Raw genomic sequence first — 288358 nt, 5'->3', positions numbered from 1 at the left:
GAAATCATTAAAAATATATTACAAAAAAGTTTTTAATTATGAGTTCATATCAATTCTAAGTAAAAAAAAAGTATAAGAATTTTAGACTTTCTTTAATTTTGTATTAATACCTCTTTTATCTTATTCAATATTAGTTTCTTCAAATATTAGTTTCTAATACCATTAATCTATTTACTTATTTGCTTTATCCTATTCTATACATAAAATAGTTTAATATATATAACACCAATTTTATTGTAAATACTAAACATACTAAGTTCCAAATTTCATTTCAGTTCTTTTTGTCCTTAGAATATATTCCACAGAGAATATATAATTGAAGCGATAGTAATCAAAAGTTAATTTCTCTGTTTGGTTATGTTTACCATTTTTAAAGTAGACTTTATATTTTACACACAGTAGAACGTACCCTGCTGGAGTTCTGTGTGGTTTTTACAGTATATACAGTCACATAGCCACACTTGGATAAGCTATAGAGCATTCCCATCACCCCATTAAATGTCCTCGTTCTGCTTTCTATTCAGTCCACTCCCCTAACATCCAGCTCCTGGTAGCCACTAATCTGTCTTCTCTTCATATGCACAGAACCTCTGGAAGGCTTAGCCTTTTCCAGAATATCATATAAACAGAATCATACATTGTGGAGTCATTGAGTCTGGCTTCTTTCACTTAGTGGGGTGGTATAGTGCAGCTTCATTCATATTGTACAAATCAGCAGATTGTTTCTTTTTATTGATGGGTAGCATTCCCTTGTACTGATGTATCACAAACTTAAAAAAATATATTCAATATTTGAACATTTAGCATGATTTTTAAAACAACCACTATAAACATTTGTAGGAACATAAATTTTCATTTCTCTTAGGTAAATAGCTAGGAGTGGAACTCTGGATATTTTATTTAAAGTATATTTTTAACTTTATAAGAGATTGCCAAACTCTTTTCCAAAGTGTATCAATTTGTATTCTTACCAGCAATGTATGAGAGTTCTCATTCTAGTTACTCCACATCCTCATCAACACTTATTATTGTCAGTTTTCTCCCTTCCTTTTTTCCTTCCTTCCTTCCTTCCTTCCTTCCTTCCTTCCTTCCTCCCACCCTTCCAACTTTTCTCTCCTTTTTTTGCCATTATGATAATTATATAGTAGTACATCATTGTAGTTTTAACTTCCATTTCTCTAAAGATGAATGAAAAGCATCTTTTCATGTTTTCATTTGCCATCGGTATATATTCTGTTCAAATATTTTGTCCAATATTTAAAAATTAGATTGTTGCCCTGACTGGTTTGGCTCAGTGGATATAGCATCGGCCTGCAGACCAAAAGGTCCCAGGCTCGATTCCAGTCAAGGGCATGTGCCTTGGTTGTGGGCACATCCCCAGTAAGAGGTGTGCAGGAGGCAGCTGATCGATGTTTCTCTCTCATCAATGTTTCTAACTCTCTATCCCTTTACCTTCCTCTCTGTAAAAAATCAATAAAATATATTTTTTTAAAAAATTAGATTGTTTGCTTTCTTACTATTGATTTTTGAGAGTTATTTATATATTCTAGATACTTATCCTATGTGTTTTGCAAGCATTTTCTCCTAGTGTATGTTTTATGTTTTATGTTTTAAACAAAGTTTTTAAAGAACAGAAGTTTTACATTTTAATGAAGTCCTATTCATTAATTTTTGATAATTTGTGATTTTTGTTTTCAAAGAGTCTTTATCTAGCCTAAAGTGACAAAGATTTTCTTGAAATTTTATAGTTATAGATTTTACACTTGTAGATTTTACATCTCTGTGTATGATCCACTTTGAGTTAATATCTGTATATGGTAGAAGTTGTTGGTCAAGATTCATTTATATGACCTAAAGGTTTTCTGCTCAATTTTTTGCTGCCTAGGCTTACTGGCTTTAAGAATACGCTCAGTTTCCTGATTGGGCAATATGCAGCCAGCATTTGTAGAGGTCATGGGGGCAGTGGAAATAACATGGGACATTCAGAGAACTCAGGAGACCAGGCTGGAGGAGCACAGTGTGACCGAAATGCAAGCTGGTGACAAAAGTGACTGAGGCCCAGGAAAAGGCTGGATCATGCATGGCCCAGGACTGGCTCTAAGTAGTACATTTAGATTTGTATTTGCAATGATCAATTTGGTTGTTGTGTGTACAATGGCCATGGACCCAGAATAGATGTGAGTCTCCAGGCTGTTAACAGTCAAGATGAACAATGTCGGGACTTGCTGAATGAACATTCTAGTCCTAAAAGGTGAGGAATCAGCTCTCTTTCAGGACGGAAGATAAATGGAAGCTTTATGAAAATAGACTGGCAACATAGCACAAGGGCGACTAGCCAGCAACTAGAGTAGAAAATATATCTGAGAAAATTGAATAAATAAACACTGACATTCCCCGAGAACATGTCAGATATTCCCAGTCCCACCTTCCAGAAGTCCCAACTCAGTGTGTCTGTCCATAGCGAGGCTGGGAGCTGTGCTGTTCACATGCTCTCACAAGACTTTGTCAGTCAGCCAGGGTTGGGGACCACTGAAGGGGACGGACCTCGGGGTGGATGAGAATGGTGTTGAAAAGGTGACCGACAGGCCCCATGGCATTACTAACGCTGAGTGGTGAGAATACTGCCAAACTGGGGGTGGGACTGCGAAGGGGTGCGTTCTGCGAGGAGGAGATGGCTGTGGAGGTCCTTTTCCTTCTATGCCTCAGAGTGGAGGGGGAAGTCTACACAATTTTGTAAACAGAAGCCCATGGGGTTGTCCTCTGGGATGACCACATAATCCGATCATCTCCCAAAGAGTTTGTGCAAAGGTCTGAACAGCAGAAACTAAGCAGGGAGCTGTTGTCTTTAGATAGTTGTCCATACCAGCGGCAGCATGTGGAGGTCTCCTGGACTGCGGCCCACTCAGCCGCCAGCAAGCTGGAAAAGCTTCCTCAGTGCTGAGAGATGCACAGAGGGCCTGGCCCCAGCGTCTCCAAGCGCTGGTCTCCCTACTTTTAGATATACGCATTCAGCTTTGGGAAACTCAAGATTGTATGGGTCATTTGTATGTCTATTGGTTAGTCAGGCCATTTTTCATCACAGAGCAAGCTATGAAAGGGCCTTTCAGTCTTGACTTGAAGCAAGGTCCTGGAGGTTGAGTTTGCACAGGTGAGTGCTGACGGGAGCAGAGGCAGGGAGGAGGGGGGCAGCTACAGGTGATGGTGTTGGTTCCTGGGCCTCACCTGAATGACTGTGAGAGGAGAGCAGGCAAGAAGCGGAGGCCAGGCTTAGAGGCCAGGGTCAGAAGGGACAGGGATGTTTGAAGATAAACTAGTACAGGGTTTTCCAAGGGCTTGCTCAGCCCGCCTGTATTTGGAGGTGTGTCTAGTTTGTTCCTTGGCTCCACAGGCAAATTCAGGTTTTCAGGGCCCACAGCTTGTATAATTTTGGGGTCTCTCTTTGAGAAAAAGAATAACAATTGTGAAAAGATCTGATATGGAATTGAATATTATTCTATATTAAGGGGCAATGTAGAAGCTATGAAATTTGAAAACACAATAATTGCCACACTAAAAACTAAAAAATGATATATATTTTAATTAATTAACTTCATGACACACCCTAAAATACTTCATTCCTATATTTTTTGTCTGCATACTCTTTGATCATCTCTTCTATGGCAGTGCTTTTGCAATATCATTTTTATTGAGAAAAGCGATAACAATATTTCCTCCAGCATGAATGACCAAAACTTGCTTTTTATTATTGTGTAATAGCATCCTTTCAGCATCACCACTTGTTAATGGTATGGCTGACCCTTGAACAACACAAGATGTTGTCCCCAATGCAGTCGAAAATCTGCATATAACTTTTGACTCCCCCAAAACTTAGTTGCCCCGCAGGGAATTGGTTCCAGGACACCCCACCCACCCACTCTGTGGATACCAAATCCAGGGATGCTCAGATCCCCTATATAAAACATCATAGATCAGTGCATACAGTCAGCCCCCTGCACCCATGGACTCCCAACCGTAGGGGTTGAAAACAGTACAGGTATCTATTGAAAAAGAAAATCTGCATTTAAGTGAACCTGTGCAGTTCAAACCCATGTTGCTCAAGCGTCAACAATAAATATTGAGGATTCTTGTCAAATTTGGAAACATCTCTATCAATCTTTATCACATAAGAAGTGTAGATTTCAGGTTCTCAGTCCTATCAGGGTCTGAGCAATTTTCAAGTCCGGAGATGTGAGGTCAAAAGGCTGGTTGTGTTTGGCGAATGTGTTGTCTGAACGGGCCAGAGCGGTTTGGTGGGATTTATAACTACAAAGAGATTGCAGACCATCTGACTGAATGCTAATGGATTGATGAGGCAGGTTTTAAAAATACACAGTTGTATCTACTCATTGCAGAGTTAACAGGTTCTGATGATTCTGGCCCTCTCTCTTTGCCGTGTGTGTTGCCGGGCCAAATAACCTCGCTGCATTGGAAACTGGTTTCAAATTACTTGCAGATGGCTGGAGGCAGATGAAAGCCTCCATCTAGGTGTTCCTCATTCTCCTCTCTGGTCCCCAGACTGTAGGGCCATGTGCTGACACTTGGATGCTTGTTTTACAATATCATTTGACAAGTGGGATTTATGTGTCAAAATTTCAGCTCACGCCAAGAAAATGTCAGAGGAAGCAAAGAGACACAGCATGAGAAAGGGGTGAGGGTGATGCTTTTGGAACCCTGAGTGGGGGAGCTGGACAGTGCCAAGTCCTCACTGTACCAAGCACATGGAAATTAACCTGGCTGCCAAGAGCCGGAAATTTCTTTGGTGTGTCTTTGTTCTGTGCTCTTACTGCCTTTATCTTTAGGGAAACAATGTAATGAAAATGAAACCTTTTCCCTGGATGCATTAATAAAGATAACTTACTGGATCTGGTCCAAAACCACTGGAGCCACATTTAATTTGCTGTGCTTATTGTTTGGGGATCTGGTACACAGGGGTGCTCAGGGCCACAGCAGCATCAGCGGGAACCACAGGACAAACCAAAGGAGAAGCCTATTCTTTCTTGGAATCTTTCAAATACCCTCAGTACTAAATATTCATAAATCCTCCTAAATTTTCCCAAGAGTTTTCATCTTGTGACTGTTTTAAAAGGTAAAACACACACACACACACACACACACACACACACACACACACATCCTTAAATTCTACCAGAAACTGTTAGAGTTTCCTATTAACATTTCCTTGAGATAACTTTCCCTATCCTTCCTTCCTTCCTTTCTTCCTTCCTTCCTTCCTTCCTTCCTTCCTTCCTTCCTTCCTTCTTTCCTTCCTTCCTTCCTTTCTTTCCTTTTTCTTTTTCTTTTTTTGGTGTGGGAACAAGAGAGAAGGCGAGCCCTGTGCATTGATTGCTCACCATACTAAGAGCACATGTGCATTACTTCATTAACTATTAGATGACATGCATCTTTATTTAGAGTCAGGAAATAAAAATAATGAGTTATTATGCAAAGTTATTTATGACACAGGACAAAATAGTTTTGCAAAAAGGCACCACTCATGGGTACAGCCCAGCCTGGCTCAGGGACCATCATCCATTAGCTCCAAACAAATTCAGGGAAGAAGTACATCTGTGGACACCATGTCATGTGCCAAGTCTAAGAAGTAGGTCACGAACAAGTCATAATCCTATATAAGAAGAGGGTAATATGCAAATCAACTGGGCAGAATGACTGGTCACTATGACATGCACTGACCACCAGGGGTCAGTGTGCTCCCACAGGAGGGGTGCCTCTCACTGCTGAGTGGCGGGGAGCCTCTCCTACCTCCACTACAGGCAGGTGGTAAGTAGTGAAGGGCCTTTGACTGTGAGAGCCCCGTACTGTGAAAGGGATGTCTGCCTGCCGGCTTAGGCCGGATCCCCAAAGGGATCGAGCCTAAGCCGGCAGGCAGACATCCCCCAAGGGGTCCTGGACTGCAAGAGGGCACAGGCCAGGCTGAGGGAGCCAGCTGCCTCCCCCTCCCCCCGCCCCCCCCTCCCCCCCACCGCTCCAGTGCACAAATGCACTGGGGCCTCTAGTAAAATATAATGACAGATGCCCTATTCTCCATTCCACCCGTCTCTTGTGGATTAAGTTGATCCAATTTCTGCATTAAGTTGATTCAATTTCAAGATCAACTGCCTATGGAAACCTTAGAAAATCTGTTTGTTCCCCCAAATTTAGGAAAGACCGAACATTGCAATGCTTTCAAATGAACACTGAGCTCTATTTGATAAGGAGGCACAAATCCTGAGATTTATTTAGAGGATTTCAGACCTTCCAATGCGGAGTATAGAGAATGTTCTCGCCAGGATCCTGGACCATCAAACTGTCCTTTTTTTCTTCATGCAGATGGCTGAGTAATTTCTCTCCGTGGAAATGGTGTTCGTGAGGGGAATTTCATGCGTGCAGTTGCTGCTTCCTTAAAACAAATTCTGGGAAACATATCTGGAGCTCAGAGGTATCACAAGTGCCTTCTAGAGTGACCCAGAAGCTGACTTGTTGATTTAGAAGTTTTGGAAATAAAAAGGTTGGGATTTTTGAAAACTCCCACTTCAGATGATGTCAGTAGGTTAACAACTATGTGCTGTTAACTGCTAAGGATCAGCATTTCATTACTGGTGGGATGTTCTAAATTGCCCCTAGGAGATTGTATAGGAACACAATGCACAAACCTAAGATGCACTACATATATTTCTTCCTGAGCTCAATAATGATGATCCATGACTAAATAAAGACATTAATTTTACTGGCTTACATACATAGACTTCTAAGTGTGTGTGTGTGTGTGTGTGTGTAAAACTGTGTGTGTAAAACTTAGAGAAGACTAGGCCAATATATTAAATTAGAAAGTGAAAAGAAAGAGGAAAACAGCTTCTCCCTGTGAAATAGTTATTTTTAATGTCTCCATGCAATAAGTAGGGAAAGAAGATGTGGATGGAATGGAGAAAGCCTAGGCATTTATATCTAAATAGCTCTGTATGTTTTGAGAGAAGGTTAAAGAAGGTAAGGTAGGTGACTGTATTCATTTGGATGTGAAGTTGAATGAGTTGGTGTCCACGGTTCCTTTTTTTGGTGTCCTAGAAGAGAAGGTCTTCTGAGAGTCATGCAAGTCTAGTAAAAGAGCTAATTTGAGAACTCTAACATCACTAATATATGGAAGATAAGAAAGGCCAAGAGTGAAAAGATTGATGAGCTGTACTGAGGGCCCAAATGAAGGTGGAAATGACAAATATGCACTAGTGGTTAATTGTTACAATTTTGTGATTTTCTTCAACTGAACTTAGCAGGTCAGGAACAGACAATGGATGTGATGTGCTTAGTTACGAATTGTTGGACCCAATACTTACTCTGAAGATCATGGGGGTGAGAACTTAAAGATGCTTTCAAGAATGTAGTTGACATTACTGATAATGGTGTCCAAAGTGGGTGAGAAAATTAAAGCCAAGTCAAGTTTGGGAGTGTAAGGGAGGCATGGTGTGACTGGAAATTTCGCAGAACAGACATAAGTCGTGTGAGATGTGGAAGCGTGGGAGATAGAAATCAGAGAGCAAAAATTTACTGACACAAAGTTCCTGGTAGTGGCAGTATCTAGATTGTGGTTCTGGGAGTGGACCAATGTGTAGCAATGGAAGATAAGGTCAAGGAGCCACAAGGCTGGGAAGACGGGTGAGTCAACACATGTATCATCTCATCTAGGATGATGTTAAGGCTCTGGTTGAAGGAAAAAAACTATATGCAAGAGATTTCATTGCCATCTGTGATTTTCTGTGAAAGTATTGCTAAATTGTTGGTTGATAGTGCTTTTAAAGAATCCTAAGAGTCAAAAAGTCCCAACAGAGAGACCATCAGATTGTGTCCTGAAAGCATGCTGAGGCAGCATGGACTTGGAACTGGAACTGTGGAGTCCTGGTATGGTTCTGTCCTTGACTTACTCGTGTAACTGACTAAATAACCACCTCTCCAGGCCCTTTATCTGTGAAATGAGAGGTTTGGCTTATGTGGTTCCCCTGGAATTTTCTGGCTCCAAATCACATTCAGTTTCAGTGGAATATTTGTTTCTAACCTTTCCCATGTTGCTGTTGAGTTAGCCTAATTGCTACCTTTTCTCCACTGATTTCATTCTGCCCCACCTCACCCTCATATGACTCCTTCTTTCCACTCAGAGATAACAGTCTCAGCTAGCTCAGGGTCATTTTCCCAGCTGCCAAAACTATTTCCAAAATGCAAACTTGTGGCTGCTGATTCACACACTGCTCGAGAAGCACTGATTCTGACTGGTTTCACATATGTTGCATTATATCCAGAGACCAAGTCGTTGGTGAAAAACTGAGATAATCAAGAAAAATGACCACTGGAGATGTTATTGTGTGACTCAAAGAGGGAAGAAAGATAAGGCTTTCAGATCACCAATATCATCATGACTGAAGAGTGGGAACTTATATGTGCATGCCCTCTGACCTTAGGAAACTTAAAATCGAAAACATTTCAGCTTAATGCTAAACATGTAAACATGCAAAACCCATCTTGTTGAGAGAGTAAATAAATGATTTAGGAACCAACAGGTATTACCCAAGGGTTCCCATGGAGACCATAGGTCCCATTAGCAACACACAGGATGGGGGCAAACGTATATTTACAGTTGTGAGTACATGCCACAGAGTTTATTCTTTTATTATTATTTATCATTATTGTATTGTTTTCCATATGAACAACTCTAAACCAATTTTTGCCACGGCCTGTATATTTGGAGTTTATATGTGTAAGTAAAACCAGCATCATGAGAATGGATGAGATACTAAGCAGAGAGTGTGGGTTGCAATGAAATGTATTCTCAACAAGGGGGCTGAAGGCTGCCCCCCTCCCAACCTTTTAGAAGACTGGATGACAAGAGGAAGCAAAGAGGACACAGAGTTGATGAGAAAGAGAACTGGGTCAGTAAAGTTCCATGGTATCAAAGAAAGGATAGTCTTGAGAAGAACCTGGTAGTGGCAATATCTAGAGAAAAAAATGTGCAGGTGTGTCAAATAAAATGAGGACTGAAATAGGTTATTGGACTTGCCCATTAGGAGATCATTAGACAACTTTCTCATGGAGTTTCGAGGGAATTATGGGCAGGATCCAGATAGTATGAGGTTACATAACGAATAGAGTGGAAGTGATGTTTCTAAGACCATACTATTCTTTCAGAAAGATGGACAACAAAATTTGGTATTCAAGGGGGAGTACCAAATTTATGTAGATCTTGTTCAAATTTTTTCAATAATGTTTTTTAGTAACCTTGTAAAACGCTGTACTTATTAATTTCATTAATTTTCAAATTGTGGGAGGTTCTGTGCCTGTAATCTTGTCATCTTCTAACAGCAGTGTTCTTTCTTACCATTTATTAAAACTATTTTCCTCGCCTTATTGAAATGGATAAGACCTCAAAAGCAATTGAAAAGAAAAGGTAATATGTAATAATTAAATATGATTTTTGGTAAATACTCTTTATCAAAGAAAAAAATTATAATTATCCCTTCTATTCTGGCTTGCTACAAGTTGTTTTGTTTTTAAAAATCATGGATCAGTATTAAATGATAGTAAATATTTTTCTGCATTTATTGAGATTATTTAATTTCCTCCTTATTATGTTAACAGGTAAATACATTGTCATATATGTGTGTGTTGGGGGGATATATACTAGTACTTGCATTTAATTTGTTAATATTTCATTGATTTAAAAAATCATGTTAAGAGATTGGTTTGTACTTTTGGTCTAGAGTGTAGATTTCTGGAATGTTTATTAATGGTCTTCTTGGGAAATTTGGTCCAAACTTCTTTGTCTCTTCAGTCCTCTGCGAGTACTGAAAACAGCACTCCGGATTTCAGCTTTTTGCTTAGTTACATAGCATTTTGCCCTGGGCAGATTAATATTTGGCAAATTCCCCTGAAGCAGTGGTTCTCAACCTTCCTAATGACGCGACCCTTTAATACAGTTCATGTTGTGGTGACCCCCAACCATAAAATTATTTTTGTTGCTACTTCATAACTGTAATTTTGCTTCTGTTATGAATCATAATGTAAATATCTGGTATGCAGGATGTATTTTCATTGTTACAAATTGAATATAATTAAAGCATAGTGATTAATCACAAAAACAATATGTAATTACATGTGTGTTTTCCGATGGTTTTAGGCGATCCCTGTGAAAGGGTTGTTCAACCCCCAAAGGTGTCGCGACCCACAGGTTGAGAACCGCTGCCCTGAAGGGCTAACACTAAGTACTGGGCTTATTTCTTTGTATTTCCTCTGTCTAAGCTCTTGGCCCCTCAAGTCCTAGATGCCCGGGCATTCTCAACTATAATCTTTGTCTTCCAAGCCCATGGAACTGTCTAACGCTCTTCTGCCTTTGGCGCCTCTTCACTGTGATGCTTTACCTGGGTTTCAGTCTCCTGTCCAAGGCTAGAATCAGCAAATGCCTCAATTTGAAATTTGTTTAAAAGAATGTCAGCTCACCTTTCTATTTTTCTCTCTGAGATCTTGGGCCACTAAGCAGGGGTTATCTTCGTAGTTTTTTGATGATCCTCGAGAGAATTTTCATTCATATTTTTTCTAGCTTTTCTACTTGCCTCATTAGAAGCATGGTATGCTAAAAGTGACTCAATCTTAGCCCAACATGATGAAGATTTGATAAATACAATTATCCTTGTGGTGTTTTTTTTTTTTAAGTAATATAATGTTGGGGATTTTGTATAGTTTCTTGAACTGGTTTATTTGCATATTTTCATCCAACTTTCTAATGTAATTTTAGACTTAAATGTTCATTAATCACCATGTAAAATTTTTCTTAAACAAAACGGGCATGTAATTTTTAAAATAAGTTTAATTTCCTATGACCAGTGGTTTCTAGTTCTCTCAGTCTCTAATTCCATAGTTCTCGCTTTTACCTGAATTTTGAATTACCTAGGGAGCTTTAAAAATTGTTCATATATAGGTCCTACCCCCAGAGATTCTTATTTAATTGGTTTTGGGTACAGCTTTGGCATTAAGATATTTTTTAAATCTCTCCAACTAATTATAATGTGCAGCCACTGTTGGCAACCACTGCTCTAAATGTTAAAAAATAGAAATTGCTTCTGGTTGAGTAACTGTTGCAAATTTAATAATTGATCACAAGAAATTAAATACATTATAAATCTTGGTGAAAAAGTTCACAGACATTAATGTTTTAAATTTGTACCTTCGTTAGTCTCTTCAAAGGTTTTTAGACTTCATTATAATACACCAATATGGAAAAAAGGTATACCTTTTTTTCTAGATGGGTAAGATATGCCTTTTTTTTTTTTTTTTAACAAAAAAAGGTTAATAGGGCATTTATAAAAGGGGAGGTAGAAATGAAACTGCCTCAACCAAAGGCACATTCTCGGGTAGATCAATATTAGGGAAAAATACAAATGCAACTTCAGGATCTAGAATTTGCCACCCTAAAAAAATCTTTATGTGTCCTCCAAAATAGGTAAGGATATACCACTTGGAAAACCACTATTCTGTAGTGTGCTGGATAATGTTCCTTTCCCCTCCAGATTCATTCCCCACAATTCCCCACCCTGCTCTCTGTCTCTGGATGCTAATCTACATGGACTATACCAGTACTATCAGCCTTTCTTGCCCTCTGGCTTCTGATTAGATTTACTCAAGAAGTTAGGGAGGAGAGTGAAGCTGGGGGTGTTCATTTTCCAGGTGTCCTTTCGGCAGGGTTTTCTAGGGAAGGCTGACTCCCTTGATTCAAGGTCACCGTTCCTCTTAGGTGGCCATGTCTCTCTGAGTGTCTCCTTCAAGTTTTTGGTGGTTACTCTGTCCTCTTGTCTTGTTGGCCTTAGAACATGTAACAGCCCCAAGGTATTTTTCTATTCTTCGTGATTTCCTTATGCCATTTGAAAATTGTCCCTCTACTAGCTCCTCCTTAAATGATCTTGTCTTGAGTGTGCTTTGCTGATACCTATAGGAACAGAGGAGCCCTCTGTATGAGGAAGTGGCATCCACAGAGGTTGACTGGGACCAGGGATGTTATCAAACAGTTCAAGTTTCTTGTCTTCTCTAATTAGCTTATCTTCTCAATAGCTATTTCTGAACCTAAGCTAACAGAAAAACCTGGTATTATGGCTCTGTCAATATACAGACCCAGAGAATGAATGCTTCAGCTGACATCATTGAAACAAATACAATGAGAACATGCATGTTCTGTTCTGGATCATTTCCTCCCACATCGTCATGCTTGGCAAAGGGGGGATAAGCTGACAGACAAGTGCCCAAGGAGGAATGTCAAGCATATACAATGCGTATGTTCTTCCATCACTTTCCCCCACTTACCCCTTAGTTATATACAATTATATCGTCTGTTGTTCGCAAATTGTTTCTTGGATGTCAGTCTACTCTTCTTAGCTAGATTGTAAGTTTCATGGGGACATAAACCACACACTTATATTCCTTTGCAGCTGCTGTATCCGGAACATTTTCTACTCAGCTTTCTTCCAGTTCACCCATATTTTGTATTTTCAAGCTGATGTCAAGTTCATCTATTACATTTTTAATTTTAATGATTACATTTTTTTCATTCATTTATTCAACAATAATATTTACTGAGACTCCATGCTAGGAGAGGACCCTGACTAATTTTAATTAAACAAGAGTGTAATAATAATTGATTTTAAAAGATTGATTGCTGCCCTGGCCTGTTTTGCTCAGTGGATAGAGTGTTGGCCTACAGACTGAAGGGTTCTGGGTTTGATTCTAGTCAAGGGCATGTACCTCGGTTGCAGGTTCTATCCCTGGCCCTGGTTGGGGCGCAGTGTAGGAGGCAACCAATCGATGTGTCTCTCTCATCACTGATGCTTCTATCTCTCTCTCCCTCTCCCTTCCTCTCTGAAATCAATAAAAATAAATTTAAAAAAGAAAAAGACTGATTGCTTTAAAAAATGCAATCAATGTCCTTATTCATCTTTCAAAAACTCCATCTACCCTCACTGTGACTGTCAGCATTCTTGGCTGAAAACAACACAAACTGATTGGGTAACTTAAGTAGAAAAGGAGTTTATTGGGACAATACATTTTAAATTGCCAATTCAACCAAAGGTCTGTAAAAGCAGGTTTAGAAAATGGGCAGAGACCATTTCTAAGGAGGCTAATAGGAACAGGTGAGAATTTAGGCAGAACACAGGCGGGTAACATGGTGCTGTCACAGCAACTGGTGATGGACGCCTGGCTTCATCAGTAGACTCTTGACCCTGATATATATCCCTCTGGAGACTGGAAATCAAAGGCTGACACTTCCTCTGCCTCTGGCAGGTGTTGTCCTCTGTCTCTTCCCTTTGTGTCACACTCAAGACACTGGGGCCCATGGTGATCATCTGTGGAGATGAGCTTAGGTCTCTGCCAATTGCTAAGGGTCTGGAAGAATGTGGGTATTCAGGGCGTCTGAGAGATGGACTCCACTTCCAATTGAGACCAATATAGTGGAAGATTTCCCAAACGTGGGAAAGAGGCCCACATGCTGGGAGGCCAAAAAATATCCATAACTGTCCACTCTATTCATAACGAAGTTTGCAGCCAACATACTGATGATGGTATTATGCATGGGTAAACCACATATTTCAGACACTCATGAAGCCAATGTTTCCAGGATAAATTCTAATGACTTTCCCAGGAATTGAGTTATTCAGGGTGGAATTTGTCATTGTTAATTCACTGAAATGTTTGTAAGAAGAAAATAGATCAGAGCTAATTCATTCATTCATTTCCATAAATATTTATGGACCACATGTTAAGTGGCAGGTGGTAGGAAGCAGCTGCCCTGCCTCCCACCATTCCTGCATCAGCTTCTCAGCTTCATTCTAGCCCAGTCTTCTCTTTAGCAAAATCTCTCTTTCTCTCTCCCTCTCTCTCTCCCTTCCTCTCTCCTTAGTGCTTCTCTTGGTGAAGATAAACTAAGAAATGAAGGTTAGGTGAATGGTAAAATGCAGAAAGTGACCCAGTGTCACTTGATGATAAAAATTTGGGGTAAAAAGCAATAAATAAACCCAAAAGAGCATCCTGGCAATGAAAAGACAATGATATAAAGGCAAAGGAGATACAGCTACTAAGCAAATCATTGAAAGTCGGCTTTAATTTTCCTTGTCTCCTACATCAATGCCAAATCCAAGGTGAGTCCATAGGAATATGAATGATCATGGAGAAGCTACTCTGGACCATGCACTGTACTAGGCACTTCATATTCATGACTTCACTTGGTCTTGACAATAATCCCAGGGCGTAGCTAGGTATCATTATCCCACTTTGTAAATTAGCACACTGACTCCCTGGGAGGATAAGGTGTTTACGTAATCACACAGCCAGTAAATAGCAGAGCTAGGAGTCAAGCCCAGCTTTACTGGACTCAGCTGAGCTCTCAACTACTGCTCTATACAGTGTTCACTTAGAAAGTGAAAAGGAATGTTTACTGGACCTACAAGTCTGAGAGATCTTTCTTGGACTTGAAAAAGACATCCCTGCAAGAGGCCCTCAATTCTGGTGTGGTAGGGGGTGAGGGCTGGGCATTTTATGGTGAAGCAGGCGAAAATTAAGTGTTTTATCGTGTTAAACCCTGACAGCTATCTTAGACATCCTAATGCAACTCCCTGAGCTTGTGAAGACACAGCCTGGAGATGTTGGTGACTGCCTGCCGCTGGCTACAGAATGGACAAGGGAAACTGTAAGCAAGCAGGCCCCTGAATCTTTCTTTTAAGACTGCTTTTGCTATAGATGCACAAGTACCAGTCTTTTGTCATAGAAATATTACTGTTTTATGTGCACAAATCTTCTAAAAGTGAAAGAAAGGCCGAGTCTTGAACTTGACTTTATAGAACACTGCACATGCCAAAGCCATTCCAAGTCTTACCTCATTGCAATATGCCTTTGTGGCTACCTTCATTTTTCATTTCTTTCCATTATTTTAGGTCATTACAACACATTTTATAGGTGAGTGTCAAAGAGCAAGACTAGACCAGTGTGGGGACTATTGCTGGAAGTCATGCCAGAACGCACAACTGGAATCCACTAAGTTCATGGAAATGCAACATTATGGCTGGGATTTTACGTATGTGGCAATTATGAAAACTCACAACCTCAAATCCCTCCCGCAACCCACAGAGAAAAGACAACTGCCCTCTATGCTCTAAGCGGACGGCCCACACACTGTTAACGACTACATTTGTGGGGTAGGAGACCCCTGCTAGTTCCCATTTCAATAAACCATAAACTTTTACATGCACACTAAACACCAGAGGGCTTGCAATCATTTCACTATTATCTAAATCCATTGACTATGCATTCATGCCATCGGAGACCAAAGTGCAAGACAAAATGCTGCTCCTTTAAAAGCCTTACATTTTGATCCAATCAAGGCCCGCTATGTCCCCCAGGAGTGTAGCAACATGGAAAATAAAGTTTTCTAGTCCCATTTGGGCTCACTGCATATTCTATTTTACAGCTACACTTTTCACTTGCATACAATCCTCGCCTCTTTTTTGCTAAATACAGCCAGCAGGGGCAAAACTGTAAAACAGTGGTTTTCAACTTTGGCTGCACGTTAGAATCATCTGGAAAGTTTTTAAGAATGCTGATGCTTAAAAACTGATTACATCAGAATCTCTGGAGGTGGGACACAAGCATTCATATCTGCCAGGTGGCTGTGCAGATAGGTTGTGGACCCTGCTGACATGTCTGCCCTTGGTCTTTCTCTCCCCGTTTCTGTGCCTCTCCTCTTTGCTTTTCATCAACCAGCCCACCACCACCACCTTCCTAAATTCCCTAAACTCCAAAGGATTTTTTTCCCTATCCATAAACTATTTTAAGATAACATGAAAACTTAATGTTTTCCCTAAAGGAAAATGGCCTCCTAGGGAGGAAAAAAGTTTCAAATGGTATATCTGATATCCTGCACCATGGCAGTCTCCTATCACAAAGGTTGTGGGATGAATTTTATATTTCTACTTCCCACTTCATGAAAGAAACAGCCTAACCATGTCAAGAAAACTGATTTGCTATGGATATCCAGGGGCTGTGGACAAGGACAGCATCTGTTTACATGAGGGTGTTGGGCTATTCGCCCGAGTCAGCTGGACCCCTGCTCCGGACCACCTGGATGGCTGCAGCAGGGCCTGGTAACCTGCCTTCTCTCAAACTCCACCTTGATTTGCATTTTGGAAAACACTGGAGTGACATGTTGATGCTGTGATGGGTGATGGGAGTGCCTTTCTCTGTACATCAGCTTATTTAAAAGATTTGAACATTGAATTTGAAGAAATGTCAAGTCCTTTGCCAATAAAATGAATAAATGGGAATGAGTTTCTATAAAGAGTTAAAGTGCAATAGAAATACCAAGTTGTTCCTGAAGCTCTTGGGTCTCATGGACTTTAAATGTATTTGACTATATCCTTTTCAAATGGATAAACAAAGGACTCTCAGAGGCAATTTTCTTTATCAAGTTCCAAGTCCTAAAATTTCATGCTTGTGTATCACACATTCTGGACACTTTCTAACTGTGTGACCTTGGACCATTTATTTGGTTCCTCTGATTACCATCATCTATCAGGTGTGGACCTGGAGCCCTCAGAAACTAAGTAAAAATTGAATGACATGGTAACTGTGAAAAGCGCTTTGGAATCCCTGATGTGTGACACAAGTGCTGGCTACCATTAGAGGTCCTGACAGTTAGGCCAACATCTTCATGCTGCTCAAAAATCACAAAAGCTCTAGGTTTGCCAGGTACACGTCAATCCGTTTCCTGGCTGGGCTGGTATATAGAGCAGACTTCTTGGACACTCTTGGGCAATCCGTATGGAGTTGACGTCAATCATGACAGTTATGTCAAGTGGCATGATACCCAGAACTGAGGTAATGAGGTGTAATGGGAATGCCCTTGGGATGGGTCCGGAAGACCTAAAACCCCAAGCCTGGGCACTTGGATAAGGACTCCACCTAGACACCCATATGAGTGGGACTACCACCCATTGAGGACTCTAAGACTCAGAACTTTGACCATTTGACACTTGATGCTGGCCTTTGCTTTGGCCCTGCTGAAGATACATTTGGACATTTTCCTCGGCGGGTCAGAGGGCGATGGGACATAGGAAATTCAGGGGCAGCCTTCCCTAATAAATCTTACCACCCCACAACCTCTTGTATGTGGGTCCTTAGAATGCTTTTTTTTATGATTCCCTGGAAGAGCCTGATTTCTACGGGCAACATTACAAATTTCTCAAACTTGATTCCTGTTAAGAGCAAGAGAGCATCCCTGAAAGGAGTCATTCACACACGTTTGCATCTTTCCACGATGCCAGGGTTATCGGGGGAGGCCTCCCCAGTAAGCCAATAGAGTCACATGCAGATTACACACAGAGAGGGGGAGCTTATTTGATAAAATGGAGCAGAGCAAGCATCTGCCCTGAAGTCCGGGCCACTGGCAGCATCTGCAGAGGCAGGCGTGGGTCTCAAGCCAGGTGGCTGCAGTGGCGGGTGCGCATCTGATGGAGTGGAAGTCCTGTTGGGCTCAGAGCCTGACCCAGTATAGCCACCATTGGGTGGTCGGAGCTCTGAATTCTTATAGCCCGCAGTGGACGGCAGTCCCACGCACATCAATGTCCAGATTGAGTCCCTATCCAAGTGTCCAGACTTCTGGTTTTGGGTGTTCAGGGCCCCTTCTGAGGCATTTCCAGTCTTGATGTAGCACTTGGTGTAACTGTTATGGCCCAACAGTGACTCCACATTGGATTGTCAAAGGTGTCCAAAAACTCCGCTCTGGTCTTGCTCTACATAATTCTTCACTCTCATCCCCAGGACTGGCGTCTGGCTCTCCTCCTTGTCTATGATTCCCCTCTGTCCCATTGCTCTCAGCCATTTCAGGAAATAACTCCCTCCATTTGGCCTCTCCCGTAAGACCAAGACCCAGAGACTAGGTAACAGACTCTGTTAAGCTCATCCCTGAAAGCACCCTGGAGAAGGCCAACGTCCCTTTGAAAACAAGGCCATTGAATTCCCTATCCCTGCTTTACGAGCCTGAGGACCTGGCTTGGATTTTGAATGTAGGCATCTACACACAGGAGGGCCATGCCATTATCTGCTGTAAATGGGTCCATTAACACAGGGACCCTCTCCTGTGCCTCCACACACCAGAATGCCTGTGTGTGTTCCCGCCAGTGCACGGATGTATCTAGAGCTCTACATTTGGTGTTTATTAATTTTTTAGTCTTTAATTAGGAAACAACACGTGTTCTATGTTCTTTCCATTTGTTAATAAATTCTTTTCTTAACCAATTCTATTCAAGTTTAGCAAAGAAAACCGAGGAAGCATTTCCTATTTTTAAACCCCATCTGTTTTCTCGTCGATTTAAATGCTGAGAGAGAAAGAGAGAGAGAGAAGAAAACCCACTTGTACTATGCTATACTGTTTTGCCCAGGAGGTTATATCATTTCACCTTTATTTCCAAATTGCCTCCTGAGGGCACAGACATCACATGAATTAGCCCCAAAGCAAATTGGAGCAAAACTATTTATGGTCTGAATAAAATATTTTTATAGGCCTAAATAGCATAAAATCAGCAGTAAACAGCTGCATTTTTGTGAGAAGAAGTGAGTCCACAAAACCCTATCACTGATGCTCTTTACTACCTTTTAAAGTCAGCACATTTTCACCCTGGAAGTTGCTAAGTTCTTTCCCCGGACACCCTGCCCCACCTTTCAGCTCTGCTCTGCGCTGGGAACACAAGAGGGAGGGATGCGAAAGGAAGATAATTGCAAAAACGTGGGGCTTTATCAGCTGCCAGCTTTCCCACTCCAAATAATACACTGGAATCTCCAGTTATGTATAATTCTTTGTGAATAAAGCATAGACTCATTTTGGAGGCAAATGCACAGAGAAAAAAATCATTTATTTGAAGGGGGGGAGGAGCTACTTTTCCTCTCTTGTCAGAATTATTATCAACCTTTTGTTTGTTTGTTTGTTTTTCAACATTTGTTACCCCTAGTATGAAATTAAAAGAATTTGAAGTGAATTCATTTAACTTATGTGAGGTTTTTTTTGTTGATTTTTGTTGCGGGGGGGGGGGGGCGAGGGGAGTTAACATTTCATTTTGGGGTCTCCCATCATTAACCCCAGCAGACTGTGGCTAGGCAGGGCTGCCACCTGTCGCATGAAAACCCATTCCTTCTGTTCTCTAAACAACCTTGACACGGGCTAAGCTTTCTAGAGTTCATTTAGAGAAATTATAAATATGTGCAAACGAATGATCAGCAGCCAGTGAATGAAAGAAGAGGAATTATTTAGAAACAGAGTTGCAGAGGACAAACGCCGTGAGGACCAGCCTGGATCCTCACAGAGATTTGAAGTGTGCTTCCACAAGTTGGCTTCCGGAGGGGAATGAGTTATGTTCGTAGCAGTTCCAAACCAGGTGGAGAGGTCATCTGTGTTGAGGGAGGGGCAGGTCCATGTGTTTTGTGACAGGTTGTTACCTCTGCTTGTAACAGAAGTCTAATATATGTGTGTTTTAACACTTTGAGTACCGCATAGAAATCTCTAGGACATATGCCAGGGACGGCACATTTTGGGGAAAACTGCACGTTATTTAAATCATCATAATGCACTTTAGGTGTTGTTTTTCAATAATTATAACATTTTTATTTACAAAAACAAACAATTAAACAATTAAAGTTCCTACTACTTTTTTAACGAATGGCACTGCCTAAAACATTTTCCTAAATGAAGAGGGACCAAACAAAATTTACATAAGTATCTAGGTTCGCTCCTTTTTCCATGGGCGTGAAAAACGAGAACACTCGTGAGCGGTCCTTAACAGATGGCATGCGAAACACGAGAAAACTCCTGAGGGGTACAAAATGTGTTAAAAAATGATGTGCCTTTCGGGACAATGGCAACAGACAGGCAGACAGAATGGAGAAATGGAGAAAGGCTTAGACTCAGGGCAAAGGAGAGAGGATCACAGTGGTGTGATGGAAACAGCTGGAGTGGGGAATCCTTTGAGTCTAAGCTCTACCCAGTAGTGACTTCGGGCAATTTGCTTCCAGTGTGTGGTCTTGACTTAGTCATCTATAAAATGGTTCTATTAGCCTAGTGAGCCTCCAACTTTTGCTCTAAGGATCCTGCCACCCTCTTAGAAATTGAAGACTCTCAAAGGGCTTTTGTTTACATAAGTTATGTCAGCAATGACCATATTAGAAATTAAATGAGAAAATATTTTAAATATGTATTAATTCATTTTAAAATAATGGTAACAAGCCCACTTCATGGTAACATACTATATGTTTATGAAAGTTAACTATATTTTTCAAAACAAAGATAAATTTAGTGAGAAGAGTAACATTGTTTCACCTTTTTGTAAATCTCTTCAATGTTCGATTTAATAGAAGACAGCTAGATTCTCAGATCTTTGCAGATTGAGTCTGTTGCAATTTCACATAGCATGTAATTTACATAAGAATGCATGTAAGAAGAGAGGGGGGACTGTGATGACAGAGATAGCACCAGGTGAAGATAAAGGCAGAGCTCAGGGGGATGTTTCTATATGCCAAGGACTGCAAGATTGCCAGGAAATTACCAAAAGGTAGGTGCAAGGTATGGAACAGATGATATCTTAGGGCCCTCAGAATAGGACTCCTATAGGTACAGATAAGAAAGTCTGGCTTAATAATGTTAAAGCTATCTATTTGTTCAATATAGTTTAGGTGAAGCCAAAATTTGGCTTGATAATATTCTTCCAAATTAAACATTTACCCACAGATCATAAGCTTTTTGCAGGCAACCATCTCCCCCCAAAGAAAACACAAGACCAATTATGTCTCCCAAACTATCTAATGATCATAAATGGTAAAGAGAATTCAGGTGTGTTACTCTAAATGCAGTGTCAAGTGTGTTCTAGGACCTGTACCTACAGGAGTCCTGTTCTATTTTTCAGCTAGGTCAGAACTCCAATTGGAATCAGATGTGTTATTTTCCTCCTAAATCCACACTAAGAGCTTATGTAACTGAGTGAATATAAGTAGCCCTAAACAGAAGGATAAAGAAGACCAAAGTGGCAGTAACTAAGGAGCGTGGAAAAAATGGCTCAGAATGTTCAGGTCCACCAGAGAAATCCTTGGATTCTTTCTCTGAGGCTCATTCTAGACCAAAGCATGGCCTCTTCTTTCTCTGTGTGATATCTATAATGTTAGATGCACTTAGGTTCAAAAGCATTAATAACAAAGTAAATGACTCTCATATGTGTCCAGTTATAAATCTTCTCTTTCTCCCATGACAAAAGCTCAGCTGCTCATTTTCACACTGAAGTTCCAATTCATCTTCCTCTCAAACTAAATTCTGGGGTAAGATTGTGAAGCCATTTCAATATGGCAACTCAGCCACTTGGCTCCTTCCAGACTCAGGCGACAGCCACTGCCCACAGAGTAATCACAGCGGATTCCAAACTCCTGCGTTGTGACCGAGTTTTCCAAGCACCTTTAGAACTAAGCTTGCACAATCTGTTTCTGTTTTACTATAATTCCTCTTTAATTGGTACTCCACTAATCCAGAATTTTACATAATTTAAGCACCACTCCTATGATTCCTACTTAATAGAAAATTGCAAATTATTTCCTTATTGAAAATGTTTTGGGCTCTTTAGAAAATATTTGATTTTCAAAGCAGCTTTTTATTCTTCAAAATAAGAGCTGAAAGATGAAAGCTTCTTTTACTAGTAGTTTTTCTTCCACTTCCAGGTCTAGCAATTCCCTTTCCTATAAAGGTCCTTGGGATTTTCCATGTAAACATATTGAGAGCCATAATTTCTCCACTTCAGTCCATTTGTAAGTATTCAATACTACTCTCTATATGTATCTTGTAAAAAAAATGTTGATATCTTTAACAAATATTCTGTAAATTAAATTCTTTATAATCTAGTCTTGTGGTTTGATGATCTTTTCCTATAAAAGAAAAATGCATGTAAATGCTGTTCATAATTACAGGCATACCTTGTTTTATTGTGCTTCACGATATTGTGTTTTAAACATATTGCATTTTTTACAAATTGAGCAACCCTGTGTTGAGCAAGTCTATTGGTGCAATCTTTCCAGCAGGGTCAGATTAAGGTTAGCATCTTTAGCCATAAGTATTTTTTAATTAAGGTATGTACATTTCTAAAACCTAATGCTATTGTACATTCAATAGGCATGTCAAACTCGTGGCTGGCGGGCCGCATGCCTCATTTAAATAATTTTACTTTCACTAGGAAACCCCAAATTTTATGTGATTCACTTTACTGGGATACTCACTTTATTATGGTAGTCTGAAACCAACCCAGCCATATCACTGAGATACCCTGTACTTATTTATAAGTAATTAGAAATGAATAATAGTACTGACGTGTACAATGCAAAGAGCACTTATATACAACATATCTGTATATCCCTGAGATATAGGGTTTCTTGTATAGTCACCCATTTTGAGGTTGTTTGAACACTTTTTTTGTTTTGTTAATGCTCACCTGAGGATATCTTTTCCATTGATTTTTAGAGAGAGTGGAAGGGAGGGAGGGAGGAGAGAGTGAGGGGGAATTTAAATTTAAATTAAAGAGAGAGAAAGACAAACATCAATGTGAGAGAGACATTTCGATTGGTTGCTTCCCACACTCACCCCAACTGGGCCTGGGGATCGAACCTGCAACCCAGGTGCATCCCTTAACTGGGAATTGAACCCTCGACCCTTCAGTGTGTGGGCCAATGCTGTAACCACTGCGAACACTGGCTAGGGCAAGAACATTTTTTCGTTTTGTGCCAGTTGCAAAAGCTGACATGTTCACATAAACCATCAGTTTAATTTGAAGAGTTTTATGTAAACAAATATGACTAAGGTTTTATCTCCAAAATGAAGATGCTTTCACATGCCTTTTCACACATCTCAAATTTGGGAGGTCTCAGAATGAGTTTAGAAATGATTCGTATCAGGTTGCAAAACCACTTGGATTCTTTGTTAATCAGTCATCTTCTTCCTTTTTAATTGTCAAGCTGATTCTGAAAATCATGGAATGTGTATGCACACCATACTTTAAATGACGGCATATGCTGGCTTCTGTTTGGTTAGGATTTTTTCTATTTGAGTTGTTTTGGGACCAACAAACACAAACATTCTCTCCTCCTTACCCAGGCCCTGAGCACGGCACTGTTTCACTCTCAAGGAGACCACCACCTTCGGAGTCTCTGGATACTCAGTGAGGACAAAGAGCTTCCCTAAAGGGTACGGCTGGCCACATGTTAAATGATGGCACTTGAATGCACTTGTTTAACTTTTGGTCAAAAATAGACTCAAAGTTAAACAACTTGGGCAAACAATAGGCAGTTGAAGTTGACCATTTTAAAATAGGGACAATGAGCATGAAAAATCAAGATGAATACATTGCTTCAATTTCATGGACAACGTGAATTAAAAGCAGACCATTGCCATTCTGCTTTAATTTAAAGGACTAAAATGTTTTCATTGTCTCAAAAACTAGTTTATTTTTAATAGCATTTACGATATGTTTTTCTTGGTTTCTGCGGCTCTTTGGAAAAGTATCGGCAAGAGTCATTGGCTATGGAAAAATCAATTCCCTTAGCCACGTACTGGGCTACAGAGGGTGGTGGAAAACAGATTTCTTCAGATAAATTTCTATTATCCATTACCTATATACAGTGCTTCTCCTTAGACAGACTAAACGTATCTGGCATGTTTGTATTCCAGGATAAATTCTGAAAAGGCACTGATGGCAGGGAAACAGGATAAGACCTATTTCCCACCAGATTTGTGATTCGGGTTAACTTTAAAACAGAATACTTCCAAGAGAAGTTTTCATCAACTTAGATTGGACCAAGGACTGTGAGCACAGACCATAGTCGGTGCCATCCAGCTGGCTTTTCCTATCAGTCAGTGCAATAGGGCTATGAAATTGTAGCACAGTTAGGTGGCCAGAGAGTGTCTTCTGCTCAGTTGTGCCTCTGTTCCTACCCTCTCTCCTCATGGCCTCCCCGCACCCCCACCAAAAGCAGATAAAGCAGATGTCTGCACACAGCGTTATTAGCGAGGAAGCCTAACGCATGGAGAGAGATGTATGAGAAGCTAAGTAAAGGCATGCTCTGCTTCACCTGGGGCAGTGGTTGGCAAACTGTGTTCCCTTGAGTGTGGCTCTTCCACAAAATACCACGTGCAGGTGCGATTGAAACTTCGTGGCCACACTCAAGGGGCCAAATAGACGTATGTGGCTCGCGAGCCGCAGTTTGCCGACCACTGACTGGGGCAAGCGGGAGCTGCCTTATTCCTCCTCAGCAGGGTTTCTAGCCCACGGGAGCGCAGGAAGCTAAACGTCGGCAGTGAAATCGGTGACACTGAGCACAAGCTTGATCGTGGTAGGAAAAAAATGGACTGGAACTATTTTCCTGAAAACACAGAGTTTGAGTCCTCCGAGGCTTGGTAGAAAGTCAACAGGCAGCTGACAAAAGACAGGATGTCTGGAGTGCACGCTGAAAGACTTCTGGGATGCCTGTGATAAGGAAAAAAGCCCCACCGGGAGTATCCAGTTGCTGTTTGCTCAACACGGAAGCACTGGAAGACCTGGTTTGGACTCTTGGGTATTCCAGAGGTTGAGGAGGGTCACGGCTGCCATGGGCCTGCAAGAAGGCCACTGAGGTAAACACGATAAAGGCGGCAAAATAAAACAAATATCTGCCTTCTGTTCCTTAGCCTCCGATCCATGTGGCACTCTTAGACTTCCTCCCTACTGAACCAGGCCAAAACTCTGCTATCATTTCCTCCCTTAAGTCATGTGTCTTACACCCCCTCCCCCCACCCCAACTTTTTAATGAACACCTTAGGGATAGTAACTAACTTCGGACTAGAGTAATTATTAGGTGAGGTTGAGTTATACAGAGTATATATTGGTCATCTTCTTGAGCAAATGAAAATGATGACTACTTTCTTCTTCCTCAGTTAGTTCAAATCATCCTTGGGGGACATGCTAGGTAGGGTGCGGAGAGTGGCAGGGAAATAGAAGTTGAGAAAGCACATAGCTCAACAGACATAGATTAAATCCCCATTTGTTATGTAGTTCTATTATGTCAGAGAAGTGAGCTCACCTGTAAAGTGGGTATCATTGCCCTGCAGTCCTTTCCCCTCAGAGTAGTAACTGAGATGATATGAAAACACTTTGGAAATAAGAACCAAACAAATGTGGAACAGCACCCAACACTATCTCCGAAGGAAGTTTCTAAGACTCCAAAAAACATTTTTAAACCATATTTTTCAATATGGCTTTTGTTTTCAATGGTTTACAACTTCAGGAAACCCCAAACAAAAACAACCCCAGCTCATCTCTCATGTCATTGATTGAGAGAGCTACCTTCTGCCCCCTCTCAACACATAGACACTGTGCTTTCATCAGCTGGTACTCCCATCCTTCCATTCAGATGGGCTTTTATCCAGGTACTCTATATGGGGCTAATGCAGGCAACTTCGGACTAGAACTTCCAACTACACTTGTCACATTTCTCTCCAAGCTGAAAGCAGGAGTCTAGTCTACAAACAGAGTGGGCCATGCCAAGGTGTTTTGAAAAGCAGGGAATGGAAGCAAGGGAAGGGTCACGCGGTTCTTCTGTTTCGACGCGGTGCATTACGAAACCAAGTGCTGAAGAGGAGTTTCAGGAAAGAAGAAAGGAAAAGGACCCCAGGAGAGATCATAAATACTGGGCCAATTCAATAAGCCAGTTCATTGTAGAAATAAAAAATAAGTTGTGAAGAGATAAAGGACAATGCTAAAGGGACCAGAGGAAAAGCACCATGGGAGGAAGCTTGTAATTGAAAACACAGAGAATGAAAATGAATCACAACTGGCTAGGCAGATGAAAAGAGAAAAATGGAAAAATAAAATAGTGTTTTTAAAAGGACAATGACAGAGGAGAAGACTCTTCCAACAAAAAGCAAGGTTTACAATAACGAAAAGCTATCTCAAGGGCAGAATGAGGCCCAAGGGAATGCCTGAAGCTGAATGACAGATAAGAAAACCTATAACCCAAACTAGGGAGGAGACAGAACATATGGGGCAGATAAATGGAGCCAAAAACACATGAAAAAGGCATAAAACATGCCTGTTTTGTTCAAACATTAATACTAGTAAAAGAGTGAGGCTCTGAGAGTAATAACATGTGATTTATTATCCACAACATGCTGTCTGTCCCTGCTGGCAAATTCAGCATAGAAACTTTTTTTGAGTGACAACCTCCTATCATTGCCATTTCTCCTACTTTTTCAAAATCCCTCCTCTCCAGAGAAAACTGATATTCTCCTTGTAGAACCAGTTTAAACAACAGGCCAAGCAACCTTGTGTTTTGAGGATTTACTGAGAAAGAAGATGTACAGTTCTGAAATTTCTTCCAAGTAGAAAAAAAAATTAGAAGCAATAGATCAACTGCTGGTCAATACCTATGATGTGCTCCAACAGATTTATATCTGTAAATGGGACTAAAGGCAATTTATAGGGTTATTAGTGGACAAAATGAGATCATACACTTCTTAGAACATTGTCTGGCACCTAAGACATGCACAATAAATAGTTGTTATTATTAGCAAAATAAATTTAGTTTACATCACCAAAATCAGATGGCACTCTTGGAGCAACTGAGATATGAAACCAGGAATGTGTGCCCAAAATGTAAAGTTTGACTTGTTATGACTCTCATGCCAGAAGACTAGAAGATTTCGAATGTAATCTCAGTTTAAAAAAAAATAAAAGGAAGAAGAAGAAATCCAGGGAGAATCCAAGGACCTTACATCATTACACTACAGTTCTATTCCAGACAAGCTGATACGAGGTTATAATTAGTAAAGGATTGGTCTATCAATCCTTAAAGTAACCCTTGGGACAATGTGGGTTCTCCAAAGGAACATTTTAAAATATGTTATTAATAAATTACTGATTTCCTTAAAGAGCTAAAAAGGCATGAGCATAAACAATTAGTTGCTATAGTCTATGGTGAATTTTAAAAGGCCTTTGACAGAGTTCCACATAAGTTATTTAAAAAATCTGGTCATGGTGTAGTGAAGAGGCTATTTTATCTTGGAAAGAGTTTAGAGATAGGAAACAAAGAATGTAGGTAAATGAACTCTGAATAGCAATGGTCCTAAGACAGTTCTGTACGTACATCAGGAATTAATAAATTATTTGGAGGAGAAGCTACACAGCACAATATTCATATTTGGAGATGATACTGTCATTTTGTGTAGTTGAGATGAAATAGACTCCTGAAAGATCTGATTTCTCTGTGAACATGAACAGAAAATTTGTTGATGTTGGACAAACACGAGGCATTGTATTTGTACATTAAAAGAATCCATGCCAGTGAAATGGGATTCTAATTTCTGGTCATGGATGAATAGCTCTATTGGACCAAATATCCTTCAAATAGCAACCATGAACTCTGGAGAAAATATAACAACTACCTAAAGACACTGGAGAGCAAACAAAAACGGGCAGAACCTCAGTAGCAGTTTATACTTGGGAGAAAGAAATGCTAAAGGATGAGTTTCTCATTTTTTCTCAAAGTTTTCCCTGAAAGCAGACCCCACTCCATGCCAGATGAGGTGTCTGAAACTTGGCCAGAAAGTTCACAGTCCTACTGGATTGAAGAGAACAAGCAGAGCAAAACTGTGACCTCTGAGAAAGAGATGACACGGTCAGGTGAGTCCTATGACTGTTCTTAAGTTAGCAGATTATATTATTAAATATAATTTGGTAGTTATTTGTTAACAGCGGGAAAAATAGCTATTAGGGGAACCTGGGATATACCGTGAAGGCTGATTTCAGAGAGGATATCAACTTTTGGGGTGGTATTAGTTAAACAAAACAACACAATGAACAAGCCACCTCTATCACAAATAATAAAAACAACACTGTGAGCTGGAGGGCCCCTGGTGTGACCCAGCATCAGAAAAGGAAGCGTAGTGAAGTGATCAAGGGGCCACTTGGGCTCTAGAATTGGACTTGCATGGGTTCATTCCTGGCTTAGCTACTTACTAGCAGTATGACCTTGGGTAATGCCACTTAGCCAGTCTGCCTCAGTTTCATCATCTGTAAAATGAAAAGTTACAGTTTCTGCTTCATAGGATTAAAAGAAGTAAAATATTCAATATGTGTGATGCATTTAGAACACTACCTGAAACAGAACACACACACAATAAATATTACTTATTTATTTTCCTCTCTAACTGTGGCTGCTTTCACGTTTCTATTTTTTTTTTTTTCTGAAATAAGTAGGCAGAGTAGAATTAGCTGAGCTTTCATTTAAACATGTGAGGGAGAGGGTACCATGCTCCTCTGATGGGGTGGGGTAAACTGGATATGCATGAGGTTATTTTTTGTTGTCATAGAGATGGGAATACACAGCATGTAACATATAGAGACCAAAGATGCCAAATATCCTGCAATTGTGGAACAATCCAGTACAACAAAGGATTGTCTCAGGCAAAATGCTCAAGTGGTCTGGCCCCTGCCACCATTGAAAATCACTGAGAAAGAGAGGATAAGGTTGCTTCTCCTTCAAATAAAACTATGAGAGGTCTTACCACTCAAATTGTATCTTCCCATAATCTGGGTTTGAGCAATGATAGCTTCTCATATGTGCTTTGTGGATTAAATATAATCTATGCATCTTGCTCAGTACTCTGCCTGGCACACAGTTGTTGCTCCATATATGGAGGGAGTCCTTGTTACTCTTAACTGGTACATATATTTCCTTTGTTTAAACCTTCCTTAACTCTCAGTCTCCTTCACAGGTTTCCCAGGCCTTGAGAATTGCCTTCTCAGTAAGTTAGATTGATGGCCTTGACTCTTTCCTGGGCAACAGGCCTTGGTTGTGGAGTCCCATTCCATTTTGACTTTTCTGCACCAGCTGTGTTCTACTTCCTGATGTTCATGGCCTACTTTCTGGACCCATTTCTCTCATCTTATGTGTCTGTCTGGGCTCACTTGCTGTTTCTGGGTCTAGTCTCCTGGTATTCCTGCTGCCAGAACCAAGCTTCCTGGGTCCTCACCCAGCCTAATCTCCTAGACAGCAAGCACCTTTAAATAGAACAAAGTCATAGAAAATCAAGTATAAAGGTTACTCAAGTGACTTCTGCTATATAGAGAAAATAGCTTCAGATCTACTTTTATTTTAAAATTTAGTGAAGAGCAGATGAGCTCTTTTCAAAACATCATTTTGGACACCTCTATCTTCCCCAGTGATGGCCCTGAGACCGAGGCCCTATTTCTACCTACCATCTCCATCAGAACAAAAGCCAAAGAAAGAGGAGGAAAGTGACTTATCTATATATATAAAAGCCGAAGAGACCAAATGACCAGCCGACCAGTTGCTATGATGTGCACTGACAATCAAAGGGCAGATGCTCAACACAGGAGCTGCCCCCTGGTGGTCAGTGTGCTCCCACAGCGGGAGCGTCACTCAGTTGATTGACCCACCTGGCGGCCTACCAGCCTGGTGGCAGCCACTCATTCCCTCAGTAGTCCTGCAGGTCCAATTTCCAGAGAATGGGCCAGGCACCGATGGACTGGCACCACTGGCACAATCCCAACAGCGTTGCACCAGCCTCCTGGAAGTCGGCCTTGGCACCATGGCCACTTCCCCTCCCTAAACATTCCACAAGGAAGAAATGATATAAAAGCAGCTGCCAGGTGGCTCCCGACAACCCACACAAATGTCAGCAGGACGGATCCAGATCCTGGGCCAGCATGGGCGTCCCACCGCCTGCCCGGAGGACCAATCATGTCCCGCCGAAACCCCGCCCCCCCTCCCTCCTCTGGACAGGTGCCAGACACAGAGCTCATAGCTGGTGAGCGAACGCTGCTGGAGCTGCAAGAGCCTCTCTCAATTGGAATTGACTGGTGGGATCCCGTGGCAGGCGCAGAGGGGCTGGGATGAGCGGGAGTGGCAGGCAGGAGTGGCTTATAGCGTTAGACTGCTGGGTTTTGGCCCGATCCCCACAGGCCACCCTGAGGGACCCTACCCATGCACAAATTCGTGCACCAGGCCTCTGGTATTAATAGAAATGAGTATCCATCTCCACTGTAAAGTACAATCACTGTGGTTCCAGGATGATGAGCTCTTCTTGCTTCCTGTCCAGCTTCCAAACTGAACTGGACAGAGCCCTCTGATTCTCCCCCTTTGGTCTTAAACAATTTATGCTTTGCCCAAGATGGTCTCATTTTTACATACCTGCATGCTTTTGAAATTTTTTATTGTGTGGCAAATATCCATAACATAACATTTACCACTTTAACCGTTTTTAAGAGTACAATTCAATTCAGTGACATTCAATACATTCACATTGTTGTCCAACCATTACCACTATGTTTGTTTTGTTTTTTCAAAGAATGGCATAGAGGAGAGAGAGAGAGAGAGAGAGAGAGAGAGAGAGAGAGAGAGAGAGAGAGCCCTTTAAAATCCACTACTGTTGTAGGATCCTTTGCCATTTAGTTCTTCTCCACTCTTTTTTTTTAAATCTTCACCTGAGGATATTTTTCCATTGATTTTCAGAGAGAGTGGAAGAGAGAGGGAAAGACAGAGAGAAACATGGATGTGAGAGAAACACATCAATTGGTTGCCTCCTGCAGGTGCCCCAACCAGGGCCCAGGTCAGGGAGGAGCCTGCAACAAAGGTACATGCCCTTGACCGGAATCGAACCTGAGACCCTTTGGTCCACAGGCCAATGCTCTGAGCCAAATTGGCCAGGGCTTCTTCTCCACTCTTATTAAGCTACTATTATAAGGAAATAAATGCAAAGCCCACACAACTCACCAGGCAGCAACTAACTAAGAAACATTATCCTTAGCAGTACTCTCACCCAGTGGTAGGTTGGTTCCAGTTCCTTTAGGCTTTCTTACCAGATAGTCTTTCAATTAAGTACCTATTTCAACACCAGAAGAGCCTTGACCTTTTTGTTAGTCTCCATTCCTAGGAAGAGCTGCAGAGAATCCCAGCCCTTCTCTGCGATGCTGACCCGGCCTGAAGGCTTTGCGGGCATCGGTCTACACAGTCTTGCAGTGCCGTGACTGTCTCGCACCTTCTGTCTTTGCAAAGCTAATTCTCTCTGTGGCCATCTGCCTTGAAATTTGAGTTTATGTGGCCTCTCCACTGAGGTGCCTTTACAATCTCCATTACTTGGAAAAGTTGGTGTGAGCGTGAAGATGCTCATAGTATATGATCCCTTAAAGTACTTCCCAGACATAGTGGGCTGTGCACCCAGCAGTGATACTTAGAAGGGAGGTAAGAAAAAAAACAGACCCAGGCTCACACACAACTAGCCAGATCCCGAACTCCTGCGCCTCACTGAAACAAGCAACACTTGCTCCTCGGGAGACCTGCCCATTGTTAAGCAACTCCTTAGTTAGTAATGTTTGGAGGTTGCATCCTAAAGGGCCCACGGGGTTAAAAGGATGAAGTCGCTAGTCAGCTTTGAAGTTGTCCTTGTTATGCTGTTTAAAATATTTATACTCTTTTTATTTTATTTTTTTAACATTTTTATTGATTTCAGAGAGGAAGGGAGAGGAAGGGAGAGATAGAAACATCAATGATGAGAGAGAATCATTGATCAGCTGCCTCCTGTATGCCTTCCCTTGGGGACCAAGCCCGCCACCCAGGCATGTGCCATGACCAGGAATCAAACTGCAACCTTCTGGTTCACAGGTTGATGCTCAACCAGTGAGCCACACTGGCTGGACAAGTTTATATTCTCTTTAAAAAGAGTCGTGGACATGTGTATGGTTGATAAAAATGCTTTGGCCAATCCCCCAGAATGTGGCAAATCACATGCCCCCCCTTTCCTACCTCTGTCCCCCCCTCCACCCCCCCACCCCCCCGCATACCCACACACTTCAGAGATCAGCCCAAATGAAATCATTCGGTTTTGATGCACTTGGTTCCCTAATGGAACTGGGAACTATTTTAAGAATCTCTTTCATTGAGTGCAAATCTCCTGTAGTTGATTTGCGGTTTATTTTCCTACACGGGGTGGCAGGGACCCTTCCAGCTGGCTTCCACATGGGATGTGTCCCTGTCCCAGCCCTGGGGGCGGGGTGGGGGGTGGGAGGCAGGCAAAGGAAATATAGGGTGACTTCTATTAGCAATGGGTCTAGGTAGGAGCTCAAGGATGCCAGTGTAGACTATGGATGGTCTTCCTGCTCTCCCACTCCTTTTAATTGTCCTGAATCCTGTGCCCTACTTCCACCCTTATGATAACAAAAGGCAAAAATACGTGAAGAAAATGATTTATGTTATCAGAAAAATGTATGCATCTCCAATTTAAAAGTATAAGCATTGTGAGCAAGGACACCCACCTTCATCAGATGTGGGTGGGACCCTGTCAGATTATGACATATTTATCATTTATTCCCTGACTCAAGTGAGCAATGAGCAAAGAATCCCCTTTGAGATTCTCTGATCTTTTTTGGACCATAATTAGATCAATTAATCCTTTTGCTTTGTTAGTTTTCACAAATAGTCCAAGTTATTTTTCTTTCTGGAAGCTGTGCCCTGTGATCAGGATCAGACCTGTTTTTATGCTTATTCTCTACACTTACACCACCCCTGTCGCCACCAGGGACAGAGGGGCAATAGCTACCAGTGTGCACAAGGGGAGTGCCCAGTAAGCTCAAAGGGTGGTGTCAATGGCAGGCCCAGGGCGCTGTCCATCCGCTCCCTGAAGGTGAGAATTCTGTCTGGCCTTGATGGAGATGTGCTTTCCTGGGTGTATCTGCTCACAGAGTCCAAGTTCCATGGACTCTACCTCACCTCTGCTCCCTGAAAATACTGCCAGGGACAGTGTTCAGAGCATCGCGGGAGCTCTCCTTGGAGTTTGGCCACTTTCTCATTGAGTGGGGAAGGCCTACCAATCCGGGTGCCCTAGGAGCTGTACACAGAAGTGGGCAGAATGTAACAAAAAAGTAAATAAAAATGAATGAGAGCTTTATTAGACCAGAAAATAAAGGACCGCCCAGACCACCAAGCCCAGGGATGGAAAGAGGAACTGTAAAACACCCTGAGATTCTGACACCCAATTCCCCTGTGTGTGGGGTTTTTTACACCACTCAGCAATGCTCCAGACATCAGCTGGATTGTCTGACAATTCAACTGAATTCTGACACCATCTACCCAGAGATAGCATTAGATCCCACAGGTTAAGGGTTCAGTCTACAGGACGCTGCCCCACCCTGCCCCGACTTCAGATGCCAATCCCAGGTCTGGGTGGTCACCAGGACTTCTGACTGACAGGCTATAGATTGGAGGTTCCATGAATCCCTCCTTGGGTTTAGTGAATTTGCTTGAGCAGCTCAGAGAAATGTTTTACTTACTATATTACTGGTTTATTCTAGAAGAATCATCCCAGGAACAGCTTGACGGAAGCAATTCGAGTGGGGCAGGGTATGTGGGCAGGGGCCCAGGGCTTCCATGCCCTTGCCAGGGGGCCACTTTCTTAGCACCTCTGTGGTACACCACCCCAGAAGCTCTACAAACCCTGTCCTTTGGGGGCTGTAAGAAGGCCTAATTACATAGGCATGATTGATTAAAGCCATGAGCCAATAGACAACCGATTCGACCTCCAGCCCCGTCTTCCTCCCTGGAAATCAGGGTTGAGACTGAAAGTTCCAACCCTCTAATCACATGCTTGGCTCCCATCCTTAGGTGTGGTCCAGAAGTCCCCTCGTTAACAAAACAAAAGACATCTCTATTGCTCTCATCACATAGGACATTGCAAGAATTTTCAGAGCTCTGTGCCAGGAACTTGGACAAAAACCAAATATATAATTCTTATTATATACCACAATATCACACACCCATAGGCACTTCTCCCACCCACGCCAGAGTGCCAGGCCCTGGGCTCAGCATCACAGTGGCCTTTCTGGGAGCCACTCTGACTCAGCTATCCTCACCTTCTTCGTGTGTAAAGTGGTAATTTTATAACTTATTTCTCAATCTCTTCCTGGGATAATATTTTAAAAAACGAGATACAGATGAACTAAAACACATCCAGAGAACTGGCAAACCCTGCCGCTCCCTCCTACCCACTTGTTTGCTAAGCTTTGGCAGAGCACTTGTGGGCAAACATCCTATTTTGCATCTCGCATCTGGGGACAGCATATTAAATGACTTACAACATGTTAATTGTGTAACACGAGTCTACTGTTACAAGTACTCCCTTTAAACGGTGACAGATGAAAAAGAAATGAAAATGACAATGCTCTCAGTTACCAGTTACATCTTCTCCAAAGAAGTCAGAAAAAGCTCCAATCTCAATTATGATCACGGAACCATGTTAGGTCAGTGTGTGTGCTATGTTTTCAAGAAAGATGCTAATCAGACAGGCAAAAAACAAGCGAGCAAATAAAACCCTTCAAGCCCCAGAACTGACCCCACAGTTGTAAATGCCCAGAGTATCTGTGGACCTGAGGGTCATCAGGAGCCTCTGATGACCCGAGGCCACAGACAGGAGTCCTGGCCCTGGACTGTTAGCAATTCCAGACAGGACCAATCCCTTATTTGTTGTTGTACCCCCAGTCCTAGAGCAGTGCCAGACACCCGCAGGATTTGCGGGGCGAGACAGATTGTTAGTTTTGCTCTTTTAACAGCGAAGTATAGATAAAGTCTAACAAAAGGACCAGACAGATGTGGACGAGGGCCTCGGAGGGAGGATTACAGTAGCTGAAGAGTTTGAGAGGCAAGGCCAAGGCAGTTAGTTACCCAAACTGCCAGGAAATGACATCACTCTTCAGGAGGCTAGAAACGTGTGGTGGGCAGGGACAGACCCAACAGCCAGCTGGAATTCAGGAGAGCACCCAAGAAAAAGGCCTTGATGTTGTCATTGGAGCTGGGTACAAGATGAGATATGACCCCGGGGAAGCCAGACAAGAGGCCAATTACGAAAATGGGTACAAATCACAGAGCATCTGTGTCCCTGGCCCCAAGGCTGAGAACAAGGAAATCATTGCTGTAGGTCAGCGGTTCTCAACCTGTTTGGTCGCGACCCCTTTGGGGGTTGAACGACCCTTTCACGGGGGTCGCCTAAGACCATCGGAAAACACATATATAATTACATATTGTTTTTGTGATTAATCACTATGCTTTAATGATGTTCAATTTGTAACAATGAAAATATATCCTGCATATCAGATATTTACATTACGATTCATAACAGTAGCAAAATTACAGTTATGAAGTAGCAACGAAAATAACTTTATGGTTGGGGATCACCACAACATGGGGAACTGTATTAAAGGATCGCAGCATTAGGAAGGTTGAGAACCACTGCTGTAGGCTTTCCTTAATGTGCCTGGAACTTAAGCAGGTCAGTCAACTTCTCTAATGTTGTCTCAGGGAGTGTGAGAGCTTCCAATGCATCTTTTTTGTTTCAATTGTGTCTACCTTATACTAAGATATTGTACTGAAAAATTTAAACAGAGTAGATAAAAGTAATCAGTTATAAAAAATGAATTGTTGATATTAAAATTTCTTATCATTTTATATCCTTCTGTGTGATAAATTCTAACAAAAGTCATTGAACCCTAACAGTTCATTATCTCCTCCTCAAACTCTGCTACTCTCCTGGGTATTATGTGCCTTTTTTTTTTTTTTTTTTTTTTTTTTTGAGGCTGGGGAGTATTTGGAGAGAAAGAGCCAGAAAAGTGGCCTTGTAATTGGATAGGCTGGGCAACATTTCAAACAGATTCTGTTACAAGAACAAAAACACATTTCAAAGGCAAATATAAATGATTCCTGTATTAGCTGATTTGGAGCAGCTAATTAAGACATCTAAAAATAGTAAGTTTATAGAATGCTAGCATTGGAAGATATCTTGGAGATAACCACTTCCCAACCCCTAATTGTAAGTTGAGGAACCAGGTTTAGAAGTTGAGTGACTTGCCTAAGGCCACGAGGTTAGAGGAAGGGACAAGGATAGTCAACTCCTAAATCTCATCCCCATCTGAATCTCCCTGGCTGGAGTGAAGGGACTGGGCGGTGGGGAGATGTATAGACTCCTTCTTTTGAAGGTCCACCAAATAGAAGAAGTAATTTTATGAAATAGGGAAATTGTAGGAAAACATGTATTTTGAAATTCCATAACAAAACATGGCGTTACAAATCAGGTTCCTTCTCTAGAATTTCTAGCTGTTTCTATGACAACTTTATTTATTTACTCCCATAGCATTCTTTGCTTTTTTTTCCCCCAGTAAAAGGAAGGTTTTGTTTTTTTAAATATACTTTTTATTGGTGGTAGTATTACAGATATCTCCCATTTCTCCCCCTTTACCCTACTGCCCATGGCCATGGGCTACACACATCTATAATAATAAAAGCATAATATGCTCATTAGACCAGACAGCTGAATGACTTTCTGGATGTCCTTCTGGATGAAGCTGTGGTGGTGGGGGCCAAGGTAGAGTTGGTTAGGGGCTATCAGGCAGGCAGGCGAGCAGTTAGGGGCATCAGGCAGGCAGGCAGAGTGGTTAGGGGCAGCAAGCAGGCAGGCAGAGTGGTTAGGGGTGATCAGGCAGGCAGGCAAGTGGTTAGGGCAATGGTAACCTTCTGGCCCTTTAAATACAGTTCCTCATGTTGTGACCCAACCATAAAATTACTTCATAACTGTAATGTTGCTACTGTTATGAATCGTAATGTAACTATCTGATATGCAGGATGGTCTTAGGCGAGCCCTGTGAAAGGGTCGTTAGACTGCCAAAGGGGTCGCAACCCACAGGCAGGCAGGCAGGGGAGCAGTTAGGAGCCAGCGACTGCCCCCCCCCCTCCTGTGCACAAATTTTGTGCACTGGACCTCTAGTAAGTATATAAGTTCTTTGGTTTATCTCTTCTCATCCCCCTATACCCTGCATTGAAGTATGTTAGTGTTTTTGAGATGAAAAAAGCTGGGAGAGCAGAAACAAAAAAAAAATGTGAACAAAATTATTTAAAAATTTTAAATTGACTCAGAGGGAGCCTTTCCTGTGTTCTGTTAGGTACTAGCACACCAGGAGGACCAAATTTCTGAGTCCGGATGCATTTATTTCTGTCTCAATTAAGGAAAAATGACATCATTTCAGAGAAGCGGTACTCTCAAGGAGTTAGTAAAATAAATGAACTTACATGATTAAATTGGCTTGTCAAATGGATAACGGGACACTTTCCAGGGTTTAGAGGTGGACATGGTTTCCTCTTGGACTCCTGCTTTCTTCCTCTACCCCAGGCGACTTAAAGCTTAAGCAGGTATCACCAGCTTTCCTCCAGGCGCACTAGTGTTCTAGGGTGCAAAATGTTCTGCTGTTTATCATTTGTGTTTCTTCCTTTCAGTTCTGCTAATTCTTTTTATTTTTTTCTTTATTAATTAAGGTATTACATGTGTGTCCTTATCGCCACATTGTCCCCCCCCACCCCCCACTCATGCCTTTACCCCCCTGTTGTCTGTGTCCATTGGTTAGGCTTATATGCAGGCATACAAGTCCTTTGGTTGATCTCTCCCCCTTACCCCCACCCTCCCCTACCTTCCCTCTGAGGTTTGATGGTCTGATTGATGCTTCTCTGTCTCTGGATCTGTTTTTGTTCATCAGTTTATGTTGTTCATTATGTTCCACAAATGAGTGAGATCATGTGATATTTATCTTTCTCTGACTGGTTTATTTCGCTTAGCATAATGCTCTCCAGTTCCATCCATGCTCTTGCAAATGGTAAGAATTCCTTCTTTTTTTATGCTAATCTGCTAATTCTTAGGAAAGAGGTCTCATGGAGGTGGTGGTGAGGTGGGGTGGGGAAGAAATCAGTCAGCAGAGCTTCTTGTGAAGGTGACACAGAGTGCGTATAAAGATTTTTGGCTCAAGCTTTTGTATATCCTTTACATCCTTTGGTGCACTCTCTGTTTCAGCGTTACAGAAATAAGTTTGAAAAGCAAAAAGGAAAAGGAGGGGAGCTAACACCTTTTCATTTTCATGTGTAGGGCCCTCCCTCAGTCCACACTGGGACTATTGTCTGCCTTCTCCCAAAGCCACAATGGTATTACAAATCCCTGTCAGCCCCATGGGTTCACCAAGAACACTGCTATTGTGAATAGTTAATATCTAATTTCAGGCAGACATGTCCACAGAGACATTCCAGCGTTAGACATGATCAGCGTTAACTCTCCAAGCCCAGGGGTGCTGCAGGCCTTGGTCTGCAGGGGAGCCCCGTTGTCTCTGCTCGCAGACAGGCGTGCTGAACTGCCCATGCCAATATGCTCCTTAGTGCATGGCCATGCCTCCGGAATCACCATGGGTACACTGGGAACCTGCTGCTTGCCAGATACTGATTGTGGGCTCATGAGCAAACTGGGGCTTGCTTGGTCATGGCGAGTGCCGTGTCCTTTCTTTCCATCCACCCCTCCTTGAAGGAAACCTCATGCATGAAGAGCCAGGAGCCACTAAGCATCTCTTTTCCTTTAAAGGAAAGGGCCACGGAGCTACAATAAATGGGACTCTTCCCTGCATCCAGGGTTGTCTTGTTACCCTCGGAAGACAGTTTTTAGCATACAGAGCACTGCCACATGCATTTTCATATTTTTCAACTCTCACGTATTATTCCGGAGGGAAGATGTGAGATTGTGCTGGGATAAAACATCTGTGTATACAGAAAGCGAGGTCAAGGAGGTAGACATTTAAACCAGCCCATTTATTAATTGAAGCTATTCAGTTTAGGAAGAAGTATCAGATTAGCAGCATTTAGCTGAAAGGACAAATTCTTGGTTATAGCTAAAATCCCCAGACGACACAAAGACTCGCGTTTTTTCCTAAGAAAACTATGGCGGCTACATAATGGAATAAACATTCTACTGCTATCCGTACCAAACAAATCTCCCAAGATTTTATTGCTTTGGAGACATACCTCCTCTTATTCACTTTTACAATGGGCAAGTAAAAACGCAGACATGATTGGGAAATCAAGGACTCGGCTTCCAACAAATGCAATTAAGGTCACAAACAAAACTCCACTTAATGACAAAGTTGGACTGTGACACGATCATTCCCGGGGTCCTTTCTATGGGTCACCTGCCAATCAGAAAATGCCACATCACATTCATCACAGAAACAAGGGGCTCTTTTGCTCAGAATTAAAATGTGTATTTCAAAAACCTTGGCAGTTCTCAGGTTCTGTGGTTCCCCCCTAGTCAAGTTGTGCAGTTACATGATTGCGTTCACCCTACTGGCGTTCTTTGCAATGCGAAAGAAAGCAAAGAAAAATCATTGGCAGAAGATGCTGAGGAAAGCGTCCTGCCTGAAACATCTTCCGCAGCACTTGAGCACACAGACTCATCGCCACGGTTTGCATGGGGAGCGCACTGCTCTCCTTCAGGGGACGAATCAGCTAAGTTAGAAGTAGCAATGGGAACTTAGAGGAAGCCAGGTCTTTAAAGTCTTCTTATGTGATACTGGTATTTGTCCTCAGTACTACATATTTTTTAATTTAAAAGTATTCCCAGCAATGCAGTTTCACGAAGGTTTAATATTTTGCCTGATTTGTTTCAGAGTTTTAAAAGGAACAAAATATTACAAACAACAGGTGAGAATCAGAAAAAAATTATACTTGCTATATGTCTGTAGAATAATTTCTAAAATATGAATTGCCTGTGATTACAGATCTCTACACAAGGAAACCATTCATCCAGTTGCCACATGGCTTATTTGCCATTTGTTGAACATGATCCGCATATATTAAAGGATTTTTTAAATGGAGCCAATAGAAGTTTATGATTAAAAAAAAGACAACAGATATTCTTAAGGAAATTTCAAGTGCGAGGCAAATGTAAGGAAGGGGTTAAGAGCTTTGAGTAACACCACTGAGTTGGATTCTAGGCTTCACCAATTAATTAGTTCTTTAAGCCATGGTTTCCTTATTGGTAAAAAGGGACCATATCTACTCTAAAGGGTCATTTTGAAGATTAAACAAAATAAAGTACACATAAAACATTTAGTATAATATTTGGCACATAATAAACACTCAATAAAATTTAGCTGTTATTTATTTTAGTTCACAAAGGTTAATATATTTCCCTTTTATATGACATATAATTTGACAATAATCTGAAGTCTTTTATTTTCATTAGTTTCAATTTGTCCATATCACACACTTAAGCATATATGCTTTCAGTAATTAGCATGTTGTATAGGCTTTCCCAGAGTTTTTAGATAAGAAATAGAAATTATACTTTTAAATAAATTAAAATAGTTAAAATAAAACTTTATAAAATAATTAAAGTCCAATCAGTTTGATTTTATTGTGGAAAACTACTTTAAGCATTCAGCAAATTATTTGCTTTACATTAGCAGAAGAGAACAATGAACGAGAGATTAAAAATGACAGGAAAGAAAATAAGGTACATAAAAATGAAATATAAAAATTCAAGTTTAAAGACCAAATAAAGATTCACTTACTAAGGTTATAGGATTTTAACCTTCTACTTAGTATACAAGTGCACGCTAATCTGTGAAATAGCACTTAAACTGGTAAACTCATGGTTTAGCCAATGTGGTATATTTACAAATTGGTTTTACAAGTAAGCATGCAATGTGAACAGCAGCACTTGATTCATGTTGTTATGGTGACAGACATCTGTTCATTTCAGGAACTGGCCTTACTCTATCAGGTGCTTACCAATCACAAGGTCTACTTGTCTTACCACAAAGTTGAGCATGGAGCAGAGAACCATCTTCCTGAACACTGTGATTAGCTTAGAGACTTTTTGCTATGCAAAATGTTTTTTAGTCAAACTTTTCGTTTTCCTTATTGCTTCTGGATTTTGACTCTTATAGAAACATTTTCCATTTCTAGTTTATAAAAGTATGTAGTCATATTTTCTTATAGTATTTAATTGTATTTAGTTGTATGGCTTATCCTGGTGTCTAGTATTTTCAACATAATCTTCTTCCCATATGGCTGTCCACTTATCCTAGCCCCACTTATTAAAAATTATTTCTTTCTTCACTTATTTGATGTGCTGCCTTTATTGTATTTTCATGTTCATCAGTTTGAAGATAATGTGTCATTTCTCTTTGAATATCTTAAATATTTTCCTTTTGTTTTATAGCAGCTTTATTGTGATGTGTTTGTGTGTGTTTTAAAAATTATGTTTGGGGTTTGTAGCACATTTTGAATTGTGATTGCGATTTAATGTCAGTTTTGTAAGATTCTCAGCCACCATCTTTTTAAATATTCCTCTGGTCTATCCTCTCCATTCTCCTTTTTGGATTCATAACACATATTGGATCTTTTAAATCAAGTTCCACACATCTCTTACTCTCTACTCAGTATTTTCTAGACATCTCTCTGTTATAGTTCTTATATTTTTAAAATTTACCTTCTAATTTACTGATTCTCTCTTCATCTGTGTCTAATCTGATATTAAACATTTTGAGTTCTTTATTTCAATTATTGTATTTTAACAATTATTGAGATATAATTTACATACTACTTCCAGTATCTCTTTTTAGCTTCTCAACCTTGCAGTGGACATTTTCTGCATAGCCTCAAGGGGGTTCAGGCACAGTGTATCAGGTATACTTCTGTGTTTCTGCTCTCTCAAGGGTCATGGTTTCTCAAGTCTTGGTAGTCCTCTGATGTCTTTCAACAAACATACACAAAACTGTTTCTTTCTGTCCTTATTCTTAATCAGGTTTTTACTTATTCTCAGCAGGAGAGTTGGTATACGACAAGCTGATCCATCTTTACAGGATGCCTTTGTAAGCACTTGGACTCAGCTCTGGATTTTCTATTCCATTCCATTAGTCTCTTGTCACATGCCAAAACCACCTTATTCTAATTATAGACAACTTCATGATATATTTTTATATCTGGTAGGATCAGTGCACATGTGAATACTTGAACACACACCAACACACACACACACACCTCATGTGTTTCAGTGTCTTCTAGCTCTTCTTTCTTGTTTATTCTTCTAAATAAACTGTATAATAAAGTTATTTAACTCCAGAAAACAAATGAGATATTTGTATTGGGATCAGGTCAAATTTGTAAATTTACTTCGGAACAATGTACATCATTCTAGCATTGAGTGTAGTACTGCCTATTTAAAAAATCTATTTCAGTTTCCTCTGTGCCTTCTCCATATGGATGTTAGACTTTTTTTCTTTTCAGGATTTTACTTTGTTTTATTTCTGTTGCATATAATAGAGTCTTCTCCATTTATCCTCTAACTGGTTATTGTTCACATATGTGAAGGGTATTGATTTGATGTTATATCTTGCAACCTTACTGAATTCTTTCATTGTTTACAATATTTTTCCATCAATTATTTTGGGTTTTCCAGGAATATGTTAAATATAGTCTACAAATAGAAATAGTTTTACCTGGTATTTTCAAATTCTTGTTTCTAATTGCTTTCTTGTTTAATTGTATTAGATTTTGGTGGGGATATTAGACATTTTCTTATTCCTGGTTCTTATAACAAAAGGTCTAGAACAGCGGTTCTCAACCTTTGGGTCGCGACCCCTTTGGAGGTCAAACGACCCTTTCATAGGAGTCGCCTAAAACCATCAGAAAACATATATATAATTACATATTGTTTTTCTGATTAATCTTATGCTTTAATTATGTTCAATTTGTAACAATGAAATTGGGGGTCACCACAACATGAGGAACTGAATTAAAGGGTTGAGGTATTAGGAAGGTTGAGAACCACTGGTCTAGAATAGCCTCATTGATGAGGAAACTGGCTTTTCAGTGAGCTGTCATTTTATTATTCTTAAGGAAGTATTCACTAATGAAAACAGTGCTTTTTTACATAAATGGATGGTTTATGTTGTTCAGTGACCTTTTCCCATTCAAGAAAATGTTCATATTTGTTTTCCATAGCTCTATTAGTATGAATTATATTAATGTATCTCTTAATACTTAGTTATCTTTGTATTTCTGAAATCTCCCACGTTATGATGTATTATTATTTAATGCGTTATTAACTATTTTTGCTGATATTTTATTTAAGAATTTTATATACCTATTTATAAGTGGAAATAGGTTGTAGTTTTTGTTTTGTACAATATTTTTTAGGTTTTGATATTAATTTTATATTCAACTCATTATTTTTCTTACTTTTCCATGCTTTGAAGTAGTTCAAATAGTATTTGTATAATGTAATATATAAACGTTTGGTAAAATTTCACTATAGAACTGTCTGTGGGAGAGTCTTTACATTTTTATTTAATTTTTAAAATTCATTTTATTTAGAATCTATATTTACTGGGATCAATTTTAGTAAATCATATTTCTCCAGAAAGTTGTCTATTTTTTTTTTTAGATTTTCAAATATATTTGTATAGCGTTGTTAGAAAAGTTTCTTGATTAAACTTCCTCTCTTTTGATAGCTATCATTGTTTCCCCTTTGCTATTTTCTTATTTTGCATTTTCTCACATTTAACTGATTTAATTTAATTGATTTTTAAAGAACCAGATTTATTTATTCATAAGCTCTGTGGATATTTCTTGGTTTATTTTCTAACTTGTTAATTTCTGTCTTTTATTTCTTTTCTTTCTAATTTCTTCTAATTTTAATACTTTTCTACTCCCAGTTAGTATATATAAGGCAAGCAGCAAACATTTTATTTCCAATACTCTTCTTTTATTCACCCACTTTTATAGTTGAAATTTATTTACATTGTTAGGGCATATATTAAGTAATACTATTCTATCACCTTAACATCTACCATCAGCTCTACAGTTAAGTATATTCACTGTCCATATGGTGAGCCTTCCCCAGTATTTCTCAGTTGTCTGAATTCATTCCCTAGTGATTCTTTAGGCATATTCCTTGAGGTCATGCATGTTTGTAGCTTCACTTATAATATATATATACTAAAAGGTAAGCTTAGCTAGATTTAAAATTTGGCTTACATTATCTTTGAGTATCTTAAATATACTACTCTATAGTCTCCTGGTTTAAAATACCGGTGTTGAAAAGTATGGCTTTTTCTTTAAATCAGGAAGCCCAAAGGATATATTTTTTTCTTAATCTCAATAGATTTTTAAAATATATCTTGATATATATATGATTTTACTAAAAAAACACAAATGAACAAACAAAACAGAAACAAACTCAGATACAGAGAACAAATCTATAGTAGCTACATAGTAGGGGGCTTGCAGGAATGAGTGAAAAAGGTGAAAGTAATTAAGGACAAATTGCCAGTTATAAAAATAGTTATGTTGATGTAAAGTACAGCATAAAAATATATTTTAATAACTATCTATGGAATTGGGGGAGATCATTGAGGAGTAAGTGTAAATAGAGAAAAGATCCCAGGACTGACCCCTGGAAAACTGACCAAGAGGTCAAAAAGAGAAAGAATACCCAGCAAATAATTCTCAGAAAAGCAACTCTTCAGGTAGGATAGGGAAACAGAGTAGTGTGGTATCCCAAGAGCCAAGCAGAGAAAGTGATTAGGTTCTAGTTGGAGAAAGTGAGCATCATCAGTGTATTGTTGAATATTCCCAAATCACCTTACAAAACATTCTGAGCATCTAGAACAGTGAAAGTAAAATCTCATGGACAACATCTTTAACAAAAAGTTATCCCTACACATTCTAGAATAAGAGCAGGCAAACAAAAGCTCCAACTATTGGCAGTAGCAGAGGGAAGAAAAAAAAGGAATTTCCAATTTTCTTTCAGCCAGAGAATAAGGAACGACTAACAAGGCCTCACCTACTCAAGGAAAGGTCTATCCGTGGAGAGGACACCTAGCAGGCAGGCCTGAAATAACTGAAAACTGGGGGAGGGTTAGAGAGCATGCAGTTTTCAGATGAGTGTAGAAAGATTAAAATAAAATCAGATTATCCTGGTATGGTCAAGTTCCAAGAGCTTCCAGAAATACACGTACTTTCTGTAATCTCATTAAATCCAAAATTTCTCTCTAAAGCCCCAAATTCTCTTAAGCCATAGACCTATGCATAGCTTTCTCCATACCTCACATCCAGTTCATTATCAAGAACAAGCCACACTACCTCCAGTAAATATCTTGACTGTTCACCTCTACCTATAACACTCCTGCTGAGCTACAATCATCGCCATCAGAAATTACTGCAATAGTCAATCAACTGGTCTACTCTCACTACCCTAACCTTCCCCCTTCATCCGTTTTCCTCAAAGTACCCAGTTACTCTTTAAGAATATAAATTAGATAATATCGTATCTCCAAGCAAAAACTACCAAAGGCATCACATAACACTTGGAACAAAAGCTAAGTGTTTCACCATAGCCTACATGCCCTCCATAATCTGAACCCTAGTTACCTTGATGATCTTATTTTCTACTATTCTTCCTCTCACACTAGTTCTAGGCCACACTGGCTTTACAGTTTCCCAAACACTCCATGTGGCTCCTGAACATGCTCACACACATACCTTAAATGCTTCCCCCTCAAATCTCTGCACAGCTCACTCCCTTTGTTCAGTTCAAATAGCATCCTATCAGAGACATCCCCTAAACATTCTATCCAAGTAGGGCTGCTATATTGCCCCACCCCTTATCAATTTCTTTTTTTTTTTAATATACTTTAGTTTTCTTCCTATCACAACACTTACCATTATTTGAGAGCATATTCTTATTATTATCTCCCACCATAAAATATAAGCACTGTAAATACACTGGATTTATATACTCTATTCACTTATATTCCCAGAGCCAGATCCATGCCTTGTCCACAATAGGCACTAAGTAAATATTTGTTGATTAGCTGTATGAAGCATTTCCTAATTATAATTTCTTATAACTTGTTATAGTACTTATTATTGTCACAAGTTCAACTTTATCCCTCTACCTTTGCTTTTGTATTTTAAAAAGGTGTTTTATACCTTTATCCTGTGCTTCCAGTTCTTATGATTTTGCTTTAACTTTTACTCATTAATCCAAGTAGAATACATTTTTGTTTATAATGAGAAATAACTTCATATTTACCTCCTTCCCCAACCTCCCAGTATGCGTTTATTAAATAGCCTGAACTTATTTAGAATATCATTTTAACACATACTAGTATGTGATCATATATAATATCCTTCATAAATTCCTCATTATTTTTAAAAAATTTTAATGCATTTTGATGTAAATATTCTAGACATATCTGCTAAACTACATACTCTTCCTTTATTGATAGAAGTTCATTCTGCTATGGGGCAGTCAAAATTTATTACAGAATCTGAAATTAAATGAAACCAGTGTGCTTGGTCAGCTTTCTCAAACAATGTACTTTTGAATGTCACCCATAACTTGTTTCTATTGTGTCTAAAACTCATAAGGAATGTATGTATAAAGAAAGGATAAAGAGAAGACAAACCAGATTACAGAAAGAATTTCTAGTCATTTGATTTTGTCTAAGATAGTCTAAAGTATTTTGATAAGATCTTTGCACTTTCCCTCTGCCCTGTGATTGGCTAAAATCACAGAACTATGTTAGAATTCACACTTAATGGGTTCAAGGCCTGTGTATCACACTCTCACTTTATAGCACCCTCTGTGCCCATTCACATATGTGCTCATTCATTCTAAGAAACATCTGTATTTCATAATGCAAGTTGAGACCAGGATTTTGCCCTGAGGGTTTACTATCTAACAACGAAATCCATGTATTTAGTTTTGTAACCAAAATGATGCTTTCTCATTCAAGAGATGCACTTGTGCATCTGCTATTTATTTGGCATGCTTTCTGGCTCTCTGTTACTCACTTCACAGTTTTGGTTTAGCAAATATATTGAGTGAAATGAAGAAAATTATGTAGACCCAAACAGTAGGAAGTGCTAAATTGTCATCAAATAACCAAGTGCCGAGTTTATAAGAGAAAGGTATAGTTTGATACTCCAGCCACTTTTTGCTGGATTTTTGTAAGATTGCCATAATTTTTTTAAAAAAGATGTTTTTATTGATTTCAGAGAGAGGAAGAGAGAAGAGAGGGAGAGAGATAGAAACATCAATGATGAAAGAGAATCATTGACTGACTGTCTCCTGCTTGCTCTCTACTTTGGATTAAGCCTGCAACCCAGGCATGTGCCCTGACAGGAATTGAACCATGATCTCTTGGTTCATGGGTTGATGCTCAACTACTAAGCTACACTGGCTGGGCAATTTTGTTTCTAATGGATAAATTTCTTTGAACTATATGGAATCAAAATAATTTATGACACCAGAATTCAAATAAAATTGACAATATTTGACAACTATCAACTATGTTTGTGTGTTAAATACTATGGTTATATAAAATGTAATATTTTAATATAAAATCGTGACTATCAAGCAAGCATTCATTTTTAAAAAGGAGCCACCAGCCTGGCCGACTGGTTCAGTTGGTTGAGAGTTATCCCATGACTGGAAAGGTCACTGGTTTGATTCCTGGTCAGGACATATGCCCAAGTTGCAGGCTCGATCCCCAGCAGGGGTCATGGAGGAGGCAGCCAAGATTGATGTTATGCTCTCACATTGATGTTTTACTCTTTCTCTCTGCCTCTTCCTTCCTTTCTCTCTCTAAAATCAATTTTTAAAAACATATTTTAAAAAAGAAAAGAAAAAAGATGAGCTACCAGAAAAAAAGGACCAGGTACTAAAATTCCATATTCTGTCCCAACTGCCTTCTGAACTTTGATTTCTTGGTATCTGTGTAAATTCACCTACTTAATATTGTGGTACTCTCAATGCCCAAGTTATGTAGAGTGGGAAGTAAGGCAGGGTAATCATTCCAAATTTTCTATCCTGTAATTCGCCAAAAAGAAATTTACGTTTCACAGTCAAGTTACTTTAGTGCATGTTGCCTAGCTTTAGGCCCACAACTTGATAAACCTAAATTTTCAGACAATGGAGCAATGGAGATAGAGACTTGAAAGAAACAGGAAGGAAGGAGGAGGGGAAAATATTCCTAAAAAGAAAAAGATTCCTTGACAGGATGGACCTATAATAGGGAAATGACTCAGCAAAATTTTTACATTTAAAAATTATTTTTTCTCTTCTTGCTCTCTACCAATGCCCTAAACTATTTCTTTTCAGATTTAATCTTCTATTTTCTCTTCCCTGCTTCTCTACCTCCATCTCTATAATAGGGGAAAGCTACCTTCATTCAGTGACTCACACGGGAATGCTGGTTTTGGTCATAAGCAAGGTCTCTACAACTTCACTGATGGAGGTGTTCCCTGTGAACAGAATGATTTTCCATATTATCTCTCCTCAGCTACAGCCAAAGAGATGGCTCTATACTTTCAGGCTCAACTAAAGCATGAGCGTAAACCCAAGGAGCTTATCCGTAATAATCCTGTGCAAATCCACTAACCATATTCACTCCATATACTTCATTGTTTTGAAGTGAGTGATTGTTTTAGATCCTTTTAGTTATGTCTTGCTTTTTTCTTTTAAAGTTTAAAAATGTGTAAAGTGGCAAAACAAAACAAATGTAACAAAAGATATGTTTGGATGTAAATAAGTTTAAAATTAGTAATTAACTTGCATCATGATAAATTCTAGAAAACACAGCAAAGGGGTCACTGAAACTGCTGGTAAACATGCTGAGAAATTCAACTCCTGTCTCAACTGGACATTTATTCTAGACTAAGTATGTATACATGTAGGCAGCCAGTAGTTTATAGCACATTTTAATATTTTCAGAGAACATTTAAGTTATCCAATCCTTAAAGATACAGCATTCCCCCCTCTCCCCTCTCCCCTCTCCCCCTTCCCCCCCCTTTTTTTTTTGCCCAGGAATCTGTTTTGGAAGCCAATTCAATGATTACTACTGGGACATGGAATTTTGATATCCATTTGGTATTGATTTACACCAGCATTTTTAAGGTTGCCAACAAGAAAGTCCAGAATTTCAGGCAGCCAAAATTCCACAACAGACAACTGTCTTTTATTTTATAGCTTATGAATTTGGGGCTTAATATGATTTTCCACTAACAAGTTCTGTACCCCCTCCAGAGTGCTAAAGCCAGTGTGTAGATCAGCAAAGTAACACAGAACATATGAGGCAAGTTAATATTAAACTTGAAGGAAAACTATACAAATTATATTGTTTAAATAAACAAAAAGCACTCTAGTTGAAAAGGGCTTACATATGATTTATTGCGAACACTTAACCAGCATGTTTACATTTTTGCTCTTAACCCCACTTGCAGCATTTGTTTGGTGGTGGTGTGGTGTTGGTTACAGTATTAATAAAGTCATGAATTAAAAATCCACTAGATATTGGTAAGGAATGGCTCTAAATACTTTGTGTCTTCTGTTTTTATTAAATGTCTAAAAAATGCAGAATCTTGTCCAGAAGGAGCAATAAGTCACAGGCAAATAACTTGAAGAGTTAGACAAATATCTCTTTTTAAGCATAAGTAAAGAACCTGTTTAATTAAAAACAACAGTATGTTCTTCATTCTTAGAAATAATTCTGTTGCAAAACACAACTTCCATGCATAGTTTTTAAAAAGTCAGTATAAATTTCTTTGTTAGGCTCAAAGTAATCTTTTGAAGGAGGTCAAAGAGAGAATAAATATTGGAACACTGGAAGAATTAATTTTTTTAGAAAAATCATGAAGACTTCTTTCCTGGGAAGGAAGGAAGGAAGGAAGGAAGGAAGGAAGGAAGGAAGGAAGGAAGGAAGGAAGGAAGGAATTGTCCTTTAATATTTAAATATCTCATGCCTAAATGACATTCTCTAGGATTCTAGGCTTGACAAAAACCTTCATGTTTCATACAATTTCTAATGTGGTTTTACATACTTGTTCTCAATGTAAGAGTCAGCAGAGATATATAATTGATCGAATCAGCATAGAAAGCCTTAGATTTATTTACCTACAGAATTGGATATCAAACACAGCATCTTGCAATGTTTTCCAGTAAAGAGAAATGAGTTATCTCACATTTTACAGATGAGGTCTATTGAAAAATAAAAGAGGAAGTATTTCTATAGCAGACATTCACACTAACCACCAAAAAAACCACACCAGATGCCCATGAGAATCTAAACTCATTCCAAAGATTGCCCAGGTCGCCTACCATGGATGACTTCCGGACCCTCACATCAGGAAGTGCTCTGCTTTCCTGGAACAGAGAAGAACTTTGGATGGATCCTCAGGCTCACCAGAGAGGAGGGATAGCTTATATGTGAGCCCCCACACACCACTATATTTCTGAAACAGCTGTACAAACCAGAATTATTTTAACTGTGTTGTCCAACTGCTCCATCTAATGTCAGTTAAAGCTAAACATGAACTAATAGAAGAAAGACTTCTGATATCTATCCTTAACTTTTATAGTAGAAATATTTATGTAAAAAACTTCATTGAAAAATATATTGCTAAATTACTCCATAAAATTATTATTTGCTAATAACATAACTTACCAAAAGTTACTATATCTAGAATAAAATAAAAGTTTAAAATATCTATGAATGAATCTTCAAATGTTAATGTCTGTATCCCTACAATGTTACAAGACAGATGCTAAAAAAAAAAATCATCATTCTATTTGTAAAGGTCAAGGAAATGTGTCTCAGGGGCAGCCAAACACACGCTTATTGCTTTTATCAACCCTGGCCCTCCGTCAAGAACAAACATTCCTGGTTCATTTAAAAAAGAATAATTTTCTTATTTGGCACAGAGTTATGACAAATTTCATACTTAATTAAATTTCCAAAAGACACCACATTAAAATTCAATTTATGGCTAACTCCACCTGTGTGGCTGATAGTGAAAGTGGAGAAACACAACTCTAAACATGTCAGGTACACAGAAAATGGCTTCACTTTAAAACTTAAGTTTATCCTTCCAAATTACTAGGTAATCAGCAGCAATGTGACTGAGTGACTATACCTGAACTTTATTTCCATTTGTTTTTATATAAACGCGTTGGTAGTCAGTCAAGTTCACTGTGTCCTCTGGAAATCTAACCATACAGAAAACCAGGTATGACAGAATATATACTACTTAATATATACAAAGGAGTCCTGAGAGCAAAACATTAAAGGTTAAAGGAGGAGGTAACTTCTCTTTAAGGCTGGAAGAAGAAATTTGAGAAACTTAAATGGGGGAGGTTCTAAAAACCCTGACAAAATGATATCACTCCCGCATGGATAAAATGAACCTGGCCTGGAGAAGCTTGCTTAAGAATGTTCTGTTCAACCATTCTTGCCCGATGGTGAGCAGTACAATTGGCATCACAATTGGTTTATATCTGAACTTCGTCCTCTGCTTTAAGTTCATGGCACGTATCGCTTAGATGTGCTCCTAAGAAATCTCCATGCGACAACAGTGGAGTCATGGCAGGGGTCTGGGCTGTCAACAGGGAAAGAGATGGAGAAAAACTGGGAGTCATGGCTTCAGGCAGGGAACTGAGATGGTAGAGAAGTGGGGAGTGTGGGTATTTGTGAAGGCCCTGCCCTGAGGTCATGGCCGGCATTGGCATTCTCGGTGGAACTGCTTTAATCCCGGGTTGGGCTACTGCTGTGATCAAAGGGGGTGGGAAAACAAAAGACTTCTTCTCCTTGGGAGTCCCAGGTTCATGTGAATGTTCGTCCTTCAGTTTTGCAATATCATTAAATACCGAGGCAAGAGGTTGGAACTTGGGTTCCCAACTGAGGAGATAATTCCAGTGATAGCTGCCTCTCCCATCATGACCAGAGGTTCTCTGTGTTGCGCATCTTGCTTCCGCATCACCTGAAATAAAGACTGGCTCTTTCCTGACCTCGGCCGGGATGTCCGCTTGGACCTCTCTCTTCCTTAGTGTCTGGGGCAGCGTATCATTTTGAATGTAGGCTGTGCCACAGCCTCCTCTTCCATCTCCTTCCTCGAGTGCATGGCTGGTTTCTGCTGTGACCACAGAGACCACCACGTCGGTTTCCCCAGACAAGCAGGAGAGCTGGTCTGAGTCCCTTGGGATTCCGGAGTCCGGCACCCTGGACTCGCGGTCACTCAGAGCTGAGCCAGAGTCCTTCCTGTAAGGGTGCTCATTGATCCTCTGGATCTCCTTATCTTCTGCCGTTTCTGCTTCCACAGAGCAGCGGCCACTGGAGTGTGAGTGCCGGTACGGATGTCCCACATCCTTTCCCACGATGCTTATTAAACTCAGCCATTCCGGCGTGGAGGCCGCAGGCACCGCCTCCTCATTGCAGTCATCTGTCGTCTGGAAGGGTTTGAGCATGCTGGCATCCCTGGTCAGTCTCAAACTGATATCTAAGGATGATGACACTTTCTTGTCTTCGTAACTGTTGCCTGCATCTTTTTGTTTATGTCTTACAATCAGGATAGTCAGAAGGATGATGAGTAACAGAAACACTAAAAAGGAGACGGCGAGGCTGATTGAGAAGCGGCTGGCTGACACCGCCGAGCGTTTTCCTTCCGAGGCAAAAGACACGTTCACGAAAACAGTACAAGATGCAACCTTAGAGTCCTGTTTAGGGCTATGAGCGATTATTTTCATTTCAATCATGTCTTCTTTGCTGACTTGACTTCTTATGAGGGGAAGGGCTCTAGTCAAATAAATATTTCCATTCGTTTTATTTACTGAAAAGAAAGGAGATGGAGTTTCAAGGGAGTAAAGAATAACACCATCGGTACCAGCGTCTGCATCTGATGCTTCCACTCTGCCAATCAATTGTCTGATGTTATAGTTTTCTGGGAGGTTGAAAAAATATTGATCTTGAGTGAAAATGGGTTCAAACTCATCTATCCCCTCAATCTCGACCCAAACCATTAAGGAGGCTGTGGAGTCACCTTTGTCTTTTGCCTGAATCGTGAGGCAGTATCTATTGTCATTTTCATAGTCAAGGACTTGCTTAGCATGAATATCCCCTGTCAGAGGGTCAATGAGGAAGGGATCATGGTCAGGAGGTGCTCCATGAGTGGCAGGACAGGGGGATAAAATAGAATAGGTCAATTCTCCATAAGGACCTGCGTCAAAATCCAAAGCATTTACAGAACATACGGTGGAGAACACAGGCAGATTTTCAGGAACAACACAGTTCAATCTTGGAAACAGAAACAGAGGTTCATGATCATTATCATCTAGGATACTGACAAACACAACTGCAAAAGAAAAATGTTTCTTTTCTTCATCTGAAGCTTGGATGGTTAAAGTGAATTTTATCGTTTCTTCATAATCCAAAGGCTTAGTCAAATAAAGGACTCCAGTTCTCTCTTCTAAGTAAAAATGCCCCTTCTCATTCCCAGAGATGATGTGGTAGATGATTTCTGCATGTAAACCCACATCGCGGTCACTGGCTGACACCACGGTGATGTGACTCCCCAGAGGGGTACTTTCCTTGACATGCGCATGATACGTCAGACTGTGGAATGTAGGTGGATTATCATTGACATCAAGCACTTCTATGGACACCATGGCGGTGGAAGTCAGTGGAGGGCAGCCGTGGTCAGATGCCAGAATGATAAGCTTGTGACTGGCAGATGCTTCTCTGTCCAGATTGTGAAGCAACACCAAATAACCAACCTGCTTAAAAGGATATTCTGAATGAAGGAAACCAGTTTCTACGTCGAAATTGTTCTGCGAATTACCACTGATGATGGAATATTCAACATGTGTGTTTTCAGGGGCCCAGTCATGGTCAGTGGTTGAGAAGGTGACAAGCGTGCCTCCAATTTGAGCATCTTCACTCAAGCTAAGGTTGTAATATTCTACTGCAAACACAGGGGGATGATTGTTCATATCTTGTATTTCTATCTCCACTAAGGTAAGAGCCCTCAGGTCAGGAATTCCACCATCACTGGCTTCAACAAGAAATTGAACTGTTGATTTTTCATCCAGAAGTACTATGGGGTTGGTTGTAAATATCGTGCCTGAAAAATAAGATGTAGCATTTCAATGCTGTGAAATTAAATTTTCGTGATCCATTTAGTTAGCAAATGTGTATCAAATATTTACTAATGCGTTTGCTTATCTGTTACTTAATTTACAACCAAGAGTAACTCCAAATAGAAAATTAAATTATATTTATACTTTTGTAACACTTAAGAGTCAGAAATAATATTCGTGACATTCACTCTACTTAATATGTGTGCTGCTTGCAGATAACTTTGCCATAAATTTGTCCTAGTTTTCTTTTTGTGTAGTAAGTTGTTCCATTGCTATTTATTCATCTTTATCAAGTTAAGCTATAATGTCTACCCACTGTTAAACTTTCTCTGTACAATGCTTAACTGCTCTAATCTGAAATCACTTGCTTAAATGCATTTCACAGCCACAAATGTCTTGCTCTATAAAAACACAAACAGCCTTGGAAGGCATCAAATAAACCAGAACACCACAATGTTCTTACTCAGTAGAGATGCTCAAATAATTTTTTCCCGTTTCCTTTGGTCCTTATTGAGTGTTATTACTGAGCTTTCTGTACCTGGGCGTCAATGAAAGCTTTCAAACTCTAGTAACACAACGTCCTCAGTACTCTTTCGAAGCCTGGGATAACTACTTGAACTGTGCTTGGTTGGACTGACGGACTGGGTGTTTACTATAAGGGGGTCTCTGAACCTCTGAGCCATCGCCAGCATTTAATCAATTCCTTTTGCTTGCCAGCCACTGAGATGCTGGGGAGGAGAAATAACACTGGTATTTGCTATCACAGCATTTGACATGAAGAGAAATAAGATGGTGGTGTTTATAATACTAGGGGGTGGGGATGGGGAGCTATTTTAGGAGCATTTGGAAAGGATTATTTCAGGTTTCCAGCCTGTAACTCAGACTCTGAACACTAAAGCCACTATAAATAACTCACCATTCCTCGGATCAATGGAGAATTCTGTGGAAGAGGGAATAATTCTGTAAGAAAGGCACTCGCTGCTCTCCGAGTCTGTGGCGGCCACAGCCAGCACAGAGCACCCCACAGGCACCGATTCTGGAACGGTGACCTGAGGAGCAAAACCAGAGAAATGGGTGCTGTGCTACACGACTGCAGATATTCTCATGCACGGGGCCAACATGTGAGATCATTTTATTTATTTTGCTTGTGGAAAATTCACAGTGAACCTGACTTTATTAGCTATGTTTATTTACAGAGTTGACATATTAAGACGATTATGTTGTGGTCTCAGAATTCAGAAAAAAAGATTTTAAAAAGATTAATTCAGTTTCTATTTTCATTATGAAAAAATTTCCTTCTAAATTATTTCTGTGTGGTAGAGGATAGTTAGTACAGTCAGTAATATATTAGTACTTATATACATTATCTGATTTAACTAGCCTTTATAGGAGATCATTACTTAGGTTAATTTCTCTCCTGGGTTTACACAGAAACCTACCATGTGCTACATTCAAGAGTCCTAAAGCCCATTTCCAAGTACTTAGCTGAATGCTATCATTGTTCTCATTTCCATAAACATACACTATGCCCTAAAGACTAAAATTTCCACCTTACAGTTTTGTTCATAATTTTTTTCTGCAAAATGTTAATCAATACCCCAAAATATTCTAAAACTATGCCTAGGAAAGAAAAAGGTTTTCCAAATTAACTGCAGATAATCTACCTTAGGCTACAATAGGTCACATTATTGTCTTATTTGTGGCCTTGAAAACATTTGGAAAGTTCCAATTGTTATAAACAACAGGATCCCGATTCCTAAAAACTAGAAAAATGATAACATAGTTTCATATGATGACATACTATACATACTTAAGAAACTGGGTGGAATGATATATGCAATTTCATATATACTTCTATCCTCCATGATATTAAATAAAAAACCTTCAGCATCAACTTAAGCTCTAAAAACAGGGACTGCTGTCTGTCTAAATTAGTCTGTCCACAATGGTAGGCTTACATTGTTTCCTGTTCTTTCCAGCTTGGGCTGTTTCAGCGTCTCTGCAAGCTATTTACCTGGTAAGAATCTTGAGAAAACACTGGTGGGTTATCATTGACGTCCAACACATGGACAATGAGTGCTCCCTCTGTGTGGTGCACCGAGTCAGAAATTTGGATAAGCAGCTCATATTCAGTAGCTTCTTCAAAATTCAATGTTTTCACTAGCACCACCACCCCAGTGTGCTGATCAATAGCAAACTTTGTTCCAGGATTACTCTGTTTGGCGAAACTGAAGATGAAAGCTGGATTCAAATCCACATCATGAACTGATATCCGAGTCACAATTACACCAGGCAAAGCATCTGAAATAGTCATGACCAATGTCAGTCTCCATTAAAATTCATCCTTTGAAATATCTCTTGAATAGTTCAATCCAAGCTTTTTTATATTTATTTCAAGTCCAACACGATTTGCTTTTTCTTGGCATGATTTCTCATACAAAGCTCATTATAAACTAAACAAAAACTTTGAAGAATTTATAAGCCCAATAAAAGTGAAATTTTACCACTGAATTGAGAATTGAGGAGGTAGGGTAGAGTCAATTTTTATATTACATTTTTCCTTGTATGCTTACAACATACTCCCAAGACCAAGAAACATTCCAAGCCACTTATTTGTACTATATAGATTCTGTATCAAAATCCTATATTCATGGGGGTATGGGTGGGAAGAAGATTATTACCAAAAACATTAATAAAAAACAACATTTTGAAAAGTAGACAAGATTGAAATAAAAATGTTTGGATACCAAAGTTAGGAATAGATGCTTAGTTCTTTGGCACTTACCTTGCAAACATTTCTTTTGGAGTGACAATACATTGCTTCCTTTTCTTAAAATATGACTCTCAAACCTCAGAGGGAAGGTAGGGGCGGGTAAGGGGGAGAGATCAACCAAAGGACTTATATGCAAGCATATAGGCCTAACCAATGGACACAGACAACAGGGGGTTGAGGGCATGAGTGGAGGGAATGGGAGGTAATGTGGGGATAAGGACACATATGTAATAACTTAATCAATAAAAAATTTTAAAAAATAAATAAATAAAAAGAGAGAAAAAAGATCAATACTATAGAAAGCCAAAGTATACATAGCACTAGTTATGAAAACAAATCTTTAGTATTATTTACACACAAAAATAATCACAAAGAGATGACATGCTCAATGCCTCACACTGTATGTTTCCTCTAGCCTAAACTGCTGTGAAAGGGATTTTGTTTTTTAGCTTACATGTATAGTACAGGTAGAAAGAAGATGCCAAGGTATTCAGAATAATTCCACTGCATATAAGACTCCTGGTTTTCATATTCAAGCATGAACATTCTTGATGTTCACCAACCACATCTTAACCCGTTCAGTATGTTTTGGTTTATGTTGTTTGTTCTTGTGATATACAGGGTGTCCCCCCAAAATATATACACACACTTTGAGTAATTATAAAGGCAGTGCTTATTAAAATACATTTCATTTTCAAAATTGAGCTATCAGCTGTTAGAGTGTCGATACACTTTTTGGGATACCCTGTGTTTATATTGGGCACCCTGCTGCATTTTTATGCTAATGCCTGTACTTTAGAATAGCACCTTCAGTTAAAAGCACATGAAAATCTATCAAATAGGCAGGAAACAAAACTGAAGAATTTTTTTATTGATAGAATATTTTAGGATATTTAGAATATCTGGAGATATCCCTATATATAGAAATTTCTGGAATAGTATCACCTGTGAGCGGTGATGGCTATAATTTGTTTGGAAAGGGGACATAAAATGTTAGGAACACTGTAGGACTAAATTTGGTATTAATAGTACAAGGAGAGAGAGGAAAGTGAGGGACCACACTATTTGGGACTTCAATTATAAAGAGTTGGGTTGCATTTTATCACTAGAGTCTTCGATCACAGGCAACTTTGGGATAATAATCTATTGAGTCATCATATATCCCAGAGGTCCAAACAATTAAGATTAATCAGCATATCACATACAATTTTGTCTTTGCAGCCTCTACCACTAATGGTGTAAAATTTTTCTGCAGATGTTTACACGAGAGGAAAATGATGACTTTGTATGATGAACACCAATCCCCTTCACTTATTAATATATGGCAAAGACTGACAAAGTTATCAGTCTGAGATTGCTTCTTCTCAGAGGAGTTTTAGGATGATTATTAGTCAGCAAAATGTGCTTCTTCACAGAGCAAATTTCATTCTTAAATATGTGCACACAAAAAGAACCCAAGTGCAATGGCGGTCTGAGCATGGGGACTAACATCATGCTTATCTGAATGTAAATCCCAGCTTCAACATTTAACTTCTTTGACATTTGATAAACTTTTGACCATCCGTATTCTATTCTTTAAAATAAAGATGAAAACTCTGTTGCATGGTTGTTTAGAATTAGTATTCATACTTAACATAGGACCTGGCTGAAAATATGGTAGATGAGATTATACAAGTTAATCAAAACCACTATTCCACATTGCCACACTCACTTTCTGCAATTTCCACTGCTTCAAGGGGGAGAAAAGCCGGGGCATTGTCATTTATATCAGTCACCTGTATCTTGACCACACTTGTACCCGAAAGCCTGGGCATCCCTTTATCTGTGGCTTGCACAATCAAGCTGGTTTGGAAAAGAATCAAGAAAAACAACATAAATATCAAATTTCCAGTTGAAAATTTAAAAATGAGCTGACTAGCTACATTTCTTCCTCTTCCTGGCTTTTTCTAAATGATATCATTTCAAATTTATTTCATAAGAATAGTAGTCTGAAATTTATTTATTTATTTTTGACATGTTTAGAGAGGCAAATCCAGCAAACCACCAGGGCTCTTGAGGCATGTGGATCAAAACAATGCACCATTTCTGGGAAACAGACGTCAAATTCAGTCCTTTTTACTAAGAACAACCTAAAACATACAAAAACCAGTACCTGCTACATATTTTTATTTTACTGTATCAACAAAAGTTACAGCCACCAAATGATTTTTTTATATTGATATTTTTTCAGACCCAAATAGCAAAAAAAATAAAATAAAATAAAATCAAAATTGTAGAGTTGAAAGAGGAAATCACTGTGATTAGTACACATACAAAAAAAATGCATGGTTGGATAGGACTATAAAGTAGATGTGAAAGTACATGATCTGAAAGAATTCACACGTCATGATTCAACCTCTCTTGGATGATGATACAACTAGCTTATCCAGCAACCAAGTTAGAAAATTTATTAGTGTCTTCAACTTCTCCCTTTCTGTCACCACCCTTCCAACACCCAACTAATTATAAGTCTTATAGATTTTACCTCCTACGTATCACTTGAATTAGTGATCTCATCCATTTCACCCCTTCCTTCAGAGTTTCAGAAAGGCTGATCAACCATCCTACTTTGCCAGGGACTAAAGGGTTTCCTAGGACATGAGACTTTCAGATTTTTTTAAAACCAGACAGCTCTGGGCAAACCAGGATAAGTTGGTTCTGGAGCCTCATCATCTTTACCGGAATGGTGTGTATTCATTATATCCTTTCTCATCTGGAGTGCTTATTTACTCACCAATCTCCCCACTCCAAGTCTCATCTGCTTCTATCCAACCCCCACATTGCAACTCAATTGTTCTATCTAAAAACCTGACTCCCTATTTAAAACCTTTCCTTGTCTCTCCAAGTCTCCAAGAGGAAGTCCAATCCTTGAGCATGTACAATGCCCTTCTATGATCTGTCTTCTGCCTGGAATCCTGTCCCTACACCCTTTGGTCTGTAGTTTTCACTGACCTCTCATTTGATTTGGATGTCCCTCTCTGTCCCATAGCACCCTGTACATTCTTCTGCCATACAATCATTAGCCTTTGTTCTTAATGATTTATTTTTCAGCCTTTCCCATAACTGCTTAGAGGGCCAGTTGGCTACCTTCTCTGGTTTTCTTTAATATATGTTGAGTACTGGTTTCTCAAGATTTTTTCAAGATTATAAGTGTACTATAACACAGAGCCAGGATTTAAGCCCAGGTCTTGCTTGACTGGATAGCTTGTGTTCTACTATATAGACTGGTATGATCCTCTTTCTTCTTCCCTCTCTTGCTGTGTATATATAACTCCTTAATGTGTAACCATTAGCTCATTTTTCACTCTCCTCTAAACACTGGGAGGTGCACGGGGGTAGCTGAGTAATAAAGTGAGTTGTCAATCAGAAGATGATCTTTATTTCAGAGGCGGTATTAGTCTTAGCCAGCTGTTGATGCTACCTTTTGAGAAACTGAGTCTTGGAAGTTGACACACTTCTACTCTCTTTTCCATTGTTAGCTTACCTAATAAGTCTTCTTTCTTTTCAACCTTATATTCAAAAATGATGTAAGATAAGCATCAACTCTTTCTTGGTTTAAATTCCACTTAATAGCAAACAATTACTGTTTATCTACCATTCATGAAGCACACAGGCTGCCTTTAACAATATCAAAGTTGGAACAACTATATATATAAAAGCCTAAGCAACCTGCCAACCAGCCAACCAGCTGGTAGCTATGACACGCAATGACGAGCAGGGAAAAGACGCTCAACACAGGAGCTGCTGAGCGACAGCAACTTTTCAGAGTGCCCTCTCACATTCCGGGACCCCTCGAGGGATGCCGGACTGCCAGTTTTGGCCCGATCTCCATAGGCTAGGCCGAGGGACCCTACCTGCCAGAGGGACCCCACTCACTCCAGACACCCTTTAAGCCCCAGCGCCACCCCAGGTGCGGCCGGCCGACCACCTTCTAATTAATTTCTTTCCAATGTGCAGGAATCCATGCTCCGGGCCTCTAGTCAGTATACAATGACTTGAGTTTCACACTTCTGGAGCCTAGGAATAATTCCATGTGGAAAGTTTGTTTTGTTAGTATGAACATAAGTCAGATACATATGGAAGTGTTTTACTAAAAATAATGAACTCATAATGTTCTCTGGCCCTGCTGCCTGCCCTTCCCCAATGTCATACTAAAGTCTCGGCCAAGACATCAAAGTTATGTCTCCTTCTTCCACCAAAGCCATAACCGCCCTTCACAACATTACAACTTCAGGGGTTCTATGTAATTCTGATGTCAGGTTAAAAAAAAAAAACTGGGATTCTTTGATATAGAGAAAAATATATGATTCAGTTTCAAAATGAAAGGACAACTAAAAGGTTTCTCAATGGCTTAACAAAATTAAAAATTATAAAGGCAGATCCACTGAGATGCTACACACAACTTGTGTGAGACCTCAGGTTTCTTATGATAGCTCCTTGGCAGCCTTTGTGGAATACTGGTGGTAGCCAGTCCAACTGGCTCCATGTTTTAGGGCTGCTACCCTAATGAGCATGACCAGGAGAGACTATCAGTGAGAGTGGCCCCTCTCCAAGAACAAAGAACTCTCTCCATGTACTGTCACTTGTATGTTATCCTGAAAAGGAGTCTACTTCCTCTCTGCTTCATCTGGAAGTAAGGTGTGTTGGTCAGTAAGCCCCTCCAGCCCACTCAGAGGTTTCAGTGACTTTGCTATTGCCTCACTCAGAACCAAAGATCATCAGTTACTTACAGAAAGTCTCCAACATGAAAATGCAAGTGCGAAATAGACAAAGAGAAGAAATGAGCCCAAGGGAAACAGAGATCCCGAAAGAACAAAAGAAAATGTAAAAACAATTCTAATTAATGTCCTTTAAGACGCATCAGAAGATAATGCATGCATATATACATTAAGAATGAGATGCTATGGAAAGTTCAAAGGTCAAGAATGAACGTTTGGAAATAAAAATATGAACGATGTCCAAAAATGTTTAACTAGAGCAAAAAGAAAGTTTAGAAGGTTAAAATTAAGGTATTCCCCCTGAAAAAAAAAATAACAAAAATAAACCAACACACAAAACAAAAAATAGAAAATAGGAAATAAAATATTATTGACAAAGAATTGATCCGGAAGTCCAACTATTGATTGAATAAGGTCTAGGACAAAGGAACAGGGCAAAGCAAGCACACAAAACAGAAAAAAAGAAGAAAAATTATTAATGAAATAAGTGAAAAATAGAAAGATTTCTCCTTATCCAAAGAGCAGACCAAGTGCTCAGCACAAGGAAAGGCCCAAATTACAGTATATAATCACAACATTTCTAAACATTAGAGATAAAGAAAATAACTTGAGAACTCCCACAGAGAAGGAAAAACAAATCCTGTACAAAACACATTATTAGGATGGCACCAAACTTCTCAACAGCAACACTGGGCTTTAAAAGATAAGAGAATGCCTTCAAAATTCTAAAAAAAAATAAAAATAAAAATCAACTTCTATACTATCCATTGTATAAATCACATGTGAGAGTAGAATATAGGTGCTCTTAGATACTCAAGAACTCACAGAATTTACTTCCCTGGCCAAAGCTACTGGAAGAAAAAACTAAAAAAGACAAAGACCTGGGGTCTGGAACATGAGCTTAATTTAGGAGAGCAATAAAGCAAAGCCATGAAATACCCAGCTTTGCTGAAGGCTTAGAAAGCTACTGCAGATTGTTAATGCTAGACCAGGAGGGCAGAAAGCAGCAGGAACAGGTGTGGAAGCAACAAAGAGGACTTGATAGAATATTCGATATGGGAGGCATTTGAGGCAGAAAAGATGGCTGGGCATGACGGAGCTACTGGAGCATTGTCAAGGAATACATAGATGTAGGGAACTGAGTGAGCAAAAAGAAAGATAATTCATTAACTTTGGAGCAGGGGGAGGTTAAGAAAGGAAACATGAGTATGACATGGCTCTGAAGTGAACATTTATAGAATTATATAATGTAACCACTGATTACTAAGTAAATGAAAACCAGTGAATGAATACAAAGACAGAATTGGATAGGAGAAAGTAAAAATATTAAATACACATCTGTTATGATAAGAAGTTGATAGATAATGCTTAAAATGATAAATTAAGACATATTGGTATTTATAATAATGGAGAAAACCAATTTAAAATGTCAGTCTCTGAGGGGCTTTGGTGCTGGGATGGGTGAGGCAATGGTGGCTGGCTTTCTTCTTAGTCTATTGATATACTCTATGCTACTACTGGGTTTTTTAAAACTATATAGCTTGATAATAAAAACATTGGCCCTAAAGTGTTACAAGGCTCCCAGGAATATCCAATTATCAACTTAAAAAGGGATAAGTCTCTCCTTGTCAGTTATAAGTCAAGCAGTGGAAATGCTTTCAAATGATTCAAAGCGCATTTTTGCATGCTCATTCCTACACATGTGCTATCTCACAACTGCAAGCTGAAACTTATTTTATTATTATTTTAAGTTTCTAAAATATTTTTTTCTGTTTTTTGTTTTATAAAAATACAGGTATGTACTTTTTAAATGGATTTTTAATTTTTTTAAAAAAGAGAGGAAAGGAAGGAGAGGGAGAGAGAGAGAGAAACATGGATGTGAGAAATAAAGAATCATCTGCCTCCTGCACGCCTCCTACTGGGGATGGAACCCGCAACCTGGGCATTTGCCCTGACCAGGAATCTACTGGCAACCTTTTGGTACATGGGACAATGCTCATTCAACTGAGCCACACTGGTTAGGGCAGGTGTGTACTTTTAAGATTCATTCACATAATACAATAGGAATCCCTACTACGACTATTCGAGTGGATAAGAATCTCATTCTATCATTTACTGGCTACATAGTCTTGGCAACCCTTATCCCTGTGAATTTCAGTTTCCTTATTCTGTAAATCTAGAGTTTATTATGAGAATTCAACATGTAATGCAGGTGCACCATAAATTATTGTGATTGTTACTATGCTTCCTGCCATGGATTATAAGGGCACTCAATGTTTTGAGCTCCTTGGAAACAAGAACTGTTTCATTTGGCTTTACTTCTCAAGCTCAGTAAACAGTTTTTAAAATAAGGAAATATCAGTCAGACAGAACTTACGGTCTGTTTTATAATTTGTCATTTTTTCTACTGAGTTTTCTTATATGAGGCTTAATATGAGGGCAAAATTATTTAATTTTAATTTAATGCATTTATATTGAATAGAATCATAACTGACAATATCTTTTTTTCCCCTTGTTTTATATTGTAAAACAAAGGATGGGAATTGAGAATATTTTCCTCATCAGACAAAATAACAATATTTCAAAAGTAAAGTTAAAAGCTAAATGACACTTTTCCCAAGGCATTCACTGGCCATATAAGTAGACTAGGGAGAAATCATCCTATATTTCCGACTTCCTTAAATATCAAGAAAGAGCACTAAAGAGGAAAAAAAGCTACAAGGGAGAAGGGGAGGCCCTGACCTAGATAAGCAGAAGCTGTAAACTATTTCCTTGCCGTGGTGCTACTGGAGACTGTGTGTATGTGTATGTGCATGTGTGTGTATCTCTGTGGCTGTATGTGTAGAATTCACCTTCTCTCAGTTCTTCCAGCCTTGAGTTAAATTCTTTATAGAGAACTGGGGAGGGGCACTTTTAAATATTGGGACCAATTTAAATATTGGGAACATTGAAACTATGACATACATAGGAAAAACTGGAAGGAGTTAGATTTATTGGCTAATTAGACTCCATTGAGTAACAGGAAGTCTACAATCAAAATGCTTAGTTCCTGGCACACAACTGCCCTTCAACAGTCTCTGAATTTGTAATCACCCAGATAGCAACGAGGCTAAGATTTACCTGCCATCATCTACGGAAAGAAAAGGCTTAATGCTTAAAATTACTATAGCAATAATCATGGCAGAGGTAGGTTTAACATAGTTATACAATCAGTGTTAATATATTTATGCAGTAAGCATCATAACAATTGATGACAGTAAGATATTACCAAAAATCTGACTAGTTAATACAGGGTAAAGTCTTAAACTTTTAAAATACTTTTTTAGTAATGTTTTGAAATATTAAACAAAAAGAACTGAAGATGAACTTTTAAAGTTTGGAAGTTTTTCAGAGGTTAATTAATGCAATACTCCCAGTAACAGATCTCAGTAATCAGCTCTCACTGCTCCACCACAGGAATATCCTACACGCTCCTCGTAAAGTATGAATGTAGCCAAGCCTAGGAGAATATTGACACTTAGGTCTTTTGTAAACCTGTACCCCCCAGCCCCCAATAGAAAGTCAGCTTGTACAGTGGAAACTGACAGAATCAGAATCCCTGGCTGCGAGTCCATGTTGGAACATTAAATGGTTCTGTGACCCTAAGCAACCCACTCTATGTCTGTTGACTTTTCAGTGAATAAGAAAACACTCAACTTAACCTCCCGGGAGATAACTGGGAGGATTAACAGAGGCACTATATGTGCAAGGACTTTTGGAAGAACATACAGGAAATATGACAAAAAATATGAAGCATACTAAAATAAGTAATAAGTCAAGCATCTCTTTGAGCCCCAGACTTCCCACATGAGCATTTCTCCAGAGACAAACAAGGTTAACAGTTTTTTATATTTTCTTCCTGACATGGTCCAGTCATGTGTGTGCGCTTCTGCTCAAATAGCACTATAGTGCACCTTGTTATTTCATTCACACAGACACATAACTTAGAGCTCTATCCTCATTAGCAGTAGAAACGTACCTCTCTCTCTCTCTCTCTCTCTCTCTCTCTCTCTCTCTCGAATAGTTAATTGACTTTTAGAGAGAGCAAGGAAGAGGGGGAGAGGTAGAGAGAGAGAGAGAGAATGTGAGAGGGTAACATCGATCAGCTGCTCCTGCATGCCCCTTACTGGGGATTGAGCCCCAAACCCAGGCATGTGCCCTGCCAGGAATGGAACCAGCAACCTTTCCATGCACAGGGTGACGCCCAAGCAACTAAGCCGCACAGGTCAGGGCTTTCTCTTTTAAAATCAGTTTCATTGTATTTCACAGAAGACGTGGCCGTCATTCTTAAAGCAGCCCCCATTCACAGCCATTTTAGGTTCCCCAGTCTTTTTCTTTTCCAGACTGAGGTGCCATAAATACCCCTGTATGTTTGGCTAGACTTTTGTAGCACTGACATTTTAAATACCCAGGAGACCTGTAACACTATGATTCTCTCTTTCATAGAATTCTGTATAAGTCTGGCATATCTTGGACTCTAGGCAAAAATGTATTTAATGTTCCATGGGTGCTTTCAATAATATCATGTCTATTAAAACACAGTTCAAGGTTCCTGATGACAGGATTATAATTTCATACAGAAAAAGAATAAAGAATTAAAAAGAGCAATGCCATTCAGTCTTCACCATTCTAAAAAATAGTAAGAACAAACATTAGCAGAGTGCTCAATGGCTCATTAGACATTTGACGAATACTGATTTTTTAAAAGTCTCTGATTTCGTACTTAGCAGCATCATAAATTCAAGAAATCTTAAAATGAAAAGGAACCTTAAAATTCTAATTGAATCACCTTTCCGAAGCTGTAAATGCTTCCCAAGACTCTCCCAGTGATCATAAGTTGGATCAGAGGGAAAATACATTTTACAACTAAGCTTGTACAATAAATAGGTAGTCAAGCTCAAAGCAACAACAGTGTGGTCAGAAAGGAAGCAGATAGCTTCTCAAATGGACTGGAATCTGGGACCAACCTGTAGGAGCTGGTGAACTCGTAATCCAGAATCCCATTTGCTGTTATCACGCCGCTCCGCGCGTCAATCTGGAACAGCTGTGCTTGCTTGCCAGCGAGAATGGAATACTCAATGAGGCCGTGCAAGCCGCTGTCCAGGTCGGCAGCAAAAACCTGTGAGGAAGCAACTCTTGCCTTAGATAAGGATTTCATCTGCAACAGGGGTTAAGTCTGTTTTTCAGAGAAATACATTATGACAGAATTATAGACTGTCAAATACATTTAAAAAACAACCATTAAAGCAACACTAACAAACTGCTGAAGCTTACATTTCACTTTACAATAAAGTAAATAATGGGTTAGGAAGCAAGTCCGTGTTCTCATTCAAAGGATTTCCAGGGAACTTTCAGTAGAGTCTCATATGTCTAAAGCTACAATTTTAGGCAAGAGGAAAATATAGTTGAAAAAAATCTAATTTGCTTAAAGTGTTGCCTGAAAAGGAATCCATATGTGGATTTTATATATTACATTGAGAGTCTCTGTTTTAAAGGATCTTTAAATAGAGGAAACAAAGTCTAGATTTAGTGCTAAAAAAATTCCCCCCGATCATTTAGGTGACAAATTATCAAAGTAGTGCTGAGGCTGAAAGTTTTGCATCAGCCTCCATGAAGAGATATCGTTTAGGCCTATTTTGATGTACATTGATTCATGGTAATCCACACACACATACACAAACATCTTTCTGTTACCTGTATGATAGGAGCATTGTGAAACTGGCCTTCAGGCACTGATACTTGGTAAATGCTTTGCCCAAAGCGTGGGAAATTATCATTCACATCTTGTATCAAGATGACTATTTTGCTGTAGGCTCTATGCCCACTGCTTTCAGCTAAAACGATGAGTTGTACTTCATTTCTGACTTCAAAATCAAGAAACATGGGTTCTTTCACAGTGAGTTCTCCTATTTTTATTCCCAGGGAGAAAACAAAATAAAAGAAGTTGATATTGTAGTTATTATTTTAAAAGTTCCAAATCATCTTTGCCTTATGTACTCCTATGCTCACCTGTCCCTTTTCAAAGCCCCATGTTGGCTGGCCTCCCTCCTCTACTGACTGGAGTCATTGTGAAAAAGGTTGAGAGCATGCAGATATTCAAGGTTCAAACATGTAGGAGGGAAAGAAACTGTAAAATATCTGAACTCTTGAAGCTATCTCTTAAATCCTCTTTCTCTCTCCATAATTGGTCCATCACCATGCCTGGGAATTCTACCAGATATTTCTTGAATCTACCTTTCTTTATCTCCACTGCTGCTGCCCTCCTCTATCCACTGGCATTTCCCATTTTGTCCCCTGAATTAATTACTTAACTGGTCTCCCCATCAACCCAGTTCCCATTCTGAATCCTATATAATAAAACCCTAATATGCAAATCAACCGGTTGCTATGTTGCACACTGACCACCAGGGGGCAGATGCTCAACGCAGGAGCTGCCCCCCAGGTGGTCATTGCGTTCCCATAGGGGGAGTGCTGCTCAGCCAGAAGCTGGGCTCACGGCTGGCGAGCGTAGCGGCGATGGCGGGAGCCTCTCTTGCCTCTGCTGCAGGTGGGCAGTAAGGAGTGAGGGTCCCAGACTGCAGGCAGACATCCCCCAAGAAGTCCCAGACTGTGAGAGGGCGCAGGCTGGGCTGAGAGAGGACCCCCCCCCCAGTGCACAAATTTCATGCACCAGGCCTCTAGTTAAATAATAAAAAACAACATTGTCATTGCCCTGTATAAAACCCTACAATGGCTTTCCACAGTGATTATGATCATTTTCAGCATTTTATTTTAATATATTTTATTGATTTTTCACAGAGAGGAAGGGAGAGAGACAGAGAGAGTTAGAAACATCGATGAGAGAGAAACATCGATCAGCTGCCTTCTGCACATCCCCCACCGGGGATGTGCCCGCAACCCAGGTACATGCCCACAACTGGAATCGAACCCGGGACCTCTCAGTTCACAGGCCGACGCTCTATCCACTGAGCCAAACCGGTTTCAGCCATTTTCAGCATTTTTAACCTCCAAAGGACTTCTCCCACCTCAGAAATCTCATCATGTCCTTCTCCACCTGTCTCTGCTCTGGTCATAACACTCACAAGTATTCCGTTCCTCAAATGCTCATTTCAGAGTTGCCATGTATACTTTCCCATCTGCCTCAAACAGTCCCCACGCCTGTGCTTCCTCAGAGATCTTTCCAGACCACCCATCCCCGGGCCATCACTGTCAGCCCCCAATGGACTCTCACAAACATGTGCTGTGCTTTGTTCACCTGCTTCAGCCTAGTTACTCCTCAGGATTTAGGGTTCTGCAAGGTGAGGAGGGCTACCTGCCTCTTACACCATCATATCCCCAGTACCCAGCTCAAGGTCTGGCTTACAGAAAGCCCTTGTATGCAAAGCATAACCAGGCTCAGGAAAGTGGCCCTGGGTGGTTATGCCATGTTCAAGTTCCTCCCTCAAATTAAGAAATTCCTATCCTGATATAATTTCTTCCTTTGGTTTCTACTCTATCTTTTCCTCCCCCCCCCCCCACTTCAACAAAATTGCTTACTGAATTTAATGTTATTATTATTATTTTTATGATGATGATTTACTTGGTTCTCACTGTCAGAGATTCCATCAAATGGGGATTTGCTGAATGAGCACTGATTTGGAGTTCGAGGAACCTGAAACCAAGCGTAGATCGTAGACCTGGATACTTAATTTAGGCAAGTTGCCTGGTTCCACCACCACAGACTCTGTGGCCTGGAGTCAGTTACTCAGGTTCTCCAGGGCCGAGTCTCCCCTTCTGTAAAATGGGGATATGAATAATGACTTCACAGGGTGGCTGTGAGAAGTCACACAGTGCATACTTAGAATGTTTCTTTGTAGTCGGATGGTGTAGATCCCAGAGTTGTACCCACATCTCTGAATTTAGAAAGAGAAAATTAAGTAGCCTCAGACTGTTAGAAAAATTCTATCTCTGGTGAAACAGCCTGCTTTTGGAAGCCACAGTTCTTAGTGCTCTAGCTGAACCCGTTTCCTAGGTAACCATCCTGACCCAAGAAATATGCTAACTTTGATACTGAGTATTTTAGAGGGGGTTTTATAGCTTCTATTCTGTAATTAAGAGAAATAAAATATTTATATTCTATATGAAGAACTCACTATATTATCAAATTTAAAATTTCATAAAATCACTTTCATTTATTATCATCAGATTTAGTTACCAATTCAGATCGAAAGGCAAATTACTTTTACAAACCACAGTCTGATGTTACCAACACCCCTGACAAAATTTAGAACAGCTTTAACCATTGGCAGCTGGAGAATCATTAAGGTGCATTTTGATGGGCAGGGAATGAAGGAAGCTGGTCTTTAGAAACCTTCATGAAACAAGGGAGGAGCCCCCACCCCCAAATGGCAGAGGAACCCCAGTCCGAGGTGGGTGCAAAGGTCTCATCTGGAGCCCTGTCTCCACCGAGCAGGGCACTCAGCTTGCTATCATGTGCTGTTACCACTGGTAAAGGAGAAACACAATGGAAATGCAACACTAAATTGCCAGTGTCACTGAGTAGAAAGTGTGCCAATTATAGTGCAGATCAAAGTGGGGTTTTTAATAAAAGGCTTGTGTTTGGGCTTTGATAATTGGAATTTTGAACTTGGAATGGTTCTGCAGCTCTAATGCTTTCCTTGCTTGATTTTTATTTTTGGCATAATAATTGGCATATGCTGCGAAAGTTATGCAAGTGGAAAAGACAATAACCAGTCTGTGAGATAATTCACGGCTGGCGCACCTACCAGATCCACATTTTGCCTTGGATGATATATGCATATTTTTCTCAGAGACAGCAAGGGTTTTCTGTCACTGGTGAGATGAAAGTCCTCCTGGGCTCTGTCTAAGAGGATGGGCTGGAGTCCATGTTTTCCTTAGAGGAAGGGCCTCACAACACCAACTTCATGTTCATTCTCATATGTTAGAGCGCCAGTTACACAACTTGAGAATGAAACTGTAGGAATATTTCCCTTCTGATATATCTACATATATAGCTTTTGTCCAAGTTACAAAATGCACATAAAAATGAGATTTGGAGTCTTCAAATGCTAAGTGTTTGATAGCACACTCAGGTGACTTCAGTCCATTACAAATGGTGCACAAGCATATCGTATATACAACCAGAGTGTGATAAATATTTATGTTATCCCCAAGCTTTTAAACTCTCTCCCGTTAAAGCTACGCCCATGAAACATTGAAAGTTTGATCATTTTTGTTTTATGTCAATCTACCAAGTAATGAAATGAATACTACCATCTGTTATTGACATACACATTAGTCAAACTCCCAAATTCCTGCTGGTTTGGACAGTGAGTAGTAGATGTTTTTAAGCTAAAGTGACAAGAAGTTTGTATACAAAAGTAAACCTTTGGTTTGTGACTACGAACACAGGGAAAACTCTGGCAAGGATGGACAGAAAACACAGTGCCCACCAGAGGTCCATCTAATCAAAACTTATGTAGCCAATAACTAATAAAATGGTTTTCTCCCATTTTTACCGTCAAGTGACCACAACTTAAATGCCGTTGATTTAGCATACATACCAGTTTTCTCTTTTAACTGGCATGCAATTTAATGTACATACATTCATATAATATTTAGATATAAGTTTAATGATTATTCAACAAAAGTAGCATAAAAGATAACTTTAATATCATACTTAATAATTTTAAAAAATGTTTCTTGGCAGCAATATGATAAAATATATATTGAAATGTCTTCATGATTAAAAAACTAAAATGCTTGATAAATTTGTGTGTGTGTGTGTGTGTGTACTGAAATGCATTACTGAGTTGATACAGTAGTAGGGAATCCTCAGAGGACAAAACAACAACAACCCACAAACTCATAGACACAGACAACAGTCTGGTGGTGGCCAGAGGGGACGGAGGTGGTAGAAGAGGGTAAAGGAGGGATAAATGGTGATAGAAAGAGACTTAACTTGGGCTAGCGAACATGCAATACAATATACAGATTATTTATTTATAGAATTGTATACCTGAAACCTATATAATTTTATTAGCCAATGTCACCCCAATAAATTTAATAAAAAGTAAAATAGAAACCATAAATAAATAAGTGAAAACAGTAACCCAGGAAGGTAAGCAATCACTAAAATCCCATTTGTGTTAAAAGGATTTCTAACACAACTTCCTTCTTTGAGATTAATCTCTGATAGCTGCACAGACTCTAGAAAAACAAGGGAAGAAGCCTGAACTAAAAAAGGTGAAAAAAAGTCTAATAGGAACATCAGAATAAAGCTATAAACCCAAAGGCTCCAAATGAGTGATCAATGTTATCAATGTTATATATATATTAAAAGTGGATGAACAGAAACTTGCTTTTCTTGACTGTGTGTTGACTGGAAGGGTGGGGGGAAAAGTGTCTGCCAATACTTCATTTATGGTGCTTCCAATGGCTCTTTGCCTGTATCACCCTTTAACCAAATGATGGGGTGAAGAGATGAAGATTCCTAGCAGACTACCTCAGAAAGCTCCCGACTAAAGGCTGTTGGATCAAAAAGTCAAACCACTACCCTGGACAAGAAAGCATTTACTTAAGAAATTACCCTCTCTCAATGCTTCCCATGTGCATGTATTACAGATGAAATAAGGCAGTTGTACGGTAATATAGAAATTATTAAAAACATACTTCTTGAGGGTTGACAACGAAGTTGTAGATACGTATCTACTACATAGTTGTTAGTAAAAAACAGTATGTTTTAAATAATCAATTGGTATTCATTTAAAACACAATAATGGTCTTGTTAAAGCTAACTTTAATACATGCTGTATTTGGAAGTAATTTCTTTACCACGATACAGAAACCTTTCCAGCTGTCCTCTCTTGCTGCATCATTGACATTCAGTGGCAAATTGGAAGAATCTGATGATGATTCCCTCAGGCTAGACATGTGCTTATTTTCAAGTCAATGCAAATATCAGTGATCTTTCTACTATATCTAAAATTCTCCCACACAGATGAGTTCATTATGAGTAGAGACTAATTTATCTAAAAAATTCAGAGTAGGATAGGAACCATCTAATTTGGAAATGTAAAGAATAGAATTCTTAGCAAGAACATGTGAACAAGTAAATAGTTCTTGATTTCCCACAAATTCTCATCTGCTACCATAAAAACTTTGTTTACCTTTTAAATTATTTACCTATAACAATTTCTACCTTTTCAATTTTGTTTCCTTTGGAGAAGTATTTATTATTCGTAACATTACATGATGCAGGAAGTAAAGTTGTTATTGGGGAGAGAAGACCTACCTGAGTTGGAGCACAGGGAAAAAACTCCATCTTCATTTCCACTAAAAATTGAATATTTAATGCTGTCTTGAATTGACTTCGAAGCAAAGGCTTTTACAGTCACGACAGAACTACCTGTAAAATTGAGGTTAAAAAAAAGAATTTTAGGAAAAGAAAATTTCAGGGAAAAACAAAAACAAACACTGGGTACTTATTATTTGCCTACTACATTTTCATGTGCTCATTCATTCAGTGATTACTTACTGAGTGTCTTCAGTAAGCCAATCTGATGCTAGCTGCTGGGGAGCTAGTGACAAGCAAAATAGAAAAGATCTCTATGTATGGTGGTTATTAACTGATGAGGACACAGGCAACAAGCCAGTAAACAAATACATAAGCAAGGTAGATTTCATATGTGCTAAGTTCCTTGGAAAGAAATAAACAAGATTATATGATAGGAAACACTTCTGTTGAGAGGGATACAGATACTCTTTTGGAGAGGCCTCAGAGGTGTGACCTTGTAGTTGACCCTTGAAGCATGAGAAGCCATAGAAAGAATCTGCCACACCAGCACGACCAAGGGTGATCCCAGGTGGAGGGGGGGGGGGGGGGCGCGGTGAAAGGATTAAGGAAAGACAGACAATAGAATAATAGCTGGGTCTCAGTGGGACGCTGCCTCCCTGAAGAGGAGACAACGCCAGCACCCACAAGCCGTGTCTTTATTTTATCGCAGATGCCACGAGGCAAAGTAGGGGCGTGATCATGTTGTTTACAGCATTCTCATGAGTCTCAACCTCACTTAACTACATGCACCCGAACTCTATCACAAGGCACGTGGGGCTACGTGTTCGGACCACAGGTTCAAGCTCACAACCATAGCTGTTGGCTATAATTGTGCTGGGAGGGCCCTGCCCTCCAGCTGGGACTTGCACATGGCAATGAGAGGACCTCGTCCTCTCATTAGTCTGAGGCTTGAACCTGGCCAAAACACCATAACCGCGCCCCACAAAAGAACTGGAAGAAAAGGATTCCAGGAGAAGAATAGCAATTACAAAAACCCTGGGCTGGGAAAGGGCTCAGTTTGGTGAAGCACAGTGAGTAGGGGAAAAGGAAGAAGGTAAAGATAGCATCTAGATAGGCAGGGATCATATTTTAATCTAAGTACAGTGGGAAGTAATGGAAGCATTGTAAGGAATGAAGTAAAATAATCTGATTTACTTTTAAAATATGTCATTCTGAATGCTGTCTGAAGAACAAAGAGGGGTAAGAATAGAGCAGAGAGACCAATTAAGGTAATACTGCAATAGTCCAAACAAGAGACAATAACCTAGGATTGTGGGAGAAGAGATGGAAAGAACTACAGAGATTAAAGACATATTTTGATGCACTTCCTTGAACATTTAGTGGAATGTGAGAAAGGAGGTAACAGGAGTATAAATATTAGAAATCTTCCCTTAACCAGTTTCCACTACAGTTTTAGGTAAAAGCAACCCAATTAGAGGGCAACCAAGTTCTTAATTGCATAATATCAATTCATTGGAGAATTGCTTAAGTACTGCAGTAGTCAAGAGAGAACTTAGAGAGGGGGAAAAAAAAACTCCACAGAAATGGAGTTAGATGTAGGAATTAGAGAGGAAAGAAGGAAGCCATTTCGGGTTATTGGAAACAGACTGATTACCAGCATGGAAGAAGAAATATCAAGGACTGATAATGGCAATATGATACTTGGTGTGATTAGAACTTGGACTTTGCCCTGATCGGTTTGGCTCAGTGGATGGGGCGTCGGCCTGTGGACTCAAGGGTCCCAGGTTCAATTCCAGTCAAGGGCATGTACCTTGATTGCGGGCACATCCCCAGTAGGGGATGTGCAGGAGGCAGCTGATTGATGTTTCTCTCTCATCGATGTTTCTGACTCTCTATCCCTCTCCCTTCCTCTCTGTAAAATATCAATAAAATATATTAAAAAAAAAAAAAAGAACTTGGACTTCACTGGAAGGATTCCCAAGAATCCATTTGGGCCCCAAGTTAGCTTTGTTGCTGCTCACCACTTTGCTTCCTCTCCTACTTGTCCATCTGTCACCCTCATATAAATAATACACACACACACACACACACATACATACATATATATTTAATCCTCACTGGAGGATATGTTTGATTATTTTTTTGTTTGTTTGTTTTTGAGAGACTGAGGGAGGGAGAGAGAGAGAGAGAGGTGGATGTGAGAGAGAAGCATCAATTGGTTGCCTCTTGTACATGCCCCAACCAGGGACTGAACTCGCAACCTGGGTATTTGCCCTGACTGTAATTTAAAACCACAACCTTTTGGTGTACGGGACAATGTTCCAACCAACTGAGCCACAATGGCCAAGGCTAAAAATATTTTTTATTTAATAAACTTTAAGTTAAAATTTATATATAACATACATATATTTCAAGTATACAGTTCTAAGAGATTTGATAACTATATACACCTATATAACTACCATCATGATCAAGATATATAATATTTCTATCACTCCAAAAAGTTCCCTTATGCTCTTTTATAGTCAGTTTATCTCACTTCTGGTTCCAGGTAATTACTGATCTGCATTCTATAACTCTAGATTAGTGTTGCCTTTAAAATTTCATATAATAGCACCTGCAAATAAAAAGTGGCTATCTCTATCGCCAAACCGGTTTGGCTCAGTGGCTAGAGCGTCGGCCTATGGACTCAAAGGTCCCAGGTTCGATTCCGGTCAAGGACATGTACCTTGGTTGTGGGCACATCCCCAGTGGGAGGTGTGCAGGAGGCAGCTGGTTGATGTTTCCCTCTCATCGTTGTTTCTAACTCTCTGTCCATCTCCCTTCCTCTCTGTAAAAAAATCAATAAAATATATATATTTTAAAAAGTGGCTGTCTCCTTGTTTAGCATACTTGAGAATCAAGCATGCTGTTCTGTGTACCAAAAGTTTGTGTCTTTCACTGAAAAAAGAGATAGAGGAAGACATAAACAAATGGAAGAATATACTGTGTCCATTGATTGGTAGAATCAATATCATTAAAATGTCCACACTACCCAAAGCAATCTATAAATTCAATGCATTAAAATACCAATGGCATATTTCATAGACCTAGAACAAACTCTACAAAAATTCATATGGAACAAAAGAAGACCCCAAATAGCCACAGCAATCTTGAGAAAGAAGAACAAGGTTGAAGGGATCACAATACCAGATATCAAGCTATATGACAAAGCTACTGATCTCAAAACTGCCTGGTACTGACACAAGAAGATAGACATATAAACCAATGGAACAGAACAGAGAACCCAGAAATTGACCCAAGCCATTATGCTCAATTAATATTTGACAAAGGAGGCAAGAGCATACAATGGAGTCAAGACATTCTCTTCAATAAATGGTGTTGAGAAAATTGGACAGATACATGCAAAAACTGAAACTAGATCACCAACTTATACCATACACAAAAATAAACGCAAAGTGGACAAAGGACTTAAACGCAAGACGGGAAACCATAAATATCTTAGAAGAATTCATAGGTAGCAAAATATCAGACATGTCATATCGTTTCTGATACAGCTCCTAGGACAATGTAAACTAAGGAGAAAATAAACAAATTGGACTACATCAAAATAAAAAGCTTCTGCACAGCAAAAGAAACAACAAAACAACAAGAAAGACCACTTCATGGGAGAACATATTTGCCAATGTTATATCCGATAAGGGCCTAATCCTCAAAATTTATAGGGAACACTTACATCTTAATAAAAGGAAGATAAACAGTCTAATCAAAAAATGGGCAAAGGACTTAAATAGACACTTTTCAAAAGTGGACATACAGAAGGCCAAGTTACACATGAAAGCATGCTCAAAGTCACTAATCACCCGAGAGATGCAAGTCAAAACGACAATGAGGTACCATCTCACACTTGTCAGAATGGCTATCATCAACAAATCAACAAACGACAAGTTCTGGTGAGGATGTGGAGAAAAAGGAATCCTCATACACGGCTGGTGGGAATGGAGACTGGTGCAGCCACTGTGGAAAACAGTATGGAGTTTCCTCAAAAAATTAAAAATGAAACTCCCATTTGACCCAGTATCCCACTTCTAGGAATATATCCCAAGAAATCAGAAAAACCAATCAGAAAAAAACATGCACTCCTATGTTCATAGCAGCATGATTTACAATAGCTAAGATTTAGAAACAGCCTAAGTGCCCATCAGCAGATGAGTGGATTAAAAAACTGTGGTACATCTACACAATGGAATACTACGCTGTTGTAAAAAAGAAAGAACTCTTACCATTCGCAACAGCATAGATGGACATGGAGAGCATAATGCTAAGTGAAATAAGCCAGTCAGAGAAAGATAAATATCACATGATCTCACTCGTTTGTAAAATATAATGAACAACATAAACTGATGAACAAAAACAGATCCAGAGACAGAGAAGCATCAAACAGACTGTCAAACTTCAGATGGAAGGCAGGGGAGGGGTAAGAGATCAACCAAAGGATTTGTATGTATGCATATAAGCATAACGAATGGACACAGACACTAGGAGGGTGAGGGCATGTGCTGTGGCATGGTGACGTCTGGGGAGAGGTCAATGGGGGGAAAAGGAGACATATGTAATGCTATATTTAATACTTTAAATAATAAAGAATTTTAAAAAAACCCCACTAAGATATATGTCAAAAAGCCTGTGTCTTTGTACACAGTAAATGCTTAGTAAGTATGGGGGGGAATGGAGTTATTAAAGAAAGAGAAAGGAACTACGGGAGGGAGGTGGTCATTAAAGTGTTCTAGCCTGAAAGGTTAGGAAAATGCTTCTCTGCCTATGGGACCCTGCTAAACAGCAGCAATTATTATTTTTAAATCACTCAATGCTGTAATACCACATCTGGTAATGGGAATTGCAGTAGTTAAAAAAAAATAGCACCTATTCAAGATCTCTGCTGGGCATCTTCATTCAATCTTACACTGCAGGCCCAGGCAATAGGCTTGAAACCCTCCTGCTAGAGGTCATGGTAAAAATAATCCGTAAACTAAGCCAAATGGGTATATTCTAGATCAGGCGTGGGCAAACTACGGCCCGCGGGCCGGATCCGGCCCGTTTGAAATGAATAAAACTATTCAAAAAAAAGACCGTACCCTTTTATGTAATGATGTTTACTTTGAATTTATATTAGTTCACACAAACACTCCATCCATGCTTTTGTTCCGGCCCTCCGGTCCAGTTTAAGAACCCATTGTGGCCCTCAAGTAAAAAAGTTTGCCCACCCCTGTTCTAGATACTTAAAGTGTTTCATTAAAAAGAAAAGAAGGAAGAAAAGCTAGAATGGACAATATTTTCCCCAGGAGCCTTTTCAACACTTAATATAAAAAAATGCAACGAGTGCTATAAATATTAAAAGAAACAGTACGTGATATTGTCTGTAAAACTGAAAATTCAGTGAAAAAGGCATAAACAGAATTTGTAACGGAGAAAGAATAGCAACACCAAACTAGATCCATTATTCTCTTTAAAAACATTATGCTTAACATAAATTGTGACAAAGTTTAAAAATCATGTATCAGATTTCCAAATCGTTGGTCTTTTCAAAGCAGGTATGAAATCATTTAGTGACAAAGTAAAGGATTTTAATCAATCATGGTAGAATCAGGATACCACACGTTGAGAACTCTTTCAAATTTCATTATAATCTGATGCTTATTTTGATACAATTCAGAGAACTGTATTATAAATATAAAAATGTCTTACAGTTTTGGTAGTCAAACTTCACAGTAGGGCAGTATGTTTTATCTTCAGTGCTTACTCACAGTTCTGTGCTTCCTGATACAATTTGTTTTTTAAACACAGGAAATTTTATTTCCAGTGGCTTGTCATCTATTCTTAAGAATGGCAGTCAGAAGAAAAACAGCTATGCAGGCAAGATGTACAATCTTGCTGACGGCCTTTTCTTCATGAGCTAGGATGCTTATTATATGCCCAATTACAACAGAAAACAGACATCACTTACATGTAACAGAGCAAAGATGAGTACGGAATTGTAAATAAGAATCACACATGGCTTCTCCCACAAAGGGAACTGATCCTGGTATTATTGCAAATAAAATGTTCATAATATCAATGAAATTGTATTTCTTTCAACAAAATACCTCAAACTAGATGTTAAGTCAGCAAAGAGCTGCAAATATTTATATACTTTCTACCTCTGACAAAATTTACATCTGAGAGAGCCTGAAAAAAAAAAAAAGGAAATAACTAAAGAGCCATGAATCCTTCTTGGTCTTGGCTTACTATGCACATTTTTTAAATTCTTTTTTTAAACTTTAAAAAAAATATATTTTTATTGATTTCAGAGAGGAAGGGAGAGGGAGAGATAGAAACATCAATGATGAGAGAGAATCATTGATCGACTGCCTCCTGCATGCCCCCTACTGGGGATGGAGCCTGCAACCCACGCATATGCCCTTGACTGGAATCGAACCTGGGACCCTTCAGTCCACAGGACGCTCTATCCACTGAGCCAAACCAGCTAGGGCTAAACTTTATTTTTATTGATGACACTATTACAGATGCCCTCGTTCCCATCCCCTTAGCCCGCCACCAACTATGCACGTTTTATTGTTAAATTTTTAAAATGTTTTTATTGACTTTAGTGAGAGAAAGGGAGAGGGAGATAGAAATGGAAACAGCAATGATGAGAGAATCACTGATCAACTGGCTCCTCAATGTCCCTCACCGGGGATCGAGCCTGCAACCTGGCATGTGCCCTGACTGGAAATCGACAGAGAAGAAAGGACCTCCTGGTTCATCAGTCAACACTCAACCACTGAGCCATACCAGCTGGGCACGTTTTAAATAAAAGCCTGTCTGTCTTCAAGCACCAAGAGGAAATTCACAACTAGTTCTCATTTCACATCAAGATAGAAATGGTAAAATAGAAAAACCAACACGGTATCTTCAGTTTCCGTGAGGTAAGTAAAACATATAGAAGAATTTATTTTTTTATATTTTCAGGCTTTTATGATTTTCACTTCATGTCTAACATTGCATCGAAAAGTATGATACATTTAATATTCTTGGCTTTTTTCTTCTATTAATGCTAGATGACTATAAAAATCATAATCATAGAAACACTTAGTTAAAATAATTACGAAAACATTTTATTATGAATTGTCCATGAGTGAATAATTCCAGAGTTTCATTTTTGATATTTCTAAGCAATGCAAGCATATTTTTAAATTGATGGTTAACTTGAGAGAAATGTATTTTTCAAACATTTGGGTGATTTTGAATTACCTATTATCTTTTAAATGTCCAGCCACTGAAATGTTAAACATATTTCAATCACTTAAGAAGGAAAGTTGGGAGTGACATTTATCAAGATGTCAGAATAGACAGACCTAGTACTCATCCCCCATAGAGACACTGACTTAACAACAATAATATATGATCCCACTTGTCTTCGCCCAGCGCCATGGCTTTATTCAGGCCCTGGTCATGTGCATTGCCACAGTCCCTTCCTAACTTAACTCTCTCCCCTTCCACCACCCTTCACAAGGCCTTCAAAGTCATCTTCTACAATATAAATTTTTTTTGTCACTCTTCTGCTATGTAAAGGCCATCAATGACTCTCCATTCCAGCTCATTACTAAAAAGCTCATGAGAACCTCTGTGCAGATGGTTTGCTGCTTCTAATGGTAAACCCACCTTGCTCCTAAGTCCCCACACTTCTGTGTGAGCCATTCCCCCTGCTTGGAACTAAGTATCTGCCTCACCTTCTCTGTGCCTGGTTTTATTCTCATTTGGGCATATGGCCTTTGCTACTTCAAAGTATGATGATTAAATGGTGAAATTATTTCAACAAACATTTGGTGAACACCTCATAGTAGCAAGATTTTTCTGGCTCTGACACCCACAGTGGGGAACTTCTCCCAGCTCCTTCTGGCTGCACATTCATCTCCATGTCTTCCACTTACACTGTTGGTAATCATGATGGTAAAATGCCTTAAGCACTCATTTAATCATCAAAACTGTCTTGTTATAGAATAGTTGAAGAGATGCTCAAGGCCCTTAAGAGGACAGACCCCTTGTTTCCTATATTGTTAAAAAATGAATATTGAGTGGACACTATTGAGTATACAGTCAATGTTAATAGGAAGTATGATGGGGAAGGATATAAAAATAAGGGGCATCTCAAGAACAGAGGTCAGAGTACCCTTTAAGAGTTAAAAATGAACAAAGCAGAGTTACAGCTTTGCACACAATTTAAGATATGCAAAGAAAAAATTGCATTTAAAATGTTTACGATTGCTCTAATATTCCTTATCAACCCTACCCTGATGGACAAGAGTAAAAAACCTGATCATCTTACAAGCCCTATTTAGGGTATTCTTGATCTCTCTCCCTTCAGCAGCACTTTTGGGTAACAATGTATTTTGAGAACATGTTCATCTTTGAGATTCCCTCCCTCTTGTCAACATGTTCAGGCTCAGCACTGCACACTGCTGACCTGGCCCTACCACAGCTGGTTTTGATACTGCAGACCCTCTGGAGGGTCATCCAGCCCCCCAAGACCTGAGTATAGGCTCATCTCATCCTTCACAACAGTGGCCCCTGGCAGGTGTGCTGGCCTATACTCTGTGTTAATCTGAGTTCTCAAGTAGAAATGCTGGGACCATGAGATAGATGTCTTCTAGGCCTTGCCAGAGCCAAACGGGGATGGGGAGGTCACTTGTGCCTTCTCTTTACCTAAACATGTTGCTCATTTTACTCTGCTGCCACTTGTCCTGTGTTAGCATAGGAAGCAGTGTCCCCCCAGAGTCGCACAGTATCTTCTGCTGTCCGCTTTTCCTTGTCTCTCTCAATGGCCACCTTCAGGATTATAGCTTCAGGAAAGTGAGGGGCCAGGATGATTCTGCTACTTGTTTCCTATACCTTTTTGCCCTTGCCCTACCCACACTCACCAGCAACTAGAAGACGCGGGCTTTCCTTTCTTTCCCTGTGGCAGGCTTCCTTATGAACTACCTCTGTTTGTCAAAGGCAGAATATTTTTTCTTTGCATTTTGCTGCAATTATCCTAAAGCTATACAAAATAAGTGGACACCCTTGCAGAGTAGGTGGAAGGTCTTATGCACAGACAACACTAGAGAAAAGGGTGGAAATGTAGTTCAAAAATACTAACCGTAAAAGAACAAAGTTGGAGAAAAACAAAGGACAAAAATATGAACCCACAGATAACACAACTTTAAGACTTACTATAAAGCTATGGTCATTAAGACAGTGTGGTATTAGGAAAAGAATAGACAAATAGATCAATGGAGCAGACAGGGAGCCCAGAAACAGACCCATATAGAGAGTCAACTGATCTTTGACAGAGGAGCAAGGACAGTACAATGAGGCAAAGATAGTCCTTTCAACAAATGGTGCTGGAACAACTGAGCATTTACATGCAAATATAAAAATGAATCTAAACACCAACTTTATCCCCTTCACAAAAATTAACTCAAAATGTATCATAGGTCTAAATGTAAGACAAAAAACTATAAAACTCCTACAAGATAAAATATGAGAAAACCTAGATAACCTTGGGTTCAGTGACCGTTTTTTAGATAAATACTACAGGCACAATCCATTAAAGAAATAATTGATAAACTCGATTTCATTAAAATTTAAAACTTCTGCTTTGAGAAAGACACTGTCAAGAGAATGAGAGAAGTCAAGCCACAGATTGGGAGAAAACATTTACAAAAGATAAAGGACTAGTATCTAAAATATACAAAGAACTCTTAGAATTCAACATGAAAACAAACTAAAAAACGGGCAAAGGCCTAAAAAGACACCTCATCAAAGAAGATAAACAGAAGGGAAATAAGAACATGAATAGATCCCCCCACATCAATATGTCACCAGGGACATGCAAATTAGAACAACAATGCGATATTACTACACACTTATTGGAATGGCCAAAATCCAGAATGCTGCCAACATCAAACTCTGACAAGGATGTGGAACAAGAAGAACTGTCCTTCACTGTGGTAGGAATGCATAATGGTACAGCCACTTTGGAAGACAGTTTGGCAGTTTCTTTAAAATACTAAACATACTCTTACCATAAAAGCCAGCAATCACACTCTTTGGAATTTACCCAAAGGAGTTGAAAACTTATGTCTATACAAAAACCTGTACAGGGGTATTTTTATAGTTGCTATTTTTATAGCAGCTTTATTCATAATTGCCCAAACTTGGAAGTAGCCAAGCTGTCCTTCAGTAGATGAATGGATAAATAAACTGTGCTACACCCAGACAATGATATATTATTCAGGGCTATCAAGCCATGAAAAGACATAGAGGAACCCTAAATGCATATTACTAAGTGAAGGAAAATCTGAAAAGACTACATGCTGGACGAATTCAACTATATGACATGCCGAAAAAGGCAAAACTATGAAGACGAATAAAAAGATCAGTGATTGCCAGGGGTTGGGGCAGAAGTGGGGGAGGGATGAATAGACAGAGCATGGAGGATTTTTAGGGCAGTGAAACTACTCTATGATACCATAATGATGGATCCATGTCATGATACATTTATCCAAACCACAGAATGCACAACACAAAGGGTGAACCCTAACGTAAACTATGGACTTCTGATGATTATGATGTGTCCATGTAGGTTCACCGGCTGTAGCAAAAGTAACCCCTCAGGTGCAGGATGTCGGTAACTGCGGAGGCTGTGTGTGTGTGGTGGCAGAGGATGTATGGGAAATCTCTGCAGCTTTCTCTCAATTTTGCCAAGAACCTAAATTTCTCTGGGAAAAAAATAGTCTTCAAAAATACATTAACCCTGTTACATATAAAGAAAACAAAGAAACAGAATCACTCCCAGGGCAGAAGCCTTGACTAAGTGTTAAGACACTTAAAGGGAAAAATGTGTAAGTCCAAAGGAAGTTGATGAGCTATGAAAGTCATGACATCACAAAATCCCACTAAGTACTGCTGTGTGAGTTCTTTGTGAGGAAAGAGTAACATCGGCTGATGACATTCAATATGTGAATCACATCCTGCTCAAACTGTTAGGATTAGCGAGCAACTCTCTAATTACAATTTGGCTTCTTTTTTCTTAGAGAGAGCTAGTCATCTTGACATGACCACTCTAGTTCACATGGTTCTTAATATGAATAAAAGAACATGAGCTCTGACTTATATATGTCTCTGTCATATATGACTCTCAGCCTGGGGAAAGAACTCCCTGATTTAATAAAATGGGGTCTTGAGCCTATACAGCTGAGGCCCAGAGGTGGTACTGGGGTTAATTCACAAAGATGAAAACTGTCTTGTGAGGTGTTTGTCTTCTGAGAAAACTTGACCTTGCCTAAGGCCTTTCTCCTTCAGTCTCCTCCAGAGCTATCTTAGAGTCAGAGGTAAGATAATGAAATCCAATATCATTGTAAATGGCTAAGTCAGTTAGATGCTACTCATTCTATTGAATTCCATTCCAAATAGGAGACTGGCCTTACATAATGAAGTAGGAATGACAGATAAGGTTCCCCCCCCCCCTTTTTTCATTATCATAAAAATTTCTATTTTGGGCCTTAGGTATTTTTAGAAATTTCATTCACTAATGTAAAAAGTTGTAATAATAATGATGACTTCCATGACAATTCTTTTGAGGAATAACATACTTAATGCCTATTGCTCTGCCAAATTTACACTGGGTGTGAATGTTCTCTAGCAGTGGTTGTAGACTCTCTTATGTGAAGGGTGAGTGAACAAACTGGAAAAGGGAAAATTATCGCAAGTAAAACCCAAAGTCCTCCCAACGCCTCGTGCTGTGGCCTCATCGCCTATGATTCTCCCCCTTGCTTACTGCTGCAATCACGCAGTCCTTTTTGCTGTTCTTTGAACAAACAAAGCTTTTCCTTTTTTTCTGGAACACTTTTCCCCCCAGATATAGGAATGCCTACCTCCTCTCTTTAAGTCTTTGCCCTAATGTCACCTACTCAATGATGCCTGATCTTACCTGCTATTTAAAAATCACAATTTGTCTCTCTCCTCCAGCACTCCCTACTTCCTCCAACCCTGCAACAGGGTCTGGACCCCAGCCTTAAGCAGAACCTGGAAGAGCTGGGAAGCAGAACCTGCAGCAGAGGGAAGGAGTTTCATAGATCACTGGTTTTATACGCAAGTTCAAGAACCACTGTCCTAAACTCTCAATCACTGAAATATTCAAGTAAAGACAAAGACCACCATGTGTCAAAGATGTTTAGGGAGAAATGTTTATATCTGCGCTCCAGACAAAGGCTGGGCTTGATTGTACTATTTTATCAGATTAGTTTCAAGATTGATTAAGATACTGTATTTTGTGCTATATTATTTAGAACATGTTAATTTTACTTTCCATCAGACTCTGCTATGAGGTTGGTACTTATGAATTTTTCTTAACACCTTTTAAGAATTAACACTTAACACCTTTGTGGAAGCCTCATTATACATATATAGGTTGGAAATTTCTGATTTACTTTGGAAGGAAGCCATTGTTATTTCATGTAATGAAGATAATTGGCAATTTACTCTTAATTGTGTTAAGAATCAATAACAGGACTTCTGAATAAGCAACCCATAATTCAAAAGAGGGTGGAAGTCAGGTTAATAATCTAATTTGACATTCAATATTAAACTGAATATTCTCTTTTCATACATGAAGCAGTATATAATGTGTAAAATATATTTTCACTATGAAATGAATAAATCAATTTCAGAAAAATGGCAGGTTGCCTTTTAAATAGTGACTTAGGAGGTGTAAAGTGAAATTAAATCATAAGAAAATGACAAACAAAAACATGACATTAGCAACCATACAACATTCATCAGACTTTTAGCAACCACACTCCTCTCCCAAACCCGTGAGGCCCTTAGCTTTGCCCTCTGGTGGATAAAAGGATCAGAAAATTAATTTCTCTCTTCTCCAGTTGGATATGATTACCTAGATTGAATTTAATTCACAACTCTCTACAGAGAAGTTTTTTTTCTTTTGTTTAGAAAGCTATTTTAAATTAATCTGTTTGGTAGGGGTTTTTTTGTATTTTCCATGATGGCATAAATTTGTGTGAAAATTATTGTAAAACAATTAGCTTTATGAGAAAAAGTGTCACATGTGTGTCTTACCATATTTGAGTATATCTCCCTGATATACTTTGGATGAAAATGAGCATACCAAGTATTTTGCTTGCCCAGCCGGTGTTGCTCAGTGGTTGAGCATCTGCCATGAACTCTGAGGTCATAGTTTGATTCCCGATCAGGACACATGCCCAGGCTGTGGGCTCAATCCCCAGTGTGGGGCATACAGGAGGCAGCCAATCAGTGATTCTTATCATTGATATTTCTATTTCTTTCTCCCTCTCCCTTCCTCTCTCTGAGGTCAATAAAAATATTTTTAAAAAGAACTGGTTAGTTTAAAACTTTATAAATCTACAATAGCACTTTTATTGTGTGATCCTTAATTTTAAGCCCTTTGCCAAAATAAGTACAAAATAAAATTTAAAAAAACCCTCAAAGGGACACTTACCTGCCTCACAATTTTCAGTCACAATTCCTTTATACAGACGGTGGCTGAAGGACATCTTTACATCCTCTCCTTCCATGTGAACAATCAAGAGACCAATGGCTGTCCTAGCTGGGGCCCCTTGGTCCATAACTTTAAGCTGCAGCCAGATCGGAAAATATTCTGAAGATGGATTCTGCTGAAGGTGAATCTCTCCTGTATATTTATTAATAGAAAAGACTGACTGGGTCTCTGCAAAACTAAAAATGACAGTTCCATTGGGCCCCAAGTCTGGATCACTGGCTCTCAGAATGGCAGTCGTCTGGTTGATAGGTGACTGAGGGGAAAGAAAAATATCTAAGGGGTTCTGTTCCCAAACTGGATCATTGTCATTAACATCAGTGACATGCACTTTTATCATTACTGTGGTGCTTCTTGAGCCCTGGACGCTACAGTCTCTGGCCACAGCCCGAAATATATATTGAGATCTGGCTTCTCGGTCGAGGGCGTGGCCAGTTCTCAAAATGCCTGCCACGGGATCGATGGTGAAGGCACCAGCAGCCTCATCTGTCAGGAAATACTCAGTTTGCCCATTCAGGCCTTCATCCTTGTCCACAGCGGACAGCACAAGAACCACTGTTCCCACGTCAGCATCTTCTCTCACGAAGGACTGGTACTGAAGCACGGGGAAGGAAGGGCTGTGGTCATTGTCATCCAAGACTCTAACTTGCAACTGCACTAGAGAGCTTCTCGGGGGGTCCCCCAGATCAGAGCACAGGATGACAAGGGCAAAATTGTTGACTTGCTCTCGGTCCAAAGCACGAGTGGTTGAGAGTTCTCCTGACGTTTCATTAATAGAAAAGTACTCATCAGTATTGCCATCTATTAAAGAAAACAAATTCAAAGTTCACTCGAGTTAAAAAAAGTAGCAGCCCTTGGCTAGCAATATACACACATATATATTCACTGATTCGTTCACTCAATAAATATTTATTTCCTGATTACTACATTGTAGTGCTTTTGTAAGTACTGAGGCTATAACAGTGAACATGAACGATAAAGTCCCTGCCCTCATGAAGCTTCTATTATTGGAGATAAACAAATTATATAATTCAATATGTATCTTAATTCAATCAATAATTAGAACACTTGCTTTAACTGATTTGTATGATTTTTGTATATGTGCGTGTACAACTTTTATATTCATATATTTTTCCTCTTGAGAGGATGAAAATGTATGTTTTATTTGAAATGAAACAACAGTTGGCAGGGATAAGAAACAGGATATAATGTCCATTTTTATATTCCAATCAAAGATTAACAGATTGACAAGCCCTGGCCAGGTAGCTCTGTTGGTTAGAGCATTGTCCCAATATGCTAAGAGGTTGTGGGTTTGATCCCCCATCAGGACACATACAAGAATTAACCAAATAATGTATAAATAAGTGGAACAACAAATCTCTCTCTCTCTCTCTCTCTCTCTCTCTCTCTCTCTCTCTCTCTCTCATAATTAAAAAAAATAAATGCAAAAAATTTTACAAATTGATAACAGTAATTTTCACAAACATTAATCACTACAGATTGTATGCCATTTATACAACAGCAATAGTTCTTCTACTTTTCCATGGCACCTTGTGCATGACTCATAACACTTCTGTTAGTGGAACACTTGTCTATTTCTTCCATAACATAAACAAGGAGGATGTTTCATTCATCTCTATATCCTTCAAAAAAATATTTCCTTTACTACTGTCCCTGGTACTAAGTGGAATGTAAGTTAAAGCTGAACACAGGACAAAAAGCTCTCAATATTTGAAAGTTACCCTGAGCATTAGTCAGGAAAAATGTGGTTCAATGACTTGCTGGACATATTCTTGAATGGTCGGCCAATTTTTGGTTGAGGGGCATATTCTTGGATGAGGCACACTATTCCCAATAATGTGGGAAGTTACTGGAATCCACCAGAGGCATATGGGGAAGAAGTGGATGGGCACTCAGAGAACACAACAGCCAGAGGTAGTGCTGGAGGCTGAGGAGAAGGGACTTGCATTTGTACTTATTCACAAGACATGGTTAATTTGTACTCAATATAGGGCCAGAAAGACTACATTTCTGTGGGGTTTGTGGTTAATAAAGCAATTCATTCACTCAGTATCAATTTAAGGAACATCTGTCATGTACCAAGTATGTGCTGGATGCTGGATTAGGAGGAGATTAGGACACGATCCCAGTCTCCAAGAGTTTATAGTTCAGAGGAAATGTGGGTCAGGACTTGGACATGAAAGTGTGGTGTGAAAATCATACACACAGGACACTAGGGAGTACAGGGGAAGGGTACACAGTCCTGCGCTAGGATGTTCAAGATATGCTCATTAGAAAGACTGACATTAAAACTAATTTCTAAAGGGGAGGAAGACAGGCTGCAAATTTCAAAGACAGGGGAGAGGAGGAGGAAGAGGGAAGAGCGTGTGTGAAGTCTTAGGAGTAGGAGAAATTAATAGTTGCAAATGTTTTAGTGAACACGTGGTCCCCTAGGTATTTAAATGTCAAGGGTATGGAGAGGGTTGGCCATGGATTTCAGAGGTAAGCAAGGGGTCTAATCATGAAGTGCTCTGTGTGCACTGATGAAGGGTCTATACTTTAGGGTCCATGGGGAGTCCTTGAAGGATTGCAGGCAGGAAAGTGTTAGGAATCACATTTCTGTTTTAGAATGAGTATTGGACATCAGTGTCAAAGCTTAAATAGAATACAGGAGGTTTGGCAATAACTATGGTAATTGACTTGAGCAATGAGGAGGTTCTGAAATTATATGTGTATAGAGGAAGTGGACATATTCCAAAAATATTAAGGAGGAAAAAATAAGGAGTAAGGAAGACTTCATGATGGGCTTAGGTGAAAGACAAGAGTGTTTAGACCAGTGCTCTTTACAGTGAGTGTTCTGAGTGTTCCCAGGTTTATATGAAGCTTTCCACGGAGAACCTAGGAACGGGTAGTTTTAAGGTGATTTCCAGCTCAGTTTATATATCCTCATTCCTAAAATTGTTCTGCCTAATCACCTAGGATCACGTGGGCTTGCCTTTCCCACATTTATTTTTGCAATCACCCTTCTTTCGTATTATAAAAGAAAGGCTCACTTCTCACCCATCCTAACCTGACCAAGGTGTACCACCCCAAAATGTAAAACTTCCTGCCAAGCACAGGGGTATTCCCAATGTTGGCGTTCGGTGCTGAAATAGTGACTAACTTTCATGCCTGGGGAATGTATCTTTTCATAGTTGGGAGCGATCTTTGCGATGAACTAAATTGTAGGACCTATTCAAGTTTCTAAGTTGTAAAATAAAAATAAAGATCAATCATTGATATAGCATTATATAACTCAGAAACATTACTGTTCTACCAATAATCCTTCTCCCATGTAAAAAATGTGAACATGCATTTTCAGTGCTTACATGTGTAACAAGATTCTTTAAGGGCAAGTTGAGCAAAAACAGCTGATGACCACCAGCAGAGACTGTAGGAGAAGCCAGACCATAACGGGGGAATGAGAAGGAGGTGCTGCTAAGTTTGTTTTTGGACACTCTGATAATCCGATGCTGTTATATATAACGATTTAGGTCCTTGAGGCTGCCAGGAAAAACTGAAATAATTTGAATTGGGAGGAAGACGGGTAAGTGGATATCCTGGGGTTAAAAAAAAAGATTACTGGGTGTCCAATGTGGCTTTGACATTAGAGTTACCTTCCACCTTCACCATCTTTTAGCTACTTTAACACTCTAAATTTTTTACATGGTTCTTGGTGTGTGTGTGTGAGTGTGTGTGTGTGTGTGTGTGTGTGTGTGTGTGTGTTTCTTAGAATTTTCCTTGAACTAATGTAACATCTTTTTAGCTTGTTCATTAATTAATGAGTTAAATACATTTCTTTGGCAGTCATTAACTTTATATTTATATGACAGTCATTACTTGACTTAAAAAAATCCATTAGTGGCCTGACATCTAGGGTGCAGATAAAGATTTGGAGATATTGGGGTACCAGTGGCAGCTGAAGACAGGGACTGAGAACCAGAGCTTGAAACTGGAAGCCACCGATCCCTTCATCCCAATAAACCAGCTCTCCACTTTGGATCCACTGATTCCATCACCCCAATAAATGAGCTCTTTCATGGCATCCGTGAGTTTGCCCACAAAAAATAAAACAAAAAAAAACAAAACAAAAAATAACCAACAGCAAATTGCTTAAAAAATAATCATGGACTGGCTTTCGGGTTGGTTTTTAGGTAAGATGTGCTTATGGCCGGAACTCTTCCTCAGTATTTGATTTTGCCAATATTTGATGAGTTGTTTTTTTTAAAAATACAGATAGGTGCTGCTTTTATATCTGCTGGTTTAAATTCTGTCATATTTCACTTCTAGCCTTTTAGTGTGGCAAATCATGCTTTACTTTCAGTTAAGCATTGGCAATGGAGTATCTGGTAATAGCTAGAAAATAATTCAAACTCACGGATGCCATGAAAGAGCTCATTTATTGGGGTGATGGAATCAGTGGATCCAAAGTGGAGAGTTGGTTAATTCAAGCTCTGGTTCTTATTGAAATGATACAATAAGAGTGCATCTATGAGACAAGAAAAAGGATACCCCGGTAAGCACAAAAGACCCCGGGAACTCCAAGTCAGAGGACCACCAGGAGAACAGAGACATTGGGAAGGCTTGTCTAAAGATTAGGGAGAAAGTGGCTTTCTGAAGTCAAGGTCAGATCAGGTGTCCAGGGCCCGAAGCATGAAGGCATAAAGCAGTACAATGAAATTAAGAACTGAAAAGGATCCACGGGGTTTAGCAGCAAGATCCTTAGTGTCTTTTGCAAAGACAGTTTCAACCGAGTGACTTCCGTGCAACATGTTGCAATGAACTAAGGAATGAAAATGAGGTAAAGACACAGAAACCAGAGTGCAGATGATTTTAAGAAGCTTAATTGTTAAGACAAATAGATCCTGAGTAAAGGGATATATCTGAGGGGGAATGTTTTTCAAGATGGAAAAGACTGGTAAAAAGTGATGGGAAAGCCAATAGAAGGAGAAAAGTTGGCAATTCAGGAAAAAGAAGTGAATGGACACAAGGAATGTCCCTGATGCCATAGATGGGGACAGGTGGCAGTCTGGAAAGTGTTTGTAATTGGTCCTCACCAAGATAAATACAGAAATTGAGAGTAAGCATTTAGAAAATTTTATAGCAGCTCAAGAGAATAATTTTATGCCTGCGGATTACAATAATAGTTCTTAAAAATTGTGGTTTGCATTTTGCATGTCTGATTTTTCCCCCCAGTAACTTATTATTATTGTATTTTATAAAATTATCAGTCACAAAAGATAGAAATTAAAAAAACATAAACCTTGGCCCTTAACCACAGATAGTCTGAGACATTTTAGAAAAGTGAAGTTTACAGAGGAGGAAAATATCTATCCCACTGCAACAGGAGGGGAAGAGAAAAGGATTGGGCTTGCTGACATAAGTTACTTGCAGGGAGTATTATTCTGTGGATGGCAGTATATTACCTTATCCTGAGGAAATAATATAAATATTGTTCAACACAGCACTTTTATAATAGTAGGACTTTTCAATATCTAAGTGACCACAAAAAGGAATGAGTGAAATAAATGTTATGCATATGTATATGAAACATCATTAGAAATGTGTGTACTCATTGACATGAAAGATTTACAGAGTATGTTAGCTTAAAAAATGAAGAAACAAACTAGCACATATAAATTAGTCAATACATTTAAAATTGGTGTCTGTGTTCCCTAGACTCATGGAAAAGTGTTTGCCACAATACCAAATGAGTTATCTCTGCATGACATAAGACTTTTTGTGTTATTACTTTTGTTATGTTTTTTTTTAAAAATAAATTGTATATATATTCTACAATGATTACATATCATTTTATAATCAGGGGTAAAGACAATAAAACTGTTTTCATTTTGGAGTACAATGGGTGCTACAAAGAAAATGTAGACTGGTTATAGAATTTTTACCACATAGAGAGTAATCGCTTCCAGAAGCCAGTCTTAAAACTATGTTCACAAAACCTTAGCATAGCTTCTCTACATCAGAAGCATTATTCTCTCCTCAACTCCTACCACTCCATGTCCTCTCTGATGCCTGCTAAAAAGCTGACTCTTCAATCACTCTTTTTTTAGGTGAGTAAGATATGGCTCTCTCAAGCTGACTGTGCTGATGCGGAAGTTATTCTGTCAGAAATCCTTATGCCTCCGATCCAAAGGGGCCATATCACAAAATTATCTGCTAGAGAAGAAGTTCCTAAAGACTGCGATCCACAGGGTATGTTGTAGATCTGAGGTGTTACACTGATATTCAGATCTTGAAATTGTTTGCCCACTTATGTGTCCTAGGTCCTTCTAGAAAGACTTGAAAAAAGTCTGAATTGCTCAAAATATTAAAAATAAGTGATTATAAGAGAGAAACAAAAGTAGGGAGGAAAAAGCTATCTTTCCATCTGTACATCCACTGATGTTAAATAATTTAGGGCACTAAAATGCATTGCCCTATAGAAAAATTTATAAGAGTACTTGGCAGCAGATTTTTTTAAAATATATTTTTATTGATTTTTTTTATAGAGAGGAAGGGAGAGAGATAGAGAGTTAGAAACATTGAGAGAGAAAGAAACATCGACCAGCTTTGGCAGCAGATTTTTAAAGAATTTGGAGGGCAGTGGTTCCAAATGGCTGTAGGAAGGAGTGGAGAGAATGCCCAGGGCGCCAATCTGTTCTTACTGGGTGTGTAGGCATTCCAATAGATACCAAATACAAAATAATCGCCGTGCAGTGTGTGCCAACTGGGTTAGTACCCTGGGGGGAATTTTAATAATAAAAACACTTACCGATTATATGATACTTGACAGCTCCATTATTGCCAGTATCCATATCGAAGGCCAAAACCGTGTAGACAACCCCTGGCTCTTGGTTTTCCAGAACCTCAATGTCATGGGCGGGGACAATGATCTTCGGAGCATGGTCATTTTCATCTTCCACGGTACAGAGAACGGTGGTGGTGCCGGACAAGGAAGGGACTCCTCCATCTCGAACAAGGACTGACAAGGAATAAAAAATGGCACAGAGTGTGGCCACGGATTCATACCTAAAATGCACTGCGCTAACTAGACAGCATCAGACCAAACTGACAGGTAGCCCTGGCTCAATTATGTTTTCTTTAAAGACACCCTACTGAAATGTAAAATTTCAGCACTGAACTTTCTCCTGCCCATTTTTGTTTGTTTGTTCAGCAGAGTCAAGGGATCCCTTACCTCGGAGGGTGAGGACTTCCTGAACTTCTCTGTCAAGTGTGGTGGCTGTCACCACCTCGCCAGTGTCAGCATTTATCTCAAACAGCCCAGACGATGCACCCGGCATGATTTCAAACTGAAGCTTGGAATTGATTCCTTAAGGAAAAAAAAAAATTTGCAATTATCCCTTTGGAATCCATTCTTCTGTTTTCCCATTCTTTTTCCTATGAACGTGTTAGGTGATGGATGAAAAGGGCAAAATGCTTAAACAACCTTCAAATTAAGGTTAAAACACACACACACACACACACACACACACACACACACCCCAAAACAACTCTGTGGCCTATCCTTGCTAAATAAAAGCCTCGTGACCTGAAATGCTTGATTTTCAAGTCATGAGACTTCCTCAGAGTAAATGCTTACTATCTTTTCCCTCCCATAAAAATTTCTTGTGAGTATGCAACTCTACAACATATTTCTAATTATTCCTTCTAATACCCCTTGTGACTTAATGACATAATTGTAGGCTTGCAGGGACAGTTTCGGTAGATTGATATAGGGAAGCATGGGATTTGGTTGGAAAGTCTGTAAGGAGGAATCTCCAAAAGGTTGGGGGCCTCTAAGGGGGACCTTGCTGAAGGCAGCAGCCCCTACCTTGACTTTTCCAAACAAGTCCGATCCCTTGGGGTGTTTTATTAGAATCTCTATGTTTAGTCTTTAAGACCCGACCTTGTAGAAGCATGTGTTTTCTCAAGGATGCTTACCTTGCTGATTGTATCTAGAGGTTAATTTTAGTTCAAGCTGTTGTGACAGCAAAAGCCTAAGGAGGCAGGCGAACAGGGCTCTTTGCTCCTAAAGCAAAGCAGCCCCTTAGCCTCTCTTTCACAGAAACATGTGTCAGAGTAATCTGTTCATCCATGCCGGTTAGCCCTGGCAGACTGACCCTATTTCAAAGTTTGCACTCAGTTATGCCACCCTTCACTCTCCAGCGCAGAAGGCAAGCTCATAGAGTTGCTTCTCTGCATTTATTTTGTTTTGTTTTCTAGTTAGTATTCCATCTCCTCTCTGGAGTGAGAAATGCAGTGCTGCATTATTCAATATTATGAAAAGAATTCTTCCCATATTTTTGTGGTTTCATTTCTCCCCCGAGAAAAACATCAGGCCATTTCCATCACTGGTTGTGAAGATCATTCATACCACTAATGTGAACGGGTTAATCCCATGACATCACAGCTTAGTTGCACTTTACACAAGTTCCTTTCAATCATTTTTCTATGTTCTTTTCTTAACTGACAAGAATCTATGCATAGATACAGTACTTAGAATATCTGATATATACTTTAATAAAAGATGTAATACCGTTCTTTGACCTTAATGAAAAAACTTCAATTACAAATTTCCATATTGCCAGTCTTAAAATGTAAGTTTCACTCTGATCTAGTAACTGTGATATAGGACTGAGTGCTGCAAGGAGTGGAATAGAATGCTAGTTTTATAAAAGAATAAATATATGTATGTCTTCTTACCATGTCCCTTAAAGAGGAAAGATATTTGAGATAATCTATAAGCATTTAAAAGACTTTTTTAAAGTTTAATAAAATAGGTTTAATATATTTGATATGCTATAGCCAGAGTCAACAAAATATTTCTCTCTATCATTAGGCACTAAGCATTAGGCATAACATTACATTAATAATTATTTAATATCATAGTGATTACTTTGATTTCATAATGATCACATAATCTCCCCTCTAGCTAAGAAAGAATTTCTAAAAATTCCAGGTTGTTAAAAGTTTGTTATTCCTGTTTATCACTTCCGATATTATGAAAATGGGAACAATACCATCTTACATTTATTTTGCTTGCTCCTCAAATATTTAGTGAGCAAAATTAGGTGACAACATGATGCTAACTGGCCAAGGAGACAGTGGTAAGTCAAACAGGTATGGCATCTGCCTTCATGGAGCTGACATGGTTTCAGAAAGGCACCTTTTAATTTTTGGACTTTTTATTTTTGAATAAATTTACTCACTTGCTATATGATTTTACTATACATTACCCATATATATTATATATTACATATTAAAGACTTTAAATTTCCAACACTTGTCAAACCTATAAGTATCTTTAAAGGTTTAAACATAACTCTTTATATTTTTCCTTTCTTCCATTGTTCCCATTGTTCTTTAATGTGCTTTGTTTGCCACTATAACCAATATTTTCCTGACTTTTCAGAAACTTTCTGGTTTTATTATTTCTATTATTTTATATGGCTTTAACCCATTCACCTGAAATCCACCTGGTGCATTACTAAAGGTAAATAAGATCTTTATTTATAACTATAGTTTGCATACATACATTTTCACTCCAAACTTCACACCTTCACAACTTAAATAGTGTGAGATAAATTTAAAGTATTCTATTTTGGCTCTTTTAGAGCTCAGTTCCTTGCTTCTTCCTACACACACCCTTATAACCCACCAGAACAAAGAGACCATCACCAAACTTGAAAATTAAGAAAACAGATTATTCAGTCAAAACCATTACCTTACTAAGCAATCTGATCTGGGTCTGAACCTGTTCTGTGATATAAAAACGTGGCACACGCCGAGTAAAGGATGTGTGTGTGCCACCCATGTCTGTGGACACATAAACACATCTGCTCTTAGACCTCAAGACCTACAACCTTAGGAGCTCTTAATTGCTCCTACTCTAGGATAACTTTCCTCCTCAATTCATTTCTTTTCCTATTCAGGCCAGCCCCACGAATTCTCACTTTAGCTATATCGCACATTTCCTCAGGTCCTTCGCTTTTTGCCAAAGATGAGCAGCAAAACTCCAACCCAGGATCCTTCCAGCCACCTCTCTGCCCTCCTTGAGTATCTAGCAGATACTCAGAGCTGGTGAAAGTTTCACAACAGCATAGACTGAGGGCATAGAAATGTCCTTGTTATCTGATGATCTTTCCAAATCTCTTGGTCAACTCTCTCTCATTCGTGTCTGCCACCCAAACACCTCCTGGCTCACTCTCACAGATTCTCCCCTTCCTACTCCCGGATAAAGTGGGACATTAGTAAAAAGCTCCCTCAACATTCTGCATCTGTACTCCACTCCACTTCCTGCTTTCTGTCTCCATGGCAAAAGAATTCTTCAAATTCCTCCTTGGAATTTTCCTGTTGGTTCTAGACTTTCTCATTCATTCCCCGCCCCCCCCCCCCAAAAAAAAATTATATTCTTCTCTAGCTATAAGAATCAAGATTTTTTTTTTCCTTTTCTTTTTAGCCAAGTGTCTCTAAAAAATATACTACCCATTCTCTGCAACTAGCTTGAAAAGAGACTACTGCCATACCTAGCTACTCTTTCTACAGTCACCCATGACTATCTGGTTATATTATAAACTCTACTGGTCATTTTTAGTTCTTATCTTCAGATATTGCTCATTGATCTTAAAAAAAAAGACAGAAAGGAACAAAGGGAGAAAGGTAGAGAAGGAGAGTGGGAAGAAGGGAAGGAGGAAAAAGGAATTCAGTTTACACTCATAAACAGATGGCACCATGTGTTTGCATTGGGGTTCAGTTATTTGGCTGTTTCATTCATTTATGCATGCATGGATGCATTCATTCATGTGTTCCTTTATGCAATGCACATCTACTGAGTGCCAGGCACTGGAAAGGTAACAGTGAATAATAAGTAATTATCCTGACCCTCAGAGTTACCCTCTGGTGGGGAAGACAATGAAATCAATGTTATAGACAATGCAGTAAAATATATTAAATCATTGAAGAAGTGGATCAGGGAAGATTTATCATGGGTAGATAGTTTATTAATTGTATCATTCAATAAACATGTAGAGAGAGTGATAGTAGTTGCCAGGTGCTAAGAAATAACTGATAGTAAGAAGACAATTTGTCTGCCCTCACAGTATAGCACTAGATACAGATAAGTTAGCAGGCAATTATGATTGCACATGATAAGATATGACTGAGTAAGTATAAGTTGCCTTTTGAATAAGCCAAGACCTGCAGATGAATAGCATTTAATTGGTAAGAGGGAAGAAAGGGTATCGGCCCCAAAGGGACATCCTAGGGAGACTGAGAGTCAGAAGGAGAAGGGACAGGACTTCCTTCCTTCCATTTGCTTACTGCTTCTTTCACAAATGCCACTTCACCTCTGCAACAACCGCCCACAGCTTTCAGTCTCCTGGGTACTCCAGGAGCAGTCTCTGCAAGGCTCCTCTCATTTTCTTCCTAGGTTCTGATCATCTCAACCTCTTCTTGTTTTCCAGAATTTTGCCTGGGTTACTTCAAGATTCCCTTTTTTGCTCATCCAGCCTTCCAACCTCTCATTTTCCTGCCTGTACCTGACTAATGCAATACTTGGCACCAGCAGCGGGTCCCAGGTAACAGGAACTCTGAAACTGGCTTGATTATGTCTCTGGCCTTGAATGCACTGCTCAGTTCCTGGCCCATGGAAAATCACTTGCCGTGATATCAAAATCAATTAAATTATCACCTGTGTCCCACTGTAATGAAGTGACTATTAAAGGACTCAAATTCCTTAGAGGACCAAATGGTGCTGGCTTCGGCCATATAATAGTAAAAAGGACTATGATGTGAGATGGCGGTTACTGAGTGTAGTAGGAACTTACAGAAAGAAAATTACACCGATACAACTCCTAGGGCAATGGAAACTAAGGAGAAAATAAACAAATGGGACTACATCAAAATAAAAAGCTCTGCACAGCAAAAGAAACCATCAATAAAACAACAAGAAAGCCCACCTCATGGGAGAACATATTTGCCAATGTTATCACCAATAAGGGTTTAATCTCCAACATTTACAGGGAACTCATACAACTTAACAAAAGGAAAACAAACAATCCAATCAGAAAATGGGCAAAGAACCTAAGCAGACATTTTTCAAAAGAGGACATAGAGAAAGCCAAGAGATATATGAAAACATGCTCAAAGTCACTAATCATCCAAGAGATGCAAATCAAAACAACAATGAAGTATCATCTCACACCTGCCAGAATGGCCATCATCAACAAATCAACAAACGACAAGTGCTGGAGGGGATGCAGAGAAAAAGGAACCCTCTTTCACTGCTGGTGGGAATGCAGACTAGTGCAGCTACTGTGGAAAACAGTATGGTGTTTCCTCAAAAATTTAAAAATGGAACTGCCATTTGACCCAGTAATCCCACTTCTTGGAAATGGTATCCCAAGAAAACAGAAACACCAACCAGAAAGGATATATGCATCCCTATGTTCATAGCAGCACAATTTACCATAGCTAAGATTTGGAAACAGCCTAAATGCCCATCAGCAGATGAGTGGATTAGAAAATTGTAGTACATCTACACAGTGGAATACTATGCTGCTGTAAAAAAGAAGGAATTCTTACCATTTGCAACAGCATGGATGGACCTGGAGAGCATTATGCTAAGTGAAATAAGCCAGCCAGTGAAAGATAAATACCACATGATCTCATTCATTTGTGGAATATAAAGAACATTATAAACTGATGAACAAAAATAGATAGAGAGGCAAAGAAGCATCGAACAGACTGTCAAACTACGGAGGGAAGGCAGGGGAGGGTTGTGGGGGGAGGTAAGAGATCAACCGAAGGACTTGTATGCATTCATATAAGTATAACCAATGGATGCAAGACACTGGGGGTGGGGAGTGAGGGCATGTGCCGGGGGTTAGGGGAGGCCAGGGGGAGGTAAATTTTAATAAAAGAAAATTACAAGCTGCGGCTTTGTACACGCAGCTCAGGCATAGTTGAACACCAGAAGGCTTCTACGGGAGCTCTAAAATTAATCTTCCTGAAGATCAGACCAAGTTGAGTGGTCAGATTTATAAGGACTCGCAGAAGTGATTGGCTTTCAACCAGCAGAGTACATCTATAGGGTAAACTCTTCCACTATCATCCATCACCTACTTAGCAAAGATCCTGATCATCTTGGCATCCGGTAGAATACCACATTGAGTCACCACTATGATGTCATCAAAATCAGAACTGATGAGCAGCAAGTAGCAAGTAACTTAGATGTGTTAACCAGATACATGTATTAGACCAGCAGTTGGCAAACTACAACCTACTGACCAAATCCAGCCTGCCCCTGCTTTTGAAAAGTTTTATTGAAATACAGCTATACCCACCTCCTAATGTATTATCTATTGCTGTTGTCTTGCTGCAGTGAAAGAACTGAGTAACAGAAACCACATGGCCTGCAAAGCCTAAAACCTGTACTATCTCCCCCTTCACAGAGAAAAGTTGGCGGAACCCACCCTAGCTGGTTTGGCTCAGTAGATGGAGTGTTGGCCTGCAGACTGAAGGATCCCGGGTTCATTTCTGGTCAAGGGCACATGCCTGGGTTGCAGGCGTGATCCCCAGTAGGGGGTGTGTAGGAGGCAGCCAATCAATGATTCTCTCTCACCATTGATGTTTCTAGCTCTCTCTCCCTTCCTTTCTGAAATCAACAAAAAATATATAAAAATAATAATAAAGTAAAAATGTTTTTAAAAAAAGTTGGCAGAACCCTATCCTAGAGTAATGGGTGGGAGCATGGTAGGAGTTGAGGACAGAGGAAAGCTGAAATCATGTCATAAAATGACTGGTTGTTAAGCTAAAAAACAATAGAACTTTAGCATCAAAACTGTGGGGAATTAATAAAGAATTCTGACCAGGAGCGTGCTCTTTTCAGAAATGCTTTTTTAAGACGATAATTTTTCATAGAACCCCTCAATTGTGCAATGCCATGCAGCTCAGACATTTCTGAAGCAAAAACAGGATCATGCCTGGTTGACTGAATGAAGAGATAAATAAATGAACGGATTCTGAAGAGTGAAGGCAACTTGAAGCAGCTTATTTCACAGATGCTCCAGTTTCTCAGATCACACAGCCAAACATATTTACTGAGCTCCCAAGTCATAGCTTGTACTATGTAAGGGTGCTGGGATGAAAGTGACTAAACTGTGTCCTCAATCCATGAGAAGTTCACAGCCTAATCAGCAGGCACACAGTAACTAATTACCAGTATACAATCACACTACCATGGATTCAATAAAATATGACTATATCAACTTCACCAGTGATTCCCTCTGGGTGAGTGAGGTTATCAGTGCTCCTTACTCTCTCTCTCTCTCTCTTTTTTTTCCTTCTGTTTACTATTTCATTAATTCTAAGACACATTTTTTCACATTTTAGAATTCCTAAATTGAGATACAATTTACAAGTAAGGGTGCCTTAGACCCCATGAAATAGATAAAATACTGGCACCGCCACACTGCCCCTCGCTCTGAGTGTAGGATGTTGGGAGTTGTTCATCTAGCATGAGATGTTGTCTAGGAAACCAGATGTGGAGTTCATTCAAGGTAAACCCGGATAGAGAATACATTTTTATGGAATAGACAATAAGAACTCATTGTAGACTTCAACTCTTCTGCATGGCAATGTACTGTTAAGTTATTTGATATTTGCCACTATTAAGTAAAGGTATCAGCCAGGAGCGAGTCATCTTCCCTGGAGGGGGACCCTTTCCTCTCAGCAGTGGAGAGGGGTCAAGGGGGGAAGGTCTTTTCTCACTAACAATGGAGCTCTTGTTGGTGGCTCCAAATACTGTAGCAGTTTTAATATCTTAGTTAAAACCTGGTAGTTGTTTTTCCCTTTTAATATAAGAAAAAACTTCTGTTAGAACTAGTGTGAGTCATACATCATAAACATTCAGTGCTGGAATTCCCATGGGTTTTGAAGGCCAACACTTTAAGCTGACATTTTTTAAAACTACATTGTAGAATGCTAGAAAACATATGTTAAGCTTTCTGGTATTAAGTCATGCTGTAGTATTTTTAAAAATACATACTATAAAGTAAACCATTCATAAATTCCAATGTGATGCCAGTATGTTAAAATCTTGATTACGTCATTTAATTCTCCTGCATAATCCTTTTTCATTGCTTTAACACAACAAGCCAAAAAAAAAATATTGAGAGAAAATATGTTCAACATCACAAACATATACACAAATTCACATGCATTTACATAACCACTTGCTTAACAGATCTGGCCTCATTAAAAACACTGAAATTTCCAATAAACCAAAATGTCTCTAAAACATGTGAAGGTACATGAGACTCATGAAGATGCTAAATGTGTACTTAAAGTATCCATAAATGCAGAGCCAGAAAAACAATAATTTCATATCTGAATTCTCCATCCGGCAAGCCATAATCCAGAATAATGAACAACCAGTTCAAGTAACAGGTTGCAGACTATTGATTCTAAAAGAAAATCACACGAATACTGGGCAACTTGACAATAAAAATTGGAAAGCATATTTATGGTCATCATCTTTAGTTGACATATGCAAATTTAAGAGAACTTCTTTCCTCCCTCTTCAAACATTTAAAGCACAAGAGATCTGTTCAGTAGAATCCATTACAGAAAAATAAAATTAAGAAGCTAAAGTCAAGTCAATGGGAGGAAGCATTTTACAGACTTTAATGACGGCTCCATCGCACATTAGTGACAGGTTTGCATACGTCTGTGTACTTTGGGAAGTGCTTTATGGTGTCCCAAGCCCTGCGTTGCTCCATTTATACCAGAGCACACACTGAAAGAATTTCACTGAAGCGGAATTATGGTAAAATACAAAGCTTATGTATATTCTCTCTTGTTTCTATCACCCTAAAAGCCATACTGTGGGAAATGTGCTAAATCCATTTTCTAAGCACGGGCTGGAACAAGCAATTGTTAGCATGCTCCCCCTGCGGCTCCGAGCACAGTAAGAAAAATTGTTTGATCACACTGCCCCACTCTGGTCAAAAGAGAGATTAGGTAGCCCTTAAAATGGAAGTTTTTGTAGCATGACACCCAAATTCATGTAAAATACATTTCACTAAAAGACGATGTTTTCCTAAAGAGCAAAGCATCTGAATGGTATATAATTTAGGTTAAAAGCTGAAGGAAATATATCTTTTAGCCCCTTTGAAACAGGAGGAACAAGCTATTAAAACTACCAGTATTTCTCCATAGAAACATCTTATTGTTAGTCTTATAAGGAAAGAAAAAAATATTATGCTGATTATGTAATGCCACTTGCTATATAAAAATGTGAATTGCGAAAGGTTGGTTTATTAAACTATTCATATTTATTCAGGTGGGAAATTTTGCATATGCTGTTAATGGCAAATACTTCACTGTAATTTTTGTAATTATTTTGTTTAAAATAAAAACAGGATATTATTAAAGTTACTGAAATTTAAATGACAAAAAGTCAGTGATATCAAAAAGTAATTCCAGCCCAATGGATAGAGTCGGCCTGTGGACCAAATGGTCCTGGTTTCGATTCCGGTCGAGGGCACATACCTTGGTTGCAGGCTCCTCCCGGGCCAGGACCCTGATTAGGATGCGTGCGGGAGGCAACCAATCGATGTGTTTTTTTCACATCGATGTTTCTCTCTGTCTTTCCCTCTCTCTCTTCCACTCTCCCTAAAATCAATGGAAAGATATCCTCGGGTGAGGATTAACAACAACAAAAAAGAAAAGTAATTCCAAGAAATTCTAGGAATTTACAAATTCTTAGCCATAGTAACCGTTTACTTCAAAGTCATTTCCTCAACACAGTGGTTGACATTAATAATAATAATAATAATAATAATAATAATAATAATAATAATAGAAGTTAACATCTCTTAACTATGTATTGTGCTAGACACTGGTCTTTGTTCTTTACATGTAATAATCATTCATACTTAGAACTGTAAATCAGGCCTTATTTTTACAGATAAGCAAACAGAGGAACAGAGAGGATCAGTAACCTGTTAAAGGTTACAGAGTTAAGCGAATGGCAGTTCTAGGGTTCAAACCCAGGCAGTCTGACAGCATCTATCTCTCCCATTATGTTATACAGAGAGGAACTAACCATTTGCCTTCCTGTATTCAATGTATCCATTATACTCTGAAAAAAAGGTGATACCTAGTCATAGTTCTGCTTATCATCAAGATCAAATCAATAACTTCTATGTTAATTAGGTGTGCATCACTCTATTATAAAGATCAATTGATAAAGATCAATATAAGAAAATGCTATACAAAAACACACATTATCTTTACGCATGGATGGGTTTTCCTATGAGAAGTCTGAGATGATTCACAAGTGTCTCATTTTTCTGGGACACAACTAGTTGAAATTACGTCTATTTGTGTTTTTAGCATTAATTACTTAGTTTCCGTATTTTAAATTACCTGAATCTCTGTCCATAGCTTCAACTCTTGTGACGAACTCCCCTGGATTTTGGTTTTCTTTAACGGAAGCTTCATACAGGTGCTGCTTAAATACTGGTGCCTCATCATTTACGTCAAGAACAGAAACTGTCAAAGTCTGGGACGAAGAAAGTGCTGGGACGCCATCATCCAGGGCCAGCAGGGTCAGAACGTGCTGAGTTTTCATTTCATAATCCAAAGAACATGCTGTAGTTAGTAAGCCTGTTTTGAAAGTGGAGAAAAATAATATGTAATAAATATTATTCTGAAAAGTCCAGCTCACTCTAACTTATCTAACTTGCTAAAACTTCAGAAACTTTCTTTATTATATAATAAATCTGATTAGACTGACTTTAAATTTATATATTATCTAAAATAAAATGAGAGCATTTTTCATCAGAAAAGTCACCCTAATTTAAACTATAAGGATGAATGAAAATTCAAAAATAATCTATTATAAACCATTCTTTCCCGTGAAGATGATATCAAAATGATTTTTCTACCCAACATCAACCTTCATTTTTTTAAAAATATATTTTTATTGATTTCAGAGAGGAAGGGAGAGGGAGAGAGAGTTAGAAACATCAATGATAAGAATCATTGATCAGCTGATGCCCCCTACTGGGGATCGAGTCCGCAACCTGGGCTGTGCCCTTGACAGGAATCGAACCCGGGACCCTTCAGTCCACAGGCCGATGCTGTATCCACTGAGCCAAACCAGCTAGGACTGACCTTCATTATTTAAGACACTAGGTTTTAACAGTATACATCTTCAGGTCAAATGACAATTCATGTTTAAAGTGACCAAGTAACAAAAAAAATGAGTACAGCTGCATTGCTTAATATATTTAGCCTTATTAAATAACTTATTAAAGACTTATAATCTCCTTATACTTGCTCTGCTATCTTTTTTATTAACTAAAAATAGTACAAACTTTATAACTCAGACAACAAATTTCATGAATAAAACGTGTCTCCATCCGATTGCCATTGGAGCATATAACTCATGGAAGCAAAATGTTAAAAAGCCGTGCACACATATAGCTCCCATGAGTCCAACTGTCACACTTTTTCTTTTAGGATTGCTGTTTGCTTCTCTAAAAACATGCTCATCCTATAAGAACTTTTCTTCAAATAATTAAAGAGGTTTACTGCTTCATTTTTATATAACAGTTTTCCAGTAATTACTTACAGCCAAAAGCCATTGAAAAAAAATCATTATAAGAAATATGAGCCCCGTGAGAGAAACGATAGCCCATCTCACATGAAAGCATTCAGCAATTATCATTTTATGTCATTGAAAAATGTGTCAACTGTAACAGCCACTGCAATTGTTCAAGATTCATGAGGCCTATATATGAGACACAGTTCTAATTTTATCCATCCTTGTTAAAAATCTGAAATAGACCTTCCTTAGCCATTGTGGAAAACATTTTAAGCATCACTGAAACAGGTCCTTGGAGACCCCAGCTCTAACAGTAATCAGTAACCAGGTCTGGACTATCTCTCTGTCAGTTGGGCTTTTAGGTGATGTTCACGCATGCCTCAGAAAGAAACCATATGTACAGTATTCAATAAATATTTTGATAAAAATTTTTCAGCAGTATATAGCCAGACTATAATCATGACTTCCAAATCCTACACATTCAGTCCCATTCCAAATTATGGTCTTATTAATGGTGGGGCCAACTGGCATACATCTGAGATTTTTTTTTCTAAGGCTCATGCAGAAATGACTATTTTTAGAGGTTGAGATGGCAATCCATCTCCTCAGTATCTCCTGAAAATCAGACCATGAGAAGTTCATTTCCAGTTTTATAAGAATGACACTTCATACATCACACAACATCAGAAATTTTAGTAGATGTTAATTGGCAATTTCATAAGAACAAGACAAATAAAGTAGCAGTTAGTGACATTTCTACAGAGAACTTGACAGTGAATAAATGCTTCTGGAAAAAAAAATGGTACACTTGACATGAGAAGTAAGGGTCTTATACCCAAATCAATGCAACTATTTAAAAGTACATTATTTCTATCCTGATCAGATACTCAGTTGGTCAGAGCATCGTCCTAATATGCCAAGGTTGCAGGTTTGATCCCCAGTCAGGGCACATACAAAAATCAACCGATGAATGCATAAATAAGTGAAACAACAAATCAATGTTGCTCTCTTTAAAATCTATATATATAAAAGGCTAATATGCAAAGTGTCCCCTCGGGAGACTGGGAGAATGGGAGTTCAATCTCTCGCTATCACGTGCGCTGACCACCAGGGGGTGGCATGGAACATGGTGGGCGACCAGCAGGGGCACTGAGAGAGTGAGGGAAGGAGGAGGCAGGAAGGTGGGGAGGTGGGGAACCTGATTGGCCCTGATCCCCTGATCGCCTGCCAGGCCTAGGGACCCTACCCGTGCACAAATTTCGTGCACTGGGCCTCTACTAAATAGATAAATAAATTCCAACTATTTACAAAAGCATGTTTGTATGATGTACGATCTTAAAGATAAATTTCCATACTAAAGCCTTTGAATAATGCTGTTGGTTAGTCATATTCTACCTTTTTGTACTTTTGGCACCATCTCCAACTCTGTGACTACCCATAATGGGAGCAAAGAAGTCTGCTGCTACTGTAGATTCATCTCATGAAATGTAAGCTAGTTATAAATCATAGTCAATATCAACGAACGGGCCAATTACAGTTGGTTCTCTGAATACAACCTCTGTACCTATCACATATAGAAGTTAAACACAAAATTAAGTAACATTTCTTTAAAGCCCATTCATTTGGAACCATCATCTTAACAGAGGAAACTGAAAAGGATCAACGTAAGCAAATGGTCAGAGGCTTTAATTGACAGTGACAAATACCTGATGACTCATCTAGCATAAAGGCCATGTTTCCATTTCCTGACAGAATGCTGTATGTTACTCTTCCATTCCTTCCTTCATCTGGATCGTGAGCAGTTACGTGGTGCACCAAGGAGCCCACTGTGGCATCCTCTTTGACATGAGCGATGGGGAAAGATATAAAAGTGGGGCTGTGGTCATTTACATCCAAAATCACTACCTTGGCCATCAGCGATCTCAGTCGCCGGTCTGTCACATTCACAGCCTGATCGGATGCAGTCACTGTCAGGACAACAGTAGGAACTCTCTCTCTGTCGAGGGGGGATGCAGTGACCAATGTGCCAAATGAGGGGTGGATGAGAAATGGATTGATTCCAGGGTGGTGGGATTCAATGAAGTATTGTATTCTACTGTTCAAAAAACTGCCATCTCCATCTTTGGCATTGAAGACGTGTACCAGAGTTCCTACAGGGACATTCTCTTCTACACTTATTACAATGAACTCTTCTTGGAAAGATGGGGAATGGTCATTCTGGTCTTCCACATCAATGCTAAGGAAGACTATGCTATGCAAGGGAGGAGTTTTGCTGTGATCTTTAGTAACCACCCTGAAAAGATAATGTGATGTCATTTCATAATCAAGTTCCTTAGAAAGGAACAAGTCCCCCGTTGAACTGTCGATTTCAAAGGGGCCATCCTTATCATCTGCCGCGATACTAAAATGTAGCTTTCCATTCTGGTGTTGTTGAAAGTGATCAGGTGTCTTTATCAAGCTCATTATTTTTGCAGGCTTCAAGTTTTCTGGTATAACTAAATGTCTAATATTCTGAGAAATGGCAGCTCTCCCTTTAGATAGTGGTATCACCTGAAATAAGAATTAAAAGGAGCTATTAATTTGGAGTATTTTTTTAAACAGTTGAACCAGTATATGTGATGATATTACTTTGGAAACTAATCCCTTCTATCTGTGTGAAATACATATGGTAATTGGTGGCATTATTTTTTATTACATAACTAGAGGCCCGATGCAAGAAATTCGTGCAAGAGTAGGCCTTCCTTCCCCTGGCACCGGCTTTCCTCTGGCACCCGGGACCTGGGCTTTGCTCTGGCCACCAGCAGGCAGCCAGGACCCGGGCTTCCCTCTGGCCCCGGCTTCATCCGGAAGGATGTTGGAATGACATCTGGAATGATGTCCAGTCTAATTATTATAGATTCCAGTATGCCTCTGATGATTGAAAATTGCATAATATCTAGGAGATGAGAAAGTACATTTCCACTTCCCATTTGTTCTAATTGGGAAATGATATATTGGTTCTAATATGAGGCCATGCTATATTTTGATAAGCTGAACTATATAGTCTTGTGACACTTCAGTGAGAATGTGGAATATGTAGTTCTCCAAATTACTTTAAATCCTAGAGACCAATATATCCATAATGACAACATCTGTGTACATTTATGTATCATGTGTCTTTGTTTATCTAAAATGAGAGAGTTGAGGAATTTTGACATAGAATTTTCTCCTAAATATATATCTGCAATCAATAAAGAATTCTTTGGGGTATATGTTCTTATTTTTTATACATACCAGTCTCAATATTACAGATTATCATGTGCATGAGCAAAGAAAAATAGCCATGCACAGTTATCTTATCTTTGACTCAGTGGTGTAATTTTTTCCTACTAAGAAGACTTCCCACAACTTGTTTTCACATTCTGATTAAAGTAAAGCCTTAGAATATGGATCCCAAGTGACTTTTCTAAATTTAAAAATTACAAAAAGCAATGTGATTTATTATTTGGCCATTTGTTTACATATAAGTTACTTCTGCAAATTTACCAAGTCTTTACAATTAGAAAAAAGTAAAGACATTTTTTGTTTATTAAAATAAAGCAACATTAATGCCTGTACAAGATGAAGGTACATATCTTGTCAGGAATTGTACAAAGTTCAAATAAAAAGTTATTTGAGGCTAGTAATTTCTCTAGTGATAATAAAAAGGCACACATACATCTGCAGTGCTCTCTAAAAGCAGTATTCATATATTGAATGTATCTTCACTCTATAAAGTTGTACAAAAATCAAACGGGCCCTTAAAACACCCTTCTACATGTTATGGCGATGACAGAACATTACCTGAATGTTAATAACTGCCTGTCCTTGAAGAGGAGGCACTCCCTGGTCACTGGCAATTACAGTCATCCTGTAGGAAGGTCTATAATCATACAAAAGCACTGTGGTTGTTCTTATCTCACCACTGTTGGCATCAATCTTGAAGTGATCAGATCGATCTTCTATACATACACAAAAATTAGGAAATTAATGTTAACTGACAATGCAGAAATCAGAATTAACTAATCCAAATACATCTGTGATTGAGCATTTGGAAGATGTATTTGCCTTAAGCTCTGTGAGAAAATGAACGTAAAAAAATAGCACGAAAAATATACAGAGGAAACAGGACATTTTCTAGGGGTGATTTACTTTAACCGTAAGAATATTTAGTCTTCATAGAGATTCATGGATCTTATTATTAAAATCATATTTCTTTATATTAATACCACTTGTTATCCACTAATTGCTACTTTCCTTTCAATAAAAATTGATTTGCACATCACACTATTGAAAATTATTCATGTAAGGTGGATGATTGGTGGGTTGGTTTCTATTTAGGGCACAAAAAAACTACTATAACTTTTCACTAAACTTTTCTATTATTTTTTTTAATATAAAGGTGATTCTAGACCAGTGGTGGCGAACCTTTTGAGCTCGGCGTGTCAGCATTCTGAAAAACCCTAACTTAACTCTGGTGCCGTGTCACATATAGAATTTTTTTATATTCGCAACCATAGTAAAACAAAGACTTATATTTTTGAGATTTATTTTATATATTTAAATGCAATTTAACAAAGAAAAGTCAACCAAAAAAAATGAGTTCGCGTGTCATAGGTTCGCCATCACTGTGGAACCATAACAAGTGTATTTTGTTTGTAATTTGGTGTTATTTTCAGTGTTAACTATGTCCACAGAAGGAGGTAGATAGTTGATAAATGAAAGAGGAAATTCTAAACACTCATAATCCTTTATGGGTAGTGACATTTACCTGAAGATACTGAATATATAACTTCTGCATTGTTTCCTTCATCAAAATCCTTTGCAAACACAGTTGTCACCAACATATTTACTGGCTGACCTTCCAAAACCTGTCAATAAAACAAACGGCTTACAAATTTCTCAGTAAAATTTTTTAAATAAAAAGCAATGAACTTTAAGTGAAAGCACACACTACTACTAAGCATTTAAAAAACTATTTCAAAATCCACATATAATTTTAGTGTCTACCATATAAAAATTATATGGGTGTAAACCCATGAAAAGAATCCACATTACAATTTAAATATTTTACTCAATTTAAACAAAAAGGCTATAGTTATCTATAGCCTTTCAACTAATTCTGAGGAGGGTGGAAAAAGAAGTCAAAGTAACTAAACAATCTTGGATTTCAAGTGTATTTTAAGGATTCTAGCATCTTTTCAATCATCACCTTCTCAGGACGTTTTTTAAAAGGTTGTTGTTAAGGTCGAAAACATGCTAAAGATAAACATAAATCTTTATTTCAGGAAACATACCTCACACAGGAGAGATAATTAACAGAAACTTTCCTAGACTATTGAAATCAACGTGTGGAGTTGAACTCCATATTTAAAAGTCTTACTGTGCAAGGAAACCACGGGATAGTCTAATGGCACGACTAAAATCATAATGACAAAACATTTAGCTTTGGTAAAATTTTCTTTAAATAAGGACTTAGAAGATGAGTTTAAAGTTATTAGCTTCCTAAATACCCTATGCACATCTGAGCACAATTTGAATGTCCAATTTAATTATTTGGGAGTTACTGCTTCCAAACTTTTTATTCATACAACCTATTCATTTCTTTAAAAAATCTGAGTACCTTTAAGATACACTTATTAATTAATTGTGTGTGTAAACTAATATGCTAATTTATTATGTACATTGTAAAATATACAAAAACATAGGAATAAAAAAAGATGAGATAATATAACTATAATTAGAAGTTCTTGCCTGTGCCCCCAATAGATCAGCTTTTATAATCTCTGGATATGTGTCTCTCCACTTTAGAGCTACAGATTATTCCCCTATCTCTAATGAACCATCTTAGAGATGTGTATCAGTCACTCATAAGGAGCTCTGCACAAAGAGATGCATGCAAATTACTAGAAAAACAATCCTTGCCTGAGCATTGCTGATAATGGGGAATCATTGTTTGTATACAAAAGGCAGAACTACATTAATCCTAAAACAACTGGATATGAGATCTCAAATTGTACATATAACCATTTATTTTTTGATGAGATTTTTTTTTTTTTGGACATATGCACAATTTCTAGGTCTTCTAGAAAAGAATGCATTGCCATACCATGACTGATTTGATAAATTCATGCTTTTTGCCACAAGATGGTGCTCAAATGACTAAGAATACTACAAGTCCATTGCAAGGCTATTTCAACCCCACAAACCTTGATGTGTAATTCCTTTCCAGGGAGACACTGTGGGAAATACGGCCTGTTATCATTGATGTCAGTAACTGCGACATAAACCACCATGCTGGCGTTTCGCGGCGGGGAGCCATGGTCGGTCACTAGGACAGTCACCTGATGGTGCCCCTGATGCTCGTGATCCAACGCCACCCAACTGATCAGTTCGCCTGAGGGGCACAGAGGACAAAAGAGGGTGACACTGTGCACTAGAATGCTGGCATTGTGAACCACTTCACAAATAACCTGTGGAAAGGAAAAGCAAACATTACAGAGCTCTGAGTAAAAGCACACCTTCCAAGACCATGTATGTGAGGAGGTTGATTCTACTGTTGAAAGGATTTTCTGAAGTTTTTCCCAAAAATGCCACTTTAAGGTTGCCATTTCTTGTATTTCTATGAATTCGATTTGAACTAAAAATTGAATTCATAGAAACCAGTGATAAAATACTCCTTGGCACCTTAGTAATAGTGCAGAAGACTTTAAACGGCAGCCTGTCCCTCTCCCCCTTGCCATGCAGAGTAAAGGAGAGAAGCACTGCAGCTCAGCTTAGGCATCACGAGCTCTGAGTCTGGGTTCCAGTTTCTCCATCTCAGGCAAGGAAGGATCTCTCGGAGCCTACTTCCTTAGGGCTGTCAGAAACACGCAATCATAAAGTTAACATTGTTGTGTAGGCTGTAAATCATTATACACATGGCAGTGGTTATCATCACTTTAAAATAATGGGAATTATCTCCATGAGAATCAAATAGATTCCTCAGGCTACGGTTTTTCTTTTACATATGCAGTTAGTTATTTATCGTTATCTCACAAAACATATGTGTAGGGATGGATAGTGACTTCCCAAATAACTCTTAATGTTTACAAGCCTTATTTCACATATTCTTGTTTAGAACCTACTCACTGCTAGTCAATGTCCCTCACATTTCAGCCGCGGAGACTCAGGCATCAAGTTGAAACTGCCTCTACCTCTTGTCAAGGGCCATTGGAGACCAAGTGTGCTCTCTGGTAGTCTGTCCTCTGCTGCAGAGTTCTGCCAGGCAGTGACTAACTCACTATTTAGGAAAATACCTATTTGTGAGAAAGTAAGTGTGAAGCAACTACTGCCTAACATTGCTTTTTCTAAGATTTTTTAATTTGCCCTCTTTGTCCAAATAAAATGATGTGTAAAACAAAACAAGAAGTTGAAATGAGACACACAAAAAAGAAAATTCATATTTGGGTATGGTGAACTTAATTGCAGCGCTTACTATATAAATTATATAAGGTGTCCCAAAATATGTATACACACTTTAACAGCTGATAGCTCAATTTTGAAAATGAAATGTATTTTAATAAACACTGCTTTTATAATTATTCAAAGTGTGTGTATACATTTTTAGGGACACCTATATTTATTATAGTATTTACAATAAGTATGATTTTTAACAAAAATTACACACACATAAAACTGTTTTTTTAAATCCTCACCCGAGAATGTTTATTGATTTTGAGAGAGTCATTGATCGGTTGCCTCTGGTATATGCCCCAACTGGGGATTGAACCTCCAACCTAGGTATGTGCCCTGCAGAGGAGAACCAGCTTGGGAGTGAACGGGAGCTTGCAGGCTTCTTGGAGAGCGCTGTGCCCTGGTGAGCGCTCCACCTGCTAGAGGAAAGGGAATCTTTTCCTAATTCACACAACAGGGATCTTTGGAATAAAGTTAATCAGAACTGAATTCAAATTCCATACACTACAGGGCACGGGGCCTCATTTACATGGGCTACATTACACATGGTGTCGCCAGGAATTGTACCAAGTGGTGACCTCCCCTCATCTCTTTCTGGCTCTGTGACCTTGGGCAAGTTACTTGAGCTATCCAAAGTCTAAGTTCCCAAGCTATAGAGTTGTAGCATAAACATAGTTTGTGTGTAGATGGTTTCAGAGAGTAAATAAAGTCCCTGTAAATTTATACAATATAAATTTTATTTCTAATGATTCATACTTTAAAATTTTAAATTGTATAAGTTGAAAAAAATTAATTTCATAATTAAAACTTGAAAAAAATCACTGTAAATATCTTTCTTTCCCTATGGTTCCCTTATCGAAATCAGAATGGGAAAATATATCAATAGAGTGGTATTGAAATCTTGGATTGATTTCTAGTTTTCATCAACGACATTCATATTTTATAAAATGTTATTTAACTTTTTAGGAATATACAAATGAAAAAAGAAGATTGGTAAAAAATTAGACTTTATAAAAGGCTTTATTCAACACAGTTCTGACTGTATCTCTAATTTAGAATAAGAGCCGTATATTTGTAATTCTAGAGGCCCGGTGCACAAAATTCATGCGTGGGTACAGTCTCTAGGACTGGCCTGCAATCAGGGCCATCTTCCCCAGCTGCCCGCAGCTGGCCTTGCCCCCTGCCGCCACCCACTCCTGGTTCCCCATTCGCCATCGGGTGATCGGTGTCTGACGGCAGGGGGGGAAGGGATCAAGGGGTGGTCAGTGTGCCTCATAGTGACTGGTCCAGCAGTCGTTGTGATCATTCTGCCTTTAGGGTCAATTTGCATATTACCCTTTTATTATATAGGATGTGGGTGAGAGGCATGAGAAGTATGAATCATTAGAAATAAAATCACAGTACTGTAATCAATAAGGTATACACTAAAGACTGTAATTTTAATTATATGTTTGCACTAATGTGATAACTAAAAGGTTAGGGTTTTGTCAATTCCAATTTTAAAGGAATAAGGGGAAGCTACAAAATGCTACCTGTATGAGGATTCATCTTGAAGAATTTTCCATCAGACAGAAGGAAATATGACAGCTGTCCGTTCTTTCCCGAGTCTCTGTCAATTGCTGTAATTTTGCCTATTACCCCTTGGGGCAGGGGGCTCTCCTCCACTTTCAAAAACAACACATCATGCAAGAAGGTAGGGGAATTGTCATTCTCATCCAGGACATGAACAATTACTGAAGTGCTCACATTTTGTGACAATCTGTCCTCCGGGATCCAGGCAAACACTCTTAAATGATATGTTTGGGTGGATTCATAGTCAAGCTGTCGCCGCAGATAAAGCCAACCTGTGTAAGGGTGAACAGCGAACACGGCAGAGTCTGCGCCGGGTTCCAGCGAGTAAAGAAGCTGGGAGGTTTTGTGCTGTGGGCCAAGCGGGTAGGCCTGTACTTGCAGTATTTGGGTCATCAGTGAGAGAGACTCACTAACTTCGACTTGATAGACCAAATTTCCAAAAATCAAGGATGGGCTCGATTCTTGTTTCTCGATAACTATTGTCAGCAGGAACAAGGATGCTAGAGGAGGAAGGCCGAGGTCCTGGGCCATGAGAGTCAGCGTGTGCTTCTGGGCCACAGCAGCGCCCAGGCTGGCATTGAGGTACACCACGCCCAGCCCCGGGTCAATGGAAAAGATGCCTGGATTCTGGCTTGCAATGGAGTATCGGACGAACCCATTCCAACCACTGTCCTTGTCTTCTGCGCGTGCGCGGTACAGGGCTGTGCCGGGCAGTGTGATCTGCGACACTTTGACCTCGTCCGAGGCTTTGGGAAACACTGGGTGGTTGTCGTTGACATCAATGACAGTTATGTTGACCTCCGTGCTGCCGCAGGCGGGGGAGCTGCCAAGCTGCGCCTGGACCGTGAGCACCACCATGGGCTGTGTTTCGTGATCCAGAGGCTTCCGGGTTCGAATGGTGCCCAGCCACGGGTGGATAGAGAACGTTCCATGCAGATCACCAGAGGAGATCCTGTAAAAAATTGGCTCTGAGGAATCTGAATCAAAAAGGGAAACAAAAAAGAAAGAATAAAAAATAAAGCAATCCCTGTATGTCAAAAGAATGTACCTGTGGAAACACTGAAATCTGAACATATTAATGTATACTACATCTACAGAGAATACTATGCAACGTCTTACATCTTCCTCAGCTCTCCAAAGTCTGTTGAAAAGTGAACATATGGTTTAAGATGCTTTAGTGGATTATGCTAGTGTCCAATGGACACAAAGCAAGGCACAGGCTCACTATCGGTCATCATTCCTCTTGCATTAGTTAAAAGGAGAAGACATTCAGAAAATTATTTGAATGCCTTTTAAATATATTTGAGGGAGCCAAGTTAAGTTTATGTTGATATTTTTCTATAATATCTACCTATGAATGGCAAATATCCTCCACAAAAGTTGAGGGAAGGGACAGAGGAAGGGAAAGGAGGGAGCCAGGAGCAGGGGAGGGCAAGGCCTGTGAACAAATAATTCTTTTCTAGGAATTTCTCCTACAGAGAAACTTCTACAAGTCTCACAAGGACATTCCTTGAGTACTATGCAGACTAGCAAAATACTGTAAATCATTCAAATTGATAGCGACAGAGAAATGTTTCATAAAACCATTCAAACTTTGTATCATGAGACAAAATGATATACAGTTACCTGTAAAGTTGTGCAGTAAAGAGTAGGAAAAAAAATATACAGTAGAAAAAATACACAGAAATTATACAGTAGAAAAAAAGATAACTGTAAGACAACAAAGATATTAGGATACATTTTTGTAAAAAATGTTGGAAGCGTGTGTGTATGTGTGTGTGTATTGGGCAGTGGGATATGGAGATGTATGTTGTTTACATTGAGTTTTTTTTGTTTAAAACTTTCTTTTAAAAGTACCTATTGCTTTTCTGATTAGAAAAAAATTGTGGGATAGAAATAATGTTGAAGAACAATGAGCAAGACACAGATCGTATGGTCTCCACTCTTCTTGCATGGAGAGAAGAAAAGATTTAATGTAAGACTGTACAGCCTAAGAAAACACAGGAAATGCGCCAACAATCAATTTCAATGCAGGATAAGAAGTACTTACTCAAGGACTCTTTTGCTTTCACTATTCCGACAGGACTGTCTTCGGGTACATCTTCATAAACTGAGAAAGTGTACTTAGACCTTTCAAACTCAGCAGGTGCCAGAGTTGTCTGAAGAATGTGTATAGTGACATCGGCATTCACGACAGATGTGAGCCCGCCACCATCTCGAGCACAAACCATCAACAGAAGTGTAGTAGATTCCAAATGACCAAGAGTTGATGTTAAGTAAATAATTCCTGGGGAAGGGAAAGAAAGAATTAAGACAGAGATAATGTGCAATAAATACTGATGAGCAATCGAACATCTGATCTGTTGATTCTTCTGGGATGGTTCATTTTATACCAACTTGATTGGGCCATGGAGTGCCCAGGTATTTGGTCAAACATTATTCTGTGTGTCTGTGTAAGAGTGTTTCTAGGTAGATATAGATATAAATGTAGATATAGATACAGATACAGAGCTCCTATTGGTTTCATTTCTCTGGAGAACCCTAATATATCCACTTTCCAAACAAAGACTTAAGTATATTTGCAAAATGATGCTCCAAAATCTGACAAGTAAGTAAATAACATTTTCCTAGAGCTTAAACACTGGGCATCTTGAAACTAAGTCAATTCAACAGAAAAACATAAATGGTGTTGCATTTGTTAGGCCCGAATACCATGTCACTCACCCAGAAGTAATGTCAATAAAGTCGATTAGTAAAAAATGACAGAGATGAACCTAAAACAACACACTTCAACGTTACATGTCAATGTCAAAACATTACACCAATGTTAACTACTATAAAGAGTGCTTAGCTTAGAATCTTGCATATATAGTAGTCATTCAGAGATAGAATTTATTGGAGGGAGGGTCAGGAGTCCCATTTCTCATAGGGAAGTGCCTTGTTAAGAAAGAAAAGTTTTCCAGTCCTGCCCCAGTGGCACAGTTGGTTGGAGTATCATCCCATATACTGACTGGGCTCAATTCCCAGTCAGGGTGCATGCAGTAGTCAACCAACCGATGTTTCTCTCTCTCTCCCTCTCCCTCCCTCCTACCCTTCTTCTCTCTAAGATCAATAAAATAATATTTAAAACTTAAAAATCTGTTTTCCAAACCTTTTAAAACAGTGCCTGACCATGCAAGGTAAATCCTTCCAATCTCAGTTTTTCACTAGGTTTTGAAAAGAAAATGCTCATTATCTTATTTCTCCATGTCGCATTTCATAGCACTCTTAGAGGTAAGGCCTTCACACTAGGTGTCTGCATTAATGTATTTTAAACACACACACACATATACACATATATTTGTATATATGTATATATGCACATATCTTTACACATGTGTGTGGTGTGTGAATATATAGAGAAATATACAAACATATATACAATTGCTGATCTACCCCAAATTCTTCTGTAATAATGGGATAGTCAATACTGTATGAACAAGAAACCAATTCATCAATTGCCAAGCCAAGAATTTAATTTAACATGGTATAGACTGGGAAGACACTTGGGCAAGAGAAGCACATTTTCCAGAGGAACCCCCTTTCATCCCCAGGGTTCAAAGAATTCTCTCAGATAAAGGTGCAAGCCCACAGTTAATAAAAATCACAGAACACCTGAGGAAATATGTTAACATGAATGAGACCGAATATCAACAGCAGACTATGATTGGGAAGGAATTCAGAAAACATAAATGGACAAAGTGCTCTACTTAAAAGACAAAATTTATTGGAATGAATTTCAAGATAAACCCAAACATTTATTTATGAGAAACATACCTGCAAGAAGAGGATACAGACAGATGCAAGTGAAAGATAGGCAATTAGATGTTAACACCAACCTCATGCTCCTTAACTTCTACAATCTATCTGACACATGATATCCTCTTGCTTTTGAACTCTTTCTTTGGTTATATGATAGTTTTTTGTTTTGTTTTGTTGTTGCTTTTCTAAAAATTCCTGGGATTTCTATCTCCTCCTCAAACTTCCTCCTCCTTACACTTCCAAGCATTTCTCTATTCTAAGCATTTCTTTGTTCTATTCACTGGAGGGTCTCAAAGGGTGTTTCCTGACCACCTGCATCCAATCACCATGGATACTTGTAAACTCAAAATTTTCAGGTTCTTATGCAGATATTCTGATTTCTAGATGTGGGAAGGATCCAGGGATTATTTTTTAAAGGCTTCACCAGTAATTTTTATTTACTCTAAAGTTTAAAAACCACTTCTGTATACTCTCGCCTTCAAAATATTTATATGTTCTTCAATAGTTACTTTATCCTAGTATCTCCCATGTCTTCCCACCTGAATTATAGTTCTATGCCTCTTTCTAGGTGGCAATTCTTCTGGGGTATTTATCAGTTTGACATCAGTTGGACCATCAATCATCTTAGTTAAAATTAAGAAACTGTGTGTGACTCACCATCTTTCATTATAAACCAGTCACCATTCTTGTATTATTTTCCTCTTTAAATATCCTCAATTAGTTCCTTCCTCTCTGTTTTTATTACTATCTCCTTACTATAAACTTCATAACTTTATCCCTAGATTATAATAATATATTAATATGTAGTCTCTGTTAATTAATTTATATCTCCTGTTCAACTTTTCTAGTCCTATAATTCACCTAGTACAGTGCTGCCAGAGTAATTTTCCTTAAATGTCATGTTCACCATAATGTGCTAGTGTTCAAAACCCTATGTCATTCCTCATTTCCTGTAATAATTAAGTTTAAGCTTCTCTGTCATGCTTTTAAGTTCCTTCATAAGCCACCCCACTTAATGTAGCTTCATCATTATGTAGCCCATTTCTCCACTTCAGACATGATCATCTCTGGCTGTCATAAATATGGATAACAAGTATGATACAAAGCAAAGCTCATGGAATGCAATCACAGAGAGACTATTTTTCTCTTTTATTGAAATTTATATTTTTTGTGCAAATGGTTGTTCCCCTCCCCCTAAGTCAAAATTCAGGAAGCTCCTACAATTTCCACAATCACTATCAACCAATTAAAATTATTTTTGTTACTTTAAGTCACAAAACAGTCTCAATTTAGTAATTTGGATATAAAGGTACTGGTTTTCCAGTACCTCCTTCAGCAATCCTTCATAAAGTGAGACCTGAAGGATGACTTAGGTCATTAACTAGGCGAAGATGTAAAGATGGGAAGAGGATAGGAAAGGGAACAATCAACTGATCTCAGCAGAAGAAAAATAATGTAATGTACTTGAGAAGGAAGATGGCATAAAAAAGGAGGAAGAGGAGGGAGAAGAGGGAGAAAGAGGAGAAGGAGAAGAAGTTGGTATAAGGAAGGGGCACAGAGAGTAAAGGAAGGAGTTGTTGGAGATAAGGACACACAGTAAAGCAGGCAGATCCTGAAGGGCCTGGTTTGACCATAACAAGGATTTGGTCTTCAGCCAAAGATCCAGAGGAAGTCATTAAAGATTTAGGCAGGGGAGAGAAATGGCCAAATCTGTTTTTTTATACTTAAACACGGTTCATTTAATGCCTACATATACATTTTACTAGGCTTCTTCCGAGCCAATGGTTACTTTAGTTGGCCTTTAAAGTCAATGTTGTATAGCAAAACAATTCCTACTAGAGACCAGGAAGGAACCAGTGAGTTTCTTTGAACACTCACCACTTAGAAGAGGGAAGTATTAAGATTAAGCTTGTCCTTACATATGCTGAATATTTCAAAACATTCACTTTTTCTTACATTTGAATATAAAGAGTAAGCTAGAAAACTTATTTACTTGAATCCAACATTCTTAAACTGAGCTGTCTATTAAAGTTGAGGAGCCAGAAAATGAAGCTCTATAACATATATTACGTATAAATATGCATAATATATATAATAATGAAGTAGTAAATAAAAGAAATAGTTATCTGCCTATATATTTTGTCAGCTTTAAGTTTATGACACTATATTTTAATACTTCAAAGTACAGTGATTAATTGGCTCTCATTTTTTTCATTAGTCATCCATTCAGGGAACCAACTTTAACTTTAAAACAGACACAGATTCATATACAGATCACTGATTATTTTATCTTTTAATTACTAGGTGTGTGGGTTTATGCATACTAATTTTAATGTGCAATAATGTTTGGCTATTATCTTTAGTTTGTCACTTTTTATTTAAAAGAGGAAACTGCTGGAATAAATTTATTTTAATTGATTGACTAATAAAAACACTTAAATACAAAGGTCCTCTTAATTAAATTTAAAAACAGTATATATAAAATCATGTTCTACTAATTAAGCAATACTTACTTTCATAATCAAACCTCCCGCAAAAGATGGGATATTCTTAACCAACATGGTAATTCCTACTTAGAAAATAATCTGTAGGTCATTACTAAAATTGTAAGCTATGGAATAGTTAAAAAAAAACAAACAAACACGAAGTCATAACCTTCACCAAACATGAAGTCCGTAAGTGTGGTTTTCTCAAAAAATAGGACAAAAACGATGGGGTATCAATACTACTTTCTTATTGGTTATTGATATTTATGATAATTTTCCTATATTCAGTTTGTGAGAATATAAAAACTTATTTACCAAATAGATGACATTATGCTATTTATTTTGCACATGAATCAGGGTTAACTAAGTTGTAGCGGCTGACAGGAATAGAATGGATTCAAATTTCTATCTGATATTGACAGAGAAAACAATTATCCAAATTTATAACAAACTTATAAACGGTTCAAGTTCAGGTCTGCCATATTATCAACCATGCACTTTAGGCAAGACACTGAATCCCTTTCTGCCTCAATTTCTTTCTCCACTCAATGAGGGAGCTAAATTGTAAGGTCCCTTTCATCTCCAAGAGTCAGTGATGTTATATTGAAAAAATGAATGAGAAAACTCTCCAACATGCTTTTGTTTCCTATAAAAGTGACATACACTGGTTAGGTGCCTGTGATTAATTTTAGACTCTGTCTTGCAAATAAAAGAAAGAATGTTTTGGCATGAGCAGGCTCACATCCTTTATGAAATGAGATGTGGTATTAATTTATTAACTACATATCAGAATGTTCTATATGTAGAAAAGTGGCAATCATGAAGAATTATGAGAATCATTACATGGTATCAAATCTGAGCATAAAACTAACATTAGAAAAGAATCTGCCCTTGAAATAAAGAAAAACAGAGTCTGTGCTACATTACTTAAAGTCCGTGTTAAAATCCATACATCCGAGCAACACGGAAGCTAAACATGGAGGCACCGCTGCCCTTGGCTGGCAGTTTAATTCACTCCGTTACCCTTTTAATTATTTGTTCTGTAGTGCTAAACTTGGATTTTGTATATGTCATAACTAAACACAGAGCAGATGATGGGCAAGGCAGCATAATTTATTGTTGCTCAACTACTCAGCAAAAACAAATGCTTGTAATCTCTGTCACCTTAAAATAATCTGAATTAGAAGTTATGTTTGTTTCAGCGGGAAATGACTAAATAAATACCACAAACAGAAAGGCTAAAGAACTTTTTTTTTTAATGCTACTAAAGGGATACTTCAAACAATGTAGAAAAAAATCTACATATAGTTCATTAAATAGGATTAAAAATACATGAAAAAGAGCTATTAATAAATGTGTCTCTGTATTTCCTTCTTTTAAAACTCAAAACTCTGTGGTCTACCTCGTGGCCACATCAAAGAAGCACGACTAACTGAGAATAAGAGAAATGAAGGCTCAATTCAATATCTCTCTCCTGTGCCTAAACACATTTTACAAAAATATTCTTTGAATTAACAACACACTTAGAAAACCAGAAACAGACCAGGAAGATAAACCCACAAGAGAAAACAACCATGACATCGCCACACCCACTCCCCTTCAGTTTTCTTCAAAACATCGCTCTTACCAGATGAACACAATAATCACAGAGCTCTATTTTTAATGCATGAGTCTTGGTTGTGGCACAAATAGGTCAATGGAAAAATCTCTTGTCTTCAGGAAAACACGAGCCTAATAACACACTATGTAAGCTTATAGAATAGCACGTCTGATATAGGAAGCATCAAAATGAAAGGGCGAATGGACCAGTGGGCAAATCAATGAATGTCTCAAAGAGAGAATTTTAGAGTAACTCAGGAAGAAGTGACAATGCAGAAATGTGCTAATCAATTCGCAATATTGTCCTCATGCAATATAACTGTATATAACTATAAAACTGTACAATTATATAATCAACTATATAAAAACTATAATCTATATAATTCTATAATTATATATACATACAAGGTGGGGGCAAAATTGGTTATAGTTATTCATATGGAAAATAATACAATCTATAATAATAAAAGTGTAATATGCAAATCGACTAAAAGGCTGTCCGGACGTCCTTCCAGATGACCTTCCGGAAGAAGCCGGCTGCAGCCATGGGATCAAGGCAGTCGCCCTGGCTACGAGGGAGGGATTGAGGCAGCCGCCCCGGCTGTGAAGGCCTACCCTCACACGAATTTCATGCATCAGGCCTCTAGTAATTAATAAATAATAATACAAGAATAAACTCTGTTACACATACTTCAACTATAAACCTACTTTTGCCATACCCTGTATATACATTCTATATATTTATTTAGTACATAAATCTGGAAAAGTGCCAGCTAGCACAGATAAGCTAGAGAGGAAATGAGAAAGTTTGGGTTAGTTTTGAAGAAAAGTGAAGTAGGCCACAAATCCCCTACCAAGCTGTGATGAGGGAAGAGGGTTTAAATGAAGTTTTGCTCTGTATTATCAATGACACTCCCTTGCAATTTCTTATGAGAATGTAATAAGGATTTAAATAAATTTTCAATTATTTCTAAATGTCACTTGATTTTTTTATTCCACAAATGTATGGCTAAAGGCAATTCCTTGAGACTGTGTTTGCACTGGCAGCTTCTGTAGAGATAGGCCTTAAAGGAGAAGCAAGAAGGAGCAGCTTCCTATAGGTTACAACAAAAGCACAGATGAAGAAGAAGAAAAAAACCATATTCCAAACTGCTTCTTGTTCAATTCTTTGATTACATCAATAGTTAGATGACCTTTAATGGCATGGCCTGGAAATCTATTATGTGCAATTTAGAAAATGTATGTGGGGTGGCAGTCAACCAACAGATGAACTTGAACGCAACTGTGCAAACTGAAGACTTCCGGTACACTGGGCAACCTTTTCCCCAGAGTTAGTCATGATGCTTTTCAATTCTCTTCTAAAGGTTAAAGCAAAGCATTACCAGCTTTCATGAATTTCTCATGAGTTGTGATTAAGTGCAACTAAATTCCAAGTACTGTTACACTGATAAATGTCTTCAACTTAAGTGCACTGACATGAAAATAATATGGGCACCGGCCAACAATAACCCAAAGCCACTTCCATTACAAAATTGGTTTTCCTTTTAAAAAAAAACAAAGCAAAACCATGATACCTCCCTAGATAATGACTCACATAAAGTGTTCTCCGTGATTAACAATGGCATTTGTCTTGTACCCAGTGCCAGGAATGGGAGCCTGTGGCTGACTGAAGCCAGCACAACAGAGATCTCTTCTAAAAATGGGATACTGCACAGCTCCTTCTTCAAGATCTTCCAGGGGAAACTAGATGATGAGTGTGTTGATGTCTTCTAAAAACAATCTGCTGAGTGCTTCTTGATGCTGTGCCCTGATTACTGGCTGACCTATCTAATTTGGCAATGCTATTGTCCTAGAGGACCTGGCATTTTGACAAGCAGTTAAGGTCCTCAGTTTAGAGGAATTTTGAGAAAGCCAAGATAAGCAGACCAATATCCTAAAACAGTGTGTTCTTCTGATCTTTTAAATGTCAAAGGGGCCACATCAGTGGGTTATTTTGAGCAAGGAAAGTTCTGCCTTATAAAGACTGTCATTGTAAATAGTGAATCCCCCAGCAGCCACACACTCCAGATAAAGAACCCTTTCCTGGCAAGAAGCAGTGGCTCTCTACCTGGGGCTGGGTGAGAAGGCAAACTAACTTGGCAGATTAGATGTCCCGTGTAAATTATTATTTGTTGCTAATGAATATGGTTGTTGCAAAGAGTGTTGTAAAGATCCAATAGGACAATGTACAGAGCATGCCTACCAGGGCATCTGAAATTATCATCACCATCACAATAGATACTCATTCTGCCCATGCACACAGATCAGGGGCTTTAAGAAGAAACATAATAGCAAAGAGTTAGCTGCACTCCCATGTCCACTGAAGCCTGTTCACAATAGTCAAGCTGTGAAAACAACCTAAATGTCAATCAGCGGATGAATAAACAAAACATGATATGTACACACAATGGAATATTACTTAGCTTTTAAAAAGAAGGAAGTGCCATCATGGATGAACTTGGAGGATGTTATCTGAAGTGAAATAAGCTAGTAACAGGACAAATGTCTATCCCGCTTATATGAGGTATCTGAAATAGTCAAACTCCTAGAATCAAAGAGTAGAATTGTAGTTGCCAGGAGATGACAGGGAGGGAGAAATGGGAAATTGCTAAAAAGTGGGAACAAAGTTTCAATTAAATTTGGAATAAATTCTAGAGATCTGCTGTCCAACACTGTACCTACAGTTGACAATAAAGGATTGTGCACCTAAAAATTTGTTAAGAGGGCAGATCTCATTTTAAGTGTCCTTACTACAAAATAAAAAAATGTAAAAAAATTTTTTAAGAAAAAAGGTAAAAGAAAAAAATTTTAGACCAGAATATCTCTAATATCTCAAAAGTATTATAATGTAATATACTTGTAATTTTATGTTTTCTAGAAATAATTATTTCAAACATTATTTTGTTAATAAGAATCCAATAGGAAGGGAAGGGTACCAACTTAAATAATGACTGTTTCTAAAAAACTCAGTTTGCTGATTGGACTTCTTTGGCAGAAGCACAATTGTCGTATTAGAAAACTAAAAGGAGCTTTAGGTATTTAAAAAAACAAGGAAACTAAGCAAAGAGATTAAGGGAATTCGAGACGTAGTGTTAGAAAAGGATGTCGGTAGAAGACTCTTAGCACTAATATGATTAGCACCCTGAAATCACGCAAGTCACCCTTAGATGGCATACGAGGAAGAAACATATTGGCTAGTTGTTTCTCCTAAATTATTGCCTTTAATCCTCACAAAAACTTGGCAACATAGGGATCATCAGCACTACTTTTTTTTAAGTAAGGAGAGTAGGGCCAGTGAAAATCATAAGCTGGGACTGAGATCCAAGTATAACCGAACTACAAAGCCCTTGCTCTTCTCAACACACCTCACTGCCATCTGGCAGGTGACATAGGTCTTGCAACATCCCTGCTAATAAAAGAAATCACCCTTGTTCATTTTCTGGCTGTTTCACAGAAGACGTTGATTCCAGAGGCAAACTGTTCCAGGATCACATACCTGTGGTAGAGTCGATGGTAAACAGGGAGGACAGGTCACTGGGGATGAGCTCGTAAGCCACGGCTCCGTATGCCCCAGCATCCCTGTCAGTGGCAAGGACATGGATGATCTCGGTTCCCGGCTGGGTCTGGCCACTAATGCTCAGCACATAGGTGGGCGGGTTAAACACAGGTTCATTATCATTCACGTCCTCCACATCCACACGAACAAAAGCTTGAGCGCTTAGTCCACCCTGTTGAGGAATGAGAAGCCATTACAAGCAGATCACTGGCGGAGGGCACAATGTTAGAAAAAAATCATCGGCGAAAGCTTCACTAAGAAGGTGCCATTTGAATCACAGACTGACCTGTAGGAGGGAGTGAGACCTCAGTCATTGGGAGGAAAAGCCTAACAGAAACAGGAAAGAGCGAGTGCACAGGCCCTGAGGCAGGAGTGTCCTGTTCCTCCCAGGCCTGTTCAGGGAGCAGCGAGGCGGGGACAGAGCATGGAAAACTCTGGGAGCCCCTGAAGGAACCATGGCTCTGACCCACTGGAGGGTTTTGAACAGAGAAGTTGCTTGATTTGACTTGGATTTTTCACTGGGACTCTGGCTGCAGTATTAAGAACAGACTGAAGACCAGCAAGGCAGGGAGGAGGGAAACCACTTGGGAGGCTATTTAGAATCAAGTCTGAAGGCAATGGTAGCAGGGAAGGTAGCAATCCTAAATATTTGGGGCCAGATCTGTTTCAGAATTCTGAATTTTTCAAATTTTAGGAAAGTAATATACTACACAAAATAGTGAGAAGTGGATCTGAGGCTGTTTATTTTGTGTCCCCTTCATCTCTAAACAAGGAGAAGGGGAGAGACTATAATAGAAGAAAATAATCCTCTGTGGTTTTTCACTTTTCTGAAGTGAAACATATGTTCCTACTTTAAAGCACCATTTGTATCTGGCACATTTTGATACTTTCATCTTTGACAAAAATCCTTGGGAAGTCACAGCCTGGGTTTTCTCACTCACTCAGCCTCCGGCTTCTCTTGCTGTCTTTCTCTTAATTTTTTTTTTCTTTTTCTATGGCAGAGAAGCACGGAGGAGGAAAGGCAGTGGAAAAGAAGTTTTGGCAGGAGAGGAAAGGAGGACTGCTACAGCGCAGGTCTGCAGGAAGCTCATGTGAGGGCCAGGAGGGCCAGAAAGAGTATTGTTTGGGATGACATTAAGGATGGATCTGAAAGTGACACTCAGGCTCTGAGGTCCCATATATCTCAGACTTTGGGCACTAAAACTAAGTTAAGAAATACATCTTTAGCCCTAGCCAGTTAGCTAAGTTTGTTATAGCATCATCTTGATACACTAAGGTTGGGGGTTCGATCCCCAGTCAGGGCACATACAAGAATCAACCAGTAAATGCATAAATAAGTGGAACAACAAATGTTTCTCTCTCTCCTCTCTTCTCTCTTACCCCCTCCTTTCTTCTCTAAGATCAATAAATAAAATAAAGAAAGAAAGAAATACATTCTTAGAAAAATGTAATTTTCCTTGTTCTAAGTTGAATTACAGGGCCATGCCAGCAACAAATTAATACAAACAACAGGAGTTCCATCTAGCCTGTATGCTCAAAATGCAGGTTGGCTGTCTGTCTTCAGCAAACCTAAATTTCCCAGGTAGAGTGAAATAAGAGGGCACTGCAGACTGGCTTGGGTTGTTCAATCAGTGGACACTGAAGTGTCTGAGAGGGAACAATGGTGGAGAGGAAGACTGTGAGTAAGGTATAAAGGTCCAGAGTGACAAGGATGTTGAGAATGTGATGGCAACAACAGTGTCCATGGTATAGTCTGAATAGGAATTTCAAATCTGGATTGTTTTTTACAAAATATAATTTTTATTGATTTCAGAGAGGTAGGAAGAGGGAGAGAGAGAGATAGAAATATCAATGATGAGGAAGAATCATTGATCAGCTGCTTCCTGCACTCCCATAACTGGGGATCAAGCCCTCAACCTGGGTATGTGTCCTGACTGGGAGTCCTATATAATAGAGATAATATGCAAATTAACCCTCACACCCTCACAAGATGGCTGCCTACAACCAGGCCAGCAGGGGGGTTAGTGAGGGATGACCAAACAACTGAACAAGCAGGCTATGTGGGGCGACCAGGCTGGCAGGGGGGTTAGTGAGGTATGACCAAACAACTGAACAGCAAGCTGCATGGGGCAACCAGGCTGGTGGTGGTGGTGGGGGGGGTGGGTATGAGGGGCAACCAGGCCAGCAGGGGGGGGGGAGCAGTTGGGAGCAATCAGGCCAACAGGGGGGGCAGTTAGGGGTGACCAAGCTGGCAGGGGGGCAGTAAGAGGCAACCAGGCTGGCGGGGGGGGGGACAGTTAGGGGCAACCAGGCCAGTGGGGGATGGGGGTGCAGTTTGGGGTGACCAGACAAGCAGAGGGGGCAGTTGTGGGCAATTAGGCCAACAGGAAGGGCAGTAAGGGGCAACTAGGCCAGCAGGGGGGGAGCTGGGGGCGACCAGGCCGGCAGGGAAGGGGCAGTTGGGGGCAATCAGGACGGCACACAGAGGCAGTGAGGGGCGATCAGGCCGGGTTGGGGGGGCAGTTAGGGGCAAGCAGGCAGGCAGGCAGGTGAGCGATTAGGAGCCGGCAGTCCAGGATTGTGAGAGGGATGTCCGACTGCTGGTTTAGTCGGACATCCCCCAAGGAGTCCCAGATTAGAGAGGGTGCAGGATGGGCTGAGGGCACCCCTCCCTCATGCACGTTTTTTGTGCACCAGGCCTCTAGTCAATCATAACCAGGGAGCCACAATGGCCAGGCGTGAATTGGGTTTTGATGGAGAAAGGAGTCGAAGTGATCTGGATGCTGCAATGGGCAACAGGGAGGGCATCCACCTGGACACCTCCCTCCCGGCTTCTGATTTAGCAGAATGTCAGTTTCTCTGTAAAAGAGTCAGAGAGGGGTTGGTATCCTGAGGGAAGAACTGTTTTAATCAGGGCAAGAAGATACAGGAGTAGTCATAGACCAGGCTGAGTTTATAGGGAGTTGGCTAAATGATGGGCTATGAGTTCCAGAGGCCATGGTAGGAGAGCTTGGGAGGGTACAGAAGGTAGGTAAAAGATTAATTCAATTTAAAGGATGAAAAAAAGAAGGATGAGGATAAGAATATGGAGGATAATGGATGGATGACAAGCTTAAACTTTAGAGATAAGAATGAGGTAAAGTGATATTGAAGACATTGTGGATTGGTTCTGATAGTATATTAGAGAATTGTAAACAATCAATTTGAGACATAGTTCAGACAATTTAGCTAAAAAATAATTGAGCAACTGGGCAAAGGCTTATTCCTTAAACTGGGGTTGGGGTGAGGGTCAATGAAATGTAAGATAGCAATAAGCACTTGAATATGTTTTGGAAAGTGAGATAACATAATCTGCTAAAATTAAAATAATTGTGACCTAAATTTCAGTTAGGCAGAATGAATAAGTTCTGGAAGCCTGAGGGACAGTGTAGTGATTATAGTTAATAATATTAAACGCAAATTTGCTGAGGTCTTAAGGATTTTCACCACTCAGTATGTGAGCTGATGTATATGTTAATTTCTTGATTGTGGTAACCATTTCACAATGCATATGTATAATCAAAACATCAGGCTGAATACCTTAAATACATACAATATTATTTATTAACTAGAGGCACGGGTAGGGTCTGGCTGGCCCGCCCCAATCAGGGCTGATCAGACCAGACAGGCCAGGGGAGGGGCCGCAGGTGGTTAGCCGGCCAGCACTGCCCCCTGGTCGAACTCCGGGTTGAGGGCACAATTTGCATATTAGCCTTTTATTATAAAGGTTCATACCTCAATAAAGCTGCAGTAAAAAGGAAAAAATGAATATGCCTTCTTATTTAGCAAGTTTGCTTTTATTTTAGAGATCTATCTGCTTTACACACAAACCATGTAGCACAAATAATAACCAACTTTTATCATGAATGCATGTAATGGTGACGGGCTAAATCAATTTACTTTCTATATTGCTAGTTTGCCCCATCCCTGCCCTAAGCCTGGAATAGTGAGATAGAGACGAAATAACTTTATCTCAGACACATATTTCAGCTACAGAATTCAGGATGTCACAGAAAATAGGAATAGAATGTTAATAGACATACATACCAAAAAGGAGACATTCACTTAATGAAAATAAATGGGAAGAGGAAACAGGAATTAGGTAAAGCATGGGGTAATTAAATTATGGGGCTTTATTGTGAAAACCCTCTTGATTCCAATGTAATCCAATTATTTGTTTCCATTATATGATTTTATAACATCCTCATGGCTTCTATGAGTGAGATAAATAGCAGCAACAGTACCAGCAAAAAATAGGTTATTTCAAAAGTGATACCAGTGAAATAGGAGGAATGATTGAATTTTTTAAAATATTGACAGTCATCACAAGAATAAATAGAAAAGAAGCCCAGAGCATCTAGGTATTTTATAAGAAAAAATTCTTCTTTTGACAGATAAATATCTTAGTAACCACCAGCAAATGGGTTCTCAGCAATTTTCTTCCAAAGAGCTTTCAAGACATGCGTTAGGAAGAGAAAGGATCAGAGGAAAAACCACAAACTATCAAGGCAATTCTATAAAGTTAAAAGTCTTTTGTCAAAATATAGTTCATTGTTTTAAATAAATTCACTATGGCCTAGAATCCAATATCTTGAACCTAAAATATCTTGTCTGAGTTCATTTAGTCTTCTGACTCAGTCTAGATTGTATTTAAAAGACAGCCTATCCAGTGATTGTCAACATTATCTTCATCTCTACTAACCTTTCTGATTAGGGACATATGCTGCTGGTAGATATTGCACACAACAATCATGACAGATGCAGACTTCACCTTGTAGAAATGCACGGTGTATCACAGAAATTTATAAATATGCAGACAACCGAATAAACACTGCACACTGGAACACACACACACACACACACTGGTATGTTGCTTGCTCTCATACATTCTAAGACAAACATTGAAGGCAGTTTTAGGTCCAAACAAGGTGAAGGTTAGGAAGTTATTAAAAACTTTATTATTTGAGGGGATAAGGATGACTCTTCTAAAATTTGTCTTTACAAATGCATGGCCAGCCCAGCCATGTGGCTCAGTGGTTGAGCATTGACCTATGAACCAGGAGGTCTCTGTTCAATTCCCAGTTAGGGCACATGCCTGGGTTTCAGACTTGATCCTCAGTAGGGGGCGTGTAGGGGGCAGCTGATCAATCATTCTCTCTCATCATTGATGTTTCTATCTCCCTTCCTTTATGAAATGCATGGCCAGGCATGCCCTCAGGAGAACCTGTTTTCAGGTGAGCTGCATGTGAAGTTCTCTCCTTGAGCCCCCTGCACCTCCTTGGAGCCACGGGATGGGCAAGAAGGAGACGAAGGCCACCAAAATGGAGAAGAAGGTGTCCAAACACTGCAGAAGGAGGAGACCTTGAAGCTCTGATTGCCCATTTCCAGACACTAGATGCTAACAAGACAGACTGTAGAAACACCATGTCCACATTGAATGTGTCATTCTCTGCTCATACAGAGGCAGATGAATTGATCCTCTTTATTACACGGATCTTTAAAGTGTCCTGCATTTGATGACCAAAACCTAGGAGTAAGTCAAATCAATAGGGGATTCTTTAGGTCAATGTGGGTATTGGATGGTAGCCTGGAAGACATAGCTAATTATTTTTAGTAGTTCCATGAGTGTAGAAGGGATTACATCTCTACAATGGCATGTATGCCATTAACCTGGACACATTCATGTGGAGCAAGCTGTCCCCATGAGGGACTGGGACGACACCCAGACTGGGCTGCCAAATGTCCACCACTCCCCAGGGGAGCATAATCATCTATGGAGGCTACTGGAAACAGTCAACTAAGGTGGACAAACTCACCCTGCATTAAGATATGTTCTGACTCAAGACCGAAGGAAGGAAGGAAAGGCAAATGGGTGTGGACTCAGATTGCAACATGGGGCATAGAGTGTACTCAACCTCTGGCATTTCAGTGGCTATGACCTGGAACCATCAGACACTGTTCCTCAGGGGTGTCTGTGGTGAAGAAGAGGAAGAAAGTCTGGAGGACAACTTCTTTAATGACCTGTATTCTATGACACCTCAAAGAACTGCTGGTTTGTGGGACAGCTAAGGGGACCCAGGTCAGAGAAGAGAAAATATAGGTGAGGTCAAAAGAAGTGCAGCCTGAAGGTGATGACAAGCAGGAATGTGGGGAAACTGGCACCTCGGAGCCCTTGGAGGGGTCAAAGTGGTGGCCACAGAGAATGCAATTCTGATCACCGTTGAACATGTACCTCTGCCCCAGACACCAGGAAAGAGGAAGGTGATTCTGACAAGCCGGTGGCCCTCTAATAGAGCCTAGTTCTCACTCTAGTTTTGTACTGGCCATGAAGGACGAGCTGCGTTATGTTTGCAGGAGTATGATTAAAGCAGTTCACCTCGATGACATGATAAAAGAGTGGAAGACGGGGGTGGAGATGGATCCAAACACTCAAGAGCATCTGGAGGAGGTAAACTTGAAAAAGAATGGAGATGAGATAGAAGATGCAAAATGTGGAAGTGAATATGAGAAATATGATAACACCAGAGAGGAAAGTGGGGAAGAGGAAGAGTGCACGTTGGTGGTGCCTGAGGAGGAGTATGAGGACTATCTGCCCAGGACTGAGCAGAATTGAATGAAGCTTGTATGGGACCACATGGGGCTTGACACAAAAAAAGAAGTTGCTGAAAGTGGCCAATGTTATGACAAAAGCGTTCTTTGGTGATTTATGATGCTACCCTGGGCCAACAGTTAAATTGAGTAGTGAATTCCCTCAGTATTACTGGGTGTTATCTCCAATAAATTGGAGTGACAAGGCAGCTGCTTCCTCTGCATAGTCTTACCTATACCGGGAGTTCTGGTGAGCCCTTTGCCTTCCTCTTCAAGGGAACTCTGCACTAGAGGAGTGTATTGGCCATGTTTTCTATTTTCTGTGTTTTGATACTTTGACATCTGGGACCTTCTGATCCTGGAGGGACTGACCAGGATCAGGTGAGCATGTTTTTCAAATGCAAACCAACCACTCCAGAGCCCACACCCCAACCACAGCCTTTATGGGGATTTCACACTCCAGGACACAATGCACCTACCCTAATCACTCCACAGTCAGGTACCAGATAACTAGAGGCAGCTTCTATGCCCAAGATTCCACTGAATCTATTCAAACTGGCCAATCATAAGCCTGCTTGTTCTGCCTCTCACCTTCCTTCCCTTGGAAACCCCTGCCTGAAGTGTTTCCTCTCTCCCTCTGCCTCCTGACCCCGGGGTTTCCCTTGTCTACACACACTCCCTCCCTTGGTGCCTCCTCTGGGGATCTGTGAATATAAAAAAATTGTTTTAAAAATAGCAATTATCTCCTTACTCATGCCTAAATAATAATAAAACCTACGTTAAATGTGGCAGGGTGCAGACCAGTTCCCATCTGCGCCAGGGCTGGGCTTATGATGAATCACCTTGAATATGAAGTACCTGCAGGGAGGATTTCTCTGTTCTAATAATCTAGAGTATGTTGTGCTTTGTTGGAGGATTTTCTTTCTACAAAAGAAGGAGTTTTTACACAAGAATATTCTGATTCATATACATCATTGTTCATTCAGACTGCTTTAACAAAATACCATAAACTGGGAGATTAATACACAACAGAAATTTCTCACAGTTCTGAAAGCTAGAAGTCTAAGGTCAAGGTGCCAGCATGGCCCAGACACTGCCAACTTCTGGCTGTGCCCTTAGATGAGGGAAGAGGCTAAGGAGTTCTGTGGGGTCTCTTATTAGAGCACTAATGCCATTCATGAGGGCTCCACCCTGGTGACCTTCCAAAGGCCCCATCTTCTAAAGACCATCAACATATGAATTTGGAGCATCGCAAACATTCAGACCATAGCAATCACCACCCTGAAGAACGTTTCCTCTTTGATTTCTAAAAGCTATCAAAAGCTGCTACACAGCCTGTAAACCCTTTCTTAGTTATCTAGAAAAGAAAATACCTTTTGGCTGGGGTGAAAATGCATCCCCTTTGTTCAAGCTGGGAAAGCTTTGTGGTTAAAGCTGTACTTGAATGTTGCCATAGAGACTGGTAAACTGAGAAAAGGCAGGCTTTTTCATAGAGTAAGTCTGCAGAGTATGTTCAATATAAAAACAGAAAGAAGTAAGAAAGGAGGTTTAAATTAAATATCTGGGTTGATTTTTTTTTATTCCTCTGCCAATAATCCTAATTAGTACACTGCTTTTTTTTATCAGTAAAAAATTTTCTGGCATCAAATGATCTTATTTCTATTAAGATAATTTCTAGGTACATTTTTACAAAGTCATCTGAAACCAACTAATTAGAAACAGATGTTTGACTACTATAGCATTAGAATTAAACTGGCTATTCAATCCTAGGATGGCCTTTTATAATTGTCTTAAAATCTACTGAGAATATATTTCTGAAGCTTTGGGTAAATATTTGTGTGTGCATATGTTTAGTTTTAAACCATCACAGAGACTTGAATTAACCTGAACTCCTCTGTTTACTCCTATTTTTGTTTACTACATGATGTCTTACATAGACTCAAGGCCTCCTGCAATCACATAGTCAGGGGTTGATAAAATCTAACCAAATAGATCATAGTAATTTTACTGAATATAGTAATAGCTCACAGTAATTTTACTGAAACTTTCACGTTAGTTTATACATGTTTACTTGTAATAAATATATTCAGACTCATTTTTCCTCATTGACTTATTTCTTAAGTAGGCAGATTCTCTCACTAATTTCAAAAGAGAAGGATTAGACCAGAAAGGTGTTAGCAGTACCTATCTACATAAGCGAATAGTCAGTAACAAAGAAAGTCTCCAAAATAGACTTAGCGAGGAGAAAAGTGTAAAACTGTGTGTTAGCAGGCTATCTTTGCTGCAATGTCATGGAAATTAGACAAGCTGTTTCTAAAACGTACACGCCAGTGTACATGGTCAGGAATGGCCCAGGCAATCTTGGAAATGAAGAACAAAGCTAAAAGAATACATGAATCATGACCTATTATAAAGATAAAAAAAATTAAAAGAGTATGGCGCTAGTACAAAGTTAGACAAGTAAGTAAAAAATAGGGTGTCCAGAAATAGACACACACATACCCAGTCAAATGATTCATGACAAAAGTGATACTTCAGTACAGTGAGGAAAGAATGATCATTTTAGCAAAGGACGCTGGGTCAACTGAATACCCATACTGGAAAAAATAAACCTTCCTCCCACTATATTGAAAAAAATAAATGTAAAAGGTAAAACAATAATGTTTCTGAAAGAAAACATAAGAGAATACTCTTCTGTGCCTAGGATTAGCAAATATTTCTCTAAAGGACAGTTGTAAAGGGAAAGAGTACTAATTGTAAAGGGAACATATAGATAAGCTGAGCTTTATTAGAATTAAAAGCTTCTGTTCCTCAAAAGGCACCAATAAGGGAGTGAAAGGCAAGCCACAGAATGGGAGAAGATATATGCAACAAATATATCCAAGAAAGAACTTGAATGCCAAAAATATAAAGAATTAATAAAAAACAATAAGAAAAGAAGCCAACAGTACAATAGAAAATGGGTAAAGAATTGAATAGACACTTCACAAAACAAGTTAAACAAATAGCCAGTAACATTTGAAAATGTACTCAATTCATCATTCTTCAAGGTAATGCAAAGTCCCCAATGTGCTATACCACTACATAGGTAACTGCATTGCTATAATCAAAAAGAGATTAAATAACAAATGGCCCTAGCTGATTTGGTTCAGTGGCTAGAGCCTTGGCCTGCTGACTAAGGGTCCTAGGTTTAATTCTGGTCAAGGGCACATGCCCGGGTTGCGGGCTCGGTCCCCAGTAGGGGGTGTGCGGGAGGCAGCCGATCAATGATTCTCTCATCATTGATGTTTCTCTTTCTCAATCTCCCTTCCTCTCTGAAATCAATAAAAATATTTCAAACACACACACACACCACACACACACACACACAAACAAACATCTAAATGCACAGCATTTTAAAAAACACAAATGTTTTAGACAACGTGGAGCAAATGAAATTCTCATACTTTACTGGTGGGAGTATAAATGGTACAAATCATTTTGAAAAGTTGTTAGGCTTTCTTATGGTATAACAATTCCATGCCTAAATATAAACTTGCTATAAATTCTTATGTTTGTTCACCAAATTACATGTATGAGATAGTTCATGAAGCACTATTTGTAACAAAAAATGGTTATGTTCAATTATAGAATAGACTAGAGGCCCAGTGCACAAAAATTTGTGCACTCAGGGGGGAGGGGGGTCCCTCAGCCCAGCCTGTGCCCTCTTGCAGTCTGGGACCCCTCAGGAGATAACGACCTGCTGGCTTAGGCCTGCTCCCAGGTGGCAGAGGGCAGGCCCAATCCACAGGTGAGGCCCTGGTTGGGCTCAGAGCAGGGCAAATTAGGGAGTTGGGGCGCCACCCCCTGTCATGCACAGAGCAGGGCGGATCGGGAGGTTGCGATGCCACCTCAGTCACGCTCAGGGTAGGGCTGATGGGGGGGTTGGGGCACCACCCCCTGTCACACTCAAGGCAGGGTCGATGGGGAGGTTGCGGTGCCACCCCCTGTCATGTACAGAGCAGGGTCAATCAGGGGCTTGGGGCGCTGCCCCCTGTCACGCACAGAGCAGGGCCCATCAGGGGGGCTGGGGCTCCGTATTCTGTCACGCATAGAGGAGGGCCCATCAGGGGGTTGGGGAGCTCCCCCTTGTCATGCACAGAGCAGGGCGGATCAGGGGGTTGGGGCGCCGCCCTCTATCACCCACAGAGCAGGGCCGATCAGGGGGTTGGGGCACCGCTACTGTCACACTCAGGGCAGGGCCTATGGGGAGGTTATGGCTCTACCCCGTCACACACAGAGCAGGGCCCATGGGGGGGGGGGGGGGTTTGGGGCGCCGTACCCTGTCACACACAGAGCAGGGCCAATCAGGGGGTTGGGGCGCCGCATCCTGTCACACACAGAGCCGCAGGCTGACCAGGGAGTTGGGGAGCTCTCCCCTATCAGGCACAGAGCAGGGCTGATCAGGGGGTTGGGGCGCCTTCCCCTGTCACAAACAGAGCAGGGTGGATAGGGAGGTTGTGGCCCCGCCCCCTGTCACACACAGAGCTGCAGGGCGATCAGGGGGTTTGGGCGCTGCCCCTGTCACACTGATCCCGGTGCCGGGAGGCCTCTCAGCTCCGCTGATCCCGGTGCTGGGAGGCATATTAGCCTTTTACTATATAGGATAGAGGCCTGGTGCACAGGTGGGGGCAGGCTGGTTTGCCCTGAAGGGTGTCCTGGATCAGGGTGGGGGTCCCCACTGGGGTGCCTGGACAGCCTGGGTGAGGGGATGATGGCTGTTTGCAGCTGGTCACACCCCCTTCAGGGTGGGGGTCCCCACTGGGGTGCCTGGCCAGTCTGGGTGAGGGGCTGAGGGCTGTTTTCAGGCTTGGGGGTGACTGAAGCTCCCAACTGCTCCTTTTTTTCTTTTTCTTTTTTATTCCGGGCCAGCTTTAGCTCTGGCTCCAGATCTGAGGCCTCTGCTGCTGAAAGCAGGTATCTGGTTTGTTTGGGTTCTATAATCGAAACACTGTATCAACTCCAGCTCTGAGATTCCAGCGGGCTGAAAGCAGGTTTCTGGGGTTTTGTTTAGCTTCTATATTTGTAACAATGTTTCAAACTGTAAGCTCAGAGGCCGGCAAGGCAGGCGGGGAAGGTTGGTTTCCTCCGTCACTGAAGCAAGCAAGCCTCATGTTAGCTTCAAGCTGCCTGGCTGCCGGCTGCCATCTTGGCTGGCAGTTAATTTGCATATCTCACTGATTAGCCAATGGGAAGGGTAGCGCATGTACGCTAATTACCATGTTTCTCTTTTATTAGATAGGATAAATATTATTGTGAATTCACAGAAAAGAATACTATAATTCAATGAGGATGGATGAACTATTGCTGCACACAATAGCATGAATGATTTTTACAAATGATGTTGCGCAAAAGCAACAAAAACACATACTGTATGAATCCATTCAGTGAAAAGTTTAAAAATAGGCAAATAATGTTTGGTATTAGAAGTCAATAATGATTATTCTTAAAGGGTACGAGGATGGAAGGGATAGTTACAGCAAGAAGTCAAGAGTAGGGCTTCCAGGGCACTGGTAATGTTTCTTCATCTGCTTCCATGCACGTTGTTATTTTGCAAAAATCCTATAAGATGTACTTATAATTGATGCACTCTTCTGTATTTTTAAAAAATGTCAATTTAAAAGTTAAAAAAAAAGACATATGAGCCAATTTGAAGGTTCCTTCACTGATGGGTCAATATGGACATCAGAAAGGATAAGGTTGGTAATGTATGAAACAGATCAAATATATTAAAATCCAAGACTTCATCATAAAACTAGAAAAAACATCATTAGTATTCCTTGGAGATGGCAAATGCACCAACTCAATATTCTAAAAGCTGATAAAGAGAAATAACCAAGTATAATTTGCCTTTACTGTATAAATTATATTGCAGGGTAATCAACTAGTTAATGAGAGTACTTTATTTTTAGTTGAAGATTCCAGAAAATAAATGCAAAAGAGTAAGAGAATTCAAAAATCACCATGTCATTACCCGTAATGAAATAATGATGTGTGTCTGCTGATGCAATAAAAAGCTCACAGCATCACCTCTGGCTCTAAATGACAGTTATAGGAAATATCATAAAAGAACATTGAAAATGAATCCCAGGGATGGAATCAGCCACGTTCAGAATGTAGAAAATTTAAAGGGCAAATGACCTGATTTCTTCCAAAAAATAAATATCCTAAGAGAAAAGGTAAGGGGGTGGGGAGCTAACATAGATTGAAATTTAAGGAAGACAGTGATGAAATCAATTTGTGAGCTTATTTGAATCTTGATCCCAGTAATCTTAAAATTCATTTTTGGATACCCCCCAAATTTTTAATGGAATACATATGAGATATTAATTAATTAATGTTAATTTGTTATAGTTATGTTTTTTTTAAAATCCTTACCTGTTAGAGATATTATTTATGGATGAAATAACAGAATGTCTGGTGGTTGATTCGAAATTTTCCAGGAAAAGGAAAGAAGTAGTGATTTATGAAACAGTATTGGCCATTGACAATCCTTAGTACTCCGTAATGTATACATAGTGGTTCACTTTTGAGTCTGTTTAAAATTTCATACACAAAGACTTACCCCATCTCTTGCTTTCACCAAGAGATCATAGGTGGCTGGGTCCCTTTCCCTGTCAATATCTTGAGAAACACAGATCTGCCCATCATGTGGGTCAATCTGGAAGGCTCGAGGTGCTTCGTAGCTTTGGAATCCGTCATAAAGAGAATATTCGACCAAGCCATAGAGTCCTGCATCCGCATCAGACGCTTTTACCTATGAGACAGGAGTTGACCAGTGAGGAAATAGAAATGCAAGCATCACTTTTCAGTTGGTCATGAATTACTATCATGATTTGCACAACCGAGTAACCCCCACAGCTATTCATTGAGTGTAGGCTTTAGTTTTACGTTCTCTTCTCTTACCTTCTGTGACAATTCTCCCCACTCTCCTCCTCCCTTTGTGATTTCTCCTTTTCAGTCTCCTCTGCCCACTCCTATACTTTCATGGGGTCTCTGAAAGTTTGAGTTCCTTGGGGCTCAGTCCTTGGTCTTTTTGCCTCCTTATTCCTCTCACTACATCTAACTGATCTTACCCAATCTCGAGATTTTAAAAACATCTACATACTAACAACTTGATTTCGGGGCTATTGTGTAGTCTAGCCAAGTGGCTCTCAATCAGGGACAAGTTTGTCTCATGAGGACATTTGGCAATGTCGGAGACATTTTTGATTGTCACATCTGGAGAGAGGATGTTGCTGGCATCCAGTGGTTGAAGCTAGACATATTGCTAAACATCTTACAATGCAAAAGACAGACCCCACAACAAACAATTCTCTGGCCCAAATATAAATAATTCCTAGGTTGAGAACCCCTGCACCTGATGAAACTCTTAACAATTGGCAATATTACTTTTCTCTTTAATTGTCTTTAATTTTTTTCAACTAATGACACAGTCTTTTAAATTTATCTGCACTCTCATCTATCATATTCTTTGGCAAAATTTCATCCTGTACAACTAGCTAACATGTTTGTGAGTTATTCTTCTCATCAGATGGGCTGAACCAGGAAACCCACAAACTTCCCCACTACAAAGGACTAAATTCCAAGTACATTTGGTCTGTTCCATTCTGGCAGCTGTTAATGATTTAGTAGCCTCCAGTTCCCAAAGACACCAAATATATCTTTTAAAACCATATGGTATTCTCAATAACTTTGGCTTGATTGGAAGATAATAAGTACAATGAACTTTCAAATTCTAAAACTCATTCTCAGCCTTTAATAGCACATATTAACAAGTAATTTAGCTCACATAAAACAAGTTTCCTTATTTCCACTTTTTTCTCATCTGGACTTTTGGCAAAGCAAAATATAAGGAGTCAAAAGTGGGACAAGAGTACTGATGTCAATTTATGTTAGTAGTTCAGATTCTGAGTTTCTGAAATAAGAATCATAAAATAAGAATGTATTCCTCCCTGTTTTTACTCAACTTCCTCAAAATACTGACCTAATATTTCAGAACAACATAGTCCACCTACTAATATTTGGTCTTAACCACCTTTAATTAACTTGGCATCATTAAGGTCTATATTTCCCAATAGCCATTGATAGACACATAAAATGTAGGCAATTTAAGTAAAATAGAAATGGCTTTGCCAAATCTTCAAGAGGAAATCTTGTTTAGTAGATAAGTTCAGTGGGTCCTTTCTTCTGAGATAGTTGCTTAAATCAAAGAATCAGAGAAGCTTCTGATCAGCACCTATTATCATAATCTTCTGGTGCTAAAAGAGGTATCTAGAACTCCGGAGGTTTTACCCCTGAATCTACTCAAAGAGCCACATTCCAGCACTCTCAGTGCCATCCCGCGTTCCTTATTTCAATCTCAGTCTACCTTGATGATTTAATTTTAAAATTATACTGACTCAGAGATGTTCTCCCTTAGCCTGATCTTTCACAAATTTAATGGAGATGTTATAAAAATGCAAAATATCTCCCTGATTCCATCATTAGCTTCCTAAATTTAAAGGATCTTTATAATTTCCTTGAGTGTTAAATAAAAGATACTCCTTTTACATCTGGGTAAGGATTCCTCCATATGAATGTGTCATGGAGACAGGAGACAGATTGAGAACACTGGCTCTTGAAAGCATGTTTGCATGTTCCACCAGTGGAATAATTATATTTGCATTTCCCTCATCAGAATACCCCTGTCCCCATTTAGGAAGGTCTTCTCTGCAACAACTGGGCAGCTCTGTTGGAGGTCGCTTGCCCAGCAATTACATCAGCACCCAACCCCAAAAGCCAACCCAAAGTCATAGGGTGATATAGTGTCAATCACATCATTTAATCCAGTGATGTTTATAGAAAAACCTCAGTGCCCCCCCCCGCCCCGCCAACAAAAAAAAAGTCCTAGAGAAAAGTGGCTGCACTTTAGATTAAATTTCAAATTAAGTAGCTCACTTTAATTTTTTTCTTATTATAATTTCCAAAATTATATGCTATATCCATGAGCATATAACAGTTTGTTTGAAGAAACAGTTATTGGCACAACACACTCACACATAGGACTTCAAACAAAAGGAAGAAAAAAAGAAAAAGAAATCACAAAGTAACTTTTACATTTGAAGCACTTGGCCAAGCACTGATCTTACAGTTAAAACAGGATTAAAATATTCCAGTGAAAAGTTGGAGTCAGCATTGGGACCACGACGAATGGGCTACACATGCAATATGCCACTCTCTGAACACAATTTTGGCAACTTCACCAACGACGTATGTCTGACCAAGACTAATCATCAAGGCTGAGTTCTTATTTTTTATACAATTCAGCAGCTCCTAACACAGTTAATCATCTCCTTCTTATTGAAAAACCTATTCATCAGACACAATACTCTAACTCTCTTTCTCTTCCTATACCTAAATTTCCTTTACTGGCTGAGTTCTCTTCCTGGCCTCTGAACACAATAGCCCCCTAGAGCTCAGTCTTTGGACCACTTCTCTTTTCAATCCACACACATGTAGGGGGCATTGCCCACCATGGACAACTCTAACAAATTGACTTGCACCTTATCTTAACCATCAGAGCATTCCTTCTGTAGCTCAGGAGAGCAACCTTCATCCTTGTCTGCTTGCAATATCCTATAAGGCTTGTGCTCTTGCTGCATTTGTGTGGGCTCCATATTTTCCTTATTTTCTTCCAAGTCTTGCTGGATTGTAGAGTCAAGTTTATGATTCAGAAATGAAAACTGAACAAGAACAACAATAAAAGAACAATATATTTCATAATACCCACCAAATACTCATTGAGGAATAACTTTTTATTCCTGAAACGTAAACCTATTAACCAAGCTATACCATCGTAAGACAAAATACAAAATGCTAAAACCAGCAAAAGAAAAAAAATTACATTAAGGCATGTGAAACTACTCAGTGGTTGGAAACAAAACTTTGTTTCATTTCCACCTTTTAAAATGTATTTTTCAGGGAAACTCATAGAGCTGTTAAATGAATAAACTAATTATATACCCTCAAATTATAGTAAAAAGTTTACTGTTCTAATAACATATTTGTATAGCCTTAGCTAAAGAATGGGATTAAGAAACAACTAATCCTACTTACTTATTGCTCCACCCTCCTCCCAAAAAACAACCAAAGGAAATTTTGTGAAAGGGGACCAATGGGTGGGAGTAAGGGATAACTTGTCCTGTGTAGTATCACAAAGTAAACAATTAAAAAAGTCTGATCTAAAAATAGAATTGGCAGGCAGATCAATAGAACATGAAAACAAGACCTGAAACAGATGCTGGTAAATCTAATTTTTTTTAATATTACAAAGGAAACATCATAAACCACTGAGAAGTGTGGGTTTCATCCACATAAGTTGCTAGGGAAAGATGGCAAAGAACATGGTGGGGAAATCAAGTTGTATATTAACCTCACACCAGAATAAGATCTACACAGATATGTTAAATATAACTAATGAAATCATGTAACACATAAAGAATATATATAGCAATATTTGGCTGATTCTTACATTGGGAAGGAATTACAAAACTAAAACAGATGGACAAAAATATAATACTCCACTAAATACACAAAAATACTTAAAGGAAAATTAGGTATGTTATCTGCAACAAATATATTAAAAAGTCAATGTCCTTAATATAAAAGTAGTACTTTAAAAATAAAAATATTGATTTCCTAATAAAAAAAAAAGGGTAAATGACCAAATGACATGAACAAATAATTCATAGAAGAATAAATATATTTAACCATTTAATTAACAGTGTTTTGGGAACTATTAAATTGGAAACCGTAAAAATAATATATTAAGTGATGGCAAGGAAAAAATAAATATGTACTCATATTTTTTCTTTTTTTTTAATTGTTAACAGTATTACAGATGTCTCCCATTTTCCCCCTCTCCACCCAGGCCTTATCCATACTGCCCCGCAGGTCTTCACCACCCTATTGTTCATGTCCATTGACTATGCATGTAAGTATATCATTTTTAAAAGCCTATCTGGAAAGTAACTTTGCTTTTACCATATACATATGGTAAACATTCTCCCAAACCTAAAAATATTCCATCTCTTTTATCTAATTAATATATTTCTTGGAGTGTCTGTAGACAGATATTTGCATGCAATATATACATAGCGTAGAATTATTTATTCAAGAACCCAAATGTCCAACAATAAAAGTTGTTAAATGAATTATAATTCATCCATAAGATAGAATTATGTAGCCATGATGCAATAACTCTTTTATGAAGATCTTTTTATCTTATATTTAAACACACAAAAACACACACTCAAACAGAACTAGAATCCAAAACCCTCCAATGTACCTAACAAAGAAGTTAAAGTTGGAGGAAGAGAGTCAACCACCCCCACAGCCCATGAAGTGTTCTTCCAGAGCTCTTCACCCATGATGCTGTGTTAGGTCAAATCTTCCTTCAAAGGTAAGATACTGATCTTAAAGAATAATTAACTAATATTTATGGTATATAAATTAGCTTGTCAGCCTTTGATCCACTGAACTTAAAAATCATGTTTCACTGATTTATTAACTAATTTCAGTGATCTGAATTAGGCTGTTGATACTCATAATAATCTTATGTCAAGAAAACAGACAAAAATTCTGGGAGCAATTTTAAGTAAACTAGTTGACTCAACACTAACATTCAGAAATCAACTCACCTTAATATGGTAAGTAATAATTCCTACACATACATGTACACACACACACACACACACACACACACTAGCCTAAAATACAATATGTATTTTTCAGATACAACTGAAAAACAATTATGACTTCATTTCACAAATTCTAACTGCATGAGTTGCAAGGCCTCTTTTTAATTGTTTATTATTTTCATTAACGGATATATAAATTACAACATAGGAATACAGTCAATAATTTATACTAATAAAAGAGAAACATGCAAATTGGTGTCACTCCACTATGCTCACCAGCCAATCAGTATAAGTATGCAAATTAACCCAACAAAGATGGCAGTTACTTTGCATATGCAGGCGCAGAGCAAAGACTGAAGGCTCCACCGAGCGAAGACTGAAGACGACTGAAGACTGAAGAGGCTTGGCTGCTCCTCTGTGGCCAGAGCGGAGCAGCCTCCAAGCTTGGCTTCTCCGCTGCGGCTGGAGCGAAGGCCTGGGTCCCGGGTGCTGGAGGAAAACCGGTGCCGGCAGCCAGGGGAAGGAAGGCCTATTGCATGAATTTCTTCGTGCAACGGACCTCTAGTATTGTAATAACCATGTGTGGGATCAGATGGGTATTTGAAGCAGTGGGGGAACCATCCTATAAAGTACATGACTGTCTAAAACCACTACGCTGTACATCTGAAACTAATAGAGAATACTGTTGAATGTAAACTGTAATTGAAAAATAAAAAAATAAACTTTTTTAAAAGGTTTAAAAAATGTTTTGTGGCTCCACCTGTGTATGCGACAGCAGAAGAAAATCAGATACAATTATTCTTGCCAGCACCTGTACACCTGTAGTCCTTCAACATGAAAGACAGGAGATGAAGGTGATGGGCCACATGTTACCCTTGGGACCACTGAAAGGTAAGGTTTATTTCCTTTTGACCAGTTTGCTAACTCAAGAGAGAATACTATTGTGTAGAGTTACATAAATGTTGTTATTTGCAGAGAAAATAAAAATCTGCAGAATATACCCCGAACTCCTAACAGGTGTTCTCTCTCGGGATGCAGTCATGGAAAACTTGACTTTTTAAATATGTTATTGGAAATAGTGTTTTCTATTGAGCCTGATTATCTATCTATCTCTTCTATATTATGTGATCTTAAGAGCTACCTTCTCTCTATTCCACCCACAAAGGACACCTCGAAAGTCCACAGATTCAAGAAAGGGGAGCTGGTTGTTGAATTTTTTAAAGGATTAATTTTATTTTATTTATTTATTTTTTTAAATATATTTTATTGATTTTTTACAGAGAGGAAGGGAGAGAGATAGAGAGTTAGAAACATCGATGAGAGAGAAACATCGATCAGCTGCCTCCTGCACATCTCCTACTGGGGATATGCCCGCAATCCAGGTACATGCCCTTGACCGCAATCGAACCTGGGACCTTTCAGTCCGCAGGCCGACACTCTATCCACTGAGCCAAACCGGTTTCGGCTAAAGGATTAATTTTAAGTGTCACAGTCTCCTTTGTGAATGAATACCGTAAATTAGAACCATGTGACTTTTATTTTGTAGTTGTGCTTCTCTAGTACATGTTTTGTAAAACAAAGAGCTACCTTGAATTTATGCCTAGAGATCTTCCCAGTGGAATGGTGTGCTCTCAGATATAAACACAAACAGTCACACTCTAAAGTCAAGTGGGGGGAGGGGGTTGAAAAATTCTAATGAGAAAACAAATAGTGGGTAGGCCAATTGAGGTTACATCCACAATATAACTTAAAGCTGTAAGTTCCAATACTGACTCTGACTTACAAAAACATAGTTTACTGCTGTTTTCACACCTGCAAAGTCATCATAATCATAGCAGGCAAATGTTAAGGTTTGGAAACTGAGACTCCATTTAGCAGCTTTGCTTTCCTGAGGGAAAAGAGAACAGTGCGTGTAGATCTAGTGGAAGTGTGGGCTGCACTGTTTTGCCTCCCTACCCCCAGTCCAAATACTTTTACAGAACTGTGTATTTATGTGAGCACACCCTTTAGGGGAAATCCTATTATATGTCAGTGTTCCCTTTTAGAAAGACCTATTGGAAAACAATTCCCCCAGGCTTTAGTTCCAGAAAAGTCAACCTTCTCCTGAGCAGCAGGAATGTCTTAATGCAGACATTAAGGAATCTTGTCCCTCTGGGGAATTGGACCAGCTTGAATGCAAGTGCGTGATCTTGCAGACTCCAATTCCATGGACTAAATTCTTCCCGGCTCCCTCTTACTCTACCATGTCACTTTCATCTGCCCCATTTTCCTGAATTTTATTTTCATCTTTCTGAATTTCATGTCATTTTGTTAGCAGTTTTGTTAATCTTTTAATTAAGTAGAGTACAAAATACATTTACTTAATACATAACATCCTACAGAAATGGAGTTATCCTATACAATAAAAGGCTAATATGCAAATCTACTGAACTGCGAAACTACTGGTCCCTATGATGTGCACTGACCACCAGGGGGCAGATGCTCAATGTAGGAGCTGCCCCTGGTGGTTAGTGCGCTCCCACAGGGGGAGCTCTGCTCAGCCAGAAGCCTTGAGCCAGGCTCACCTCTGGCGAGAGCAGTGGTGGCAGGAGCCTCTCCTGCCTCCGTGGCAGTTGGACATCCCACAGGGCTCCTGGACTGTGAGAGGGCACAGGCCAGGCTGAGGGACCCCCCAAGTGCATGGATCTTGTGCACCAGGCCTCTAGTAAATTATAACAGCTGTATGAATAATAAATGACCAGGGAATGCAAACTTAAGAGGTATTTTTGGGCCAGAAGAGGCCAAAGATCACTCAAAACATGCAACTAAAATGAATTAAAAGCAAAGCCTACTTCTTGTGAATTAGATTCTCCGCAGGTTGACTCAAGTCCCACTCACATGGTGTTCAACTCATCACACAATGTTCCAAGTCAACATTTGGGCTTGAAAGCTTTTGTTTGGGGGAAAACAAATTGACCTCACAGTTTAATACTTATACAGGTGAGACAAAGACAGGATGAGGATAGTAAGTGATTAATTAAAAAACAAACAGAGCATTATGCTAAGTGAAATAAGTCAGAGAAAGATAAATATCACATGCTCTCACTCATTTGTAGATTATAATGAACAACATAAACCGATGAATAAAAACAGATGTAGAGACAGAGAAGCATTGATCATATGCTCAAAACTCAGAGGGAAGATAGGGAAGGTTGGGGGTGAGGGGGAGAGATCAACCAAAGGACTTGTATGCATGCATATAAGCATAAGCGATGGATATGGACAACAGGCGGTGAGGGTGAGGGCAGGATTGGGGGGATGAGGGGACATTGGGGGGATGACACATTTGTAATATCTTAATCAATAAAGGGAAAAAAATTTAAAAAACAACAACAGTGTCTCCTCACTTAATTAGCTGTTGGATCTCATGGGGGCATATTCACAATGTTTACCACATCCCAATGCCATGAATGCCATCTAAAGGCTGGCTATGACTAAAAGGGATCCCATGGGGGCATGCAATGTTTTTCATTATGGCATATGCCAGTCTAAACTTTCCAGATTCCCAGAAATGTTCTGCCAAGCCAGTATCCCACCATTAATTCTGACTTGAACAGTGGTCTTCTCCATGACCCTGAAGTGTACAAAGCACCTCCTCACCACTCCCAACAGCATGCCCGGGGACTCCCAGATTTAAATACACCATAGTTTGGTGGTATCTCCATAAAGGTGAGTAGAGATGATTAAGCTGTCCTTGTTTGTAGTCCCAGGATGATAGGACTCATAAAAAATTGTTTTGATGATGTGTGGGATAATTTCTTGATCTCAGATATAGCCATACCCAAGAATTTAAGAATCAATCTAAGTAAGATTTATCATGCACTTAAAAACATGGCTTATACAGATATCCACTCATAACTTTCTTTTGTACTCACAGGTAAAAGCGTTGTGAGGAACAGAAAGGTAGAAGACCCACTCATATTTCTCTCCTGCTACTCCATAATGGTTATTAATGAAGGAGCTAGAGTCCTGAAAGAACTTAGGGCCACCAATATCTTCCTCCAATCCAGGCTAATACAGTACAACACATTTCATTTTGAAACGGGATGTACTCAAGTCAGCACTATTCCACGTACATAGAAGTGAAATGCTGAGATCAGTGCAGCGGTACCACAGCTGGTGACTAAGCACAAGGTTCCTCTCAAAGGCCAGATTGGCTTTGAAATCTGATTTTCTCTCTTTGCACCTAAGTGAGCTTGAGCTGTAACTTACCTTTCCTGTGCCTCAATTTTGTGAAAAGGTAATAATCTCTCTCTGGGCATGCTTTCAGTTGCAAGTAACTGAAACCTGAAACACCTTAAACAGTAAAGGCATTTATTATTACCCGTGTCAAGAAGTTTGAGGGAGAAGCAATTCCAGGACTGATTCATTCAGCAACTCAACAATCATCGAGGCTTGAGGTCTTGCACCTCATTCTCTCCACTGCCTACCACATGCTTGGTGCATCAGTTTGTTTTCTTGGGCTCACTTTGGACCAAGTTTGCTGTTGATGGCCATACATCACATACATCACTTGCTAATGATAATATCTAGAGATAGAAGGAGAACATGTTTGCCTTGCATCCATATTTTACAGCAAGAAACCTCCCCCTAGAGGTTTCCACCAATTTCTCCCTCAAGCCTCAGAGTTGCATCGCCCACACAGGCTTAACCAATTATTCATCAAGGCTAGTAGTACTTATACCATTATTATTCATTTAGACCAATTACAATTCATTCCTAGAGGGAGAACTGGTTTTCTGTCTTCTCTCCCACACAGGGACCATTTCTGTTTTTCACAGTTATGTCCCACTGCCCAGCACGGTGTTTGGTCCAGCACAGTCTGGCATGAACACTTGATAAAGCCCCCTGCTCTAACAGAAATATTTTCTTCTCATTGACCAAGTTCTGTTTGTAAACTCAGAAGTTTACCAAATTTAAATGATGAGTTAAAACATTTCCAAATGCAAGCATGTTTTCTTTCCAATGTAGAGTAGCTATTGGACTATTATAGAAAGCAATTCAGGGTTGGGTTTTCTAGGAAAGTACTCAAGTATTCATAGTGAAGACAAGCAGGCAAGTTAAGAAGAAAAGTGGGGGGGAAAAGAATCAAAAGAAAAAGAGGCATTAAGGTAATGAGTTCCTAAGAGAGGAGAGGAAAATGCACATAAGCAGAAAACACTAAGGCTCATTGACTAAACATTTCTTTATGTGTGACTAGTATGCTAACATTTGCAATGTGTTTTCATTTGACTTAAAAATTTAAGGATGCCCTAACTGGTTTCGCTCAGTGGATAGAGCGTCGGCCTGCAGACTGAAGGGACCCAGGTTCGATTCCAGTCAGGGGCATGTACCTGGGTTGCGGGCACATCCCCAGTGGGGGGGTGTGCAGGAGGCAGCTGATTGATGTTTCTCTCTCGTCAATGTTTCTAACTCTCTATCCCTCTCCCTTCCTCTCTGTAAAAAAAAATCAATAAAATATATTTTTAAAAATTAAGGAGAGAACCAAGATGGTGGCATAGGCAAATGCCTGTACTCGCCACCTCCCACAAGCGCATCAAAATTACAACTAAAATACAAAACAATCATCATCCAGAACCACCAGAAAGCTGGCTAAATGGATGTCCTACAACTAGAGAAGAAGAAAGCACACTGAGACTGGTAGGAGGTGCGGAGGTGAGGAAAGGGCCGGTCCTGCACCCATGTGTGCCGCTTTTGTAATCAGGAGGGAGATCCCCTCTGCTGAGGCTGCCTGGAGGAGCAAGGGGTCCCAGCCCCACCCCAGAACTCTAGCCCAGGGACCCAGAGCTGGGAAAAGAAGTTCCTACGGGCAGTAAGAACTACGGGCTGTAAAAACCAGTGTGGATTGGGGTTGAATGGCACAAAGGCTGCTGGAGACCCAGCTGCTCCTCTTAACAAGCTGGCACCACCACTGAACTTACAAGCTCCTGCTTCCTCTGAGCTTCAGTGCCAAGCGAGGCTCTGGGGGACCCAGACACATACGAGGAGAAACTGGACTGTCTGGCTTTGGGGCAGGAACTCAGGGGCCACTTTCTTCCAGACCGAGGTGCTCACAGGGATCATTGTTCCCATGCTGGGACCTCCCAGGTCGCAGGACTGACTGGCAGCCATTTCTGTTTACTCCACTGGGCCCTATAGAACACCTACTACACAAGGCCACTCTATCAACTTAAGGAGATTTAGCATCTCTACCCAAAACATAGAAACAAACACAGAGAAGCAGCCAAAATGCAGAGGCAAAGAAACATGTCACAAATGAAAGAAATGAAAGAAGCAAACTACTGGATATAGAGTTCAAAACCACAGTTATAAGGTTACTCAAGAATCTTCTAGCAACCTCCAAGGGACTTAGTGAGACTTTCAAGGATCTTAGTGAGAATGCCAAAAAAGAAAAAGAAAAAGGACCAGTCAGAAATTAAGCATACACCAACTGAAATAAAGAATAATATACAGGGATTCAACAGTAGACTAAAGGATCCCGAGAATTAAATCAATGATTTGAAATATGAGGAAGAAAAAAACACCCAATCAGAAGAGCAAAAAGAAAAAAGAATCCAAAAATATGAAGATAGTATAAGGAGCCTCTGGGACAACTTCAAGTGTACCAACATCCGAATTATGGGGGTCCCAGAAGAAGAGAGAGAGCAAGATATTAAAAACCTATTTGAAGAAATAATGACAGAAAACTGTCACTTCATCCCTACCTGGTGAAAGAAACAGACTTATAAGTCCAGAAAGTACAGAGAATCCCAAACAAGAGGAACCCAAAGAGGACCACACCAATACACATCATAATTAAAATGCCAAGGGCTAAAGACAAAGAAAGAATCATAAAAGCAGCAAGAGAAAAGCAGTTAGTTACCTAAAATGAAGTGCCAATATGACTGTCAGCTGATTTCTCAACAGAAACCATGCAGGCCAGAAAGGAGTGGCAAGAAATACTCATAGTGATGAATAGCAAGAACCTACAACCAAGATTACTCTACCCAGCAAAGCTATCATTTAGAATTGAAGATCAGATAAAGAGCTTCACAGACAAGAAAAAGCTGAAGGAGTTCATCACCACCAAACCACTATTATATGAAATGCTGAAGGGTATTCTTTAAGAAGAGGAAGAAGAAAAAGGTAAAACAAAGTGGCAACAAATACATATCTATCAATAATTTAATCTAAAAATAAAATGAATAAAAAATCTGATGAACAGAATAAACTGGTGAATGGAATAGAATCAGGGGCATGGAAATGAAACAGACTAACAATTCTCAGAGGGGAAGGGGTGTCAGGGGGTGCAAGAAGAGATTAGACAGAGATCTTATATGCATGTATGCATTACCTATGAACACAGACAATAGGGTGGTGAGGGCCTGGGGCAGGGTAGAAACTGGGTACAGGGGAGCTAGGGAGGAAAAAAGAGGAACATCTGTAATAATGTCAACAATAAAGATTAATTTTTTCAAAAGTTTAAGCACCAATCAGAAAGGATATATGCAACCCTATGTTCATAGCAGCACAATTTACCATAGCTAAGATTTGGAAACAGCCTAAGTGCCCATCAGCAGATGAGTGGATTAAAAAACTGTGGTACATCTACACAGTGGAATACTATGCTGCTGTAAAAAAGAAGGAATTCTTACCATTTGCAACAGCGTGGGTGGAACTGGAGAGCATTATGCTAAGTGAAATAAGCCAGTCAGAGAAAGATAAATATCACATGATCTCACTCATTTATGGAATATAATGAATAACATAAGCTGATGAACAAAAACAGATCCAGAGACAGAGAAGCATCAATCAGACCATCAACCTCAGCGGGAAGGTGGGGGAGTGTGGGAGTAAGGGGGAGAGATCAACCAAAGGACTTGTATGTATGCATATAAGCATAACCAATGGACACAGACACCAGGGGGTGAGAGCATGAGTGGGGGAGTTGGAGAGAGGGCAATGGGGAGATAAGGACACATATGTAATATCTTAATCAATAAAGAAAAAAAAATTTTTAAAGTTTAAGGAATTATTCAAGTGATGAATTCTTACTACCATTTTATAGGTTAGAAAATGGGGTGAGGTAAACATTTGTCATTTTGTGGTTATAGAGGATCCCGAGTTTAAGAGAAGATATTGAGCGTAATCAGCTAAGGCCTCAAATAAATGAATGAATTATGAGTAGGATTTGATCATATTGAAGTAGAATGGGGGAGGAATTCCATGCAGAAAGAACATCATGAAACAAATCCTGGAGCAAGAAGTGTGGGAAACATTTGATTGTCTTTTTTGACAAGAACACATGCATTAAGAGCAAAATAGGTTATAAAGCTGGCTTAGGGACACCATGGAAACTGAATGCAGCATGTTGGCATTGGAGTTTCAAAAAACTCTATTCTCTTCCTGAGTTCAGAGCCAATTAAAAGATCTCAGGAGTCAGCAAATTGGGATTATAAGGCCATCATTATTACCATTAACGCTGATTCGAGACTGCTTTTTCATACTGGTGGCCAAGTGGGTTTGCTAATTAGAATAACCCAACAGGCATGGGAAGTATTGGGCAATGGAAGGTTTCTCTTGCAGGGGTAGGCCTCTTGCCACACAGCAGACAGCAGGGACTATTCAATTAATTTGTCCCTTCCTCCCTTCCTGCCTTCTTTCCTTCCTATTATGTGCCAGGTACTCTTCTACATAAAAGTTGGAATAGCAAAGGGACATAAATGGTTATCTGAGTGAACATTAATTAGGCAAAAGTATCTTATATATTTGTCCAATCCTATTTCACCACACACATAATTTGGGCTAGGACATAATGACTAGTTGTTTTCTCTATTTCTGTCCTCAACTTTTTTCATAAATTAAGCCAAATGTTTGAAATTAGGGATGTCTAGGTCTAGGATATCTATTATACATTCAAGAAGAAGCCCATTTGTATTCCTGAAAATGGCCCAAATTAAAATATTAGCGCCATTTAAACAAAATAATGCATCATATAAAATAAAAATAGTTCACTTATACTTCTTAAGCTTCTTATAAAATAAAACTTGCTTTTTCACAAAACTGCCATAAACCTTTAACTACATGATACTGTGTCCTCTGGTTTTTCTAGACAACTGCCTCTCATTAATGGGTACTCTTTCTCTTACTCTTCAAGCCCAAGGGTCCAAGTTTTACTCATTCCAAAGTTAACTCTCTCAAGGATAGACAAAACATTTACTTTTTACAAGAGCTTTTTTTAAAAAAATAGCATCTCCTGGGACCCATATCTCACCTTTGCCAACAAATTCCATACACTGATTTTACACAAACAGCCTCTCACGATGAGGTGAGGGAAGCGCTGAGAAGCAATTTTCCCTTCTCCGCCATTCTCAAAAAAATGAGTAATGAAAACCTGGCACATCATCTCAGAATATCTGCTCATCTCTTGGCTGGGCAGAGAAATACAATGTAGAAGGGCTGCAGCTAGTAAGAGGAAAGTGTGAAGATATAAAAGAAAATGTTGATGAGTAGACCAAGGACTGAGACTGGAAAAGGTCATATGAATAGGTACAGAAGTAGATATGCTTTGGTTTTGGTTTTTGCTTTGGGGAGGGTGAGAAGTCACATCTGATGTGTTTACCTTTCTATCTTCTTTTTAAATTTAATTTAATTTTTTAAATAACAAATGTATATATTTAAGATGTGCAGCATATTTTGGTATATAATAGTGAAATGATTACTACAGTCAAGCTAATTAACATACCCATGTCAGTTACCATTGTATGTGTGTGTGTGTGAAAGAGAGAGAGAGCATCTGATACCCACTCTCTTAGCAAATTTCTAGTATACATTATTATTAACTAACTAGAGGCCCGGTGCACAAAATTCATGCACTTGGGGTGGGGGGGATTCCTCAGACCGGCCTGTGCCCTCTTGCAGTCTCGGAGCCCTCAGAGGATGTCCCGACTGCCACAGAGGCGGGAGAGGCTCCTGCCACCGCCGCTGCACTCACCAGCCATGAGCCCAGCTTCTGGCTGAGCAGTGCTCCCCCTGTGGGAGTGCATTGGCCACCAGGGGGTAGCTCCTGTGTTAAGCATCTGCTCCCTGGTGGTCAGTGCGCATCACAGTGAACAGTTGTTCTGCCATTGGGCCAAAACCAGCTCTCTGACATCCCCCAAGGGGTCCCAGATTGCCAGAGGGTACAGGCCAGACCAAGGGTCCCCACCAGTGCACGATTGGGGCGAGGGAGGGACGTGGGAGGTTGGCCAGCCAGGAGGGATTGCAGGAGGGCTGGCTCCAGGGCATGTCCGGCCCGGCTTGCTCAGTCCCAATCGGCCTGACCCCAGCAGCAAGCTAACCCACCCGTCGGAGCATGTCTGTCCCTGGTGGTCAGTATACATCATAGTGACTGGTCAACTGGTCAACTGTCTGGCCCCTGGTGGTCAGTGCACATCATAGCAAGCGGTTGAGTGGCCTTAGCAAATCATTAGCATATTATACTGTGACTAGGGGCCCGGTGCATGAAATTCGTGCACTGGGTGTGTGTGGGGGGGCGTGGAGAATGTCCCTCAGCCCAGCCTGCCCCCTCTCACATACTGGGAGCCCTCAGGCGTTGACCCCCATCACCCTCCGATCGCCTGATCGGCCCCTTGCCCAGGCCTGACGCCTCCGCCAGAGGTGTCAGGCTTGGACAGGGGACCCCCATCTCCCCCCGATCACTGGCTCTGGCCCCCGCCCAGGCCTGAGGCCTCTGGCCCAGGAATCATGCCTGGGCAGGGGACCCCCATCTCCCTCTGATCACTTGCTCCACCCCCCGCCCAAGCCTGACGCCTCTGACCCAGGCTTCAGGCCTGGGCAAGGGGACCATCATATCCCCCCAATCCCCGGCTCTGCCCCCCACCCAGGCCTGATGCCTCAGCCAGAGGAGTTGACCCTCATCACCCTCCGATCACCAATCACTGGATCGGCCCCTTGACCAGGCCTGAGGCCTCCGGCAGAGGTGTCAGGCCTGGGCAGGGGACCCCCAGCTCCCCGGGGTTGCAGGCTCCACCCCTGCCCAGGCCTAACGCCTCTGGCCTAAGCGTCAGGCCCAGGCAGCGGGGACCTGCAGTGGCAGCGGGGGGTGCCGCGATCGTGGGCTTCGCTTTAGGCCCAGGCAAGGGAACCCTAGCTCCCGGGACTGCCAGCTTCGACCGTGCCCAGCTCCCATTGCTGGCTCCACCCCTACTTCCTGCTATCACTGGCCAGGGTGGCAAAGGCGCCTGATTCTCTGATCATGGCTGGGGGACAGGGCAAAGGCGGCCCCAGGGCCGCCTTTGCCCTGCCCCCCAGCTCTTAGCTCCCCCCTGGGTTTCCGATCACTGTCAGTGGCAGGGGGCTTCTTCCTGCTTTCCCTTTCGCCTCCCTGCATTGTGCCTACATATGCAAATTAGCCGCCATCTTGTTGGCAGTTAACTGCCAATCTTAGTTGGCAGTTAATTTGCATATAGCCCTGATTAGCCAATGAAAAAGGTATCGCCATACGCCAATTACCATTTTTCTCTTTTATTAGTGTAGATTGGTTGAATGGCTGACCGGCTGACCGGACACTTATCATATTAGGCTTTTATTATATAGTATGGCACCATGCTGTACATTAGATCTCTAGAAGGTATTCATCCTAATAACTGAAACTTTGTGCCCTTTGACCAGCACCGCCCCCCCACACACAAAACCTCCTTGTCCTTAATAACCACCATTCTACTCTCTGCTTCTATGTGTCTTTTTTAAATTCCACATATAAATGAGATTATGTAATATTTTTCTTTCTGTGTCTGGCATATCTCATTTACCACAATGTCCCCCAGGTTCATTCATGTTGTAACAAATGGCAGATTCTCCTTGTCTTAAAGTTGAATAATCTTAAAATCTATGTCCTCACAAGACCTTATACTATGACAAGTGGCTATTTGTTGGTTTGCTTTTAATTTCATTCAAAGAGTTATATATGGTAAATATTCTCTATGCTCTATAAAAAATACAAACACTAAATAGGAATTTAAATCTGGGTGCACCATTTACTAATTGTGTCAAATGGGAATAATAGCCCCTTCCCAGGGTGAAGATTCAATAAAATAATGTACAGAAAGTGTCCAATGCCTGACATGTGATAAACACTCAATAAAACTTAGTTATTATTATTCCCAGTTCTCATTTTCCTGCCCACTGTCCTGTCTTTACCATCACAACTCCAGTCCTTGCTGTCACTCTGAGGTCAGGAGTTCTCAACCACCACAGGCCAATACATCACTCAAGACTCAGCAATGAAGCATGTTTCAAATAATGTGCTTAAGATATAGAGTAACTTCCAAAGTGCCTGAATGACTTTTAGAACTCAAATGTTATTCGATGCCAATCCCTATACGTCTATCCCCATGAGAGTGTCACTCAGACATTCTCATTCTAGGAAGTTCCCAAGTAGGACCCTTTCTCCCATATGACTGCCAGCCTCAACCTCTAAAGTCATATTAATTTACTAGAAGAAGTTTAATTCTACATTCCTACTCAAAATCAAAATTAAGCCTGAGTCTAGATTTGCATATTCAGAAACTCATTAAGGTATTCTACTTAATAGAGGCCATTCATTGCAGGTCTCTGCGTCTGGGAGCACAAAACTGACAGAGCCTTTAGAAGGACAGTTTTTCCTTTAAATGTGATCAAATTCTTAGTCAAGACTGCACGGCCCACTCCTGCCTCCTTCTCAGTCCGCCCAAGGAGAACAGAAAACAGGCTTACTTCCCCTCTCCCTCCACCAGCCCTCGGTGCTTGTGGGCTCTTTCCATGCCTCCAAAAACATCATCTTAAGAGGCGATTTGGAGTTTCATGAAAGATTTCATAATATCTGTTTTCTGGGAGAACTGGAAACAGAAATTGAGCTGTACATGCTAGACTGTCATGCCTGGAAGCAACTTCCATTTTCCATTCTGGATTGATTTTAAAATATGGTATCATTCCCAGAACTGTTCAGAAAAATTCAACTTCTATCTACCCACCCTTCCCCCTTTGCCCTTAATCCTTCCCCCCAGTCAGATGGCATGCAATATTTTAACATTAAACTCTGCCCTCCAAAATGAAAAACTAGTAAGCACAAATCTGTTCACAGTAAGAAATATTTTATGGAACTATTTCAAGTACTTTGCATTTAGGAGAAAACGCATTCTTCGAGGCACGGCTCGTTGCTGTACAGTGACATACTGGGTGCGATGCTGAGGGCTAGAGTGTCACAGTGTGGCCACAGAAGGACTAGAGTTGTGATGGGTAAAGACAGGAACGTGAGCAGGAAGATGAGAACTGGGAATAATAATAAGTTTTCCAGAGCTTACTCATAAGTAAACATTGACATTGTGTTTTGTTTGGGGTTGCTATCTTTATATTCCAAGAAGATTTTAAAAAATCAGACCAAAACGGAGGGGGGGGTGGGGGGGTGGAGTAATAAGATTGCAAATTCCAGGCCAGCAGAGGGAGATGGTGACAAAGGGATTCATGCACCCAAGCTGCATCCCTAACTAATATGGGTCTTTAGGGGCTAAACAGTAAACAAAGTCAATTCCAACTGTGCCCAGAATGTCCTGCTAAGGTTTCACAGATCTCGGCTCCTTCAAAACAAAGAAACGTCCCCTTGGGAACAAAGAAATAGAGAGGCAATTCCAAACTGCCGTGAACAAGTTGCAAGAGAAGATAAATCCACAGGGTGGTGCGTGCTGTGCAAGCAACCAGTGAAGAAATCAAGGGGGCAGGGGGGGGGGGGGGGGGGGGCGCCGTGGCAGTTCATTTATAAAACACTGGTAAGATTTCCCTTTAAAGTGACTAGGCTCTCAGGACCAGTGCTTATTGTTTGATGATATAAGAACCCTTGCAGAACTTACTTCAAAGGCCCTTCTCACTCAGGAAACCAGAAGTTTACAAATTTACACTACACTCCTCAGTACTTCTCTCCTCCCAACCCCCCCCCCCCCCGCCCCGCCCCGCCCCCAATGCTGTCAGAGTATTGAGAGTTAAACACTCTTGGGCATGCTACCTGAAATCCTCAGGAACTGAGTCCTTTTGTACCTAGCTTCCGTATGGTGACACTTTCAAAAGCAACAGGAATCATTTTGAAAGCCAAGGAGAAGAATGGAGTGCTTTAGGTTTTCTTGAAGGGAAGACATGAGCCTTCACACTGTTCCAAACAAACAGATTTCCCTAAACATCCTTCTTAAACATTCTTTCCTTTCCCCCAGGTTTCATACTCATGCTGGCTAGGAAATCTGCCCCCCGCCGCCCCCCCCCCCCTCCACACACACACACACACACACACACACACACACACACACACACACATCTCCAATGCTCTGCTGTGCTTACCTATTCCTTACCCATCCATCACTCTCTGCCCACCTCTCCATGCTCCTAACCTGCCAGCTTCCGACTGTGTGCAGCTCCCAAAAATGAAATGAAGGAGTCCATTATCTTACTCATTTTCCTATTAGACTAAAATTTATATTCAGTGAGATGCATTGATCTTAAGGCATAATTAGATGAGTTTTGAGATAGATAGATAATAGAGATAGAGACAGAGACAGAGATAGAGATAGAGATAGATCTATGTAACCAACATACAAATCAAAATATACAGCATTTCAATCACTCCAGTCCTCACCCAATCACTCTTACCCCCCTAAGCAACTACTATTTTAATTTTTGTTGCCATAGATTAATTTTGCTAGTTTATTAACTTCACATAAATGAAATAATGTTTGTGCTTTTTTGTGTCTGGTATATTTCACTCAACATTAGGTTTTTAAAATGCATCCATACATAGTATTTTATGTTTCAGATCATTCATTTATACTGCTGGGTAGTATTACATTAAATCTATCTGGCACAATTTATTTTTCCATTCACCATGAGCATTTGTGTTGTTCCCAGTTGGGGGCTATTATAAATGAAGGTGCGATGAACATTCTGGTACATGTCTTCCTTTTGTAAACATATGTTGTCATTTTCCTTGGGTAAATGTAGTCATGGAACTACAGGGTTATGGGGTAAGTGTATATTTAACTTCATAAGAAACTACCAAACACTTTCCCCAAAGTATTTTATCAGCAACATGTGAGAGTTCCAGATACCCCATATCCTAACTTGGATTGATGTTATCAGACTTTAATTTTATCCATTCTAGTGGATGCGAAGTAGTATACATTATGACTTTAATTTTCATTTTCTTAATGATTAAGGATGTTGAATACTTTTCATAAATTTATTAGACATTCCTACATATCATTTTTTGTGAAGTGTCTTTTCAAGACACTTTTGTTTTATATAGGCTTGTTTGAAATTTTATTATTAGTTGAAGCCCAGTGCATGAAAATCTGCACAGGGGGGGGGGGTGGAGGAGACCCCTCAGCCTGGCCTGTACCCTCTCGCAATCCGGGACCCCTCGGGGAATGTCCCACTGCTGGTTTAGGCCCAATCCCACAGGCAGCTGGACATCCCTCTCACAATCCGGGACCGCTGGCTCCTAACTGCTTGCCTGCCTGATCACCCCTAACCACTCTGCTTGCCTGCCTGATCACCCCTAACTGCTCGCCTGCCTGCCTGATCGCCCCTAACCACCTCTGCCTCGGCCCCCCGCCCCCCCACACTGATGCTTCATCCGGAAGGACATCCGGAATGACGTCTGGAAGGTTGTTCGGCTGTCCAGTCTAATTAGCATATTACGCTTTTATTATTATAGATGACAAGATAGCAAATATACTCTCCCAATATGCATTTTACCTTTTCATTTTCTTAATGGTGTTTTTTGATGAACAAAACTTTTTAATTATTGTGAAGTTCAATTTTACCAGTTTTTTTTCTTTTTTCTTTAATGGTTTGGGCCTTTTTGTGTCCTCTGAGAAATCTTATCTACCTCAAGAGTGCAAAGATATTTTCCTGTGTTTTCTTCTAGAAGTTTGAAAATTTTCACTTTTACATTTCAGTCTATAAGTAATTCAAATTAATATTTGTGTATGGTGTGAGATTGTGGTCAATTTTTCCCCCTTACAGATATACAGTTATCCACAATGATTTACTGAAGACTTTCTTTTCACCATTGAATTGCCCTGACACCTTTGTCAAAAATCAATTATGAGGATCTCTTTCTGAACTCAAATTCTGTTCCACCAATTTATTCTTTGTCTTTATGCCAACACTGCACTTTCTTGATTACTATAGCTTTATACAAAGTCATGAATCAGTTAGAGCAAGTCTCTCAATTGTTTTTATCTAAAAACTACAGGGACCAGTGGGGTCCCTTGGCCTGGCCTGCGCCCACTCGCAATCCAGGACCCCTCAGGGGATGTTGGAGAGCTGGTTTCGGCCCAATCCCTGCAGGCCAGGCCGAGGAACCCTACCGGTGCACGAATATATGCACTCTAGTATGCATATAAGTTCTTCAGTTAATCTCTTCCTGCCCTCCCCATTCCCCTCTTCCCTCTGATATTCATCAGTCTGTTCCATGTTTCCATGCCTGTGCATTGAGCGTCTGCCCCCTAGTGTTCATTGCATGTCATAGCTACCGGACAGCCGGCTGATCACTTAGGCTTTTATATATATATATACTAGAGGCCCGGTGCACAAAAATTTGTGCACTGGCGGCGGGGGGGGGGTTGTCCCTTAGCCCCACTTGTGCCCTCTCACAGCCTGGGACCCCTCGGGAGATAACGACCTGCTGGCTTAGGCCCACTCCCGGGTGGCAGAGGGCAAGCCCAATCCCTAGGTGCCTGCCCCGCAGCCCCTGGTCGGGCTCAGAGCAGGGCCGATTGGGAAGTTGGGGCACTGCCCCCTGTCATGCACAGAGCAGGGCGGATCAGGCGGTTGCGATGCCACCCTCAGTCACGCTCAGGGTAGGGCCGATTGGGGGGTTGGGGCGCTGCCCCGTCACACTCAAGGCAGGGTCGAGGGGGAGGTTGCGGCACCGCCCCCTGTCACGCACAGAGCAGGGCGGATCAGGGGGTTGTGGTGCCACCCCTGTCACATACAGAGCTGGCCGATCAGGGGGTTGGGGCGCTGCCCCCTGTCATGCACAGAGCAGGGCCGATCAGGGGGCTGTGATGTCATCCTCAGTCACACTCAGGGTAGGGCCAATTGGGGGGTTGGGGTGCCACCCCCTGTCACACTCAAGGCATGGTCGATGGGGAGGTTGGGGCACCGCCCCGTCACCCACAGAGCAGGGCCGATCAGGGGGTTGGGGCACTCCCCCCTGTCACACTCAGGGCAGGGTTGATGGGGAGGTTGCGACTCCACCCTGTCACACACAGAGCAGGGCCCACTGGGGGGGTTGAGGGACCGCACTCTGTCACACACAGAGCAGGGCCGATAAGGGGGTTGGGGAGCTCCCCCCTATCAGGCACAGAGCAGGGCGGATCAGGGGGTTGGGGCGCCTTCCCCTGTCATGAACAAAGCAGGGCAGATAGGGAGGTTGTGGCCCCACCCCTTGTCACACACAGAGCTGCAGGGCGATCAGGGGGTTTGGGTGCTGCCCCCTGTCACGCTGCTCCAGGGGCCAGGAGGCCTCGCGGCTCCGCTGATCCCGGTGCTGGGAGGCATATTACCCTTTTACTATATAGGATAGAGTCCTGATGCATGGATGGGGGCCGGCTAGTTTGCCCTGAAGGGTGTCCTGGATCAGGGTGGGGGTCCCCACTGGGGTGCCTGGCCAGCCTGGGTGAGGGGATGATGGCTATTTGCATCTGGTCACACCCCCTTCAGGGTGGAGGTCCCCACTGGGGTGCCTGGCCAGTCTGGGTGAGGGGCTGAGGGCCATTTTCAGGCTGGTGGGTGACTGAAGCTCCCAACTGCTCCTTTTTTCCTTTTTTTTTTTTTTTATTCTTGGATTTATGGCTGTCACTGGAGCTGAGAGCCAGCTTTAGCTGTGAGACCTCGCTGCTGAAAGCAGGTTTCTGGCTTTGGGTACTTTCTGTATTTGAAACTTTGTTGCGACTCCAGCTCTGAGATCCCAGCTGACTGAAAACAGGTTTCTGGGGTTTTGTTTAGCTTCTATATTTGTAACAATTTTTCTTAGCAGCTCAGAGCCCAGCAGCGGCAGGTGGAGAACGTTGGAGTCCTCCGTCACTGAAGCAAGCAAGCCTCCTGTTCATGTCAGTAGCCTGGCTGCTGGCCGCCATCTTGGCTGGCAGTTAATTTGCATATCGCCCTGATTAGCCAATGGGAAGGGTAACAGACATACCATGTTTCTCTTTTATTAGATAGGACTAGAGGCCCGGTGCACTAAAATCGTGCACTCAGGAAGGTCCCTCAGCCTGGCCTGCACCCTCTCGCAGTCCGGGAGCCCTCGGGAGATGTCGGCTTAAGTTGGCAGTCAGACATCCTTAGCACTGCTGCGGAGGTGGGAGCGCCCCCCTTGTGGGAGCGCACTGACCACCAGGAGGCAGCTCCTGCATTGAGCGTCTGCCCCCTGGTGGTTAGTGTGCATCACAGCAACCGGTCATTCCGCTGTTGGGTCAATTTGCATATTAGCCTTTTATTATATAGGATAGATGTTTGGCTATTCCAGATCTTATATATTACCATACAAAATCAACTTGCATATTTTGTCAAATGAATCTGTTGGAATCTTAATTGGGACTTTGATAAAACTGTAGATCAATTTGGAAAGGAAGGATATTTTAAAAGTATATATATATATATATATATATATAAAAGCCAAGCAACCGGAATGACAGAACAACCAGAATGACTGGTCACTATGACGTGCACTGCAACGGCCAACCGGCCCAATCAGGGCCCCAATCGCCCCACCACCACCACCCGTGGCCCCTCCCCTCAGCTGATCTGGCCCCTGATTGGCCCTCTCCACCTCGATCGGGGACAAGGCTGGCCGGCCAACTACCCGCAGCCCCTTCCCCCCACTGGCCCGGCCCCTAGTGGTCCCCATCAGGGCAGGTGGCCAGACCCCACCCATGCACGAATTCATGCACCGGGCCTCTATTTAACTATACTAGTCTATGAACAACGTATCTATTAATTTAGATCTTTTTTTCCTCTCTGCAAAGTTCTGTTGTTTTTCAAGGTCCTACACATCATTTATTACAGTTCTTCCTAAGTATATTATTTTTTATAATATTTTCAAATTGAATTTTAAAAATTGAATTTACTATTTTTATTGCAAATATATAGAAAAATAATTGCTCTTTGTATATAAACCTTTTATCCTGGGATGTTGCTAAATTCACATACTAATAAATAATTATACATTTATTAGGGTTTTCTACATAAATAATAATGTAACCTATGAATAAAAACTGTTTTACTTCATTATTCCCAATCTTTTGTGTGTGTTTTTCATGCTTTACTGCTCTGGTAAAGACCATCATAGTACAATATTAAGTAGAAGTGGTGAAAATAAGCATTCTTGCTTTTTTCTTCTTAGAAGAAAAGTGTCCAGTCTCTCATTAGGTATGAAGTTAACTATAACTTTCTGTATATGTCCTTTATAAAGCCCTCTTTCCATTTTCTTGCCAGCAGTTGTGCTTGTTTTATTAATCTGGAATATATTTTGAATTTGTCAAATATGTTTTCTGCAATTATTGAAATTATTTTGTTAATGTGGATAATTTGCATTGATTTTCAAATGCTGAACAACTATTATCAGATTTAATTTTCTGTTTTGTTGAAGATGTTAAAATCTATGTTTACAAAATATACTCATTGTAACTTTGTTTACTTATTAGGTTTTAATGTTGGAATTATCCTGGATTTATAACATGAGTTGTAAAATATTCCTCCACCCTCTATTTTTTTAGTTTATTTATAATTGGCATTAATTTCTTATATGTCCAATGGACTTCACTCATAACACTATCTGAGCCTGGAGCTCTTTTATTTTGAGAGACAGAAGTAGGTAGTTATTACAAATTCTATTTCTTGAGTAGATCTAGAGCTACTAATATTTTTCACTTCTCTTTGTCAGTTTTGTGAAGTTGGTTATTTGTCCTTTTCACAGAAGCTATGAAATTGACATGAAGTTTTGCAAAACAATCTTTTTACATATATAGAAATTACCATAATATCTTCATTTTATTTCTTATTATTGATAATTCATTTTTTCTCTTTTTCTTTATTATTCTTGTTGGGGGCTAATCAATTTATTAATTTTTTTCAAAGAAACTTTTATATGGTAATTTTCTCTAATATATATGTTCTACTTTATGGAATTCTCCTTCTATTTACTACTTTGCTCTATCTTGCACTTTCTTCTTTTATAATAGAATTATGTAAAGCAATAAATTTTCCTCTAATACTGCTTTAACTGCACCCTACAAATTTTAATGCTATATTTTTATTAACACTTAGTTAAAAATATTTTCTAATTTTCTTTTCAATTTTTTCATGGACCTATAGATTATTTAGAAGAGTACTACTTAATGTCTAAATATTTGGGTTTCTTTCTTAGAAATTCTATTGTTATTGATTCCTAACTTAGTTTCACTGTTGTCAGAGAACATGGTCTCTATGATTTCAATCTCTTAAATGTGTTGATGCTTTTTTATGGCCCAACATATGATCTATGATGTTGAACATTCCATGTGTACTTGAAAACAATATGTGTTTTGCAACTGTTGGAAATAGGGTTCTATAACTGCCAAGTGGAGAAAAGAGTTGTTTAAATCTATATGCTTTACAAACTGAACTAACAAGCAAAATAGAAACAAGCTAATACACAGAGAGCAGGCAGACAGCTCTGGTGGAGAGAGTGTTGTGGAGGGTGGAGAGATTGAATAAAAAGAAAAGAATGAAAGAACTCATGGACACAGACAACAGTGTGGTGATTGTGGGGAAAAGGGGTTGGGGGGAGGTGGAAGAGGGTATAGGGGGGTTAAATGGTGATGGCACATATTAAATTTTTAAAAATTTAAAAATATGTATGCTTTAAATCTACTTTATCAATTACTCAGAAAGGCTGTTAAAATCTCCAACTTGTCTATTCTATTATTTCTCCCTTTAGTTCTGTCAGATTTTGCAATTCTATTAGATGGATTCACATTTAGGGTCATTATATCTTCACCAGAGGCCTGATGCATGAAATTCGTGCAAGGGGCTCAGCCCTCACAGCTCACAGCCATGGCAGCTTGCCTCAGCCCTCGCAGCCTTGGCTTTGTCCAGAAGGTCATCCAGAAGGACATCTGGAAGGTTGTTCGACTGTCCAGTCTAATTAGCATATTATGCTTTTATTATTATGATTAATTGTCCTTTTGTCATTATGAAATGTCCTCCTTGATCTGTGGTAATAGTTTTTGTCTACATCTGAAAAGACAAAGCCACATCAACTTTCTTATGCTTATTATCGATATAGTTTAGCTTTTAAATGTTGTTCCTTGTTATATATATTTTCTTCCCTTACTGCCTGTGGCCACTTTCATGATATTCTCCTTATCTTTAATTTTTGGTAGTTAAATGGTGATATAAGTGTATTTCATTTTTCATTTATCCTGTTTGGGATTTACTAATGTTCTTAGATATGTAAATTGATGTTTTTCTCTGACTCTGGAAAGATTTTAGACCTATTTCTTCAACTATATATATTTTGTATTGTCCCATTTACTTTCTTTTCCCCAGGGACTCCACTTATGTGAAAAATAAATTACATGGTGGGGGGAAAGTAGGCTTACAGTTGTGAGTACACAAAACAGTTTATTCTTACATTATTATTTATTAATTATTGTGTTATTTTCCATCCGAACAACTGTAAGCCTACTTTTGCCTTACCCTGTAATATTGTCCCAGACATCACTAAGGCTCTGTTCAATTTTTAAAAATCATTTTTCTTTCCATTCTTCATATTGGAATTTTTATTTCAGATATTGTCCTTTCTATTTCTAGAGTTTCCATTTAGATCATTTTTATAGTTACTTTTTTTATTCTTTTTGCTGACATCCCCATATGTTCCTTCATTCAAACCATCCTCTTTTTTTTTAAGTCCTTGAACATATTTATAATAGCTATTTTAAAATCCTTGTCTACAAAACCTAACGTCTGGGTCATATTGAGGTCTACTTCTCTGAGTCACATTTTCCTGCCTCTTCACGTCTGGGAGATTTTTCTTGTGCACTGGGCACTGTGTGTGACACACTGGAAGGACCCTGGGTTTTGCCGTCTTCCTCTAAGGAGTTGTCGTTTTAGTTTTCAGGGTGTGGCCCTTACTTGAGGGCGTGGTTCTTATTCCTAAGGTGTGACCTTTCTGTGATTTCAAAAGAATATCCAAGTTGTTCAGTGAGGTCTCCCCACATCTGCAATGAAACTCCAGTATCTCTTAGCACTGGATAAACTCGGGTTTTTCTGTGTCACCTCTCATCCCCACAACAACTGCTTACTGCTACCCCTCACAGTCTTGGCCTGCATATGCACAGCCCAGGCCCAGGCCACAGACCTAGGGTCAGCATCCACACAGACTTTTGGGTCCCCTCTGAGCAAATCCATCTCTTCTAGTGCTCTACCCACCACGTTTTAGCAGCCCCCAAGATCCAATCACCGCCTCTCAGTTCAGCAATCTCACCGCTTCTCTTGGGCTCCTCCTCCGTTCTCCACAATGAGAGAAGTGCCCTGAACCCAAAGGGCAGGGCAAACAAGGGGGTTCATCTCATGTGTCTCTCTTTGCTCAAGAATCTGTCCTACTCTGCCTATCATATAACACCTGAAAACAGTTGTCTCGTATATTCTATCTGGTTTTATAGTTGTTTATGATGGGAGGATTACTCTGAGTGGCCAGAAGAGCAAATGATAGCCCTTAATGTTTTTCCTGTGCGAGTCAACACCACACAGGAATGTTAATGACTAAATGCCTTGATCTCATTACATCTCGCTGCAAGAAAACTTTCTGGAATCCTGACAAATCTATTACACAGTCTTCTCTCCAAGGGATCATGTGTTATATTTGCTTGTGGCAAGTGAATCTCTTCTGACTTGCAGCCCAGATACCACCTTCCTTTCTTCTTTGGCTTTTGTGTTGGGTGACATTACCAATTTCCCGACTGCACACCCCTAGGTTTCTTCTGACAAATTTTGGAGCTAGGCTCTGAGTGTCTGTCTTGGAAAGGAAGCAGTCAGCATCAGGTTCCAATCTTCCCCTCTTCTGGGATCTGCATCTGTCACCAGGGAAGAAAGATGCCAGCTCCCCTAATCCTTTTCCTCATGAGCGCAGCTGGATACCAAACACACCAGACACATGGAGGTGCCCATGCACCCAAGGTCCTCGGCAGTCCTGACACTGCCCCCCACATACTGGGGTCTGCCATGAGTCAGGGAATATGTAATCCCAGAAATCCCCTTTATGACAATGTGACAGAGGACAGGATACACACTCAAATGCCCAAATTCTGGGCCCGCGTGGTCTTTTGCTTGGAGTTGAGGGCTCTGTTTCTCCTTCCCCATCCATCTCCATCAGGCAAGCTTGCTCATTTATTACAGATCTGACTTTAAGAGGCTGAGTCATATCTACTTAATTTCTGGTTCAACAACAGTTCATATCTGATCTCTGTTAGTTTGCTGCAAAAAGGCTACTATGTTTTCTTGCCTTTTTTTGTCAACCCCAATCTACTTCACCAAGAGCAAACACTCAGAGGCTTTGCAGGTGTGCGGTGGAGCAGAGGTTATGTGGTAACTCAACCACAAACGACTCTAGCACAGACTCATCCAAGCAGGCACTCTACACCGAATGTCCGTAGGAAACCTTTCTCTCTTTCTTGTTGACAAGTAGTTAGGACAGTGGTTCTCAACCTTCCTAATGCCGCAACCCTTTAATACAGTTCCTCATGTTGTGGTGACCCCCAACTATAAAATTATTTTCGTTACTGCTTCATAACTATAATTTTGCTACTGTTATGAATCATAATGTAAATATCTGATGTACAGGATGCATTTTCATTGTTACAAATTGAACATCATTAAAGCATAGTGATTAATCACAAAAACAATATGTAATTATATATGTGTTTTCCGATGGTCTTAGGCGACCCCTGTGAAAGGGTCGTTAGACCCCCCAAAGGGGTCGCGACCCACAGGTTGAGAACCGCTGAGCTAGGAACTTCAAGGACCTAGGGATGCTCTGCCCTCCCACATGCTTTAGAGCATGTCAGGAGATCCACCACAGGAAAAGTCCTGGTAGCTTGCCATCAGAGGCTAAGAACACACACTCTGAGAATCCCCGGCTAGGTCAGTGAGATCCTCCCCACAAACTTGAGTCTCTCTCCCCCTGGTCTTTTGTACAGTGCTCTCTTTCTCCAGGACCTGGAAGGAAGCTGCAGTACCAGTGCTCGCAAAGCCGGCTTCATTGCAAGCTCCATCGTAGCAGTCCCCAGGGGAACCACTTTCCAGCGGTGGGACTGGGCAAAAACCTGTCTCTACGCATTCCCATGACTACATCCTGCCTTTTCTCCTCGTGCCCGACTGCTTCGCTCCCCCATCTCCTTCCAAAGCCAGAGTTTCTGAACCGGAGCCCTGCTGTTGCGCCTCCCACCCACGCCAGTCCATCCCTCACCCTCAGCCCACCCGTGTCATGGACAGCCCTTCAGATTCAGCTCAACAGTATTTTTCATCTCCATATGTAATTGATATGGAATTAGCCGTGGGATGCAAGTTAAAAAATGAGAAAGTTAAACTAGTATCACCTTAGGATGAACTTCTCCAATACCTAGATTCCACGTACTTGTGGTAAAAATGCAAATTTAAAACACTTCTTTCATGTGCGAAATACATTCAGCTAGATCATTTTCAAATCACAATATCTCATTTGCTGCCACTGAGTACTTCAATTTCAGTATTATGATGGTGTCTGAGCTACATTTAATGAACAAATTTAATTAAGACTAGCCCTAAAACTCTCCCTAAGAATATTAATAGTTCTTGAGGAAAAACTTTCGTAGGAGACCAATCTATAATTCATATACATTGTACAGAGAAAATAAAATATATTGCCCTTTGCTAATAACATATTTCTTTTTTCCCTCTATTTTAAGATTTACTATAAAGTTACAGTAAATCAAGATAGTGTACTACTGGCGAAGAGAAAAACACATATATCAAACAATAAAGAGTCCCAAAATAGACCTACACAAAGGTGCAAAGGCAGCTCAGTGGAGAAAGGAGAGTCTTCAACAAATGAAATTGAACGATTAGACCCATATGAAAATGTATGAAACTCACAACTTATAAAACAGAATCATAGAAATAAGTGAAAATTTTAAACTCTCAAACTTTAAAACATTAAAGAAAAGCCCTGTGATCTGGGGGTAGGCTGACGTCTGACACCAAAATAACAATCCATAATAGAAAAAAATTGGTAAGTAGCACTTCATCAAATTTAAAAACTTTGGCTCTACAAAAGACACTTTTAAGAGAATGAGAAGACAAGCTAAATTGGGGGAAATATTTACAAATCCATATCTGACAAAGGCATTGCATCCAGAACATAAAACAAATTGTCAACACTCAAAAGTGAGAAAATGATCCAATTTAAAAATGGGCAAAAGAATTGAATAGACATTTTTTAACAGAGGGTATGTGGAGGGCAATTGGGCACACAAAAATACGCTCAACATCATTCACCATTAAAGAAATGCTAATTAAAACCACACACCTATCAGAATGGCTAAAATAAAAAATATCCACAGTACCAAATAGCAGCGAGGAAACAGAGAAACTGAATATCTCATGGTGAAACATAGAAGATACAGCCACTCTGGAAGTTTGGTAGCTTTTTATGAAGTTAAATATAACCTTTACCATATGACTGAGCAAAAATCTCACTCCTAGGTAGATATCCTAGATGACAAGCTAAGTTCACATAAAACCCTACACACATAAATGTTTGTAGTTCTTTCAAAATTGCCCCAAACTAGAAACCCAAATATCCTTCAACGGGTGAATATAAAAAGCAGCACTGTGAAAAGAATGAATCTCAAAAGACATCACACTGGAAGAAGCCAGTCTCCAGATGTTATATCCTTTACGATTCTATGTATGTGACATTTTGGAAAAGGTAAATCTACAGGAAGAGATCAGAGCTTGCCAGAGGCTGGGGTGGGGTGAATGTTTGACTAAAAAGGGGCAGCAAAGGGGGATTTTGGGGGCGATGGAATTGCTATGTCCTGACTGTGGAGGTGGTTAGGCAAATGTGCTAAAACACACAGAACTGTACATACAAAAAAAGTTAATTTTATGGTATGCTAATTTAAAATTTTTTTAAATGAAAACAAAATTCAAATAAATTTCTCCTTAAAAACGCTTTAGAAGAAATTTTCCAACGAGGTTTCTTCCAGAAAGGCTGCTTTGGGATGGCTCTTCCACGCCAGCCCTGGTGTTTGTGGGTCTGTTTGTTCAACTGTAAAAGGAGATCAGTCTAGCAAGAGCGGTTTTCCTTCTCCCTACAGCCTAAAATCGAACCCCTGGGCACGCCCTTTGTGGAAGCGAGGGTGGGTAGTTTCAGAGAGAAGGGGCATTTGGTTGGCACTGGGTTCTTAACCCACAGAACAGCTGTGCTTTTGTCTGTCTCATATATTGTTTGCCTGGAAACTTCTGTATCAGAATAGCGGGTCTTGAGCCAGTTCCTCAGGCCCCTGGGGTATTTAAGCAATGCTGGATGTCAGGGCCTACTGGTGGGGCCCACTCATTGGTCCCTTTAGCATATGCCCCTGTGGATCCCAGTGGGTGAGCCAGACCAGGGCACTGGCTCTCATGGCCAGTGATCTAAATGAGGCCTTTGGGGGGAAGCTGGCAGTGTGCTCCTTGCTTTGAGACCCCCAGGTGACATATGGATTAAACACCAGGGGGACTCTGAAAAGGTTTCTTTTGGAAGAACGCTTTGTAAACATAAAAGGAATGCACGATGTGGAAATGCCATTAGGAGGATGACCGTGCTGATTTGGACCAGCAGAGCCACAGCATCATTCATGGTGAGAACTGCCGGTTACTTGAAGCGGTTCTAGGCACCGTGCTAAGGAACTATTGAATCTTCATGACAGCCCTGTGGTAAAAGGGCGGTCATTGCTTGGACATATGAGGAAACAGGCTCCAAGAGGTCCAAAATCACACGAGGAGAAGGTGACAAGGCTAGGTTTGGGTCTCTAGCTCCAGCCTTCTGAGCCAAGGCCTGTGAGAGGAACCTCTGAGGCCTGATGTCAGGCCTTATCTCCACAGGTGCCCCAGAGAAAACTAATGCCACCTTTCAGCAAAGGCTGCTGGGGGGTGGAGGCGCCAAGGGCACTTTCAGACCCTACTGTGTACAACAGCACTTAAAAAAAAAAAAGTAAAAAAAATGTTATATGGTAGAATGGTTTTTTTGAAAATTACCTTATGCATAAATCCAATCCAGAAAACCAGAGCTGGGCCCTGTGGTTGAAGGTGGGAGCAGCACTGGCCCAGAACCCTAGGGTTCCCAGAGCACCTTGGACAGTCACTTATCCAGTAGGTGGGCACTTACTGTTAAGCAAGGAGGTGCCACGGTGCTTAAGGCTCTTGGGTTTGAAAGAACGAGGTGGAACTGCAGCACTCAGGCCTGGGTTAGTTGGTCTGGGCAGTGGTCGGCCAACTGCAGCTCGTGAGCCACATGCGGCTCTTGGGCCCCTTGAGTGTGGCTCTTCCACAAAATACTGACTTCTGTGCATGGGCCACGAAGTTTCAATCGCACTGTACATGCGCGCCCGCACGTGGTATTTTGTGGAAGAGCCACACTCGAGGGGCCAAAGAGCCGCATGTGGCTCGGGAGCCACAGTTTGCCGACCACTGGTCTGGGGAAAGGCTGCGGGATTCCAGTCTGGCTTTGGGCGGTGGTCCATTTGACTCAGGCACCACCTGCCTTACTTACTCTCCCCTCTGGCCAGTAGCCATGACCTGTCACTCACAGGGTGGGAAACTTATCTTCACCATTTTACACTTAGTGAGCTTAATCTTAAAAGAGAAGGATTACAAGTTAAAAACTACCGCACTCTTCCTTTTTTATTGCTCTGATAAAAGGCATCGCCTGTTTTTTTCTGTAGCGCAAAAGCGGAATGTTTAAGCCCAGATCTTAGTGTAGGATCGGCGGCAGATCTGCACCTCTGACCCCGATGCAGGGGCTGGTGGCATGGCTTACAGGGGAATCATTAAACGAACCTCCTTCCCGTAGATGTCAGGGATCATTCCCACAGGGGAGTTGACCATGTGCACGGTGTTCCTGCCAAACAGCTGGAACTCTTACTGAATGAGCTGCTCCCAAAATCCCGTTGGGCCGGATGACAGGCCGACATGGCTTGGTCCACATGTGAGCGGCCAGCAGGGACATGGTGTGGTACTTCATGAGGTAGGCGAGGCACAGGGCCGCCTAGCCGCTCACACCGGCTGGCAGCGGAGCAGCGTGCGGCCCTGCTTCATCCTGACATCGTGGATGATGTGGTTGGCAATGGGGTCAAAGAAGTCACACAGGTGTGACCTGGGTGTGCCAGCCACAGGCACCTGCACATACAGGATGTCTTCATACAAGGTATTCACCACCTCCCCCGAGACATGGACGACCGAGGTGATGTGGCTGCTGGAGAGCATAAATTTATGTTGGCGGCCACCCCACTGCTGATATACAGGCTCCTGGTGATCCCTGAGAGGCCGCCGACTGAACTGAACCTGGAAGGAACCTGGAGATGCTGTCATCAGGCCGGTGGGTCAGCGGCCAGGGAGACATACAGGCGGCATCTTTCTGCTAGGCTGTGTCCATGGAAAACCGGTTACCCACCCCACCATCACTCGGGGGCCATAGCAGTCCTGGTCGAAAAGTAGGGTCGGCTCAGCGCGCAGCCCACTCCACTGGCCTCACTCGTCTCCATGGCAATGCACCCGACTACGCTATGGCAGCCGCCAGCCAAGGGACAATCCTGCCGCGACGCGCCGCCGCCTTCTGGCACCGCGCGCTCATAACGCATTTCTTTAAACCAGTCTGAAGTTAAAAGGAAAAGACTTAAAAGTTATAAGGGAAATTCCTAGAGCTTATTAAACACACACAGAGCTAATTGTGAATCACGAAGCACTCTTTTTCCAAATGAATTCTGTCTTGTCAACATCGGAAATGAAGAGAAACAACAGCAAGCCTCTAAGGAAACATCTCTCTGAGGACAGCGTGCAAGTCAGATTTCTCACCTCCTCTGGGGCAGAACCAGCCTCCGCCCCCAGACACGTGGGCCTCCCCGGAGCTGGGCTCTGAGGTGGCTCCTTCTCAGTCTGGCTGCTCCTCTCAATGTCCTGCCATCCTGCCTGAGGCCTTCACCTGCCGCGTCTCCTGCTGCACTGAGGTCTGGAATCCCAGAAAGAAATCCCAAAAGTAGGAGACGCTCCCGTGGAGCAGAAGGAAATCACTTTGGACCCAGACTCAGTCTCTACGGGTCTCTCACTAAGAAAATCTCCCTCTTCCATAATTTGTGCAAAGTTAAAGTCTCGTGCACACTTGATAGGCAGTAGGTTATCCAGTCAACATACTACTTCAGCAAACGAGTGCTTCTTTTAAAACAGTCAAACACACCTTTGTAGGCCAAAACATGAAAGACCGTTTCAGTAATCCTTTCTCCTGAGTCTTGAATGCATTCTTCATGAGACAAACCAAGTTTCCCTGAATAAGAATAGTGTGCGGTATATAAAAAGTCTTCAGTAAGTGTTAGCTATCAGTATTACAATCTTGTTACATTACTGAGAGCCTTTCTGGAATATGAGATTGAAACTGAACTCTCCAACTGACTGGGTGCACGGTCTTGTTCAGTGCAGCGTCTTATTGGCTTGCTATTGGCTTATCGGTGCTGTTGAAAGGCACCGAGGTAAGGAGGGTACAGGAAGGGAAATGGGGAAGGAGAAAGGAAGCTAACTAGTACCTACAGATGTGATTTTACACTGCGTGGGAGTTTAGAAGAGAGAAGGTTTATTTTCAGTACAAGTCTATGATTCTAGAAGGATTGTAGAATCGTCCGACCACTTCAGCCAAATGGTTCCTAAAATGTGTCCCATCTGTGCACTTTGGCCCAGGACACTTTACAGTCCTGGAATGTTTCCTCCTTGTTTCCCAACTACTAACAGCCTATCCATTCCTGAAGTTCAGTTTCAATTACACTTGCTCCATGAAATATCTCCTCATCCTTCAAAGGAGAAACAATTGCTTCCTGTTCTTAAATGTAAGAGTTTTGGTGTATAACAGTTGTATCACTTATAACCAGTTTTATTTTCCTAGTTATCTTTTCATAAACTTAATTTTGATCATTGCAAATAAACTGTAAGCACACTTATGGCAGAAACAATACTATACTTTAGATCAGTGGTTCTCAACCTTGGCTGCACATGAGAATCACCTGGGAATCTTTTTAAAATCCTGATGTCTGGGCCTCATCCTCCGGAAATTCTATTTCTTTGTTACTAACGTTGAGGCCCCACCCCATAACAAAGAAACAGAATTTCCGGAGGATGAGGCCCAGAAATCAGGATTTTAAAAAGATTCCCAGGTGATTCTCATGTGCAGCCAAGGTTGAGAACCATACTCTAGAATAGATCCTTACCCATTGTACACCCCGTGTAATGTTCCATTTCCCTCTGGTGCGGGATGTCCCCCTGCCCCTTGAGACTGACAGAGCCCACCTTTCTCCCACCTGCTTTGTGCCCTAGAAAACTGACATGTGCGGATTACATCATGCGGCTGCTTCACCATGTGACTTCTAATGCATCAGGCCAATGGGGAGCCGTGAGGCTGGCAACTTACTTCCCCGAGTTTCCTTCCTGCAGAGACAAGCGCTGGCCAAGACCTCGCTGAAGGTCAGAGCCCCTGCACAGCAGCCCTCTCCACTGGTCCTGTCTGGCTTTTGAGTAACTGGTTCCTCCATTGCAGGGTTTGCCTCTGTTAACTAACCTCAGTGCTGCATTCATTTATAAGGTCTCCTTACCCTGCCCCTGCCCTTACCTTTGTAAATAGAACTTCTATTAAACTGTTTTCAAATTATCATAATTTAAGTGCTCCCTCTGTTTCTTGCTGGGACCATAATGAATACATCTACTTTATTTTCCCTTCTGCCTTAATATTTGAAATTATTTATTTATTTATTTATGTTATATTCTTCCCCTACCAAAAAAATAACAGTAAGCTCCATATAAAAGCATTTTGTCTTGTTCAGCACTATTACCTTCAGCTTCTAGAATAGTACCAGACAGAGAGGAGGCAGTCAATAAATGATCTGTTGAACACAACATAGATGTAGATAGATGATATAGATATAGATGTAGATGTAGATAGAGATAGAGATAGAGATAGAGATATATTCAAATTCAGAGTAACATATCTATATGTTTAAAAGATGATTCCAAAATACTAAGTTGGTTATTAATTAACTTCTCAAGGTTTAGAACAAAGTACTAACTCAGAGCCTAAATGTAGTATTTTTTTCAGCCCAATCAAAAGAAAAAATACATAACTCTGTACATTATTTTCCTGAAGCTGAGTTTCTAACACTAAGGGAAGCAAAGCAGAAAAATCCCAGAGAATGCAATATAGAATGAAGGCAAAAAGACATCTCCAAACAACCTTTTTTGTTGTTTTTTGGGGGGGGTAAGAGAAACATGATACCTGCGAAAAAAAATGAGGCCATAATTCAGGAAGCATCTCTGACATCACTATACACTTATTTCCCTACTCAAAACAAAAATTTATTACCACTGTCTCCCCGTTTCCTGCCTAAAGCTATGCTTTTAAAGTATTAAGACATTAATCCTACCGAAATGGTGGATAAGCCTCTTCTTACACAAATACCTAAAATTAATGAAGTATGCAAGATAAAGAAGTGCAGGGAAGACTGGAAGGGAGACCCTGCCCAGCTCTTTCCTAAACGAGACGCTGTGGATTATGGGGCAGCCAAGAATAGATGGACAACAGGGGACAGTCAGAGAGGTCAGAATGTGCACGGCAGCCATGTCACTGGGGAATGCAGCAGCTCAACAGTGGGAGTGCTCCCCAGCCCGACAGCTGCTAACAGGGTGAGGTTGGGTCCACAGTGCCAAAATGAGCTCATATGGGTGTGGCAAAAGGCTTGTCCCCTATAAGATGTCCTCCAACAAACTTTAGCAGCTGTTCAACTGCTTAACAAATGGCTATTTTCTTTGGCTAAATACATTATCACTGAACTATCTAGGGAAACCATGAGGGACCTAATGAAGCTATTACTTGCAAAACAACAGATGAGGAAACTAAGCATAAAGATAAACAGTATTTTCAGAAATTTGGTGGTAATTTGAATGGTATTTCCCATCACTTAGAATTCATTTCTAATCTTCACTCTCAAATACTGATGAAACCTTTCATAATTTGTTTTGACCTATACATGAGTGTAATTGCATATATGTTAGACTGGAGCCCGTGACTCATTTGCAATAGAACTTCCTGACCTCCTTCTCATTTTCAGTATCCTCACATATCTCAGAGACCAGTTCCCAAGGATTTCCTGCCTCTAGGTGTGTCACTATATTATCACTGAGAGGCATACCGATTCCCAGATCTGCTCTTAAATGGGCTGGTATTTGACAGAATTCCTCTTTGTTCAGAGAAGTAACCAGAAGTTATGAGGTTATTCAATACCTGATTCTGGCACTGAGGGAAAGCCCAGAAAGCCAGTGCTTTTAGCTAAAGATTCTGAAGTAAGTTTGAGCCTGGGCACTGGGGAACTGGAGCATCCGTCTCTCCGGGCGCTGCATGTTAAGGTGGAGCCAGTCAGGAGGCGAGGGAAGCTGGTCAGGGCAATGACTAGCAGGTGGGATTCAGGACAAGGGCAGCTCCTGTCCAGCAGGGTTCTCCTAAAGGCACAGGCACACTCCGAGATCTGGCAAAGGGAACAGACCAGTGATGGGGAACCTTTTGAAATCGGCGTGTCAGCATTTTGAAAAACCCTAACTTAACTCTGGTGCCGTGTCACATATAGAAATTTTTTGATATTTGCAACCATAGTAAAACAAAGATTTATATTTTTGATATTTATTTTTATATATTTAAATGCCATTTAACAAAGAAAAATCAACCAAAAAAATGAGTTTGCGTGTCACCTCTGACACGCGTGTCATAGGTTCGCCATCACTGGAATAGACAGAGTAGTGGGAAGAAAACAAATTTATTTTAATGATTTTTTTCACTTTTATTATTTAATATTTTATCTTATCTATAGATTTTATTGCATTATTTTATATCTTACATATTTATTTATATTTCACATGTTTTATATTTACATTTATACATACAAATATATTCTTGAATATGGCTTAGAAACACATATTGGAGATGATTATTCAATCCAGGGTGCTTGAAGGCGATGCTTAGAAATAAGATGGACACAGGAGAACAAGCAGGAAGAGAGCGCTAAGTGAAACTGTCAGGATCACGCAGTGCGGTCTGGGGAGCATCCACAGTGCACAAGAGGAGAAGAGGCTGCAGAGAGAAGGAGCAGCATGGATCCAAAGAATGGCCTGGAAGGAGGGCCCACAGCAGAAATATGGGAGGATTGTGTCTCTAGGAAGAGGAAGTGCCACTGTCCACTGCCCGGCTGTCTATTTCTGCCGGGATAAGAGATGCAGAGAAGCCGAGGGCCTGGCTGAGCTCACAGTTACCGCGGCACCTGGGCATCAGCAGCTGACAGGGCCGGAGAGGCAGTGTTTGCCCAACAGCCCTTGTCCTAAGACCTGTGATGCTCTTCCCCACCCAGGGAGGCATGGGTCTTCCTACTGTTTCTTCATTTCTTCCATCTGATCCTCAAAAGTCCTCCTGTCCCTGTCTCTAGAAAGGACTTCTCTGACATCTGAAGACTCCAGAAGCAATTTAATGCTCTGCCCGGGCACATGCTCTCCCATCACACAGTAGCTCCACCCCCTTTCCTGGGCAACCAACTGCTCACACAGAAGGGGACCTGGGGAAATCAAACTTCATACATGTTTCTGAGGATCGCCAATCTTCCCGTGTGCAGCAATATGATTTCTCTCTTGTTGTTTTTTTTAATCTCCAAGCTGGAGGATGAGAAGAGGGAAGTAAGCGTCTGCTCCAGTTCCTCACTGCACCTTCTTACACAATCTTGGCAAAGGTTCACATTTCCAGTCAACTTCACTCGTTTTATTTCCCAGATGTTTTTATGCTCCAAGGCCAAACAAGCATGAATCGCTCCTTCCCTGTCAGACCCCGACTCCATCTGTCCCTGTCACTTCTCCCCTCCCCATCACAGCCACCCCAGTTGCCTGGATCATGGAGGCGAATTTTATTACAATATTTTCATTATACTATTTACATGAGCACACCCTTGAGAGGGTCAGCCTCTGTTAGAAGCCATACGAATGGGACTCACATGGCGAAAAAACACATGCAGAGCATACTTTGACCTCTTGGGACAGTCCCAAGTGTGTGGCTTGTCAGAGGAATGGGAAGACTCAGAGTCATTCTTTCCCATTTACACTGCATTCTCCAAGGTGTATTGTGAACAAATAAAAAAAAAGTGAGCTTGGCTCAAAGCTTCTGCAGTGTGTCACTCCAATTTCCAAGGCTTAGAATCCAACTGAGCTTCTTTGCATCACTAAAATAACAAAACTCATGCTGTGATCTATATGTGTACATTTTAGCCACAATCTATATAATAAAAGCCTAAGCGACAGTATGGCGGAACAACCAGAACGACCAGTCGCTATGATGCACATTGACCAGCAGGGGGCAGACGCTCAATGCAGGAGCTGCCCCCTGGTAGTGTGCTCCCACAGGGGGAGCGCCCCACAGCCAGAAGCCGGGCTCACGGCTGGCAAGCGCAGCAGCAGTAAGGAGCGAGGGCTCCCGGACTGCGAGAGCCCCAGACTGCAAAAGGGATGTCTGACTGCTGGTAGGTGGACATCCCCTGAGGGCTCCTGGACTGTGAGAGGGCGCAGGCTGGGCTGAAGGACCCTACCCCCATCCCAGTGCATGAATTTCATGCACTGGGCCTCTAGCTATTAAATAATTAAATCTACTGATGCAGTTGTTCTCAACCTTCCTAATGCCGTGACCCTTTAATACAGTTCCTTATGTTGTGGTGACCTCCAATTTCATTGTTACAAATTGAACATAATTAAAGCATAGTGAATAATCACAAAAACAATATGTAATTATATATGTGTTTTCCGATGGTCTTAGGCAACCCCTGTGAAAGGGTCGTTCGACCCCCAAAGGGGTCGTGACCCCACAGGTTGAGAACCGCTGTACTAATGCATACTTAAAATTTTGTTATAAAAAAAACAAACCAAATGTACAAACAAAAATTAAATAAAAGCAGACTCATAGAACACAGACCAAAGGTATGGTTGCCAGAGGGGAGGAAAGTGGGTGGATGGGTGGAAAAAATGAAGGGAGATTTAGTCAGTAATATTATGGTAAGATTGCACAGTGACAGATGATTGCCAGAATTAGTGGGATAACCAACACTGTACGATATAAAAATGCCAACTCACTGAATAAAGAAGATGTGGTACATACAGGTGGGGCAAAAGTAGGTTTACAGTTATTAGTATGCATGACAGTTTATTCTTGTACTATTATTTATTAATTATTGTCCATGTGAACAACTGTAAACCTACTTTTAGCCCACCCTGCATATACAATGGAATATTAGTTGGCCATAAAAAATGAAATCTTACCATTTTTGACAACATGGGTGGACCTAGAGGGTATTATGCTAAGTGAAATAAGTTAGAGAGCAATAAATATCATATGATTTTACTTATATGTGGAATCTAAAGAACTAAATAAATGAACGAACAAAAGTGAAACAGACTCATAGATACAGACAACAAACTGAGGATTGCCAGAGGGGAGGCTGCATGAAAAAGGTGAAGGAATTAAAAAGTACAAATTGGCAGTTACAAAGAAGTCATGGGGATGTAAAGTACAGCATAGGGAATATAGTAATATTGTAATAACTATGTATGGTCCCAGGTGGGTACTAGAATTATCAGGGAAAACACTTCATAAAATATATAAACGTCTAACCACTATGCTGTACACCTGAAACTAATATAAAATCATATTAAATGTCAACTGTAATTGAAAAAAAATGACAAATCACTATAATATTGTATACCAAACTATAAATAAATAGATAAATACATAAATAAATGTTGTTATGTGCCTCTGCACATTTTTCTTAAACTTTAAAATGCATGCAAATCACCTGGGATCTTAATAAAATTCAGACTCTTGTTCAGGAAATCTGGGTGGGCCTGGAGATGCTGTTTCCAACAAGTCCCAATGCTGCCGCTCCTGGGTCCCCACTTTGGGCAGCAGAGGCTTACAGCGTCCTACCTTATCTTCCTCAAGTTTGCGGGCATTTAAAAAGCATATTCAACTCATTTTTTATGAATTGTTGTACTTAAGATGCACAGATTGAGAGCTTAACAAAGACTTGTTGAAATATGACTTAATATATGTGTAGATGGCATCCAGCTATAAAATATGTCCCTTACAGAGAATAGCAGATGTAGATCAAACAGCAGGTAAATGCAAGAAGCTTTGAGAAGCAACAAATTCAAGAAGAAGAAAGAGTTAAATGGGATCCCAACTAGAATTCCAGGCAGAAGTAGAAGTAAGTCACTGAGTTGAGTGTAAACAATAGTAAAACTGAACCCAGAAAAGAACTTCTTAACATACCAAGCAAATGTATCTAGTATCTGAAAAAAAGAAAAGAAAGGAAAAGAAAAGAAAAAGCTTCAGTTGTCTTTATGCAATGATTATAAGGAGCTTGAGAAAACATAGGCTGAAGAAAAATGGAAATTTATAGTGGATAGAAAGAAAAACCATACATACAAGAAACGGGAAAATGAAGATGAAAGCCAGCTGCAGATCTAAACAACCCAAACGAATTTTCTTGTGAGAAAATGAATCATGCAAACACTAAATTGAATTACTAAATCAAACTAGAATGTTTTGGATTTCAGGATAAACAGCACAAATGCACACTGTGAGGAAATATCTGAACACTGACTCTCGGGTTTTAAAAGCTGCAACTTGTCTGAAACCTTCCCGGCTCTGTCAATTCATTAGGCCTCTGTATCTAAGCCTTTACCTCGCATCAGATGTCTGACTGAAAATGGGAAGGTAATCTTCATTCAAGGCCCATCCTAGTTAAGATTCAGGACTGCGTTATCTGCAAATACCGCCACTCCTCTACGGAGTAATGAATGGCCGTTGGAGGACTCCGGCCGGAGGACCTCTTCCTCTCCCCATGATGCTGACATCTACAATAAGTCCAGAATCCAGAGATAACCATGGAACTCAATAATTCACTTTTGGCAGTTCTATTTATTTTTTAATTAACATCTTTTCCAAGCGAGAGACGAGAGCACACTGCAGAAAGCAGATCCCTGATAAGCATACCTCGACAGCTGCAGATGCAAGGGGGGCCAGACTGAGGGATCAAGGCCACGTAACAGGTGACGGCAATTATTCACTCTGGCTATGCAACAGGGCCTCGTAGGTTCTATCCCTTCAATAAAGAGATTTACTGTCAAAGTCATCTCAAAGTCACAGCTGAATGAAAGAGCAAAGTACTTTAGCCTGGCCTGGATGGCTCAGTGGTTGAACGTCAACCTATGTACCAGGAGGTCACTGTTTGATTCCCAGTCAGGGCACATGCCCAGGTTGCAGGCTCAATCCCCAGTGTGGGGCATTCAGGAGGCAGCAGATCAATGATTCTCTCTCATCCTTGATGTGTCTGTCTCTCTCTCTCCCTTTCTCTCTGAAAACAATACAAAATAATTTTTTTTAAAAAAATAGCAATTGCTTTACAAAAGCTCAGCACCATCAGAGGGAAAAGTAGTCTGTGTACATCCATGTCATACAAACACTTGGAAATAGCAGGCCTGGCTATCCCCAGTCCCTCAGTCTAAGCGTCTTTTAGAGGATTGTTCTCTGTTCCAAATCCCCAAACTAAGTAAAAGCCATGCTTCTTTGAGGTAGGATAATTGAATTGGCCAGGATGGCTTGCTTTCCCAAACTTTGCTGAAGACCATATAGAATCACTGCGCTACTTAGAAGCCAAATACCAATTAGCAGGGCCCCTAAAGCATTAAAACTGGAGCTCTGAAACTGACATGCTATTTAGTTAATTTGGAGAATTTAGCATTTGAACCCTTAGCAGGAACTGAATTTCCATCCCACCAGATCTCTGCATCGCATAATATAAAGTGCATTTCTGGTTCATCAGGCTCCACTTAACTAAGGCAAAACACATAGCTGTGAGGTAACTCCCAAAGCCACAGTGCTTAAATGAACCATGACCAATTTTTAAACAGGGCGTTTAAAAAGTAATACTGTCATCAGCTTTGCAGTCCGGACGCCACAGGCCCCTCGCACCCCAGCCAAGTGTGTCTAATTGCTTCTCTGCTGGGCCCACCCGCACTCTGGGAGCCATTCTGGCCCTGGGCAAAAAACAAGGAAGAGTTCAGTATCACACTCCAGTATTACACTCCAGCATCACACCCCAGTTTACTGCCGAAACATTCTGTAACTGCTACCCTCCTGCTCCCTAGGGTTGGGATACCGGGGGCCAGGCAGGGGCATCCCTGGCCCTTTCTTTGATCCCCTGCCCTGGTTTTCAGTTTCCTTCCTCAGTTGGCCTCTTGGCCTCTGTTCTTCCTAAGGATTAATGTACAGGTTGCCTAGACCAGAATTACATAGCAGACCCTTCCTGGGGCCTCAGCCCTGTCCCCTGCCTCAACCTCAGCCCCTACTTGGCTCTCCTGTTGTCACCTAAGCTCTCATATGACAAATGAGAGACAGAAAGTTCTATTATATCATAGCTCATCTAAATAATCACTGATATATCTCACTGCAATTTTAATTATTTCTTAGTGGCAGATAATAAAAAGTAGTAATGAATGGCTAACGAAGAAAAGTTACCCTTAATGACAGTGATATTAATGTGTTATGTCTGTTGAGTCAACTCTGGCCCCTGGCGACCCTGTGAATGAGGGATGCCCACAGTGCCTGTCCTCACCAGCCCTGCTCAGTGCCTGCAGACTCGTGCCTATGGCTTCTCTCATGGAGTCAACATATCTCCTATTTGGTCTTCTTTTCCTGCTGCTTCTATTTTTCCCAGCATTGTTGTCTTTTCCAAAGAGCCCTGCCATCTCATTACACTAACATAGATCCTTTAAAAATCACCGTTTTCACATTTTTCATTCTTTAGATCAAGAAGCATTTCATTCATCAGTGCTAACACATGATAATGTAAGGAAACATCACATATGGCTTCTCATAAGACCTGTGTAAGAAGAACCTAATACAAAGTGTTATCTCTCACACTTTCCTGTGTGACACTAAAGGGTTACCGTTTAATGTTCTGAGTCTGACTTATGCAGACAGCTCTCCTATTTGCCAGCATGTTGTTGGGCATGGGATGCAAGTGCCTAAGAGGCCATTCTCTGTGAGCAGAATTGCCGCTGTGGGGTGAACACAAGATAGTACACAGGAGAGCTGTAATGACTGTTCATTATATTTTGGCTGCTCAACATCAAACCCCCCTTACCCCCTCGGAAAGCCTTCAGTGTGTGAGTTCTGATGGGAAGTCAAGTCCTACTTCTCACTGCAACAGCCAAAGCAGATCACATGCTCCCTGTCCTCGCCCTTGGCAGATGGAGCATGCACGGTGTCTGAGGCTTGGCCAAAGGGAAGTTTCTACAAGACAACTTAAATTGATGAGCAAGGGAGGCAATGACAAGGGGCAGTTGCATACTCAGCCTTAGCAGTGGCACCCAGCAGCCTCAGAGTTATCAGACCAATTCTGCAACGTGACCCAGCTCCCTGGGTTTCTGACCATACTCCTAGTTTCCTAGATATTAGTTCAATTTTTAAAGCTGCCCAATATCCTCCCAAGAATTTTTTTTCTACATAAGTTAGCCAGGGTCTGTTACCATAGAACTTCAAAACTTCTTTTCTATAATCAATGTCTTGTGTGTATAGTAAAAAGTATTATACAGTAGAGAGCAGCCAAGACTCCAGAATAGGACTTTCTGGTTTTGTCCCTAGGTCTGCTTCCTACTAGCTGTGTGATCTTCAGCAAATCACTTCACACCTTGTGCCTCAGTTTCTCCATCTGCAAAATAAGGATCGTAATAGTAGCCAACCTCATGGTGGTGTCTTGTCAATGGATTCCATAAAGTGTCTATCAGAGTAAGCTAAGGTTCAGCTGTGATTATGATAATGAGATGATAATGATTATGATAATGAGATGACAATGAGATGGCAGTTACAGTGATCAAAGAAGCCATGATCTTTAGCACTTTGGAATCTAATTGAAGAGGCATACATATTCAATAATTCATATGTAGAAAAGGATGACAGAGAATGCATGTATGGACACAAATGTGGATCTAAACGCTGTTATCACTGTCAGTTTATGAAATGTTCTTTCTTAAACCAGCCACAGTTAGGCCACAGAAATATTAGACCATACCAGAAGGTCATGAAAATATTTCAAGGTTCACCCAAGAAATTATAATAGGTTAAGATTCAATGAGAAAATGAGCAAAGGACATTTGTTTCAAGCCTGAACAATGTCAGAAATCCAGAAGGACTCCCAGCAAATTCTGTTTCAGTGTCCCCTAGGGGCTCCATTCAGATACATGGAATCCCACACAGAATAAAATTAAGATATGACCTCATAGGAATCTTTCTGATGAAACATAAGAACTAATCCTCAGGCTGAGGGGTTAACTTTAGCCCCCCAAATGTCTCTTCTGTGGAGGAGGGGATGCTATAGAATTCTTGGACCTATTCTTACAGCCAACATCTGAATTATGTGTCCTTTAAAATCTGTAGCATCTATCAATAGTCTACAAAAATTCATACATCCTTGCATCATCTAAAACAACTTTTTAAGGATCCAATTTCAGCAGCATCTAGTACAACTGCTTTTGGAGGACTCAATTTCATTTTTTCCCTATAAATTTCCAATTATCCCAGCACCATTTATTGAAAAAGGCCATCTTGCCCTGTGGCTCTGTGGTGCCACTTTCTGAAATAAATCAAATGTCTATATGCACGAGTCTGTTCCTGGGCTCTCTTCTCTTTTCATTGATTGATTTGTCCATTCCTATGCCAGCAATACACTATCTTAATTACTACGCTTTAATTACAAGTCTTCTTTCCTAGGATCTCAAGTCCCCTGACCTCCTTCTTCAAAAGTGTCTCAGTGATTCTTGGCCCTCCCCATGTTTATAGACACTGTAGAATCAGCTTGTCAACTCCCACCCAAAAAACCCACTGGGATTTTTAGTAGAACTGCATTGAATCTACAGGTCAATTTAGAGGAACATTACCATCTTCACAATATTAAGAAAGAAAAAGAGCGAACAGACCTCAGCTGGAAGAGATTTAACATTCAATTAAATTCTGATTTTTGGCTATGACAAGGGACTGAGAGTTCTATTTGCCAAAATACTGTAAGACTGTGTGTGCCATTTAAAGAGAACATAGGGCTTATTACCTGAGAGGAACCAGAAAAGACAGGGACCTCTCAAGTTGCAATCCCAGTGCTGGGAAGATCTCTTTGTCTGTATATATTGTAAAAGGAAGATAAGAGGCACAACTAAAGCTGCATTTGGATTATATCACAGGCAATGCTTGCGCAATGGTATCACTCAATACCAGCTTGTTTTCTCAGAAAATGTCTTGCACATCTTTTGTCAGATGTATTTTGTTAAAAGGTTAGTTGCCTTCTCTTACGTTTTCTCATTACTTATTATTATTGGTACGTAGGAATGCCCCTGAGTTTTTAGGTTAATCTTGAAATCCTTTAATAGTTATAGTTGGTGTATATTTTTGTTTGTTTGTTTTTCCCTGCAGATAACATTAGTAAGTTGAATCTCTTTTAGGACTCGTTATGGGGACACTGGGATGTCCTAGTCCTAGCCTTGAAGTCTGGCTCGGAATGATCGCCTGGCTCTGTCACCTGGCTCTGAGTTTCCAAGCTGCCTGCAGAAGCTGAACTCCTACCCACACTTCCTGCTTCCAGGAAGGTGTTCTTTTTTTAGCCTGGATCTGTATATTAGGTTTCCTATTTTAATATTTCTCCAGCCATCAATTGTTTTGTAAGGAAGAGAATTAATTAAGCTATAAACCACCCCTGACCCCTTGTCAGAAGTTGATGCAACCATCATTATAATGTCTTGACTATAGGAAATGTTTTAAATAAAGCACACTATATATGACTTAAGTGTGAAATTATAAGAGATCATAAGACAAATCATAATAAAACCAATACGCTTTTAGCTACTTTGTCTAGGTGCAACATTATTAGTCAGTCTAATGTTTTCACAATTTCAACTGGATGTTATAATGTGGATTATATTTTACCTTCATAGCCTCAGAGTCAAGCATAGTGGAGTACTGCCTGACTTAGCAAAGGCCACATAACCTCCAGAGCCTCATTTTCCTCATCAGACAAATGTGTTACAATATCTATTTCAAACAAACCATAACAGCATCTAAGGTGGGAGAGAAGATGGGAGTTAACTTTCTTATACTGTTCAGTAGGAGGGTAAGGATCTACTTTACACCTCAAGTTAAATATCTATGTTAAAATAGGCAGGTTGATGACAAAAAGAACACATATGGAGAATAAAGTGTTCAGGATCAATAGAGGAAATGATATGAAAAAAAGAAGAGAAAGGGAGAGGGAAAAATACCTCAGTCAACCCAACAGGCCCCTGATCCTGTCTCTACCCTTGTCCACCAGGCCCTGTGCCCTTCAGGGATGACCTTGAATGGATCACACCCTGATGCTCCTTTGCTCTCTGGACTGCCAGTGAGCTCAGCCAATAGGAGGTAGAGAGGAAGATCAGAGGAAGGGAAGAGAGGAAAGTCAGGCACCTCTTCCCTGGCTCCATCCTCCCAGGGCTACCAGGTTCTGCAGGGAGGTATCTACAGATTCACTGATATTCTTCCTTGCTCTCTCCTTCCCTCCCTTATTTCAAAAACTCAATCCAAACCAAAGCATGTAAAATATCTCAATAGTTTTTACATCGATTATATGTTGAAAGATTAAGCATGTGATATATTGGTTTAAATAAACTTTATTATTAAAATTAATTTTTCCTGTCTTTTTTCCTTCTTTTGATGTGACTACTAAAAAAATTACTGAATTACATATTTGGTTCACATTTATGACTCACAGTACATTTCTATTGGACAGTGCTGACTAGATTCTAAGGTCAAATTAGGCCTCCTTGGCTCCTTGTGAGTTTAGGCCCTACTCAAAGTGTGGTCCCTAGACCAGCCTCATGGTGTTCCCTGAGGAGCTCATTAAAAATGCACAATCTCTCAGGCCCTGCACCTGAACTATTGAGTCAGAATCTGTGAATGACACCCCCTAGGACACTACAATGCACAATAAGTGAGAACCACTGCTTCAGATAAACATCCAACATTTGGCCAACTAGATCTTGCCACTGACCCCCCTAATGATGAAAAGCGCTAGGGAAGATAGATTCAATGACATGAAAGGAGGACGGCAATCTATTGAAAATCTAAAACAAAACAAGCCTGAGCCAGGCTTTCCTTCAGTGGAGGTGGAGGCAAACTTCCACACAAGTGGACTCTTGGAAACTCCCCAGAGCAGTGGTATAAAGTCAGGTAATTCAATGAAACAAAGACATGTGCCTATTAATTGGTCGTGAACTAAATGTTTGTGTCCTTCCCAAAATTTACATATTGAAATCCTAACCCCCAATGTAATGGTATTTGGAGGTGAGACTGGAGAGGTGAATAGTCATGAGGGTGGGGCCCCCAGAGATTACTGTCTTCATAACAGAGACCCCAGGGAGCTCGCTCTCTCTCTCTGCACTTTCAACCATGGGAGGATGCAAGGAAAAATTGACAGTTTCCAGCCCAAAGGAGGACCCTCATCAGAACTCTACAGTGTTGGCACCCTGATCTCAGGCATCCAGCCTCCAGAACTCTGAGAAATAAATTTCTGTTGCTTATAAGACAGCCAGTTTATTGTGCTCTGTTATAGCAGCTCAAATTGACTAAGACACAGTCTTTTGTTTGTAATCAGACAATGTAAATATCATTAACTTTTCTTGTACCATGTATAGGTTTCTTTAAAGGAGTAAAATTTCAGAATCTACATAAGCAATGTGTGCTATAGCCTCTAACTGTATTGCTGTTCCTGGGAATAACCTTGGATTTTGAGTAGCACATTCTTTGAACCTGACTTAGTTTGTTTTTCCTTGATGACTTATAGTAAGCACCTCTCTCAACTCCTCTCTATGCATTTTTTTAGCCCTGCCCCATGTGGCTCAGTTGATTGAATGTCATGGGGGCGTGCAGGAGGCAGCCGATTGATGTTTCTCTTTCATCAATGTTTCTCTCTCTTTCTCCCTCTCCCTTCCATTCTCTCTGAAATCTTTAAAAAATATATTTTTAAAATTAGCAAGAAGCACACTATTCCACAAATCCTCTTTTCTTAGAGGTTCACACCCACATCACTCTCCCCAAACATCTTTCCAGGTAAACCCCATCAAATGGCACCCTCTGCCTAACTAATAGAGTACCTAACTAATAGAGTATCAAACACTGAATTGCACAATGTGCCCTGGAAAATGTAAAGGAGTCAAAGCTGATTGTGGCCCCTGTGGAGTGACAATAAAGAGGTAGGAAGGCTGACTTTGAGTCTCCAGTAGACAAATGCCAATCGGTGCCCTGGAGATCGGAGTGGACAGCCAACCAATTTCTGGCTTTCCATTCTGTTAAATGGATCATTTCGTCGAAGCATGGTCCAAGTGCTCGCTATTTCCATTATTTTAATTTTAGAACACTCTTCAAAATCTGGCTGCACAGGCACACTCCATTATTCTTTTTCAAGACTTTTCTTTAGCTATTCTTGCCTGTTTTTTATTCTTGCCGAAGAACTTCAGGATCACTTTGTCAAGTTTAATTTCCCATGGGTTTTGACTAGATTTGCACTCAAATATATAAACTTCCACTGAAACATCCAATTCAAGAACATGGTACGTCTCTGCATTTACTTGGGCTTTCTTTTATATGCCTCAATAAAATTTAATAGTTCTCTTTCCACAAGTCCTGCACATTTCCTGATGGGCGCATTCCTAAGAAGTTTATCCTTTTGCTTTCATTGTAAATGCAATCATCTTCCAGAATTCTTTTCCTTTTTACTTAATTTTGCAGTGATACATAGACAAAAAGTCCAAACATTATAGAGCAGTAAAAACAAACCTGTCATTCAAAACAGTCAAACCCCTCCTCCCACCACTGTCTATTAAGAATTGGGCTCATATCCATCAAGACAAGTTTCCATGCTCTCTGGATTTTGTTGAGTTTTTGGCTTTGATATATTTTACATAAATAAGATCACACTACATATTTTCCTTGTGACTTTTCATATAACGGTATGTCTTAGAAGAGTTCCCTTGTCAGTAGATATAGCTATATCCAGCTGTATATGGCACCATTATAAGAAGCTGCCAATGTCTTCAATAAATTTCCCACTAATGGACTAATTTAAGTCACTTCTGGCTTTTCACAATGAAGATATTATTTTGCCAAACATTCTTGTATATATATCACAATGTCATACATGCCAGTATTCTCATAGGAGAAATTTCTAAAGATGGAATTTCTGGGTCAATGGTTATGAGCATTTTTTTAAAAACTGAAAGCTATTATAATATTGTCATGGGGGGGGGGGAGGACTTATCACTTTGTACCAACATCATGAAAAGGTCTGTTTTCCCACACTCTTTATAATGAACATTTTTACCTTTAGTTTTAGGCAATTTGCCAAAATTTTATTAAATTATTTTTAATTCTTATTTCCTTGAGGATCTGAGAGATATTTTCATATTTGCATTGGCCATGTCAATATCTTCTTCTACAGCCCGTCTTGTCATAGCCTCTCTTTAATAAGCCATAAATTTTCTCCTTAATCCCATGACTCTGCTGATCTGTTTTTATCATGAATATGTATCTCTTCTCAGTTCTATATGCCTCCCATATTGTCCTTTTCCTTTTAATGTTGTGGTGAAAGCAATATTTCAAGATAGTTGCAACAACTATGATGTGCTATGGAAATATCTATGATTTCTTTTGGGGACAAAGTCCAGATATTGGTAATTCTCCTGTGGTTTGCCACATCATAATTGAAGGAAACAGTACATTTCAGATGGAGCTCATTGCAAATAAAGATGTAATTGTTTTACCACCCAACTTTGTAAACTCCTTGGTCTAAAGTAATCTCTTTGTCGAATCCCTTCCTAAACACCTTCCAGCAAAGTTAACTATTAATTCCTTTGTGATCTCACAGCCGTCTACACCTGCACTTACTGAGTGTTCCCTTCCAAGTGCTTCACTTTCCTTACCTCATTTCCCCCAAAAGACAGCTCCTGGAGGAAAGGACCAGGGCAGCAGGGCTGAGCCAGCCAATGCCCTGCCTCAGAAGCTTGGTGTATCAAAAGCCAGTGTGAGTTATACATGAATAGGCTGACATGCTGAATACTCAGTATAAGATCCATGGTTTGCAAACATATGAAATTGTATTTGGAAAGTATGAAATTGGAATTTACTTTCAAAATCTACCTACTTTATTTCCTTGGTGATACACATTTTATGTCGATGCTGAATTTCCATCTTCAAAGACTAGATCAGTGTTTCTCAACTTTTATGAAAGTATTGTTCCTCTAATAGCCTTTTTAAAGACTTTTTTTTCTCATCCCCCCTAATGAAATTTAAGTATTACAGATATACTGTATATCTACTTACGTACCCTGATGCTTTCAAAAGCCAAAAGTCATTGCCATTATCTTTTTTTTTTTTTTTTTTACTCCTCCAGAAACCAGTTATTGCCCCCTGGGGGTGATACTGCCCCCATTAAAGATTCATAGACCAGATGAAATTCTATGAATAACTGAACATATTTGTATTCTACTTTTATGAGACATAAAAAATCATAAATCATCCTATTAGTTTTCCAGAAATAGTTAGGTTTTTCCCTCCTTATCCCTACAGGCTAAGAAGTTATAAGACCAAAGAACACAGTATAAAGAAGATATAAAGAGAGGCAATTTTTAAAAATCACAATTGAACCTCATCCTTGCCACATAATTCAGACTTTCTCTGTTTCATCAAATAATGTCTTTCACATGTTTATTACCCCATATGTCATTAGGAAGAAAAGCATGGAATGCCTGGAGTTATAAAGTGCACAAAGCACACACATATATATCACCAGTAAGTTGAGAGTTACTATGAAGTCTCTTTGAACTTTGCCAGCATTTTAGAAAAATGACACAAACTTTTGCTGGCAAAGACAAAAATAAAGAGGCGCCGCAGCACTCAAGTCCTTTGATATTAGGGGGTGTTTAAAAGAAAGATGCTAAGTCTTTGTTGGAATCATGCACTGAAAGAGAATGGAAAACCTCATTGACTTAAAAGCTAAGTGGAAATTGGTTTGATCATATTTTAAAACATTCACCAAGATTTCTTCAATATGATAACATGATATGTTCAAAAGATTTCTGCATCAACTGTAGCAACTTGTTGATAGCTAAAAAGAAATAAATAACACTCTGGGTCAGCAGTTTTGGAAGCAGATATTATAATGGTTCATGAATTAATTAAATACCATGAATGATTATATTTTTCCCAGCTTACTGAATATATGTAAAGTCCATTTTTTAAAATTACACCAAGTACCAAATCTATGTCATAAAGTAAAAGTACACTGAAAAACAGTCAAGCCTTCAGTATCTGCTGTGACGATCATTGGCACGCTGATGTGAGTAGTTTTTCAGAAAGGTTCTTTCCTATTTTCATTTTTAAGAGCCTTTATAGCAGAACCACCTCTCTCCAAACTAAAAAAAAAACAAACAAGCCTATAATTGAAGATCAGATAACAAGCTTCACAGACAAGAAAAAGCTAAAGGAGTTCATCGTCACCAAACCAGTATTACATGAAATGTTGAAGGGTCTTTTTTAAGAAGAAAAAATATGAACAATAAAATGGCAATAAATACATATCTATCAACAATTGAATCTAAAGATCAAAATAAATAAAAGGGAATCTAATGAACAAAATATACTGATAAATAAAATAGAACCAGAGGCATGGAAACATGGAACAGACTTACTTCAGAGGGAAGTGGGGAGGGGGAGGCAGGAAGAGATTAACCGAAAATCTTATATTTATATATGCATTGTCCATGGTCACAGACAATAGGGTGGTGGAGGCCTGGGGTGGGGCGGGAACTGGTAGGGGGTGGCAATAGGGAGAAATAGAGGGGACATCTGTAATACTCTTAACAATAAGGATTTTTTACAAAAAACCTATAATACAACACTTGTCAGAGTTAGCACACCTCTATTTGTTTTAAATTTTTAATTTGTATTAAAAGGATTATGTCATTGCCAGCGCCGGTTTGGCTCAGTGGATAGAGCGTCAGCCTGCGGACTGAAAGGTCCCAGGTTTGATTCCGGTCAAGGGCATGTACCTGGGTTGCGGGCATATCCCCAGTAGGAGATGTGCAGGAGGCAGCTGATCGATGTTTCTCTCTCATCGATGTTTCTAACTCTCTATCCCTCTCCCTTCCTCTCTGTAAAAAATCAATAAAATATATTAAAAAAAAAAAAAAGGATTATGTCATTCTTTATTAGGCAGTTGTGTGTTTTTTTAATATATATTTTTTATTGATTTCAGAGAGGAGGAGAGAGGGATAGAAAGATAGAAACAGCAATAAGAGAGAATCATTAATTGGCTGCCTCCTGCATGCCCCCTATTGGGGGGATCGAGCCCACAACTGGAGCCCTTGGCCGGAATCGAACCTGGGACCCTTTGGTCTGCAGGCCAATACTCTATCCACTGAGCCAAACCAGCTAGGGCAGCAGTTGTGTTTTGTTTCCCATTAGAAAGAGTCTGATTACTTATAAAAAAAATTGTTTTACTTCCAAAAAAATACAGTTCTTTATTCATTAATAAGCATAAACACCCATGCATGGACAATAAGCTCTTGTGATTTTGAAGGTTGGGTAGAAAATAGGACATGAATAAGGACCACAACAAGGTGATATTCTGATGAGTTACATTATTAGGAAAGAACAATTCTTGCTTTTCATTGTATTCTCTGCCCCTGGTAATCAATAACCACTGGGCAAATAAATAAGTAAATGTCATGTATTGCTAATCAGACAAGTCAAGTCTCTACATCCCCATCAAATACACCATACTCACTCATTAATCCAAAGATTTTTTACAGCCTCTTCATCTGGGTGACCTCTCAGCCTTGTGACCTCCAGTAACAGAATTTGGGGGCATGTACACAGAGCTCCACTTCTTCCAGCTCACACCATCATGTAACCCTCCTACCTCATGGTGCCCAGTGACACAGCCTAAATGGCAGGTCCTGAGAAGGAGGCTAGAATTATTTGAGCATCAGTCTCCCCTAAGTGACCTTCAGAATGAATCTTATATCATGCCTCCATCCTGTTGACCTCAGTCTAAATAAGTAGGTAGAACCACACCCACTAGACTCCCTTACCCCACATGGCTCCATACATCCCCTAACTGACTCAAACATGCACTTCCTGGATCCCCCAAACCCTTCCCCGCACCTTGGATAATCCAGATCTGTCATCATCTAAGTCTCCTTGTGCTCTGACCCTCTTCTCTGAATGCTCCCTCCACCTTCCTGGTGTAATTAAAACAGTATGCCCCCCACACTAGCACGTGAGTTACCTTGACACCCTCTGGAGTGACAGGGGTTTGCTTCCCATACTCCTAATTCCAGTGGGCTAATATTGAAGTATGTATCCTCTTTGCTGCTCCCAAGCAATTTCTCCTCCCTCTATCTTAAACCCACAGCCCTTCTGTTACAGATGTCAACAGATACACAAGCTACCTCTCCTTACTACATTGCCCACTATATTCATCAATACTACCTCTTTTTCTTAGAACTTTTTTGCTATAGATCTTTTTCTTGGTGACCAGTGTGATGGAGTTTAGGGATTTCACATGCATAAATTACTCGTCCAAGATAGGGCCTTGAGATGCTTTTCTGGCTGGCAGACCCCTGGGTCAACCATTCAAACTTAGTCAAAGAAGGACCTGCATACTTCAAGTCGTACCCCCACTGTGAGCTGCAAGGATTACATTAACAGCCAACAACACAGATAGTGAAGGAGACCAACAAATCCCTGTTTTTGGCAAACAGAATTTTATGGCTCCTTTTATATTTAATTCCTTATGCCAGCTGGAATAAATTTTGGCATGTGGTTAATTTGAAATTCCAACTGATTTTATTCCAAGCACTTAACTGATTTTTTTTTTCTATCTAGGGATAGAAGATGCAAAAGTCACAAAGGAAAAGAAAGATCTAACTACAAAAAAAGCTTTAAAATTCTATGCATTAATAAAATATTGCAAATAAAATTAAAAGGCAAGAAGAGGGGGGAAAAGAACAAATACAAAAGGTTGATAGACATAATATTAAAAAGGTTTTTCCCTATAAATATGAACAATGTTAACATCCTACAAAAAAGTAGGTAGAGCACACAGTAGACTAAGTAGAAAAACACAGAAAAAAGATTTAACCAAACTGGTAAAAAGCTTAAACAATCTAATATTTTTACATAACAAACTAGAAAATATTATTTTGAATAGATGCTCATGGAGTGGATTTAATGAGGTAGACAATCTCATACACCAGTAATGGGAGAGTAAACTTCAAAAATGTTCTTGAAAGCAAGTACATAATATGTATCAAAGATCTTAAAATAAGAATATCCTTCGATATGGCAATCTCATTGTAGAGATTTATTTTAAAGAAATCATCAAAGATATGATAAAAGATACAAGTGCAAACATGTTCATCACACTTTGAAATTTTAAAAAAACACAAAAATCAATATGTATCAATAAGAAAATTTAAAACACGAGAGCAAACATATATCATGAAATAAATCATGTTTTCAAGGAAAACTTAATAATTTGGGCAAACACCTATTCACTCTAATGTTAAATAAAAAAAATAGAATTAAAAATTGTTTATGACATCCATTAACTACACAATGTCTCCCTTTTTCTCCTTTTGTCTCTCACACACATACACACATATGCACACACACGCACACACACACATCTCTTCATGTGTATCTATCTCAGGGCACATGGGGTTAGACTAGTAATAGCCACAGCCCAACTTCACTGGCTGTGGCCACCTACTCATGCAGGAGCTCTAACCCCTCCATTACTTCTGAGCATCATCAGCTGCTGTGTGTTTCCAAACACTCCTGCTCCATCTAAGCACTTCCAGGCAACTTCTGGGCATCTGCTGAACACCCCCTTGGCCTGCTGGGCTTCTCCAGAACCATCATGTCTCACTGGGTACTGTGATTGCTCTACCAACACTACCAGCACAAGTGCCAGCTTCAAGGTGATCTATGGTAGCACAAGAAAGCTTGGCCCTTTAGGCACACGGTATAATCCCAAAGCCACACTCTTTGACCCATAACATTTTTGAAACAGGTCTTTGTGGCCCCCAGACATGAGTTCCATGGCTCCAGGACTGTCAGACAGATATAAATGGCAGTCACCAAGGGAGTTCCAATCTTCTATGGTGGACTTGGACTTTCTTAATGGGACAAGTTCATCTTGGTTGGGTCTTATTCCCTGAGCTTGGCCCTGAGCCCAGGCACTAGCAGACTTGTCAGGCCACTGCCACCAGCTCACAGCTCAGGTGCTATCAGGTGGGGCTGGAGTCTTCTCACAGAAACAACTCATCCCACTAATTCGGTGGCTATTTGCAGACCCTATTAGCATCCCTGTTATATGCGCACATTTTTTTAATCGCAGGGGAAACACCACAAAAGTTAACTGTATATTCATTTTCAGTGTTGGAATTAAGGGTTATTTTTAAACATATGACTGTCTAACCAAATGCTATATATTTGAAACTGATACAAAATAATATTGAATGTAAACTAATTGAAAAAATAAAATAGAGTGATTTTCATATCCTTTTTAAAAGGTTTCTTGCCCAGCTGGTGTGGCTCAGTGGTTGAACATCCACCCAGAACCAAGAGGTGGCTGGTTCGATCCCTAGTCAGGGCACATGCTCAGGTCTGGGGCTCCATCCCCAATGGGGGCCGGGATCCTGCAGGAGGCAGCCAAGACTCATCAATGTTTCTATCTCTCCTTCTCCATTCCTCTCAAAAAATCAACAAAAAATATATTTTTTAAAATAAATAATAAAATAAAAGTTTTTTTATATTTCCAGTTTGTCTAAAATGAGCATGTATTGTATTCAGAATTAGAGAAAGCAATTAACACAACTTTTAAAGAAAGCTAGACTTGCTCTCTAGATCCCAGATGTAGATGGAAATAAATACTAAAATGGTAGTTGTAAATCTTCAAATAAAATAAGATTAGCCCTTAGGTTTACAGAGAATATACAATTTCACGTTGGTTAGTCTGTGGTTTTGCATGATTCCAATGTGTTTCTAAAAATCCCCAATTGCCAATAACAATATTCACATGAGTGAATATTTAGAATGTCAATTTTAAAAAGCTTGATAAGTTAGTTTATAACACTGCATAATTATGGTAGCCGTGGGACTGGACTGCTCAGATCTCACTTCAAGAGAGACTCTGATGGGCCCTGACCGGTTTGGCTCAGTGGATAGTGCGTTGGCCTGCAGACTAAAGGGTCCCAGCTTTGATTCCGGTCAAGGACATGTACCTTGGTTGCCGGCACATCCCCAATGGGGGGTGTGCAGGAGGCAGCTAATGGATGTCTCTCTCTCATCGATGTTTCTAACTCTCTACCCCTCTCCCTTCCTCTCTGTAAAAAATCAATAAAAATATATTTTTTAAAAATAGAGAGAGACCCTGATGGGAGGAGTAGAGGTAGCCAACAGCCTCCAGCTGCCACAACCTGGCCAAGGCCATACTCTCCCTGGCTGCTCCCAGCCAATGACCGAGCCTGATTGGGTACTAAGGCTGGCCATTCTTGCCCAATGTGGACTCTCCAATGGGCAGTCTTTGTTCTGGGAAACCCCATTGGTCTGGCCAAGCCTTTTTCAGAGCTGCATTCTGTTCGAGCCTCTTTCTACCCAATGCCCCTCCTTCGTCCCTTCCTTTCATAGGTGGCACCCTCCTTCCATAGGAGATCACAGTCGGGGTCTCCTCCTACTCCATCGCCCTGTATCCTTTACAGGTTTGGCTCCCAATGACTCTCTTGCATGTCTTATTCTTCCATGGAGTCTGGTTCTCACGGTACCTGAATTGATATAATGCTATTTTGCATCGGTTTTTATAAGCTTTAAAAGAAGGGAATATTGTTCTTGTAGGTACATAACACATTAAATTTCATGAGTGCTAAGCAACTGCTTATTTTTAAAGTATTCATGTGACAAATACTGATGTAGTTCTTAGCTTTCATACATTAAAACTACCAGTTAAATTATTTGACACATATATGATAAGCACGAAATATTAAGTAGAAACTGTAGTTGTTTTCATATAATTCTGTACATTCTCCTGGTTCAAATAGCACCGATATACATACACACAGATACTTTCGAGGCCATTGCTGTACTCAGCATCATGTGCTCAAGTCTTCCAAAGGAAAAGATTTTAGTCAAATACATCAGCAATCTACCCACTAACTACAAATCAAAGCTTACAAATAATATTCTACGGATGAACTGGGTAATTATTACATTTGAAATTTGGATTGTGTTATCAAAAAAACATTTATTTTGTTTCTACAGCATCCTGGACGTAACAACCAGGCAAACTGCAAAGCATGTAAAGTTGCCTATGACATCCTCCTATTCTTTATTTTTTCCACACCTGAGGATATTTTTCCATTGATTTTTAGAGAGAGTGGGAGGGAGAGCGAGAGACAGAGAGAAACACTGATGTGAGAGAGACACATTGATTGGTTGGTTGCCGCGTGTCCCTGACCAGGGCCAGGAACCTGCATCCAAAGGTACATGCCCTTGACCGGACTCAAACCCGGGACCCTTCAGTCCGCAGCCGACACTATTCTCTGAGCCAAACTGGCTAGGGCCCGCCTACTCATTTTTAGTCTCGAAGTTCTTCCCCACCTCTCTCTCCACCTCACTGCTCCTTCGGGGCTGTGACCGGACTCTCCCCCAGTCACTCACTCAGCTCTGTGTTCCCTGCAGGCCTCACCTCTTTCAAAAGCACTTTCCGGCCTCAAGCGTCTTCCTTCGGCCAGTCTCCAAATCCAGGTATCCCGTTCTCTTCTGAATATGTTTCTTTTTCATAAATGTGAGGACAACTGGTGTCCTCTGAGGTGTTAACGAGTGATAGCAGTTTATGGTACAGTAGCTTTTCAGGAAAATAACCGGAGCTATAGTTAAACCGCCCTGCCAAGCTAAGCCTGTGACCTGGATCTAAAGGGGTTAAAGGCAAAGCCCCACTGATTTCCTAAGAGACATGCAGCTGCCTCCCACTTTTATTCCTTGTCAAAATGTGTTCCTGCAGGTTTTGTCTCCACAGACATTAATATGAGGCAGCTGCTAAAGAATTGTGTGAAGGCAAAAATTCAAATGAGAGAGATCTATAGAAAAACATTCAATCTGTCTATAATTATGGTAGGAGCCTAATGTAGTAAATATCTCCCACAAGTCTTAAAAATCCCAGCCACTGTTAAACTCACCAGGTCTGGACCTACTTTCTGTTACTGATGCTCATTTACTGACATCTGATTTCCTCCTTAGAATTTATAATTGATTTACCAACCAATTAAGCTCAGTCACAAACCTACTTGAGAAAGGTCCAGGCCAACTCATGAGAACAACTGGACCTGGGCCATTTTATATAAGCAAAGAATCATCTGACTTCATAATTGTCCTGGGAAATATCACAGGAAGGAAGAGATAGGAAGGGGAAAAAATTAAATTTTCGGTAATTGCTTAGATCCTGTCTTTTAACATGTGTTTTGTGATACAGGTTCCCACCATTTCTGTAAGTGATCCTTGTTTTTTAAATGCTTTCCACACACATTATTTCATTTAATTGTCAAAACAGTTCTGTGCTGTAAGTTTGTATTGGCTCCACTCTACAGATAAGGAAACAGCTGCTGATGAAATTTTAGTGACTCGGATGAGACCCACATTTACCCTGTGGCAGACCAGGGCTGGACCCCAAACTCTACCACAACTCTGTCTTCTGCCAGGCAGTCTCTCCTTCCTCTCAGCGCAGTGTGTCAAAGAGGCATCAGTGGCTGCTAAAGAAAGTGCTTCTTAGCCACAAAAAAATTACCACATTATAGAATTAACAAGATTAAAAGTAACATCGATGGGGAATATATTCATATGTATCTCTCTAAAAACTAAGAGAGTGCATTTTTTTTTTTCCTGTAGCTGACCTATAAGGTATATTTTCTTCTGGAAGAGAATGCTATTAAACTAAAATTAAGAAAAATTAGAATACTAGCTATGCCAATATAGGCAATGGCATTGCTTAAAGTCGTATTTGAAATCTGTAGTAAGTCAAACAATGTTCTAATTGAAAAATAAAAAGCGCCAAAGCTCTGGTTCTCTGGGTGCTCTGGAGACTGGGAGCCGAGTGTCCTGAAGGGCTTATGGCTTTTATTGGCAACCACGTCTGTCAATCTTATGTGCTCAAGCACGTTAGTCTTTTCTTCACATTTGGAAATCAATTCTCTGTGTTATAAAGTAATTAGTCTTCTTCCCCAGATTGCTGCACTGCTGTGCTTATTTTTAAAAAACAGATATTCTGTTTTGTCCTTTGTGGTGACATTGAAGGGCCCCTCCTCCCTGCTATCCTGTCTTCACCAGGAAACTGCCTTTCACTCGCTATTTCAAAGCAGCTGGGGATTGGAAACCAGATGATCACATTAAATACATAGTGAAGCAAGCAATTAATGGAGCCCCTCGTTTTTATCACCAACAGCCTGGAAGGTTCTGGTGATACAGGTTCCATGAGGTGTGACCCCCGTCCTCCAGGAACCCACAGTCTGAAGCAAAAGATGAATGCAGAGAAGATTGAAGTCAACCCTGGTTTAGTACATGGGCCTGGTGACATCTCTTTGGGGTTTGCATAGATCTATTTTCTTACTTTGTGGGTAGATGTGTTTGAAACTACCATACAACTGTGGGCCACAAGCTAATTCCAGCATGTCATAAATGCAAGAAGTTTCATCAAAAGATTGATGGAACTTGGGGATTCAGCAGGGCTGAATACCTATTATCTCCTGCTGGAATAGCTAAGGGCATTTCCCCACACCTAAAGATCTGCATATATTGTTACCTGCTACCAGACAGCTGAGGGCATTTGAATCTACATGTTATTGCCTCCTGCTGGCTAAACGCGTGAACAGCCGAAGGCAGTTCCCCAACCTGACAATGCCTACTGTATACAAACTTACCTTTGATATGTATATCTACTTTGCTATAGGGCAAAGGGTGGGAATAAAAAGAGCCCTGGCTCCGGAGATAGGGAGAACTTGGTTCCTATAGCTAAACTTCCTCTGGCTTCCCCATGGATTACAAATTTATATGATATTTCTAGTCTCTTTATTAATTTACATGCAGCGCCTTCTCCAGATGAACCCTTCTAGATGCTGGCTATCACCCCGGCATTACCTGAACAGTCAGTAGGTGAACTACTAGTGCTACCAGGGCCTATTTTGAAAAATTTTCTGCAAATTAAGCTCAGTTTACTTGTAAGTATTCATTTATAGCTTCGTATGTAACAAATACATAGTTAAATATAACTCAAGTCCCCAGAACGTGAGTTCCACGAGGGCATGGGCTGGTGTTTACTTCACTGTTTATTCCCTAGGACCTAGAGTACTTAAATGTTTGTTGACAGAACAAATGCATAAATTGCACTTATAGTGTTTTACAAGGTGCAAATGATTTTCATATATATTATCTTTTATTCTACTAATCACACAAATGAAGTCAAGTACCCCTTTAACTAACTCCCCAGTGCCCGGCTCCTCTCCTCTATGTCCCCTCACTATGACATGAAGTGCTACGTGGGCAAAACTTACAAATGGTATCCATATCCCTGCCTTCATAACAATCACTGCCTTATTCCAAAAACAGTCACACAAATTTTTCTCCACAAGAAGAGTTTTACAAACCAAACAACCAGCAACAATAGTGTTAATGATTTTGGGTTTTTTTACACTATTTCTGTCATCTTGTTACACCTGATTCATAATAATCTCAATTTTTGGAAAGCAGTATCAAATTATGGTAATTATTCTGTGGTCCATAGAATCACCCAGAGGGTTTGTTAAAACACAGATTGCTCTCCTCCTACCTCCTTCTAAAGGTTTCCATTCCAGTAGGTCTGGGATGAGACCCAAGAATTCACATTTCTAACAGGTTCAATGATGCGATGATGCTAGTCCAGGGACCACACCTTGAGAACAACTGATCTGGAAAATCAGTCTATTGATACCAGATGTAAAAATGTAATAATACCAGTATAATTCCATTATTGCAATTACATCGGTATGCTTTGTGTTTTTATGTGTAACTTTTTGGGGGTATTTTTACTCCACATCAATCTTCAGTCAGATGTAGAAATAAATGTTTCTTCAGATGAATTATTTTACAAGAACTACAGTTTAATTCATCCTCTTGCTAACTGAAAGGTGTCAAAGAAACAAAAACACACAGTACAAAAGGGGTGGGTAACTGCAGAAACTTAGAATAACACTAATTATTTAAAAATTAACTTTTTCAATTTAGAACAAGTTTCTTTTGCCCCCACCCCCCCCCCCCAAAAAAAATAACAATTTGCTAAATTTTTAAAGAAAATTTGCTAACTCTTTAAATAGAAAATCAGACCTATATTTCCAAAGGAATGGAATTTGCATTATAGAATCAGGTTACTTGGTTCACAAAATTAGTCTGTAGAAGCTTCATGCTTCCAAAGGATGAACTGGAAAACAGCTGTTATGGTCCTTTTTCTTTAGGCCTTAATTTCACAGAGAGGAGCTAATTTTTATTACTTATAATTTAACACTTCACAGTATTCCCAATTTGAAATTCACTTTGAGCAGGGGGCTAAAGTTCAAAAGGTGATGACTGGCTATTCAGGTCTGGGCTCATGAAGTTCTAAAAGTTGATGAGCTCAATTTTGAGATAAAATGCCATCTCCTGCATACACCATATTAAAATCTAGAAATTTGTATTTAGATAATTGTTAAATGATCCTTCATGTTACAATAAAAATATCTACCTATAATGTATGAATATGTATGTATATGTATATACTGAAAAATCTAAAAAAGCTAAAACAAACTTCATCCTCTGATTTAAAGAGTTGATCAAGTACAATGCTCACTGATTCTCAAGTTCATTGGACTGGTTTCATAACCAGTCCAAATACTATTCTCTAAGGTTGCAGTTTCTCAGATGCACACACAAACATGCACGCACACATACTCCTCAGATGCATGCAAAGCTAAACCAATCCCTACAAAACAACAGAAAATTATTACAATACTTTGAGTTCTTAAAATCTCTCCCCCCCCCCAACAAAAAAAAAATGTCAAGTGGATACTCAACAATAGTAAGTGCTGCAGTAATAACTGCTTCCCAAATTGCCAAAATGTGTGTATGAGAGATTTCTAAGAGGAGATCATCTCTGCAGTTACCTAATGAAGGCTAGACTTGTGAAGAATTCCTATTCATCACATGTGGATAGAAGCTGGAACAGGAGCAGTAGTTCCCATCAATGATACACGACTTCACAATTGGATTTATCAGGGGAATTGTGCTTCCTCTAATGCAGAGGTTCTCAACCTGTGGGTCACGACCCCTTTGGCGGTTGAACGACCCTTTCACAGGGGTTGCCTAAGACCATCCTGCATATCAGATATTTACATTACGATTCATAACAGTAGCAACATTATAGTTATGAAGTAGCAACAAAAATAATTTTATGGGAGAAACTAAGATGGCGGCATAGATAAACACCGGGAAATAGTCGCCTCCCACAACAATTGAAAATTAGCCCAAAGGACGGAGCAAACATCGTCCAAAACAACAGGAAGGCTGGCTGAGTGTAATTTCTACAACTAGAAGAAAAGAAAAGCACGCTGAGAGCCAGAGGAGCTGCGGAGGCTGAGTGCAGAGGTACGCGGCGGCTCGCGCGCAAGGAAAGGGGGTGGCACCTGAGGACGCGGCTGTCTTTTTGAATCACAAGCTCCCGACTGCTCTGATCTCTGGTTCCGGGAAGTCTCTGGGGACCCAGGTCTCATACGGGGAGAGGCTGCTCTCTCAGGCGGCAGCGGGCGAACTTGGGGGCAGATTTCCCTCGGAGGTGCTTGCAGCCATTGCCGGGACACTGAGACACGCGACTCTGGGCGCGGAGAATCAGCCATAGCTTCTTTCTACGCCCTTTGACCCCGCCCCACCCGGGCTGTGGCAGAGGCTTTTGCATGTGAATGCCCCAGAACTTTGCAACCTGATAATTACCTAACTGCAGCCGGGCCAGCCAGACCCAGAACTTCCAAGAGAAGGCCCAAGGCCCCGCAGCGGCTTGCATTGCTTCACAGCTGAGCCTCTTCGTAGTTCCTGCTGTGTGGCCTCAGGCAGGGGCTGAATTAGCACCTCCTTAGATCCAGGAGCCACTGTACCCAGTGGTCAGAGGGGGTCCATTCTCCCACTTCAGACACAGCTTCTTCCCACAGCCAATTGGCCTGGAGGTCAATTCCTCCCAGTGATCCTACAACAAGCGAGGCACCAAGAGTGCACCAAGAGTGTCCACCCCAGGTAACTGGGGAGGCTGAGCCACTGGGCCCTACAGGACACCTGGCGCGCAGGCCACTCTATCAACACAGGGAAGCAGCCAAAATGCGGAGACAAAGAAACAGGTCACAATTGGCAGAAACGGAGGAGGCCAGACAACTGGATATAGAGTTCAAGGCCACGTTTATAAGGTTTGTCAAGAATTTTATGGAAACCGCCGATAAATTTAATGAATCCCTCAAGGAGTATGGTGAGACCATGGAGGTCATGAAAAAGGACCAATTAGAAATTATGCATACACTGACTGAAATAAAGAATACTTTACAGAGCTCCAACAGCAGACAAGAGGATCCCAAGAATCAAGTCAAAGATTTGAAATGCAAAGAAACAAAAAATACCCAACCGAAAAAGAAAAAAGAAAAGAGATTCAAAAAATATGAAGATAGTGTAAGGAACCTCTGGGACAACTTCAAGCGTACCAACATCAGAATTATAGGGGTACCAGAAGGAGAGAGAGGGCAAGATATTGAAAACCTATTTGAAGAAATAATGACAGAAAACTTCCCCCACCTGGTGAAAGAAATGGACTTACAAGTCCAGGAAGCGCAGAGAACCCCAAACAAAAGGAATCCAAAGAGGACCACACCAAGACACATCATAATTAAAATGCCAAGAGCAAAAGATAAAGAGAGAATCTTAAAAGCAGCAAGAGAAAGACAGTCAGTTACCTACAAGGGAGTACCCATCCGACTGTCAGCTGATTTCTCAACAGAAACCATGCAGGCCAGAAGAGAGTGGCAAGAAATATTCAAAGAGATGAATAGCAAGAACCTGCAACCAAGATTACTTTATCCAGCAAAGCTATCATTCAGAATGGAAGGTCAGATAAAGAGCTTCACGGATAAGAATAAGCTAAAGGAGTTCATCACCACCAAACCAGCATTATATGAAAAGCTGAAAGGTATTCTTTAAGAAGAGGAAGAAGAAAAAGGAACTCTTACCATTTGCCACAGCATGGATGGAACTGGAGAGCGGATAAATACCACAAGATCTCACTTATTTGTGGAATATAATGAACAACATAAATTGATGAACAAGGACTGATCCAGAGACGGAGAGGCATTGATTGGACTGTCGGGCCTTGGAGGGAAGGTAGGGGAGGGTGGGGGCAAGGGGGAAAGATCAACCAAAGGACTTATATGCAAGCATATAGGCCTAACCAATGGACACGGACAACAGGGGGGTGAGGGGGTGAGCGGGGAGAGGGGGGGTAGAGGGTACACATATGTAATATCTTAATCAATAAAAAATATTAAAAAAATAAAATAAAATAAAAATAAAGTTGTAAGTACATGAAAAAAAAAATAATAATTTTATGGTTGGGTCACAACATGAGGAACTGTATTTAAAGGGCCAGAAGGTTGAGAACCACTGGTCTAATGCATTGTCTCATCGAAACATCCCTGAGGGTAGAGTCTATCTAGAAACCCTTGTTTAAAAATCCTGAGAGGGAAGGTTAGAATTGAAGCAGACACCCAAGTGATTGGACTCCTGCTTTCAAAGATCTCACCATTCCTAAGAAAGGAAACAAATGAGACTCTAAAGAACCATAAAAAAAATTCCCCACGCCAGGACAGGAGTTTATTCATTTCTCTTGTGATAGAAGGGAGAACACAGACCTCTGTCCCTACATAGGTTGTGCCTGTCATTTGCACATGGGCACTCTCACACTGTACTTCCCCTTCCCTGGCTCTGCTCTGTGTCTCACAGGAGGAGCCTGCAAGCCACACTTCACAGGCTCCCTTGCCAGCTGCTCTCATTAGATCTGCATAATGGCAGGAGACTTTCCAAAGAAGGGGAAACCCCAAGGTCTTCCACCCCTTCTGTCTGCCTCCACTGATGTCTGTAGCAATGGCTGTGTCTTTCCTACGGTCATATGAACACACACACACACGCACACGCACACGCTTATTGTTTCCAACTTACAAAACCCAAACAAGATGTAAAAGTAGACCCTACAGAACCTAAATGAACCCAATCAACCCAATAGATACTAACTTGGTACTTAGGAGGCTCTTAGTAGTGTCTTCCCTGCCAGGTGACCAATTTTATATCTGTTGAACTCATAGTTGACTGTGGATTGTCTTTGCATATAAAGTGATGTTGTCATGAATACTGGGCAAAACCAGGGCTGCACAAAGAGCACTGGTACATTTTTGCTGTCACAAATAAATTCATCTTATCTATAAATCTCAGCTTCAGTTTCCCCATCTTATCTGAAATTAATCATACAGATTTAATTTACAAATGTCTCCACTGGTTTAATTAGAAATGCTTTTGTGGGGGGATAACCTCAAAACCCGCACACGTCTTAGGCATACATCTTATTGAATTATCTACTCAATGTTGCTATAAAATTTTTCTGTGCATGTAAAGCACAAACTCCTTCCTAAGAGAGATCTGTCACCTGAGAGAGTTGTCAACCTCAGGAATGTCCCCAGCACAGGCATCTGACTCTATCATTTACCGTGTGTTTGACCTTAAGCACATTCATCTACTGCTCGAGAGGCCTCAGTTTCCACATCTATACAATGGCTTAAAAACAGGACCTGCCTCATGGGTTTTAGTGCACATTAAATCAGATATTCCTCTGTGCCTGGCATTGCCTAGCACAGAGGAAGAACTCAATAAGTGTTAGGTATCATTTTATTGCCAGCATACAACTTAGTGCCAGTAACAAAAAAGCAATATAATGAGAAAAAGTTGCTGACTTATACATTATTTGATTAAAACAATAATAATAAAACTATCAACCTAAAATTTCCATATAATATTTATAAGCCTATTTTTAGCCTCAGCTTTCAATTAAAGATATAATTGAATTACTGTATGTCAGTGTAACCTAACCAAGCTTTCAGACTAAGAAAAATTAAAATTACTTACAAGGAAAACGGGAATAGCAATTCAGTGAGCAGAGGAATGACGTATAAAGCAGGAGGCTCTGACAAACACCAGATCCTCAGGAGGCTCTGTCCGCCAGCGCTGGCGGGCCCTGAGGGGCTCAGTGGGAGCCTAGCCAACCCCAGGCCCAGACCTATGCTGAGAACAGCATCACTAAAAGTTGCTATGGACTGAATGTTTGTGTTCCCCCAAAATTCCTAAGGCCCAGTATGATGGTATTTGGGGGTGGGACAGTCGAAAGGTAATGAGGTTAGATTAGGTTATTATGGGATTAAGGCCCTTTTAAGAGAAGGAGAAACTAAGTGTCCCTCTCACCACCAGGTGCGGCCATAGCAAGGCAGCTACCCGTAGACCAGGAGGAGGAGGCCCTCGCCAGACCGTGACCATGCGAGCACCCCGTTGTTGCAGCTCCAACCTCCCGATCTATGAGAAATAAATTTCTACTGCTAAAGCCACCACCAAGCCACTGTGCTTGTTACAGCAGCTCAAGCTGACCAAGTCAAAGATTCAATTAAAATTTTAGGCCTATTTTCTAAGAATCTAGAGTTTTTTATTTAAAACATATTCATCCTTTCTTCTATGAAATATTATTTTCTGTTCTTTTTCAGTATCATTTTCATACTGTATATCCTATAGCTAGCTAGCTGCCTAGTTAAAAAAAAAAAAAAGTTGATGGAGATAGTTTTAAGAAAAAACATTTGTTCTAGAACCATGAAAACAAATAATTCTACTTAACATCTCAGGACAGGTCAGTATTTTGTGTATTTCAGCAGAAAATTGAGATGTATCCACCTTCTAAATGATATATTCATTTCTCTGTCCTACTAGGTATACTTCCAAAGAGAGAGGAAAAGAAAGAGGAAGAATAAATAAAATGGAAAAGATTGTGATGTTGTACTGGTACATCATAACTCAGAATACATAGCCTATTAAATATAAATTTATTTTTTTAATGTATAAATGAATCTACTATAGATATTCTGGTTTGAATCTGGGTATAGTAAGAAGAGCTAAAAGGTTGCCTTTTCCCCCCTTGTGCTCTTAAACTTGTTACCATCTGGTCGCATCAGTTAGAAACTTAAGTAACTGTATTTATCATTTAGAGAAATGGAGACCAAGAACCTGGAAATTTGTAATGGATGGTCCAAGGGATCAGTGAGGAGAAGTTTTCCAGAGGAAGACTTTCCCATACTTGTTCACCTTCCACAGCCTCCCAGAAAGCCCTCCCTGAGGTCAGGAACTGATGCTATTCAATGCCCCGAGCATGATGTTAAACTAATCACAAGCACAAGAGAAGAGTAGGTCACGCTCCTGAAATTCAGAGGAAGGAAAGGGACAAAGCCACCTGGCAGGATCTCCCCCTCCTCCCACCCACCTCCAAAAGGAGATGCCTCCATTCCTTTCTCTTATGTACAACCAACCTATTTTCCTATTTTATTATGCACAATTTTCATTCCCTTACCAAAGAGGATCTTTTCTTGTTCTTTTTTCTTATTAAAAATGATATAGTCAATGTTTTTCCTTAAACTTTTGGCTTCATGGATACCATATGGAAAACTGGACATCTAGCTCAGGGGGTCTCTGCTTCAAACTTTACAATGTAGCTGCAAAGGACTTTGAATAATCACACCTTATGTTTGCACATTTTTATGCAGCGTATAAAAGTGCTCATGCATATTACTTTTTGTTCTTCATCACAAACCTGTGAGGTAGGTGAGAAAGATGTTATATCATTATTCATGTCCTCAGACAGAAAACTAAGTGTCTGGAAGAGAGTTGCTAATACTGACTCTGTGAGCACGGGCAGGTGGAGGGAAACAGTGGGTTACATTCTTTTGCACCAGGCCTTCAGCTATTAAGTGATAGAATTTAAACTCCGTCCAACATTCCTGCCTCTGGACTTTGTATATACAAACTGACAAGTGCTCGAGTCTGAAATGTGACTTTGGGAGATTTAACAACTCAAATATAAATAACCAAAAAGTATTAAATATTTGGATGAAGCAAAAAAAAAAGTCTAAAGACTTAATAGGCATACCATCCATAGCTTAACACAAATAAATGTATAAACATAATATCTAGTAGAGACAATGGGAAAGAGAGATAACAAAACAGGATGATAATGGAAAGTAATTGTGTATCATTCTTTCCAGCTAATATAAAATTACACTGCCAATATGTGTCCACTCAAGTGTTCAATGAACTAGTTTGTCAATTGGGAAAATGACACATGAAATAATAAAAAGTCAAGTAGTTTGGAGTGTACAAGGAGAAACTAAGAGTTCATCCCATATCAAATCCTCAATCCCCTTCCTCAGTTTCTTCTGTATTCTTTTTTAAACATTTTGTGTACATTTACAAATAGCATGCGCATGCGCGTACACACACACACACACACACACACACACACACACAGAGGAGCTTTGGGTATACAGCTTTTTTTTCTCAGTAAGACTATATCTTGACATATTTTTCTAAGTCAATATATACATATCTACTCTTTAAAATTACAAAGGCTTTCCCCACAACATAATGTCTCAAGATTCCCAATTATTAATTCTCTTCTCATAGCATTTTCTAAGGACATAGGCATTCCCTGTGATTTGGAGTTGGTACCCAACCCACACAAGCTTATTTACTAGAAATCATATGTAAAAATAAAAACCATAAGCCATAAATTAACTTTGCAGATAATAACTCAGAGATAGAATATATTAGAAAATACGCTCTATAATCCCTCCCACCATTCATTACCCAAGTGTCATCAAAATACAGCTCTGGCCTTACCAGAGTAAATCTCAGAAAATGAGTGAACAGCAGAGTCAACAGCCATGCCCATCCACATTGACAGGAAAGCCAGCAATGTCACCATGTAAACTTTGCAAGCAGGCCACTAGATTAGTCACCAGAAAAGTACCTCAGAGTTTTAGATGGAAGGCACACAGAGAATTCCTATAGCATTCAGTCGACTATCACACTGAAACCTACAAATGAATATGCTTTGTGACTTAAGAAGTATGTAACTTCTCTGATAGAAAAACGAAGGTAAAGTTTGACTTCTACTGCCAATAATGATAGACTGAGTCCTCTTAGGACAAGTAAAAACTTAATTAAAATATTTAAAGAAATAACCAGTTGAAGATATCAATGAGCTCATGATAAAGTAAAGATTTATGGGGAGGGTGGTAGGTTAATACATCCCAAGTTTGGAACTACTCCAATTCCAGAGGGGAGAGAGAGATCCTGGGAGGCTGAGCAGAATTTGTAACAACTTCCTACTGCTAAGGTCACAGAGATTGGTCTCCAGGGCCTAAAACGGGAAGGGGAGAGCCCCCTGAACTCCCTCACTTTGGGCTGGCATTGCTAAGGGCTGTCCCTTAGGAGACAGCGTGAACCACAGGTAGGCCCTCAAAGGAGCGGCAGCTCAGCTTTGAATCAGCTCAATTCCTGAGACTGAAAACAGCTAAAATTCTGGGCTGTAAGTCTCCCCAGGTGTTCTAGAGTGCTAGCACCCCAGCCAAATGGAGGAAGCAAATTGAAATCCTAATTGTTAAAAGAGATCATGATCTGAATTTGGTTATCAAATGCTGCATAAAAAATTATTCCAAACTTAGTGGCTATACATAATAACTATTTTTCATCTGATAGTTTCTGTAGGTCAAGGAGCTAGGAGCAGCTTAGTGGTTCTAGCTCAGCCGTGGGCAAACTACGGCCCGCGGGCCGGATCCGGCCCGTTTGAAATGAATAAAACCAAAAAAAAAAAAAAAAAACCGTACCCTTTTATGTAATGATGTTTACTTTGAATTTATATTAGTTCACACAAACACTCCATCCATGCTTTTGTTCCGGCCCTCCGGTCCAGTTTAAGAACCCATTGTGGCCTGGAGTGAAAAAGTTTGCCCACTCCTGTAGCTCATGCTTCAAACAGGCTTCATTCAAGGGGCCAGATGGTGCTGTAGTCATCTGAGCTTAGACTGGGTCTGGATGAGAAGCCACTTTCAAGGTCACTTTCGTAGCTGTTGGCAGGAAGCCCCAGTTCCTCACCATGTGGGCCTCTCCCACCACAGGGCTGCTCTGTGTGGCTTCTCCCAGAGCAGAGAATCCAGGAGCAAGAGAAGATGTATATGGGAGCCATAGTCTTTTACAACCTAGTCTTGAGAGTAACATAACATTTCTTTTGCCATTTTCTCTTAGTCAGAATCAACTTGCTAAATCTAAGCCAAACTCAACCAAGGACACCATGCAAGGATCGGGTCTTTGGGAACCATCTTAGAGCCTGGCTGACTCATTGCTCCAGGCCCCAAATTATTTTTACAAATAGTTCTGCAAATACAGTATCCATCTATAATCAAAGATAACCAGAAACACAAAGATAAAAGACAAAAAGAAAAATGCAGTGGAAACTATGGACAACAACAGATTTACGAAGCTCCAGATATTGGAGTTGAGTTATCAGACAAAAGATTTAAAAACTGTATACTTTTTTTGCTTATGGAGGACAAAAAGAAAAGATGACAACTTTTAACAGATAACTCTAATAAAAATTTTTTTAAAAAATTAATTCAATAAAGCCCTAGATGTCTACTCCAAGGACTTTAAATAATCACACCTTATGTTTGCACATTCTTATGTAGCTTACAAAAGCTTTCATGCATATTACTTTTTATTCTTCATCACAACCTGTGAGGTGGGTAAAAAAGATGTTATCATTATTAATGTTCTCAGACAGAAAACCAAGTGTCTATATCCATTGTAGTATAACCAGGACGGGACTCCCCATTTTGTCACAAACAACTAGAAAACTGGACAAAATCTAGGAAATAACTCTTCTCAGACATCAGACAACAGTGTAAAACTTTGATCCCTAATTTAAGAGGAACCATAAGGTGATTGTTATGATCACCCAGTCTAGAAGCTAAGAAAAGACATAAGACACAAGATTCCTAGACCAGAGATGAAAGTCCATTACTCATAGCAAAAGCAGTAATCCTAATGTCAGCATACTCATATCAGTTCCTCAAGCCCAATTAGTAAGGGTGAGGTAGAAGGTCAGATGATGCCTACACACACAGTAGGTTGCTTTACAGGAGAGGAACCCTGACCTTAAAGAACCCATTGTTTTAGAGCAAGCAGTAAGCTGATCTTAGTCCTTTGTGGAGACATTATCTTATCCCTCAAGTTTGCTTAGGGCAAGCACAAGCCTGTTAAATAATCCCAGAAAGAGCAGTGAGGACCTTGCATTCTTGTCATACCCAAGCCAGTTAAAACATGTGGGAAAACTGACCTAGTCTAAAAGTTAAGGGTGTTTCATCAAGGTGAAAAATGTGGTGCCCAAGGGGAGGTGGTGGAGTTACTGGATAAAGAAGGTGAAAGAAATAGCTAAAGAACACATATACATCCCATGGACATGAAGAAACTGAAGAAACCAATTTATACACAAAATAGTTATTAACCAAATAAGAGAATTAATGCTAGAGCTATAGTTTAAGCAATTTACATTTTTAGCTCAAGAAATATAGGTAATGCCCTGACCGGTTTGGCTCAGTGGATAGAGCGTCAGCCTGCGGACTGAGGGGTCCCGGGTTCGATTCCAGTCAAGGGCATGTACCTTGGTTGTGGGCACATCCCCAGTGGGGGGGTGCAGGAGGCAGCTGATCGATGTTTCTCTCTCATTGATGTTTCTAATTCTCTGTCCCTCTCCCTTCCTCTCTGTAAAAAATCAATAAAATATATTTTTTAAAAAAAGAAATATAGGTAGTGCATGTTATACTTTTTATATAAAGAGGATTTCAGATTTAATTAGATTTTATTATAATGACTTTTTATTAGACCATCCTTTACTGGTGCATAAGTAATAGTTAACGAAGTTCTTGACTTTGTTGCGAACTTAACTACCTCCCTTTCCTATATTCACAGGCATTAAATGTTGTACACAAAAATGATGTCAGTGTCTGACACAAAAATATATATTTCCAAGCATTTATGTAACATCTATAAAGGTTACACAAGATTGCTAGTTTAAAAAGTTTTGAGGAAGCCCTATCTCATTTGGTTCAGTGGACCAAAGGGTTCCTGGTTCAATTCCGGTCAAGGGCATGTACCTCAGTTGCAGACTCCTCTCCAGCCAGGGCCCTTGTTGGGGCGCGTGGAGGCAACTAATCATATTTTTATGCAGTATATTACTACAGAATGAAAGTAAATGAAGTTTGATATATCATATATGTATTGGTTGTCTGATACTCTAGATCAGGGGTGGGCAAACTTTTTTACTTGAGGGCCACAATGGGTTCTTAAACTGGACCGGAGGGCCGGAACAAAAGCATGGATGGAGTGTTTGTGTGAACTAATATAAATTCAAAGTAAACATCATTACATAAAAGGGTACGGTCTTTTTTTTGAATAGTTTTATTCATTTCAAACGGGCCGGATCCGGCCCACGGGCCGTAGTTTGCCCACGCCTGCTCTAGATAGAGCTCACACTGTTATGTTATATACTTAATGAGTTTTGTACAAACAAGTAAGGGAGTATTGCAAGGCATGAAACGACACTATGTAATTGTACTTATTAACAAAATAAAGAATATCTCAATATTTTATTTTTATTAAGACTATATTTTAAATGGTTTTAATTCTAAATATATATACTCTGTATCCATTGTAGTTATTTGAACAGGGAAGCTAATCTTTTAAATTGCTAAAATAATTAAAATATTCAAGAGAAGCATTAGCCAACTTTCCAAATACTCATAGGGAGTTTGCAGAATTGTCAAATTTTTTTTTTAATATATTTTATTGATTATTTACAGAGAGGAAGGGAGAGGGATAGAGAATTAGAAACAATCGGTGAGAGAGAAACATTGATCGGCTGCCTCCTTCACACTCCCCACTGGGGATGTGCCCGCAACCAAGGTACATGCCCTTGACCAGAATCGAACCTGGGACCCTTGAGTCCGCAGCCTGACGCTCTATCCACTGAGCCAAAACGGTTAGGGCAAAAGTTTTTAAAATATTTGTAATTTATCAGAAGCAAAGAGGTATAATTATTTTCAAGAACAATACTTAAGATATGTACATGTTTCTAGAAAAAAAATGAATGAAAATATTTACAGGTTGAATTATAATTCAAGTGCATGATGAGCATGATACTTAAAGATAAATTTTTTTAAGAAATCGTTTATAAAGCAAGTCCTCTTTTTATAAAAATAAGTGAATTTTTCTAAATCAGACTTGTTTAAAGCGAGGTTATGTCTTTCCATGCTTTCTGAATGTTTACAGAGTGATATTCAATACCAGAGTTTCCCGAAGTGTGATGAAAGTGTTGTCATATGTTCATGCCAAGATTATTGAATGAGCATGAAAAAAATCTGAGGATACATGCACGGTTGGTCATTGTGATGTGTAATACCTGGCAGGTACACATTTCAATTAGTCTGATTACATAGAATTCGTTTTAGTGCCTGATCATCATTACCCTAAAGGCAAAACCTCATCCCCCTGCTATCCTGTTTGGTGTAGGGTTAGTTGTTTCATATACAAAGAATTATTAAATGTGAGCAGCACTCCAGCTGGACATTCTTACCCAATGACAGATTTTTACTGCACATACATGTTTCATGAGCAGTAATATTACATTTTAAATGTTTTAGAATGTTTCTTCAGCTCATCTAGATACAAATCATAAAGCAATCAAGACCAGAATGTGTCACAAGATTATTGAATGCATAAGGTAGAATCATATCTTATTACACATAGAAAAGTGTAAGCATTTTACTTTAGAAGTTTTCCAGGACATTTTAGAGCATTTCTGTCATCGAAAGCTCCCTAATGCAGACAAATCGCCCTCAGAATCATGCTTTTGCCTAGCCAACTCTCTCTGTTACATTTCCAATTTATCCGCTGGACAATTTTCCTTATGTTTTCATTAAAATTCTCATCTGCCATATAGTATAAAATTTTATTTGCTCTAAAGTCATGTACTGATGGTTTATCATTTTAATTTATGTTTCTAATAGCACACAGTTGAATAAAGCAATATCAGCCCATTTCATAATAATGTTTTTAACTGTTATTGACATAATGGGTTCTTTTAAAAGAAAAATCATATATTTATTAACTCATTCATTAAATTATTGACTGACTCTCTGCATATCAAGTATTAGTTAGCTCTACTTGGCTTAGTAGTAATATTACTACTTCAAACTATTCATTAATATACCAAATATTCATTGCCTACTATCTGCCAGATATTGATGTTCTAAGAGCAATAAAACGTGAACTGTGGTTTGTGAACCACTCAGAGTCCAGTGGGTGAAGGGATAGAAATGTGAAAGAATATTCATAACACAGTGTTAAGTCCAATAATTAAAGCATAAAAAACTATCTACTTGTTCAGTGCCTCCTTCAACTAACAATTGAAAGTGGTCCACACATGATTGTCCAAAAATACATACAACATAGAAGGATAGAAATAAATAAATTAGGGACCCAGGACTAAAAAAAGTATGGGTAAATGATAAGGAAGCAGCAAAGCCAAGCATAAGAGTACTGGAACTTCCCATATACTGCTAATGGAGGTTCGCAAAGGCACAACTCGGCCAATACAAACATCTAACCAAAATTATATATCATGAAAAGTGCACTTTGATCTAGCAGTTCCACCCCTAGGAATTTATCTTATACAGTTATATCTCAGAATATAGAGTGACATTTGAAAAAGGTTATTCACTACAGCACTGTTTATAATACCAAAAATTAAGAAATAACTTGAGTCCATCAATGAATAAAGTCATCAGTGAAATAGCATATAGTATTTCTACTCTTCTACTCAGTGAAAAAAACCTTCCTACTATAAAAGAGAGTGAGAAAGCTCTCTCTGGGCTAAGTAGAAAAATCTCTTAATTCAATTAGGTCAAGAAAGCAAGAGGTCGAAAAATATGCACACACGCCTTTTGATGAAGGAGGAGTGGAAGGGAAATAGAATATTTTTTATTTTAGATAAACACTAGAAAGACTCTTAAGAAGCTAATGTTAAGAGGCTGTGTGTAGGGGGCAGGGGTGAATGGTGAGTTGGGCAGAGACAGGAATGGAAGTAAACCTTCTCAATATATGTTTCTTTTTTTTAACTTTTGTACATCATACATATATTACCTATTTAAATAAAATTTTAAAAAGAAAAGCTTATGAGAAACTAAGATGGCGGCATAGATAAACACCGGGAAATTGCTGCCTCCCACAACAATTGAAAAATCTTCTAGGAACACAAAACGGACATCATCCAGAACTACAGGAAGGCTGGCTGAGTGGAAATTCTACAACTAGAAGGAAAGAAAAGCACACTGAGAGCCAGAGGAACTGCGGAGGTAAAGTGCAGAGGTACGGGGGCTCGCGCGCGCGGAAAGGGGCTGGCACCTGAGGACGCGGCTGTCTTTTTGAATCCGGAGGGAGTCACAAGCTCCCGATGGCTCTGAACTCCGGTTCCGGGAAGTCTCTGGGGACCCAGGACTCATATGGGGAGAACGGGTGAACTTGAGGGCGGCTTTCCCTCAGAGGTGCTTGCAGCCGATACCGGACACTGAGACGCGCAACTCCTTAGGGCAGGGCTAAGGATCCGCCATAGCTGCTTGCTCTGCCCTTTGATTCCTTGAGACCCCGCCCCACCCAGGCTGCAGCAGAGGCTTTTGCATATGAATGCCCCGGCCCTTTGCAACCTGATAATTACCTAACTGCAGCCGGGCCAGACAGACCCAGAACTTCCAAGAGAAGGCCCAAGGCCCCACAGCGGCTTGCATTGCTTCACAGCTGAGCCTCATCAGGGCACCTACAAACTCCAAAAAAGGAAGGGGAATCTGCAGTTCTCTTCGTAGCTCCTGCTGGGTAGCCTCAGACAGAGGCTAAATTAGCACCTCCTTAGATCCAAGAGCCACTGTACCCAGTGGTCAGAGGGGGACCATCCAGATCACAACTCCTCAGATCCATAAGGGACACACTCAGGGTGCAGACTCAGTGAGCACCAAAACCCCACTAAAGCAAGTCTTGCCCCAGAGGGGTGTCTCCAGCACAGAAGTTCTCCCACTGCAGACACAGCTGATTCTCACTGCCAACTGGCCTGGAGGTCAATTCCTCCCAGTGATCCCACAACAACCAAGGCATAACTACAACAAGACTGTGCAAAAAGCCCACAAGGGGGTACACCAAGAGTGTCCACCTCAGGTAACTGGGGAGGCTGAGACACTGGGCCATACAGGACACCTAGCACACAAAGCCACTCTATCAACACAGGGAAGCAGCCAAAATGTGGAGACAAAGAAACAGGTCACAAATGGCAGAAATGGAGGAAAGCAAACGACTGGATATAGAGTTCAAGGCCACGTTTATAAGGTTTTTCAAGAATTTTATGGAAACCGCCGATAAATTTAATGAGTCCCTCAATAAGTATAGTGAGACCCTGGAGGACATGAAAAAGGACCAACTAGAAATTAAGCATACACTGACTGAAATAAAGAATAATTTACAGAGATCCAACAGCAGACAAGAGGATCCCAAGAATCAAGTCAAAGATTTGAAATACAAAGAAACAAAAAATACCCAACCGAAAAAGAAAAAAGAAGAGATTCCAAAAATATGAAGATAGTGTAAGGAGCCTCTGGGATAACTTCAAGCGTACCAACATCAGAATTATAGGGGTACCAGAAGAAGAGAGAGGGCAAGGTATTGAAAACCTATTTGAAGAAATAATGACAGAAAACTTCCCCTACCTGGTGAAAGAAATAGACTTACAAGTCCAGGAAGCGCGGAGAACCCCAAACAAAAGGAATCCAAAGAGGACCACACCAAGACACATCATAATTAAAATGCCAAGAGCAAAAGACAAAGAGAGAACCTTAAAAGCAGCAAGAGAAAGACAGTCAGTTACCTACAAGGGAGTACCCATACGACTGTCAGCAGATATCTCAACAGAAACCATGCAGGCCAGAAGAGAGTGGCAAGAAATATTCAAAGTGATGAATAGCAAGAACCTGCAACCAAGATTACTTTATCCAGCAAAGCTATCATTCAGAATAGAAGGTCAGATAAAGAGCTTCACGGATAAGAAAAAGCTAAAGGAGTTCATCACCACCAAACCAGCATTATATGAAATGCTGAAAGGTATTCTTTAAGAAGAGGAATAAGAAAATGGAACTCTTACCATTTGCCACAGCATGGATGGAACTGGAGAGCGGATAAATACCACATGATCTCACTCATTTGTGGAATATAATGAACAACATAAACTGATGAACAAGGACTGATCCAGAGACGGAGAGGCATTGATTGGACTGTCAGGCCTTGGAGGGAAGGTAGGGGAGGGTGGGGGTAAGGGGGAAAGATCAACCAAAGGACTTACATGCAAGCATATAGGCCTAACCAATGGACATGGACAACGGGGGGGGGGGGGGGGTGAGGGTATGGGGGGGGGTAGAGGGTAACGTGGGGACAAGGACACATATGTAATATCTTAATCAATAAAAAATATATTTTAAAAAAAAGAAAAGAAAAGAAAAGCTTAGCCCTAGTTGGTTTGGCTGAGTGGCTAGAGCATCAGCCAGAGGACTGAAGGGTCCTGGGTTTGATTCCGGTCAAGAGCACATGCCCAAGTTGTGGGCTTGATCCCCAATAGGGGATGTACAGGAGGCAGTTTCTATCTCCCTCTCCCCTCCTCTCTTAAATCAATAAGAAATATATTTTAAAAAATAAATACATAATTTTTTTAAAAAAAAGCTTATACTATACAATAGTGTAGAATTGCTAGAGAAAAACTGGAAATTAGCTTTGAAATTCCACAAGCCTAATCAAATGGGGTGATTGTATTGTTACAAGAATCAGGGATAAGTTTACATTTTTTAACTGTTGCTTGAATACTGAAACCTGAGAGAAACTTCTCTACTGTGCACTCCTTAATTGGACATTCTGTGATCCAGTGAATGAAATCTCAGCAATATCTTTTAAATACATACTCATGGGGTTTCAAATCATGCCTTGGCTTAAAATTCTCCAATGCCCTTCCATTGAATAAGAATAAATCCAGACCTAGCCGGTTTGGCTTAGTGGACAGAGCATCGGCCTGCGGACTAAAGTGTCTTGGGTTCGATTCCAGTCAAGGCCACGTGCCCGGGTTGTGGGCTCGATGCCCAGGAGGCAGCCAATCAATGATTCTCTCTCATCACTGATATTTCTAACTCTCTCTCCCTCTCCCTTCCTCTCTGAAATCAATAAAAATATATTTTTTTAAAAAAGAATAAATCCAAACCCCTCACCACAGTCTGTGACACCCTACCTATCCTTCCTCCCACTCGCCCCCTTGATCACGAAGCTCCAGTCACATTGGTCTTTCTTCTGTCCATTGAGTGTAACAAGTTCCTACCCGTCTCGGTACCTTTGCACTTACTGCTCCTTTCTGCCTTCAGTACCCAGGTAGCATCACAGTGGATGCCTCCTTCTCATCTTCTGGCCTCAGCTAGACTCTCACCCTCCTCAGAAGCCTTCTCTCTCTATTCTCGCTAAAGCAAAAGCACCGCACCCCACCCATCACTGTTCCATATTATATTATTTTTTAAAATATTTTTATTGATTTAAGAGAGGAAGGGAAAGAGAGAGAAACATCAATGATAAGAGAGAATTATTGATCAGCTGCCTCCTGCACGCCCCCCACTGAGGATTGAGCCTGCAACCGGGCATGTGCCCCTGACAGGAATCAAACCTGGAACCTTTCAGTCCACAGGCCAACACTCTATCCACTGAGCCAAGTTAGGGCTCATATTATATTCTTTATAGCACTTTCTACAGTCTGCTACTTTATTTTTTTGTCATTTTTATTTTCTGTCTGTCTTCTCCCACAAGAAAACTACCCCCAAAAGTTGTCCCCTAATCTATCTTGTATCTCTAGTGCCTAAAACAGGACTTGGAACATAGTAGATAGCCAATAAATATTAGCTGATGAATGAGTGAATGACAATGAATGGGCAAGTGACAAAGAGAATGAAAGAAGGAAGAAGGAAGGGAAGGATGAAGAGAGAGAAAGAAAGGAATTTTTAAATATTCAACAAGAGCCAAACTGCTGTGGCTAATATTAAGTAAGATCTGTCAGCTAACTGATATCACCTCACATAACATTTTTAGACACCAATGGCTTATACACTATTTTCAAAAGATGCTATTTAGGGCTCAGAGCTTTGATGCCACTGTATATATATACATAGTCACACATTTCATAAGCTACATATCGCAAGAAAAATCATATTGGAAAAGTCCTGGAAGTTTCACTACAACCTGCATGTAGGTTAGATTTATAATGAATTTATGTTTTCAAAGCATCCACCCCTACCCCACCGCACAAAATTAATAAAGCAGGGCTAAGGATTCCAAAAGGGGATTTTAATCACCACACTTTCCATTGTAAGACTTGGACACAGTTAACGCCTGGCCTTTCCAGCAGAGATGGAGTGACGTATACACTTTGGATTTGGACAAGCACACCTCAGAACCAAGAGAAGTAACCCACAAAAGTTCCCACAGGACTGGGTGGCTCTTTGTACCTACGTTCTAAAACCCAACATCAAAACTTTCGGCCACTTCACAGCGGCTGAAGAGAGGAAACTTACAAATGGTTTCTATTTATTGGCCCCAAATTTAACGGCATTTATTTATTTATTTGCTGGCTGGATGCTATAACCATTGTCGCGGGCTTCAGGACACACGGACTCACTTACAGTTCCACATTCAAAACCTCTCAGCTCCACGCTGTCCCTGACAGCCCAGTTTTGTATCAGAATGGTTCCACGATCTCCACAATCTGTTAAATTACTCATACAAAGATTACTCCCTATTATTTGCATCTGTTAAAGCTCACGAGTTTTATTTATTCCAGCACACGTCTGAAATAAATTATGTTTTCTTAAAAAAAAAAAATGTGTTCCTGATCATGCTCCTTTCATATGGCAGCATGAGGGTGACTGGGTGAAAGCCCCCCTCCTTTTGATCAATCTATGCTTTCCTTGATTTTCAAGGTTGGCTGTACAAAGAGGTATGTTTCTAATTGAGTTCGAAATGATTTATCTCAGGACCTTGTGGCTGTCCTCAATCACAGGTGATTTTTACTTTTCAGTTAATAAATCCTGGGTCAAACTGAAGGTTCCTGACCTCCCTGAGGCCCCGCTGCACAATCCCAGCAGGGCGCTGTCTCCAGGAGCGCACATCTCCGCAGTGGGCACTGAAGCCGCAGTGCAGTCACGTGCCTCGCGTTTGTTCTGTGTCTTTTCCATTCTCTAAACTTGAGAGAATGCTTTAGATGCTGAGATTGGACTTTTCCCGGAAGAAGAGTGCTTCTTCATGCAAATCTATGCCAAATCTTCACAAAAAGGTGTAGATAAAAAATACAGGCAGAAGCAGAGAACAGAAATGCTCTCAGTCCAGATTTCAAAGGTGAGGCACATTCCGGTGGGTGCTTTGAACAGTGCTGGAGCGTTCAGACTGAACAATAGAATCATGTTCTTTTTTTAAACAGGGATACCATGAAGGATTCCACTGCAGCTCTTGTGTGTCTTATGTCCTGGGAGGCTCCAGCAAAGATGACTTGCTATTTAAAGTACAGCTTTGGGCACAGAAGGTGATTTGGATTGCACGGAGTTATTAATTAATGTGACAGCAAAGCTCTGAGATGTGAAACCGCAAAGCAGCCCTCTGGCCGCCAGTCAGCAGTGTCACACATGTGTAAATAATCCAGTTTTAAAAGGCCCTTTCTCTTCGATGTTTTATCCCTTTGACAATGATTGTAACTCTCTGTACTGAGGTCTCTTCCAAGTCTAACATTTGTGATTACAGGACAGTATGAAAGTAATCTTGGTTCCAATTACTTTTTCTAAATCTTACAATAATGAAAGCTTCCAAGAAATAAACTCTGTCATGTGCTTAAAGACAAATGAGACTATTGTCAGCATGTCAACCCACCACAGATTTAACCAGTTTAACGACATGCAACTTACACTAGAATCATTGGTGAGCATACACATGTATTCTAATGTTGTAGGTATGGTTTTAAGCAACACTACCCTTTTTTTATCAACATATTAGGAAGTCCCCATTTTCCCCCTAAAGTTTTGGCATATACAACACTTAGAAGAAATTTTTTATTAAGACTTACCGCAAGAGAAAGATTTTATTCTCACTGAAATGTCCAAAATTTAATGCAGTTTATAGTGTTTGTTTTTTAATGAGCAGCTAACACTGATGGAAACATGAAGGCATTGCACAACTGCCTTGGATCTCAGCATTGATATTAAATACATATGTTTCAGAGATGATCCAATCCTGCTCAAAGCACACACACCCCACAGAATTAAATTAACTGAAAAGATATTAATACAATAACTTTAGAAAACAAATTTGAAAATCTCTCAACAGAATGTATATATAAATATCAGCTCACTTGTTTTAACAAGTAGGCAAAATGAATCCATGTGAAGTAAGGGGAAGCAGCATGACACCTGGCTAGAAAAAGTGTGCTTGAGTCCCAGCTTACCTGCTGTTTTGTTGTGCCAGCCTGGATGAGCTATGGCACCTCCCTGAGCCTCTAAAACAAGGGAAGCAGACCAGTTGGGGTCTATCAATGCTTCAGTAACTGCTCCAGAAATTATAAGTCTATAGTGACTTCATAGCAATCCTTCAATGCGGCTGGTCCTACTGACCAATCCACCTCCAAGTTAAAAAACAAAACTGACCACCAACACCATAACTCTGGGCTCTGTGTATCTAGAGATCCTAGTTCCCTGGGCGGCCGTGCACTTCCCCATGGGACACAGCACGAATCCCATTATTCTAAGCTCAGGCTGATGTCCCATCACTTCAGTCTCCTTGAGTCAAGTGGCCAGCAGCACAGGAAGAAGTTACCATCCCAACAGGAGCACTTGACCCTGACCATGAAGAGGAGGCAGAGCCGATGTTACACGATGAGGTCAGGGAGGAATGCACTTGTCACCAGGCGATACACTGAAACATTCTTTGGTGTTGTCTTGCCCAATTTTGATAGAAAAATGGACAAATGCAGCAGCTGTAGGCTGAGAAGGGTTGTGGTCATCAGAGTCTCAAGATTCCTCAGGAATGAGGTCTAAGTCACACCACCTTGATCAGAAGAGGTGCTAGCTGGGTGTGAGGGGATCCTAGAATGGGCAGGAGCAGAGGAAGGTGATGGTGTCAGCTGCAGTCTCCAAACCAGCCTCAGGGGCAGGGCTATGGCTCTTCCTACTGACCTTCCCTTTTTAAGTTCCCCCATGGAAAGAATCCTGGAGGAGCAGTTCCCAGGTGGGATAAAGTCACTAAGGCAGTGCCGAAACCGGTTTGGCTCAGTGGATAGAGCGTCAGCTTGCGGACTAAGAGGTCCCAGGTTCGATTCCGGTCAAGGGCATGTACCTGGGTTGCGGGCACATCTCCAGTGGGAGATGTGCAGGAGGCAGCTGATCGATGTTTCTCTCTCATCGATGTTTCTAACTCTCTATCTCTTTCCCTTCCTCTCTGTAAAAAATCAATAAAATATATTTTTAAAAAAAAGAAGAAAAAAAAAGTCACTAAGGCAGTAAGTGGGCAGGAGAAGCACCCGGGCATTGTCATCGTTTCCTCGGGCTGCCATAATAAAGTACCTCCAACTGGGGGCTTCTGGAACTGTGCCAGAATCAAAACTAAGGCATCAGCAGGGCCCTGCCCCCTCTGGAGGTTCTAAGGAGCCATCCTTCCTTGCCTAGACCTCCTGGTGGCTCCTGGCATTTCTTGGTTGGTGGCAGCATAACTTGGGTCTCTGCCTCCGTCTTCCCATGGCCTTCCCCTCTGTGTCTCAAACCTCCCTTTCTTCTCTCTTATACTAATTATTGCATTAAGGGTCCTCCCACCTAGGATGAACTCATCTTGAGAGCTTTAACTTAATTACATCTGCAAAGCCCCTCTTTCCAAATAAGGTCACAGTCACAGGTGGGCTGTGTGGATGCTGCACACCCGGAGTCCCCGTCGGCCCCAGGCACCCTTGTCTCCAGATGCTGGTGTCTCTCCCAGGAAGTGCCATCACTAAAGTTTCTGCCCCTTTCTCAAAGGAGCCCTAAGTCTCAGCTCAAGATGGTCCTGAAGAGCCCCCCTAGCCCAGAGCTCCCTAGAGGACAGGCTGAGGTCAGTGCTGCATCTGCATGAGTCACCTCCTCCTTCAGCTCAATTCCACTGCCCTCACTCCCGGTATTATTCCCAAGTACGCTCCCAGGAAGCCGCTCCGTGCTAGTCTGCACCTCAGCATCTACTTTCAGGGAACTTGGCCTAGGACACTTACAAACTGGGGAACTTTGCACAAGATACTTAACCCCCCTGCTCCTAAGTTTTCTCACCCACAAAACAGAAATAAGAGTAGTGACTTCCATGCAGCGTTGTGAGAATAAAACAAGTTCATTCATCCAAACATCTTAGAACAGTGCCTGGCACATAGTAAGTATTCAGTAAATGTTTATTACCAGCTGTTACTATGAGGATGTTTTCTTCTGCAGAAAAAAAAAATCCATAAAGGAATAAATTCATTTTTATGTTAATATCATATTTTTCAGCTTTCCTTAAGTTATAAATCAGAATGAAGCTAAAAGTAGTAAGTTATAGCATACATTATTTCTGGTATTCCTATTGAAATAAAGTTAATATGTTAATACTTTTTAAGATCACTATTATATTATCATAATTTCCAAGTTAATTATTTCTCAGCAAGGGAATAAAATCATTTTTGTATCCCTTGTAAGTATCAAAGGAATGAACGTATCTAACTCCTTCTGTAAACTTATATATTTATTCTAAATGTAACCTACAAAAATCAAAAAGGAGAAAAACTGAAATTTAAACAGGAGCCTTGATATTTCATAGTGTTTCTGGATCTTATATATTAGTGATTTTCAACTGGTGTGCCACAAGAATTTTTAAAACATGTAATACCTGACTGTTTAGTCAGGAGCACTGACCTCTTTTCCCTTAGGTTGTCAAATAAAAAAATGACAACAACCAACACAATAATAGCTATCAGTGTAAATAAATCAAAATTATACCTAGAATTTTAGTAAATAGTTTATATGTTCAATTAGATGAAAAAGGTTGACAATCACTGTTATATATCAACTAGAGTCCCAGTGCACGGATTCGTGCACCAGTGGGGTCCCTCAGCCTGGCCTGCACCCTCTCATAATCCAGGACCCTTCGGAGGATGTCCAACTGCCAGTTTAGGCCTGATCCCAAATCCCTGAGGGATAGGGCCTAAACTGGCTATGGGACATCCCTCTCTCAATCTGGGACTGCTGGCTCCTAACCACTCACCTGCCTGCCTTCCTGATCACCCCTAAACCCTCTGTCTGCCTGCCTGATCACCTCTGATCTCCCCTTCCTGATCTCCCCTAACCACTTGCTTGCCTGCCTGATTGCCCCTAACCATTCTTCCTGCCTGCCTGACCACCCCTAACCGCTCACATGCCTGCCTGATCACCCCTAACCACTCTGCCTGCCTGCCTGATCAACGCTAACCACTCTGCCTGCCTGCCTGATCATCCCTAACTGCTCACCTGCTTGGCTGAGTGCCCCTAACCACTCTGCATGCTTTCCTCTTAGCTCCTAACCACCTCTGCCTCAGCCCCTGTGGCTTCGTCTGGAAGGTCGTCCAGAAGGACATCCGGAAGGTTATTTGACTGTCCAAACTAATTAGCATATTACGCTTTTATTATTATAGCTATAGATGCCTGATGTTATACAGCGTTCTGCCCATCAAAGCTATAAATTAATCCTTGGAGAGCAATATGAAGTTAAGAGTAGAGTCATATAATTGATAAGCTGAAATCTTGAAGGACTAGATTAGCAACACTTTTTGCATTTAACCAGCCATACCTTATATTAGTTTTTCTAGGATTACAATGTATCATTTACGGCCTGCCCTACTTCATTTATTAGGACAAGATCAGTAAATCATAGCAAGTAAATGAAATAAGGAAAAATAATCCTGCAGACAGAAAACTCTCCTTATAGTAAATAAGGGGTGGCCCCCCAAAAATGTATGCACACTTTGATTAATTATTAATTCCAATGGGTTAAATCTGAAAAGAAAGAAACATCAATTGAGCTATCAGCTGTTAAAATGTGGATACATTTGTGGGGGAACCCCATATATCCTGCACTGCTTTGTGCCAAAATCTCACCCAGTCTAGTGAGGTCCAGTCTGGTTGAGCTTCCATTTCTCCACTTGTAAGAAATAGTTATGAACTTTTAAGTGCTTACTGTGTGCTAGTGTTTGAAATACATTATCTTTGGTTCTCAAAATAACCCTTCAAAGTACATATTATCATCCCGTTTTCTAAATGAATGAAATGAGGTGCAAAGAACACAGCTTAAACCAGGCAGAGCCAGACCCCACTCTCTCTGTGCTCTCTCCACTCATGTCTCCCACCGAGCACATAACTATTAATAAGCCAGCTCACATTCTGCTTAAAAGGATTGGAAAAGTGCTTTACAATATTGGCATTCCTCCAAAAACAAAAGGGGAAATATATCTAGTATAATTGTTCTTTTCTTTTTTAAGTTTTGAGCACTGGTTTGTTTATTTTTCAAGTTAGAGAACAGACAGAATAAATTAAAAAGTTTAAATATTGCTATATTCTCAAATCAGCTACCCAACTTTCCTGGATAACAATGACAGAGATGCCTTTTAAAGGCAGGTCAAAGGACAAAACAGCAGATTGTTAACCTGAGACATTTAAGAAGCAAAAAGACTAGTGATATTTTGTGCAAAATTCATAATGTCATATTCTGACAGCCAAAAGCAGCACTAATAAAAATCATGTTTTTTACATGAAATGAGAATTGCCTGGTGCTAAATTACAACATTAAAAGAATATTAACTATCTTACTGTATTATAATGTTTATGGCAGATGTTTTGATGACAATACTGCTTTTCAGAAAGCCAGAATAACGCTGTAGGTTATGCCCAGTTCCTGAAGCAGTCAACACTCATTTCTATGCGTCCCATGTTGTCCATTCCATTTTATCATTGAATAAATCTTACTATGTAGTGGATATTTTAGTAAGCACTTAGCAGTAAACAATATAGATAAGGTGTCTGCCATCATCTTGTGAAGCTTACAATGGGCAGGGAAAGATACTACACAGGTTACCTATGTGAGGTGTGCTACAAAAGAGGTTTACTGCATAATGAGTGCAACCTATGGGTGTTTATAAGATAGGACTTTAGTTAAAAGTGGTGACCAAGAGATTAGCTGGTCAAAGAAGGCTTCCTAAAGACATGATATTTTCAAATTAAGAGAAAATGGCAAGGATAACAAGAATAGCACATTTCAAGCAAAACCAGTGTCTTGGCCATAATAAAGTACCATGAACAGGTTAGCTAAAAAACAAAAACAGGAATTTATTTCTGACAGTTCTAGCAGCTGGAAGTCCAAGATGAGGGGACCAGCATGGCCAGGCTCTACTGAGAGCCCTCTTCCTGGCTTGCAGACAGCCGATTTTTCACTGTTTCACAAGGTAGAGAGAGCAACTTCTCATCTCTTCTTCTTACAAAGACACTAATCCTATCATAGGGGCCCCACCCTCCTTACCCCACCTAAACCACATTACCTCCCAAAGGGCCCACCTCTAAGTACTATCACAATGTGGGGTAGAGCTTCAACATAAGAATTTGGGGGACGATACCAACTTTCGGTCCATAACATAGAGCAAAGGGCAGAAGAAAGTGCGTGGTGCCTTCATGCAATGTGAAGGGGTTTGGGAGAGTTCCTTGGAACAAGAATAGAAAGGCAGGCAGAATGGACTAGGCACAGAGCCTCAAGACATCAGATCAAAGGTCTAACATATGTATATCTGTAATCTCTGAAACAGAGAAAAGAAAAAATGAGGCAAAAAAAGTATTTGAAAGCAAAGAAAAAGCAGCCTCTAGAAAGATCCCCCTTAATACATGGAATAAGTTTAACTTTCTCATTAAAAAGTTATCTTCATATTATAGATAAAAGTGGAAACTATACTTCATATGTCAAAATACAATTGGAGCCCTAGCTGGTTTGGCTCAGTGCCGTGATCGGCAAACTGCGGCTCGCGAGCCACATGCAGCTCTTTGGCCCCTTGAGTGTGGCTCTTCTTAAGCCTTAGGAGTACCCTAATTAAGTTAATAACAATGTACCTACCTATATAGTTTAAGTATAAAAAATTTGGCTCTTTGCCAAAACCGGTTTGGCTCAGTGGATAGAGCATCGGCCTGAGGACTGAAGGGTCCCAGGTTCGATTCCGGTCAAGGGCATATACCTGGGTTGCAGGCACATCCCCAGTAGGAGGTGTGCAGGAGGCAGCTGATCGATGTTTCTCTCTCATCGATGTTTCTCTCTATCTCTCTCCCTTCCTCTCTGTAAAAAATCAATAAAATATATTTAAAAAAAATAATTTGGCTCTCAAAAGAAATTTCAATCATTGTACTGTTGATATTTGGCTCTGTTGACTAATGAGCTTGCTGACCACTGGCAGTGGATAGAGCGTTAGCCTGGGGACTGAAGGATCCTAGGTTTGATTCCAGCCAATGGCAGATGCTGGGGTTGCGGTTGCAGGCTCAATCCCCAGTGGGGGACCTGAAGGAGGCAGCAGATCAATGATTCTCTCTCATGATTGATGTTTCTCTCTCTCCCTCTCCCTTATTCTCTGAAATAAAAAAAATATATTTTAAAAAAATACATTTGAAAAAAATAATAGTGAAGTGGCTTTAAGATATTACAAATTTAGATAAGAGCATGCTAGGCATATGGCAAGACTGACTTACCATATTCCAGAAAAAATTACCTTTTCTTTAAAATACACTATGATACAAAACTCAAGATGAGAAGGAACAGCAGCTTCCTGATCACCACACCCTCTGTCTGAGGAACAGCAGCTGTGTGTGAAGCCTGCCCCCACCAGCCAGAGGAACCACCACAGCTGTGAACAACACCCACTAGAGGAGCAGCTACCAACTAAGGAGCAGCTGCTACCACAACCGCCCGAGGAGCAACCGCAGCCTGAGGAGCCACTGCTACCCAAGGAGCAGCCACTGAATGACTCAACATCTAGATATGGCGGTACGATCAAACATGGGTAGACAAAGAAACCCCCAAAGGAAAGAAAAGGAGGACTCCCCAGAAAAGCAGCTAACTGATACAGAGGCATGCACCATGACAGAAAAAGAATTCAGATTAAGGGTCCTAGAGTGCATAAACTGGATGGAGGAAAAAAATCAACAACTTATGCAAGAAGCAAGAAGAAACAGATGAAAAAAATCTATAAATTATGTAAGAACCAAGAAGAAATGAAGAGTGATATAGCTGCAATAAAAAACACCATTGAAAGTTTCAACAGTAGACTAGGAGAAGCGGAGGACCGAATTAGCGAATTAGAAGACAGGGAAACAAAACACACCCAAACTGAACAGCAATTGGAGAAAAAAATAAAAAACAGGAGGAGAGCCTAAGGGAGCTATGGGACAACAGGAAACGAAACAACATATGAATAATAGGGATGCCAGAACAACAGAAAGAGGAACAAGGGTTAGAAAACCTATTTGAAGAAATAATATCAGAAAACTTCCCAGAGGTGGGGAAGAAAAAAAATCACACAAGCACAGAGAGTCCCAAACAAGGTGAACCCGAAAAGACTCACACCAAGACACATCATAATTACCATGGCAAATGTTCAGGACAAAGAGAGAATCTTAAAGGCTGCAAGAGAGAGATGGAAAGTTACATACAAGGGATCTCCCATTAGATTATCAAATGATTTCTCAACAGAAACACATCAGGCCAGAAAAGAATGGATAGAAATTTACAAAGTGATGCAAAGCAAAGGACTGAATCCAAGAATACTATATCCAGCAAGGCTATCATTCAAAATTGAAGGGGAAATAAGAAGCTTCACAGACAAAAAAAAAAAAAGGCCCAGGGAGTTTATCACCACCAAGCCAGCAATGCAAGAAATGCTAAAGGGACTGGTGTAAAAAGAAGAAATAAAAAGCTCAGAAAGAAAACAGCCACACAAAAAAAGAAATGGCTACAAACAAATACTTTCAATAATAACTTTAAACATAAACGGACTTAATGCTCCAACCAAAAGACATCGAGTGGCTGAATGGATAAAAAAACATGACCCATACATTTGCTGTCTACAAGAGACCCACCTCAGAAGAAAGGACTCACACAGACTGAAAGTGAAGGGATGGAAAAATATCTTTCAGGCAAACGGAAATGAAAAAAAAGCTGGGGTAGCAATACTTATATCAGACAAAATAGACCTCAAAGCGAAGGCCATAACAAGAGATAAGGAAGGCCACTTCATAATACTAAAGGGATCAATACAACAAGAAGATATAACCCTGATAAACATATATGCAACCAATGCAGGAGCACCCAAATACATAAAAAAAACTCCTGGAAGATATCAAAAGAGAGATCGGCAACAATACAATCATAGTAGGGGACTTTAATACACCACTGACATCACTGAATAAATCCTCTAGACAAACAATCAGCAAAGAAACAGCCACCCTAAATGACTCACTAGATCAGATGGACTTAATTGACATCTTCAGAGGACTTCACCCCAAAGCCACAGAATACACATTCTTCTCAAGGGCTCATGGGACATATTCAAAAATAGACCACATATTGGGTCACAAACAAAGTCTCCCCAAATTCAAGAAGATTGAAATCATACCAAGCATCTTCTCAGACCACAATGGCATAATATTATAAATAAACTACAATAAAAACAACCCAAAATACTCAAACACTTGGAAGCTGAATAGCATGTTATTAAATATTGATTGGGTTACCAATGAGATCAAAGAAGAAATTAAAAACATCCTGGAAACTAATGACAATGAAAACACAACAATCCAAAACCTATGGGACACAATGAAAGCAGTCCTGAGAGGGAAGTTTATAGCTCTACAGGCCTATCTCAAAAAACAAGAAAAAATGGTAGTAAATCATCTAACTATACATCTCAAAGAATTAGAAAGAGAGCAACAAGAAAACCCCAGAGTGAGCAGAGGGAGGGAGATAATAAAGCTTAGAGCAGAAATAAATGACATAGAGACCAAAAAAAATACATAAAATCAATGAAACCAAGAGCTGGTTCTTTGAAAGGATAAACAAGATTGATGAACCTCTAGCCAGGCTCACCAAGAAGCAGAGAGAGAGGACCCAAGTAGCTTGTCTTTTCACTTTGTTAGTGGTTTCCTTTGCTGTGCAAAAACTCTTCAGTATGATATAGTCTCATTTGTTTATACTTCCTTTTGTTTTCCTTGCCCGGGGAGATATATCAGAAAACAATATTGTTATGAGAAATGTCAGAGATTTTACTGCCTACATTTGCTTTTAGGCTTTTTATGGTTTCAAGTCTAACATCTAAGTCTTTGATCTGTTTTGAGTTTATTCTTTTGTGTGGTGCAAGAAGGTGGTCTAGTTTCATTATTTTGCACATGTCTGTCCAATTTAACAGAACCATTTATAATAGACTATCTTTAGTCCATTGTATGTTTTTTGTCTCCTTTGTCAAATATTAATTGACTATAAAGGCATAGATTCATATAAAAAAAAAAAGAAAGAAAGAAAGCGAAGGACAATTCAATGAAATCAGTAAAACAGTACATTTAAAAATGAGTAGTTTATGGACATTTACTTTTATTCAGTTTCTTCTTAAGGTGAAGAAAACTCTAAAAAAAATGAGTAGTTTAACAAAGATAGAAATCATAAAAAAGAATCAAAGAAAAATTCTGGAGCCTAAGAACACTATGAATAAATTAAAAAAAAAAAAAAGGGTGGCAATAGAGAGCATTAACAACAAAATGGATCCAGCAGAAAAAAGCATCTGTGAGTTAGAAGACAGAAATTTTGAAATATTCCAGTTGGAAGAGAACAAAGAAAAAAGAAAGCCTAAGTGATCTATGGAATACTAACAAAAAGAAAAATTTGCAAATTGTTGCAGGTTCAAGAGAACAGAGAAAGAAATGGGCAGACACTTATTTAAATAAATATTAACTGAGAACTCCCCAAGCCAGGGGAGAGATTTGAACATCCAAGTTCATGAGGCTCATAAGAACCAAACAGTAAACTTAAAGCGATCCTCTAAAACACACATAACGGCCCACCTCTTCAGCTCCCACCCGACCCACCTCCTCACTCCTCACTGCTCACTCAGCTCGCAGGCTCACTCCGTGCTATGGTTAAATACTCATGGGTTGATTGATTACTCACGGTGTGTGATTAAGTAATTAAGCTGAGGAGCCACTCGGACCTGCCAGGTGTCCACCCTTTAGGTTTTCACAGAACCAGCTGGGCCAGAGCCTCTGCTCCTCCCCGGGATGAAGCTGGCAGTCTGGGCTCCTCACAGGCCCCCCACGGCCAGCCCGCCCACCCGGGCACAGCACTGGCCCTGCCTCGTCTGAGCTCAATCCCTGTTGGCTGTGACACCGTTGCCCCATTTTGCTTCCATTAAAAATGTCTGTGTATTTCCAGAAAAAAAAAAAAAAAAACATAAAGGGGAGGGAATAAAAGAGAAGTTATTGTATAAAGAAAAATAAAAAAACCTCAAGATGAACTTATTAAATTCTTTTTGTGGTATTAGAAGTATGCTGCAATATATAAGAATCTATATTTTTAATTCAAGTAAGAAAATTACCTAGAATACATTAATTAACTTATAAACATCATTCATCTATACAGTAAATTGCCCTTCCTATCATTTCTCTCCCTCCCTCCCTCCCTCTCTCTCTCTCAATATATATTATTGATTTCAGAGAGGGAGGGAGGGAGGGAGGGAGGGAGGGAGGGAGAGAGAGAGAGAGAGAGAGAGAGAGAGAGAGAGAGAGAGAGACATCAATGATGAAAGAGAATCATTGATTGGCTGCTTCCTGCATACCTCTTACTGAGAATCAAGCTTGCAACCTGGGCATGTGCCCTGACTGGGAAGTCAAACCATGACCTCCTAGTTCATAGGTTGACACTCAACCACTGAGCCATGCTGGCCAGGCTCATCTCTCTTCTTTATGCTGGATGCTGACAGAGGCAATGGAAGTGGAATAGACATAAGCATGACAATTAGATTCTACACAAGGACAAAAACACATAAAAATTCTTGTAAGATGAGTCCAGGCTAAAGCAACTGCCAGCACTGAAATATTATGTTCTTGTTTATGCATAATGTAACAGAACAGCCTTTGTATTATTTTTAACAGTTTGGTACTTTAAATAATCTGTACTTCAAAGGAAAGTAAACAGTGCATAAGCTTAGAGCGCTTTCTACCTCACAACTTGGTCCTTTTGTAATAGGCATTCTTAAGAACTAGACAAGCCAATTTCTATGTAAACAATAACTTCCTCTGTGTTTCCAAATGTAGGAATCAAAAGAAGTATACAACACGAGAAGTTTCTGATTAGACAACTGTTAAAAATCAAATAGTATTTAAGTCTATTTAAGGCAGGGCTAGAAATAAGATTTAATCTCCTGAAACCATATCCATAACAATGGCTATTTCTACACAAGGAAAAACAAAAGAACTTTCTAAATAATCTGAAAGGAAGAGGTTTAAAAGGTAAAGGATCATCTCCTGTATTGAAAAAATTTTGGGATTAACAGTCAGTTATCAAACTGATGAGAAATTGTTTTGAGGGTTTTTTCTTTTCATTTCTCTTTGCTATCCTTTGAACACAGCTACACTCAAGTCTTTCTTGATTTTTGCCACATTACATTCCCACCAAAGCATCAAGTTGATGCTATTTTCTTGTCTGAGGATTTCATATAAACTAAACCAACAAGATCATCAAAACCAATTCAGCAATTAAATATTACTACCATAATTTAGAATAGAAAACATTGGTTCTAATTTCTATAAAGTGAACATAAATGAATAATTTACTTGATTACATGAGGGATCTCAATTTATCAAGTGCACACACAATGTACAAAAATACAACTGAAAAAAATTAATATTAATATTAAAATAATATGTTAACTATACAGTTCCTTTTTCATATGCAAAGAACTTCTCAGTAATGTTTTGTTTTGTCAAAGGAGGTATCTAAATAAATTGTAATGGATGCCCTATTTCTGTTAATAAGGTTCCTGCAAAAAATTAAATTATTCAAATGACTCAATGACTTTATTTTATAATAAGTCCATGTTCAAAGTGGTGTGTATCAATAAACATATGTTAAAGGACACCATGAATGATATTGCTCCTCTTTAATTAAAGGAAAATTCAAAGCATCTCTTTCTCCTCTTTGCTTCACTTCTACTACTGAATGAGAATAAGGTCTCAGAATAATCAATAAAAAACCCAAAAAAAGGTACTGCCCTAACCAGTTTGACCCAGTGAATAGAGTGTCGGCCTGCAGACTGAAAGGTCCCAGGTTTGATTCTGATCAAGGGAATGTATCTTGGCTGCAAGCACATCCCCAGTAGGTGGTATGCAGGAGGCAGCTAATCAATGTTTCTCTCTCATCTATGTTTCTAACTCTCTAACCCTCTCCCTTCCTCTCTGTAAAAAAATCAATAAAATATATATATTTTTTTAAAAGAAGGTACAAGTCAGTCATGTCCTAGGACAGTGGTTGGCAAACTGCAGCTTGCGAGCTACATGCGGCTCTTTGGCCCCTTGAGTGTGGCTCTTCCACAAAATACCGACTTCTGCGCATGGGCCACGAAGAAGTTTCAATCGCACTGAACGGCATGGTATTTTGTGGAAGAGCCACACTCAGGGGGCCAAAGAGCCGCATGTGGCTCGCGAGCCGCAGTTTGCCAACCCTGTGAAGTCAATGCTTTTCTCCTTCTCTTGGGATATCTTACATGTTAGGAATCAAGGACAGTAAGGCAAATGCGGGCAGTACCCTTGACATTGGGAGGCCAGAGAAGCATCCAAGGTCACGGAAACTCTGGGACTGGCAAGCATGGCCACAGAAGAACCTTTGGGAAATATCAGAGCGCAGACTGCTCTAATCTTTACTTTAAATCCAGAGGGTCAGTATGCGGCCTGTGATAAGGAGCAGACTAAATTTAGGACTGAAGTTCCACATCACAATGACGACAGTATGCTTTCCTAGAGTGTCATTTGAGGTTCTGGATCATTTTTCTACCCATTTAAAGTGACTAGTCATGGAGATTTTTAAAACAATAGACTGATATTTCTTTTCTCGTCCTCACTTAGTTTCATTCTCGCTCCGTTTGATTAAACTCAGTTGAAGCTCTACATAATAATAAACTTACCTGGACATTTACCCGTGTCAGGCACTGCTCTAGGCACTGGATATGCATCACCTCATTTATATCACAATAACCCTATAAGGTAGACCCTACTATCATCATCCCTATTTTGCAGATGAGAAAATTGAGGCTTACAAAGATTTGGGAGCTTGTTGAAGGTCAAGTTACTAAGTGACAGAGCTAAAATTTAAACCCAGTTATGTCTGGCTCCATAGTACAAGCTTTGAACCAGTAGATCACTCTTCCTCTGTCCAAAACAAGGACAGCTGCAAATAATGAGCACCAGTAAACCTCTTCCATCCTCTCCACTAAAGAGCTTCCACACCCTTCATCAGTGGGCAATCAGAGATCTGCATTTTTATGGGAAAAGGGTAAAGCCTGAAATGAACAGCATGGGTTTTATAAAAGAAAATTCAAAACAGAATTGCTAGGAAAGAAAGACACAGTGTCCTGTTGCATACATAGGGCAGGATTAGTATGCCCAAAAGCCATAGAGTAAAAGGTAAAAGCAAGCAAGATTATTAAAACAATAATCAAGACTAAGGTATTTTTATCTGTTCAACAAAATATCCTATATTGCCCAATTCAACGCTTTCTTTTCATATGAAAGACACTAGTTAATGGCTTCCATCAAATATAGGATATAATATTAAGAAATGGACAATAATACATCTCACATGTCACTTTTTATACTTTAGCAGCTACATTTTCTTCACAACTTCCTGACGCTAATAGACGCTGTAGAACAGTGGTCGGCAAACTGTGGCTCGCAAGCCACATGCGGTTCTTTGGCCCCTTGAGTGTGGCTCTTCCACAAAATACCGACTTCTGCGCATGGGCCACGAAGTTTCAATCGCACTGTACGTGCGCGCCCGCACGTGGTATTTTGTGGAAGAGCCACACTTGAGGGGCCAAAGAGCCGCATGTGGCTCGCGAGCCACAGTTTGCCAACCACTGCTGTAGAAGACCACATTAGCTCAAGGGGTCCTGAATCCATCAGCAAGAGATACCAGACACTGAACAGGACAATAGCAGATTCCCAGACTCTACTTTAAGTGGGAAAGGTCTGGATAAAGATGGGCCAACAGGTAGCAAAGTCAATCATTACAGAGCACTGAGGAAGGAAATAGAGAAAACAGGGGTGAGATGCCCACAGACTTGACTTGTAATAACTGTCAACAATGGGAGAGGTAGTCTAGAGGTAGGGGTAAAAGACAGAGGAGAAAGGGGGTCATTGAGAAGCACTGTCAGAGGAGATGGTAGAGGTATAATGTAGGGTATGAATGGATGACTGATTTGGTAAGAGGAGAATCAACTAGTCCTCAGAGGTTGGACGGCACAGAAAAGTCTGATGATTAGAGGCAAAACACAAGCAAGGTCTCACCTAGTCTCTACTGAGTGGGAGGCATGATTGCCCATAAAAAGTATAGGGACCAAGATATGATGCTTAAGGAGAGTGAAGTTACCAGAAAGACGCTAAGGTGAATACAACAAAATCGCCCAGCAGTATTGTGGGCCCAGCTGACCCTACACTTAAAATAGAACCTACTGTCACTTGGAATTACTTCAGCAATGTTCCACAGTCCAAGTGTTGGGGTGGAGGACACACATAACTGGATTAATCCACTTTCAGTAATATGTGTACAGGTATGGAAGAACAAGGGTCAATTTATTGCATCCTGGAGTCCTCATTGGACAAAGAAGGAACTAAAGTGAGGCCATCCTTTTTATTACACTTCAATTCCATTTCCCTAGTTCAGGCTCTCATCGCCAAATATAGATTATTACAACAGTATTATTAGGACTCTCCTACAGGGTTTCCCTACTTCTTTCTATTAATTCAAGACAAATCCTCCTAAAACCTTATTTTACACAGGTCAACCTCTACTCAGAAACCTCCCATATCTCTCAAAGGCCAAACTCTTGTTTGTTTTTATTAAATTTATTGGATGATATCTATATGTATGTAAAAGCTTAAGTGTCTGAATGACCTAACAACCAGTCAACCACTCGCTATGATGCGCACTGACCACCAGGGGGCAGACACTCAATGCAGGAGCTGCCCCCTGATGGTCAGTGTGCTCCCACAGCCATCCCCCCACGGTCCCTTCCTCCCGCCAGCCAGCCCCAATTGGCCCCTATTGCCAGCCAGGCCAAGGGACACCACCTCCCCCACCCCCAACCCGGTGCCCCTGTGCACAAATTTGTGCACCGGGCCTCTAGTTGGTTAATAAGATTCTATAAGTTTCAAGTGAACAGTTCTGTAATGCATCATCTGTATATATTAAGGTCAAATTCTTTAGTCAAACACTGCAAGTCCATCAAGGGCTGTCTCCTTCGGAGTCTTCAAAACTCCTCCCATTACTTCAGAACAGGAACCAGAAATGCCATGATTATTTCAATTCATCCTATCCCCACTTGGACTATGTAATCCTAAACAGATTTTTAATCAAAATTTGGATTTGTTAAGATGTTCACCTGATCTACCTACACCACAAAGCTATCCCTTTTAAATGAAGATGTTAATTAGATTTTAAGCAATTAACCTGGTATTTGTAAAAATGATCTAGCATAATTTCCCTAATGGTCCATGAAAGTATAAATTACTTCTACAGTTGCTCACTTTTAATTTATAATTTAGAAGGCGAGGGTCTCAGTAGAAGTCTGTTGTGTAGGTGTTAATAAAATTAATTTATCGCCAGACTGCAATCCTCAGAGAAAGGAAATGTTACTGATCATAACTTTCAGAAATCCATCTGAGTGATTCTCTTTTAAAGGTGACTATGCCTAAAAATTTACACATTTTTATGGGGGGAAAAAGATGTGCAGAAGGCATCCATGACAAGATGTAAATATATACATCCCTAGAAAGTTCATATCTAGGGAAACCTTCATCCTGATCCATTGCAAAAGGAATTTTTCCCATCTCTGGGGTCCCTTACCTCTTACTACACCAGCTACTTTCCACTACATAGTACAGGCTACCTCAAATCCTTACAATAATGTGTTGTTAATTTTATGTGTCAATGTCACTGGGCCATGGGATGTCAGGTAGCTGGCTAAACATTAGTACATCTGTGAGGTGTTTTTGGCTGAGATAACATTTGAATTGGTAGCATAAATAAAGTGGTCGCTACTTCCTTCTCCCCTCCACCACCACTCCCCTCCCCACGCCACCAATGTGTGTGAGCCTTATCCAATCCACTGAAGACCTGAAGAAAACAAAAAGGAGGAGGAAGGATGAATTCACTGCCATGAGCTGGGACATCAGTCTTCTCTTGCCCTCTGACTACTGGTTCTCAGGCCTTTAGACTTGTACTAAATTATGCCTTCGACTTTCTTGGGTCTCCAGCTTGCACTGAGCAGATCCCTGAAATTTCTAAGTCTTCATAATTACATGAATCAATTCCTCTTAATAGATTATATATATTTAATACATAATATAATACGTATATAGTAAATAAAATAATAGCACATTATACAATATATTTATTAAGATGTATATTTATTATAGTATAATTTATTCTAAACTTCTTATAATATATAATACATTTATGTAATATATACTATAATAAATTTATATAATATACATTTTATTTTAATAATTTATGTATATCATTTATATGTTATAAACATAAATTTCATATATATATATACATATATATATATCAAATCACTCCAGTCAATTCCTCACCATAATATATATGTGTATATACACACATATATAAACATATATTTTATTGGTTCTATTTCTCTGGAGAGCCCTAACTAACACACAGTCCATGGATGAGGAACTGTGACCAGAAAAGTTAATAGAGACAATAAATGGTGGAGTCAGAATTGAAACTAAGGTTTTCTGACTACAGTGCTGTCTTTTTCCATGTTGTCTCAAAGATTCTAAAGAGCAAGAACTGGCAAACAGAATAAAAGACACTAAGACACTCTATAGGGCAGAATCATACCCTGCACACATGAGAGGGGTCAGGTGCCGAGTCTAGTATGGTGGTTAGCGCCCTAAAGTGCACCCCAGAGGATTCATGACCGCATTGCCTTCACCACAACTTGTATCACATTCCCCAGGCTCTCGAAGACCTTCACAGTACTTTTTTTGCGGGGATTTAGGTAGGGGGGAGAGGATCACTATTGAGAAGTCATCTGAACTGTCCTAAGACAGCTGGGATTCTGTAAGCCCAAAGGAGATGTTATAAGCATCCAAAGTAAGTAAAACAGATTTCTGCTTTCATTGTTATAAACATATGCATCTGCAATTTAATATTTTCTGCTCCTTTTTCCATCTTTACATCCAAGATAATCTTTATTCAAAATGTCATTTTCAATTAGCTCTCAGTCTTTACTATACCAGGCAAAATAGTTTCCCTCCTCATTTCTAGAAGTCTTATTTACTAACATTTAATAATGTATAACATGAATTGTTATAAACATACATGTATTAATTCACGATTCACACAAAAACTTTATCAAACTGACACTACTGTTATCCATATTTTCCATGTGAGGAAAGTGAGGCACAGTGCCCAAGATCACACAGCTAGTAAGCAGTGGAGCTGAGGTTCAAACCCAGGCACTCTAACCCTGTAGTCTGTCTATATTTTTCATCACTGCATACAGCCTAGTTTTAATCTTTAAAGCTATGAACACTCTACCATGCAATATCAGGTATCTTTAGTTATAGAACCAAGAATTAGACAGATTACCAGTAAATTACATATTGACTGTCACTAGAGATATGTCCTACAGATTCTAGGTTATATCCTCCTTATTACATATCCAAATATATTATCTGATCACCTTGCCCAAGTGGGAAAAGGGGAAAGGAAGTAAATCCAGCTGATGGGTCTTGGGTAGCGGTTGTGTGTTGGGGGAGCGGGGCAGGGGGAGGAGAGGTGGGATGTCAAAATGAAATCTGGTAGATAAATCTACAGTGAACCCTGAGTGCCTAGCAGCTTAGCAAAGCAAAGCCATGCTGGAACTAAGGTATAAAGCCAGGAAGAGTCAGATACTCAGGGAAGACAACAGTTGGCAGTTGGTCTAGATACATCCTGTGGAGAGGCACAAATGACTATACTGTGGAAACCCGACGTGCTTTCAGTGCATACATACAGATGGGTCCAGTCCATTTAAGCAGTCAGAAGAAGACAATCATACACAGGAAATATGATGATGTGACTGTCAAAGCTGGTGCACACTATGGAAGTCTGTTAGTATGTAAGTTAAACAGTAAGAGTATGTTGGTATTAAGTTGATGGAGACAAAAATATGGGATACGCAATGCAATTCAGACCACAAATTTCCAAAGAGCCAATGATAAAATATATTGAGAAAATAACCTTTACAATAAAATTAATATATTAATGTGTTAGCTGAAACAGTAAAAATCTTGACTAGTTGTAAATCCAGAAGATATTTGTGTTTGTTATGTAGCTCTTCAATACAATTCAACAAAGTAAATGCATCTTCTAGTACAATGAGACTAGAAATTACAAGGGACTCAAATATCATTAAGTTTTAATCTTTAAAGCTAAATCCCACGAGTCACTAAAACACCTCTGTTTTACTAAGACGAGTCAGTAACTGTAGCACCATAAAGAACCATTAAGAAAGGAGCCAGACTGACCAATAAAACATTGAGTGGAAGGAGACTGAGATAAGCCCACAATCCCTCCAGTTGGAACAACATGCACAATGATGGTGGACAAAGCGAGGGTGACTTCCATGGGTATAAATGAAGTGACAAATGTCAGAAACACTGTAGGACTTGGACTCTATCTACTGTAGTCAAATTTGAGGAGGAATCAAAGATGACACTAAGATTTTAGGAAACATCTTCCTTAATAAAGTCTCTTACTTCTGAAGTTGGCCCTAGGAGCACCTCTGTTCCTAAGAACCACCTAACCTCAGCATCCTTTGCTATCATCACCACTCAGACTTCAGGAGAGTGGCTGTTGGCCCTGGACACTTTGACTAAAGCTAATTAATAACTCTTCCCTTAAGTCATACCATGGTTCTCCATTTTTACTTCCACAGCACAACTGAGACAAAGCGAACATGCTTAGAAAGACTTTACTAAAGGCTTGGGAATCAATAAAAAGAAAACAACCCCCAAAGATATAACGAATCAGAAAAAAAAGTTATAATTTAGTCCTTTTCAGCCCATAAAGCACAGTGGGAATCAAGCCTTCCAATTTCTCCTGTCTTTCCAGATGGCAGATTCTATTTTTAAGGTCCACTGCCCAGACACCTCTCCTCAACATCAGACCATGAGAGTGAACAAGCACAGCCAAGTGATCTCTCCCACAGCCAGGGTTTGGAATCTCAAGACCTGCTTCTCGTCCAGCTGACTGACATGAGACATGCCCTCGCTCTTTACCCTTGGAACTCTCAACAATGCAAACACAGCCACGCCAACAAACAGCAAATACATCACACAGAGCCCACCGGGTGCGTAAACACTTCTATAGAAAGGACACATTCACAAAGATAGGAAAGGTTCCAAAAGGAGCTGATTAATGAAGGTTGAAAATGAAAGAAAGAAAAAAATACTAGAAGGGAAATGGGTTTGTTTCACTGGGGAAATGTTAGATTTAAGATGCAAAAAAAAGCATCCAAGTAGAGATACACACCAAGTAGAGAAATGTTTCCTCTGGAGTTTGTAAGGAGGTTGACCCTGGGGATGTAAAAAATAAAAAAGTTGAAGTTGTGGAAATATATAAGAAGAAAGTACAGAAAGAAGCGAGAGGAAGACAGACCCCTTGGCGATACCCCTACACACAGAGTGGGAACAAGAGGAAAAGGGGGAATTGGCAGGGCAGAGCCAGAAAGAGTGCAGTGTGATAAGGGCAGTGAAGAAGACACACTCAAGAGAGAGGAAGTGAGCCACAGTCCAGCATACTTTAGAGAGAATGGAGGAGGTTATGAGTAATAAAAGTTCATTGGGTTTGAAATAGAACGTAGGTGCCTTTTGAGAGGCAGAATTTAGTATAGTAATGGGGGAAGGTCAGAAGAGGGGGTGAGAAGTGATAGGCAGGTGGAGGCAGAGCACATGCCATTCATCCATGAGAACTGACAGTGCAGGAAGGAGAAAGAACCAAGACTCTGTTAGCACAGAGACCTTGCCCACTGTGCTCACTGCTGCATCTCCAGTACCATGACCAATTTCTGCCATGTAATAGGTACTCAATAAATATTTGTCCACTGGATGCTGTTTATTCAATAAATGCTGTTGTTTGATTAAATAAATGAATTAGTGCATGAATACAGTGGTGATATGTGAGGGACATGAGAGAATAATCTTGCTCTGGCGTGTGGGTGATTCAGGTACCAATGCTGGATTTATATTGTTTTAAGACCTGATTACAAGATAAAGGCTGTAAGTGCAGTTCAAACCATTGGATTTAGTGTGGGTGAAGAATGAAGTTAGTCTTTTTGATAGTAATCTGAGGAAAAAGAGAATCCATCAAGCCAGATACTAGGTTGGGAGAGGCACACTGAGTGTATGCCCCACATTCAAAGTCTTTGGAAAGTTCCTATCTGGGTGTGACAATATAAAAAGGTTCAGCCAACCCCAGGGTTCGGGAGGATGGGCAGCACTGAGAGCAAATAAGTGATGTGGATAAACTACCAAACACCGAGAAGGTTCAAGGGTGTGTTTTATTAGATGACATAGCATTCACTTTGCAGCGGTTCTCAACCTATGGGTCGCGACCCCTTTGGGGGTCGAACGACCCCTTCCCCGGAGTCACCTAAGACCATCGGAAAACACATATATAATTACATATTGTTTTTGTGATTAATCACTATGCTTTAATTATGTTCAATTTGTAACAATGAAATTGGGGGTCACCACAACATGAGGAACTGTATTAAAGGGTTGCGGCATTAGGAAGGTTGAAAACCACTGACTTACAGTGAATCTAGAAAACAAATTTCTCATCCAGTTGTTTCTCATTTTGTTTTGATTCTGACAAAGGAGAATCTAGCTTATATAAGGTCAATAGGAGAAAACTGGCAGAGCACTACAGAAAGAAGGTACAGTTATATATATACAGAATTGATATAATTATATAAAGCCCTGGAAGAAAGGCGAGGCTATGAGATCCAAAGAGTTCGTTTTTACAAAGTGATATAAAAGCCCTAACCGGTTTGGCTAAGTGGATAGAGCGTCAGCCTGCGGACTCAAGGGTCCCAGGTTCGATTCCGGTCAAGGGCATGTACCTTGGTTGCAGGCACATCCCCAGTAGGGGACGTGCAGGAGGCAGCTGATCGATGTTTCTCTCTCATCGATGTTTCTAACTCTCTATCCCTCTCCCTTTCTCTCTATAAAAAATCAATAAAATATATTTTTTAAAAAAGTGATATAAAAAAATTTGAGAGTAAAAAAGAAAGCCTATGTTCATTGCAGCCTTATTTACAATAGCCAAAATATGGAAGCAACCTAAGTGTCCTTCAATAGATGAATGGATAAAGAAGATGGGGTATATGTAAATAAAGGAGTGTCATGCAGCAATAAAAAGGAATGAAATCTTGCCATTCTTGAAGACATGGATAGACCTGGAGATTATTATGATAAGTGAAATAAGTCAGACAGAGAAAGATAAATGCCACCTGGTTCCACTTATATGTGGAATCTAAACAGAATAAAGAAAATAAATGAACAAACAGAACAAAACAAAAAAAACAGACACCAAAGGGATGGTTGCCAGAGGGAAGGGAATGGGTTGCTAGAGAAATAGGGGATGGGTGAAAAAGGTAAAGGGAGATATAGTGAATAATATTGAGTTAAGTTTGAATGGTGATAGATGATCTACACTAATAAAAGAGAAAGATGCAAATTGACTATACCTTTGCAACACCCACCAGCCAATCAGGAGTGAGTATGCAAATTAGCCCAACAAAGATGGGTTAACCCATCTTTGCAGGCTCCCAGTGGCCAGGGGCAGGGCGGGATGCAGGCCTTCCCCACCACCCCAGCCGCTCTGGGCCTCTGGGCCAGAGTGAAGGCAGTGCCAGCAGCCAGGGGAAGGAAGGCCCATTCTTGCACAAATCTTTGTGCATTGGGCCTCCAGTTACTAAATATAATATTGAATCACTATATTGTATACCTCAAACTAATATAATTAATATAAACTTTTTTTAAAGAAAAAGAAAGTATATGGAAGACACTCCATTGAGGCTTATCCAGAAGTTAGGGAACAGAGTCAGCGAGAGGGCTTATGGAACACAGAAAGTTCACATCACTGCTTTGGAGGGGCCACCGGAGAACCTCATAAACAGGAGGCTTTCTGCAATCTGGTGGGGCTGGATCACTGGCATGTCCAGAAATTCCCATCAGCACAATTTAATAGTACCTACAGCAATACCTGGGACCTTGAAAACGTTTTTTGCAGTTAGAGATGCAGTCCTATACTTGAGCCAAGTTCAGCTCACCATAATGGATCTGCCACAAATTGAGTCGTAACAATGGGATAAACTCACACCTCATGGCAGAATCATCTCACAGTTTTAGAAATAGCTCTAAAGACAAGTGCTAGTCAAAGGAATCACAATTAACCCACCCTGCTTATTTTCCTTCAAATGGAGCCAAGTCATGCTGTTTTATATCAAGATCCTTAAGGTCTTCCAGATGGAAGAATTCTAGTCCAACCTCCACCTATTATGACTTTCCTTTTAGAAATCCGTGGCAGAAACTAACAGCATACCCTGGCATCCATGTGCTCCCCTCCATTTCTCAGCTTCCTTTGCAGTACACCTGAGGCCACATGGCTAAACTCTGAACAATGGGGACGTTGGTGAACCTGATTTAAGTCACTCCCGGGCCTGGCCCTATCTTGTTTGAAGAAGGACCAGCAAACCTGCACCATATTAGACCCTGCTTGAGTGATAATGTTCCACTATGTCACTCACTGACGCTTGTGGATTTGTCCATTTCAGCAGCAGCAAGCATTCATTGCTTTTCAAAGAGTTGCCAGTTGTGCCAGAGCAAAGGATGGAGGTTATTATCATCCAAAGGATTAAAAAAAAAATTAGAAGCGGTCATGAAAGCTCGTATTTACAATATAGGAGCATCTCGCTTATTTAAACGTGATTGGATACATCTATATATATATAAAGCTAGCTACCTGAATGCTGAAAGGACCAGAACACCAGGGACCAGAACACCAGGCCCCTCGCCAAGGCGGGCCCCGACTTGGGAGCAGTTAGGGGTGTCCCTAGGCAATGGGAGCGAGTTTGATGGGGAAAAGTCAAAGAAATAGGAAGGTCTTAAGGGTCTGCGGGGGTTGGGGTGGTCGGCCCAGAGCAGGTTTGGAGTGTGCTGGGGAAGGAAGAGGAAGATCTGACTGGAAAAGGGCTCAGCACAGTACCTTTCTCATTGCGAACCAGCCGTGGACTGAATGGGTGGTTGTTTCATGAGTGCGCTTGGGACCAACATGTTCATGGCAGCGGCAGGACTCCCGAAGCTTCACTGATTCCAAATAGTAAACAGCTATCAACCTCAAAGAACAGAAAAACCCTCTCCCTCTAGAGGCCCTGGATGTTGCAAGGCGACTGAAGGAAACACCACTTAAGGAGGAGCTAGAAAAACCAGGAGTGTGCGACCAGAGGATTGTGGGATTGTGGAGGACGCCTGAGCGCCTGCAGCTAGAACGTGAGCCTGTTACTGCGCATGCACATAGTCAGCCCTATAGTCCTCGGTCTGGCAGTATTTGGATGTGACTTCTGGCGGGAAATTATTTGAATTGAGGTTTGCTGTTCCCTTGAGGCGAGGAAGATCAGGATTAAAGGTTTCGTTTGTTACCTTGGTTTGAAGCGGAGGAAAATGGGATAGTGACGAATAAGAAACTTTGGAGACAGTGAAGGGCAGTTTGTCCAAACTGTTGCAAGCTCAGAATTAGAGTTTAATTGGTATAGAAATCCTGCTAATAGCACCTGATGCCTGATATCTGAGCACTCTACTTAGAGGTTTTCCAGTTCAAGTTTTTGGAGACTGCCTATTAAAACATTCCTGGTTTGAAGGTGTTTATATAGAAGCCTATAAATATTAAGTATTTGCTGTGTTTACCATGCTTAGCTCTCTGTAAGGAATATGGAATAATGTTAAGTGCCTCATGTTCTCAAGAAGCTTGAATTTTAAAATAAAAAATAAAGAAGAAGAAATATAAATATTAAAAATAAAGAAAGAAGAAGCTTGAGTTTTAGGGGAAAAATCAGGCAGGCAGGCAAGCAGTTAGGAGCCAGTGTTCCCAGATTGTGAGAGGGATGTCCACAGGATCAGGCCTAAACCAGAAGTCAGACATCCCCTGAAAGGTCCTGATTTCGAGAGAGTGCAGGCCAGGCTGAGGGACCCGTGCAGCCCCCTCTCCTCCCCCCCCCCCCCCCCGCCCGTGAATTTCATGCACTGGGCCTCTAGTAACTTATAAAAGCCAAAGGGCGGCCCCTTCTTCCCCTCAACCAGGAAATACGCCTTTGAGGTCTTAAAACAACCCAGCCTGAGAGTGAACTACAGCTTCGGAGCTTCGCTCACTAGTTAGCCTCTCCGGCTCTATTTATTTACTCAAGTTTTCTTGGAGTAAATAAACTAGTTTTGGCAATCTGGCTTGTTATTTCACATCAGACAAGAAATAGGAAATTGGAATCAATAAGTGGTGTGGTGCTAGAAGGGGACATATCACAACATCCTAAGAGTGAAGGAGGGATCAGAACTCCAAAAGGCAACACCCACAAAAAGAAGGTTAAAGAGCCCCACCTTTTTGTTGTTAATCCTCACCCAAAAATATTTTTTCCCATTGACTTTTTAGAGAGACTAGAAGGGATGGGAGGAGGAAGGAATAAAAGGAGAGAGAGAGATGTGAGAGAGACATCAATTGGTTGCCTCCTGTACTTGCTCTGATGAGAGGGCTGGGATCAAACCTGCAACCCAGATAAGTGCCCTTGACCAAGAATCAAACCCAGGACCCTATGGGGTACAGGCTGACATTCTAACCACTGAGCAACCATGGCCAGGACAAGAGCCCTGTCTTATAAGGATGATGTGAGCCTCACTACTCTTCACGGTCCTGAAAGGCATCACTGGAGGAGCTTGGCCCACAACAGTTAAAAATGGCTTGATTGCCGGGACTGACCCACAGACCCTGAGCGACGGATGAACAGATTGCTCCAATACACGTTTCTATGAAAGAGAGGGCTAAGGCGCTACTTGGCTATCGAAACCAAGTAGCCCTGTTCGCCTCCCTCCTTTAGCTTTTATTGTCATAACAGATTGAACTAAAATTAAGCTCTTGATACAATTAGCAGGTTAAGCATCCTTGAGAAAGTATATGCTTCTATAAGGTCAGATCTTTAAAGACTAAGCATGGAGATTCTAGTACAACACCCCAGGGGATCAGACTTGTTTGGAAAAGTCAAGGTAGGGGCTGCCGCCTTCGGCAAGGTCCCCTCAGGGGCCCCCGACCTTTCGGAGAACCCTCCTTACAGACATTCCAACCAAGTCCCGTGCTCCCCCACACTCGATGTCCTTAACTAGCCTTTGCAGGCTTCTAAAGAAGGTAGGACAAAGTGTGGGAAGTCTCTGGAAAGGTTACTCAGAAACAGTTTCAGCGTTTAAAGGCACGTATTTGTTTGAAAAACTAATTGTGCCCTGGCTGGCATTGATCTTTGGGTGAGGGTCAACCGGAAAATAAAATAAAATAAAATAAAGCCTAATTTGTGAGGGCCACTTTACTTCCCTAGGATGCCCCATATGATGCTCAAAACTGTGAGACATTGCCATGCACCTACTGCTTGAGAATGGGTGGTTCCTGCCCATTTGGGTAAACATATCTGGCATTCAGGAAGCCAGGGTTCCACAAGCAAAAGCAAGATCCAAGTATCATGTGAAACAGAAAGGACCCTAGAGATCATTCATTCAATCCAAGCCCCTGGTGGTGGTTAGGTAGCCACCCATGCATCTCACTGTAGAGGAGGAACTAGAGCCCCTGTTCCCTGATATCAACCTGGGGTAGGACCACCCCATCACAATTCTCCTTCCCTGGACAGCCTCACAGCCGCTCCATCCCTTATCCTCTGACCCACAGGCCCCAGGCACTCACCTGCAGAAAGCAGTGTCCAACCTGGGCGTGCTCCACCAGGGTGGCGTTGTACACCTGCCTCCAGAAGATGGGCTCGTTGTCATTCACATCATTCACGGTGATGCTCACCAGGCAGGTGGCGGACAGCGGGGGCTCTCCCAGGTCATGGGCCACCACCCGCAGCTCTACAGCCTCCTGGGCTTCCCGGTCCAGACTCCGGGTAGTGCTGATCAGGCCGGTTTCGGGGTCTATAGTGAAGGATGGTGCGCACTCCGCCCTGGGCCGCTGAGCATCTGGGTTGCAGCGCTCAGGGAGGTGGACCAGCTCATAGCGCAGCTTGGAATGGCCGGTGCCAGCCTCGTCCGCGTCGGAGGCGCTCACCCACAGGACCGCGGTGCCAGGGGCCGCGGCCTCGGATACTGAGGCCTGGTAATGCTCCTGGCTGAAGAGGGGTGGCTGGTCGTTGAGGTCGGCGATCCGGAGCAGCAGCGTCTCCTCCGTGCTCAGCGGCGGAGACCCCGCATCTGTGGCCACCAGTCGCAGGTCATACAGGTCTCGGCTTTCCCTGTCCAGGGGTCCCTCGACGCAAAGGAAAAACACCCCTGGCGAGCCGCCAGGCCTCAGCGTGAAGGCCCCCTCTGCGCCCTCCAAGGTCAGAGAGATGGTCCTGTCCCCAAGGCTCAGATCAGGTCCCCCAGCTGCCTCCTCTTCCTTCTCCGGGTCACCGTCCGCGTCGGACACCGACACTCGAGCCACGTAGTCGCCAGGCCGGGCGCCTTCAGAGACTCGCGCTGCGCCCCCCTCGGTGAGGAACAGCAGGTGGATGGCGGGCCGGTTGTCATTCACGTCCAGCACGGCTATGGACACCCGCACCGTGGCTACCTCGGGCTCTGCACCTCCATCGCGGGCCTCGACCACCAGCTGGTGCCAGGCCTGAGCCTCGCGATCCAGCGGCCTTTGCACTCGCACCACGCCGCTCAGCTGGTCCACCGCGAAGTAGGCGGCGTCCCCGGATGGCCCGCCGCCGCCTCCCGCCCCGGGCGCCTGCCGGGAGCGGATGCGGTAGCGCACGTGGCCGTTGGGCCCCAGGTCCCGGTCCGTGGCACGCACGCGACAGACCTCGGCGCCCGGCCGAGCATCCTCGCGCACAGCGGCGCGGTACTCGTCCTGCTCGAAGACAGGGGGGTTGTCGTTCTCATCCAGCACGCGCAGCTCCACGCGCAGGCGGCCCGTGCGCCGAGGGCGGCCGCCGTCCCACGCCTCGATCTGCAGCTCGTGTGCAACCGCCGCCTCTCGGTCCAGGCGCCGCAGCAGCACCAGGTCTAGGGGCTCCGGTGGCGACGAGGACAGCGGCGACGGTGGTGACCCGGGGGCCCCATAGCGCAACTGGAAGAAGGGTCCTGCGGGGTCCTCGGAGAGGTCGGGCGGTGGCACCAGAGTGTAGCCCTGGGTGCTAAACAGCCCCGCGTCGGGGTCGTGGGCACCTGGCAGGCGGAAAGCCGTGCCTGGAGGGCTGAGCTCAGAGACGTCAAGTCGCAGCGAGTCCCGGGGAAAGCGGGGCGAATGGTCGTTGACATCGTTGACGTGGATCTCCACCTGCACCACGGCGCCCAGGAGGGTGGCGGCCACGAAGCTGTAGTGGTCCCGCCGCTCGCGGTCCAGGCTCCTTGCCGTACGGATGATGCCCGTGTCCGGATGCACGTGGAAGTCGTCCAGCAGCGGGGAGTCGTCCGAATCCTCCGACAGAAAGAAGCCGCCCACCTCCTGTTGCTGCGCAGCCGGCAGCCCGGCGCGAATGTCGCCGACTAGAGTGTCCGGAGGCAGTCCCTCGTCCACGGAAAGGCTGAGGTTGAACACCTGGGCAGAGGAGCCCGAGGCCGCCCACATCCACGCGTGCACGAAGAGCCCGAGCAGGAAGCGCTGCGCCCCGGCGCCCCCGCCGCCTCCTGGCCGTCGGCCGGGCGACCCTCTCCTCCCGGCAGGAGCCCCGCGCCGCTGACGCCCTCCGCCCATCCTCCGCGCAGACGGGCTCATCGCTCCGCCAGCTCCTGGGGAAGGCTCCCGGGGAACAGCCAGCTGGTGGTGGGATGACAGCAAAATCCAGGAGCCTCTTCAGGGTCTGAGCCAACGAAGAAAAGACTTTGTTTGTCAAGCAAACCGACAGCCCCAGGAGTTGCCGAGATTACATCTGCAACTGGTGAGAAGGTCCTCTGCTCGCAGCTCACGCAGAGGGGGCGCGCTGGATGCCACTGGCGCTGCGGCCACCTCTTCGGCCGCGGGATTTCCTTAAAGGAATCTCACCTTTTCCCCTCCCTCTCCTGTTCCTTCTGCTTGGCCGCTCGTTTCCCCCTGGTAAAGTCAGGTGCATGTTTCTTTTGCCAAAAAGGATGAAATTATCTAATGCGCGCACACACAGAGAGAGGAGGGGTCGGGCAGGAGAAGGGGGTGGAGTAAGGGCAGGGAGGCCGAGCGGGGGCGCCCAGCAGGAGCGAGGAAGGGAGGAAATAAAGGAGGGAGCGGCGGCTCAGGCAGCAGCGCAGTGGGCTGCTGGGGAGCGGAGGACCGCCGGGCGCCCTCCGCGATTCCGCCTCGGGCGCCTCCCCTCTGGTCTCCTCCCCGGCGTGTGACGCGGCGCACGCGAGGGCAAATTCCGACCTGCGAATCCCCGCTCTGCTGCAGGGCGCGTTAGCAGCTGGGCCAGGGTCGGAGGAGAGGGGAGCAAAGGAGAAAGGACCCGGAGATTTGGGGCGCCAGGCGGGCATCTGCCCAGGCTCTGCGTGCCAAGTGCCGATGGTGGGGGAGGCAGCCTCTCCGTGCCGTCCCTCTCCATCCCCTGGACTGTCAGGCCCCTTCCGCAGGCCAGACGCTTGGCTCAGACTGAGCAGGGAGGGCGGGGGTTATAATCACTTTGGGGAGCCAAACTTGTGTTCTCCATTTGGCAGGGGAGACAGACTCGTCCCCAGCGGAAGGACAGATGGAGTCAAGAGCCGGTGCACAGCTGGGGCCAGGATAACTGTAAAGGAGGGAAGGTGGAACTTGAAAAAACCTTCTCGAGAGACCCTGAGAAATCTGTAGCACACGTGGTGAAAACCACGCTTTACTATGCCGCGTTACTGCTCAGGGACACGACAGCGTCTTGCCACTCCCCTCTGCCCCCAGGAATGACGACAATGGGTTGGGCTGGCGAACACTTTTTGTATATTCAGCGCCATCATGACACTTCAGATGCTGATTTATGGGCTGAAAGACAGGATGGCTGAGGCCCCACCACCTCCCAGCGCTTCACTGTCGCCTCTGAGCGAAGAAGTCCGGAAGCAGAGCCACTGTCCATACCAGTTACAAAGTCGTTTGTGGCTGAGCCCCAGAAAAAAAATGCCAATAAATGGCCATCGTCGCAAGTTTCCGTAAATTGTCCATAATAATTGGTAGAAATGGGTCAATGGCCTCTAATAAAGAATGCCGGAAGAAGGGCTCCGTGCCCTCTGAGGAATGGCGGGCCACATTTTCGCAAATGGCTTCTGCAGTTTTGCATCTAGACTGGAGGGAAGAATTAATTTTCTAGATACTGTGGCTCTCCTTTGGGGAGGACTAAAAGCCCTGTGTAGTGGTTCCTTGAAGCAACAATAAGATGCCTTTTTAATACATCGTGGAGTTATATATTATTGCCAATCTACACTCACATCATTCATCTCCAACCCTCACCTCATCATAATAAACAATTTTATAGCAGATAATGTTACATGTAAATGGAGACGTTATTAAAATAAATTCAGCTTCCTTTCACCAGGAAAGTGTCCTTACCATGAAGGAGATTTGTTACGAATCTTTGGTCTTCTTTCGCCTCAGCCTCTTCAGGCTCATCCTAACTAGTCCCCCTACCTCCATTCTTGCTCCTTTGTAAGTAATTCTCAGCCAAGCATTTGGATTAATGTGTTTAAACTTGGCAATATATTGCCAGCCTGGTGTGGCCCAGTGGTTGAGCTTAGACATATGATCGAGGAGGTCATGGTTGGATTCCCAATTGGGGCACATGTCCAGGTTTCTGGCTTGATCCCCAGTAGGGGACATGCAGGGGGCAGCCAGCTGATCAATGATTCTCTCTCACCATTGATGTTTCTATCTCTCTCTCTCCCTCTCCCTTCCTCATTGAAATCAATAAAAATACATTTTAAAAATAAATAAATAAAAATGAACTTGCCAATATATTTCCATTATGCTTAGATTATAATTCAGACTCCTTTTAATAGTACAAGACTCATGCTAGCATGGCCCTACCCACTTTTCTGACTTCATCCACTCCGGACCCAGCTACACTGCCTTCTCTCTGATCTTGGTACCTGTTATGGATTGAATGTTTGTGTCTCCCAAGAATTCTTATGTTGAAATTTACCCCCTAATGTGACGGTATGATGATGAGGTGGGGCCTTTGGGAGGTGATTAGGATCAGAGGAGGTCCTGGGATTAGTGTCCTTATAAAAGCTATGGGAGAGCTTGCTGCTCCCTGCTCTCCACCCTGTAAGATGCAAAAGTTGCAAGCGGTGGCAACTAGGAAGAAGCCCTCACCAGAACTTGACCTTGCTGGCACCCTGATCTCCGGTTTCCAACCTCCAGAGCTATGAAAAATAAATGTTTGTTGTGTATAAGCCACCCAGTCTGTGGTACTTTGTTACAGCAGCTTGAATGGACTAAGACAGCCTAAGTTTGAATTGTTCGAACCTTTCTGTGCCTGGGAGTTATGTCTTCTGTTTTGTGAATATTTGGCTCTTTCTCTTTTAGGTCTCAACTCAAATGCTTAGAGACCTTCATTGACCACCTTAGCTCAAGTAGCTCCTGCACCATAAACTCTGTATCTTTATATACATTTCATTCTCAGCACCTATCAGTACCTTAAAGTAGCTTATTTTATTCATTTGTGTATTCGATTATCGTGACCTTAACCTTCTTTACACACTCTAAGCACTATTTTATCCTAGAACCTACAACAGCATGTAATACACATGGGCTTCTATTCACTAAATATGTGTTGGGTGACTGGATGAATGGTTGAGTGAACTGACGGGTAGATGAAGGATAAGTCTGCTAAGGGAGGAGTATGAAGCCATAGCTCAGAATTAATTTGCCATGAGATCCTTTACTGTGATGAATTGTATCTTCACAATTTACTCATTTTAACCATTCTCTGGGGGCTTCATGGACTTATTTTTGAACGTCCTCAGTGTATTTTGCAAACTGTACTATTATCAAATATTTACTTGAGTCTAAAAATAAAGGAAAAGCAGCTAATTGTTTCTGCATCTTTCAATGACACATGCTTTATAAACAGTGGTTTCATTTAGAAACAAAAGAAAAATCAAGAACTTCCAGCATTGATTTTTCCATTAGTTTCTAAGCTCTGCTGCCCATTTCCCAATACTATACCCCTCATTGAGTGTCCTGAGCAGCATTCTAGCATAGAGAATTCAATTTAGTTGAGTAAAAGAAATAAGAGCATTATCAAATATGCAAAAAGGAAATAGTTTTAGATAGCACAGGAGCCATCAGCCTGCAAGAAATAGGTGAAGGTCTGACCCTTGAGAGAAGTGTCAGAGAGAAACTGGCAAGAATTGAGCTTTGAAGTGAGCAATTCCGGTTCTGTTCTATAATTTTGAGCAGGTTATTTCAACCTTGTTAAGGCTCAGTTTCCTCTTCTGTAAAATGGGGGTTATAATATCTAATCTATGAGAATGTTACGAGCCTTAAATGAGACAGTGTATGTGAACTAGCACATAGAAGTAATTCAGTTAATATTATTTCTTTTGCTCTCTGTGTGATGAAATATTTGGGGTGAAGTGTTTTGGGATTCTCAGTAATATCAAACGCTGACTTTTTAGCCCCCTATTAAGGTGTGGAGAGGGAAAATGTAAAATTCCCAGTGTCATGAACAGACCCTATCATGGGCAAAAAGGCCCAGAGCAGATCTTCACCCAGAATGACACAGTTGAAGTAGAACAGAAAGTCCATTGTCAAAACATTTTCTCCCAGATGGTAAATGGTTCTTAGCTTTGTAATAATTAACTTAAATAGTCTAAAAAGTTACTAAGTGTTCAAAGCAGTGTTTGAAGCATCTCGAATCAACCTTTTAGGAAAATAATTATAATTATTATCTCCATCTTACAGGTGAAACTGAGGTTCAAGGACATTGCAGGTAACTTGATCAAAGTCACAACACAGGTGTAAGTGTTAGAATCTAAGCCCAGGTAGCCCTGCTCCAGTGTCCATGGCCTTTTGAGCTCTTCATTGGTCATTTATTGTCTCTGTGATTTTCTGCTTAAAGCAGATTGTTTGGCTTCTGAATTCTCACTGAAATCAAACAGTTAAAGAGTAACAGTTTTGGAAAGACCCGGGAGACCAACGGGAAAAAAAGAAATTTGGACAGCATCTTTGTGTGAATAGTGGATGGCTCAGGAAAATGGCCACAGGAAATAATTCCCCACAGATACCAGGGGACCACTGTAGCTAAGTTTTGGGGGAATCAAAAGTTATACAAGGATTTTCAACTGTGTGGGAGTTGGACCCCCTAACTCCCATGTGTTCAAGGATCAACTGTAATTATTTTCTCTGGCTCTCTGGGAAGATGGGGAAAAACTTCATGCTGACATTTTATCATATGGTTGGAGACAAGTATAATAGCTTGTCATTAAGTAAATTTAGATATGCTGTATCGAATCATATTTTTCAAATCCTGTAAAAACTGGAATGTAAGAGTTACAGATACTAAAGTGCCCCCACATTTGAAGATAATCCTTTAAATAGGTCTGAGACAGAAGCCCTAGCTAAAGTAATTTCTGCCTAAATTTCCCCCAAATCCCCTTCTTTCTCCTAAATTGCTTATTCTCCTTACCAATAAGTGCTAAAGCAGACGAACTTCTCCCAACTCCCTCCACAACTCCAGATGGCCTACAAAGGCCAATCAAACCTGCTCAAACACATAACCTTTAAGATTTGGCTTGTCTTTCTTTTGTGCACGATGCACACACACCATCTTGTTTTTCCCAAAAAGCCTTTCTTTAGATGAAATAATCCCAGCTCCTTATTTCCCCAACCCTTTAATCATTTTGTTTCTCTTCTCTGAACTCTTCCCAATTTCCCTATTGATTGTTTAAGATGTGGAAACCAAAACCACACACCATTTTCTAGCAGCGTCTATACACTGCCAAACCCAGGGAGGCTTACTTCTTCAGTCAGAAGCCAAAGCCAAGTCCAACAGGTTCCTAACAAGTGGATGTCAGAACAGGTGTGACACCCCCAATTCCAGTAAAGAAATGCCTTCGGAGTAGATAATTATTCAGTGTGCAAAGATAAAACACTTGCTTTCACTCAGAGGGGTTTTTAGAATATTCACATATTTGTATAAGCCAGCGTGAAGGATATAGCTAGTGAAGAAAAAGATAAGTAGCATTTAATTCTGCCCATATTTTTCTAGGTGTAATTGCTCTTTGTGTGAAGTAAAGGAAGCTGATCTGTTGCCTGGGACAAAGCAAAGTTCACTGAAATACATACAGATAATATATGTTATAATAATTCCAGGCAAGAGAAAGCAAAGGAAATGCCCAGGACCCTGCCAATCCCACAAATATTCAGTGAGAAAAACACCTGGATTCTCCCCAAGCCACAGCTGTTCAGTTGGAAAATGCCTGGATCCCATTGAATCAAGGCCGTCGGGGAAAAGAACCACATCCGGCCAGAAGTGTCTCCGCACTACGACAGGCACACATGAATCCTATTTGATCAAGACACAGCTCTTTTGGAAATAAATGGATCCTGCTGGATCCGAGCACAGTTCATGATTTGCACACACAGATGGGGATGTACTGGGTACAAATACAATCTGTGAGAAACTCCTTTAATACACAGACACTTGGGAAGAGAACTTGTGCCGCAGATTCTTGGCCGTGTCAATATCACAGTTGTTTTTCTCATGGAACACAACACATGTGGACATGGCAGGGCTGCTCCTTGATTAAGTTTCCTGGATCACATAGGATCTGAGTGTTTTGCCCTGATTCTTCAGAGTTAGCAGTGTGTACATGTACAGAGAAATGCAAGATTGAATGTCAACCTTGTTTTTCTTTAGTATGATCAATAACACAGTAGCATCATCATAATAGGAATGTTCCAGGTCTTTCTGAGCACACGTGAATTGAGGGGGGGAAAACAACATTATTTCTATCTTACAATTCATATTTTCCACATGTTTCTATTTTTTGACTTAAACTTCTTTTGCATCTAATACATTTTCCAAATATTTTATTCAGCAATTTATAATTCAAATACCATGATTGGCCCTGAAACTAATCTGAAAATCAGGCAGATACTAGTATTTGCACAAATTAAATAATGAGTGATTTACCCGCTTGAAAGCATGCAGAGGTTTTCTTATAGCTACTATCATTTAGAAGGAGTGAATAAGTGCTTTAATATTTTTAAAGATGCTTTGCGATTGCAGTCTGAGCTAATCCTGAGGAGAGCACCTGTGCTTTGAGAAATCACAAATTGGAGTTGGAGGGCTCTAGAATACTAAGGGGTTTTTTTGTTTTCTTTTGTTTTTAAATATATTTTATTGATTTTTTGCAGAGAGGAAGGGAGAGGGATAGAGAGTTAGAAACATCGATGAGAGAGAAACATCAATCAGCTGCCTCCTGCACACCCCCTACTGGGGATGTGCCAGCAAATAAGGTACATGCCTTTGACGGGAATCGAACCCGGGACCCTTCAGTCGGCAGGCTGACGCTCTATTCACTGAGCCAAACCGGCTAGGGCTAGAATACTAAGGTTTTAGCAGAGTCTCCTCGACCCCGTGACTTCCCCAGAAAACGAGATTGCAATCCCTGGAGAGGCCGTGGTAGAAACTGCTTCCTGAACTCAGGTGCTCCTCAACTTTCCTCTGTTGATTGCCAATTCCTTATTTCCCATAACTATTTGTATAGTGTGAACAGAGAGAAAAACAGATGATGAAATTCCAGAAGCTCTTGGCCTGGCAAAATACATTCAATGAATAAACCATAGTCTTTCTGGAAAGCAAGCCTAAGTCCCATGGTCAATAATATTCGTCCTGATCACTGCACACAGTGTTTTCACCATTACACTGAACTCCAGAGTATTTACTACTTCCTGTGACTGTAAATAAGGGTTTTTTTGTGTTGTCACTGTTGTTTCTTTCCTCTGCTTTCATGGGCTTTTATTTCTGACATTTTATTTATAAATCCAGCTTCTGAGTTTTTGCTGTGTGCTTTATCTTCAACATCCCCTCGGAAGGCCTTCAAGGGGATGTGTTTTGACCCCCAGCCCCCTGCTTCACCTGTGGGCTTTGTTCACTGTTCTTTTCTTTCTTTAAGCTTTGGTCTCCAATCCAGGCAAAACAAGCAAGCTTAAAAATGACAGCCATAGAAAAATGCACTATAGAGGACATGCTTTAAAGACCCCAAAACACAGGGGGATGTTGGGAAGCAACCACCATCAATCAGAGAGGCAATTGTTCATTTTTGAGCAAGTGTGCAGCGTGGCCGAAGAGGAAAAATGCAGAGCCATCCAAGGCCGCAGAGAGGCACACAGCTGCCAATCCTTGAACTTTGTAGAGGCCCACAGGATATGATTCCCGTCCCTCCTCTGTAAGCATGTCATCAGCAGAAAAACAATGAATTTGTGAATTATTTGCTCCTAGACATGCATCCTCATAGTCCCCTGTGACAGATAAAATGATGCTCCTCCAAAGATCTCCACATCCTAAGCCCCCAAACCTGTGAATGCGTTACCATACATGACAAAAAGGACTTGTCTGATTTGGTTAAGGATCTTGAGACTGTCCAGGTGGGTGCAGTGTCATCACAAAAGTCTTTGTAAATGAGAGAAGGGTCAGAGTCAGAGTAGGAAATGGAAGCTGAGGTCAGTGTGAAGGAACCATGAGAGGAAGAATTCATGCAACCTTTAAAAGCTGGAATAGACGAGGAAATGGATTCTCCTTGGCACCCAGGTGGAACACAGCCCTGACAGCGCCTTGATTTTTGTGAATTTGTTACAGCAGCAATAAGACACTAATATGGCCCTAACTGGTTTGGCTCAGCGGATAGAGCATTGGCCAGGGACTGAAGGGTCCTAGGTTCGATTCCAGTCTAGGGTATGTACCTTGGTTGCGGGCACATCCCCAGTAGGGGGTGTGCAGGAGGCAGCTTATCAATGTTTCTCTCTCATTGGTATTTTTAACTCTCTATCCCTCTCCCTTCCTCTCTGTGAAAAATCAATAAAATATATATTTAAAAAAATTTAAAAAGAAAGAAACTAATACATCCCTCCTCAGGGTCAAGAACAGTTTGCCCTCTTTCCTGCCTCCTCCACGATAAATAGCAATGTTTCCAGTGCCTGCTACCTCTCAAACATCGAAATGCTCATTGCAAAGAAGGTGGAAGTTATCATGGCATTGGTCTTGCTTCCAGCCAACAGTATCTCAAGGGATTAGTTCCAGCTGGCAATTTGAGCATATTCATTGCAGGGAATTTGTTTCAATTCATTGGGTGTTTATTTTCCTTTGATTTAAACACTCTCCATAAGTTTTGTCCTTTTATAAAATGTTTTAGAAAAATATCTGCAAAGAAAACCCATTTAAAAGATTAAAACATACTGTGCACAGAAAACACAATCACAAGTGTTAACATCTTAACTAGACGTGCATTTGGGGTACAACTAAGAGGTAGCCGCAGTCTATCTAAGGACGACAACTGATCTTTGAGAATGGGGTTAAGAACACGATGTTTACTTTTAAAGCAAAGCGCTTGGCCCAACAGCCAGAAAATGGGGTTCTGGTTATATTGTGGAGAGAAATAAATCCTGACTGTGCAAACAGTCTAAGTGTTATATAATGGGCCATGAAATCAACTCAATGGTGGGGTCACTGGCCCAAGAGATAGGAAACCTGCTAATGCACACAGAGAGAATCTGTTTCTTTTCGCCTCCTCATACCCATTCTAAATGCAGTGGTTTTCAAACTTCTGACCCACTCTAAGAAATACATTTTATATCGTAAGCCACTACACACACACACACACACACACACACACACAGAGAGACACACACACACACACACAATGTAACTAGAACAATAGTTTTATGATACCCTACTTATCCTTACAATGTGAAATGCACTCAAATGTTTCCTGATTTTTATTATTTCATTTTATTATTATTTTTCACTAAGTGGTCATGACCTGCAGCTTAAAAGCACAGATTTTAGTGGTACTCTTTATCACTACAGAATTTTCTTCCAAATGACTATAAAGAGTTTTTTCATTATCACCTAGTAATTTTAAATGAAATAATAGTTTGGAACTGGTTACCTTTAAGGTCTTTCCCAAATTTATCATTTTGTAGTTTTGTTTTTCTCAAGAGGAACACTATTTTATCCAAAGTTCCTTTTTCAATAAAGTAAGCAAGGATGGACAACTTGGAAACTTCCCTCCAGTATATTTGTTTAAATAATAAATAAATGTTTTTTTCTAAGATAATTTTGACATTTTTTGTTCTTTAATGATTCATTCCTAACCCAAATCAGGAATTACTGAAAGTATTGTCACATTTGCAAGGGGGTGGGGGGAACGGGACACATTGGCATTTGTGAATTTTGAGTTCAGGAATTTGGGGAACCACAGTCACTCTGTGGGGACAAGGCATTGTGAGTCACTCCCTGAGAGCATTTTGATGTATGATCTTAGCCCATATCACCTTGAAAATCACCTTCCCTCCTCATCGCTACACTGGCTCCAATAGGTGATATTAGCATCCTAAACTCAGAGAAATCTGCTTGCCTTCACTTTGACTTCAACAATTATGCTTCACAACACACTTCTCAGATTCTTGCCTATAAAATAAAAATGACACTAAACATTCAGGGCTGCGGAATAGTTAATAAACTATCCTACCCGGCCGAGATGCAAAACAATAGCAATCACTCATCAGTTTGCAGAGCGGCGACAGATTCCAATTTCCCCTTTTCCAAAGACGCTCTCCTCACTACGAAGCAAAACCAACCCCTTAACTTGCCCAAGATCTATAGCTTGCTGCGGTGATCTCATCAGTTTGCGTCCCTGAAGGGGACTCCAGCAGGTTGTGCGGAGAGCAGCGAGCTGACATATGGAGACTTATTGCCTCAATAGGCTGATTCACCAGGCCAGCTAATTTCCCTTCCCCGGTACGAAGAGCAATTAGTTTAAATTGCCGTATATCAAGATGACTTTGCTCTTGCCCCCCAATGCAGCAAGTCAATAAACGATAATGTAAATGAGTGTCTCCAGCTACTTTGATTGTAAAAAATTAAAGATGACAGAAAAGGAGAAGCATCCCTTGGAACTGAGGCAGGTCACAGTTCCAGGCTTCACAGTATGAACACACTTTTTTGGAAGCCTTTGGACTACAGAGCAAAAATACTTCATGACTTTGTTTTTAAGTCCCATCAAATTCTGCTGAAAAGTTGTGGGGTTTTTTGTTTGGGCTGAAAAGACGTGGTCTCTTTTATCAAAAAGGGATAAGAAAACAAAAGAAGGATGCTGGAGAGCATATGTTGGGTATAAGAAAGCAGCTGAGAAGATACCAAGAAAGCTTTGCCTATGCAAATAGATAATGGAAGGGAGCAATACAACAGGAAAATGTCAGTCTTAGACCCAGAAAAAAGTCACCTGTCCAATCTGTCCGGGCCCAGAACTTAGTCTGGTTCAATCAAATACTACTCCATTTAATATGTGGCTTGTTAGGAGAAGTGCATTCAGAATTTCAAATAAGGAATTCCCTATTGAAGGGAAGTTCTAATATCTACAGTTTGGATTGAGCAGCCCTGAAGGGAAACAGGGTGCTGATTTATGAGGCTGAGAGAAATTATGAGCAGCTGGACACGTTGTCAGAGGGGAACTTCCATCTCCAATTCAGACTGAAAGATTCTAGAACCTTCCAGAGCCATGATTTGGACTCATAAGATCTAGAAAGTGTTATACACTCAACCCTTGGACTGCTTAATTGATGGAAGTGAAAGACATCTCATTTAAAGACAAATACAAAAAGTAGCTAAATGTTATCTTTTTTACTTTAGAGACAGCTATTTTTTTTTATAATCTATGATGAGTAATTTTTGAAATCTAAAGAGACTTAAAATAAATAACAGAATTTTTTAAAAGTCTGAAGTCTGTATCAATTTCAGAAAGCTCAGCTATCAAACTACAAAGCTGGTCCCAAGCTGTAGCATCTAAGTGAGCTTCCTGTGGGGGGCTGAGCTTGCAGGCAGAGGCATGAAACAGTAACAATAGTGTCTCAGGGTGGAAAAATACATAACTGTCTTCGATGTTATTGTATGAATAAACGACTGCCTGTTAAATGATCTAAAACTCTTTTTCTTCAAATGTGCATAAAACTTGTTTTTTCTCACTTCTTGCCAAAGAATTCTAACAATACTAAATCCATTCCTCATTGCCTTTTGGTTTCTCCCAGCAATCTTACCAACGTAACGGAGAGCGGTCTGTGTCACTGACTTCTGTTTTGTTATTTTTGAGGAATTATCTACCCGTTGCCTGGTCTTTTGGGGATCCCCACACAAGCAGATTATAGGGCTATTACTGAACTACCACGAGGGGGCGTGAGAGCCAAATTCTTCCTGCTGGCATTCCAGAAAGAAACCGTCCAGACCTATTAAGTATATTATGCACCAGGAATTCAAGGAATAAACTCGTAAGATAAAAGCCCTTCCACAGAAGAACTCACAATCTAGGGAAAGCAGATAACTGAAAAATGAATTACATTTCGAGATAGATAATGCTACAATAAAGTATGCCGAAAAGCCTGTGAAACTTGGGACAGCTTCGCTGTCACCAGACCCAACCTAGCTAAGGCAGTTCATTGCTTCAACCATCCCTCAGCAACAACCTGAACATCCCCAGGCCTTGATCCTTCTGAGGCCCCAACCCCCTTCAGGGCCTCCCCACTCCTCATATCTTTTTGGATTAACCTAAGGCCTTTTCCTTTTCTTTGGTCTTCTTGGAGATGCTAACTGCCTGGCCTCATAGGTCGCCTCCTCACTCTGTATCACATCACTGCCGTTTGTTTCCTTCTGTAGCACTTAGCCCTTTCTGAAACGAACACCTTTAAGTATGTTCATTGTCTGCCTTTCCTCTGAAATGCAAGATCCTGGTGTATTTTATTTACTGCACTGTCATCAGTGCCCACAACAGTAGAGAATGCCTTATGAATTAATGCAGGTTGACACCATTTCAAATCTGTACATTTCGACCTCAGTTGGGTGTTCAACAAAACTTTAAATCAACAAATCTTATTCCTTAAGTCATAAGAACGCCTCCCCCATTCCCTTCTGTTATTGACACCGCCCTCCCCATGGCAGTGCTCCTACAAGGGCTTCAATGTGTTTCCAGCAGCCACATCTAAGGCACTGCCAAGTATGTACCTTATTTGACCTCTGCTGCCTTTGACAAGGCTCACCAGGCCCTCCTTTAAATGTGCCTCCTTACACAAAACTTTTCTTTCCTGGTTTTCTTTTCCCAGATCTGCTGCATGGAAATTGCCTTGGACAGGCCCCAAGCATGTGTATTTTTTTGTCTAAGAGCCACAGGTATTTTGGTGCACAGGCAAGGTTAACAACCACTTCCCCTGGCTTTCTTCTCTTCTCATTTTCTTGTCCAGGGATGGTTTTTAATTTTTTTTTTGGGGGGGGGGGGAGGGGTGGGAAGTACATAAAGGTGGGGTGGGACTAGACAACTTGCTTTATAACTGTCTCTTCATGGCAGTGGTTCTCAACCTTCTGGCCCTTTAAATACAGTTCCTCATGTTGTGACCCAACCATAAAATTATTTTTGTTGCTACTGCATAACTGTACTGTTGCTACTGTTATGAATCATAAAATAAATATCTGATATGCAGGATGGTCTTAGGCGACCCCTGTGAAAGGGTCGTTTGACCGCCAAAGGGGTCGGGACCCACAGGTTGAGAACTGCTGCTTTATGGCAAACACATCTCTTTTGCTTGGATTACATGTTCCCAAATTGCTACCATAAGAAATTTCAAGATTCCCTTATACACAGTTTATAGGAAAGAAACTGTAAAATGCATATATTCATGGCTTACATGTGATTCAGAAAATATATTAGTTGCCATAAAGAGAATATTGTTATGACCAAGGAGATTATTATTAGGGGGCTAAACTGTCTTCCACTACTGATAGCACATGCCCACTCCCATAGCTTTGGCTTTCTAGACTCTAAGTTACCCCGAACTGTGGCTTTTAAGATTACACAGTCTTTCCCCCTCAAATGCTAATTTCTAATTCTCAGCTGATGCCTAATCTTCTCCAAATGATATTTGATAGGTCCCTTGACTCCGATAAACCATTTTCTCCCCTAAACTTATTTTCTATCTCTCTGACAGAATCCATTCAGTTATAATAATGTGATTATTTACCCAGTCACCTAACTTAGAACTTCAAAACAATCACTGGGTTCTACTAGCTATACTTTTAATTACAGTCCAAATCTCTTCTGCATCTCTGACATTGCTTTAATTGAGACAATTGGGTCTTGTTTAAATCTTTGGAATAGCTTCTTGACTACCTAGCCTGCCTTAAGAATCTAAACAGGCTCCCTCATTTCCACTGTTAACCTACAAAATATTGGCATCGCTATCTTCCAGGACCTAGGCACGCACTCACTCCTCCAGAAATGCAAACTCCTAAACAGTCACTTGATTCTTCTTTGCTGGCGAGTTTTATTTCACACGCTAAAGTTCTTCCACATCATTTATTCTGACTTCCCTACAGCAATTCTGCCCAGTGCCATTTTAAGTCAAATTGCCGTATCAGCAAAGCTCAGAAACACTGCCATCTTGTGATCACAGAAGAAGGTGGAAAGCAAACTGATCCTCCCTTTATAAAATTTCTATAAACAAGAAGAGCTAAGGTCTAGAAGATTCTCTCACCACTTCCCTTTCCTGGGCCTTAAAATGAACAGCATTTGATCACCACCAGACACACTAAATTATGTCTCTACTTTTAGTGACTCTCTTTTGTAGAGTTCTATTGATTTCCCTAAACCAGATAACCCAAGGAGATCGAAGGACACATTGATATAAGAGCCATTTGCAGGTTCATTTACTGGTTTGGAAAACTTTTTAAAGTCTTTTATTTTAAGAAACTAACGTGAGTTTCAGACCACAGCTATCAGCTCTGTAAGGGCAGCAATGTATTGACTTTATCTGCAATATAAATGTGAAAAGTCCTACAGAACTACATATTGAAAGAATAAATGAATAACTGGACAGCAAATATGGTGACAACCTCAAAAGTAGTGGCAAATGTGTTCTAATATTTTTTATAACAGCCACTGTGTTTTGAAATTTCAAGTCCATCCTGAAATATTGACATACCATATAATCTTGATTACCTAAGAACCTGTAATAACAGTATCACTCCACCCCTTTTTCTGTGGTCATACAAACATTTACATACATATATAAACTTGGGTGTTTTTGTTTTATTTTCTTCACAAAATTTGGGCTGCTTATTTCTCACTTAATTACCTAATATAGCAAGGACATCCCCTAGTAAATAGACATGGATTTAACTAATTTTATTATTTTTTTCAACCCTACCTTAAGTGATAAGTAGCCCAAATTTTGTAAAAATAAATAAATAAATAAAACAAAAACACCAAAGTTTATATATGTCTGTAAGTGTTCATAGGACCACAGGGAAAAAAAGGTGGAGAAGTATCATTATTACTGTAGGAACAGTGAGAATTTGGGGAAGGAGGAAGTGGAGGCCCATAATTAACCATATTACTCTAATTATCTCACATTACTTTTGTAATTAAAAGTTTATATCAGTGTTATAAACTCAAAACCAGTTATATAAGCTAAATGTTCAGAGTAAACACTGGCTGACACTTCTATCACTCCAAATAGCAAAAAAGGTTAGAGCTAGAAAAACTTCCGTGATCTGGTTCCAATCCATTTATTTCTTTTCTTTACTTGTTATTATGGAACATTTTAAACCTACACAAAGTAGAAGGAATAATACATGAAAATTCCTGACCTAGCTCCAGCAATCATTAGAAATAAATGAGTCAATGATGGAGGGGCAGAGAGGGGAGGTGACCTGCCCAGTGACACACCACAAACAGGTTGAGAGGAACTGTTCAAAGACTAAGTCGGCACAAGTGGGCATAGAGCAGAAGGGAAACCCAGAAAGTCTCAAATTCTTTTTGGTGCTGCTTTGAAGCAAACACAAAACCCCACCTTTGTCAGACTCTTCTTTTTCCTTTCTTTGACTCTTTCTCAGTTAATATTCCACCCCCTATACTAACTTCTTTTTTAAGTCTGTTCTCCCAATGATTGCTTTCAAATGACTTACTAGTAGAACTGGATTTCTCATAAGCAGTGTGGCAGCCACTGGGGGATTTTGGGAACATAGAAATAAAGTAAACTGTTTTGAAAAGTCATTGGTCATTCTGAGGCTCATTTGTATTGTGGGCCATTATAGAATAAACGCTTCACCAATAATTTGTTTTTCACAGAGTCAATAACTCATTACCAGTTCACGCCCCATAAATAAATCAATATTGAAAAGTAAGTCTAAGTGAATTCGTCACGGAACGGATCGGCTGACCAAGCAGACAGCAAACCCCGGCATGACTACTTGGCTTAGTTGCTCTCTTTCCACTTCTTTTTTAAGCTGCCTCCCTCTCTGTCCACCATGATTATGATAAAGTATGAAAATGCAGCAGGTAGGCCAGATTAGCCAAAGATGTGAATTTAAAAATTATTGATCCGAGGTGTTTTCTGGCTTTTGAGTTGTTGAGAGATGAAGCAGTTTCCATGGACAGAATTCACACTCAGCAATAAGCCAAAAAGAGAAGGATTTGTAAAATGAAATCATGGCACTGATCCTGTCAGTAAATCCATTAATTTAAGTACTTGAAACAATTTAACATTGTCTCTGAAACTCGATTCTCCTTGCTCTCCTTCAAGGATCTTTACCATTCTTTTATTTATTTTCTATTTTTTAAATTTACCTTTATTGCATTACAGATGTCCCCTTTGTTTTGTTGTTGTTGTTTTTATTTTCTACTGACCCCCCTCCTCCCATGCCTTCACCACACTATTGTCTGTGTCCATGGGCTATGCATACACATTTAAGTTCCCCAGTTAATCTCTGCCCCGCCTCCCCCCCCCGCCCCCCCCCCCCCCCCCCGCAACCCTTCCTATGAGGTTCCACAGTCTGTCGGATGCTTCTACATCTCTGGATCTATTTTGTTCATCAGTTTATTTTGTTCAATAGATTCCACATATGAGTGAGATCATGTGATACTTATCTTTCTCTGACTGGCTTATTTCATTTAGCATAATACTCTCCCATTAAAAAAAATAAAAATTTGTGCTGGCTGGTGTGGTTCAGTTGGTTGGGGTGTTGTTACATCCACCAAAAGTTGGTGGGTTTGATTCCCGGTCAGAGCACATACCCTGGTTGTGGGTCCAATCCCCAGTCAGGGTGCTTGCGGGAGGCAACCAAATGTTTCTCTCAAAAAAAAAAAAAAAAAAAAAAAGTTTTGAAGGCAAAGGGCCAACTCCAGCCACAGTGAGGACTGTGCCCAGGCCAGTGGCAGACGCCAGAAGGAGTCTAGGTCCTTCTTTCCTGCTCACCCCGCCCTGCCCCTCTCACATCAGTTCCATTGAGCTGAGTTTGACTTGCTTGTACACACAATGTAATGCTGGCTGGCCCAGGAATTCTGGGAAGTTCCTTTATTAATAAAACTCCCCCAATTTGGGTTCTATGAAATTGATGTTTTTATGACTGCTGAGCCCTGGCCAAAAACAAATATTTTTTTGCCTGGCAGAGTTGAAAGCCAAAATAAACGATCAGAGGAAATAAACAAGTAGCCCACTGTAAAGCCAGAGGTGAAGGCGGCCTAGGTCTGGGAGGTCAGTGAGGCACCTAACAATCAAAGTATTTTCTTCATTCCCATTGATTCCTCAGAGCTTCTAGTTGCCCAGGGCTTGTTACCCAATGAATCAATGCCATTCATGTTTCCAGGAGGAGAGTAGGTAAGAACAATTAATCATTTAACATTAATTAAAGTGCTAAATTAATTTTTGTAAACCTGTTACAGAAATAACAAACTGGAAAGCAAAGCATTTGTTTACCAGAGTCTGGCTTTGTTAAGAGACACAAGGATCTGTATCTCCAAAAGCCCAGAGAGCGGAGGACTTAGGTATTGGGTTCATGCTGTAAATGACATTAAGAGGAAGAACACACCATGGTGCACAGAGTGTTCTTCTGCACAGAGAAGAGAGGACAACCCCCTGGGACTGGAGGAGAAGGATGGAGATGGGAGAGAACAAAGGTGTTTAGACACCAATACAATGGCCAGTCGGTGCCCACCCCACCACGTTCCTTGTCATCAGCATCTTACTACCAGAAAGAGGCAGTATTGAAACCGCAAACATTTAGGCCCAAAAGCACAGCAGGCCCCTGCCCCAATTCCTATCTGTGGTCCTTCACGGAGGACCCTGTGATAACATGAGCCTCAGGAGACAAGAATAGTTGTGTCCCAGAGCTCCAACATGGGAAGGAAGTGTGAGCATGTCTAGGTGTGTGTATAAAGGGGGCGGGCCCAGAAAAATTCTACTTGAATCTGTTTAAATCCTGACCTGACTATATTTCATACCAGAAGTGACTGAGTTGTGCTGAGCTGCAAGATTATTTTTTTCCCCGAGTAGGCAGAAATAGGGGCTTGAGGATGAAGTTGACTTGTGTAAAACTGTTAACCAAACTGAGTCTTAAAGACTATCTACAATTCCTCTCCTTTTGTTACTGTTAAGTAATTGATTTCCAGGAAGTGGTGTGTGCTCCTTTCCTTTGCTCTGCATTGCTGGCTGCCAGCACTTGTTGTTATGGAAACAGGATCAGGAACCTACAGCTTTTAGTCTCTCAACCAGGTCTAGGCATCTGGTTTTTCTCTGCATGGTCTCCCCTCTGCACGTTGCAGCCATGTAGAAAGGAGAGTGTCTTAAGCCTCCCCTAGTGTATGGATCAGTTCTTGCTTAGATTCTCATTTAAAATTGATTCCCTGAGGGCAGAAATGTGTATTATTTGCTGAGCATGTCAGAAAACTCCCCCCTGCTGGCATTGCTGTCCAACCACTGATGCCCCCAGCCTCTCATGGGCACATCAGCTCACAAAGCCCTTGCATCTGTCCAACCTCAAAACCCCACACTTTATAGTACTAATTCAGTTTCCAGGAATTCTTACTTCTTCTACTACTCCACCTCTCAGGCTGACTTAGACTTTCTCAAATTGAAAGTCTTCCAGAGAACTGTATGGGAGTGAAAAGATTTCTTGAAGAAGCAATTTTCAATCCTGTATTAGAAAAGAAAATATCAGCCTGGAAGTGTGTTTTGGTGACATAGGACACATTTTTATAAATGTGATCTTAATGATGAAAGCTCTGGAGTTAAAATGGAAAACTTCACCGTGAGAACTCTCTTTAACTTGTGACCTGTGGATTCAGTGGAGTTATCCATCACAGCATTCGGGAAGGCCCTCCTTCCGAAAATGAAGAGTTGGTCAAGAAGGAGAGCGTCCATTTTGGGCCGGCATGTACTGGATCTGCTGGGCCCTGATAGCCACGTAGGAGTCGAGGCTCCAGCTGGGGAATCCGTGCTGGCCGTGGTCTATGCCAGACACTGCACTCACTGGTGCTGAGCTCCAGGGCCCTGGGGTGTCAGGGCAGATGGATTCCAAGTACAGGGTCACTGCACTCTCTTTCTGCTTCCTCTCCTCCTCCAAGGCTCTAAGTTGTTATATTAATGGGGCACTGAAGGAGCTGATCAAGTCAGTGTAGGAGAAAGAAAGCGAAGAAGAAAAGATGAAGAAATCCAGGAGGAAATCCCAATCTGTCTGGAAATCCATGTTAATTCCCAAGCATGGTTCAACATTGCCGGGGTCCAACCCCAGCAGGTCCAGGGGTCCCCAAAGGTGTGGACGGAGTCGGCGAAGAAGGAATGACACGGAGACAGCGTTCAGTTGATCAGCAGCCTAGCCAGGATCTCTAGCCAGGATCTCCAGCCAAGTTCTGGTCTGGATCTCCAGCGAAGTTCTGGTTTGGATCTCCAGCCAGGTTCTGTGTCCATGTTCTCTTGCTAGGTTCTCCAGGCAGGTTCGGTCGCCAGGTTCTGTAGCCGGGTTCTTCAGCCAGGTTCTGTCTAGGTTCTCCAACCAAGTTCTGTAGCCAGGTTCTGTCCAGGATCTTTTGCCAGGTTCTGTTGCTATGTTCTCTCGCCAGGTTCTGTTGCCATGTTCTCTCACTAGGTTTTGTCTCTAGGTTCTGAGGCCAGTTTCTGTCCAGGATCTTTTGCCATGTTCTCTCCAGCGAAGTTCTTTTGTCCCTAGAGAACGTTCTGTGTAGGTTCTGTGCCTAGGTTCTGTCTCTTGCTGTCTTGTTACATCTGTATTTATACCAGTTGATTCAATCCTATCAATCTCTATTACAAAGGTTAGGGCGTTTCTTATCTCCATTCCAGGGAGTAAAGATTATGTAGCTTAAGCATGATTGTTCATAGTTAAAGTGATTAATTACCCGCCTGGCACTTAGTTAAGAGGTTTTATTCCCTCCCTAACTTCAGGGGAAAATCCCTACCTGGGGAAACAACCTTTCTCAGAGACCTTGGTTAAAACACATAGTGCCAAGAAGGTGAGCAAACATATTAAGAACAGTATGCCATATATGCCAGGTCCCTTGAAACAGCAAGCATGGACCAGCTCCCGGCACAATATCACCTCACAGGCTAGCCCAGTGGTTCTCGACCTTCCTAATGCCACGACCCTTTAATACAGTTCCTCATGTTGTGGTGACCCCCAATTTCATTGTTACAAATTGAACATGATTGAAGCATAGCGATTAATCACAAAAACAATATGTAATTATATATGTGTTTTCCAGTGGTCTTAGGCGACCCCTGTGAAAGGGTCATTTGACCCCCAAAGGGGTCGCGACCCACAGGTTGAGAACTGCTGGGCTAGCCAATAGCAGGATCCAAAAATAGGAACCAAAAATAACCACTCCTGCCGAAACCGGTTTGGCTCAGTGGATGGAGCGTCGGCCTGTGGACTGAAAGGTCCCCGGTTCGATTCCGGTCAAGGGCATGTACCTGGGTTGCGGGCACATCCCCAGTAGGGGGTGTGCAGGAGGCGGCTGATCGATGTCTCTCTCTCATCGATGTTTCTAACTCTCTATCTCTCTCCCTTCCTCTCTGTAAAAAATCAATAAAATATATTAAAAAAAAAAAATAACCACTCCTGAGGCTCTCAGACAACACGCCCCCCCCACCCCCCCACCCCGAGTTATCTTGATGGAGAATTTAGTGATTTGTGACCTGCGTTTCCTTTTGCTGCTAGAAACTTTTAAACCTGTAGAAAACATCAATTGCATGATTGCAAAGTGCTTGTCCTCTCGTGGATTTCCCCTCTGTGACTCTCAGTCACATTATTCACATAATGCACCAGTTATGAAAATTACTGTTCCCATTGAAGAGGACGATAGGAAAAATGCATATCTAATGTGGAAATAGTGAGAAAAATCAAAAGTTGGAGGTAAAACCCAGGGAGGCAATAGCAAGGTTCCACATCCAGCCAGGCCCTTTCTAACTGAAGTGTCTCCATCTGAATCCGCTCTGCAGACACTCACGGTGGCGCAATGCAGCAGCACAGAACTCCTGCGATGGTGGCAGTGGTCCAAGTCTGCACTGGGCAATATGGTAGCCATCACCACATGAGGTTGGTGAGTACTTGAAATGGGACTTGTGTGAATGAGGAACTGACTTTTAACCTCATTTCATGTAAATTCATTCAAATTTAAAATTAAATTTTTAATGTAATCCATAAGGATTTCCAGACCTTGCTTATAAAAATGCTGCTCCTTCAGAAAGAGGTTACGAAAGGAAGAGGCCCTGGTACCAAGCACAGGCGGAAGGTAGGACACTACATTTGACCTTGCTGGTAACCCTGTTCGGAGCCTCTGAGGATCCCAGAAACTGACACTCTTGGAGAATGGAAATGGGCTCAGATGCCCTTTCTGATTCTCTTCCAGGCCCATGAGAATTCTGCTCTATTCATTATGTGTAATTGTAGTTTCTCCCTTCCTCCAGACATTTTTCTCATTTGGAGAAGTGTTGGTTGCTAGGAGACTGAATTGCCTTTTCAAGTAGAGTATTTTAGAGGGAAACCATTCAAGATGATTTTCTTCTTTAGTAAAATGACAATTTGTAAAATGTTTGCAATGCATAGTGAAAAAGTCACTTTTACATTTCTTTGTGTATTTGTTTTAGCAATCATAGGTCCTCTCATTTACTTTTCCCACAGCCTTGCACTGCAAGAAAAAACAAAAAACTGACTGCTCCTTCTGTGGTATTTCTTACGGAAGAATGACATTCCCAGCCTTGTTCTCAGGATGCTGAGGGAATATTTATCCTTCTTACCTCACAGGGAGCTGTGAGTGGGAATAAAAAATAACAACATTGATTGTGGAAAGTATAAGGCATCATCCACATGATGTACTCACAGTTCAGTTATATCCACTATGTCTTCTTACCATGATTTTCATAAATTTATAGCAATCAAGCAGTCTGAAGATATAATTCAAGAAAGGAAGAAACCATACTTTGGAGAAGTGAGTAAGTTCTCACAGGTTTCTAACTTTCAGACAAGGATTCTGTTGCACCACAGTGATTTCTCAGGGAATGTGCACAAAACTCTTAAATGTTCAGGCTGACTTTTGTAATCACTGAAGACAACATTTGAACCTTGAAAAGGGAGTCCTGTGAATGACATGAGATTCCCTATATAATTCACCTAATCCCAGGTCTGACACATAATAGGTGCTCATTGAAAATAGCTATCCTAGATAATAAAAGATTAATATGCAAATTGACTGAACAGCAGAATGACTGGTTGCTATGACATGCATTGACCACCAGGGGGCAGATGCTCAATGCAGGAGCTGTCTCCTGGTGGTCAGTGCACTCACACAGGGGGAGCACTGCTCAGCCAGAAGTGGGCTCACGGCTGGCAAGCGCAGTGGTGGTGGCGGGAGCCTCTCCCACCTCCGCTGCAGTGCTAAGGATGTGTGACAGCCAGCTTAGACTCACTCCCTGCAGGGACATCCCCTGAGGACTCCCAGACTGCGAGAGTGCACAGGCCAGGCTAAGGGACCCCCGAGTGCACAAATTTCATGTACCAGGCCTCTAGTTAAATACTAATGATGGTAACTTAGCTAAAGAATCAAATTTCCCTCAAATTTCTTATTTCCCCCACTCCTGCTTTAAAAAATCCAGTTTCTGTAATTTTTTTGTATTGAACAATTACAGAATTCTATATTGTTTCAGAACTTTGACAATGTTAATTGACAGTCAAAAGCTAAGGAGCTTCCTTCCCTTTTTGTGTCTCTGAGCAGCAGAAGAGTTCTAATGATAAAAGCCCTAGAATTAAAAAGAGGGAATAAGAACATTTATAATGACATATGATGTGGTTGAAAGAAGCTATTTGATCATTATATTTAATGCCATATTTTTCTATGGCTTCTGAAGAGTCCAACTTAACAGTGGTTCTCAACCTGTGGGTCACGACCCCTGAAAATACACCCTGCATATCAGATATTTACATTATGATTCATAACAGTAGCAAAATTACAGTTATAAAGTAGCAACGAAAATTAATTTTATGGTTGGGGGTCACCACAACATGAGGAACTGTATTAAAGGGTCTCGGCATTAGGAAGGTTGAGAACCACTGCAGGCTTAGAAGGTGATAGCACTGGAGACCACCCCCAGGGTCTCTTCCTCAAAGGAACTAGTACAAATCAAGTTTTTAGATGCAGAAGTGTTCCTAAGGGTAACACCCAGGTTATGAACAGCATTCCGCAAACACAAGTAGCCCCTTGCATGCTGCCCCTATGTTTTCAGACCTATCAGGAGGTTCTCAACCCTAGCTGTGCACTGGAACTACCGAGCTTTAAAACACACCCAGGTCTGATCCCTTCACCTTAACATTGTGGTTGCCAAAGGGCAAAGGGGAGTGGGAGGTAGATGGAAGTAGGTGAAAGGGGGTGGGGGGGTGAGGGAGGATGGGGACAGAAAGAAAAAAGAGACTTTGCTTGGGGCAATGGGTTCATGATACACCGTGAAGATGGTGTTTTGTTAAATTGTACACTTGAAACCTGTATGGTTTGTGAACCAATGTCTTCCCCATAAATTCAATTAAAAAGAGAAAAATAAATTAGAAAAATTTAAAAATACAATAAAATGCATTCTCATAAATTGCCATACAAAAAAAAAAAAAAAGCATGCAGGCCTGGGTCAATGTAATGTGCAGCCAGCACTAAAGCATGTCCAGGTCCACAGCACCACTGTGGCCCCAGCTCATGTGTGTGTGTGTCTCTCTCTCTCTCCCTCTCTCTTTCCAGGTCATGCCTCTCTCTCTCTCTCTCTCTTTCTCTCTTTCCCCCCACCCCCTCGCCTCCCCATTTTGCTCTTTCTCTTTCCTCCCTACTTTCTTCTCTCCTTTGCTCACATGTCTCCTCTCCCTTACTTTCAGTTCTGCTCTGAGAAATTTCCCCCGTCAATAGCTTTTTAAAAATATATATATATTTTTTATTTCAGAAAGGGAGAGGGAGATGGAAACATCGATGAGAGAGAATCACTGATTGGCTGCCTCCTACACTCCCCACACTGAGGACCAGGAATCCAATGGTGACCTCCTGGTTCATAGGTCAATGCTTAACCACTGAGCAACACCAGTCAGGCATCCCTCCTCAATATCTTTTGATTCCCTTCTTTTTCTTCCTCTTTCCACTTTCTGCCAGTTTATTTCGGGAATCTTTCTTTTGTTACATTTATGAGCCAAACTCAAAGGCTTGGGCAGGGGAAGGGGCAAGGGTCCAGACTCATAGAAGCACTAAAAAGAAAAGGGTTAAAAGGAATCTTTGCCACCAGCCTTTTAAGCTCTCAAAGTAGCCACAAGTCCCATTTGGAATCTCTTCATCCTCCTCCAATTAGACTTGCCCTCCCTTTAAGCACCAGCATTCAAGACAACACAGAATTATTTTTAATGTAGTTCAGTGCTCTTGTTCATTGAATTCAGGTCTTTGCAACATCACTAGGCTATTTTTCATGGCTTTCAGTACTCAGTCTACCGTCCAATCTACCTTGGCATTGGAGTTGGAGAAATTTAAGATGCGAAGGAAAAACTGGTTGAGGTCATCAAGACTCAGAGTAAAACCCATTAGTAATATTAATCAGTAATTAATTCTGTTCATCATCCTGTGTTCTCTGGAATCTTTTGGTGATCTCCAACATAGGCCATTTTAGGAAGATGTTCATAAATTTAAAAATAAAGCGCATACTAAAAGCATTGGTCTCTACATCTGCTCTCCTGTCAGAGTGACCAACAGATTTCTGAAATTTTCCCTCAGCAAGTGCTTGTGCCCATCTTTGCCTCAGTCCCTCATGCGGGAATTCTGCCCCATCCTCCATCTGTCTGCCCCTAGAGGAGGCTTCTGAGGCAAATTTTGCCACCTCTATGTCTCCCTGTAGTTATCTCAATTAAATCCGCAAAGAGTGGCTTAAAACTAGCCTGTATAAGAATTTGATTTCTTGAGTGTTGTAAATATATACAGAAATTCAGAGTGCCAGGAGCCAGGGCTTTTGTGTTTGTTTGTTTGTTTAAAAGAAGGGAGAAGGGTTAAACAGTGGTTAAGCTGGTCCAGGTTCCCTGGGCTTTTACTGACTGACCTAGGATACCAGATACAAAGATGGCAATGTTTGGAGGAAAGTGTTTCTGAGTTCCAAATAGCCATTTTACAGGAAATGTATGGCACAAACTCAGCATACCATAGCTATTCAGTAAATAGTTGCAGTGCTGTGAGTTGTAAACTGGAGGTGGCCTAAGGCGATAGGAATTTCAATGGGCTTTTTGAACAATAAGATAGTTTTGCATTGAAAAGCCTCCTTAGTCTACAGCAGCGGTTCTCAACCTGTGGTCGCAACCCCTTTGGGGGTCAAATGACCCTTTCACAGGGGTCGCCTAAGACCATCGAAAAACACAAATATAATTACATATTGTTTTTGTGATTAATCGCTATGCTTCAATCATGTTCAATTTGTAACAATGAAATTGGGGGTCACCACAACATGAGGAACTGTATTAAAGGGTCGTGGCATTAGGAAGGTTGAGAACCACTGCTCTCCAGGATTCTTAAATCACCCTGGCTAGGAGAATGGACACTGAGGGAGTTGTGGATGAAAGAGAACAAAGAAGAAGGCCATAGGGGGAAGTGGGTGGGTTACCACATTTTCTACCTCCAGGTGTGGGCATTTCCTGCCACCATGTGCCCAGACTTCCTTTTTAAAATGATCAACAATATACTCAGTTCCCTCCAGAAAAACAAAGGTAACAGAAAACAAGTAAAGCAGGATTCAATGTGCTAAACATCAAAAGTTTAGGAAATAATAATCTTTAAACCTATCAAGTTAAAAAATGGATGAAAAAATAAAAGCAAAAAGCTATGGTAATGCTAACATACCTCTAAAAAATAACTCAAACAATAAAATGTTTAATAATTCAGACAATACAGAAATAAATTTCATAAAGTATACTTAGTATGGTAAAATCAACAATATTTCCATATTATTGAATATGGAAATATTTTTAAAAAGCATTTACAATAAATTCCAACTCTGTTAATGGGCATTTTGCCAGAAGACTCTCATCTTCCTATCTAATAAAAGAGAAACATGGTAATTAGCGTACGTCCGCTGCTCTTCCCATTGGCTAATCAGCGAGATATGCACATTAACTGCCAGCCAAGATGGCAGCCGGCAGCCAGGCAGCTTGAAGCTAACATGAGGCTTGCTTGCTTCAGTGACGGAGGAAACCAACCTTCCCCGCCTGCCACTGCTGGCCTCTGAGCTTGCAGTTTGAAACATTGTAACAAATATAGAAGCTAAACAAAACCCCAGAAACCTGCTTTCAGCCCCCCGGGATCTCAGAGCTGGAGTTGATACAGTGTTTCGATTATAGAACCCAAACAAACCAGATACCTGCTTTCAACAAGAGGCCTCAGAGCTGGAGCCAGAGCTAAAGCTGGCCCAGGATAAAAAAGAAAAAGAAAAAAAGGAGCAGTTGGGAGCTTCAGTCACCCGCCAGCCTGAAAACAGCCCTCAGCCCCTCACCCAGACTGGCCAGGCACCCCTTGGGGACCCCCACCCTGAAGGGGGTGTGACCAGATGCAAACAGCCATCATCCCCTCACCCAGGCTGGCCAGGCACCCCAGTGGGGACCCCCACCCTGATCCAGGACACCCTTCAGGGCAAACCAGCCGGCCCCCACCCATGCACCAGGCCTCTATCCTATATAGTAAAAGGGTAATATGCCTCCCAGCACCGGATCAGCGGAGCTGAGAGGCCTCCCGGCACCGGGATCAGTGTGACAGGGGGCAGCGCCCAAACCCCCGATAGCCCTGCAGCTCTGTGTGTGACAGGGGGCGGGGCCACAACCTCCCTATCCGCCCTGCTCTGTTCGTGACAGGGGAAGGCGCCCCAACCCCCTGATCAGCCCTGCTCTATGCCTGATAGGGGGGAGCTCCCCAACCCCTTGATCGCCCTGCGGCTGTGTGTGTGACAGGGTGTGGCGCCCCCAACCCCCCTCCCTCCATGGGCCCTGCTGTGTGTGTGATGGGGTAGAGCCATAACCTCCCCATCGGCCCTGCCCTGAGTGTGAGAGTGGCAGCGCCCCAACCCCCTGATCAGCCCTGCTCTGTGGGTGATAAGAGGGCGGCACCCCAACCCCCCCTCCACGGGCCCTGCTGTGTGTGATGGGGTAGTGCCATAACCTCCCCATAGGCCCTGCCCTGAGTGTGACAGGGGGCGGTGCCCGAACCCCCCAATCGGCCCTACCCTGAGCGTGACTGAGGGTGGCATGGCAACCTCCCAATCCGCCCTACTCTGTGCATGACAGGGGGCGGCGCCTCAACTCCCTAATCGGCCCTGCTCTGAGCCCGACCAGGGGCTGCACCTAGGGATTGGGCCTGCCCTCTGCCACCCGGGAGCAGGCCTAAGCCAGCAGGTCGTTATCTCCCGAGGGGTCCCAGTCTGCGAGAGGGCACAGGCCGGGCTGAGGGACGCCCCCTCCCCCCTGTGCACAAATTTTTGTGCACCGGGCCTCTAGTATATAATAAAAGCCCAGTGACTGAACCATGGAATGACCAGAACAACTGGTCAACCAGTTGCTATAACGCACACTGACCACCAGGGGGCAGATGCTCAATGCAGGAGCTGCCCCCTGGTGGTCAGGGCACTACAAACAGTGGGAGCGCTGCTCAGCTGACCAGCATGAGCCGCTGCTCCCGCTGCAAACCCCAGGCCTGGCTGATGGGCAGGAACCCGGGCTGCGATCTTACCTTCTCGCCCCAGGTTCCTCCTCCTCTGGACACCCGCTGGCCGCGCAGCACCAGCCTGGGCTTGCAGAGCTGACCCCAAAGGCTGGGAGGCGGATTTGTGGCCAACTCAGGACTGAGGCCTACTCTGCTGCCTCTCAGTGCTATTGTCCCTGGGCCCAGCCCTGACCAGCTCCCCTGGAGAGGCAAGTGCTCCCGCTCCATGGAAGATGCCAGACCAGGGAGCAGCCGCTCAGAGGGCAGGTCTGCCGCTTGGCTGACTGGGATGAGCAGGCGGTGGAGCGGGCTGATCCCCATAGGCCAAACCCCCCACCAGCGCGTGAATCCCATGCACTGGGACTCTAGTTGTATATACTGACTTCTAAATGCTTAATTCATCAGAACACATTAAGGGAGCATTATTAGTAAGCCTGCTAGATCATGGAAATTCTCTCCCTATAACTAAATTATCATAAAGCTAATTAAAGTAAGTCTCTGCTGGTATATATCTATGTTCTCATAGACACATCCACATAGATACCGAGGCAGCACCAAATGACTTCCAAGTAGAACAATACATGGATTCTAAATCCACACAGGCCAATGCATATTATAATTTCATACTGCTTTTCAAGATAGCAAAAGGATGAGGGTAAGTCTCGCTCAGGCATATTATCTTTCTCTGCAGGCATTATTCCCTGGCTATTCACAGCTGCGTTATCAACGCTCTTTAATTTTAATAGCCTGTTCAATTCTGAATGCTGCTTGCAGAATGTGTGCTCAGTTCCTGCTCTTTTATGTCTGACTTGTCTACACACCTGGGAGAAATTTCTATTTTAATTTGCATTCAGAATCCTTTTTAAAAAACATCATAAATTTGAAAACAACTGCTATCTGAAAACACAGCCAAATAAATCTTCTCCCATTTATAGCATCCAGGAAATCCAAGATTATCAAGTCTGAGTGTGCTTTCCAAGGTTCAGCTTTTGTCAATATATCCTTAGGATCAAGAAAGGTTTTGTCTTGTATTTTGCATATACAGAAATAAAACCAAGAAAACACACACATATATTCTATTTTTTCATTTTTAGGTTGCTTATACAATTTAAATTATCTCTATCATCCATCTATCTACCTATCATCTGGTAGAATCCAATGCCACTAAGAAGCAAACCTCAGCAGGATAACATCAAATATGGTTTAAATGGTCATTAAAATAAATCTCAAGAGTGAAGATATCTAAGAAGATCCAATACTTGGAACAATGGAGGGGAAAAAAGAATGGTTCTAAGAAGCTAAAATTGAAGTGTCCCTTTCATGGGTTGAGTGCAAATTCTGAGAGAAATTGATAAATTTCACTATGGAGTGGTTGCTAGGATACCCCTCAAAATCTATCAAGGTAAGCTTTTTACTCCAAAGAGGTGGGCAGGGTTCCCATTATTTCAAAATGATTTTGAAAATCAGAATGGGTGTTCTCTTGGGTTTTATCTAAGTGACAAAACAGGTGAATGAATGACCTGTAAGGAAAAAAATATCAACTTTTTAAAAAAGAATTATACTCTCTTATATGACTTATTTTAAAAGTAAGCTGGTCAAAGTTCAGAATCTGAAAAGAAATAAAACTCAAAGGCAAATGGACAATTCAAAATTCCTTCCAAGTAGTGAAGGGCCTGTTACTGCGGGAAGCAAGGAAGAGAGTTCATATTTATAGTGGACCTATTATTTGCCAGGTGTCACCCTAAATGTCTTTTTTTTTCTCTGAAAGTAGCACACACGCTTTAAGCATTTCACTTTTTGAGTTTCTGTTAACTAGTAAAAAAACACCGAAAAAACAAACACTGCCCTGGCCAGTGTGGCTTAGTTGGTTGGATGTCACTCTATGCATCCAAAGGCTGCCAGCTGGGTTCCCAGTCAGAGAATGTGCCTGGGTTGTGGGCTCCATTCCCAGGAGACGGTGCAGGAGGCAGCCAAATGATGTTTCTCTCTCTCTCTTGCTCGTCCCCTATTTTTTTTTTAAAAAATCACCAATAAAAACATGCTAAAAAGAATAAGCTCTTCTACAGGAATATTTATATCCAGTTTAATTAGAAGGCAGGCAGGCTGGGAAAAAAGATGACACATTTTGGAAAAGAAAGTAGGAACATGACTCCTGGACTCAAGGTACACAGTCATGAAAAGGCTACAGCAAAGTACATGGAAAGAAGCAAACCTTTAAAGAAAAGAAGTCTCACCCTAGCCGGTTGCTCAGTGCTTAGATCGTGGCCTGTGGACTGTAGGGTCATGGGTTCGATTCAGGTCAAGGGCGGGAAAACAAAAAAACCTGCTTTGCCAATGACTTTGGGAGAGATCAATGCCCTAAAGCAGTGATGGGGAACCTTTTGAGCTCGGCGTGTCAGCATTTTGAAAAACCCTAACTTAACTCTGGTGCCTTGTCACATATAGAAATTTTTTGATATTTGCAACCATAGTAAAAGAAAGACTTATATTTTTGATATTTATTTTATATATTTAAATGCCATTTAACAAAGAAAAATCAACCAAAAAAATGAGTTCGCGTGTCACCTCTGACACGCGTGTCATAGGCTCGCCATCACTGCCCTAGAGTGTAGAAATAATTTACCAACTCCAGATAGAAATGAGAGTGAAGTAACATTTTTAGGCAGTTATAAGGTCTGACAAGCAGCAGCAACTAAGCATGATGGAAGTCACTGTATCCAGGGAAATAACAGTTCATGCGCACAGAGTGCTTCCTGTTTGCCAGGTTCTGTTATGTCCACTTTGCTCTTTGACAGGCACAACCACTCTGTGGGGCTGGCACTGCTAGCCCACATTCACCAGTTTGGAAACAAATCAGAAAAGTTAAGTAACTTGCCAGCAGACATGCTGCACCTGTCAGTCAGTGTAGGAGCAAAACTGCCTGTGGAATCAACATCCCTAATTTAAATTAAAACGTCAAATTCTTTAATCCCAAATTATCAGTGTTTAAAGAATTAAAAAACAAACAAACAAAAAACCCCACCAACTGCTTCCCTCAAAACAAGTCCTATTATAGCAGGCAATTTGATAAATTAAAAAAAAAAGTCTTTTAATAAAATTGATAAAATATTCTATCTTTAGAATAGTTATACAATAGTTGTAGTCAACAAACCAGCATATGCTTGCTATCTGCATCTTCCTAGGACCTCAAATTATTTTAGAAATAAAAACACGGGGAGGGGAAGACAGTACATTTTATTGTAAAATATGAAGCAGCAATGATTCGAACATGTGAGTTTCTGCTAGCCAGAGCACAAAATGAGTGGATATCCACCAAGCAAACAAAAAACAAAAACAAAAACGCCATAAAGACAAGGTCATATTAAAATCTCTTTCTCTTGATAATTTCTGGTTTCCAGCTGACTGGATGAGTTTCTTCTGTCTAAAAATAGGAAAGTAATAAGAAAATAAAGTATTAGTTTTCTTCATATTTAGTAACTTCCTTCCTAACAAAAATAAGGTACCTGTTCTACATTATATTACTTGGCATTATATATTTAAGTTATTTAACAATTTCAGGAACAGTTCACAAACTTTTGGGATTATCTGAATCTAATAAAGAATGAGTAGATTCACTACAAATCCAGTTTATGTCTTTTCATCTCAAATAAAATTGCTATGTAGATACTCTAGTAACACCAAAGCTGATGATTCTAGAATTCATTTGCATAGCAATCTATTTGCTGTTGTTCTTATTGCAACATTTGCCCGGTAACTGTAATAAGAAAAGTTGGAATAAAATTAAGACAATGTATGGATTCACTGGCATCAATAAGACCAATATAGAAAGCTATGAGCTGACACTACTCAAGATGATAAATACTTTAACACTATAAAGATTCTTTTCCTTCTGATAATTTCAGTAACTTTAAAATGAGCATATACTTGCAAAATTGGTACAGTTGAATTACTTTAATACGTACGTGAAACTGAGAACTTACCGCTGTATCATCCTCTCTGTACACTTTAATGGTTTTATCAGCTTCAGCCGTTAGTAACCGACTTTCAGACTGATCAAAAGCACAAGCAAATATTCCTGATTCACTGTCCAAAGACCCAGGCTGCACAGCTGCATGAACTCTCTGGAAATTGTAGCCAGTTCTCCAATCCCAAAGATGCATGGTTCCATTGTCAGCTTAAAGGGAAATAGCTAAATTGGGTATCCCTTCAACAATTCAGCTTGGCAAGCATTAAGCACGAACCATTAGCCGAGCACAATGGCAATAACTATAATTAAAAAGATATATATGACACAGCCACTCAAGCTTCTCTTAATATTGGTTTGCCCACTTTCATTTGTGCTTAATTCAGAATTTATTACAGACCTCAAAAAGCACCACAAAATGACATCCAATTCCAGAATATGCAACCAAACTTTAGGTGATTCACAGCATAAATCCCAAACTTAGATTTATCATGTGGAAACTCAGAGAAGGCTGAACTATGAAATATGCTACATGTATTATGAATATGCATGAACACACATATAAACATGCAAATATACATTAGGCAAGATCTGCTATAATATTTAGGTGTGAGGGCTTAGAAATTTTACAAATATTTCCTCATTCACTAAAACAAACAATGACAGACTAAAGCAAATTTATCATAAAAATCTTTTTACCTCCAGATACGAGCACTCCATCAGAATTTACTGTCAATGTGTTAATAATAGCATTATGACCAGAAAGATTTTGAATGAAACTTCCATCAGGGAATTTCCACTGTTTTATGTTATCTGGAGAACCAGATGCAAATGTGTAACTGAAATAAGATTAAAAACAGCAACAAAGTAAACCAAGTAAAAAAATGGTAGATTTAAAGATGCTTATTATGGTTGTATTTAGCATGTGTATTCAGTGATCTATGCAGTGTTAGCCAAATATTATTGTCATACCAAGAGGTAAAAATATCAAGACATTTACTCCAAGTTAAATCATATTTTCAAAGTATTTTAAATGTGTTTTGAGACCTAGATTAATGTTTTATTCTCCTCTCATTTCTCCAATGACCTGTACTGAGCTAGAGCAATAAATGTGAAAACCCCTAAATTCACATAAAGGGTGAGGGGTTGTGCAACTATTTTGGAGGGGCAGGGGGATAAGAGGACAACTCAAGGAAAGAAACAGAGGGAAAGAGGAAGAGAGAGAAAGGGAGTGAGAGAGAAAGAAAGGGAGTAAGGAAGACAGGAAAAGGAAAAAAGTAGAAGAGAGGGAAGGGGGGGAGGGCAAAAAGGGAGAAGAAAAAGAGAAAACACATGAAAATGGCCAGAAAAATGTCAGGGTGATGAGATATAACAAACAATAGCTTGGGATATTATGCTCCACCTCTTTGGATACCCTGACTATAATGTTCACAGTTCCTACCTTTTTTTCCTATGTGTATTAACTTCCCCCTTAAGAACTCAACTATTGTATGTATATCTCAGTGTACAATAAACAACACTTATGTCCAAAACATTAAATCTAGCTACTCTTAGCTTCTATTTTGACATCCAGTTTTTAAATATGACTTATTCATATTGTTTCATTTGACATTATTTACCATGTAGAAAATCTCATCTCATATAGGGCATGAAGCAAAATACCAACACAGGGAAAAGGCCTGTAAATGAGTGTCTAAATGACTACAAAGTAGTACTAAAGTTGGTATTCCTGTACTATACCAAAAACTGAAGGAAGGAGAAAATAATTAGGAAGACATACTTACTGTCTTGGATGTAACACCACAGCTCTCACTGATTTTTTGTGATTTGTTAATGTGACTCTTGTTTTTCCAGCCACCAAATCCCATAATCGTATTGTAGTGTCATGGCTTCCTATAATGAAAATGCATATCCCCAAAACACAGATCAGGAAAAAGAATGCAAAACTATAATAAAATATGAAGTGTTCTGTCATAGACACATATATACTAAATGAAAGTCATATAAACTCTTGGCTAGTTGCTTTGAACTTCCAAAATTTTAGGTTGGTTTTAAATTTAATTCTTAAAAAAATGTAGACCTGGCCCACAAGACTCAATGGATAGAGCACTGGCTGGTGCACAGAAGGATCACAGGTTAGATTCCCAGTCAAGGGCAGGTTCTACCCCAGCCCCGGTTAGGCACATGTGGGAGTCAACTAATCGATGTGTCTCTCTCACATCAATGTTTCTCTCTCTCTCCCTCTCTCTCTTCCCTCCCTCCCTTCCCCTCTCATAAAATCAATGGAAAATTATGCTTGGGTGAGGATTAACAACAACAAGAATGTAATACATGCTTGATGCACTGTCAACTGAACAGCTTGAACAAATGCCAATAACAGATAAAACAAATACATGATGTTATCCCCTAGTGGAAGGGGAGGAAAAAATTCAAATGGTATTTTAGTTAATAAAATATATCACAGAATTATTTTCTAGTCTTAGAGTAAAGATCCATTGTTATTAACCTTCTTTTAATTAAAACAAGACTCAAACCTGTTCTAAAGATTACTGACGTCAGGGTATCTTGTCTTCTAATTTTAATTTTCTATACCAGTAATTCTGATGCTATCAGACATTATATAAAACTGTGTATGACATAGTCTATGATATGTAAAAAGTCCGACATAACAGAATAAAATATTACTACAATAAATTTCAAATGCACACAGAAACATGGTATACACAATACAAAGCGAGAGTCACAGCAAGTATGAAAAATACATGTACAATAATGTATTGATATGAATACATGGTAAACTTGAAAGTATGAATTTTACCAGTAATAATTTGTGGTTCTGCAGCTTGACACCTCACTGTAGCAACTGCATTTGTATGTCCAGATAATGTATGTACACTGGCTTTAGTTCTCACATCCCAAATCTATAAAAAAAACCACACACACACACACACAATAGACATACTGTCAAAGAGAATAGGTATTCATAGCTTAGGCAGGTAATTGAATGAACTCAAGGTTGGGAATTTAATACGCAACAGTGCCTGAATATAAAGAAAGCCTTAAATGAGAGAGAATAATTTCAAAGCTGGCTGGGGGTTATAGATAGGAGACAGCTGATGGGTTGGGGGGTGGAGGGGGGCCTAAAAGAGTAGGAGACTGAAAGTGTAAGGATAGGTATAATGGAACTATTAAATGAAACCTGAGATGGCAGAACGGATTCTGAGTGTCACATTTCAGAGGCAGGGCATTTCCAATAAACTTGGTAAGGCCACAGAACGGAAGATGAAAGTGTAAAAACAAGCCAGGAACAGAGGGACTTGGTTATTGGTGAGTCAAAGTAACAATATTTAATTCTTTACCAAACAATATATGACTCTAATACCAAATATGTATAAGATGCAATTTATATAAAGATAAACACCAAGCTCTATTCCATTTACCCGTGCAGTTGAATCACGACTACAGGTTACCAGCACATCAATTGTTGGGTGCAAATCCAAACCATACACTGCACTCAGATGTCCATGATAGTGCCTGATAACCTACAAATATAGCAGGAAAGTTAAAATTTCTATAATTAGAAAGAAAACCTGTGGCTCATAATGTGTGGAGTTTTTATTTGTTTCTTCAATTCCAAGTCTGAGCTCAGGTCAAGTGTAGAAACCTTCATAATTACAAAGGTCAGTAGTCAAACCTTTTCATCATTGCTCAGAACTGATCAGCCTTTCAAACAGGTATGTCCCTACCTCCCCACCCCAATCTCATTCATCCAGCACCAAGTCCTCAGTTAGCCACTGTCACCTTAACACACACACACACACACACACACACATACACACTCTTATTGTGTTAAATTACTTTATACTTTTGCTTCTCAGAACTAGAGAGATCATGCATCAGGTGGACTGGAAGGTCTTCTGATGCTCAGATTTGGCTATTTTCATCACTGATCCACTTCAATAGGAGCAGATCTCAGAGAATCATTGTTTTCAAAACTTATATCCAAGCTTACCTTATTATATTCAAGATCCCAGCATTTGACCTGTTTGTCTTCTCCACAGGAAAACAGGTATGGGCTTCTCGCGCTTACTATCACACCACGAACTGTACTAATGTGCCCAGTTAATGACAGTTTTAATTTGCCACTAGCCAAGTCCCAGATCTGCAATCAAAGAATATTTCATTTTTCTCCTTGTTGGTTATCCCAAAACAAAATTTTATGATCCTGATATTAAAATTAAGTCTCCAAAATGTGAAGGTTATGAACATATAAAATTGTTTTAATTTGTCAAAACCCCTCCCCCTCAAAAAAAAAAAAAAAGAAAAGCAGGGGGGAAATCAGAATTAAAAGGCAAGCTCAAACTGGGAAAATATTTGTAACAGATGACAAAAAGTTAAAATTCTTAACAAAGAAAGGATATCATTGTTAACAAAAGTATAAATGTTATAGTATTAAATTAGCCAAGGATGGCAACAACTTAAAAAAAACCCTATGAGTCTGGCTGCAGTAGCTCAGTCGGTTGAGCAATGTCCTGTGCACCGAAAAGTTCCAGGTTCCATTCCTGATCAGGGCACAGACCTGGGTTTCGGGTTCAATCCCGGTTGGCAGGTTCACCAAGGGCAACCTATGGATGTGCCATTGATGTTTCTCTCTCTCCCCCTAAGCATGTCCCCAGGTAAGGATTAAAAATAAAACAAAAAACCTTTAAGGAAACTAAGTGTTCATTAACTGATACATGCATAAAGAGAATGTGGCATATATACATACAATGGAATATTATTGAGCCATTAAAAAAAAAATCTTGCCACCTGGGACAACATGAGTTGTCCTTAAGGGCATTATGCTAAACAAATTAAGTTAAAGAAAGACAAATAGAACGTGATCTCACTTATATGCGGAATTTAAAACAGAAACAAAAACCTGAAAAACTAAGCTCATAGATACAGAGAACAGACTGGAGGTGCCAGAAGCCAGGGTGAAGGATGGATAAAATGGGTGAAGGGAGTCAAAGGGTACAAAGTTCCAGTTACAAATTAGTAAGTTATGGGGATATCATTATGTATGCATGTTGACTGCAGCTAATAATACTAGACTGCATACTTGAAAGCTGCTGAGAGTACATCTTAAAAGTTCTCATCACAAGAAAAAAAAAACTTGTAGTTATGTACCACGACAGATATTAACTGGACTTTTTGGTGATCATATCACAATAAAACAAAAAGCAAATCATTATGTTGTACACCTAAAATTAACCTAATATTATATGTCAATTACAACTCAATAAAAAAATATTTTAAAAACCCTAAAAGTAGTTTTATAAGGTATGAAAAAATTGTTCCTCACTAAAAATTCTATATGAACAATTTTTGAAAGATTGGATAACCATTTCTGCTTATCATATGAATAGAAATTTTAAACATAAACAATAAGCTGAAAAGAATCCTCTCATACACTGTATCAATTAACCATTTTAGAAAATAATTTGTGCTTTGGGTGCCAACTTAAACAAATGTTTGACCCATTAATTCCATTTCCAAGAATTGAAAATAAAGTAATTTAAAAATAGAAAAGGCTGGCCATGGCTGGGTAGCTCACCCGATATGCTAAGGTTGCGGGTTTGATCCCCAGTCAAGACACATAGAAAAATCAATTAGTGAATGCATAAATAAGTGAAACAACAAATCTCTGTTTTTTTCTCTCTTCCTGAAATCAATAAATATAAAAAACTGAAAGAAAATAGATTATAGGATATATAAGTGATGTACTCCCATGGAACCATTTAAAAAGATGTTAGCTTTTTCACAGAAATATGCCTTTGATATAATGTTAAGTGCAAAAAGTAAGGTTGAAAATTACATTACCAAGCATGATTTTTAAAAGATACACATATACACGAAGGAAAAAACTCAGAAGAAAATGCACTGATACATATGCACAGAAATAAAAACTAAAGAGAAATTCATTCAAATACTTCACAGTGGTAGGATTATATATGGGTCTATGTTCTTTTATATTTCTACTTTCCACATTTTTTATAGATGACCATGCTTTAATTTTATAACCAGAGAGGAAAAAACTTAAATATCAAGGAATTTGTGGTAGGTAGTCAGCATATTGTTTGGAAAAACTGTTGTTCAAATACCACTTTTCAAACACATGGAACTTTTAACTGGTATAGACAGTAAGTTTTACTTCATACTCAGGTCTAAGAAGTCAAAGGAACTACAAGAGCAATTCCCTCAGGAAATAACTTAAAACAGATTAAATGTACATGGAAAATACAAAGCAGTTCCCTCCTTATTACCTTTATAGTTCTGTCAGCAGATCCAGTAACAAACCACTGATTTCCAGGTTCCACAGCAATACATCGAACCCAGCCAAGATGCCCACTGATCACCTGTATTCAGAATGTAGAATGCGTAGACACGTAAGTTAAAGGTTATTCAATTTTGTATCATTACATGTAAGTTAAAGTTCATTCAAATTTAAATTGACCTCCAACATCTTTCAATGATAAGAATGTAAGTTTATTTGACAATTAGAGTTTTGAATGATACAAGTATTAAATTACCTTCAATCCATGAATGAATGCACAAACTGTGGTATATCTATACAATGGAATACTACTCAGCAATAGAAAGGAATGTATTAATACTTGCAACAACTTGGATGAATCTCAAAGGCATTAAGCTGAGTGAAGAAAGTCCCAAAAGGAACACACTGAATGATTCCATTTATGTGACGCAGTTGAAAAGACA

The 288358-nt window shown here is 40.5% G+C and overlaps 2 protein-coding genes and 1 pseudogene across 4 annotated transcripts in view; all 3 read right to left on the bottom strand.

The window, feature by feature from the left end:
- Positions 1-49030: 49030 nt before the first annotated feature.
- Positions 49031-250174, bottom strand: DCHS2 (dachsous cadherin-related 2; the record flags this gene model as incomplete). Its single annotated transcript, XM_081090653.1, has 20 exons — positions 49031-53931; positions 54864-54996; positions 55962-56248; positions 58432-58562; positions 66484-66635; positions 67211-67422; positions 72810-72919; positions 86364-87225; positions 93236-93445; positions 93659-93793; positions 103894-104133; positions 106783-107626; positions 108899-109056; positions 109866-109965; positions 111304-111491; positions 114082-115098; positions 116172-116408; positions 125543-125774; positions 138834-139025; positions 248162-250174. 20 exons carry the CDS (start codon positions 250172-250174, stop codon positions 51308-51310), a joined length of 10077 nt encoding a protein of 3358 aa, XP_080946779.1. The 3' UTR covers positions 49031-51307.
- LOC308520446 (dual specificity protein phosphatase 18-like) lies at positions 172090-172644 on the bottom strand (annotated as a pseudogene). The gene has a single exon. The product of its transcript is annotated as a dual specificity protein phosphatase 18-like (transcript).
- A 30679-nt stretch (positions 250175-280853) lies between the features above and the next one.
- Positions 280854-288358, bottom strand: part of PLRG1 (pleiotropic regulator 1) — a 16283-nt gene continuing 8778 nt past the window's right edge. For both annotated transcript variants that reach the window (XM_081092246.1, XM_081092247.1), the window contains exons 8-15: positions 287905-287997; positions 285612-285761; positions 285040-285141; positions 284418-284520; positions 283384-283492; positions 282299-282438; positions 281616-281809; positions 280854-281056 (exon numbers count right to left, since the gene is read on the bottom strand). In XM_081092246.1, the coding sequence (XP_080948372.1) occupies positions 280997-281056; positions 281616-281809; positions 282299-282438; positions 283384-283492; positions 284418-284520; positions 285040-285141; positions 285612-285761; positions 287905-287997 (951 nt within the window). In that variant the 3' untranslated portion in view covers positions 280854-280996. The remainder of the gene's footprint in view (positions 281057-281615; positions 281810-282298; positions 282439-283383; positions 283493-284417; positions 284521-285039; positions 285142-285611; positions 285762-287904; positions 287998-288358) is intronic.

Source organism: Myotis nattereri, assembly GCF_964212035.1.
Source record: "Myotis nattereri genome assembly, chromosome: 5".
Lineage (NCBI taxonomy): Eukaryota > Metazoa > Chordata > Mammalia > Chiroptera > Vespertilionidae > Myotis > Myotis nattereri.
Note: the sequence above shows the minus strand (reverse complement) of the source record. Positions and strands in the feature narration are given on the sequence as shown.